This window comes from Tubulanus polymorphus, chromosome 10 (assembly GCF_964204645.1).
Source record: "Tubulanus polymorphus chromosome 10, tnTubPoly1.2, whole genome shotgun sequence".
In the NCBI taxonomy this organism is placed as follows: Eukaryota; Metazoa; Nemertea; class Palaeonemertea; order Tubulaniformes; family Tubulanidae; genus Tubulanus; species Tubulanus polymorphus.
The window spans coordinates 2182645-2464052 of record NC_134034.1 but is presented as its reverse complement, the minus strand read 5'-3'; the positions used below and the strand labels follow the sequence as shown (position 1 = coordinate 2464052).

At 41.3% G+C, this 281408-nt stretch overlaps 16 protein-coding genes and 5 non-coding genes across 30 annotated transcripts; 10 read left to right on the top strand and 11 right to left on the bottom strand.

Annotated features, from left to right (window-relative positions):
• The first annotated feature begins 45881 nt into the window (after positions 1-45881).
• LOC141911940 (S-adenosylmethionine-dependent nucleotide dehydratase RSAD2-like) lies at positions 45882-52964 on the top strand. The gene is made up of 8 exons (XM_074803058.1): positions 45882-46218; positions 47078-47507; positions 48054-48215; positions 48732-48871; positions 49142-49234; positions 49889-50041; positions 50467-50499; positions 51217-52964. The coding sequence occupies exons 2-8, from the start codon at positions 47096-47098 to the stop codon at positions 51382-51384; spliced, it is 1161 nt and encodes a 386-aa protein (XP_074659159.1). The 5' UTR covers positions 45882-46218; positions 47078-47095; the 3' UTR covers positions 51385-52964.
• A 5077-nt stretch (positions 52965-58041) lies between these two features.
• LOC141912214 (uncharacterized) lies at positions 58042-60406 on the top strand. Its single transcript, XM_074803433.1, has 3 exons — positions 58042-58168; positions 58527-58754; positions 59732-60406. The coding sequence occupies exons 1-3, from the start codon at positions 58042-58044 to the stop codon at positions 60013-60015; spliced, it is 639 nt and encodes a 212-aa protein (XP_074659534.1). The 3' UTR covers positions 60016-60406.
• A 195-nt stretch (positions 60407-60601) lies between these two features.
• Positions 60602-64516, bottom strand: LOC141912053 (uncharacterized). The gene is made up of 5 exons (XM_074803229.1): positions 64456-64516; positions 64233-64365; positions 63017-63715; positions 62381-62655; positions 60602-61828 (listed from the first exon to the last, which is right to left on the bottom strand). Exons 1-5 carry the CDS (start codon positions 64513-64515, stop codon positions 61559-61561), a joined length of 1437 nt encoding a protein of 478 aa, XP_074659330.1. The 5' UTR covers position 64516; the 3' UTR covers positions 60602-61558.
• A 9990-nt stretch (positions 64517-74506) lies between these two features.
• On the top strand, positions 74507-79718 carry LOC141912213 (fucolectin-like). Its single transcript, XM_074803431.1, has 5 exons — positions 74507-74642; positions 75374-75613; positions 75976-76203; positions 79121-79138; positions 79570-79718. The coding sequence occupies exons 1-5, from the start codon at positions 74507-74509 to the stop codon at positions 79716-79718; spliced, it is 771 nt and encodes a 256-aa protein (XP_074659532.1).
• A 13691-nt stretch (positions 79719-93409) lies between these two features.
• Positions 93410-95367, top strand: LOC141911877 (uncharacterized). The gene is made up of 3 exons (XM_074802956.1): positions 93410-93475; positions 94041-94124; positions 94924-95367. The coding sequence occupies exons 2-3, from the start codon at positions 94049-94051 to the stop codon at positions 95295-95297; spliced, it is 450 nt and encodes a 149-aa protein (XP_074659057.1). The 5' UTR covers positions 93410-93475; positions 94041-94048; the 3' UTR covers positions 95298-95367.
• A 4698-nt stretch (positions 95368-100065) lies between these two features.
• Positions 100066-114765, top strand: LOC141911823 (116 kDa U5 small nuclear ribonucleoprotein component-like). Its single transcript, XM_074802881.1, has 20 exons — positions 100066-100151; positions 101060-101196; positions 102015-102274; positions 103419-103494; positions 103656-103721; positions 103932-103967; positions 104138-104228; positions 105267-105516; positions 106030-106221; positions 107207-107297; positions 108417-108680; positions 109496-109689; positions 110505-110757; positions 111039-111223; positions 111507-111720; positions 111964-112051; positions 112496-112614; positions 112946-113040; positions 113801-113954; positions 114094-114765. Exons 2-20 carry the CDS (start codon positions 101068-101070, stop codon positions 114295-114297), a joined length of 2961 nt encoding a protein of 986 aa, XP_074658982.1. The 5' UTR covers positions 100066-100151; positions 101060-101067; the 3' UTR covers positions 114298-114765.
• A 1375-nt stretch (positions 114766-116140) lies between these two features.
• On the bottom strand, positions 116141-118701 carry LOC141912068 (uncharacterized). The gene is made up of 5 exons (XM_074803249.1): positions 118567-118701; positions 118025-118213; positions 117532-117750; positions 117250-117307; positions 116141-116528 (listed from the first exon to the last, which is right to left on the bottom strand). Exons 1-5 carry the CDS (start codon positions 118628-118630, stop codon positions 116306-116308), a joined length of 753 nt encoding a protein of 250 aa, XP_074659350.1. The 5' UTR covers positions 118631-118701; the 3' UTR covers positions 116141-116305.
• Positions 118702-120738: 2037 nt separating this feature from the next.
• On the top strand, positions 120739-129541 carry LOC141911900 (F-box/LRR-repeat protein 4-like). 3 transcript variants are annotated; one of them, XM_074802996.1, is made up of 15 exons: positions 120739-120797; positions 121063-121147; positions 121268-121486; positions 122040-122130; positions 122605-122710; positions 122970-123062; positions 123941-124157; positions 124654-124794; positions 125112-125215; positions 125549-125655; positions 126158-126284; positions 126751-126954; positions 127391-127480; positions 127587-127714; positions 128086-129541. In XM_074802996.1, exons 3-15 carry the CDS (start codon positions 121289-121291, stop codon positions 128259-128261), a joined length of 1782 nt encoding a protein of 593 aa, XP_074659097.1. In that variant the 5' UTR covers positions 120739-120797; positions 121063-121147; positions 121268-121288; the 3' UTR covers positions 128262-129541. The 3 variants fall into 3 exon arrangements, with proteins under 3 accessions (XP_074659097.1, XP_074659098.1, XP_074659096.1); XM_074802997.1 differs by having other exon boundaries at positions 120743-121147; positions 127587-127691; XM_074802995.1 differs by lacking the exon at positions 121063-121147 and having other exon boundaries at positions 120751-120797.
• A 1978-nt stretch (positions 129542-131519) lies between these two features.
• On the top strand, positions 131520-203593 carry LOC141911834 (adenylate cyclase type 1-like). Its single transcript, XM_074802898.1, has 20 exons — positions 131520-132321; positions 177442-177591; positions 177924-178042; positions 178775-178886; positions 179348-179475; positions 189560-189718; positions 190210-190351; positions 190946-191122; positions 192253-192308; positions 193848-193989; positions 194533-194630; positions 195084-195168; positions 195390-195485; positions 195848-196113; positions 196873-196993; positions 197166-197285; positions 197579-197725; positions 198102-198318; positions 198543-198667; positions 199226-203593. Exons 1-20 carry the CDS (start codon positions 131614-131616, stop codon positions 202031-202033), a joined length of 5976 nt encoding a protein of 1991 aa, XP_074658999.1. The 5' UTR covers positions 131520-131613; the 3' UTR covers positions 202034-203593.
• LOC141912142 (uncharacterized) lies at positions 157712-163767 on the bottom strand. Its single transcript, XM_074803359.1, has 6 exons — positions 163726-163767; positions 162295-162475; positions 161582-161857; positions 160765-160895; positions 159594-159765; positions 157712-157847 (listed from the first exon to the last, which is right to left on the bottom strand). The coding sequence occupies exons 1-6, from the start codon at positions 163765-163767 to the stop codon at positions 157741-157743; spliced, it is 909 nt and encodes a 302-aa protein (XP_074659460.1). The 3' UTR covers positions 157712-157740.
• On the bottom strand, positions 167261-174815 carry LOC141912141 (uncharacterized). The gene is made up of 8 exons (XM_074803358.1): positions 174809-174815; positions 174418-174446; positions 173903-174128; positions 172395-172685; positions 172094-172185; positions 168190-168433; positions 167459-167758; positions 167261-167385 (listed from the first exon to the last, which is right to left on the bottom strand). Exons 1-8 carry the CDS (start codon positions 174813-174815, stop codon positions 167261-167263), a joined length of 1314 nt encoding a protein of 437 aa, XP_074659459.1.
• Trnak-uuu (transfer RNA lysine (anticodon UUU)) lies at positions 176029-176101 on the top strand. Its single transcript has one exon. It is a non-coding gene; the product is annotated as a tRNA-Lys (tRNA).
• Positions 191891-192055, top strand: LOC141912373 (U1 spliceosomal RNA). Its single transcript, XR_012620153.1, has one exon. It is a non-coding gene; the product is annotated as a U1 spliceosomal RNA (small nuclear RNA).
• Trnar-ucg (transfer RNA arginine (anticodon UCG)) lies at positions 196347-196419 on the bottom strand. Its single transcript has one exon. It is a non-coding gene; the product is annotated as a tRNA-Arg (tRNA).
• Positions 203594-208775: 5182 nt separating the features above from the next.
• Positions 208776-208940, bottom strand: LOC141912372 (U1 spliceosomal RNA). Its single transcript, XR_012620152.1, has one exon. It is a non-coding gene; the product is annotated as a U1 spliceosomal RNA (small nuclear RNA).
• Positions 208941-213829: 4889 nt separating this feature from the next.
• On the bottom strand, positions 213830-218303 carry LOC141911835 (organic cation transporter protein-like). Its single transcript, XM_074802899.1, has 10 exons — positions 218143-218303; positions 217854-218029; positions 217531-217761; positions 216941-217137; positions 216657-216866; positions 216394-216528; positions 216122-216210; positions 215861-215981; positions 214364-214436; positions 213830-214070 (listed from the first exon to the last, which is right to left on the bottom strand). Exons 1-10 carry the CDS (start codon positions 218276-218278, stop codon positions 213834-213836), a joined length of 1605 nt encoding a protein of 534 aa, XP_074659000.1. The 5' UTR covers positions 218279-218303; the 3' UTR covers positions 213830-213833.
• Positions 218304-229635: 11332 nt separating this feature from the next.
• On the bottom strand, positions 229636-244589 carry LOC141911833 (uncharacterized). 2 transcript variants are annotated; one of them, XM_074802896.1, is made up of 14 exons: positions 244514-244589; positions 243507-243616; positions 242928-243006; positions 242045-242226; positions 241297-241397; positions 241027-241098; positions 240241-240395; positions 239353-239467; positions 238451-238575; positions 238197-238318; positions 237266-237455; positions 235524-235619; positions 234878-234992; positions 229636-234309 (listed from the first exon to the last, which is right to left on the bottom strand). In XM_074802896.1, the coding sequence occupies exons 1-14, from the start codon at positions 244581-244583 to the stop codon at positions 229836-229838; spliced, it is 6006 nt and encodes a 2001-aa protein (XP_074658997.1). In that variant the 5' UTR covers positions 244584-244589; the 3' UTR covers positions 229636-229835. The 2 variants fall into 2 exon arrangements, with proteins under 2 accessions (XP_074658997.1, XP_074658998.1); XM_074802897.1 differs by having other exon boundaries at positions 243507-243613; positions 244514-244586.
• A 7873-nt stretch (positions 244590-252462) lies between these two features.
• Positions 252463-258532, bottom strand: LOC141911511 (alkaline phosphatase-like). Of its 7 annotated transcripts, none has more exons than XM_074802491.1 (12): positions 258403-258532; positions 257252-257419; positions 256886-256984; positions 256686-256807; positions 256099-256276; positions 255498-255670; positions 254911-255015; positions 254666-254765; positions 254130-254270; positions 253800-253991; positions 253268-253390; positions 252463-252800 (listed from the first exon to the last, which is right to left on the bottom strand). In XM_074802491.1, exons 2-12 carry the CDS (start codon positions 257307-257309, stop codon positions 252508-252510), a joined length of 1584 nt encoding a protein of 527 aa, XP_074658592.1. In that variant the 5' UTR covers positions 257310-257419; positions 258403-258532; the 3' UTR covers positions 252463-252507. The 7 variants fall into 7 exon arrangements, with proteins under 7 accessions (XP_074658592.1, XP_074658594.1, XP_074658590.1 ...); XM_074802493.1 differs by having other exon boundaries at positions 257252-257341; positions 258403-258462; XM_074802489.1 differs by lacking the exon at positions 258403-258532 and adding an exon at positions 257715-258029 and having other exon boundaries at positions 257252-257446.
• Trnaq-cug (transfer RNA glutamine (anticodon CUG)) lies at positions 256365-256436 on the bottom strand. The gene has a single exon. It is a non-coding gene; the product is annotated as a tRNA-Gln (tRNA).
• A 1956-nt stretch (positions 258533-260488) lies between the features above and the next one.
• Positions 260489-266079, top strand: LOC141911874 (cyclic nucleotide-binding domain-containing protein 2-like). The gene is made up of 10 exons (XM_074802953.1): positions 260489-260641; positions 261079-261248; positions 261936-262095; positions 262518-262666; positions 263300-263444; positions 263799-263937; positions 264119-264198; positions 264412-264627; positions 265000-265178; positions 265478-266079. Exons 1-10 carry the CDS (start codon positions 260489-260491, stop codon positions 265701-265703), a joined length of 1617 nt encoding a protein of 538 aa, XP_074659054.1. The 3' UTR covers positions 265704-266079.
• Positions 265937-269047, bottom strand: LOC141911873 (uncharacterized). Its single transcript, XM_074802952.1, has 2 exons — positions 268933-269047; positions 265937-268064 (listed from the first exon to the last, which is right to left on the bottom strand). The coding sequence occupies exons 1-2, from the start codon at positions 268934-268936 to the stop codon at positions 266584-266586; spliced, it is 1485 nt and encodes a 494-aa protein (XP_074659053.1). The 5' UTR covers positions 268937-269047; the 3' UTR covers positions 265937-266583.
• Positions 269048-281408: the final 12361 nt, after the last annotated feature.

Here is a 281408-nt window from a genome sequence, read left to right as displayed (position 1 = left end):
CAGAACCGGGTTAAACGGTTAGTGAGTTGGATTTGACCTGGGCTATAATCTAATTTTCGAAATAATATTGTTTTTTCCAATATCTAACCCGTTTTAACTAAAGATCGACTAAATATATACAATCTCTGACAATCTTAACCAGTGTGAGGATCTTCTCAAAGCTAAAGTGTCGAAGAACCCCAATTTACATGCTATGATACCGTAGAACCTTGAAGATCCATAAGAACTCCCTCCCCCTAGAGCCCTTTGTCCTAAAAGTGCACGACTCAGTTACGAATTGCTATAGGGCAGGGGATAAAGGGAGTGTTACGTTGGTAAGGGTCGGTTCGACACTTACCTGATAAGATATCAATATAATCCACTTGATCAGCATCGTGACGTCATCGGCTGGTGGTAAACATGGCGGCAATTTTGAATATTTCAATCTGCAAAAATAAGGGGATTTAACCTATCAATAGCGATATCAATGGAAGCTGATTCAATCGATAAACACCTTAGACAGATCAGTAGTTTGAAATTAAGGAACTTTCACTAGCGGTACATTGTACCGTACATAACTTTATCGGGAAAATGAGTCAAATTGAAAAATGAAAGCTTTTTTATTACGAACGACTTCGAATCCCGCTAGCGAACGCGTGACAAGCTCGCAGAATAAATTGAATTTAACTTTTGATTGATCGTCGCGTTGCTACGAAACTGGTGGGACCCCTAAAAGTGGAAAAATATATAAAAATGGCGGTTTATTCAGCGGGGCAAAATCTACCATCTTTTGACGTCATAACAACCATTATAATAATGTTTACATACATTAGATTATATATATGCGTTCTAAGTGAGTCGATGCGCACTACGTCATCAAAATTGAGTCTCTCTCTCTCTCTCTCTCTCTCTCTCTCTCTCTCTCTCCCTCCCTCCCTCCCTCCATCCCTCCCTCTCTCCCTCCCTCCCTCCCTCCCTCCCTCCCTCCCTCCCTCCCTCCCTCCCTCCCTCCCTCCCTCCCTCCCTCCCTCCCTCCCTCCCTCCCTCCCTCCCTCCCTCCCTCTCTCTCATCTTATATTTGATAAATTCTGGTTATGATTTTTGAGAGGATGTGTGCACGATGTCATCAGTATATCGAGGCTAGAGGCGAGGCGAGGCGAGGCGAGGCGAGGCGGTTGCTGTAATTGTTACCAAGCCGATATTGTAAACTGCGTGAACTTTTGCCACGACGATTTGCTCAAAAGAATTACATGTGAAACGTGACTCCGTGGTAAACCCTGAAAACATATTTCAGGCATCTGCGACAATGGCGGTCATCTGTAGCAACAATGGCGTGTTGGCGACCACCAGATGGTCCATTGAGTATATTCGTGGTGAAAGTTGGTTAATTTTCAATTAACAACCGGATTTTTAGGCTTCCGAATGCGAACATACAAAAATAATCAAAGAGACATCGAGTAGATTAGATTCAGCTTCCTACTTACTGCTGCAAATTGATTTGCTATATTGAATTATTGATTTGAATTTTATTGGAATGCAGAAGATATTGAAGTGCGGTAACCGGGTAGCCACTAGCGACACCTGGTGGATCATTGTGACGAATCGATGCTTGGCACAATTGGAGTGGTTAGGCAATTAGTTTGAGACGTTTCTGTTGCCTACGCGGGTATCGTGAAAACTCAATTTCCACGAATGATATTCGAGAGTTAAAGAGATCCTTAAAACGCGTATCGTACCATAAGAGCTTAAAACTGCCGAACAACAACAACTAGCGCAACAACCACCGCCGCCGCCACCACCACCACCGCCGCCGTATTGATGTCTCTGGTGATCAATCACTAATCATCGATCTGCTTTCCGAGTTTTCTCACCGAGTTTAGCGGAAGAAAAGCGTCGCGGGGGGCTATCTATAGAATAATGATACAATATATTACTGTACGGTATGATATGATTTGGTATTATATATATATGCTATGGGTAGGATTGGTATGATATCATACGATTTGGTATTATTGGAATGGTATGGTACGCTATGATATGGCATGTTATGTTATGGTTCACTATAATATGGCATGTTATGGTATGGTACGCTAACTCGATCCGATTTTAAGTCTATGGTGTTTTCATGTACAAATTAGTCCCGAGGAAATCTCATATTTAGAACTAGAGTGATGCCCCCGACTTTTACTTTACTCAATACCTTCTGTCAAATCCTACTAAATCCTACTTTTCTTCTGTCCAAGCTGTGCGGCCCGAAATAATATTTCCACTTTTCAAACAATAACTTCGCATGATCTAATCGTTATAATTTCGTATCGCTTCACCGCGATTTCGAGACGAAACTGCGAATAAATCGCTTTCAGTTCCGAACCACGGATACCTAACAGTATTTCCTTATCTTCCAGTTTTCCACCAACGGGAACCACGAGCATTCGCGGCTACGATCGACAATTCACCCGCTTTTCCATTTTCCCCAGCAGTCGACGCGAATGGACACTTTCACCCGCTTTTTCCTCGACGAGTTACCGATAAATATCGACCTAAACACTCCGATATCGTACTATTCCAGGTCCGCGCAGCTGAAACCGTGCAAAAACCGCTATTCCTCTTCAAAGCTACGCACATATCCCCCTTCGGACTGTCCGATATTCCTTCCACGAAAGAAAGTTGTCTCGATTGTCGTCCATTGACATTTCGCAGCCAGTCAAGTATTTAGTATTGACGGTGTAAACAGCGTTGTCCTCTTTTCACACATTGTCTCGCTGAGCGTCGCTTAGATTTCTGCCGTTTATAAATACCATCGGCAAACAACACCTGAATGTTCCCCTTTACCGGATAGTACTGACCCTCCGGTTATGATATGTGTAATTGCTAACCAGCGTTTTGAAATGTTAACGAGCCTTGTAATTAATAGCGTTCACCCCGATGATTGTCTTGTCTTCGATTAGTTTCACGCGTCACGCCTCGTCTGACTCAGCCCTCGATTGCCACAGTAGCGTTGTCTTCTACGGAAACTCGGAAAAATTGAAGCCCGAAAGACCCGAGCATCTAAAGTGGCGGACCAGCCGCAAGTGGAATCATCGATTCAAAAACTGAAGCGTGGGGGGCCGACTTACTACTAGCGACACCTGGATTGACAGTTGCTAGTTGTGGAATGCTCGATTGCAGCAGTAGTTTAGAGATAGAGATAATAGCTGATTGGTGTCCTACTGCACACTAGCGACACCTGGTGGATCGTAATATGCCACAAATGGAATCCCTCATTGCCAAAGTAGTTTATGTCTTACTGCACACTAGCGACACCTGATAGTTCCTCAATTGACACAAGTGGAATCCTCTTTTGCCGCAGTAGTTGATGTCCTACTGCACACTAGCGACACCTGGTGGATCGTAATATGCCACAAATGGAATCCCTCATTGCCAAAGTAGTTTATGTCCTACTGCACACTAGCGACACCTGATAGTTCCTCAATTGACACAAGTGGAATCCTCTATTGCCGCAGTAGTTGATGTCCTACTGCACACTAGCGACACCTGGAGGATCTTCACTCGCCACAAATCGAATTCAAGGCCTTCGTAACAAAGAAACCGTTTGAAAAGTTATGGTTGCGAAAAAGAGACAAACATATCTGCATAGAAACGATAAATTTTGAGAATGCATTTCTCTAAGTTCGTCGTTAGTTTTTTGTAGACAGAAAATGAAACATAAAAATGAAATGCTGTATAACGAGAAGCGAATAGGCCACGCGTGCGAAATAATGAAAATCTAATTTCAGAATCGACGGAATTCGTGCTTGGACGACGGTAATGTATAAAACGAATTGACGTGCGTCAATGTATCGGGTTTATATATACATACAAGTGTCGCCGGCGCAACATGATGGATTGTTTTTTTCTTTTTTTAATATCGAATCTCGTGTATGACGACGATTTTACGCCTCATGAATATTCATAGATCGCCGCGCGCACCGTATGATTTCGTATTAAAATCCGAAATGTCTCTGTCGGCGAAAACCGCGTGTGTAAAAAAATATCGCGTGGATCGTGGGTGTGGACGGGTGATGTGCGTTGACCGATTCGTTCATCTCAGAGCGGTGCGTGTAGTTTTGCGCGTCAAATAAACTAGTCCAACCTTCAGACTACTACTTGTGCCGTTTCATTCTGCAGCATAAGGAAAGGCATCGAAAACTCAAATCGACGAACAGGCTACAATTTGTCACTAAGAGTTGACTAGTCTGAGTTAAGATCAATTCATTTTCAATGTTATAAATTCTTAAGTGGTAGATTTTTCAACTGAACCTTTACAATGTGTGCTGGGACCGCGGGTGGAACCGGGGGCTCGTCGTGCGTGTAATTCGATCCGTAAGCTAAGATTGATATTCACTTAACGCGCTCGGTTCGCGACCCTTTCAGCCGGATGGTATTCCTACCGTTATTCGAGAAATAACGTCACGATCATCGAGTAGGTCTATAAACACCGGTCGGATTAGGCGCTACAATGGACTTGACGATATTCCGTTTGATTGCCGGAAATATTTGACGTCACGCAAATTTACGTGTTCGTAAATGTTGACGCGTGATTTCGAACAGACGACTGATCAGTGGCCGACGTTGCCCTTCCGTGGGAGACAGTTCACTCGTCACAGAAATCCGCTATTAAATCATTCGAAAAAATATCTTCACAGTTGCTTTCTTCGATTGTCAGTCACAAAACCGCTACGACGCGAGGACCTTTTGCAGCTGGCTCTTCCGCAAGATGGCGCGCGCGTACCAAAAGGACAAGGACGTGTCAAAATTGAGTTCATTTTTTTATCCGCTTTCAACCTAATTTCTAGCGCGGGTTTTATTCACTATTCGTTATAGAATTTGGTAAATGATAGATAGATTCTAAAAGAATTTGAAAAGAAATTTGGCATAATTTTGCACACTAGCGACACCTGGTGGACCATCGCCTGCCGCAAGTGGAATCCTCTATTGTGACAATAGTTGATTTCCTACTGTAGACTAGCGACACCTGGTGGATCATCACTTGCCACAAGCGAAATCCTATATTGCCGCAGTAGTTGATGGTCCTACTGCACACTAGCGACACCTGGTGGATCATCATTTGCCATAAATGGAATCCTCTTTTGCCGCGACAGCATTTTGGAGCACATTGATATTGAAGACGTTCATTGTTCAAGTTTGGCTTTTATCCGCGGTGCCCTCTCTGAGATTAAAGTAGACGTAAGAAAAACAAAGCCGCGAGATATTTCATCCCAGACTAATCTTTGACATTTTATCAGTTTTACAAACAAACCTCTCCGGCCCGCTTGCAGTTAAAGTGTGAGTGCGGGCATGGCCGGAGGGGTCACGTGTCAGACGACTTTCAAATGCTAATCATTGTTGGGGCGTCTCCACACACGGAGATGCGTCAATGCAGCCCCGTAGCTCCGGGAGGGTAAACACGTATGAAATCACTTGAACGCAGACTGTGAAATTTGGATAAAGCGTACGGCTTGGTTTTTGTATTTGTATTTTCTGCCGGCGGTGCAGAAGATACAAAACTGTCGCTTTCAATAGTCGATAAATGATCGAGATTTGAACATGGTACCGTATAGCAGCACCACTCAGTCAGTCAATCAGTCAGTCAGTCAGTCAGTCAGTCAGTCAGTCAGTCAGTCAGTCAGTCAGTCAGTCAGTCAGTCAGTCAGTCAGTCAGTCAGTCAGTCAGTCAGTCAGCCAGTCAGCCAGCCAGCCAACCAGCCAGCCAGATAACCAGCCCGCAAGTCCGTTGAAATTCGGCTTATTATCTCTTCCTCGCCGACGGGGTTTATTCAAAAACATCTGTGGACCAAGTTGTATAGACTTAACCCCCGGGAGGAGACGGTGTTATAAATGATTATACAAAGCTAGCGAAACTAGTGTAATTCAGGTTTCAGAAAAATATCTCCGTTTAGTTTGAGTCGAGAATTGAAATAAGATTATGAACATGTACTGCGCTAGCAGTTGCGGTTGCTGCCATATATGTATTTAGAGGATATATAATGTCACATAACGTCATACGATCATCATGTTTTAACCAGCGAGGTTAATAGACATGGAAATGGAAGATGCGTCAAATTTCTCCAGCAAAAACAGACCAAATCATGCAGCGCAAATGTAAATATATATATATATATATATATATATATATATATATATATATATATATATAATATATATATATATATATATATATATATATATATATATATATATATATATATAAACAACTTAATAGCTTAAGTAACGTCATCTCAGTACCCGATAACCCTACTCCCGGTTTTGCAGGAAAAAAATTCGCGGAAACAAAATGTCACATTAGCCGCGTTCTGTTACGCATTTTGCCGATTACCATGACGTCATTACCGGAGTTTTGCGGAACGTGAAAGATGTACGGAGAGGGGACAGGGCGTGGGGCGCGACGTTAAGAGGGGCGCGGAGATGGGAGAAAGGGGAGATATGGACGCATCCCACCCCTGCAAGTCCAACGCGCACGGCAAAAATACAACGTATTTCCGTCTGCGTAAGAGGCGTTATCGTCGGCGTCTGCTTATCATGTGTTGTTGGGCAAAACTGAATTCAAAACGTTTTGCCCTTTTTGGTTTTCATTCTGTTGCGCTCTTATTTTCGCGAAGAAAGCCGCGCACAATCGTAACCGTCCATTCTGTGACGAATATACAGTATCTCAAGTCCCACACTGGAAATGAGGAATAGAATTTGACATGTTTCCTTGAGCTAATAGTTTGTTAAGTTAAGTTATGTTAAGTTAAGTCTGTATTCTCAACGATAACACGGACATCTCCAAGCGAAGGCAGTACCGTACATGCCCTGAAAGATACTATTTAATAATGAATGTGAAACATAAATAAATATCTATTCAAAGATTATTATATGATATTCGGCGTTTTAACTGAATTCTCTAACCCCTGTTTTATGACGAGTCCGTGTGGGATACAAAATTCAAACCGAATCGTTGAAACAATTGGATATTCCCTACTTCAAGATGAATACATATATTCTGCATTGAACAGAATCTAATCATCTTCGAATGCATTGTGAGGTGGGGACAGTCAGTGTTTATGCATACGTATAATCTTATCGTTTGCCATTTGAAATGAAACGCGATATTCAATGAATTTGAAGGTTTTTCTTACCGGGGTTTAATATACGAAATGAACACACGTTGACATTTATTACCGCTGGTCGGAGAAAGTCGCGAGGGTTATTGTCGTCTACTGGAAATATCTTAGTAGGGGTTCGAGCTGACGAATGGTAGCATATATTCATTAAATAGATTGTATATTCAATCAAACCCACACAACTGTGGAATTGAGCTTAGAGTCAAATGAAACCCGCGCAACTGTGGAACTGGATCCAGAGTCAAATTAAACCGACACAACTGTGGAACTGGATCGAGAGTCAAATTGAACCCACACAACTGTGGAACTGGATTCAGAGTCAAGATAAACCCACAGAACTGTGGAACTGGATTCAGAGTCAAGATAAACCCACAGAGCTGTGGAAGTGGATTCAGAGTCAAATTAAACCCTCACAACTGGGAAACTGGATCGAGAGTCGATTAAACCCACATAATTGTGGAATTGGGTTCATTCTGCGATAGTTGACAAGGTTATACGGCTAGTTTTGGACGCAATGTTGTCGATCTAGTACATGTAACTCGACCCTTAGGTGTGGTCCACAGGTGTTAGTATATTACATCCGGGCGATCTTTAAACATAGACCTGATTCATTGCACATTTTTCTCGACATGAAGCGGCGGAAAAAAACTCATTCGAACTACTACATCGAAACTGCTGCGTCGTGTATGGGATTTTTGCTGAAACTTAGATTTCCTGCAATTACATATGGTTTCCTGGTGGGCGATGCAGCACCGAAGGCGTTTCAACCAGTTGGCATATCAAATACGTAGTAAGTCTTCTTGTTTACGTAAGTCAAAAATAGTTCCTTTTCAACCACAGCAAAGTACGCCTTACTCAGATATATGACCAATTCGATCTTTCGGGCGAACACGAAATCATAGCCAAACTCATTGAAAGTATTTCCCGATCGATAACTCAGACTTTCGCTTAACCAGGGACAGATTAAGCCAGTCCCAGTTCGTCCGAACGGGGCGGGAAGCAGCGTCAGCCACCACCGCAGTAACATGAATTTACTTTTCCGTGCTGCATAAGTGGTATCCTCACTTGCCACAGAGTGTTGCTGGGTAACTATTAGTGACACCTGGTGGATCCTCACTTGTCCTCCTGTACAACAGTAGTTGATGTCCTACAGCACACTAACGACACCTGGTGGATCCTCATTTGCCACAAGTGGAATCCTCGATTGCGGCGCAGTAGTTGATGTCCTACTTGCACACTAGCGACACCTGGAGGTTGGTCTTCACTTGTCACAAGTGAACTCCTCATTACCGTAGTGGTTGATGGCTTTCTGTACACTAGCTACACCTGGTGCATCCTCACTTGCCACAGGTGGATTCTCGGAACCTCGTTATAACGTTATAATGATTTAACGGTCATCGTTAAAAACTCAGGATTTCGTCGCAATATCGAAACGATTTCAAAAATTTCATACAGCACGTAACAGATTTTCTGTACTCCAGAAGTTCGTTGTAACGAGGTTCAACTGTACATAGAACCATCGTTAATAAATAACTGATTTCCTGGTCCACTTCAGGTTTCACTATCATCTCGACTGATTCGATTTAGAAATGTCTCCAATATTTCCCCAAGCCCTCGACAAAAAGTTACAGTTTGAGATTTTATCAGAGCGAAAAAATTGATTTATCACAATTCTATGTTTAGTTCTGTTCCGCAACAACCAATCTTGTGCTTTGAGATAAGAGCTGCTGTGTCTGTTTGCGTTCGTTTGTTTTGAATTTGAATCGATTAATACCTTAAACGACGGGAAAACTGAACGGTCGATGATATGATGAAAATTGAGCTTACGCAACATGATTTAAAACCGTAGAAACGCGATTGTTATCTGTTACTAACATTACCCGCGACGATAAGCGTGCGAATAGTACTCAACGAACTCAACACTACGTTAACAAGCTACATGTGTAAACATTCCCATCATGTTTAAAACTAAGCGTCGACGATCGGCACAAAAACTACAGCGGCAATAAAGGTTTCTACTTGTGGCAAGTGAGAATCCGCCACGTGTCGCTAGTGTGCAGTAGGACATCGACTACCGCGGTAGTAAAGATTCCCATTTTTGGGCAAATGAGGATCCACCAGGTGTCGCTAGTGAGCTGTAGGACTTTAACTTCTGCGACAATAGAGGATTCCACTTATGGCAAATGGGGATCCACCAGATGTCGCTAGCGTGCAGTAGGACATCAACTACCGCAGATAATGCTGGCCTCGAGATGAACTACAGAAATGTGGGAGAGAATTGTGCTACAGAAATTGCCAGCTAGGTCCCTATTGTTTAGGTGATAATTGTGCGCGGTTTTGGTAAAAATGGCGTCGCTCACACGCTATATTACTCACTGATATATGTGGTTGTGTGTATTTTCACACCTAGAAACCGCCCGCTGCACTAACGGGGATTAAGCTTGACGTTCATGTCTTAGGACTAAAATGCGTTTTGCGATATTAAATTCGGAGATAATTCGAATTAGTTGATCTTTGGCTAATTCGCGTTTGTGAAACAGATTTAATCGTCGAATTTACTAAAAAAAACCCGAATTTAGCATTTTTGAATCGAATTATCCCATAATTCGAATTAAAAGTAAATCCTCGTTCGTGATACCTGGCTCTGGGATCAGTTAAGTTGCCCATCAGTGGTTGCTTTAAGAGTCGATCGATACTATAGTTACAATGAACTTTTAATCGTCGCTATGTCAACTATCCACTGGTTATCTTACGGTTGTCTTAAATGTCTTGTATATCCATTCGTAATATTCATCGAACGCGGTTCTTTGATCGCCGGAAGAGCCGGTGAATTATTGAATAGACCCCGCTTCGCTTCGAAATTCTGCCTTTTAAGTACGATATATACCAACTATAAATTAGAAATGGCAGTTTGAATGCCCGGCTCCACACTTGACAATGTAACTCGGAGCAGCGACATGATTTATTAGAACCGGGAATGAATCGCCTCATTGTATTGAACGCGCACGCCAAGTGAAAGACACGCGACATCGCTGTACCGCCTTAAACAACGATGCAGGCTTCGGTATCCCTTTCATGAGGCTGTACCATTGTTATCACTGTACCACCATACCAACCTATATACCACTTTTTACTTTCGGTATCACTAAGTACCACCACACCAATTTCTATCATCGTTATCACTGTACCACCATACCAAATTGTACCACTTTTATCTCTGTTCCACCATACCAAATTGTACCACTGTTATCTCTGTACCACCATACCAAATTGTACCACTGTTATCTCTGTTCCACCATACCAAATTGTGCCACTTTTATCACTGTACCACCATACCAAATTGTACCACTGTTATCTCTGTTTCACCATACCAAATTGTGCCACTTTTATCACTGTACCACCATACCAAATTGTGCCACTTTTATCACTGTACCACCATACCAAATTGTACCACTGTTATCTCTGTTCCACCATACCAAATTGTACCACTGTTATCTCTGTTCCACCATACCAAATTGTACCACTGTTATCTCTGTTCCACCATACCAAATTGTACCACTGTTATCTCTGTTTCACCATACCAAATTGTGCCACTTTTATCACTGTACCACCATACCAAATTGTGCCACTTTTATCACTGTACCACCATACCAAATTGTACCACTGTTATCTCTGTTCCACCATACCAAATTGTGCCACTTTTATCACTGTACCACCATACCAAATTGTACCACTGGTATCACTGTACCACCATACCAAATTGTACCACTGTTATCACTGTACCACCATACCAAATTGTACCACTGCTATCTCTGTACCACCATACCAAATTGTACCACTGTTATCTCTGTTCCACCATACCAAATTGTACCACTGTTATCTCTGTTCCACCATACCAAATTGTACCACTGTTATCTCTGTTCCACCATACCAAATTGTACCACTGTTATCTCTGTTCCACCATACTAAATTGTACCACTGTTATCACTGAGTACCACCATACCAAATTGTGCCACTTTTATCACTGTACCACCATACCAAATCGTACCACTTTTATCACTGTACCACCATACCAAATTGTACCACTGTTATCACTGTACCACCATACCAAATTTTACAACTGTTATCTCTGTTCCACCATACCAAATTGTGCCACTTTTATCACTGTACCACCATACCAAATTGTACCACTGTTATCACTGTACCACCATACCAAATTGTGCCACTTTTATCACTGTACCACCATACCAAATTGTACCACTGTTATCACTGTTCCACCATACCAAATTGTACCACTGTTATCTCTGTACCACCATACCAAATTTTACCACTGTTATCTCTGTACCACCATACCAATTTGTACAATCGGTATCACTGAGTACCGCCATACCACCAATTTGTACCATCGGTATTACTACCACTGGAGCACAATAATTACACGCTGTACTATTGGTACCGCAATACTATCAGTACCACTCCGTACCATCGATGGTAATTATTCCAAAATCGGTAAAACCTACTTCATATTATCAATATTCAATATCTACAACGATTGAAACCGGTAAACAACATTTTACGCTTAGATCTTGTCTCGAAACCTGAAAGAGGGGTTATTTTATAAAAGTGTTAGGCGGGTTGAGTAAATTAAAGGGTCAAAGTGGTTTACGTATCGAAACCGACTACACTGCAATATCGCTCTTCGGGCATAATCGAAATTCTAAGGACGGTAGAATTCCAGTCGAGATGATACGAAATATCCGTTTAAAATGAATCTACGAGAGTGATGCCGCAATAATTCAACCAAAGATGTTAAGCTTTTAAGTAAAAGACTGGAGCAAAGTTTCGGCTAAAGACCATTGGCCATCATCAGGCGTACTCAGGGATAGATGCAGGACCAGCAGGCTCCAGTTGCACATTCGTGACTTAACTCCAAAAGTGGTCTTAAATCTTATGACTGGTCTTAAAAGTTGTTGGATTAGTTGATTGGCTATAGAACTACGTTGGTCTGAGACTGGTCTTAAGTCATGACTATGCAACCGGCCCCTGTTGCTCAAATGTTGGTTATTGGAGTTAATCAATGGATAGATGACGTAGCGACAATTAAAAGTCCATTGTTACTACGGTATTTATCCGCTGGTTATCTTTAACCCTTTCAGTGCGTCTACACCGCAGTGCGGTGTACGAATCAGTGATGGATTTTGCTAGTACACCGCACTGCGGTGTATTGATTTAATTAGTAATTACTAATTATCTCTCTTGAAAGATGGCAGCACCTGGCAAACATAGAGAAATATTAGTAACTAACGATATACCGCGCCAGGGTGTAGATGCACTATAGCGCTATTCCCGTTATTCAACACACTAGGGTGGAATTTTTCAGAATTTTCAAATTATCTCCAGCACTATAGGGTATTAATTAGCCAGCACTGAAAGGGTTAAGCAACTTAAAGAGCGACCGGCTCCAGGTCAGTACACTTTGCATCGAATAATATGTGCTCTTTTACTCGAGAACTTTACATCTTTGGCTTAATTATTGCGGCATTTCAGCAACATACGGACAGTGAAATTTCTGGAGAGTTACATCAATAAATTAGTATTAATCGCAACTAGCTGGATACATATGTCTACGAATTAACCAGTGTTTAGCGAGGCAATTACCCGTCACACTGCAGCGTTCGATACGACGCTAAACAAGCGACAGCCTAGAATTCAATAGACCAATTAGACAGGATTCAAACGAATTTAACGGCTACAACAAGCGCCCGGGGATTGTTAACAGTTCAAAGCCGCTTTGCCGGCCTTATTCCGTCGGGGGACGCGAATCCAGAATTAAAATCCGGCAGCCGATTAGCCAGCGCGCATTGTGACACTGTTACGTTAGTACTCGTCGTTAATAATCCCGCGCGGTAATTGAATAAGTAAAACTTCTCCTTCTCTCTCTCCTTCTCTCTCTCCTTCTCGGTTTACTGTTTCGATCTCTGTATATGTAAGTACGCCCGTCGGCTGAGTCGACGGCGATGTAGAATCCAGATTCGTTCATCATTTCGAACCCGTCGAAGAATTCGAGCTTTCATCCCCGAAACGTAAAAACACCCGATCGCGTAAAGGAAAGCAACAGACGCGAAGCGTTTCATCGGGCTGTAGTGGTTTAATTCAACGTATCGACTTTATCCGTGGTCATATCGTCTGGAAAACCTTGAGATGTTTAAGAATATCTGACGATGGGAATTAGGATAAACCATCCTCGCTCGCCAGGGTTTGATTGCCTCCCGCTGAATCTCACGCTAACAAAAACCCTGTCCGCACAATATTGGTCTATACACCGCCCAATATTTCCAGAGTGGACAGGTTGCCGCTCAGCGGCCCCAGTCACAACGGCAGGCAATCAAACACTAGCAAGCGAGGACGGGATGTATATGGAGTCGAAACGTTTGAACAAAATTGCGACATATTGTATGAAGCGTGAACCAGTGAAAGAGTATCACATTGTCAGGTCACATTTGCGCGTAATTGATACGTATTCAAATTATTTACTGAAATCCTCGTTATACACAACACTATAAATGTTAGTGATATATTCATTATTTCAATACAAATCATTAGAGCATTTGTCGTCTGCGAATCTGCCGTCGAGGCGCAGCTCCCACAATTGAAAGTTGACTTGAAAAATGCTCAAATCTAGTTCATCTTAGTAAAATAATCAACCCAGTGAAATGAAGTCCTTGGTCCAGTTCCACAGTCGGAGTTAAGATTTGACCCTGAGCTAACTCATCGAAAATGAACTAACTTTAACTCAGCGTTGACTCTTACTCACAACTGTGGAACTGGATCCTTGAGTATAAGCTTAAATCAACTCTGGTCCGCGACAGTCTGACCCGAGCCAAATCGTCTACACATGATTTTTTTTCAAAGCCTGAGAAACAAATTTATACCTAGTTACTACTGGCGACATCCCAATGAAAATACCTTACATAACCTTTTCTGTTCGAGAGGTAAAACTTTGCTCAATCTGGCGATATTCATTAAAAAAGGTATCAAATCATTTACCTAATATAGTGTATAATTATCGGATCTCGATACTACAATTCCGCCTCATCTTTTGCATTATAATTTCATTATAATTATAATTATTATTATTATAAGTATTATATTACTGCTATCACTATAATTATTATTTTTACTATTATCATAATTGTTATTATTATAAATATAATTATTATTAATAATATCATTATATTTTTTGTAATATGCTGTAATCTATGCGCTACTTTTGTGCTCTGTGCAATGTTATTATAACTTGTGGAGTGAATAAACTAAACTGAAACTGAAACTGATCGTGGCAATTGGTACCGTACATCGCATATCGCAAATCGTAGATCGATTGACCAAAAGCTAGAATATCTATCCGAAAAGGCATGGTTAGATTCGCTGGATAGCGGGTCTTCAGTTTTATTCACGTTTAGATTCAGGCGATCATATGGCGCCACATCGAGTTTCGGTGTGGATATTGTAACGTTGTGGCGAGGGTTTGCAGATTAAGACCTATTGATTGTCATAATGGCTCTTCGTGTCCACACAACAACAATATCGCGATCGATTTCTATCAAATAGCTTATAATATTGTGAAATATAACATGTGTGCATCGTTCATCACAATTAATATGTGAGTATGCGTGTGCATGTACGTGTGTGTCAGAACGATTGGCCGTTCCTTCGATCTCCACCGGCTAGCAATATGCGTCTAGGTGTCAATGAAAGCCGAGCTTAAAAACCATCGAGTTTGCCTCGCCAATAACCCATCAGGAGCATAATCGGCTTAATAACCAACATCTAGCCATTCACGCTTTCACTTAAACTGAGGACGATTTTTTTAAAAGTGTGCTGGTAAAATGTCTTATGTCTGGTGTTTGTAGTTCAGTTTCTATAAAAAATGTCTCAGGTGAAGTTCTGAACACATGTGAAGTGTGGATGATCAGTTTTTGAAAGTGTGCTGATAAAATGTCTAATGTCTGGTATTTGTAGTTCATTTTCAATTAGAAATGTCTCAGGTGAAGCACTGGAGACATATGCAGCGGAAGATCGTTAGTTTGACCTTTTGATAATTCGTAACTAATATGACTCCCCATCACCCCCTAACCCCCGCCCTCCTCTCCCCATCTGCAACAACAGTTGAATTATTTATGTCGGAAAACCTGTCGGCCTCGCAATCAACAAACCGGTCACGTGACCGCTATTCAATTTCGCAGCCACCAATCTCATTTGACGGTTAATGCGAGAATCCCCCTGGTTCCTGATCGACGATCTCGCCTGTCTGCGCGAGGATCGATCCCACCGTCCTTGGTCATCCGCGGCCCCAATATCCGCCTGATCCCTGGTCCGATGCCTGATTGAAAAGGCCACGCCCTGCGCGGTGTCCGTCCGTTCGCCAAGGAATCAATCGATCGATGTAGATCTGTTGATTCTCGTTAATTGCCCTAGTTTCGTATGATCCGTTAGATCAAGGGTTTTAGGACCGGTTGGTATCAGGTGATGTTGAAGGCGAGTTGAATGGAATTTTACTGAGTTTCAGTTCGAAGTTTCAGGCGACATTAAAGGAAATCAGTTCTTATTCGTCTTTGATATAGATATAAAGGGGGAATTGCAAGATGTGGTCGCGGGAATGGGAAGAGCAAGAGAGAAGAAAAGAGACAAGATAGATGAGAGAAGAAAGAGAGGGAAGATGGGGGTTGAAAGGAATTAGAGAAGAGTGAATAGAGATGAGGGAGCCCCATTCGACCGCAAATCAGGTTTGTGTCGCTGTCCTTCTCGAAGAAACATTCTCTTTCCACACAACAGTTCAGATGTTTTCGAAAAAGTCAGAAATTCAAAAGATTTCCAAGGCTATCGACGCGACTTTTACCTGGCGAAGTTTTCATTGTTTTAATTAGTTTGCTTCAAACGGGAAAGTGAATCTCACATTTTCTCTTTTTAGAGGCTCGAACGACGATATTCAGAATCTGAAGTTTAGAAATCAAGCTTGTTGAACATTTTGGAAAAAATGAACTCGCTTTAACAAGAACTGGTTCAGATAACACCTGAAAAGTCCGATCATTTCTATGATTAAGTAGAGAAACAAAAAGCTTGTGTTTACAAACGCTTACGGAAGTCAGAGGGAAAAATAAAAACATTCATAACAAAAACATTCAAGTATAACAAGAGCATTTACATTATATAGATTTCGCTCTGGCTCGCCGTGAGTCAGGTACTGATGGCTAACCGCGAACTGCATTGTCCGCATTATCGGTTCTAGCGATACTGTCGATCTTTCGAAAGCCACGGCTAATGGGAACTTCCATCGCTACTTTGGCAATCGACGATTCCGCTTATGGCACGTGAGGATCCACCAGGTGCGCTAGCAGTTGCCCAGACGTTCCCGCGTTCGATTTCTTATACGTTTCGGTTAAGGTTGAATGAACGTGTCGTTTAAATTAATCAGCTATCAATGAAAACGATACCAATCGCTGAGTAGAAAAATAGATTTAAAAGTATGCCAGGTGCTGTGATAAATGTATGGATTCGGGAGCTGACGAATACAGGTCAAAGTCCCTTGATGAAAAACTTGAGTTTTGACGACGAAAGATTAGCGGTGATCCATTCTCCTATAACAATCTTTTTTCTCAATTCTATTCAATTCAATAATCATTCCACAGAAAAATAGAACGATAAAACCGGGGAAAAAATTCGTAAACGAGAGAAAGAAAAACGATTTTAGAAAAATATCGGAGCGCGCTTTTCCACTTATTTATAAATAGACTAATGGAAGCGGGTAGTGCGCGCTCGAAACAAATCCAGCATCAGCGCTAGCGAGGAGAACCGCTTGTCGACGAACCCGATACAAGAATTGTACTTCGACAAACACGGCAGTTTGTCAGAAAACAAACAAACCTCGCCGTTTCTAAACCGATATCACTGACAATGACACGGGCCTTATTCTCAGATCCTCGACTAGAATACCTAACCCTCACATAGGTGCGGCGGTGTGCGCGGTGCGCGCGCGCCGTGTTTCAAATTTCGCCTAGTTTGTGCTCCTTCAAAGCCGAGTTGAATATGATCTTTCAAGTAAGATAATACCCGACCTGCCGCTATGATTCTTTCCACGAAGAACGTTTCATCCAATTCATTGTTGTAGCTTCTGCAACGTCAAATGTCAAAGAATTATCTAAATCTAGTATCCTACGCATTGTCCCCCTTCCTATCTCCCTCCTTCCTCTCCTTCCCCTCACGCCCCTCTCTCTTCCTCTCTCCCCTCCTCTCCCCTACCATCACTCTATCACCATCGCGCCCTCTTTATCCTCTCTCCCATCTCCCCTCTTCCCCCTCCCCTCTCCCACCACTCTCCCTCCCCTCCTGCCTGCCCCTCTCGCATCTCATTACATCTCTCTCCTCATATATACTAGCATTCTTGGACCCTTTATCTAATCGATCCCGGTACTGATTAATGGCTTCACAAAACAACAAACCCCATTCATTACCTCAGACACTGTGTCAGTTCAGATACATCTATAAACACCACGCATAACCAATAAATCCTCGAATAACTTCCTCCTCCATAGAGTTTAAACTCATAAATATAGTACCCGCGTAAACCTATAAGAGCTAACCGTATACGAAAGTGATTGTGAAAATTCGAGAAAAAAATTCCGAAATTCCGAAAGCGTTTTATGTACCTTTAGAGATCGATACCTCGATTCGATACAATATCGCCGAGTTTGCAAAAGCGTTTACTCGAGTGCAGGACTAACATGGATTTCAATTTTATAAGATAGTGAAAATCCTATAAAATCCGCACTGAAAACTCGATTACAGCATCGCTAAGTATAGACTGCATGGACGCGCCTGCGATCTGAACAATTAGTCTTCTGGGGCGGTTGCATAGTCACGGCTTAGACTTAAGACTAGTCTAAAAGACCAACTTAGTTCTATAGCAAATCTAACAGCTTAAGACCAGTTTTAAGATTTAAGACCACTTTTGGACTTAAGCCACGACTGTGCAACTGGCCCCTGAACAAAATGTTTCTTTGAGATATATACCATTACGTCCTAAGGAAATAATCTTTAGATGAATAATGATTTTTTCATTTAACTTTTACATTTTACTACGAGTAAGTCACTCGGAGTGAAATAGGTTTTGATTCATCAAAAAAGAAAAAAAATCTTTTGAATGTTTCTCCGGGTTAGTAACGTAAAAAAGTAAAGTCAGAAAAATAGCGATTTCCCTAGGACGATTTAGTAGTAGAAATCGGTTAAATCCAAAATTCAAAAAGTTCTCCCTGAAATCGCGTCGGCTACTAGACGACATAAAATCAAAGATCCAGGATACGCATAGAGTCTACGTAAATCGGGTTTAGTCAGTAGGGTTTTAGATTTCGGACTACACGGGTTCATTCCTGGTTCTTCAAAAACGAATTTGATAATCTAAAAACCTTCGAGAACGACAGATTTTTTCGACTGCGGCTAACGTATTCAGCTAACGCATAAAACCAACTCCAAGTAACTCCAAGTCCGATCCATCAAATGTGTTACAGGGTTTGAATTAAAACTGGTCTATAAAACCGGCCCATTAGGCTAAAAATGATACCTCGTTTCTGCTTTCCAGCCGGGAGTCATTATGTAAACATCAACTATAGAATTCGTTATCAGTTCATTTCTATAACTTAATATAACTTAATATCATATAAACCTTAACAGGTTTCTTCATGTTTCCCTCCATCTTGAATTTTTGTATTTAATGGAAAAATAAAATAATAATAAATAATAAAAACTTCTAGTTCTGTTATTGTAAGATTGATCACGATTTTGCAAAAAGTCATTTATACCAGGATAATAGATAGGCGGCCGGCCCGTTTTAAACCCAGCACAAATGAGAAACAAGGTATCAATTTTTTAAGTCTTAACATTAAGATTTAAAGTTAGTTTGTACATACCAGAAGATGACAGGAGCAAGTTTTGTTTTTGCGTAAATCCGAGTATTTTCTTCTACTATTTTTGTACGTCTAAAGGCAACGCGACGAGATCGAACGTTAAGACCGAATTCTGGCGTGGTACTTTTTTTTAGTAGATCTAACGCGCTCGCGGCGGCAATCCCGTCGAACTCTTAAAACGCGCAATGAAACGAGACCGACCAGTCGGAAAAACTAACCGCCAGTCTTTCCCGCTGCGAGTAACTGCGCCACCGAACTATAGCATTCCTGTTTGTGGAGTTGGGATTCCTGAAATCTAAGCTCGCGTTCACTGAACTGAACACGCGCGCCCGAGAACTCGAGAGTATGTTTATCAAGTTAATCAACTCGTCGTATATCGTATTATCAAACTTAAATCGGTTTTCGAATCGGCGTGAATTCTGTACCGGATCCGGCTGGGAAATTATATACCGCCGATGACAGTTCCGCTGTTTATTTGCTCCCTCGTGGGTCCGTCAAACATCGGCGGCGGTGGTGGTAGTTCAGTAGAGTTTAAGATCTCCGAATCGGAATCAGGTTCCAACATATGATAACCGAATTCCAAAAATCGACGTATATAAGCCTCGCCCACAAGAGTAACTATATGAAGTTACGTATCCCCGAGGACTCGGCGTCAATTCCAACAAAAAAGACTTTTATCTGCACTCTACAGCCGGGCCCGTCTTAAATATCGGCCCATAATAGTTTTCCAACATACAAGTCTCTAGAAAGATCCACAAAATAGATATCCAGACTTCACTCGCGTCTATAAACCTCGGTTGTTTTTCGTGTGTATTGACCGAATTCGTCACATTCATAAGCGTTTATTTGTCGACCTATTTTCTCTACGTATCTCTATATCATCAAACAAGGTTTGTTGCGCCGGTCTCTGAACGTATATTGTTTTAGCAATCTAGAACGCGTCGTTCGTTCGTCGACAAAAAATATACATTCACAACGCGCGCAAATATTGACGATAAAACATCCTCAAAGTTATTCCCTATAGTTTTAGAAGTAGAATTCCGTCGCGGTGTGGAATGAGTTGGACGCCTGTTTGTTTTCGTGAGTTTGAGTTTTGAAAACTATGAGTTCTAGTCGATGTTCTAGTTCTCCGCTGTTGCGCACAGCTGTGTTGCTGACTATCTGTGTGATTCTCGACGGCGCAGATGTCTGAAGTATTTATGCGTATAGCTAGTGACGACGTGCGTGTCGCGCGACAACCTACACGAGAACGACTCCGCTTAGATATCTAAATGGGTTGGGAATAACGCACGGGGCTAGTGGGCAACTCGGGACTGTTCCAAGTTTCAGTCTAAGACCATCTTAGATATATAGCCCAGCTCATAACTTAAAAGACCAGGGGCCAGTTGCACAGTGACTTAAGTCAAAAAGTGGTCTTAGATCTTAAGACCAGTCTTAAGTTGTTAGTTGGTCTAAGACTTGTTTTAAGTCTAAGCCATGACTATGCAACCGGCCCCAGCTTATTAAGATTTAAGACCATAATTGTGGACTTAACCGTCGACTATCGAACCGGCTCTTTGGGCCAGTTCAACAAACCGACTCAAGTTTCTGCCGGAGCAGAAGAAATGAATATGGAATACGGCATAAGAAATGTGGAACTGATCAGGGGTCCGTGCGTGGAATTGTGTACTGCTGCCAGATTCCGTGGAACCGTAAAGATGACCCGAAGTCCTTGAAACTGTATAATTGACTCCAGAGTCTATGGAACTGAGGAATTGATACCAGAAATGACTTAAGAAATGACACCCGAATCCGAGGAACTGTTAACCGTTGACTCGAGAGCCTGTGTAACTATCGAATTGACGCCGGAGTCTGCGCGCGGGAATCTTTATGTGAAATTGATTATTAAGTTGTGCGAGATTTGAAGAAGATTGACGAATTTCAACAGATTTATGACAACGGTCTAAACATAAACGCCAATCATCACGTGGTTTATCGGTTGTTTATCGGGATTCCTCCATACGATGACGTCATCGGCGGCGTAGTTATCATCACGATGTGTGAATTATAGTTGTTTATTGCAAGAGAATCTGTTGGTTTCTGTAAAGACCATATTTTCCGATCATCGGATAGACAAACCGCCTCTTGTAAAAACCAAATCTCTGATCGGGCGCGCGATTTTACGACAAATTACGAGAATTTACGAGAACAATATTTCCAGCCGATTGCACATTTCAATCGGCTCACAAAGAGGGATGAGTGCATGGGGATAATTCAATTTAATTCAATTCAATTCAATAATCTCTTTATTGTACTAAATACATGAAATGAAATAAACTACTATCTCGAAGTTACATTTTCGGATTTTTTCGTTATAATTGTGGGATTTGTGGGATTCTCTCGTGTCAACATTACATCGCATCAACACGGATATAGTGTTCTATCAATCGTGATTGTACTAAATACACCCTTTCGGGTCGAGATGTTCAGATATTGAAATTTACCAACAGTATTCACAAACCGTAAACATTTTACATTAATATAACAATTAGAAGAACATCAGCATTTTCATGTTAGGGCAAACAGCGAGAGTAAGGATAGCAAGAGCTAGGGAAAATAGCAAGAGCTAGAGAGGGTAGCAAGAGTGAGGGAGGACAACAAGACCTCTCAGCGTCTCTGATAGGTCGAAATATTCAAAATTCAATTAACCGTTAAAGAAAGTTACAGAAAATTTCGCTGTTGCGTGATGCGGACTTACTATAAGCGGATGAGCTCTGAAGGCTTTCGTTGATTGGTCGAAATATTAAAAATTCAAATAAACCGTTAACCGGTCGCAAAATTATTTGAATAAAATATCGCAGTCGCGTGATACTGACTAACTACGGGCAGATGAGATCTGAAGCCTTTCCTTGATTGGTCGAGATTATATTCAAAGTTCAAATAAACCGTTAACCGCGGATCGTGACGATTGGCGCCAGTAAAAACTGTTCGAAGAAAATTCTGCAGTCACCTGATACTACGAGACAGGAAATAGTTCGTTGATTGGTCGGAATGTTTATTCAAGTAAACCGTTAACCAATTTGATTGGTAGCGACAGTGACGTTCGCGCAGTTGACGAGGGGAGTTTAGGGTCTAGGCAGAGATACACAAATAACAGCCACTATTTACAATACCCTTATGTATTGTCTTATTGGTTTAATTGGTGACAAAGTCCTCTCCAGTTAGCCCGCCTCTAACGGCGCGATACGTTTTTATTGTTACTTACCAAGCACTTATCAGCGTTGCTTATCGCGTGCTGTGAATTCCTGATTCTTCGCAAAAAGCGGCTCCATTATAACCCTGACCTCGATTAGGTGACAGAGGACGTTTGTTCGTATATACGACGACGGGCGCACACTCGTGGACACTCCGATGTCGCCGAGTGCGCGACGAGTGACGAGTGTTTCACTGCTCGTTTCGTGGTTTTTTAGACGAGGAGATTCGTCTGCGAGCTACAATGGAGGGGGGAGGGGGAGGGGAGGGGGGGGGGGTAAAGCTAACACATTAATTCCTAGCAAAAAGTTTTATGCTACGGAAGAACCCCTGAGATTTTCCAAATATATTTTTTTAAAGATATCGGTACAAAATTCACTACAACAGATAAGGACACGGTTTTGAAAAAGCTTCCCTCTCCCTCTCCCCTCTCACTCTCTCCGTCTCCGTCTCCCTCTCCCCTCTCTCCGTCTCCGTCTCCCTCTCCCTCTCCCTCTCCCTCTCCCCCTCCCCCTCCCCCTCCCTCTCCCTCTCCCTCTCCCTCTCCAACTCCCTCTCCCTCTCCCTCTCCCTCTCTCCCTCTCCCTCTCCCTCTCCCTCTCCCTCTCCCTCTCCCTCTCCCTCTCCCTCTCCCTCTCCCTCTCCCTCTCCCTCTCCCTCTCCCTCTCCCTCTCCCTCTCCCTCTCCCTCTCCCTCTCCCTCTACCTCTCCCTCTCTCTCTCCCTCTCCCTCTCTCTCTCCTCATCCCATGGACTCAATGAGTATCATTTTGACGGATAGCTTGCGGTCAGAAATTGCGTGCAGCATTATAAATCAACTACAAATTCTTAATCAACAGTCGCAGTCAACAGTGAGTATCTGGCAACCGCCAACGCGGATCACGATTACAACATGACAATGTTTCTATTCCAGTTAGCGCCGTATTCTTCCCGCTATCCGAGATTAGCCGCGTAAAATATGGCCCACTCTCGCGCGTTCGTCGTTTCGTTCGCCGGATAATCTAGCTATTTTTGCGTTTCGGCGGAGAGATTTATGTTTTCAGACAACCGATTAGACGGTAATGGGCAACGTTGAGTTCTTAATGGCGGATGTGAAAGCGGCTAATTGCTTTAACTCAGTCCCGAGGTTATCTATTTTGACAGCTAGATTCAATCGTCGCAAACCCTCTCGGGATTTCACGCGTAGTTCGTTCTCGTTTACAGCAAAGAAAAAAAAAGATTCTTTTGTTTTTTTATTCGAAGAATCGTATTACAAAAATCGGCCGCTCCTAGACTTATTGTCAGCGGAAAACTGTCAATCTAAAACTTTGCCGTTTTGATGTCACAGCAATCGTAAACTGTGACAAACTAGTAACGGATACGTATTTGATTGTCTTTGCCACTAACGACAAGCTGTACGCAGGGAACCGGCTACGCTAATTCCAATGGTGGTAAGCGACGAGCCACCTTAAATGTGCAGGAGGACATCGATTACTGCGGCAATATAGGATTACACTTGTGGCAAGCGAGGATCCACCAGGTGTCACTAGTGTGCGCTGGGGCATCAACTTCCACGGAAATAGAGGATTCCACTTGTGGCAGGTGAGGATCCACCAGGTGTCACTAGTGTGCAGCTGATGATGTGTGTGTCTTATTCAGCTGGCTTGTTACAGTGGTTAGTGCAGAAGCTCTTCCTCCCGTCAATCAAAGTTTGAATTCGCCATGGAATCTGGATTGAAAAATTCTAAGTTGTTCCTAATGGGCTAGTTTTGGAGCATATCGCCTTTGAAAATACCAATTACCTGCTCTCAGGAAAAGGATGGTCAAAATATGACATTCAACAGAGATAACGAGGCCCTTTTTTACCTGAAGTCGACCTTCGTTCTTTGAACCAGTCTAGCGATTACTGTGGAAAGTGAAGGTCCACCCGGTTTGCAGCCGTTCGACCGCCTTAAGGATCGGTAAACAATAGTGCCCAATATCGAATTACACCGGGCGACGACACGAAATCACCAGTACATCTGCTGGAATATGCGTAGGCGCCGAGAACAAAAAATAACACCAGTTGATTTACTGTATGAGATAGCGCTGTCACGTTCTATCATCAACTGAGGCTTGAATCGTAAATAACGTCCGCGCTACAACGGAAAACCAGGCGAGAAATAAAACAACAACAAAATATGATATTCTTCCGAACGCATCCAGTTCCGCGGTTGTGCGGTGTGAAAATTATGTGAAATTGGAGATAAACTCCCTAACAGGAACGCATTGCACTTGGTTAGATTCGATCTCTGGATTGTAAAGTGCTTTAATTTCCCAGGTACGGTCTAATCTAGCTCAATTCGACTATTGACCCAGTTCCGCTGTGGCGTGGGTCTAATGGTATACCGACACTCACCAGATGGCGCCACAAAACACTGGGTCATTCGTAGTGAAAATCAGTTCATTTTCAAAGCAATTTGAACTCGATTTCTCGCCTAAGAATCCGTAGAATTATCAAAGAAGCCATCGAATAGATATGAGATCCGCTTTGTCGCTCAGTTTGTGGTATCGCGGGTCTATCACTGAAAATTGATTTTACTAATCAGAAAAGTTGATTCAAATTTAATGGAAATTGAAGCGCGGTAAGCCAGTGCCACTAGCGATCCTGGCGGATTATCTTTGAATCCTCGCCTGCCACTGTAGCGTTGCCGGTATCCCATTCGAATCCGGATACAGTTCCACTGTTGTGTGGGTTTTTATTTGACTCTAAATCAAGTTCCACAGTGTCGAGGCCTGGCAACTTTAACAATTCATTTTACCAGCCTAATTCTAGAACGAGTACCGATATATTTGATTCGTGAATTCCGCATTTCTCCGTCACACCTCCTTGCAAGGGGTGTGGAGCAGCAGCACCGCACTGTCGGTACATGTAGTAGCAATATTTCTGTCGCGGCGCTTCGCGGTTTGATGTTGTCATTTGCGTGTTCGGCTTGTTGACAACCGCTAAGTGATCGTTAACTCAAATAGGCAATAATCCGCGACGATTTCCAATCAGTAGTAATTTAATGAACGACGTTTCAATAAACGTCGCTAGATCACGAAAAGCGTTCTTGATAACGATTCCAGCCGCTTGGTTTTTACGGTTTTAGTATTCACATACTCCATTCGAAGTTGTATTTTATTCATATAATATCTCGCTTATCAAAGGTCGCTTTATATAAAGGAGCCAACGGTGTTTTCATAAATAAAGATACGGCTTAAAAGCTTGTCATTGCGCTTTGGAATAAGATCTATCAAATCTGCTTTATAAACAATGTATATTTCATATGATAAAATCCAGCCCTATTATTGTACCATTAAATACTTGGATACCCGCCAACGCTACTACGACACTCTCGTAAATAACGCGCAGCCAAGTGAAAATCCACCAGGTGGCACTAGTTGAAATTTGGTTTTCGCCAATCTTCAATTTTCTGAACTTCATTGAAAATCTGGTAAAGCTACTGTGGGGATGGACGGGGATATCCACCTGGTGTCGCTAGCGTGCCGTAGGATATCGTCTACTGCGACAATTGAGGATCAACCGGTGGCAAGTAATGATCCACCAGGTGTCGCTAGTGTGCCGTAGAATATCAACTACTGCGGCAATTGAGGATTCAACCTGTGGCAAGTAATGATCCACCAGGTGTCGCTAGCGTGCCGTAGGATATCGTCTACTGCGACAAATGAGGATTCAACCTGTGGCAAGTAATGATCCACCAGGTGTCGCTGATGTGTCGTAGGATATCAACTACTGCGGCAATTGAGGATTCAACCTGTGGCAAGTAATGATCCACCAGGTGTCGCTAGTGTGCCGTAGGATATCAACTACTGCGGCAATAGAGGACTCCACTTGTGGCAAGCTGGGGCCCACTAGGTGTCACTAGTGTAACGTAGGACATCTAATACTGCGGCAATAGAGGATTCCACTTGTGGCAAGCTGGGGCCCACTAGGTGTCACTGGTGTACAGTAGGATGTGTACTAATTGGGCAATAGGGGATATTCCATATCAAAGTTGAAAATGAACTTTTTTCTTTAGTCAAGCGAAACCAAGTGTAAGTCACGCCATCTGGTGACATAGCTGGTGTTGTTGCAGTTTCTATTCTGCTACCCGATGATTGCTATTCGGTGGAGCCTAAACGGCAACGATGTTATTCACAGTTTGCAAATTGACTTTTTTTCTACCCGCTAACGAAGCGATGGACAATGCACAATTTGTCCTAGCGGTGTGCTCGGTTGTGAATTATATCAATTGGCTGCCTGAGGGCCATATTACATTATTTATCGCAGGTAGATCGAGTCAACTGCTGGCCACAGAGAGAATCTGTTACCGCCAACGCCGCAATTTACCGAAGATGAAAAATCTGCCCATGAAAAAGTCATTCGACTGAAAAATTGTCATCATTTTGAGTAATAAACGAGGGAACGAATGAGACAAATTTAATTTCAGTCGCTCCTCAAACATTAGTCATCAATCAGTCTCGGTTAGTGGATTCGTCCTCGATTGCCACGGTAGCTTTCGCTGGATCCTCATCGTAATGTTGAAGAAATCGAATCTCGGAAGACCTACTTACAAACACGATAGGGTTTCGCGAACAAGTTTAAGCTTAAAACAGTTAAGTTTTAATTGTTGTCCTCATTGTCAACCTATAGCAATCAAAACAAAAATTTGAGTTTGACTTTTTTAGGGAACTTGTGGATCCTCACTTGCCACAAGTGGAATTCTACTTCGCCGCAGTCGTTGATGTCCTATTGCGCACTAGTGACACCTGGTGGATCCTCACTTGCCACAAGTGGATTCCTCTATTGCCGCACTAGTTGATGTCCTACTGCACACGTCAAGTGACACCTGGTTGAGCCGAACTTGCCAAGTCCTGGTAAGAGTATAGAATACATTGCAGCAAGGAAGACTGATTTACTACTTGTGACACCTGGTGGATATTCGATTGCCGCAGACCGTTTTCGGTTCATCATTGAAATATCGGAGAAACTCTAGCCCGAAGTCGCCGTGGACCAGTTGTTCCTCACTTGCCGCAGGTGTAGGCACATTGTCTAACGCCTACAGATATTTATTCATTGTATTTTCATAAGCACATTCAAAACCTGCCAAATCTCTTAATGACAAACTGAAAATGCGAGGATCGGATCGAAATTAGATTTGACGTTCGTTCGCTGAGAAACCTCGCGGTCTTTGAAACTGCGTCGAGAATGTTTGATATCTAGTAGATAAAAGTAAAAGGCAATACTTGACATCGCTTTGTATCGTTTCGAATAAGACGAATACCATTAATTAAAATGCACCCGTTGATGGCCCAGGGGCGGATTCAAACGTTGTCTAAGCTTTGATAATTGCCTTCTCATTGAGACTTGATAATGTTACTTGTTGAAAATGGGACTGAATTAAAACCATTAGCAGTTTTGAAAATATCGACAATTGCAGATAAATGGCCAGATAACACTTTAAAGTGACCAACGCCTTATTTGGCTTCATGGATATCTCAAATTCTGTGGGTAGTGTAGTTTCGATACTCTATCTTAAACCTATCCTTAAAACGACTTTTTAATGTGAAGCGTGCGGTCATAAACAAAAATGTCTGGTGTTTGAAGCTCATTTTCAATTGAATCACACCCACAGTCCTGGCGTCAAGTTTGAACGATCAGTTTTTGAAAATGGGCCGATAAGACGTCTAATGTACGGTATGTGTCGTTCATTTTCAAATAAAATGTCTCAGGTGAAGTTCTGAACACAAGCGAAGTGTGGAACAGTTTTTGTGCTGAAAATATGTTCAAAATGTCGGATGTTTATAGTTCATTTTCAGTAAAAAATGTGTCTTGTAAGGGGCCAAATCTTGAAGACATGTACAGTGTGGACGATCGGCTTCCGAAAGTGTGCTGATGAAACATATTATTATCTGATGTTTGTAGTTTCAATTTAAGATGTCTCAGGTGATGTACTGGATGATCAGTTTTTGCAAGAGTGTGAATACCTAATCCTTAATGTCTAATAACGGAAAATAGTATGGTATCAAATATCGGTAAGAAGCGGTTCTATGCAACGGATTGATACCCCCACAATTACGGATCCGATGTATCTACTTCGATCTCTTTCTCATCATTTTCCAGTCACCGAGTAAGAAGAAGTCGCTTCGTAAAATCATCTCTGTACACAGTTCGCTATGACTTCACATATTTCCGGCATCGCGCGAATCCTGCTGCTCCTACGTAATCGTTAGAAATACGTTAGTTAAAGCGCGTCGATCAGTACACCGATTTTCGACCGAACAGGAAAACGGCCTTGGTGGGTGGCGCTTTTGCGAGCAATTTCTTCACCGGGTACGTAATATGAATCGATATAATGAATTTTCCGAGGGTTAACAACCGGTTTGACAGCAGCTTATAATTGCATGTCGTACTGTACCCGGACCATTCCATTTTTATACGCACCCGACGAAATGGATGATCGATATTTCGTACGAACAGTTCATCACAAAAACTAGGTCAGACATGACGCGGGAATGATAGTGTCATAAAAACGAATGAAATGAATCGCGGACCTTTCAATACGATACAGTCTTAACTAGACTATACTTTGATTTGAACATCGGAAAGCAGCGGAACATGTTATGTATGGTTACACCCGAAGACAATTTGAAGAATGTTGCCATAATGTTGCGACGGTGAATTTTCTGCACGGTTGCACAAGTGGAGACGAGCGTCAGGAATATTTATCAAATATAGCCGCAAAGCAACTTGAGCAGGTTTTTTTAGGCAGTGGCACTTATAAGAAACAAACTTTTTGAAAAGTGTATCAAATATAGCCACAAAGCAGCTACAACGGGCTGTTTTTAGTTATTTGTCTAAAATGAAAATGTTACACAAAATACGACATCGAGCAGTACAACAATATGCCGAGTGAACTGTTTGTAATACTGGTCTACCTGCTATCGAGCTTTCTTTCTATGTACGAGACCCGGGTTCGATCCCCAGGGAGTGCTCGAAATTTCACGAAATAGTTTCCGCATTCTTTTTGTGGGGAACACATTTGAAACACTCAGCCGCGCTGATTCTTCCGTTCGACGCGGTCGCCATCGATCTTATTTTGTCCAATTTATTCGATGGTGTATTCCAACTCGAGCGTTCGGCTTACTACGGCTTTATACAGCATCGATAAAACTCAATAACCGAAAATGAACAAAACGCCAGAAAAAAAAAACTCGATGTTTATATAAGATATTTCGAGTATTGACCGATGACTGTGGCTTCTTCGCCGATGATTCGATCAGACCCGATAGAAAATATTCTGGAACGGACGACTTTCTTCCACGATTGGGATCTAGCTAGCGCCTCGAAAATCGATAAATCCGTTTGGCCGATCGCGTTCGTCGTGTTCGTGCAATAAAATCTCATCAAGTAAAGTAAACGGAATTCAGAAGTCGTTTTTATCGTTTTCCGCGTATATATTTGTGTACTGATCGGGTGGTAGCTTCGGTACGTATACGACGTTGCACTACCCAGATATAGATTTCAACGGAGCATATAAAACCTACTAGCCACCAGAGGCCAGTATCTCAAGGTTGCTTAGACGAGTCAGTTATGGATCACAATATTAGTGATAAAACGATGAGCAAAATCCCACAATAAATGAATTGATCCGAAATGAAAATTTAGGCTATAAAATATTAGAAGTATTTCGTGTGTTTGCTGCCAGCCTTCTTCAGTCAAAAATGAAGTACTTATTTGGCAAGATTTAGACTAGACAACTGTTTCTAATACTGTAGATAAACTTTTTAGATCAATTCATTCGTCGTGGGATTTTACTCAAGGTTGTTTAGAGTTTACGAGTCGATGAACACAAATTTCGATTGTCACAATATCCACTTAGGGCAGCAGACGTGTTTTGAGCAACTGGACACCACGGCGTGGCTAATGTGCAGTCGGTCTTTCGATTTCTAGAATTCATGACAATTCTTTAGACAATATTACTCTTGAAAAATAATCCGTATAATGGCATGAGTTTCCGCGACGAAAATATCGCACAACAAAACATATCTAAGCTCAACCAAGTGGATGACGTTTGCCAAGCTTCTCAGGGCTGTGACGTGTGTATGTGGACGGAATCTTTCAGTGCTTTCTCGGCTAAAAGCGGTCAGGGTTGTCTAATTAACAAATGCGGCCCCTAAGTGTGCGAACATTGCCACATGCGCTAACGTCAATTTCGCGATTGATAATTGTCCGTGAAAAAGTTACCTGCAACGATCAGCGATACCTCGACGCCTGAGGTGACGAGCCTTACCGCTGTATTTCGCAACGCACAGCGATGATGAAAGAAAAAGTACGGAATCGCTTTTCTTTCCGTTATCGATTCTGTTTGTTTTTGTTGCTCGGGAAATGGCCTGTGGAATTTTTTTTTCGTTTGTTAAAAACACTGGCAAGAATTTCGACGAAAGATATTGAAAGAAAGAATCGTTTAGTGGATTTACTTAGATTGTCCATTTTGATTGTACTCTGCATCGAGTATCACAGTTGTGTGGGTTTCATTTGACTCTGGACCCAGTTCCAGGGTTGTGTGGGTTTAATTTGACTCTGGATCCAGTACCACAGTTGTGTGGTTTTAATTTGACTCTGAACCCAGTTCCAGGGTTGTGTGGGTTTAATTTGACTCTGGATCCAGTACCACAGTTGTGTGGTTTTAATTTGACTCTGAACCCAGTTCCAGGGTTGTGTGGGTTTAATTTGACTCTGGATCCAGTACCACAGTTGTGTGGTTTTAATTTGACTCTGAACCCAGTTCCAGGGTTGTGTGGGTTTAATTTGACTCTGGATCCAGTACCACAGTTGTGTGGGTTTAATTTGACTCTAAACCCATTTCCAGGGTTGTGTGGGTTTAATTTGACTCTGGATCCAGTACCACAGTTGTGTGGGTTTAATTTGACTCTAAACCCATTTCCAGGGTTGTGTGGGTTTAATTTGACTCTGGACCCAGTTCCACAGTTGTGTGGGTTTAATTTGACTGTGCACCCAGTTCCACAGTTGCGTGGGTTTATTTTGACTCTGGACCCGGTTCAACATGTGCGTCGGTTTGATTTTCGTCCACAGATAAGACTTAATGATGCCATGAACCCAGCTCTCAATCTAATGCGGATTAGAATAATCTTACTCGGACTCCAAGTCCCTTAATATCGACTGCTGACGAATAGTAAACGCACTTTCAAAGGCTCTACCCCGAACGGAATATCGGAGCCTGCCACATCCATACGTTTTTACCCCCGAGATCAAATCCGTACGAACAACATCGAACGTAGCGCTGAATTATGAATGCGATGTCGGGACAATCCGATATCGCGCGTGGTTTCGTTGACTACTGAATAATTGAATCGGGCCGTCCAAAAAATAACATAATAAGTTCGTACGACGACGATAAACGCGGTTGAATCCCAGGTGTAGTCTATCTCACAGTTCGTCATCGATCTCTCAGCCTCTCGGCGGCTCTGATTTCATGGATCGGGTGGTTGATCTTGACTGGTAACGTGTCTACACGGATTAAGACCGATGTGGTCAATGGGTTAGTTGTTTAAGTGCGCGGGTCACACGGGTATGAAACACTGAATGACACGTATCTCTCGCCGCGCATTTTTCTCAACAACTGATCAATACAATTTTTGGGAAATACTTTTTTACAGTTCACTCAATTTAAATTTATGGACATTGCTCAAGTCCATTTAAGGGCATTAGATACTTCCAGCAAACACTAATCACAACTAACTGGTAAAAAGATTAAAACCCACTATCTACAGATTAAAAGAATTTGAAATCAAGAATTTATTTATTCGAACAATCTAAAATATAGACGATGGTCTCTAGGGTGAAATCGAAACGTCGTGTTTATTATATATTTCAGATTGTTCGAATAAATAAATTCTTGATTTTAAATTCTTTTAATCCGTAGATAGTGGGTTTTAATCTTTTTTATCCGTTCACCACGTTTGAGTGTGTTAATCGTACTACAACTGACTGGTATTTGAAATTAATGCGCCAATATTGGACATCTATGACTAACTGATAACTCGCCGTTCTAACAACTTACGCCGGACCAGTCTCAAGATTTAAGACCATTTTTTTCTACTTGAGTCGCAACCGTGCAACTGGGCTCTGCGTTGCTATTTGGTCCCTAATCAATTGTAAAATGACAACGTGTTTCAAATTCGGCTCACTTCAATTGTACACGTCACGCGCAGCTCTCAAGCCGCCGCGTTCGAGTGGAACGCACATTTTTTTTCCAGACGACCGCTCCTTTATCAAAACGTGACTTCGATTATTTATTACGCGATTTGATAAATTACCCGGCGATTTGATAAAATCCGTGCGCATTTTACTCTCGAGTTAACATGAAATAGAAAGATGAGTTATCGCGATTCGACGTCGGTTTCCGAATGAAATGTGGAAATGACGGCTTAACGTCTGCCTATGGCAATCGAGGATTCCGCTTGTGGTAAGTGAGGATCCGCCAGGTGCGCTAGTGTACGTTCGGCCAACGATACCGAATTTACTTTTTTTCCAGATTGAATTGAAATCTATTCATTATTTCTAGAATTCTATTTTTGATGGATAAACAGGGAGTTATAAATGAACATTTGAACAGTTGAATCTCCTATTGCCGCAGTAGTTGATGTCCTACTACACACTAACGACACCTGGTGGATCCTCACTTGCCACAAGTGGAATCCTCTATTGCTGCAGTAGTTGATGTCGTACTGCACACTAACGACACCTGGTGGATCCTCACTTGCCACAAGTGGAATCCTCTATTGCCGCAGTAGTTGATGTCCTACTGCACACTAACGACACCTAGTGGATCGTCACTTGCCACAAGCGGAATCCTCGCTCGCCGCAGTAGCCTCACTGGGACCTCGTTAAAATACAGATCTCGGCAATAGAAAACGAAACGAAATTTTGAAAAATTAATTGCACTTCGAGTTAATATTCGTTCTTACATTCGCTCTGGGAATGTGATTATAGTAGACATTTTTTTTTCTAAGCAGTAATCAAGCCAATACCGGGATTATAGCTAATACCAAACGCGAAATATCGTCTCGCCAATGAGTGACAGGTAAACAGTAGATACGTCACGATTTGACTGCGGATAAACACAAGCCAGCTGAAAATGGATCGGTCTTTTTTATCCATCAGAAGATTTCCCTGAAGCACTTTAGGTATTGGTTCTGAATATATCTCAGAAGAGGAATCTTTAGAAAATCCAATTTTTTTTTGTCAGGGTCGACAGTTGGTCGTCCACCAGAGTTCGCGGGAGGGTGTTCCCGAGCTGATGTGAACATCGTTATCTAAAACAAATGAAAACGTTCAGAGGACAGCGCGTAATAACGTTAATGGACTAAACCCACGGGTATAGATGACAATTCGAGACATTACTATTAATATCTGCGACTTCCTTTTAGAGATAAGTGACAATAAAAATGTCAGACGCGCTGTTTAAAGAGTGTATTTATTTCCTTAATGGAATCGGTGTATTGTCAGTTTAAAACGCTACTGTGGCAATCGATGATTCTACATTTAACAAAATGTGGATTCAGGTTCGTTTGCAGTTAGTTTATTTTGGATTCATACCATATCTCGTATTCATTTCCTTTTCCCATGTCGACGAGCACCTGGAAATAGAGGTGTGGTAAGTGAGGATCCATCAGGTGTCGCTAGTGTGCCATTGGACATCAACTACTGCGGCTAAGGAGGATTCCCCCCTGTGGCAAGTGAGGATCGACAAAGGCACAGCTAGTATGTCGTTAGATATCATCTACTGCGGCAATAGAGGATTCCACTTGTGGCAAGTGTGGATCCGCCAGGCATCGCTAGTGTGCCATTGGACACCAACTACTGCGGCTATAGAGGATCCCCCTGTGGCAAGTGAGGATCGACAAAGGCGCAGCTAGTATGTCGTTAGATATCATCTACTGCGGCAAATAGAGGACTACACTTGTGACAGGTGAGAATCCAACAGGTGTCGCCAGTGTGCCGTAGGGCATAAACTCCCGCGGGGCTATAGAGAATTCCATTTGCCGCGAGTGACCTACGCTTAAATTCCGTCAAATTTTGAGTCCAAGTTCTTCCCATTAAAAAATCAATCGATGAAGGCTCTATTGAAAACTGAGCGCAGATTAATTTTTTCATTGACGTTTATATGATAATATTTATATTTAGGAGTTTAAAAATCCAAAGTACAAGACTGAAAATGAACTGGTTTTCGACCAAAAAAAGACCGACTTCGATTCACGCCATCTGGCGGTACAGTCGCTGTCGCTGTCTGTTGCCTAATGGCCGAACAGTCCGCAAAAAAGGCTTTCAAAACTTAAAAACCGGATTCATCAGTCGCAACGTTTCGTGATCGCCGACACATCCTGAAAGGGCATCGATCAATACAACATCGAACTGGAACTAAACCGGCAGATGTCGCTAATGGTATTCGGGTGAGACTACGGAGTATGAATTTGTGTCACGCTATTACCTACTTACCGTAAATCGATAAAGTAATGAATTTACCGCCGGGTTCATGGCACGCCGATTGCTTTAGGAGAGCCGTTTTTTCCACGGTCAACATTAATAGATCAATTACCCATATCAATTTGTCCTGCGGTATATTACGTTGCATCAAAATATTGATTTTTCTCCGTAATACCTCGCACCTGCCGGTGACAATCTAAGTTACGTTGAATTATGGATAGGAACGCGCATTTCGGGATGGGGGAAATATTGGGCTTTTGCGGAATGATTCATATGACGGTCGAGAATCGGCAAGTATAAAAGTAGTTTGGCTTAATGTTTGACAGCATTGAAATGAGAACCCGACGACGCTACCGTACGCAAGTGCGCGGTAGGACATCACGTATCGAGGCGGCTTAAAGAGGATTCTACTTGTGGAGAGTAGGATCCACCAGGTGTCGCTAGTGTGTAGTAGGACATCACGTATCGAGCCGGCTAAAAATGATTCTACTTATGGGGAGTAGGAACCACCAGGTGTCGCTAGTGTGTAGTAGGACATCACGTATCGAGCCGGCTAAAAATGATTCTACTTATGGGGAGTAGGAACCACCAGGTGTCGCTAGTGTGTAGTAGGACATCACGTATCGAGCCGGCTAAAAATGATTCTACTTATGGGGAGTAGGAACCACCAGGTGTCGCTAGTGTGTAGTAGGACATCACGTATCGAGCCGGCTTAAAGAGGATTCTACTTATGGGGAGTAGGAACCACCAGGTGTCGCTAGTGTGTAGTAGGACATCACGTATCGAGCCGGCTAAAAATGATTCTACTTATGGGGAGTAGGAACCACCAGGTGTCGCTAGTGTGTAGTAGGACATCACGTATCGAGCCAGCTGAAAGAGGGTCTAATTGTGGAAAGTAGGATCCACCAGGTGTGCAGTAGGACATCAACTGCTGCAACAGTAGAGAATTTCACTTGTGGCAAGTCAGCATCCATTAGGTGTCGCTAGTGTGCAGGACGACATTAAAATCTACAAAAGCGAATTTCAATGGGGTCAAGTGGAGATCCACCAGGTGGCGCTAGTGAAGTAGAACATCGACGCACCAAAACATGACTCCACATATGACAACTGCGGATCCATCAGGTGTTTCTGGTAAGCTGTCGGTCATGAACTACTATGACAGAGGACGATCCCGCTCATGGCAAGTGAGGATTCACCAGATTTCGCTAGTAGTCACTCGGTATTCCGCACTTCGATATCGCCTGCATCCGAATCAACGGACACGGAGAATTCAAATTGAGGCGGTCGGAAAGTGGTGATACAATTAACACCCAATTTGAATGGGTTTGTGTCACATACGTGTAAACACAGAATCCCTACGCAATATTATCTACCGTTAACGGAACATTTCTTCAGAATGTATCTCTGAGAATTGGTAAAATTTTGCATTTCGATATTTTCACTAACTGATATTAATCTCAAGGTAGAGTGAACGAATGAAAACCCGCAGAAGATGATATGTAGAAAAGTCCTAACAGTTTCTCGGTTACTTCTAAACCGTGTTTATTGTCTGTGATCCTCGCCGCGTGCGGGGTATCAAATCATACGTGATATTATTCTATAAAACTATATTCACAACGATATGAGACGCTAAATTATCCGACATCGATAATCTATACCCGACACCGCATAGAATGTCAGGCAGTGGACACGGGTTCATAGGTCTTCACAATTAGAGCCTCGGTGAAGCCGATGTATCATATTGCGTTTGCAGCGAGGTTTTTCAGTGAACAACTCATCGCCGGACCATAACAGGACTGATAAATAAATTGCAAACAAGCCAAACAAACTTACTGCTAATGAAGTACCTGCACGGCTGCTCTGCACGGCTGCGAGGATTTCACCAGGATCCGCCAGGTTCGCTAGTGTTCAGGCGCTTCGAAATCCCTCCGGTAGTATATGTATTGTAAATATATGTATTGTAAATAGTAAATAGTATATTTTGTACATAAGTGCGAAACCAGTTAATTAAGTTTTGTAGCTTTTATCTACTGTTTATGTAATTATTGTAAATACTGTTTTTCCTCCATATACCATGGAAATGGTTGGAGTGTAAATAAATATTCGTATTCGTATTCGATTTCTTCTATTTTTCGATGCAATTCGATTTTTTTGTTAAAATGGGTCAATTTTTTAATTTAGATCTATTCAAAATACCGTTCGATGACTCGATTGATAATATTTGATTTAGGAGCCTTGAAATTCTACCTGAACTTAACTGAATTACTCTCTACGTGAAAGGTACGATACAATATTCATTTCACCATTTCCTACCATAAGAATCTGGATCACGGAGGTCAGATTGAATACAAAATATAAAATATAAAAATGTTCAAAATATAAACACAATCACATACAAATATAGACAGACAAATTGAATGAGAAAATATTTCTATATTAGCATAAAGTTTAAGATGAGTCGACCGTAGTATTGCGCCACCTGGTGCGTGTAGCAGGTACCCCATTTGTAATACCTGAGCGACGTAACCTTATTTGCATAATTGGTTTTCGGGCTTCCGCGAGACTCTAATTTTCGTACTGTCCCTCTGTTTACGAGTATGGGTTTGTCTGTGTCCGTCTTTCAGCAAAGCTTAGTGGATCGAGCTTGAAGAAACCTGTGTACAACGTTAGTACGGGGGGTATATAGTTTTGCACTGCGAGGGCACAGAATCCATCGTTACAGATACGAAGTTAAGGCCATATTTTGACTAAGATTTATGTTATGTATACCAACAACACTGGACAGAACGAACAGGACTGATCAGGTTATCGGGCATATAATTGACTATTAGGGGCCGGTTGCATAGTCGTGGCTTAGACTTAAGACCAACTTAGTCTAAGACCAACTTAGTTCTATGGCCAATCTAATGACTAAACCCTTTCAGTGCTGACTAATTAATACCCTATCGTACTGGAGATAATTTGAACATTTTCTAAAATTCCACCCTAGTGTGTTGAATAACGGGAATAGCACTATAGTGCGTCTACACCGTGGTGCGGTGTATCGTTAGTTACTACTGCGGTGTAGATGCACTGAAAGGGTTAAGATCAGTCTTAAGATCTAAGACTTTTTTTGGACTTAAGTCATAACTGTACAACTGGCCCTTGGAGTCCATAACTGATAGCTTAATGTTGAGTTCGTGACTCCATATGATGTACGGACGATGCGCATTATTACACGGTTACTTGCAAGCTCTAAATCCCTGAAACCATTAAAGGTAAATGCGTCAAACTATTTATCATTTAGACGAGGCTTCACCGGTTTTGATTAATGGTCGCATTTTTATCTACAAGGTCATTCAATCGGCAACAAACGCCACTAGGTTGAAAGTTCGAACTGCAGCCTCGCGAACGAATTCACGGGTATCCGTTTAATTAGGATTTTGTTACTTTTTGTGAAGGCCTTCGACGATGGCAAAGCGATGATTATCTCGTTGAACTTTGGAAAGTTGACCGTCTCATTTTCGATGACTTCATCCAGTGAAAACATGATTCGTTTCAGTATTTCATCTCTATTTGTTCCTTCTTCGGTGCCTGATATTACAAGCTCTGCTTTTCTCTGGTTGCCCTGCTGTTATTTTACATCAGTTAATATATGTTTGTGTGAATCAAATTAATTATCTATCGTCATTTTGTCTGGTATTTATTTATTGATGTAAATTATCCAGGAAATAAATAAATAAATAAACTTAATAATGATTTCTTCATGTGATTTCAAAATCTAGAACACCTCGTCGTTAGCATTCAATGTTGTTCGTTTACCATCATTCTAGGTCGACGACCACGGCCGCTGGTAGATTATCATCACGATGACACTCCCGATAATATCATCAGGGACCACTCAGGCCTGTATTTAGAGGGTCTAAACGAACAGGGGAGGTTCTCATCGGGGAAGGTCCAACCCGATGATGGCCTTAAAACAAATTTGAGCGTTAAAACTCATCGGTGACACGTACAGACGAAATTTCGCGTTTCGGCTCGGCGGAAAAAGCGGCAGATATAAACTTCTAAAGCGGACCGACCGTGAAGTATTTCCCTTATACATCTTATCCGTTCCTATAATGATTGAAATATATACTTAGATCCATTTTTTTAGTATCGACCTGCCGTCTGCATGCCTCATGCATATATACCTACGTATAAGAAATGCATTTTTAAGGCAGACGGAGTAATAGAACCACATCAGAGCAGCAACGTATGGCACATCTTTGATATTCGATGCTGGATGTCTTGTCGGTATTTTGACGGTAAAGCGTGTGTTGAGGCTATTTTGACAGGTTTTTGATGGATCGTATGTTTAGAGATGGCAGACGACGGACGATCGCGGGTCCATTTACGGCGTTTATCGATTTACCCGTCTGAGAAATTCGTTCGAAATGTCGTTCGGTTTTTTTGGACGACGGCGTCGGGCTCGACACGTAATGAACTGAATGACTCGCAGTGAACGGTAGTAAAATGCTGATGGTAGAATTTAATCGTCTTCGGGCGGAAATAAGCTGCGCGTGACATCGATTTTTCGAAAACGATTCTAGGCTACTCGTAAATGCGTTAAACGCCCCGAGGGAGTGTTACAAAAAAGATTTAAGGTTCTTTGAGTCCCCGATTTTCAATTATCCTAAACTGATTGCTCTGAGCAGAGAATTGTCTATGCAGTATCGAGGGAGTGTGGACGATGTCAGACGACTTGGTTGGAATCAATATCAATATGCAAATAAGCTGCTGCCCGTTTTAGCTTCTGCTCATTTAAATATGCAAATGAACCCAAGAGTCTGAGTTTCATTTCACTGTGGATCCAGTTCCACAATTGCGTGGGTCTAAATTGAAAATAAAACCAGTTCTACATCTGTGTGGGTTTAATTTGACTCTAGACCCAGTCCCATAGTTATGCGGGTTTAATTCGACTCTAAAACCAGTTCTACAGTTGTATGGGTTTAATTTGACTCTGGATCCAGTTCCACAGTTGTAAAACTGCGGAACTGCTTATTCAACGCATTGTTTCTGCGTAGCAAAAGTCACCTCCAGCTGCTGAGACGCTAAGCTTTTGGAGCCGTAGTTCAAGCTTATCCAGCTTTTTGCCTTTTAAAACGTATAAAATGTTCGAGCTAAAAGATCAAAGCGTCTTTCTTTTCCTTCTCCCTCTATCTCCTCGAGTGCCGTCGCATCCGTAGTCGATTCACTCGCTTGCCGTAGAATTGATGTGCTCTACAAAGTAAACAAACCATGAATCACGGAACTTGTCATTTTCAATATAAAAATTCATCAGAATTTTGCTGCTTTCGAGTTCGGAATATATTTTTGTTTAATTGCACAAGTAACAACACGTGGATGCGCGCTGAACCGTTCACATTATTGAGAATTCCTTCGGGAATACTAAATATGATGTTACACAAAACGCTTATGATCCGTCGACCCAATTTCACAAATATAGCTTACGCCCGATGTAACGTATCCTACAAGCGATTTGAACCACGGCATTCCCCGATCCCAGAAATGTTGGCTGCCCATACTCATGCCCCTATGAGAGCACTAACTTACCTACTACAAATTTGATCTATGTCATTTTAGAAAAGTTGGCTGCCTCCAGAAATCCCATTATGACATCATCAGTTCGCCAACTTCGGCTATAGAATTTCGATGGACATTTAATCGAATTGCCCACTAGTCGTTCAAACTAGATATTTCGAGGATATTTTCTAGGAATGATGGCAGACTCCATTATCAAATTGCCAACTCCTGGTTCCCTAGTGATGTGATATATATATATATAGATTTCATCAAAAAGTTAACCGGATAAAAAAATATTTGAGTGTCGAACAAGGTTTTGTTCCTCCGAACACAAGTCAATTAATTACATCATTGTAACGTTAACTGCGGCAAGCGAGTAGCGCTCGCGTAAATCGTTCCGTCGTGGGCTTACCCTGATCCCGTGATGAATAGGGTTTTATTGTCAACGTCAGAAAGAACGTCGTTTCCACGGTTGCCAGTGTGTCGTCGGACAAATGACGTACGTTACGTTAAGTACGGCTTGCAGCGTTTTGACAAAACGAATCACTGCCAGTACGAAACCGGCAGCGAACTCGTGATAGCAATTTGTAAACGTGGATTTATCTTAGGAGGCGTTTTGTCGAATAACGAGCCAACTACTACTCTGTGCAGCATTCGCTTGATGGCGTACTCAAGGGAATTGTACCGTGAACCTATTGAAAACAATCAATTACCGATGAGAATTCCTATCGTTCCCATCATTGATTATATGAATATGAATATGGATAATGTTTATTTCGTCCAAGTGTTTTACACTTGTTTGACAATAATAATAAACTGAACAAAATTATAAATACATTACGTTATATATAAATGCGTTACGTTTTCACAATACAATATCTTAATCGATATAGATTAGTAATTATCTAAATCATTTAATTAGTGTCACTTTAGGAGTGTCTGAACATCCCTAGCAAATATTTTCCAATATTAGTTAATCTGCCGATTGACTGCGAGCACCGAAGCTCTACAAATTTGAAGATATTTGAAGATTATAGGAAGGCTATAAGGTGGTTTGACAAACTTTATCTTTCACTATTTGAATGATTCGATTTTTATATGTTTCGTTGGTCGTTTGAACATACGTTTGTACTGAACCGTGACCGAGTGAAATAAGAGTCAGAAAATCTGTCGATTTTTCCCAGTCAAATTAAACCCACACAATGTTGGAACTAGATCCAGAATCAAATTAAGGCCTCATAACTTTGGAACTTGGCCCAGAGTCAAATTAAACCTGCGCAGCTGTGGAACTGCGTCCTGGGTCAAACTACACCCGCACAACTGTGAAACTGGATCCAGAGTCAAATTGAACCCACACGACTGTGGAACTGGATCCAGAGTCAAACTAAAGCCACATAACTGTGGAACTAGATTCACAGTCAAATTAAACCCACACAACTGTGGAATTGGTTCCGGGGTAAAAATCCGCAAACTGGGTTCAGAGAGTCGAATAAAACCATCACAACTGTGGAAGTGGATTCAGAATCGAATTAAACCCAAAAAACTGCAGAACTCGGTGCAAATCAAATTAAACCAACGTGGAACTAAGATCACAGGTGGGCCTAATCATGATTAATATGATTTTTACCACCTTTGTGATTCCGCCAATCTTCTTTATAGTTGAAGAGTTGAATTTTGCTAGTTCGAAACAAGCCGATGAACACACAGTTCTAGTTCTAGTTCTACCTGTTACTGGCCTACTTCATCATGTTGAAAATTTTTGCCAGGTACGGGCTTTTGTTGTTAGGTCAGTGCACTGATAGCGTCCTACCCGAATAACACGGTTTCACAAGGATTCGAACCCACAACCTCTCGGTCAAACACCTTATCCACCATGCCACAGGGCAGGACAAATGCAGTTGACGATTGCATTCTAATCGAAGATCGACATCTAGATTCTTGTTCCAATTCGAGCTGAAATCGTACGACACGGCGACTGACCATTTTTATATATTTCGTTGTTTTCCCGACCACGTAGCCCTGGAGATAACGACTATACGAACGACCGATAACTCGTCGACGGCGAATGTTGATCGGAGATGGCCCTCTGTGAAGTGACATACGGCGCGATCGGTTATAATCACCGAGCCATTTGTCTTTATGATACGGTATTGTGTCTAGACGCGTTCTCTTATACGAGATAAAAAACACAGTCGAAATATCGCATCGATTTTTTTCCGGGGATTCGTCTGCGGCTTGGCGCATCTTCAGCCGATTCCAAATTAATAGCTGCCTTTTCTCTTCGAAGCGTCTAGACACTTTATCGTAATATATCTGAGTTAGTTATCATTCATTTATTGTGGCAGATATACATTTAAGCTTATACACGTAATTTCTGGGTGAACCTATGATGTCTGCAATATCCACAAATCTGCGACATGCCACAAGTAGAACCTTCTATTGCCGCAGTAGTTGATGTCCTACTGAACACTAGCGACCAACTGATGGATCATCATTTGCCACAAGTCGTATCCGCTATTGCAGCAGTAGTTGATGTCCTACTGCACACTAGCGACACCTTGTGGATCCTCGGTTGTCACAAGTAGAACGTTGATTTGATTTGACGCTAGTCCCAGTTCCACATTTATGTGGATTTGATCTGATACTGAATTCAGTTCCATAAGCATGTGGAATGAATCTGACTTTGGATCCAGTTAACAGTGCGAATGTGATTTTTTTTAATATTCATTCTTTCATATCTCGTTCGTTAACTTTTAGGTCCTGAAATGTCTCAGTAAAACATTCAGTATATCAGACGAAAAAGTTTCATGTTTCATCCGTTCTCACTCCGGATTCAAGGACTGAAACTAACACCCGGCAAGTTGATAAGCTTGAATTGAAAAGTAATGTATCAAATTTCTGGGCTCGGTTTCACAAAAAAAGTTAAACTCAAATTTTTGGTGTAATTGCCAATGGTTACTTCATGTTTTCAATGAGGACAACAATTCAAACTTAACCGTTTTAGGCTTAAACTTTTTCGTGAAACTGGGCCCTGAAGTGTAAAATTCATAAGCGACTTTCGTATATATATTACGGTTCGTTGGTAGTCTTGTCCTTCTCGCAGAATATTCGAATTGTTGGTTTTTTCGATTTCACTCAGTTTTCGACGAGTACCAATAATCATTGAATCCATCTAGATTGACTTTCGCGCGTGTCAAAGTCGACTTTAGCCGAATGCCACGGCGGTTACCGGGTAATCTACAGCACTTCCGGTATGGCGGATAAACCGGGAATAACAGCGAATCGAATCAGCCCGCAGTAATCCCCGTGGTCACCGACAAATCCACATCTGACTCGATGCGACGGCCTGATTTCAGAGATAATTATGAAAACTCATCTATTTAAATGATCGTTGGTTCTACGCGTCTTATCCGCCATTAACTAGCAAAATACAGAAATTGATAGCCGGATTTTCGTCGGGAATCGAGCCGTATAGACTTTTTTCTTGTTTTGGGGCAATATATATATATATATGTATATATATATATATATATATATATATATATATATATATATATATATATATATATATATATATATATATATATATATATATATATATATATATATATATATATATATATATATATATGTATATGTATATGTATATGTATATGTATATGTATATGTATATGTATATGTATATGTATATGTATATGTATATGTATATGTATATATATATATATATATATATATATATATATATATATATATATATATATATATATATATATATATATATATATATATATATATATATATATATATATATATATATATAGGAAGTTGAACTAATGTGGTCAAATGATTGCATGACCCTTTGTTTAAGAATTTCCCTAGATGCCCAGAAAATGATCCTTTTTTTTTAATTTTCCAATTACAAAGTCTAGACCCCCGTCTCCATGTGAAACTTTAGATTACCACTATAGTATTGAATCGAGACCTTATCGAAAATCGTATTTCTAACATGTGTTTTGGGCTAAATTTCCCTGTGCCAAGGGGTTGACAGGTGCACTTTTACCACGCACGGGTATCATCGGAATACCGGCGAGTTCAACTTGGTAAACCAATTTGTCGTAGATTGCTTTGTAAGAGGTGTGATGGCGGTCAGTTCCTAATCCGATAAACACTCGATATAAAGAATAATCAGACAACAGTGATACACTCTGTTCAACAGCTCGACTACAGTAACGACGCTGATGGGATTTAGATTGTTACTGATTTTATCATCGGTTTCCTCGTGGCCTGTCTTTCGTCTGGCGCCGGACCGCGCTATGATTTATGGGAATTTATGCCGGTTCAATGACCCGTCACCTGTTAATACAGGTTTTTTTTTCGTCTGTACGAACGAGGCCAGACAAGATGCGAGTATCTCTCCGGTCCCATGTTTAACAGAAACACGGCAATCAAGGTACTCTGCACCCCTCAGCGGCTGATCCAGGGATGCACAGGGGCACATGCACCCTCCTCCCCCTAAAGTCCTCGCTGATTTTTTGTGGACTGACCTTTTCGTGAGAACGAAAACGAGCATGTGAAAAAAACCTGCAAATGCGTAAACTGATGTCGTCGTTTGCAATTACCAGCGCTTGTTTACGGCAGTCCTACATCGTTCGTGAAAGGTGTGAAAATCACTATTCAAATCCCTGTCCCTATTCATGTCCCTGTAGTCTTGCGTTTAAGCATTCATTTTCAAACTGAAAATGGATTGTCGTCGACTGCAAAATACGTAAAAATTATGATTTTAGTGGTCATGAAATGTGTATCTTTAGGGCAAAAGATATCATTTTCAGAAAATCGAATTCACGCATATTTTCAATGTTTGAGTTTTCTTGTCAGAGATATAATCAAATCTGCCTTTACTAAAGATCTTCATCAACGAGGATATACCCAAAATTGCGCGACCGCTGGAATAATATCATCCGTACCAGCATGGTACCTCGCCACTAATGCGCCATCTGGTGGAATTGGTGTACAGTTGTTCCTTACGGCGTAACGCGACCCGGATTTTCCCAGTACAACGTAATCACTCGTAGGCACCTATTACTCGGTACAGGTACAGGGAATTTTGAAAATCTACTTAACATTTTCAAGCTGGAAGCTTTTTATCAACGTAACTGGACCCTGATCGGTTAACTAACTAAAAGAAATATTTGATAGTTTATCATCAAATAGCTGTGTATTTATTCGTCGAAGTGATTATGAACCTTGTATGGCGATCGTTCATTGATTTTGCAGTTGGCGTTTGACCTCAAAATATACATACATTTCTTTTACGTTTAGGTATATCACCCTAAGAAGCAATTTCCGTCCCTTAATTTTCAAGAGATTGTTAGATGTCGTTTTCATCAGATCTATGAATTCATAAATGCTTGGATTATTATATAAAATATACACGTATATTTTATTCATCGGAATGAAAACAAACACACATTGTACGTCACATGAATAAATCGATGTCGATTCGATGTCTCTACAATCAGACAAAACCATGTTCTACGGCAGTACCGCGTAGAGGGGGATGCCTACGCGAAAACTGAAATCGTACGGCGTACTGGCGTTGGGTCGTTATACTATACATCGTAATTGCTGTGAAACCTGGGGAAATCCCGAATATTATTCATAGATCTATCGCGATTTATAAAAAGCCGTTATACCTGCTGGTGGTATTATTTTAGCCAGACAACATTCGATCGAGCGGTCGCTAGCGGATTTAACGGCTGATATTATACTCGCTTTAGATATTGAATATCTCTTGAAATCGATAGTTATTTTGACGGAGTCTTGAATTGAAGGTACGTTACATTTTCGTTTAGTTGATTCCGTATCGAGGAAGTTAACTCTGAACTCGCGAATTAACACTGATGCTGTGTGTGTATGAAATGTTGTAACAACAAATCCCACAACGATTTCGCAATCTCACTTTCGTTTCGTTTCATTTTAGTTTTGCAAACGGATTGCAATGTATGCATTGCACTAGGCCTATATAAAGAAATAATAAATTCATTGTTAGACTACGTATTATAAAAACTCCAAATTTAGCCCAGGAATCAAATATAGATATCCTGTCGGTCAGGTATTTGTAGTTTCTTGGAATCTAACGCCATACTGTAAACTGGATTTCATAGTCTAAAACAGGGTCCAGTAATAGGCTATATAGAATTCCACGAAATTAACCATATCGTCCATTATGCAGTGAATCGACGCCGTAGGTCTAACTTAGTAACAGTGGAGCAGTAGGTCCCGGATACAGTAGGTCCTGTGAGGTAGATTTGCCTGAATCTTAGTCAAATGAGTTAGCAATCAATTATGTCTTTGATATTTTGACTCTACGCTCGAATTAGTCTTTGCATTGTATTAGTAATAAACGAACTAACTTAGTTAATCTGCTTAACCTATCGGGATTTTGCTACTCTAGAGTGGGGAAGAGCCAAAAATTCTAAAAAAACTAGTCCGACCTGACTGTGGATAAGAGAAATGCAGCGCCTTTAAACAGGCTAACGTTTGTAGAGACTAACGTAGGACTTCATAGATTAGATAGATGTTTTTTCTATACGAAAAAATACCAAAAAATGAATAAAGGTTTATTTTCGTGCTTTTAAAGAAAGTAGAGAAACCAGCTTTCTTTCATATAATTTCTTTATATCATTTCAGACACAGAGTCTACGTACGATGGTGCCTTACGAAACGTTGTCAAATATGTTCAGTGCTATGACGAGGCAGTGCTGGATATATATTCGGATGATCATTATTACGTTCTACTACCGGATTGCAAAATACATCGGGACAGCTGTAGGAAGTCGACTGCCTAGTAGAAGGGCTGAACGGAAGCGCGCGGACAATGGGATCGTGACTGTTAAAAGGGACGGCTCCGACGACGACGACTCGACTCGACCAAGAACCTACAGGGCGTTCAAAAAGCACCCGCCGGCGAACAATAACGATCTAACCCCGCTGAGCGTAAACTATCATTTTACCCGACAGTGCAATTATAAATGCGGCTTTTGTTTCCATACGGCAAAAACGTCGTTCGTTTTGCCGCTGGACGAAGCGAAACACGGACTGAGACTGCTCCAAGAATCAGGTGCGTAGCAGAGCAGGGTTGCAAGACCTAACGCGGAGGCAACAACAGTTTCAAACGTTAATGGCTAACTATCAAATCACTCTAGTAGCAACTTTTAATGAACAATGTTGTAGTTAAATGAGGAGTTCATTATTTTCAGAGCCACTCGAATCTATTTTCAATCAAATCTAAATAGGATAATTGGTGACTTATAAACCCGCTATGGGCTGGGTGGAGTTAGAATATAAATTGTTTTGTGAAAATTAGATATTTATAACTACATATCACAATATGAAAATGGCTATACGTGTATTCACAATTTACATATCCATTAACACATTTCCCTTTGTAAATGGTTGAGAATATTCAGATCAAAGTCGCAACTGTGCAGTGCACCTGTGTCCTGAAAATTGAATTATTTAAACTCATTATGCAATCTCTACTAACACGTCGAATAAACAATAAAAGATTTCAAGTGGAATTTCAACTTTGCATAACAAATTATCACTTATCAAAAAAAGCATTTTAGAAACTGTCATTTATGTAAGGGTTATTTCTGTTGATCAGGTATGAAAAAAGTGAATTTCTCAGGCGGCGAGCCGTTCCTGGAAAAGAAAGGCGAATACGTCGGTGAACTAGTGCAATACTGTAAACAGAAGCTTGAACTAGAAAGCGTTACCATCGTCAGCAACGGCAGCAGAATCAAAGAGAAGTGGTTCGAACAGTACGGTAAGCTCGATAAAAATATATCGTATAATAATGATATTTTGTAATATTGAGTGGCAATCGAATATATTATAAATTATATATAAATATTTAGTTGAAATAAAATATATTATATATTATATATTTAAAAAAAAATCTAGGAAAAAAATAGGGAAAACTCAGCAAATTTGACAAATTTTGCAAACCTGAAAGACTCTGGGTCCAGTTCCACAGTTCGGAGTTTAGATTTGACCCTGAGTTAACTCATTGAAAATGATCTAATTTAACTCGGAGTTAACTCTAACTCACAACTGTGGAAATGGGTCTAGGGAATTTGGATACATGGACCGTGTATTTCTTTACCAGTTCGTGATTCATAGATATTGATTAACATTTTAAACCCAGTAATTGCTCGGATTCCCTCACTGATGTTTGTGTCTCAGGAATGTCAGGGAAAATTCGGACGATTCATAAATCGGCGGAAAGTGGCAGCCCAGACGAATCGGGAACGGTCCTTTCTTATCATTCTTATCTAATTAGGTAATTTTCTGGATATCCTGGCGATATCTTGTGACAGTTTCGACCCGGAGGTGAATAGCAAAATCGGCCGTCAAGAAGGCAACAGGCAGCAACACGTTCATACCCTGAAACAAGTACGAGACTGGTGCATCAAATATCAGGTTAATATAAAGTATTATTTAGTCTAGTTTATTTGTATCCTCTTTGTAACGAAGAAAAAACATGAAATTTACTACGTAGAATATATTAAGAATAATGTAATATATTCAATTACAAAGTAATGAATTCAGAAATGAATTGCGATTTTGAAACGCAAATACTGATGACGTAGTGCGCATCGCCTCCCCTTATAATGCACAGTAATCAAAAACATTTTTGTAACGGTTTTTTCGGCGTCAATTGAATTGTTAATTCGGCGCGTTTTTTTGCAGGTCGCCTTCAAAATGAACACAGTTGTTAACATCCACAATAAAGACGAAGATATGAGCGAATATATAGAGATCCTGAAACCGTGTAGATGGAAGGTTGGTGGATTTTAGAGTAGAATATTCTGTTAAGTCTCTGTGACTGTGGGTGTCCGGTGGGTGTCCTCTCAATAATTACATTCTGTCAATCTTCATTGTAACTAAGTACATCCCCTTTCCTAAATATCGATTGAAAAATAAGATTCATTCATTCACTTTCCGTGAACATCCCAGGGGCTGGTTGCATAGTCATGGCTAAGACTCAAGGCCAGTCTGAGACCAACTTAGTTCTATAGCCAATCTAACAACTTAAGACCAGTCTTAAGATTTAAGACCATTTTTGGACTTAAGCCACGACTCCGCAACTGGGGCCGGTTGCATAGTCTTGACTTAGATTTAAGACCAGTCTAAGACCAATTTAGTCCTATAGCCAGTCTAACAACTAAAACCAGTCTTAAGATTTAAGACCATTTTTGGACTTAAGCCACGACTCTGCAACTGGGGCCGGTTACATAGTCTTGACTTAGATTTAAGACCAGTCTAAGACCAACTTAGTTCTATAGCCAGTCTAACAACTTAAGACCAGTCTTAAGATTTAAGACCACTTTTGGACTTAGGCCACGACTCTGCAACTGGCCCCTTTATGTTTATATCCATAGTCGGTATTTTGAAAACTATAAAAACATAGTCTTTTAATCGAGAAAAATATTGCAGGTTTTCCAGTGTTTGCTTTTGGAAGGAGAGAATTGCGGAGAGGGCGCCAAGAGGCACGCCGAGTCGTTCGTCGTATCGAAGGAAGATTTCCAGAGTTTCCTCGATCGCCACCGGAATGTGTCCTGTGGTCTGGTTCCCGAGTCGAACACGAAGGTACGCGAAGATAATAACACAATATCATTTCTACGTAAGACCAGTCATTTGCACACCGCTTTAGACTTTAGACCAGTCTAAGACCAATTTAGTTCCGTAGCTAATCTAACGGTTAAAGACTGGTCTTAAAATCTATCAAAGACCGCTTTTGTACTTAATTGACGACCGTGCAACTCGGCCCGGTAAATAAGCAAAATCCACAACTTATGATAAAACCTTTTATTCAGACGGTTTCGAAGTTTTGAGTAAAGTCTTGAATAAACCATTTTTCTATTATTTTCATGATTTTTGATTTACGTTTCTGTGAAATTTATTCAAAATTTATTCAAACCTTCGAAACCGTCGAAATGAACTGTTAAATCATCGAATGTACTATTTTTAACGCTGATTCAAATTCTAACTGCGATCATTCATTTCTTTTGCAGATGCAAAATTCATATCTTATTTTGGATGAGCGCGTAAGTACAACGAAAAGCATATTACGATGTTTAGACAATCTCCCGCTTGATTACAGCGAAATCTAACACCTTAACACCGGATATACTCATTTCGGTTAAAACCAATCGGAACAACATAATAATCGTCATTAGGCTTATTCTGTTTCCATAGCCAATCTGACTACGCTTGAGACCAGTCTTAACTCATTTTCGTTTTATACCCGATATAACAACTTGAGACCCGTCTAGGCTCGATTTGGTTCTACAGCCAATCTAACGACTTAAGAAACAACCTGAACTCATTTTAGTTCTATAACCAATCTAACAACTTGAGATCGGTCTGAGCTCAATTTAGTTCTATAACCAATCTAACAACTTTGGACTAGTCTAGGCTTTTTGGGGGGTCTATAACAAATCTAACAACTTAAAAAGCAGTCTAAACTTATTTTGGTTCTACAATAAATGTAACTAATGACCAGTCTAAACTCCTTGGTTTCAAAACAAATCTAACGACTCATGACCAGTCAACGAGTACTGAAATTAATAAAACGGTTCCAGCAAATACGTTCTTTAAAATCGGTCTCAGGAACCGGGTCGTACGCTCGTCTCTTTATCAAGTAGTTTCGTTCAAAACCAAGTATGAACTTAGACTACTAGTCTTTTAGATTTAAGCCGTTTGTTTTAAGCAGCAGCTATGGGCGCACACGCGTTGACGAATATTGTTCTGTTTTATTGTAGATGAGGTTTCTAGATTGTACACGAGGCGCTAAAACACCGAGTCGATCGATATTAGACGTCGGGGTGCAGGAGGCTTTGAACTACAGCGGTTTCGACGAGGACATGTTCTTCGAACGCGGCGGAAAATATAAATGGAGCAAACAAGATATAGACATAAATGATTGGTAAATTCGACTTTGCAGCAAGTTGAAGTGAGCCGGAGGATGCAGGGGCGGGGGTAGTCTCGCGGCAATCCTGATTCAATTCGACTATTCTATCCAGTTCCACAGTTGAATGGGTTTCATTTTACTCTGGTCCCAGCTCCATATGAGAGTTTCATTTGACTCAGGACCCAGTTCCATATGAGAGTTTCATTTGACTTAGGACCCAGTTCCACAGTTGTGTGGGTTTAATTTGACTCTGGACCCAGTTCCAGAGTTGCGTGGGCTTAATTTGACTATGTATCCAGTTTTACGGTTGTTAGGGTTTAATTTGACTATGGACCCAGTTCCACAGTTGCGTGGGTTTAATATTCGACTCGGAACCAACAGTTCCACAGTTGATTCGATTTTGTGGTGTAGTTTTTATGTCTAATTCGCATAGATAATCATATGAATAGATCAAACATGCAATTAAATGTTGGGAAAGTGCTATTGTATTCATCGATGAAATAAATACACGAAATTTGTTACATTTTATACCAAGGAATACAATATGTAAATAAGAATATCGTTTAAATTTTACGTTAGTCGCTTCGGACAGAAATATCTTACTGGTCATATATATCGTTTTAATATTTTGAATACAGTATTTTAGGTGTAGACGATGTGCATTTTATCATCTTGAATAATTGAAAATGCAAATGAATTGCAAAACGGTAAACTCTCAAAAAATATTTTGCCTTTGCACTCGTGTGACCTCATTGTTTGTTTGCTACGCCATATTGGTTGGCGAACGCATGCAATTATTGTTCACGCTAATGAAAAAAACAAAGAGACATTTTTATAGATTCGTAAGATTTGAAGCTGATTTTTGATACAGAGCGTGCTCGTTGCGAGACCTCGATACTTGGTTCTGAATTGCCTGCTATAAAATCATCATTAATAATCAGTAAACGTGAAGACAAATAGTACTTTGCAGGTTAACTAAATTTGTTTAAAGTACGAGCTTACGCTACTTTAGCATTGTAGCTTTATCGGGTAAATGAGTAAATCACATTCCCGTGAAGCTCATTTACGCTTGTTGCGAAAGCTTGTACTTTTAATGAAATCTGGTTAACCTTTTAAGTACTATTTGTCTTCACGTTTGCAGATTTGACTCCGGGCTCCTTCGCATCAATTAACCTAATAATAGTAAAGTACTAACATATGTGCTGTAAAAATCAGTTATTGCGATATGTTTGCCAACCAAATTTGGCGGCGTCGCCACGCGAAAGAGCACAAAGCTCCAGGAGATTATTTTTATTTACGTACGTACATTTTTACCTAGAATTTAATTCTCAACTCTGTAATGATTCTATTTTTGCTTAAAACATTTTGAGCTTTATTCTACCGTAGCAATAATCATCATTTTACGATTAAAACTAGGTATATTCCGGTTCCAGTCAGTTTTATAGACTGGTATTAACTTTAACCCGGGGGCTAACTCAATTGAAAATGAATTGAATTAGCCCCCGGGTTAAAGGTAATACCAGTCTATAAAACCGGGCCCAGGTGATTTGTAATATTTATACGTTGTAGTTAAGGTTTAAATACATTATATGTTTTGTTTACAAGGAAATCAACTTAGCGTTGTTTATTTAGGAGATAACTAGAATTGTACGTATGTAGCCCTGGTGACTGGCCTCAATTACCACTAGACAACTGGTGGATCCTCACTAGCCACAAGTGGAATCCTCTATTGCCGCAGTAGTTGATGTCCTTGCAAACTAACGACACCTGGGGCTTCGCTTGCCACAAGTGGAATCCTCTATTGCCGCAGTAGTTGATGTCCTACTGCACACTAGCGACACCTGGTGGATACTCACTTGCCACAAGTGGAATACTCTATTGCTACAGTAGTTGATGTCCTTGCAAACTAACGACACCTGGGGCTTCGCTTGCCACAAGTGGAATCCTCTATTGCCGCAGTAGTTGATGTCCTACTGCACACTAGCGACACCTGGTGGATGCTCACTAGCCACAAGTGGAATCCTCTATTGCTACAGTAGTTGATGTCCTTGCAAACTAACGACACCTGGGGCTTCGCTTGCCACAAGTGGAATCCTCTATTGCCGCAGTAGTTGATGTCCTACTGCACACTAGCGACACCTGCTGGATCCTCACTTGCCACAAGTGGAATACTCTATTGCCGCAGTAGTTGATGTAACAAGTGGAATCCTCTATAGCTGGAAGAGTTCATGTCCTATTGCGCACAGGAGCTCCTGGTGGATACTCACTTGCCACAAGTGGAACCCCTTGTCGGTGCTGTAGTAAATGTCCTAATGCACAGTAGCGACACCTGGTGAATCCTCACTTGCTACAAGCTGAAAATTCGTTTACCGAAGGTGACCTAATTATTGAATATTCTAATTAACATATTCAACTATAACCGTACCAAGAATTGTCTACGGGGGGTCGAGTACGAAATATTTAACTAAAAGTCGCCGAAGGGCAGAGCCCGCTCCGGTGCAGTGTGGCACAGGGGATAGCGTGTCCCCTCTCGCCGCGCAGCGGGAATTTCTGAGAGATGCATTCTGACGCAATCTACTAGGCCTACTACCAACGAATACGTTGATTGTGACCGGTGACGACACATCGACGATCGTAAAGGGCTGCCACCGCATTATCGAGGTCAATTCCCTATGCGACGATCGTTTGGGAATTTGTAAAAAGGGGGTCGTTCGCACCCTCGACCCCCCTCTGGTGCCGCCCATGGTGTACCCCATATCTGTGATATCAGCAGCATGTTCGCCCAACTGTTGGTGAGAACTTTGGACTAAGAGTTTTACGATTGGGCCTGCGTCATTGGTATAACCGCATATTTTCTGGAAATGTCGCTAGACACCTGAAAGTACTCCTATATTCTAATTTCATTTCTACTGAAAACGCCATATTTAACAAGTTCAGCCGTATCTGACGACAGACTCAGTGACGTCTGCGCTGTGATAATAACATGAATCAGTTGACTGTAGTTACTTCACTGGAACCTGTGAACAATTTCACTACAACCGGCACTTATACATCCACGACTAGTCGTCAGTTCTCGCTCAGCGACGCGTTTTTTAACATCATCCACAGAACAAGACTCGCTAATCTTCACATCAGGTACTTCTTGTTGTATCCTTTGGGAAATTTCCTGAACATCGTAAGTGTAGTCTTACTGATAAAATGTCGGAGAAGTCAGTCGGTTCGTTACACGTTCCCCTATCTGATGGCAATCGCGATTACTGATGAAATTGTCGTCACATATCATTTGATCCGCGATTTTTCCCAAATTTTCATCACTCGTCTCTACAGAATCGGTCTACACAATTGTTACATATATGTCATGTCTATAACTGAAATCAGAAAACGATGCCCGTTGATTTACAATTACTATTACTATTTCTATTATCTTCGCGAAAGGTTAATTCCGTGGTGTTTCTACGAGTTCTTGTTCTTCTATCCAGCCAGAACTATATCGAACTACACGGTTTTAGTGATCGCTATCGAGCGATTTGTTGCGATTCGTTTTCCTTTCTTTCACATGAAACATCTCAACGTTCAGAGGCGTAAAATGGCGGTTGTTGCCGTAGTTTTTTGGGCTTATTTCACAGGAGTTTATTACATTATTTCATACAGCGATATTCGTTTTGAAGAACGCAAAAGATACGGACGCAATGGAACCAAACATGAATGGAAATGTAGAACTGTAAGTTTTCTGTTAGATTCACGTGTGTTGCATTCCACATTTGTATCTATAAATCCGTTCATCAATGAAATTTGTCCATGTTTTCTCGTAGTTGCTTTATCGGTAATGACTGCCGTGACACGTAACAAAGGTTCTACCGATCTGACAGCGACGAGGAGAACGGATCGTCATCAATCTTCGGCCAGTAAAACTCTTCTAATTGTCGTTATCATGTTCATAGTGCTGGTTTTACCGAATGGTATATGCAATCTGTTGCATCACCTCAACATTCTCGTCAATTCGGCGTTCGGTTCTGATAAACGTTATGAGAACAGTAGCACGTTCAGGGCGCTTCGTTCGTCGCTGTTTGTAGGAAGAGCCATACTGATATTCCGGCAATCGGTTTTCTGTACCAACTTTTTCATATACGTCGGTACTATTCCGGTTTTCCGAAAACGATTCTTCCAATTATTCACCGGTTTCCAAAGATGCAAAACGAACGAAACGAAAAGCCGAAAATGAAGCGTTTGATAATTGTACGGATTTCAGATGGAGCTCGAAAAAAAACAGGATAGCTTAGGAGTATTCATTAACAAAACATAAAATTCTTTGCAAAACGGTTTTGAGCTGCGAGTTGCTTGTTGACATCAAGTTCTAGTATTAGTTCCGACTTCAGTTTGCAAAGGAGGCAAGGCATCAACTTTAGGGTTAGAGTGATATTTGCCAAACATGGTTGGGAGAAATGCTTTTGCCTTTTGGCTTTCAGCATCGCACGTGGATTCACCAGGTTCCGCTAGTGTGCATTAGGACATTAACTACTGCACCGACAGGGGATTCCACTTGTGGCAAGTGAGGATCCACCAGGAGCTCCTGTGCGCAATAGGAGTTATCTCCTACAGCATACAGCATAAACGTCATGTAGTTCCCAGGCATCACTAGAGATAGATTTTTAGATCCCACACGATCAATAACACAGAGACTACAAAAATCCAGAAAACTAGAATTTACATCTGTTATCGGAAAATTATAAATATTGTATACTTTGTATAAGTCTCCCTCCATGTATCATAGAAATGGTTGGAGTGTAAATAAAATCCTAATCCTAATCCTAATCCTAACTACCGCGTGACGATCTAATCACCGGTTGAGGGCAGCACAAGTCGTCTCTACTCGGCAATCAAATCGTTAGATTCTATAACCAACTCGTCGCGCACGCGCATTGACCGTGGGGACTTGAAAAACTCGTTAAAAATACTGAAAAAATGGGGATTTATCGCACGTGGATTCACCAGGTTCCGCTAGTGTGCATTAGGACATTAACTACTGCACCGACAGGGGATTCCACTTGTGGCAAGTGAGGATCCACCAGGAGCTCCTGTGCGCAATAGGAGTTATCTCCTACAGCATACAGCATAAACGTCATGTAGTTCCCAGGCATCACTAGAGATAGATTTTTAGATCCCACACGATCAATAACACAGAGACTACAAAAATCCAGAAAACTAGAATTTACATCTGTTATCGGAAAATTATAAATATTGTATACTTTGTATAAGTCTCCCTCCATGTATCATAGAAATGGTTGGAGTGTAAATAAAATCCTAATCCTAATCCTAATCCTAACTACCGCGTGACGATCTAATCACCGGTTGAGGGCAGCACAAGTCGTCTCTACTCGGCAATCAAATCGTTAGATTCTATAACCAACTCGTCGCGCACGCGCATTGACCGTGGGGACTTGAAAAACTCGTTAAAAATACTGAAAAAATGGGGATTCGAACACGTAGCGTTATACCATAGCGCTAGCCAATCTGATTCTCGCATTGCCAAGTTGTATAACTAGATGTAGTCTTACACTACGCTTTAGTAATACACCCTACCCTGAGCAACCCTAAAACCTCACCTAACCTAATCGTAAACCCTCTTGATACTAACCCTTCTGATCTGCAGACCAAATTTCATCGGTTAAAATTGCCGCCATTTTTTAAACGACTCGGGTACAGGATCTAACGTTTACCCAGCGCCGTGTACGTACTATTTGAATAAAAAATCGACACTGGCGAGCAGTTACATTTCTAAAACCAAACCGGCGCCGTTTGGTGGAACAACCAATCAGAACCATTCACGCAACCTGGATATAGATTCTACACGTCAGGTGGAGTGTGTGCTGCTGTCGTTGAAAAGCTGAAACGATGCTTAAATGAGCTAATAAAAAAAAACTGCGAAAGTCTGAAGCATCAGTCTAAAACACGAATACCGGGAACTTTATTTACCGATAACTCTCTCGTTCGTGTTTCCGAGAGGGAGAGAGAGAGATATTGACTTCTATACTGCACAGAAGTCATTCCACGAGAAGTAACACATTTAAAGTACTGTAGCTCGGCAGGTGAACACTTCCTAGTCAAAATGGATGATAACAAAATCGCCGCGCTCTGGATCATAATTTTGGTAACCTACAGTTCAGGTAATTTGGCATTTCCATCTATATTTCCATATTTCTCGCTGAATGGGACGCCGTATCGTGGCTTCGTTGGACCAGTTTAAACATAAACCTAAGTTGTACAACCGTTGCTAGTTAGATTTAATACCAATCGAAGACTATCTTAGTTCTCTAGCCGTTCTACAATCTTAAACCGATCCTAAGCTCTAAGTTGTAAAGTTGAAGTCTTTAACCCAGAGCTCAATGGAGCAGTTTAACTTTTTACCCATGGGGCCAATATTGGAGGGTAGTTTTATCTCAAAAGGAATAGTAAATCAGGCAGATTTTTTTATGCAAATACTTTAACACTCATGAAATGTAAACCACCATTTAAACTGTAAAGAAATTTATAAAACGTGAAATTTTTAATGTTCTTCTTCGAAGATGGTGCGACGAAAGAGAATGTGGCTTTAGGTCGAACAACGATGCAGTCTAGCGACTATAGAAAAGACAAGGGGCTATCTTCGGCAGCCGTGGATGGAGACCACAATCCAGCCATGAAAAGCGGGTCCTGTACTCACACCAAAGACTCGAAATTGCATGGAAAGCCGCTCTGGTGGAAAGTGCATCTAGATGCTCGATACACAGTTACAAGTGTGATTCTGGTCAACAGAAATACGGCCGGTAAGGATTATAAAGATCGGCTGATTTTACTGTTTTGAAGTCGAGTTTTGATACAAACTCTCTTGGTCTGGCATTGAACGTGTAGACCATGGTCGCTCTTTCAATATCAACCTATGGCATAGTTATATAGATATGTTCTTGTATACAAGCTAACCGTTGCTGCTTCAAAGCAGTCATTACACATATCATTACACCCTTAATGTATTTGTTTATTCATTAATTTTGTAAAAATCTTTTATGAAAATAAATCATATCAATCAGTTTTAGCTTAACCCCAAAAGGGATACCGGATCCAGTGTCAGTTCAACTTTTAACGCCTAAACATTTTGAAATGAAAACGGTTTTTTTTTCGTTGCAGCATCCCGATTAAAGAAATTCAAAATTCTAGTCACTACGGACGAGTCTCCGCCGGACATGGATCTATCTAACATACCACAGAATACAATTTGCGCCGAACAGGAAGCGCAAATGAATTCGTCGGAAGTGAAAGAGTTCTTCTGTCCCGGTCACATGACCGGAAATACTGTCATCGTCACGAAGTCACCTGGTACAGGAGCTTTGAGCTTGTGCGAGGTGGAGGTTTACGGTAAGGGAAAAATCTTTCGTTTACTCTATCAACAAAATAAATTCGGCTTCACGATTTTTTAACAATCAAATTGAGTTCACCTCCGATTAGTTTCGCTGTAGAGTCGAAATTTTAGAATATTCTAATTTTAAACGAGTTTCTTTTCAAATATTCAACTCTGCACTCAAAATTACTAATATTTCAATTTCTTTTTTTACTCCACTGTCCGAATTAGTTTGTGTTTAATAAGTTTACTGGGATGCCCTGCGGGTCATAATGACCCCACCTAATTAGGCAGTCATAAATTTAAGAACTGTTGATGGTGGGGTTCCTGAGTTCTTAGCTGTGTTTAATAGCACCTGTGCTACATGAGAAGCCCAATTTTACATATATGAGCCTTGTCGGTTAGCAGAAAACTCACCAGGTGGTGCTCCATGAAATTAATTTTACCATTTTAACCCAAGGGGTCATATATGACCCATGGCCAGAGCGTGGCGTGTACGTTTTCAATCAACAAATTGGGGTCATATATGGAACTCTGGGCATTAATGGATGCACTTTTTCAGATTATGAAATTTCTCTTAAAATATTTAGGTACTCTAAACTAATAACTCTCAACTGTCATAAAGGACCCAAAATGAACTAAAAAACGAATATGCGGTTTGCCCTACTGCCAGAAGTATGTTTGGGCATCCCAGGGTTAACTGAATCATAATTAGTTAATTCTTCATTGCTTTAACCATGGACTCCGACCCGTTTGAATGCCCCATGCAGCCAGGATCAGTTCGTTTTCAATTACTGTAACTCTACATTGAAAAGTCATCCATTTTCAGTTGGTTTATCAATCGGAATCAGCTCATTATCTTCAATAGCTATATCGTTATAGTGGAAATCAATTACATTTACCGACGAATTTCATCATCAATATCTTAAACGGAATAAGTTTTTTTTTAAATGATTTCTATCATCTTCACGAAAAATCTATTGAATATTTCCAGGCGTCAAATTGGAAACGAACTGTACACGAATGAATTACGTCATCAGGAAGTATGACGAACGTACTGATGAAGCGACGATTCTGGAAACATTTCAAACTTGTAGATCTCGTATTGAATGCGCCGCTAAATGTAGCCGCCATACTGACTGCAAAGGGATCACGTATCAGCGCACTTCCGGTCAGCCGATGTGTCGACTGTTCACAACAGTTACAAACAGCTCTGCGCAACCTCAAACAGTGACAAACAATCAAATCGATATTTCCTACTTCAACAAACGATGTTAAACTCTACCAATAGAGGGTGCTATTTGGATCTTTAGCCACCCATATAAAAAATCTACACAAATAACGTTTCTAGAAAAACCAGATCGACGTCATGCATTCAAACAAGGCACGTTTGTTTTATTCGGTATTCGTTGAATTTTGGAAAATCATGGGTGCAGTAATAGTGTAATGAGACACTTCCCCGATTTAATCGTAGAAATTCAGCACTGACGCACGCTAGCGACACCTGATGGATCCTCACTTGCCACAGCCCTCTATTTTCGTCGTAGCTGACGTGCTACTCCACACCTCCGACACTTGGACCGTGGATCCTTGTTTGTCAGAAGTGGAATCCTCAATTGCACGAGTAGCTGTCCTACCGCACACTAGTGACACCTGGTGGATCCCGCTCGTCGCAAGTGGAAATCTTCAAAAGGCATTTCAGAAGTCAATTGTTCCAGGCACATTAGGATCTTTGTGTTATAGAAATTCAATTTAGTATTCTTATTTCTATCATTATTATTTTTATTATAATCACTATTATAGTTATTATTATTATAGTTATCATTTTTATCATCATCATTATCATTATTTTTATCTACCCTCTATTGCCAGTGCTATGGCACATTACCGACACCTGATGGATATTCACTTGCTACAACAGGGAACCAAGAGTGTTACAATACAAAATACCAATCGAATTGTAGAAGATATCAAAGTGTCAAAAACTGACACTTACCGGTGGTGACAAGTGAAATCCTCGATTGCCGCAGTAGATTGCTGAGTTCCCGCTTCATCGCTCGCCGGGTCACGTGGACCCGTGAGAAACAGTAAACAACAACACGTGATTCGTAGTTAATTGATCGGCAAGAATGTATATCTTTCACCGCTCGACGCTAACGAACTGAATTGTACTCGAGCCGAATCGAACATTTCCGCCATTGTTTGATTTCGACAACGGAAGAAATCATCGGTTTGTTGTCACTATTAGTCTGTCTAGACAACTCAAGCGCGCTTCATGTCGACACCAAGTGCTCGGAAGTAAATATTTTGTTTCAGTTCATACCTCGATAGATACAATATTGTTTCTAACGAGAGAAAGATATATGAGAACAATTGGTTTCGCGTCTCGACGATAACATGCGACTCGTCGACACGAACGACGGCTAGTCTCTGAAGAGGTGCCGATTATCGATACGTCTGCCAATAAACAGCGAATTGCGGAATTGAATTTTATTTATTTCAGACACGTGGTCGTCAGTTGCGCGCTTTTAAAAACGTAAATCATTATTCCTGTGTTTCTGTTTTTATCGATCGGCGATTGTTTACACCGAGAATACGATTTCCGAAAGATTTTGCTCCATACAGCACATACCATTGAACTCACGGAAAGCGCACTTGTAAAAGTATACTTGCACATTGCAAATAACGATTATGGCAATTATTATTATTACGACTAAATGTGTACAGATACTGAGTATATGAATTACATAAAATATCTATATATATGAATTTTTTCATTCTGAAAATACACTCACTCCCAACCCCGTTCATCGGTTCATAGTTACTTATAGGCTAAAGTACGAACGTGCAACAACTTGCCCCTATTTTCGTACAAATTAGAAATTTTACAGGCGAAATTAGCGATCGTGTTATTGCGAACGTGCATTCGAACCATGCTGGCGATCATGTCGGTAGATGTCAACGTTTTGTAGCTTTGTATCACTCGTTTAGCGTCCTCGGCTACGTTGGCGAAACTCCTGAACGGCCAATTCATCTCGTAGAAAGTGATATTCGGGCGGGGGAAGCCGGTCGCCGCGCAAGTCCATTCGATCTGCAACGAAAATCGAGCAACGGTAATTAAATCGATTTGAATTTCCATACTACCGACACATGCATATACAGTCAACTCCCGATATATACCGCCCACATCGGTGCAGAACGATTAAGGCTGTATAGAGAGTATGGCGGTATATCGGCGGGTGTCGTGGTATATGGGAGGGCGGTATATTGGGGGTGTTTTAGTATGTATTTGTATTGGGATGTACATTGAGAAAACCTGGCAGTAGGCGGGGGTCGTGGTATATGGGAGGGTGGTATATTGGGGGTGTGTTAGTATGTATTTGTATTGGGATGTACATTGAGAAAACCTGGCGGTAGGCGGGGGTGGTGGTATATGGGAGGGTGGTATATTGGGGGTGTTTTACTTTGTATACAGATGTACGTAAATTGAGAAAACCTGGCGGTAGGCGGGGGTGGCGGTATATGGGAGGGAGCATGATATTGTTAGATTGGTTTAAGTTTCCTGAATACGATGTCGAAATTAATTCTAATCCTGGTCTTAAGATATCTGAACATTCATCCAAATTTGGTAGAAGACGCTTACGTAGTGAATGCCCGGTTTAAGGTATCTAGTTTGGCGGTGGCTCCCGAGGGTCCAGATGGGTTTCATACGAGTAAACGGTATTATTCTGCCTTGATTGCCGGCCTCCGCGGTCCAGGTCTCCTGCGCGTCTTTATTCACGGGTAGATAATACCAGTTCATCGTGTAGACCCCGTTATTCTCGACCGTTACTGGTTTGACGATTTCGCGGTTGTGAACCTTGTAAACTGTGATAGGCGGCGCCGGGTAGCCGAATACGGCCACCTTTAAACCATTCGCTACGATTAGAAATGTATTTTGAATTTCTGTAAATTTCGATCGGAAAGTTTAACATTTAGTTTGAACGAAAAATGATACATTGTTCCTCCTAATCGGGCAGGTTATTTAGCAAAACGCATGAAATTTGTAATCAGTTCATTTCTGCCGGGTCTGTTATTGTTAGCTTGATCATGATTTTTAAAAGTAATGTACAGGGTAGATAGGCGGCCGGCCGGGTCAACTCTAACTAATTAAACCTCAGCAGAAAAGATGAACAAAGTATCAATTTTAGCCGATTTAAAGTCGAACCGACAACACGAAGAAAAACAATTTTCAATGGAAATTCTTCGGTTTGTATTTCATTCGTCGGACATTACGTACCCATGCCGTCTGCCAACGGTACGGATCCGTAGGCGTCGATCGTATCTTCGTTACCAGGATTCGTCGTTCTGTCGAGCACTTCCATCAATCGTACATCCATCCCTTTAACGACGCCCATATCGGCTCTCGTCTGTACGGCGACGCATGTTTGTACACTCGGCCTAGATCTCCGAAAGTTACCGTAGTAATTCACGAACACGCAACACAGACCCGTATCCCGTAGTCTATCCGGCGATTTTATCACGTTGAATCTTTGGTAGCGATATAATTCACCAGCAGAAAGCCAGGAGGATTTGACGAAATTTCCATTTCCGGAACTGTGCAATTGCGTGTGCTTTATTGTACCGTTCGTCGTGAAACGATAGCGCCATCTGTACGCGTCGACTGGACTACGCCGCGATCCATCGAATTCGGTTTTGTTCGCGGGCACCGTCACTCGAACGTTCAGCTCTACTCGTCCGGGGTCGTCTTCGATGAACAGAACCGCCCGGGTAGATTCGATAGTACCTAACGCGATTTCGTTTCGCAGGTTATCGCTCGTAGAAAAACTGGCCTCGAATGTGTGCGTCTGACAACCTTTGAGGGCTACCCACGCCCGAAACGACATTCCTCGATGTGTCGGCTGTGACCGATCTACCAACATCTTTGACCGGGTAGTGGTTCCCGCCTGAGTCGTCGCAATTGTGTAGTTTTCATTAGCTAAAGAATTAGAAAGCGAATCCTGTTATTGCTTGAGAAATTATTTCTATAGATAGCTGCATTAAGGGTTCCAGAATTCAAAAAGCTAAATGTGAACATCGAATTGAATGTCAAATATCAAAATTGAAAAAGAAGAATCTGCGTTGGAACACCAGCTATCGCACCAGATGGCGTGATCCGCACTCTTCTGTTATCAAAATTAGTTCATTTTCGATAAACTTTGAACCGAATTTTTAGAGTGATTATCGAAGGACCCACCGATTAAAATAGATTCATTTTCCTACTCAGATATCGGTTTTTCATTAATAATTCATTTATCTGAAAAGAATTTCAGTCGGTTTTCACGCGGAAGACCGAGTAACTACTAGCGAACCTGGTGGATACTCGCCTGCCACAAGGGTAATCCTCGATTGCCACAGGAGGTCGTGAGTCCCCAATTGATAACCCAAAGCAATAAGTAGCCTATAGAAAGTTGTATTCGGTTTGATTTATTAAATTAACTAAGCTAAATACATACAAATAATCGGAACGCGATTCAAAATCCAAACGACTTCGACTTCAAGACCAGTTTCGATTACGATTTCTAACGACAGTTTGTCTTCGAGGGCGGTGATTTGTGTCACTTTCCCCAAAACATCCGAACACAATTCCTCGAAAAAGACCAAAAAAAACAACTAATCACGATCCCGAAGAGATCGATTTAACGGAAAAGATCAGATTCCCCGAGATTCCCCGCATACCTGGGCAAAACTGCAGCCGATTATACCGAGCATCGATAGACACATACGGAATGGATCCATGTTTCTGGTGTATGGTGCAGCGAGATTATGTGATGGCACTAGATTACACAACGACAAATTCTCTTTTTATAACCCAGATAAGTTAAGCGTCGTAATTTGTTGGGGTAATAATAACTCTGCGGCGAAATAACTCTCCGTTCGTATATTACCTCTACAATATTCTCGGTAATATCAACGCGACTAATCGGGGCCGTAATTAGCTATGTTTATACAACACTGCAGAAAACACACGTCCTTTAACGGTAGCAAAAATTTATGAAGCATCATTGAAATTCAACTTCACGACGTGGGTACGAATCTGTTGACTGAAGTCGTAAGAAATGAAATCGAAAACACTCTGCAAATGTGAATCAACTTAAAATCATTGTCATTGACTGAATTTCTACCGCGGATTTTCATACAGAAATATTCACGATTTTTCTCGTCCCAGTAAAAGATATATGTAAAAAGTTAGAATTGTTCATTAAATTTCTTTGTTAAGTTATTAACATTGCGTACACTCGCTGTTTAATTAACGATGTCGTTACTAGCGCCACGTAGCGGCAAATAACGGAGTAACCAAAAGCTGGATTTTTATTGCGTATATTTACACATTGTAACAGAATATTCCAAGCACGATAAACATCTACAAAATATCATTAAATACTCGTTCCAGGTATTTCAGGTAATTATTTTAATGATTTTGGTAAAACTGAATAGAATTGATCGTTTATTGCATAATTTGGACACCGGTCAGGTACCAAGAAGGTCAGTCGTATATATAGAAATATTGAACGTTACGTAAGCATACTTACCTGGCACAGGGGTGCTCACCGTGATCTGGAAGGCGGTGCCCCTATGGCGAGGCCTGTCATTGCACAAAGACTGGTTGACCCAATACTACTCAATAATCATCGATTAATCATGTCTGGCCGAGGCAAGGGCGGTAAAGGAGCTTAGCGTTGTGTTAGTCGCTTTTACGTAGCGCCTTCCGCGCCACTCCCAGGTGCATAGTTTTTCATCAAAACCACTTTTGGATTACTGGATTATACCATACTTGTAACAGTGCTAATTCGCAGACTTAGCGGATATATATCAGCTCTTCGATACCGGACTGGAGCATAATCTAGCTGGAGACACTCATTATCGGTGAAATCTTTTCACTTTGTAGTGCACCTTTTTCATGTTCATATCATTTTGAAAATTAAAAGTTATTACATTAACATTTTCTCTGTCAATTGTTATATTGTTTGTTAAAATTATAACCTTTTGTCTCTTCGCACTTATATATATATATATCAGACGCACTATGACTACCCTCTTAGACAGGTCAGCTACCCTGATTTTAGAGCCTGAGCCTGACGATAATGACAATAGGCACATTAATCAGACAGAAATAATTAAACTCCTCCAACAGTACGACATCGAAATCTCTGAAATATGCCAAGTGTCGAGAACGTCCGACAACATTTATGAGGTCAGTTTTACTGACTCCAGAACGATTGGAGGACTTCTAAGAGAAATAAAATATAAGATACCCTCAATTAAAGGCACCCGAATAAATTTTCAACGTGCACCCAACGTAACATCCGACACGAAACCCTTTGTGTGGCTTCACATATATGGTGCACCTTTTGAACTGGCAAGCCAAGATATTGCCAAGAAACTTAACGAAAAATATGGGTTTATGACCCTTTCGCATAAAAGAGGAGTCCTCAAAGACTACCCGCAAATTTTTTCGGGAGTCCGTCACTTCAAGGGCTACATAGACAAACCTATAAATCGTACCATGTACGTTAAAAAAGCCCGAATCACGGTCAAGTACGATGGCCAGATAGTTCAACCTCCTCTTTGCTATGTATGTCGCGAGAGGGGACACATAGCAAAGGACTGCCCGAAAGATGCAGCCGCAACACAAGATCACCAACAGCATCTAACGTATGCCCAAGCGGTAGTTATACCACATGCTGTAGAGGAGCCTTCCCAAGAACCGGCTCAAATACCGCTCCCCGAACCTAGTATCGAGGAAGCCGATGAGCTAAACGATCAGGAATTTGAGCTCCCACCTCCATTATCCCAACAAACCGAATATACCTTGGATGTAGACCATAATATCCAAATATACAAAGATATGATCGACCTACCGATATATCCCCCTAGGACACGATCGTATGATGATAAAGCCGAACCTCGTGTGTCGAGCCAGGCTCTAACATCGACCCCAAAAAGACCGAGAAGCACACCCGAAGAAAAAATAGATAAAAGAAAGAAAACCTCCACAAAGAACATACAATTTGTTGAAGTCTAAATTAAATCTTCATGGATCTAAATCCTCTAAACGTAGTTACCCTCAATACTGAGGGCTTATCAACCAAAATTCCAGACATTGTCGCACAAATTAAAAAATTTAGAAAACCAATTATCCTACTACAAGAAACCCACAACCCCCCTGAAAGAACGATCAAATACCTTGAAAACAAGACTAACAACCATATTTTTAACAACCCAGGCACGAAACAGCAGGCTGGAACCATCTTTCTAATCCCCAACATAATAGCAGCCGAACACTATATAACCTTTCAGATTTTAATACCAGGACGACTATCACACATCTATTTAACAAATAAAACTAGCAACTCAAAATTAAGAATTATTAATATATACAACCCGGCTATAAATCTTCAAAAATCAGAATTCTATAAAGTCCTCGAACAAAAAATTAGCGTTGATAATACCCCCACTATTTTCGCTGGAGACTTTAATATTATACTCAACCCCCTAGATAGCTCGAAAAATAAGTTAGATCCCAGCTATACACGTATACGAGAATTCTTTAGTCAATTTTTGGAAAATAATAAACTCATAGATATATTCAGACACCAATATCCCAATAAAACTATTTACACACGAATGCCTAGAGGAAAATCTGTCTATAGACTCGCCTCTAGCCGATTAGACAGATTTTATACCAACGACTCACGCATTTTAGAAACAACTATAAGACATTTTCCAATAGCTTTTACCGACCACCAGGCAGTTCAAATCGAAATACCATTTCTGGATCCAATCTCTACTAGTAATTTACGACCTAAAAACAAAAACTTTGCACTCTGGAAATGCAACGTTAGCATATTAGAAAATAAGAAACTTAAACAATCAATTAAAGCCGATATTAATCATTACAGAAACTACACTAAAAAACACATGACTGCACGCGACGCCTGGGACAATTTAAAAGAAAAATTTAAAAGATCCATTAATAAAGTCACTATAGAACAAGCCCAAAAATATAAATTAGCAGAAAACAGTCTTGACGAAGAACTAACTTTGAAATCCCAGCAATATAATGACACTCCTAGCGAAACATTAGCAACCGAAATAAACAATATTAAAAAAGAACTCAATACTATACTCTCCCATAAAAATAAAGGAAATGAAATTAAAAGCAAATCTGACAATTACTTTGAAGACGAAAGCAGTCCCATTTATATTAAGAGACTTTTGGACTCCAAAAATAAAAACACTATCATTGAAACCTTGAAAAATAAAAACAATGACCCGACCCAAAACACTGAAGAAATTAAAAAGATCGCACAAGAATACTATCAAGACCTATATACCAAAGAAAACCTGAACGATGCCAAACAAGAGGAAATTACTAATTATATAGATAAAACACTAACACAAGAAAATGCGGACCGTTTAGAAGATTTTATAACTACCGATGAAATTTTTAAAGCACTAACTGACATGAAAAACAATAAAACGCCTGGACCAGACGGACTACCTAAAGAATTTTATTTGACTTTTTGGAAAAACATAGGAGAAGAATTAACTGAACTGTATAATAACATCTTCCTCGCTCAATCCCTCACAGAATCGCAACAACTAGCTTATATAAAAATTATTCCAAAAAAAGGTGATTTGGAACTTTTAAAAAATTGGCGTCCAATTTCGTTGTTAAATGTGGATTATAAAATACTAACAAAAGTTTTAGCTGCAAGATTGAAAACAGTTTTAGGAGAAATTGTCCATCCTGACCAAACATGTGGCATTCCTGGACGACAAATCTTTGATAATATATATCTGGCCCAAGATATCTTTCAATATATCCGAAACACTAATACACATGCAGCTATAATGTCTTTAGATCAGGAAAAAGCCTTTGACCGAGTAAACCATAACTTCCTCTTTAAAGTAATTAGTAAATATAATTTCGGACCAAACTTCCAGAAATGGATACACATCCTTTACGAAAAACCCAAATCTAAAATCATTATCAACAATGAACTAACCGATATTGTAGAAATTCAAAGGGGAGTAAGACAAGGGTGTCCCTTATCGATGTTATTATATGTTTTATGTATCGAACCTCTAGGCAATATGATAAGGAAAAACCCCAATATCTCTGGTATAATGCATCCTGGCGGTAAAAATTTAACTAAACTAACCCAATATGCTGACGACACGAATGTTTTTATTAGATCTCCAAATGAGATGCATGCGACCTTTGAAACTTTTAACGAATACAGTAAAGCCTCCGGCTCCAAAATAAATACCGTAAAAACAGAAATACTTTCGATAAACCCTAAACCACAATATATATACCCGACAGAATATATTAAAGACTTTATTAAGATTTTAGGACTAAAAATTGGGAAAGTGACAAATTCAGAATTATGGACACCTCTCTTGGAAAAAATTACTAATACTTTTAAAATAATGACAATTAGAAACATCAACTTTAGACAGAGAGCGACTTTAGCTAACACTTATATTCTCAGCACACTATGGTACATAACAAAATTTATCCCACTCCCCCAAATGTATGAACAAAAACTCCAAGGAGAATTATTTAACTTCATTTGGAACAATAAAATGCCGACAATATCTCGAGAAACAATGTACCTACCATTAGATAAAGGAGGATGTGGAGTTACGAATATAAAACAAAAAGCCAAAGCACACCTCTTCCAAAAAATTATTAGACTAAAACAGCTAACCATGCAACACATATATCCACAATGGGCTGACTTCACTATTTATGCCTTTGGATCATTAAAGATCAAGAAAATTATCCCTAATATTGATATAAGACACATTCCATTAAAACTAACCACTCGACCAGACTATCAGATACTCAATCTACTACAACAAGAGATCAAAGACAATGGATATGACCTGACCCAACCGACAGACACTTTGAAAACTCTATACCTACACCTTATTAAATTTGAAAAAATTAAAATTAACATCCAAAGAAGAAACCCTCATCTAATCAACGAAAAGATTTGGAAAATCATCTGGTCAAAAACAATGCCTGACAACTTCCAGGAACTGAACTACAGGATTGTACATGATGTACTACCCATGTCAAAGGGTAAATACATTGCCTTCTGCCCACACTGTAATCAAAAAGAAACCTTAGATCACACCTTTATACTGTGTCAACATATACAACCCATAAAAACTTCTCTGCTTGAATATCTGAAAAATACGAGTTCAGATACCTTATTGAACAATACCCTCGATAGGGAACTGATATTTTTCTTTCATCCTAAATTTAAGTACAAAGACAAACAGGCTGAGAACAACGCCAATATATTTATCACAACCTATAAATTCATCATTTGGAAACACAGAAACCAAACTAAGCATAAAAACGTTATACCTATACCCCCTATACTAGAATTTAAAAATCAAATAGCAAAGTTTAGAAGAGAAAATAAAATCAGAAATACTAATATATCGTAAACAACTGTTGAGTCTATGTACGCAGTATTGTTTTGGTATTATTTTTCAAAAACACAACGTCTATATGTATATGTGTGTATATATGGATACGTATGTATATGTCGGTATATGTAGATATGTACGTATACATCACTAAAATTTCATACATATTCAAAAATAATATCGGGGCAAACCCTTTATAACCATTTATACTACGCTTGAATGCCCGTACATTAAAACTCTGGAAATCCGCCACCACAAATCATATTCTCTTTACATGCGTGTAATACGTCTATAAACATATATACAATATCCCAATATGAACCTGGCTCGACACACGCGTGATCCTAATTTGTAACGAATCTACTTTCAAATATGTAAAGATTATAACCCATATGATCCTCTCTCTGCTTGCTAATAGAAAGATTGAAACCAACGGCAACTTTTTCTTTCCTTTTCCTCCAGGAGTTTCTACGTGACTGTACATAAAAGTACAGGGTTGTTTAGAGTGTGTACTGCTGTACAATAATAGCTACACAACCATATAATACCAAACTCTTCATATGTGTGATCACTATACTATAGAACCATCCTCTCCAAATACGCTTTGAAAAGAGGAGTTTAAACCTGGAAGTCAAATATGTATTGACATGAACGGAACCTCCCTTTTACTTTTCAATAATCTCTGTATCTGCACTACACATGCTGAGATATAGAATATCTGAAAGACTATCACCGCTGCATAAAATTGTGGGTTAATACAGGCGTGTACTGCTTCAACATATATTATAGCTACACACCGTATAAACCACCATAATACGTTATCTTGGTAAAACCCCAAGCGAAGCGGCTGTAAGACCAACTATACATATATAGGTATGTATTTTTATACATATGCATCTGTGCGTACTGCTGTATTTATAGCTACGTACACTTCAGAAAACGGCAAATCTGCAGATCTGTACTGTGTAATGCACAAAGCTATACACTATAGATCAAAACTAGTTTCCCGACTATACTTCTGCAAAATCAGAATATTCACTCTGATACCCCACAATTGAAAATTACCCCAAATGTAACGTTCATTATTACGCTACCAATTTTCGACGAATACGTATATCTGACAACCGTCTCCTCTGCATGAACGATCTGCGTTTGTCAAAGCCCAAAGGAATTCAAGGCATATACATTATTGGTACACCTTTTATCTCGTACCAAGGAAAATATTATGCACAGGCGTCTCTTGATACGAACGACCGCCCAAAAAGATCAGCAGCAAAAACAGACCTGTCTTATGTGTAATGCATATGTAAATATATTATATAGCTACACATTACAGATCATAGAAAACCTCTAATACCCCTTGATCTAACTTCCAAATCCACCCTCAAACGATACTATTATAAATACCCAAAGTGAAATGACTGGTAGATGAACTCCTGACACCAACTCTATATAGAACCTGTATATATAAGCATATTTATGTATTCCTTTTACATAAGCTTATGTACGTACTGCTGTGAAAATAGCTACGTACACTCTATAATAGATATCATACCACGCTGTAATCCAGCATAAACTGTCTAAAACTGGCATTAAACCTTATGCAGATCTACAGTGTGTAATGCTATAGCAACATACTGTAGATCAAAACTATATAATATCCTAATTATACATATGTATACTCAGAACCGTCACCCTGATAACCCCCGAACAGCGTTCACTATTTTATTAAATGCTGTTACCCGTCTTGACATATTCTTAATGTATACACCCCGCAGGAAACTTGTGTTATAGTCGTTTCCGACACAAACCCAAAATTTCCCTACCTGCTAACATACCCAACGAAACTCTATCCTACACTAACTGGCAAAGAAACAGTGTTTCTTATACGTATATGTAATTACGTAAAAATTAGATAAATAATAAAAGATTACATCCCACGTATTTAGTACTATCCCACCTGTACGTACTATAACTTATACAGAAAATCCTTTGACTACACCAAATTATTACTATTGGTACCAGCGAATAAGCAAAGCAAATTTGCAGCGCCAGCGCAGCGCAGCGCGCCATTAATTCAAAGAAATTTCTTAATTCCTTTTCAGGTTCCTTTTTCCTCGAGACGAAAAGCAGAAGACTTTTCCAACTTTTCAAATATTTAAATGCTTATTTAACTGTTTAACTATTACAATGTCCCCCTTTCTTGCAGCACATAGTCAAACAACAGGAAACTAACCTACCAAAATCCAAATACACCTAACCCTAAGCAAAAACAAAAAGCCAATGATGAAGGACTATCGTATCCGATATTTAGGATACGAGACCGACTGCCATATCAAACTCGCTTCATTTTCACTGCTTTTAGCTCTTAGCTCTCAATAAACATCAGCCGCCAACTTAACTTTAACATACCTATTTGAACACTTTTCTATAGACATAGTCGAATCTCTCTCTAATTACTACAGCACATCATTTAAAATTTTTAGGCTTTCAATATATATGGTAGTATCTGAGGCAAAAAAAAAAAAGAAAAAAAAAAAAAAAAAAAGACTGGTTGACCCATACGATCTCCCCAAATGTGGGTGACTCGGGTGTACAATTTCTGGTAGTGGGGGACTGCGTACGCGCTATCCCCTCTATAAACAAAGTAATGAAAGTCACCATTTTGTCGCGATATGTTTAGGCTCATCTAAATTACCGTGAAATCAAATACTCGCAAAAGGGAATCTGTAAAAAGCTACTAATTCAAGGGTTTCTTCGCTCAATGTAGCCGATAACTTACAGGTTAGGTTATTTGGCATTTTCATCTAAGTTTCCCGCTTATTGGAACGACGTAAGGTGGTTTCGACCGATCAGTTTCAACATAAACCTGGGGGCAGGTCGTACAGCGATGGCTCTCTAGACCTAAGACCTATATTAGACTGAGCCGATCTAACCATCTAACACCAGGTAATATAGTTATTTCCTAAATCTTGATGTATTAAATTAGGCAGCCAACTAAATTAACCCCAATCAGTCGCTTGCCGGTTCAGACTGCTTGGATGATTGTTTGAATGAACCGGAACCGAAAATTTCAAATTATGTACTTCGATTTAAACAAAAAATTCTGTAAACTCTACCGCCGATCACACAACTATATTTGTACTTCGATTTCCGATTTCAAAATCAAACCCCCTGTTTCGTTCCCGGCAGGTGTGGTGGGTTTGTAAGGGACACCAAATCAAAAAATCAAACGAAATTTACCAATCAAATAAATCACAGGGTCAATCCCTATTTTAAGATCAAAAAACACCAGAGGCCGGTTCCGCAGTCTTAATATAGTCTTATACTGGTCCAAGCCCTGGCTACGGAAGCGGCTCCTGTCTTACTGATATAAGGGACTACTTAGATCACGATTCTGCATTCCAGAGATGAATAGATCCATATAACTTGGTCGGGGCCGATTTTTTTTTACAAATTTACAGATGTACACAAGTGACACCTGGTGGATCCGAATGAAACTTACTATACACACGAAATGATCTGGTGACTGGACAAGTGAAATCCTCGGTTGCCGCAGTAGATTGTCGAATCCTCGTTTTAGCGCTCGCACCTTCTCGAGAAGTGATAAATACGTAATGGGGAACCTGCATAACCAGCTATCCCGCCAGATGGCGTGACGAGCAGTAGGTTGTTCGTTGTGGACACTAATTCATTTTCAATTTACTTTGAACTGGATTTTTAGACTCCTGAGTCCGTATACTATCACAGGACTCACCAAATATGAAATACTTTCATTCTTCCTATCGGATTTGGGTATAGTTTGCATAAATAATCGAGTCATTTTAGAGAAAAGTTCATTCAGATTTAATTGAAATGAAGAAGGAAATTGAACGCGGACCAACTATCTACTGGCGACACCTGTCGGATCCTCGCCTGCCATACGTGGAATCCTCGAATGGCACAGTAGCGCTGCGGGTACCACATTGCGTTCGTTGTTCACTGATCGGACAAACATTGGCTACAGTGAGAAGGAATGTATTTTTTCAACGCTAAAAAAACAAACTGAACTGCTTTCGAGCCAAATCGAAAAATTCAGCCATTGTTTGATTTAAAATACGGAAGAAATTATCGGTTTGTTGTCACTATTAGCCTGTGTAGGTAACTCAAGCGCGCTTCATGTCGAGGCCGAGAGCTCGGAACGTATTATTTCGCTTCAATTCACCCCGCGGTAGAATACTGGTTCTGACGAGAGAAAGATATATGAGAACAATTGGTTTCGCATCACGATGATAGCATGCGACTCATCGACACGAACGATGAGGTGCCGTTTATCGGCGCGTTTAACGATGAAACTGCGAGTTTTGAGGAGGTGAATTTAATCTACCTCAGACTCGAGATCGTCAGTTGCGCGCACGTTATTAACAGACGGGGTTTGAGTCTGTTTTCTGATCGGGATTTAACACCGACTGACTGCTCGTAGAAATGGACCGCAGCGCAATCGTCCGAGTTTGCTTGCTGATGATAGCAATGCACAGTTTAATATCTCAAGTAACAGGTATCTAATTCGAATTTACAATATCACCGTGTAATCTCAACATTTATTCATTTGTAAACTTTTATTTAAATCGCCTTAGATTCAAAGTTTCCACACTATCTTTGATTTAAGAGGCAGGCCTGCATGTGCGATCTTAAATCCAAAATACTGTTTTTGGTTTTGTTGTAATTTCGTTGGTGTCATCTTTCATTCGGCTGACGTCATAACTGACGATTTGGCATGCATTATCAGATTTTGATAACGGGGATTTAAAAACTTCTGGGATTTAACATATTCTACGTATGATCATCTGCGCGATAATGGGGATTTAGAAACCACTTGAGTGTCGGATAAGCTGTAACGTATTGATTTTATACTGACTTATAACAAGCTAGAGTTAAGTTAGAGTAGTTCAAACGCAGTTATTCGAGCTTGAAATAAGTTTGGAAACGCTGTTTGTCCGAACTTATCCAGCTTTTCTAGACGACAGCTCGTGGGGAGCAATAAGAATCCCAGTATAGAAACTATCATCGTGAAAAGCGTAGCAATCACGTTAATCAAATCTAATAAAAGTTTTGAAAAATTCAGATATTCATCGTGAACTTTTTGCTATGTTTATCTTCGAAGATGGCGCGACGAACGAGAATGTGGCTCTAGGTCGAACTACGATGCAGTCTAGCAACTATCGTACACATTGGTGGCTATCTTCAACTGCAGTGGATGGAAACCGCGATCCGGTGATGGGTAGCGGGTCTTGTACACACACCAATTCGTTGGAACCGCAGGGGAAGCCGCTCTGGTGGAAAGTATGCCTAGGCGCTCGATACAGGGTTACGAGTGTGATTCTGGTCAACAGAGCTATGGCCGGTAAGGATTTTAAAGATCGGCTGACTTTACTGCTTTATGTCGGTCCTATTGAAGTCTCAAGGGTCGGTTGCCATCTTTATGGCCGGTTTTATCGATTAACTCTAGGTATGTTTAAATCTAAACCCTGAAGTGGTTTTGATGGATCAGTTTTAACTAGAACCTCGTGTCTGTTAGAATAGAACGATAACCACACTCATTACTCGTGTCCGTTTCTTTGGACCAGTTTTAACCTCACTCCAGCGGTGACTGGTTTTGTCGCGGCGAGAAATCCGAATTCTAATACTTCATTTCGTGATCCGGAACCCAGTTTTCAACTTCTGAAGGCGAAACATTTCTAATGAAAATGTTTTCTTACGTTGCAGCGTATCGTCTGGAGAAATTCAAAATTCTAGTCACTACGGACGAGTCTCCACCGGCCTTGAATCTATCTAACATACCACAGAATACAATTTGCGCCAAACAGGAAGCGCAAATGAAATCGTCGGAAGTGAAAGAGTTCTTCTGTCCCGGTCACGTGACCGGAAATACTGTGATCGTCACGAAGCCGTCCGGTACAGGAGCTTTGAGCTTGTGCGAAGTTGAAGTTTACGGTAAGGGAAAAATCTCTCGTTTAATAAATTGTCGAAATTAACAAAATCATCAGTTCACCCGAAATTCCTAAAAACTATACTTCTAGTTGATTTTCGAATACTCGAATATTCTTTTTCAATTATGAATAGAATAGAATAGAATATGTTCGTAATTGCTCGACAAAAATACAATTGCTTAGAGCGCAAAAACCAAATCAACGTTTATAGAAATTACAGTGATCAATGCGTTTCACAAACAGATAATTAACAAATGATTAACAAACGTAGATTGTTATTGAACTCTACGATAGTAGTTCGACAACAGTCGGGATAAGTTTGTGTTCAATACGTCCTAGAGTCGAAATTAGTGACATTTCTATTATGAATATGTAATCTATGTAATATGAGAGTCATTGGGGATGAGTACCACTTTGTTCTAGAATGCCCTTTCCTTCAGAATCTTCGCACCCGGTTCATTAAACCATATTTTAGAATAAGACCAAGTGCCTTCAAACTGATACAATTATTAAATTCTAAGGGCAAACAGCTCTGTAACCTGTCTCGCTTTATACAGCAAGGATCAAAGTTTCTCTAACTCATATTAAATATGTACTGTTCAATGCCCGCCTTAAGCTATTGTTGATTGATAAGTATTCATGTATTTCTTTTCATTTAAACCGTGTTTGTATGAATTCCGTAAACTGCATGGGTACGTGTACAATGTATGGACCTGTTTTTTGTGCTCTGTGCAAATGTAAATTTTGTGGAGCAATAAACTAATTGTAATTGTAATTGTATTACTTTAAACTATACAGTCAAAATCAGTTCATTCTCAAACGCTTGAGCTCCACAATAAAAACAAGCTCTAGTTTTCAATGACCTCAATTCCAAAGCGGCAGTTTTTATCTCCATTCACTCAACGATCAAAGATTTGTCGATTCGTTTCTTCTCGCAATCATCTCATTTTCAATAGCTATAACACTATCGCTGGAAATTTAGCTCACTTTCAATTTCACTTCAAACTCTAGCATCAAATTTCGTTCGCACAATACCAGAAAGCGATAAATCTTTTTAAAGATTTTGTTATCTTATCTTTTGTTATGTTATCGAAAAAGACCCGATCTATTTGCTATTTCCAGGCGTTAAATTGGAAACTAGTTTGACAAGAAGTAGGTACACCGTCGAAAAGAATCAACTTCATCCCGACTGGATAGACAAGGCAACCATTCTGGAAACATATGATGCTAGGATATCTTGCATTGAATGCGCAGCTGGATGTAACCGCAATGATGAATGCATAGGGGTCGCGTGTCAGCGCACTTCCGGTCAGTTTAAGTGTCAACTATACGCATCAGTAACAGACAGATCTGCGCAGCCGCAAACAGTGACAAACGATCAAACTGGAATTTCTTACTACAAGAAACGATGTTAAACTCTAGAAATAGAGGGTGCTATTTAGATATCCAGATCCAACATCTGCGTACATGAGAAACGTTTCCAGATAAACTCAGATTGATATCAAGCGTTCATATACGCTTTTTCATTCGTCATGCGTTGACTTTGAGAAAAAAATGGATACACTTAATTCAATTGCAGAATTTCGTCAATGACGTACACTAGCGACACCTGGTGGATCCTCACTTGCCGCGAGTGGAGCCCTCTTGCCACGGTGGTCGATGTTCCGATACGCACTAGTGACACCTGGTGGGTCCTTACCTGCCACAAGTGGAATCCTCTATTGCTGCGATAGTTGACGACCTACAGCACAATAGCGACACCTGGTGGATCCTCACTTGCCGCAAGTGGAATCCTCTATTGCCGCAATAGTTGACCGTTTCGTTCAAACGAAATAATCTTTTCGCCTCAACCAATTATTTTCCGTGGCCATGAAAAATATTTTATATAAAACATTTTGCTCCCACGAAATGTAGACATATTCATTTCTAACCACATCACCTACGGTGGTCCGTGCATACATGGAATAGAGTGTCAGTGACTTAACCGAGATACACAGTAAAAAGATGAACCAACATGAATCAAGATGCATGAAACACTTAAATCGAAATCTGTTCAGGGGGCTGTGACGTGTTATTCAAATGATGAATCCATAATAAATTATTCCATCAGAACAAAAGCGATTTATAAAAAATGTGATTGAAATGAAACGAACTTCAGTCTAAACAAGTGTCTTAATTGTGTTGAATATCTGTATACGATGTCTCTAAGAACGAAATCGAAAAGCAATTGATTTTGAATAGTTGATTCATCGTCTGGACCACTTAATATAACCGTGTTCGAACCGTCAGAATCTGTATCAATACGTACCGGGTTCGAACCCGGGACAACCTTGCTTTCTGCAGCATCTCGCGGTCTCTCCGAAACGAACCCTGCAAACTTTAAAAAACGATACGTTGTTTTTAACATCAAACGGTGCCGCTTTATGATAATTATTCAAAATAATTCTGAAATCATCGTTTGAATACTATCCAACGACGTGCATTCATAAACGACTTGAACTCATATCGATAAACACATATTCATATATAGCTTACATACATGTATATTCATCAGTTTTTTTTTTAAATCGACGACTTATTCAAATCCTACCATAATCGTCGATTAACCCACAATCTGTCGACATTTTTACTAATGATAGGTGAATGTCCCGTCGATGAACCCTCTTTATACTGTTTGAGAAAATCGTTATAAAACAGCCCGATTTAGCGCGGATCATCGTCACTCTCTAAAAACAGAATCATCCGACACACGAGCTTTCAATCTCATCACTCTACAAATATGAAGGTATGGACCACGAATATCAACACGAATCAGAATCGATAGTGAACTGATAGTAAAACTGTAGGTGGTATCAGTCTTTGAATTTTGTTTATTTTACAGATCATCATTTTGGTTGTCGCAGTCGCGTTACTCATTTCAGGAGTCGTTTCCACTGAAGGTAAGTGAATTGGATCTTTATTCGGTTTCCCGTGAGTAAAATTAGTTGAATAATGAAAAACAACTAATTTCAACTCCAGTATATAAATTTCATTACATTTTTCATCAAAAAAGTGAAATCATTTTTTAACCAACATGGTTTAGTCAATCGAGAACTGCGCTTTTCGCCGCGTCCAATTTTCCTTTACAGAACATGCCGTCTATTTTCAACCTCTAGAAATGAATTTTGTGTATCATAGTTTAGATTATTATTTCGTTGTTTTCGTAAAACTGATGCATCTTACTATGACGTGCTTCAGCGGAATTAGAACGGGTTTCGTTAGAATTCTGCTTCACTGATTGATGGACAACAACAGCAACAAGATTCCATCGAGTTTCAACTATTATTTTCTACTCTCAGTTTTTATCGATACCGATTTTTTTATCATTCAGAATTGTCGCTGGAGCTGAACAGACGAGCTGTTGCGTGTGATTGCGGTCCAAATGAAAAAGGTGTTTTGTTCTGGGTTTTCGGGTGCAACAATGGATACAGCGCTTGTGGTCCCAGTTTGTGGCCCGCATTCTGTTGCAGAAAAAACTGATCTGAACCGAGTCTATACATTTCGACGATTCATGTGAATAAATAAAAGTCTATTCAATACAGTTAAATCATATTCGTTTATTCGTTTTCGTAATTGATTTTCCCGGCTGAGATACGTTGTTATCCTAAGTATAAACGGAGGGTATTTTATACAGTAATTCTCAGAGAATTTATAAGAGGCTTATATTCACCGAGGGTCCGAATATTCTCCTCGTCAATCTGTGACCGTCTAGAATAAATCAAAAATCATTGCATACGTAATGAGTGGCTGTACTCTATGATATAACCGGGCAAAACCACCAAAACTTGATATCTAAACGTGTCAAAACCACTAAATTTAACCATCAGATTTAAGATTTACTATAAAACTATTGAAATCTGCTCGAAGTGAGATGTTTTAGGATTTGGTTTCGGATCTCCGTATCTGTTATACGTAACTCTTTTTTGCCTACGTATATACCTAAAACCCAGTGATCACCTAACAAGAGTGTTACTAACAAGATCGAATATGTTTCCTAACCCTAAAACCCCGAGTCAGGTTCCACAGTTCCGAGTTATGATGTAACTCTGAGTTAACTCATTGAAGGGGAAACTTTAGGTCAGAGTTTACTCTAACCTACAACACTGTGGAACTGGGTCCAGAGCGTAAATGATGGTGTTTTTAGAATTTCTAAAGATTCTCGTTCTTCTAAAAAAACACTTAGCGCCACCCATGGCATCGTTAATACGTTTGGGGCCTATTCAAAGTGGTCCATGTGACCTCAACATAGTTTTACCATGGAACCTGCCGTTCAGGAATTACGGCAACATTAACCCATTTGAGAACTAGAGCTACTGCGGGTTTTACGAGAACTACATAAGCAAAGTTAAGAATAAATAAGTGATTGATTTAAAACGGCAGGTATCTTTCTCGCTCAGTCAGCGTAAATTATCGTTATTCACGAATAAAAGTTTCCTTTCTTAACGTTATCACAGAAAGTAAAATTTAGATGGCACGTTCCTTTTAAACATCATGCCATTTTCGTTGTCGTCGTCTTCGTGGTAATCGTTCGAGGCGTCGTTAGTGTTGAATTGTTTCCAATCTTTCATTATGCAGCGAGGATTAACATTTATTCCTGACCGGACAAACTTAAGCAGAATCCTGTCGTCGTCTTCGTCGTAATCGTTCAAGTTTAGTTCGTACTCCCAAGGTCAAATTCGAGAAGGAATTTCTTGACGCCGTAAAAACAGTTACAATGACGTTTATTCACGTTGATACCTAGTGGGGTTCTGTGTGAGTCGATGTGGACTACGTCGTCAATATTGACGTTTCAAAATGACAATTGCAATTGTGAATTCATTTTGTAACTGAATATATTTCAAAACTCTTATTTCACTTTTGATAAATTTCGATAGTTATTTTTGCGAGGATGTGAATTACGTCATCGATATATCGGGGTAAGACTGGTTGCCGGTCAATTCAATTCAATTATTGATATATTCAAATCTAAAAAAAAACTTTATTGATTCTTGATATTACATGGGTATAAAATTGACATCATATATCTTATTCGTGTTTTACTTGTTACGTGTACCTATGATTATAAAATCTACGGCATAGTGTAACACAAGGTTTACTTGAAAATTCTAACTGCAACAGATTGACAAGGTGGACATGATCAGATGGTTTGATAACGAGGGGATTTAGATTCACTGCGTCGTCAATAATCGTCGTCGAATTCATAAACCCAAGTGACCCATCATTGACTGTGAATAAATGATGAATAAACATAGACGTGACCGGTACATATGAATAATATGAATCGCGAATACATGTTGTATATTGCTAGGAGGTGTTGGTAAAGTCGTTATAGCAATGATTTCGGATCGAATCAAATATCATAATTCGGCAATTTATATATCTACTCTATCGTTTGCGATAGATTTGACAAAGGACATGCCGTCTTAATAGAAAACGTCTAAATGCGTAAAAGTTATTTTCAAATGTGATATATTTACAAATATCTAATACGCTTCTAGTTAGAATTTTGGTTTTAGCCATTACTGAGAAATATGACTTTCGAATCGGCGATTTTAACACGTGTTCACTGTTTTTTTTTGCATGCCAGCAGGTTTGTGTTTTTGACGTCATCTCTGACAACAAATGGAAACTTCTTCGAACAATTTTGTTGCTCTACCAGCAACAATTCTCCAGCGACAATTCTGAATGATAAAAAAATCGGTATCGATAAAAACTGAGAGTAGAAAATAATAGTTGAAACTCGATGTGTTGTTGTTGTTGTTGTCCATCAGTGAAGCAGAATTCTAACGAAACCCGTTCTGATTCCGCTGAAGCACGTCATAGTAAGATGCATTAGTTTTACGAAAACAACGAAATAATAGTCTAAACTATGATACACAAAATTCATTTCTAGAGGTTGAAAATAGACGGCACGTTCTGTTATTGGTAAAAAATGATTTCACTTTTGTTTATGAAACGTGTAATGAAATTCATATATGGGAGTTGAAATAGTTATTTTTCATTATCTTATTAATTCAACTCACGGGGAACCGAATAAAGATCAAATTCACTCACCTTCAGTGGAAGATGGGGCGGAAACCGCTCCTGAAATAAGTAACCCGACTGCGACAACTCAAATGAAGATCTGTAAAATAAACAACATTCAAAGACCTAGGTTTACTACAGTTTTACTATCAGTTCCATCGCGGATTCTGATTCGTGTTGATATTCGTGGTACATACCTTCATGTTTGTAGAGTGATGAGATTGAAAGCTCGTGTGTCGGATGATTCTGTTTTTTAGAGAGTGATGATTTACCACGATAAATGGGGCCGTTTTATACTTATGTCCTGTTAAAGCTTTCTGAGCATCTCTGAGAGGCATTTAGTCAAGAAACATAGGTTATATATTTAGGAAAATCACCTAAAAACACCATCATTTACACCCTGAACCCAGTTCCACAGTTGTGAGTTAGAGTTAACTCTGAGTTAGTTCATTTTCAATGAGTTAAATCGGAACTGTGGAACTTGGCTCGGGGCTTTAGGGTTTGGAAACATCGATCTCGTTAGAAACGCCCTAAGAGGCGATCACTGGGTTTTAGGTATATACGTAGGCAAAAAAAGCTAGAGTAGATACGGAGATGCGAAACCAAATCTCAAAACATCTCACTTCATGCGAACTTCGATAGTTTCGTAGTAAATCTTAAATCTAATGGTTAAATTTAGTCGTTTTGACACGTTTAGATATCAAGTTTTGATGGTTTTGCCCGGTCATAGAGTACAGCCACTCTACTATCGATGTAAACCGGTCCAGAGAAAATTTTTCATCAAATCTTCGGAAGAATCGTTCGTAATCGAAGGTAAGTTTATTTCGACGAATTATCGAGGGTATTATCAGCAGATTTGTGGTTTCTTGTTCCCCTCAACCCACTGAGTGCCACTCATGGTATTGTCAGCAGGTTTGAGGTTTCTTGTTCCCCTCAACCCACTGAGTGCCACTCAGGATATTATCAGCAGATTTGAGGTTCCTTGTTCCACTCCACCTACTGAACGCCACTCAGAGTATTATCAGCAGGTTTGAGGTTTCTTTGACCACACTAGTTTCGTAGTAAATCTTAAATCTAATGGTTAAATTTAGTCGTTTTGACACGTTAAGATATCAAGTTTTGATGGTTTTGCCCGGTCATAGAGTACAGCCACTCATTACGTATGCAATGATTTAGATTTATTCTAGACGGTCACAGATTGACGAGGAGAATATTCGGACTTTCGGTGAAAATAAGCCTCTTAAATTCTCTGGGAATTATTGTATAAAATACCCTCCGTTTATCGCGGTTCATTATCACTCTCTAAAGCAGAATCCTCCGACAGACGAGCTTTCAATCTCATCACTCTACAAACATGAAGGTATGTACCACGAATATCAACACGGATCACAATCGATAGAACCGAAAATTCATAAAGACTATTTAGTCAGCCTCTATGAATTTTTGATAGAATTGATAGTAAACTTAGGTATCAGTCTTTGAATTTTGTTTATTTTACAGATCATCATTTTGGTTGTCGCAGCCGCGTTACTCATTTCAGGAGTCGTTTCCACTGAAGGTAAGTGAATTAGATCGTATTCAGAAACTGTGTTGAAACAATTAAATAATTTGAATTAACTATTTCAACTCCAATAGAAATTGAATAAACCGATTTTCCTATGAAGTACTACTCGCCCCGTTGTACTAAACCCAATCTTGTTAGTCCCGTGGACCTACCGAAACCTTGGTCCGCCTAGTACATTCTAACTTACATCCGCTGACCTGCAGGTTATCATGCCAATGATAATACTTTGTTTAATCATCGATAATGAAGAAGTACGGAAAGAATTTCAGAAATAATAGAATATTAGTGAACCTTACTGGTTAAGTCATAGTGGACTACCAAATCGTAAGCGAGTTGGTGCATGTATTTTTAGAAACATGCTACAGCCTTCGGGTCTAAAGGCAGCCAGAAAAATTAACCCCAATCAGTCGCTTGCCGGTTCAGACTGCTTGGATGACTGTTTGATTGAACCGGGGCCGAATTTCCCAATTATGTACTTCGTTTTATACAAAAATTTTGTAAACTCGACCGCCGATCACACAACTATATTTTGTACTTCGATTTCCGATTTCGAAATCAAACCCCCCGTTTCGCTCCCGGCAGGTGTGGTGGGTCTGCAAGGGACACTCAATCAAAAATCGAAATTTACCGATTTAATAAATAACAGGGACAATCCCTATTTTAAGAAACGGGGAAAACCACTAATTCACCGAACTATTCTAGTCAGCCGGGACCTTTACAAATGATTATCTGATAAAAGAACATGTTAAAAACTTTAAGAGTTTTCTTTTGCAACATTTATACTGCATGTCTTGACGTCCGTCGCATTATATAATAGCTGGTCTCGTGTGAATTAGGCTACACTTCATTGGACTGCAGCAATCCGTGTAGTTTAATGTTTTGTCGAATGTTTCTCTACTCGCGGATTATATCGACGGTGCACCGACTTTTTTATATTTCAGAATTGTCTCACGAAAGAACAAGACGCGCGTCGTGCCGCTGCCTGTACACTAAAAAACCAGGTGTGTTGTTCTGGGTCATCGGATGCCAAAACGGCTACAAATTTTGTGGAGGAGCTAAATGGCCCGCGACCTGTTGCGCCAAATATTAATCTGTCACGAGTCAATATCTCGACGATTCGGATGAATAAATGAAAATCGATTCGTGCTAATAAATCAGTTTCTGTTCATCGTTAATTTGATACGTGGTTACTCTAGTTCCAAGGCTAAGAATCCCGAGGGTATTAAAATCAAAATTGTTGTTTGGGAGTCTGGTCGAGGTTATCATTTACTCGTATGAAAGTCGTTTTTCCGCCGTATTGACATTTAGAACATGTAATTTAACATCCACAAATACCCGGATTGAGTCGAGATACGTGAAAGTCATCGATCGGCGAGTTTTTAGTAGATTTCTTTACATAAAAGGCCGGAGTGTAACGTGGCCTGTGAACGATTCCCACGCCAAACTACATTACTTACACTTTATAATCAACAGAAAAGTGTAGCCCGGTCACCACAACAAACAAGGGTTAGCTTTCGAAATTCAAAAGCAAACAGTGCTAATGCAGTCTCAACGTTATCTAGGCCTTTAACTATTCACAGGGAGTGGGAGCCTCCGGTAGATGCAGTGTGGGTGATTGCGATACAGAGGATAGAATTAATTAAATATCCACGTCATTATTAATTATTAATTTCTCATTACAAACATATTCTATATTCGTATTGTATTTAAATCAATATTGTTTTCAATCCTAACCTTTCACTTCACTGGGCACTGGTCATTTGGACTTTGTTCTTCTGACGTCTGGCCATTGTCAAGTGGAGCGATATAAACTCATGTCACTCTATTCCTCGCTCTCTTTCTCTTTGGCTCTCGTTCTATCCCCGAGCTCTATATTTCTCATTCAATATTTATGATAAATTAACCATTAAATTATCATAACATCGTTTGTGTTTGGTGACCTTCTGAGCTAGTACCAGGTATCAATTGGATCGTAACCATTCCTCGGCCAATATATATATATACAAGGCGGAACGAAATTTCTGAATATAATGGGGCAATGAATGACAGTCGAATCGATGAACTGACCCTTAATTCCGAAGAGTCGGTGACATATCGATGAAAACTTGTCGGTTTGTATTGAAACGCGGTTCATCGTCGAAATTCGAACTCGGCAGGAAATTTCGAATGCGTGCGAAAAACTCACTAAACCGAATATAGAAATAATAGAGGGCTATTTAGCTAGTAACTGAACCTCCGGTGCGCCTCGCTCCGCGGGAGCCCCGCCATAGCGAGAGCCGTCTGTTATCTCAGTTTCTGGTTCAGTTAATTTTCTGCACTTATTCGATGTATTTATCGCGTTTCGACAATAAACCACTGATTAGACGATTCATTGTGAGTTCACGCGTTTATAATTGCGGACACTGATTGACAGTGTGAGACGAGTGGCACGTTGCGTCGATACTATCGATGTAAACCGGTCCAGAGAAAATTTTTCATCAAATCTTCGGAAGAATCGTTCGTAATCGAAGGTAAGTTTATTTCGACGAATTATCGAGGGTATTATCAGCAGATTTGAGGTTTCTTGTTCCCCTCAACCCACTGAGTGCCACTCAGGATATTATGAGCAGATTTGAGGTTCCTTGTTCCACTCCACCTACTGAACGCCACTCAGAGTATTATCAGCAGGTTTGAGGTTTCTTGTACAACTCAACCTACTCAGTGCCACTCAGGGTATTATCAGCACGTGAGGTTTCTGGTCCCCCTCAACCAACTGGGCACCATTCAGGGTATTATCAGCAGGTTTGAGGTTTCTGGTCCCCCTCAACCCACTGGGCACCATTCAGGGTATTATTAGCAGGTTTGAGGTTTCTACTTCCCCTCAACACACTAAGCGCCACTCAGGGTATTATCAGGTTTGAAGTTTTTTGTTCCCCTCAAATCACTGAATTTCGTCCGGCCATCCATTATTTACGCAGCGAGGATTTACATTTATTGCAGACCGGACAAACTAAAACAGAATCGTTTGACACACGAGCTTTCAATATCAACACTCTACAAACATGAAGGTATGTACCACGAATCACAATCGATAGTGAACTTATAGTAAACTGTAGTAAACCTAGGTCTTTGAATGTCGATCATTTTACAGATCTTCATTTTGGTTGTCGCAGTCGCGTTACTCATTTCAGGAGTGGTTTCCACTGAAGGTAAGTGAATTAGATCTTGATTTTCATATCCTCCTTCGGATTAGGAGTGGGTCTTGTTTCAACACGGCTACAATGTCGTAAAACCGACATGGCATCATTGAGTATATTACCTCTTGTTTATATTGTTCCTCTTGTTTAAATTGTTTATTACCGTTGCAGTCCATATATATATCCATATCGATTTTTAATTATTCAGAATTGTCGCTGGCTAAAAACAAACGGCATATGTCGTGCACGTGCAGTAACGGTAAACCAGGCGTGAGATTCTTTTTGGTCGGTTGCCGCAACGGATTCAAGAAATGCGCTCATAGAGCATGGTATAACCCGACAACCTGCTGCGCCAAATAATGATTTGTTATGAATCAAATATTTGCCAATTATGGCAAATAAAGAATATCTATAAAAACAATTGAATCAGTTTGTTTTCGTCGTCGATTTTCCTGGTTAAGATAATTGGTCGCTCTTACTATCAAAATGCTTGATGTTGGTCTTGAAAGAGATAGCCGATGCTCTGTTGGTTTGATACAGTTTGGTAATCTGCGCCTATCTCCGCACTAGCGATACGACCTTCAGGACAGCTGCAAGGATGGTTACGCCCTGCGGTTAAGGATAGATCAGGAGCCGTCAACGTTACTGTGGCAATCGAGGATTCCACTTATGGCTAGCAACAAAGGCGAATTCATCCTGTCAAATCAGATTTGATTTAAAATGAAATCGTATCCATGCCGGCACATTCAAATTTGATTCGGTATATTTTTTTTCAATTTGAGGCGGCTTAGAATTCAAATCGATTCATCAAATCAACAAATCATCAAATCCTCACCAGAGGTGATTGGACACGATGATTTTGACTCGATTCGAAAATGGCAGAAACAAGAGAGTTGCCGCCATTCAATGAACAAACTGGATGCACTTGTTCCATCAACTTCAATCCATGTGGTAATGTGCATCGAGATGTTTTTGGTCGATTGTGAAAAAAAAGAATCGCCCACACACTGATGTAAGTAAGTAATCAAAACGTGGAATTGGCACTAAACGATAAAAACCCAATGAATCGATGAATTCAACATTTTACGAGTCGTAAATGTACACAGCCGGGTTGAGATAAGAGTTAATCGATCGCGTTTCGCTGCACGATATAAGTTGTAGGACGACTCGGACGCGAGAGTTTTGACGAACGCATATTCGAAGGTGAGTGAAGTCCAACGAACTCCACGGAAATACGGAAGAGCAACGCTCCTGTTTCGGTATTTCGCTCGTGTGCGTTGATCTAGTTTCTATCGGTATTCCTGATATTCTTATCATTATTCAGAAATTGACTTGAATTCGTTTTTCTACATTTTCTAAGTCGTTACAACTCGATTTTGAAATTACTTAGCGATATCGAAAGTTTTTAACTTAAAATGGAGATGGTTCGTTTGTTCATGTTTACACGTGTCAATGCATATGACATTACTTGTCAAATGTTAAATCTATAACCAAACCGACCACATTTCCACGAATTTAGATAAAGAATCTTTTGTTTCATACCGCGACCCACTGTGCCCCGCAAACGGTATAAGCAAATGATTGAGGATTCTTGTTCCACCAAAACCCAAATTATTTGAAATTTCGTAATCACATAAATTTCCATTGTTTTTTAATAAACAGATTTCCATATTCTTATGATACATCTAAAATTTGATGGTTAGATCTGTCGTAATGGCGCGAGTAAATATTAGGTGTCGTTAGTGTTGAATTGTTTCCAATCTTTCATTATGCAGCGAGGATTAACATTTATTGCAGACCGAACAAACTAAAACAGAATCATCCGACAAACGAGCTTTCAATATCATCACTCTATAAACATGAAGGTATGTACCACGAATATCAACACGAATCAGAATCGAGGGAACTGATAGTAAAACTGTAGGTATCAGTCTTTGAATGTTGTTTATTTTACAGATCATCATTTTGGTTTTTGCAGTCGCGTTACTCATTTCAGGAGCAGTTTCCACTGAAGGTAAGCGAATTAGGTTTTTATTTTGATATCCTCACGCGGATTAGGAGCGGGTCTTGTTTCAACTCGGCCACAATATCGTAAAACTGACGGCATTGAGTTTCGCTTCTTGTTTACAATTTCCACTCGCAGTTCATATCGATACTGATATCTTATCATCCAGAATTGTCGCAGAATAGAAACAAACGTTTTATATCTTGTACGTGCGATGACGGTAAACCAGGTGTGAGATTTGTTCTGGTCGGTTGCCGCAACGGATTCAGCAAATGCAAAGAGGGACCGTGGTATAACCCAACAACCTGTTGCACCAAAGAATAACTTGTTATGAGTCAATAATTTGATGATTCTAATGAATAAAGAATATCTGTACATATAATTAAATATAGTTTGTTTTTTCTTCATTGATTTTTCGTGATTAAGATACGTAGTTATTCTATGTATCAAAAGCTTAATGCTGCTGTTGAACGAAATAGCCGATGCTCTGTTGGTTTGATACAGTTGGGTAATCTGTGCCTGTCTCCGCACTAGCGATACGACCTTCAGGAAGGCTGCAAGGATGGTTACGCCCTGCGGTTAAGGAAAAAATCAGGAGCCGCCAACGTTACTGTGGCAATCGAGGATTCCGCGCATGGCAAGGCGAATTTATACTGTCAAATCGTCGGGCACATTCGAATTTGATTTGGTCTAATTTTTTAATTTCACGCGGCATCGAATTCAAATTGATTTATCAAATCATCAAATCACCAACGGAGATGTTTGGATACGGTTTGACGTGATATAAAGATGGCGGACTCACAAATCTCTTTTTCACAAGAGGGTTTCCGCCAATCAATGAACACGAACTGAGCTGTTTTTGAAAACCCGATGCGCGTGCCCCATCAACTGATCGTTTTAGATTCAAGGATCGGCGTAATCAAATGGCAAACCCTATCAAAGCTGCCCATAGCTTTTAGAAAACTGATCGAAATGGTCAGAAACTCGCAGTGAAACTGAAACTAATGCGTTGTAGAAAATAACGGTCAATAATCATGGACAGTATTTTCTTGTCAGCCCTTTGGAACAAGTCGTCAAATTTATCCTGTTGTGCAAATCTTATTTGATTAGATGACACACGTGATCACTAGCAAAATACGATTAGGATCACAAATCTGATTTTGGCAGGATAAATTCGCCTCAAATATCCGCCAGGTTTGCTAGTAGTTACCCGATGTTCTGCGATAAGTTTCTCTTGAATAAATCAAACATCAAGATTGAATCATCATCTTCAGGACCATATGTAGCAAGGGAATTCTGGATCGTTCAATCCTGGAAATCAGCTCGGAACACTCCAACCCAACTATTACAATTGAATACGTCATCCATATGTAGCCAGACATTTCTGGATCGTTGAACCCATTTATTAGAAATCAGTTCTGCAATGCATCCCTACTCAATTAGTCTATTATAATTGAAAACGTCATCTTCTGGATTTTCTAACCCATCTTTTAGAAATTAGTTCAGTTACACCTCGCCCCATCTATTACAATTGAATAATTAAATTATTTCAGTTACACCTCGCCTCATCTATTACAATTGAATAGTTAAATTAGTTCGGTACACCTCGCCCCATCTATTACAATTGAATAATTAAATTAGTTCGGTACACCTCACCCCATCTATTACAATTGAATAATTAAATTAGTTCGGTACACCTCGCCCCATCTATTACAATTGAATAATTAAATTAGTTCGGTTACACCTCACCCCATCTATTACAATTGAATAATTAAATTAGTTCAGTTACACCTCGCCTCATCTATTACAATTGAATAATTAAATTAGTTCAGTTACACCTCGCCCCATCTATTACAATTGAATAATTAAATTAGTTCAGTTACACCTCGCCTCATCTATTACAATTGAATAATTAAATTAGTTCGGTTACACCTCACCCCATCTATTACAATTGAATAATTAAATTAGTTCAGTTACACCTCACCCCATCTATTACAATTGAATAATTAAATTAGTTCGGTACACCTCGCCTCATCTATTACAATTGAATAATTGAATTAGTTGGGTTACACCTCGCCCCATCTATTACAATTGAATAATTAAATTAGTTCAGTTACACCTCGCCTCATCTATTACAATTGAATAATTAAATTAGTTCGGTACACCTCACCCCATCTATTACAATTGAATAATTAAATTAGTTCAGTTACACCTCGCCTCATCTATTACAATTGAATAATTAAATTAGTTCGGTTACACCTCACCCCATCTATTACAATTGAATAATTAAATTAGTTCAGTTACACCTCGCCTCATCTATTACAATTGAATAATTAAATTAGTTCGGTACACCTCACCCCATCTATTACAATTGAATAATTAAATTAGTTCGGTTACACCTCACCCCATCTATTACAATTGAATAATTAAATTAGTTCGGTTACACCTCACCCCATCAATTACAATTGAATAGTTAAATTAGTTCGGTACACCTCACCCCATCTATTACAATTGAATAATTAAATTAGTTCGGTTACAACTCGCCCCATCTATTACAATTGAATAATTAAATTAGTTCAGTTACACCTCGCCTCATCTATTACAATTGAATAATTAAATTAGTTCAGTTACACCTCGCCCCATCTATTACAATTGAATAATTAAATTAGTTCAGTTACACCTCGCCTCATCTATTACAATTGAATAATTAAATTAGTTGGGTTACACCTCGCCCCATCTATTACAATTGAATAATTAAATTAGTTCAGTTACACCTCGCCTCATCTATTACAATTGAATAATTAAATTAGTTCGGTACACCTCACCCCATCTATTACAATTGAATAATTAAATTAGTTCAGTTACACCTCGCCTCATCTATTACAATTGAATAATTAAATTAGTTCGGTACACCTCACCCCATCTATTACAATTGAATAGTTAAATTAGTTCGGTACACCTCACCCCATCTATTACAATTGAATAATTAAATTAGTTCGGTTACAACTCGCCCCATCTATTACAATTGAATAATTAAATTAGTTCAGTTACACCTCACCCCATCTATTACAATTGAATAGTTAAATTAGTTCAGTTAAACCTCGCCCCATCTATTACAATTGAATAATTAAATTATTTCAGTTACACCTCACCCCATCTATTACAATTGAATAATTAAATTAGTTCGGTTACACCTCGCCCCATCTATTACAATTGAATAGTTAAATTAGTTCGGTACACCTCGCCCCATCTATTACAATTGAATAATTAAATTATTTCAGTTACACCTCACCCCATCTATTACAATTGAATAGTTAAATTAGTTCGGTACACCTCGCCCCATCTATTACAATTGAATAATTAAATTATTTCAGTTACACCTCACCCCATCTATTACAATTGAATAGTTAAATTAGTTCGGTACACCTCACCCCATCTATTACAATTGAATAATTAAATTAGTTCAGTTACACCTCGCCCCATCTATTACAATTGAATAATTAAATTAGTTCAGTTACACCTCGCCCCATCTATTACAATTGAATAATTAAATTAGTTCAGTTACACCTCGCCTCATCTATTACAATTGAATAATTAAATTAGTTCAGTTACACCTCACCCCATCTATTACAATTGAATAATTAAATTAGTTCAGTTACACCTCGCCCCATCTATTACAATTGAATAATTAAATTAGTTCGGTTACACCTCACCCCATCTATTACAATTGAATAATTAAATTATTTCAGTTACACCTCACCCCATCTATTACAATTGAATAGTTAAATTAGTTCGGTACACCTCACCCCATCTATTACAATTGAATAATTAAATTAGTTCAGTTACACCTCACCCCATCTATTACAATTGAATAATTAAATTAGTTCAGTTACACCTCGCCCCATCTATTACAATTGAATGATTAAATCAGTTCAGTCGCCTCGCCCCATCTATGACAATTGAATAATCAAATTAGTTCAGTACACCTCGCCCCATCTATCACAATTAAATACAGCAGCTTCTGGACAATATGTAGCAAGAAAATTCTAGATCTTTCAATCGGAAATCAGTTCCAGTACAGCTCACCCCATCTTTTACAATTGGATACAGCGGCTTCTGGACAATATGTAGCCAGGTAATCTTGATCTTTCAACCCATCTATTGCAATTTAAGTTATTATCCAGTGGCTCCTTTGATAATGTATTCATCGAGAGGTATCTTACGTTCGATCGTGATAAACACACCGATAGCGTATTGAAGCCGTAAAGAGGTGGAATCGACATTAAACGATAAAAAAACCAATTAATCATGTAATGAATATAATCATTTATGGATCGAAAATGTACAGCTGGATTGAGATAGGAGTTGATTTATTGCAATTCGCTGCACAATATAAGCTTCGAATTTTCCCCAAGAAAAGTTGTAGAACAAATCGGACGTAAGAAGTTTGACGAACGCATATTCAAAGGTGAGTGAAGTCGAACGCACTCGACGTAGGGAAACATGGAATGAAACATGTTCGATCTCGGAAACGTTCTCTTTCCGAAACAAAGTTTCTCGTTTCGAGAGAAACGCACAAATACATGTTTCCGTCTCCTGTTTCGGTGTTTTCAGCAGTATTGGAGGCACTGGAACGACCACCTGGGCCAACTCCGGTTATCTCTGAGTTAGTCGACTATTTGCGAACTAAGTAAAACCGAATGTCAGTTAGTCAGAGCTGTATTCCGGAAATAGCTCGGAAATTAAGCGCATTCGGTTATTAGTTCCGACAACTAGTCGACTAGATACGAAAACCGAATTTGGCCCTGTTGGCATTCATCAATGTCGTGATATGTCCGATGCCCGACCGACATGATGCCCATTTAACGTTTGGGCTGCGAAAACTAGAAGAACGGCGATGATAATCTATCTGATATCCGACGGGGTTCATGGTTCATGTTATACAGATGTCTAATTCATTGAAATTCATAAAAACAGCGTAATCTATTGTATAAAGAAAATGCTTATACGTTTCATGTCTATTTCAAGAACAGGCTTCGAGATGAAATTCGCGTATGTATGTTTGATAATTTGCCTGCTCGCGTCGTTGGTGAACATGACTATTGCGACAATTGACGGTAAGTGTTTTGACTATCATGACTATCATAGACCTGAATTACTGACACTATACGTACATTTTAATTTTCTCATGCGTTACCTTGTCATATTGGCTACCGCTGACGCCGTAAAACTTATCGTAATGCTATCGGTAACTACTTTATGTAAGGGGTTCTGCGCGAGTCGATGCGCGCTACCTTACCAAAAATGACTTACTTGTCAGGTTACACCGGTTGCCGGTCAATTCAATCCAGTGGGGTACTCGCAAAACTAGCTATGATCCCGCCAGATGGCTTGACGTTGTCCGTTGTCAAAATTAGCTCGTTTTCGATGAACTTAGAACTGGATTTTTAGACTCTCTAAAATCCATATATTATCGCAGCACCCGCAAAATATACAATACTCTCATCATTCTACTCAGACAGATCTACTCGGTATAGTTTCCTTAGATAATTGATTCATTTAAGAGAGAAGTTCATTTAGATTGAATTGAAACGTGGAAGAAATCGAACGCGGATGACCAACTATCTATTAGCGAACCTGGCGGATCCTCGCCTGCCATACGCGGAATCCTCGATCGCCACAGTAGCACCGCGGGTATCCCATTGCCGATATATTCAAATTGAAAATAACTCAATATGTTCTTAAAACATTATCATCATATAATTCAAGGTCGATATCGGGCAATATACATGTGTTATTTTTCTCCAAGTTGCTTGTGCCTGGCGGCGGTCCGCACTGTGCAGTGACGTCACGCGAATAAGACGGCAGGTGTGTAACGTATACGTTACGATTTTAATTTGCTTTTTCTAACGACAGATAATGATCACCTGGGACAAATACAAAAGCGCAGCGAGGTAGAGGAAGAGGAAGGTGGAGAGGAGGGGGGAGAGGAAGGGGAAAATCCGAAACCGGTGGTGGGACAAACAGTAGCAGACGTTAAAGCAGCCGTTTCGATGGGTAAGAGTCTGATTGGTAAAATGGGCACCAGGGAGCGTCACTTTGAAAACGGAGTCATGATCTGTTACCGTAAAGACAAGGCGGCACGAAACGCGAAGGCTCGGCAGGAAAAAACCTACAATAATTGCCGATTTCAAAAAACTCAGAAGAAAGCCTGGGGGTTCTACAGAAGAACGTGGTACTGCCTGCTGAAACAAAATGCTTGTAAAACATTGGGCAAAGCTCTTGATTAGATTTGGCGATGAAATTCGATGAATTCGTACGTTGTAAAAGTGGTGTCGGAATAAATCAAATGCATTAAAATATCTCTATTCCTCTCATGATTCTACAGCGATATCTTACGGCGTTTTGAGGAAACATCGATGTCGTCACTCGAAAGTACATTGGTTCGAATCCTGACTGCGGCTGTGTCTTAAAATGTTCGACACCGTCATTACGACAGTGATGACATTAGAATATCGGTTTCTTACGAATAATTCGATAATTTACAAATAAATGAGATCATTGAAATACATTGACACAATTACATTGGTCATCATCACATTGATTATCGATAATATCTGGCGATGTATAATGTGTTATCTTTCTCCAAGGTATCACTAAAGTAACTTGTGCTTGGCGAAAAGTGTGGCACAGTTACGTCACGAAAACAATATTGATGACGTAGTGCACATCAACCCGAACAGCATCCCTTGAATAACGCATATTGTTTATAGTTGTTTAAACATTCGTGTAAATTGTACGGTACCAATCACATTTTATTCACCAGAGTACCCCTAAAACAATTAATAGTTATAACAGTGAATTTCGTGAACTACATTTCTGACTAGACCAGTTTGTACAAGTGTAAAAGTGTGAAGTGTAAAAATAAACCATTACTTTACTATACTTTAAAGTCCACTATTGTCTCTGTTTCTCCTTAGTATTTATAAAATGCACTATAGATGCTCCTGAGTCGGTGTTTATACGATTAACTAGCTGCACCTCAAGTGTTTATAAGATGCACCAACTGCTCCTGAGACAGTGTTAATAGGATGAACTATTGTCTTTGCTCCTCCGTAATCAGTGTTTATAAGTTACACTGTTGTCTCTGCTGCTCCTGGATCAGTCTTTTTAAGATGCGCTATTGTCCATGCTGCTCCTCGATTGTTTATAAGATCCGCTACTGCTGCTCCTGAATTATAGTGTTTGTAGAAATCCACCACCTTGTTGAAGAAATCAATCGTTGGGCGATAACTCGCTGCTGCTAGCTCCACAACTTCTCATCTGGACGTCTGCAGTTTTCATCGGCATCAGTAGTCGTCTACTTTTGGTTGTCGTTTACCAATCGAAGACCATTATTTCCAGGATAGAGTTTAGCTGAAATAAGAAAAAAGAACATCCATTGAGGCAGACCATCCTAATAAGCATTGATTATGATTCACAAATTAATTTTGATTATACGGTTGTCATCTACCAATCATGGACCATTATTTCCAGGATAGAATTTAGCTTAAATAAGTTAAGAAAAATTCATCGAAATTGATTGCGGCTTAAGACCACAATAATTAATAGTAGTTCAGCAGCATTAATACATCACTGTTTCATATGAGGCTGAATATAAGGTAACTGGCCTATCTACACTTCAATACTCAGCCAAGAATATTCATATGAGACCTAACGAGTAATATTAGAGCGACGATTGTTTTAGATTTCAATTCACTAATAACCACATACCGGCCACAGAGCTTCAATCTCCAATCACGATTATAGTAAAATTGAGAACTTCACCAGCGTCTCTCTTCTCTCCAGTGCTATACGCATCCTGCCCTTGATACAACCCAGGTATGAAAAATCAACTTAGCTTTTTATCAAGACTGCCAGGTTCAGTTTCGAAAGGTCTCTTGGTGTTTTGTTGTCGAGTTTAATTCAAGCTGGAGTCTTCAGTGGTCGCTTCTGGTCGGTAGAATCTAGATGGCTAATTTATTTCATGCTGGGCCTTTCCAGATTCATGTTAGGCTGAAATGAGTAAAAGAACGACATTTCTGTGGTCATACAATTCTTTGATTAATTGTAATTGACATGTGTATCAACTTACCTTTCTTACGATTGCCGAGCATTCTTTTTTCATCGTCCTATGGTGTCCCCGTCATCTTCTTAACCATGGTGGGCCTGTTCAGATTAAGTTTATCTAAAATGAGTAAAAGAAAGACATTCTGTAGACACAACAATTCTCTGATTAATTGTGATTTACATGTTAATCAACTTAACTTTCTCAAGATTGCCGAGCATCCTTTTTTCATCGTCCTATGGTGTCTCAGTCATCTTCTTAATCATGATGGGCGTGTTCAGATTAAGTGTACCTAAAATGAGTAAAAGAAAGATATTTTGTAGTTACAATTCTTCGATTAATTGTAATTTACATGTTTATCAACTTAACTTTCTCAAGATTGGCGAGTTCAGTATCGTCTTGTTGTAGCATCGCCATCTTCTGTCCTCTTGGGGCGTCGTCGTCTTCTGTGGGAGTCCTGAAATGAAAAAAAAGAACATAAATGAAAACCTGGTACGGAACAAAACTAATGCCCGAAAGCGTCGGCTCTCCTTCGCCGTTCATGAGCGGAGGATACCAGAAAAAGAGGCAGCCAGGAATTCGCTGCCCTCTACACACCCTCACACAGAACGGTAAAACCTGAATGACAACTCCTCACCATCTAACCACAGGGTGTACTGGGCGACGTTAGTAACTGACAAACCTGTACGATTGTTCAAAGCAAAAATAGCGCAGTACAACCAGATTGCCCGAATTGAGATTCAGGATCTCAACTAGCACCAAAGGCGTGACAAGAGACTTCATCCCTGCCCGAGTGGTCACAAGGACACAATGAAACTAGCACTCACAAGCCGACAAGAGACTTCATCTCTGCCCGAGGTTATCACAAGGACACAATGAAAACTAGCACTCAAAGTGGAAATCAAAGGGCGAGACAGTAGACTCAATCCCTCACCCGACTCAATGAATACCAGAAATCAAAGGCGTGACAGAAGAATCATCCCTCATCCGAGTGGTCACAAGGACCAATGGATACTAGTGGCGTGACGGTCCAGTATAACCGATCCATTTTTACCGCGAACAATCCGACAGATGTGCCCGTCATTAAAGTCGCCAAGCACACTCTGCAGTTAGATCACGAACGTGAAGCAGTTGTCGTCCTGGTTTTCGTGTTCCGTATGAGGGCGTGTAGAGGGCAGCATTTCCTGACCGACTCTTTTTCTGACATCCTCTGCACATGACCGGCGAAGGAGCCGACACTTTCGGACATTAGGTTTATTCCATAGAACGTTGAAAATCGACAGAGAAATCGGCCCTGAAATTTAAAAAAGATTAGACCCTGAAAAACAGAACGGATTAATAAACACAGAACAGTACAGGACAGTACGGAGACGAACAGTAACACATAAAACATAAAGACGTCATTCCTCAGGAAGCAGGAACAGGAGCGCAGCGAAGATCGCCAGGATCATGATCGCCAGGAGAATCCACGGAAGCATGTCTGCACAGTGTGAGATTGCGGAGGTGAATGGTCGCCTGTATGCTTGTACATACCGTGGTCAGCCGGTGACGTGTTCCAATTATTGTGATCAATAGCGCGTGCGAATGATATCAACAACTCTGAAAAACCGCAATTGTGTCTCTGTATCGTTGAATGGATTTACATTGAGAGCCTTTAGAAGGTTTTACTGCCGGGTTGAATACGCGCCAGTAGCCAGCTGAATATCGTAGAACTTTAATAATAAGGCCATAAAATGAACTACTTGATTCCCAACAGCTCCCTCCGAATTTAGCCATCGTCGTGATTCGACTGAGCAAATTAGGCCCTTCAAAGTTGATAATTTGTTTCTCGTCCAAACCTTTTTCCATACACGACGATCGGCCGGCCGGCGAAGTTTTGGTTATGAGCCTTTTTGAAATAAAAAAGTGGTAAAATACACTCGTATTTTTATATTTTCTAAGGGGAGACGAGGGCTTTTCCGTTTGAATACAAAAAATTATTCACAGTGTTAATACCAATAGTCTATGCCGTCGTTCCCCAAACGAACCTGTTGTAGGGAACTTGTAAACAACGACTGGTATTCAGACTAAATACTCATAACGCTACGAAGAGCTGCGTATTTTATTTTTCAAATACGCAGCATTTCAAAATTCTAAATACGGAATCGTCAATCGTCATTCGCTTATCCCCGCCAATCGAGTGACGAAAGCAATTGACGATGGGATGATTGGCGATGATGTTACCGATGGCCTTGCCGATTAATTTGAACGTTTCCTTTCATATTTCGATGATATTATGATGTTACTGATATACTTTTGAGATTGGCATCCTGCATTGTCATTTGAAATAACTTGTTATTCTATATGAATAACGTTGTTATGTATGTGGTATTTTCTTGTGTTTTGTATACATGTTTATTACGTTATCTTGTTTTGAACTTTGTAACTTTATTGAATATTATGAATATTATATTCGATTGAAGCCGTGTTCCGATTCCGACGAATTAATCGACTTATTTGACCTGAATAAATGGAGAAATTTTCAACGATTTACCCGTTAAACTTTTTAATTTATAAATCGGTCGTGGTCACATTTACTGGAATCTCATCAAGTGAACCGTTAGGTGCGTTGAACGCGCGCTTAAGTTCAGACAAGACGGTGCTGCCCCCATCGCTGATCGATTTTGTCGCGGGTAGCGAGTATTTTCTACGACCCTGAACAGTGGAGTCGCTTTTGTACCGCGTTCATAGATTACTTCAGCCGGGCCACTATTTTGTAAATCACTTTATTTTCAACCAATAAGCCGATCTTCTGCCGATCAATCAAGAAAGATAGATCTGTTGGGAGTTTTACAATAAAAATCTTTTCGCTTTTATATTCGTTGTTAGATATCGAAATTATTTCCAAATCTATTGAATAACGAAAATGGCGTTTGAATGAAAGTGTGACCCGGCCCCCGTGAATACCGAGCGGACGCTAGAGTACGTTAGGATAACGTGAAGATTTTCGCCGGTTCAAACAAAAGAAAAACATTCTTCCACGATCAACTAAAACAAGGTAGATAATAAAACTACCTAACGAATCGTTTAAAGAATTTCTTCTTCGTTATTCGGGGATAGTTTTCACTCGATTTTAGGCCGCTTTTGTGAAAAAAAAAATGTTATCAAATGATGATACTCGCTTTGAAGAGTAGTCTGTTCGCGCCCCGTTTAGTTTCAGTGTTTGTTGCTGTTGGTTAAAACTTCATAGCCCAGTTTCAACGAGTCTATTCAATAATAACCGCTTTGAGCTTAGAACATCCTGAATCTTGACCCTGTGAAATTGTATAAAACATTTCATTTCTAGATTTTTTCTTGATGTAGTAGTTAGTAAATTGAGGGCCCCCCCCACCCCGTATCCCTTCCCTGCCTTCTGGCCTATCCCATTTAGCCTCCTTCCTTACCTATCTGACAGGGCTGCAGCCATGGTATGATGTTTACTTTCGGGTTGTTGGTATGACTGCAGTTTAGGTGTCCCTAATGGTTATGTACCTAACCTTACCATAGGCCTAACACTATTCTTTAATAACACTAGCGCCACCCAGTGGATAGGTGACCCAAACTGCAGTTAGACGGGGTCGTTTTTTTTTTTCAACAAAATCGGGACCTTATCACCAGCATCTCAGGTGCAGATCCAGGATTTTTTCCAGGAGGGGTCCATAAAGAATGTTAAACCGCCGACTAAAATCTCTGATTGGGGGCCTATACGGCATATTGTTTGGCCAAACATAAGATGATATGGTACCGATTATGTGGGACTGTTTACCCGCTTTGTCAGTACATTCCTACAAGAAAACAATCCAAATTTTTTTGCTAGCTGAGCAGGGGGGTCACGACCCCTGAAACCACCCTCTAGATCCGCGCCCGCGTCTCCAGCCGTAAGAAACACCAAAATAAGGAGGTCTGATTCTTGTCGTTTGGTTTCAGTTGTCGCGATGGACGCCGATTTATACGACGAGTTCGGTAATTACATCGGACCGGAATTAGATTCCGACGACGACGACGATGAAACCGAAGATGAACTCGACGACGATGATAACGATGACAACGATTACGCGCAAGAGGTAACGTAAATTCCGCCCTCGATCATGCGTTAACCCTTTCACCGCTAAACTATCCAACCATTTACATACAGCACCACCTATAGTCACTACCTGTTTACCCCAGGGCACGGTTCCGCAGTCACGACTTAAGTCCAAAAGTGGTCTTAAATCTTAAGACTGGTTTTAGGTTGTTAGATTGGCTACAGAACTAAGTTGGTCATAGACTGGTCTTAAGTCTAGGCTATGACTATGCAACCAGTTGCACAGTCATGACTTAAGTCGTCCAAAAGTGATCTTAAATCCTATCCTAAGAATGGTCTTAAGTTGTTAGATTGGCTACAGAAATAAGTTGGTCATAGACTGGTCTTAATTCTAGGCCATGACTATGCAACCAGTTGCATAGTCATGACTTAAGTCATCCAAAAGTGATCTTAAATCTTAAGACTGGTCTTAAGTTGCAAGATTGGCTATAGAACTAAGTTGGTCTTAAGTCTAGGCCATGACTATGCAACCAGTTGACCAGCCGTGACTTATGTCCAAAAGTGATCTTAAATCTTAAGACTGGTCTTAAGTTGCAAGATTGGCTATAGAACTAAGTTGGTCTTAAGTCTAGGCCATGACTATGCAACCAGTTGACCAGCCGTGACTTATGTCCAAAAGTGATCTTAAATCTTAAGACTGGTCTTAAGTTGCAAGATTGGCTATAGAACTAAGTTGGTCTAAAGTCTAAGCCATGACTATGTAACCGGCCCCTGCCGCTTAAGAACAGATTTTGGCCGTAGATGGAAGCAATTGAATGCTGTAATAACGCTCTTGTTATTCTTTTCTCTGTTTATCAGGATGAAGAGATGGATGATGATCGCGGCGGCGCGGGAGGAGGCGCCGTGGACGACGACGCCAACGAGATGCAAGTCGTCCTGCACGAGGATAAGAAGTATTACCCGTCGGCCGAGGAGATCTACGGTCCGGACGTCGAAACGATCGTACAGGAAGAGGACACGCAGGCGCTCACCGAACCGATCATCGCGCCCGTTAAAAAACACAAATTCACGATGAGTCTCGTCGACCAGGAGCTGCCGGTGACCACTTACGATATGGAGTATGTTCATTTATTAACCCTTTATACCCTTAACGCGTTTGCTTCCAGCTATTAGTATACTCTTACAAAATTACGGTTCAGTCATCATTACTACTATATTGAGTTATCTCATAGTTCCGGTTCAGCCATCATTGCCACTCTCTTAAGATATCTTGTAGTTCCGGTTCAGCCATCATTGTCACTATGAGATATCTCATAGTTCCAGTTCAGCCATCATTGCCACTATGAGTTATCTCATAGTTCTAGTTCAGCCATCATTGCCACTATGAGATATCTCATAGTTCTAGTTCAGCCATCATTACCACTATTGAGTTATCTCATAGTGCCAGTTCAGCCATCATTGCCACTATGAGATATCTCATAGTTCCAGTTGAGTCACCATTGCCACCACAAGATATCTCATAGTTCCAGTTCACTCATCATTGTCACTATGAGTCACCTCATAGTTCCAGTTCAGCCATCATTGTCATACGAGATATCTCATAGTTCCAGTTCAGCCATCATTGTCACTATGAGATATCTCATAGTTCCAGTTCAGCCATCATTGCCACTATGAGATATCTCATAGTTTCAGTTGAGTCACCATTGCCACCACAAGATATCTCATAGTTCCAGTTCACTCATCATTGTCACTATGAGTCACCTCATAGTTCCAGTTCAGCCATCATTGTCATTACGAGATATCTCATAGTTCCAGTTCAGCCATCATTGTCATTACGAGATATCTCATAGTTCCAGTTCAGCCATCATTGTCACTATGAGATATCTCATAGTTCCAGTTCAGCCATCATTGTCACTATGAGATATCTCATAGTTCCAGTTCAGCCATCATTGTCACTATGAGATATCTCATAGTTCCAGTTCAGCCATCATTGTCATTACGAGATATCTCATAGTTCCAGTTCAGCCATCATTGTCACTATGAGATATCTCATAGTTCCAGTTCAGCCATCATTGTCACTATGAGATATCTCATAGTTCCAGTTCAGCCATCATTGTCACTATGAGATATCTCATAGTTCCAGTTCAGCCATCATTGTCACTACAAGATATCTCATAGTTCCAGTTCAGCCATCATTGCCACTACAAGATATCTCGTAGTTCTTGTCGTATTTGATAACTGTATGTATGAATTTATTTTCAGATTTATGGCCGATCTCATGGACGGTACAGAGCTCATTCGAAATATCGCCATTTGCGGCCATTTGCATCACGGAAAGGTAAGTACCCTTCCCTTCTACCCTTACGTTGTTAATCTGAATGTCTTTAAGTGTCTTCACTGGCATCGTTCATCGATCTGATTCTTGTTGTGAAAGTTACGATTGAAAAACGTACATCATTCATCAGAAGTTTTTAGAAGAAATAATATTTCTTTTTCCAGACGACTTTCGTCGATTGTTTGATGGAACAAACTCACCCCGAAATTACTCCACTGGAGGGCAAAGATGTAAGTAGCCTATTACTCCTTAAGTCTTAAAACTAGGTCAAATATGGACGAGTCTTAGATTAGCTTAAGTTGTAAGGTGGCCAAAGTCGAAGTAAAAGCTTGATCGAGGACTAGCTTTCCTGGAAAAGTTTTCAAAAGCCACGGCTTAAAGTAGATAGTTTTCCCTGGTTTCTCATTAAAATAATTTATTCGATATTTATCTTTATCCAGCTGCGTTATACCGACACACTTTTCACCGAACAAGAGGTACGTTTATTTTTAAAAAGGCGATTCGGTAACTTTTCAAATTTGAACGTCTACACGATCGGGAAATTTGAACATTTTCAAATTAAGTTCATTCGCCAATTACTTCTCGTCGTCGTCATCGGTTTTATTCGCGAATTTGAAAACTGATTTCTGCGTTCGTTGTTTTTCAGCGCGGTTTAAGCATCAAATCGAGTCCCGTTACGCTTCTCCTGCCGGATATTAAGTCGAAGTCGTTCCTGTTCAATATTTACGATACTCCAGGTAAAGTAACATTCTGTGTCTCCAGCGATCCCACCAAATAGCGTTCCTACCAATGGGGCATTTTACTCAACTTCTCAATCCTCACTTGCCACTAGTGGAATCCTTTATTGCTAGTTGTTAATGTCCTACTGCACACTAGCGACACCGATTGGATCCTCACTTTCCACTTGTGGAATCCTTTATTGCTAGTTGTCGATGTCCTACTGCACACTAGCGACACCTGGTGGATCATCACTTTCCACTAGTGGAATCCTTTATCGCTAGTTGTCGATGTCCTACTGCACACTAGCGACACCTGGTGGATCCTCACTTTCCACTAGTGGAATCCCTTACTGCTAGTTGTCGATGTCCTACTGCACACTAGCGACACCTGGTGGATCCTCACTTTCCACTGGTAGAATCGTTTATTGCTAGTTGTCGATGTCCTGCTGCACACTAGCGGCACCTGGTGGATCCTCACTTTCCACTAGTGGAATCCCTCATTGCTAGTTGTCGATGTCCTACTGCACACTAGCAACACCTGGTGGATCCTCACTTTCCACTTGTGGAATCCTTTATTGCTAGTTGTCGATGTCCTACTGCACACTAGCGACACCTGGTGGATCCTCACTTTCCACTGGTAGAATCGTTTATTGCTAGTTGTCGATGTCCTGCTGCACACTAGCGGCACCTGGTGGATCATCACTTTCCACTAGTGGAATCCTTTATCGCTTGTTGTCGATGTCCTACTGCACACTAGCGACACCTGGTGGATCCTTTAACCAGGTGGATCTTCACTTGCCACAAGGGGATCCTTTTTTTGCTGCAGCAGCCTTGTATGCCCAATGTGTTGAATAACGGGTATACCGCTATAGTGCGTCTACACCACAGTGCGGTGTATGTATCATTAGTTACTAATATTTCACTATGTTACAGGTTACATCAATACACCGAGATGCGGTGTATTGATGTAAGTCCACCGCCGGTTAATACTCTGCACCACGGTGTAGATGCGAAGTAGGGGTTAATTAATTACTGCGATTTCTATTTATTATCTAGGCCACGTGAATTTCTCGGACGAGGTGACCGCCGTTTTCCGTATCGCGGACGGCGCGGTGATATTCGTCGACGCCGCCGAGGGCGTTCTGCTGAACACCGAGCGTCTGATCAAACACGCGATACAGGAGAAACTCGCCGTCACGTTGTGCATCAATAAAATCGATCGCTTGATACTCGAGTTGAAATTGCCGCCGACCGACGCCTATTACAAACTGCGCAACATCATCGACGAGGTCAACGCCTTGCTCGCGTAAGTTCTTACTTAGTTACTTCACGGGCTCTAAGAGCTGTATCTTGGAGGGCGATGCCGTCTATATACTTGTTACTTCATAGCGAAAATCGGTATGATTTCTGAGGGGATGCCCTCTATAAAGAAAGTTGAGTGTAATCTTGTGTAATCTTGTGGGAAAAATCAATGAAAGTTCAGGGATTGGTACATGGGTGGAAATCAGAAAATGTCGGGAAGTTTTCTCTTCTTTAAAAAAAGATGGGAAATTTTCTTTTCTTTAAAAAAGTCTGGGAATATTCAATGAAAAAGTTAAAATGTCAGGGGAATTTTTTTTGAAACAGCTAGATCGTAACGGTTACCGTTTATGTCTAACGTAAGTATGTGACTGTGTTAATTGATCGGATTCTTAGCAGATCAAGTCAGGAAAAACAACCTACATGTCAGGGCAAGAAGCAAGTCAATGAAAGTGGCCGCCCTGAAAACTATTTATGCAATGTGTATTTGAATCGTGATTTCTTTCGTCGTGTTTTGCAGGTTATACTCGGAGGGCGAGGAAGCGTTGGTCGTTTCGCCGCTGTTGAACAACGTCTGCTTCGCCAGTTCGTATTACCGGTTCAGTTTCACGTTGAAGTCGTTCGCGACGATCTACAACGACTCGTACGGCGACATCAACGTCGACGAGTTCTACAAACGACTGTGGGGCGACGTTTACTACAACTCGAAAACGTGAGTTCACCCCGGAACAATTGCCCCCCCCCCCAAATTAAATCTTTTTAATCTTAAATTAACGCAGATATTTACTTCAAATTAATCAGACGAAGCGAACTAATTCTAGCTAATTAGTGCAGCTAATTACTCTTTACTGATTTTAAGTTTTTGATCTGCACACAACGTCAAATGAATTTCTTAGTAAAGTACTTAGGTGGTGTTAATCCAAATCAAAAAGGATTTTATTCGGGGGGGGGGAGGGGTGCAATTGTCCTAGAATCCAACCAGGGTCCCCCAACGTCGATTTCCTTGAAAACTCCTTCTGAACCAAAAAATGTTTTTCACAGTACTCAAATATCCTTGAATTCGAGCAGAATGCCTAAAAGACCTTGAATTGAAAACTCCTTGAATTTTGAGAATTTGTCTATTACATGGTTCCCGCAGAACGGGGAAATTGCGAAAAACTTGGGAATTTTGAAATAATCATTTCCGGTTTGGAAATATTTGGGAATTTGAAAAATTTTCCTCGAATCGAGGAATTATTTGGGAAATTCATTTACATTTCGCGTATCGCATTTCACAAGGGTAACTTTCTTCAGCGATTTCCCTCGGGAATCACCTTTTAATCACCCAGTCACTACTAAAATGTCGACTGTAGTATGACGATATCTGTTCATTTCCAGTTTGGAAAATTGAAAATATCGCCCATGAAATACTTGGGAAAAACTTGGGAATCTTTAATTCATATAACTGTGGGAACCATGCTATTAGAAAAATCGTGTGTACTAGTATTGAGTCATTGGGAAAGAAAACCCATCATCATAGTTGAACACGCTCGCTACATAGTGGTACTGTGCACCAAGATTTCATTTCATCTTTTATACGTTTTTGCAAATCCCAGAACAAATTGATTTTTGTGGTCAAGATTAAACTGCACTCAGTTGATCCTACTGAAGCCCGTGGGTCTTCATCTGACATTTTGTATCTGATTTCTGTTTGACAGGCATCGATTTATGAAGAAACCGGCGTCGTCGAGCGGACAGCGTAGTTTCGTCGAATTCATTCTCGAACCGCTCTACAAGATATTTGCGCAGGTACGTTCAACCTATAAGCTCCTCCTCAAACCACCCACATCCACCCTGACTACTACTCCTCAAGCTGCCCACATCCACCCTGACTACTACTCCTCAAGCCGCCCACATCCACCCTGACTACTCCTCAAGCCGCCCACATCCACCCTGACTGTTACTCCTCAAGCCGCCCACATCCACCCTTACTGTTACTCCTCAAGCTGCCCACATCCACCCTGACTACTACTCCTCAAGCTGCCCACATCCACCCTGACTACTACTCCTCAAGCCGCCCACATCCACCCTGACTACTCAAGCCGCCCACATCCACCCTGACTGTTACTCCTCAAGCCGCCCACATCCACCCTTACTGTTACTCCTCAAGCTGCCCACATCCACCCTGACTACTACTCCTCAAGCCGCCCACATCCACCCTTACTGTTACTCCTCAAGCTGCCCACATCCACCCTGACTACTACTCCTCAAGCCGCCCACATCCACCCTGACTACTACTCCTCAAGCCGCCCACATCCATCCTGACTGCTACTCCTCAAGCTGCCCACATCCACCCTGACTACTACTCCTCAAGCCGCCCACATCCACCCTGACTGTTACTCCTCAAGCCACCCACATCCACCCTAACTGTTACTCCTCAAGCCACCCACATCCACCCTGACAGTTACTCCTCAAGCCGCCCACATCCACCCGACTTACTCCTCAAGCCACCCACATCCACCCTGACTTACTCCTCAAGCCGCCCACATCCACCCTGACTGTTACTCCTCAAGCCGCCCACATCCACCCGACTGTTACTCCTCAAGCCACCCACATCCACCCTGACTGTCACTCCTCAAGCCACCCACATTCACCCTGCCTACTCCTCTAGCCACCTGAATCTTTTTTGTCCGCTACACTAAAAACATTTACAGCGGGATTCAAACCCGTTTGCTTACAATAAACGAGATATCCAAGATGTTAAAACTCTGCTTACGAAAATCAACTTCTTCCTATTTGAAATTCTCAAGTACATGTATTTCTTCCAAGTACCGTGTTTTTTGATTTGCGCAGTTGCCAATAAGTAGCTTATAGTTTTCATATCGGGGTTCGACCGCATTCAACTACCTTTCTTTCCAATTCGAACAGATCGTCGGCGACGTGGACACTTGTTTGCCGGCTCTGTGCGACGAGTTGGGCATCTCGTTGACGGCGCAGGAGAAGAAGATGAACATCCGGCCGCTGTTGCAGTTGATCCTGCGCAAATTCTTCGGCGACTTCACCGGCTTCGTCGACATGTGCGTCGAACACGTCAAGTCGCCGGTCGCGAACGCTCGCGCGAAGATCGAACACATCTACACCGGCTCGCTGGACAACGAACTCGCCGAGTCGATGCTCGCCTGCGATCCAGACGTAAGTCCTCGATTCGAATCCTTCAATAAGCGTGAACGTGGTTAACACTTTAACCTGTCGGTGCGATTACACCGAAGTGCAGTGTATAATCGAATATTGACTTTTCTAGTACACCGCGTTGCAGTGTATCGATTTGTTTAGTAATAAGTATTTACATCAAAATCAAAAAATGGTATTGCCATGGTCAAACAGTCAAATGTTAGTAACTGTTAGTATGTAATGTTAGTATTTTTATAAGATATAGAATTACTGATGTTGTGTGCAGATCAAAAACTTAATTCAGTCCTTGTGTAATTATGATTAACTTACCAAATTAAAGGAAACTTAATTAGTCCACTTATTAGTGCATTAGTTAACGTTGGCTGATTTATTGGAATTAGTTTTAGTGTTACTTTAGCCAATCAAAAACTTTAAAGCAGTCCTAGAGTAATTAGCTAGAATTAGTTCACTTTGTCTAATTTAATTTGAAGTAAATATCTGCGTTACTTCAAGATTAAAAAGATTTAATTTGGGGGGGGGCAATTGTCCTGATACCCTGACCTCCGATAGATGTTGCTAGGGTCTTCATTCAAAACAACTGTCGCGAGTGAAAATTGTAAATTTTGTGCAGTTAATTGAAACACTGGGAAAATGAGATCAAGGAACACTAGAAACTTCTAAGGGGTTTATTTATATCAGAGATGAGATAGATGTGTCTGAAAGATAATTCGGGTTAACAGTCGCTCAAAAGTTGGCTAACGGTGGTCTTAAAATCAAAGGATGGTCAGAAAATATGAGTCGTATGAGTTAAAATATCGGTGTTGTATTTTCGACAGGGTCCGTTGATGGTGCACACGACTAAGTTGTACCCGACGAACGACGCGACGACGTTCCACGTGATGGGTCGCGTGATGTCCGGAACGCTGCACGCGAATCAGGATATTAAAGTGTTGGGCGAGAACTATTCGCTGCAGGACGAGGAGGACTCGCGGTTCGGTCAGGTCGGACGTTTGTGGATATTCGAATCCAGGTTTGTTTATCATCGCATTTCCAAAACTAAAAGTACTTGAAAATAGCTGAAAATTTTTTTTTGGGGGGGGGGATTCACCATTAGGGAGGGGATCATTCAGTTATTACGTAAGCATAAAATTTGAATTTTTCAACCCCCCTCCCCCTCTGTACGCAAAATCGGCCATTTTTCATATACATTAAGCATTAAAGTACTACGCAATTGCACCGACCCCTCCCCTTCCCCTAATGCGTATGTAATAAATGAATGACCCCGAGGGTTAATCCCTCCAACTCTAAACTGAAAATAATTTTAAAGGTTCTTTGATTTGAGCAAAATGCCCAACACTCATTGAAAGCTCCTTGAATTTTTGAGAAATAGGCAGTTAGAATTGTTAATTAATAATAGTTGTACAGTAAACTACGCCTGAAGTGGTACAGTTGGGACGAGGATTAGTTTTTACCCAATCAGGTAGTTACCAAATTAATTAAAGTGTTTAATTGCTTACAAAACCTTAGAATTACTGGTTGCTGAGATAAACAGTACTGATTTAGGAGGAGTCATTCTACAGTTATTGGGATATGAAAGTGATGCAGACGCCTCGTCGAAAATTCCTTATTTTCTCCTTTAAAATGCCTCAAACGATTTCTGTCTATGTTTTATGTATTTGACTGCGTGAATTGGTTGGATTCTTAGCAGATCAAGTCAGGCAAAACAACTCACGTGCACGTCAGGGAAAAAGCTAGTCAAAATAAAAGTGCCCGACCTGCTTGGGAATTTTTGAAATCGAAAATGCCGAAAAAATATTTTAGATTTGTTTGCGCATTTATTCGCAGGTATCGAGTGGAAGTGAACCGCGTGCCGGCCGGAAACTGGGTTTTGATCGAGGGCGTCGATCAGCCGATCGTGAAAACGGCGACGATCACCGAGGCGACCGGTAACGAGGACGCGTTGATCTTCCGGCCGTTGCGTTTCAACACGAGCTCCGTCGTTAAGATCGCCGTCGAGCCGGTCAATCCGTCCGAGTTGCCGAAAATGTTGGACGGCCTCCGCAAAGTGAACAAGAGCTACCCGCTGGTCACGACGAAGGTTCGTCGGCTTTTTTACGAATTTTCTTGCGTCGATTCTAACAAACTTATGCAACTCGAAAAAAAATCCTCTCCAAATCTTTCCTAAGCTCAAAATCTCTCAAATGTAACCCCACGATTGCGTAAAACTCACAATGTCGCCAAACCCACAATCTCTCTACTCTCCAAACTGGTAATCTTTTCAACTCCGAACCTCTTCATACTCAGAATCCAAATCTTAATCTTATACGTGTCGATGATTTCACGAAACTGAAAATGTAATATTCTTAAAACTGTACGCAGGTTGAGGAGTCGGGTGAACACGTGATCCTCGGAACCGGCGAACTCTACTTGGACTGCATCATGCACGACTTGAGGAAGATGTATTCGGAAATCGACATCAAGGTCGCGGATCCGGTCGTGTCGTTCTGCGAAACGGTCGTCGAGACGTCGTCGTTGAAGTGTTTCGCCGAAACTCCCAACAAAAAGTGAGTAACACCCTCCCCTCATCCGTCCCTCACCCCTCCGTTCACCCCTCCCCTCATCCGTCCCTCACCCCTCCCCTCACCCCTCCATTCCCCCCATCCCTCCATTCACCCCTCCCCTCATTCGTCCCTCACCCCTCCGTTCACCCCTCCCCTCACCCCTCTGTTCACCTCACCCCTCCGTTCACCCCTCCCTCACCCGTCCCTCTCGTGCGAACGATCAGTTTTGGCGTCGACGAATTTTCGTTGGACGAATTTTGGACGCGGTTTCCCGTTTGAATTTCAGGAATAAAGTGACGATGATCGCCGAACCGCTGGAGAAAGGTCTCGCCGAGGACATCGAGAACGAAGTCGTTCAGATCTCGTGGCCGCGGAAACGTCTCGGCGAATTCTTCCAGACGAAGTACGACTGGGATCTGTTGGCGGCGCGGTCGATTTGGGCGTTCGGGCCCGACACGACCGGTCCGAATATTCTAGTCGACGACACCCTGCCCTCAGAGGTTCGTTTAATTATATACATCAAAACCCTGGTATAGATTTTGTTGATGTCATAGGGGGATTAATTGGGTGGTCATCGTTTTCCGGGGTTCACTCAATTGTATTCGATGATGTCATAGGGGGATTTTGAGGTGGCAGCCATCTTTTCTCAGAAGGTCTATGTAATGTATAGAATGGATGTGTAGATATTGGCTGATGTCATACTAGGGGGATCTGTGAGATGTTTTCATTTGATATTTCTTCAGGTCGACAAGAATTTATTGAGTTCGGTGAAAGACAGCATCGTACAGGGATTCCAGTGGGGAACGCGCGAAGGTCCATTATGTGACGAACGTAAGTCCTACTGAATACTGGTGACCTCTAGTGGGTGCTCACTTGATGTCCTACATCACACTAGTGACACCGTGTGGATCTCACTTGCCACTAGTGGAATCCTCCATTGCTGCAGTAGTTGATGTCCTACTGCACACTAGCGACATCTAGTGGATCCTCACTTGCCACTAGTGGAATACTCTATTATCGCAGTAGTTGATGTCCTACTGAACACTAGCGACACCTGGTGAATCCTCACTTGCCACTACTTGAATCCTTTATTGCTGCAGTAGTTGATGTCCTACTGTACACTAGCGACACCTGGTGAATCGTCACTTGCCACTACTTGAATCCTTTATTGCCTCAGTTAGTTGATGTCCTACTGCACACTAGCGACACCTGGTGAATCATCACTTGATTGCCGAGTCCTCGTTTTCTAAATCAATGCTGCGTATTGTTTTGTAGCGATTCGAAACGTGAAATTTAAAATCCTCGACGCCGTCATCGCTCAGGAGCCAATACATCGCGGCGGCGGTCAGATTATACCGACCGCCAGACGGGTCGCTTACTCTGCCTTCCTCATGGTACGTATTCAACAACCCTTTCAGTGTGTCTACCCCGCAGTGCGGTGTATCGATTGGCTTATACACTACTGCGCCACCGCGAATTTGAGTATTAGACATGATCTGTTTTGAAAGGACGCAGCACCTATCAAACGTTTTTGAAATATGGTTACTAACAATACACCGCACCGTGGGGTAGATCTAAGAAAGAAAATGTTTACCGTGTCTCCTGCATTTAAGGGTCAAAATTTTTCGGCACTGAACGGTTTAATAAACAACTACAGAACCTAGATTCTGTCGTTTGAACAATTCGGATTGAGATTTCTCAATTTTTTGAAAATTTGATTTTCAGGCTACCCCTCGGCTAATGGAGCCGTATAATTTCGTAGAAGTAATGGCACCCGCTGATTGCGTTTCGGCTGTTTATACAGTGTTAGCTAGGAGAAGGTTAGTAACTCACTCCTCTATTGAACCAGATACCTGAAAACGGGGTTTAGTTTCGAATCGATGGACATTTCGTCAAAAATAAATCGTTGCGATTCAAGAATAGGGGACTATAGCAATATATATGTAGTGAGAGTAATCAATTAAGCAATGATATTAGTAATTGATAATGATGATATATAATGATAGTAATGTATATAGTAATTAATGATGATTAGGGAACTAAACCCAACCCTAACCCTAATCCTAACCCTAATCCTAACCACTAGTCCCCTATTCTTGAATCTTACCAATAAATCGCCCATCTAGTGATCAGATCAGGCTCGTGATTCAGCTTTAAGGTGAAACTGGGAGCGTTTGAAAGTTGTCACTGTTCGGTCACAGTTCATTTTGATGTGAATATTCTTCAGACCGAGTTCGTTGTAGATGATTAAAATCAGTTATGCAGTATCATTGGTTCAATCATTGGTTCAAAAATCGAAAGGAATTGAGGGAAGACATGTTTTCGATTTCAGACTCATATCCAAAATATGATGCTCCAAGAATGTGCAAATAGTGGTTGACTCCAAGAATGTGCAAATCATGATATTCGGTGTTATTCCTTTCTCTATTTGCGGGTGGCTCCAGGGATATCCAAATCATTGCAGGCTGAGCCTCTAGTCGGTCATTCCGGGTGATTTTAGGATACTAGTTTAATCTTTCGCTCTCTTTTTACTCGGTGATGATTTTCGATTAATTTTCATCGATCTCTATCGATTTTTAGGGGTCACGTAACTCAAGACGCGCCGGTGCCCGGGTCGCCTCTCTACACGATTAAAGCATTTATTCCGGCGATCGACTCGTTCGGGTTCGAGACCGATTTGAGAACGCACACGCAGGGCCAGGCTTTCTGCCTGTCCGTATTCCACCACTGGCAGGTGAGTTAGCTTCATTTTGCGGGATATGAAATGTCATTATCTGCGTACTCCACTGCATGCAATCATCAATTACGAGGAAAAATGTTGCAAGTCCGATTCGCATTTCCTTTCATATATATATTTTCTATATATTTTCCAGATCGTACCCGGTGACCCGTTGGATAAGAGCATCATCATTCGGCCGTTGGAACAGCAGCCGGCGACCGCCCTGGCGCGCGAATTCATGATCAAATCGCGCCGACGTAAAGGTCTCAGCGAGGACGTCAGCATCAATAAGTTCTTCGACGATCCTATGTTGTTAGAATTGGCGAAACAGGACGTCATTCTCAGCTACCCGATGTAGGGGGACGATTGTTTTGCAAGCGGAATATAACCCTTTCAGTGCTGACTGATCAATACCCTATAGTGCTGGAGATAAATTGAAAATTTTTAAAATTCCACCCTAGTGTGTTGAATAACAGGAATACCACTATAGTGCGTCTACACCGCGGTGCAGTGCATCGTTAGTTGCTAGTATTTCACTATGTTTGACAGGTGCTGCCATCTTTCAAGAGAGATAATTAGTAATTACTAATTACATCAAATACACCGCGGCACAGTGTACTAGCAAAATCCATCACCGATTTGTACACCGCACTGCGGTGTAGATGCACTGAAAGGGTTAAGGTGTATTTTTTTGTACGACTGTGAAAATAGGAACCATTATGTCATCGATGGTAAGAAATATTGAGTAATAAACATTGTAAAAATTTCTTGTATGGCTCAAAGATTCGATGATGAAGAAATAAAAGCTTATGGATTTTTAAATGAATATTCACGTTTCGTCTTCTTACTATGTCTGACGCAGCGGTGGATCCGGATAATACGCAGCGGCCAGTTTTATAGAGACCGGTATTATCTTTATTTAACCCGGGGCTCGACTCAATTCATTTTCGATTTAGCCCCGGTTCAAGAATATCTTCTTATATATTTTGTTAAATCATATAGATTAAAAATTGATATCGTGATGTGTATCCGTTGATGTTATTAGGTGCTGGTCGAATCATACGTATATGAGTGTTTTGTTGCATTTTCAAATAGTCGATAGAAGCGCTTTACATCACGATCTTCACCTATTCAGAATTCCACTTCACCAAGAATCTTAGTGTCTGATGTACCACAGACACTAAGATGCGAACGACATTTTCTCAATACTCTTAAATCGCTGTGACTTTAAACCACCAGAAATCCAGTTTCACTAAACCGATTGTGAAAAATAAACTCTCTTTACAAACCTCAAACATTCAGTTTTCTTATTATTATTTTCATTCGGAGGTTCCTTCATCATAGTCCGTGCTTGATGCGATATAAATACAGAAATAGCAAAAATGACACCATTTTTCTTCACTATGAAACTAGGCATTGTAAGACTGTAGTTCGTTAGCAACAAGATACTCGAGCAATGCGTGTCTCGTCGCTAAACAGCGCATCATTTTTGTATCTTAAATCTAGTCATACTAAAATCAGATTTATCGTCAAAATGATATAATGAACTACCGCAGGACATCATCAGGTTAGTGTAGATAGTTTATTCATCAAAATCGGTTGTTTATTTGCTGAGATATCGCAGTTTGAACACGGACAAAAAGCCGACCAAATTCTGGTTGGCAACTGTACAGCGAATTTGAATGCACGCGTCTGAGTGGTTGGTTACACTAGGATCGTAGAGCGACGGAGATCACATCCTCGCTTGCCAGGGGTCCGGTCACTCCCGAACTCGCTTCCACCAGCCCCCTGGCCTCACGAAGCGTGATTTCATTACTGGCGCTGTTGCGCGTGACGTCATATATCGATTTGCGAAATACTTCCTTGTTCGGTAAAACGTTCGCTGATTGGTCAATTTAACGGGAAACCAACAGAAGTCTACTGACGGTTTGTTGCAAGCGCTGTGATTGGTACGACCGGATTCTGGTCGGCTAGTAACGACTCCAACGACACGTGAGGTCAAGGGGTTCGGGGAACAGCTTTAGCGTAGTGGGTTCGAATCCCTTGACGGGTGAAGATGCGGAGATCACTGGTGGAGACAACCACTGCCAGTGCTGGGTGAAAATTCCACGGTACCGTGGGTCTTCGAGCTGGCCAATCCGACCGAAGTAGCATTTACCCTTAATTAATCTGTTCAGCAATTCAAAAAATCAAGGCTCAAGTGTTGTATGTATATATTATTATTATGATGATTAATTATATTTCATCGCTACTGATCATACAACGACTATTATTAATGCTACTTTATAACTACTATTCAATGTTCAAATTGATCTACACCGGATACGCGAAACGAAAGGGCGAAAAACCTGGAATTCATCACAGTATTAACAAGTATCGCAGGATATTTTACAATTAGCATGCATGTATTTGGGATTTAAGTCGCATTCGCCGTTTTGCGCCCAAGTGGGACACCATTTACTGTTGTCGGAACACAGGGCTTTAGGGATTCCGGATTCAGGCTTGCATAATTTACACGTCGCTCTGCACTGCTCGGAGCTTTTCAAGAACGAATAGTCCTTGCATCCTTTCATAGCCGCCAGTTTACAGCTACAACAAAAAAGAAACGAAAAATAGAAGATCTCAATATTCTTACACGTTTGACGCGAAGGAGACCTAGTAAGGCTGGCCGTCAGGGAGGCTCGGGAGCAATAGTTTTACCAAAAAATCTCAGGGTAAATCGCATTGAGAAAAGGGCATCGTAAAAGCTCCAATACCAACAATGCTTCTCAAAAAGATTGTGCATTTATTTTACTGAAATTGCTCGCGTATTTCTAGGTTGTTCTATTCCACGCAATTATATTCAGTCCTGCGTCTTTCGAAGCGAATGCGACAATTGAATTTGAGGTCGTTTAAAGTTTTGAAAAAGTCCACCACGATTTGATCCACCTCTGACTGTGGCTAGTGTGGATCTATTTGGTGCGTTAGTAGTTAGCCAGTTTACTGCGCTTTAACTTTTCAATGCTGTGGCATTTGAGGATTACACTTGTAACGAGTGGGGATCCACCAGGTGTCGCCACTGAGATGTAGTAAGGACAATTGCGGCAAAGATGATTCAATTTGTAGCAAGTGAGGATCTACCAAGTGTCGCTTAGTGCGCTGTAGGATATCAACTACATCGGCAATAGATGATTACACTTGTGGCAAGCAAGGATCCATCAGGTGTCGCTAGTGTGCATTCGGATATTAACTACTACAGGAATAGATAATTCCACTTTTTGGCAAGCAAGGGTCCAGGTGTGCTAGTAGTATACCAGTTACGTAGGCTTACCGTCTCGGAGTTGACAGGTCCATGCAGGTACCGATTTTACAATTATCAGTCTTGCATTCTGTTTGTCAAGGAGAGAAAAAAAGTTACGATAATTTGTATTTGGATTAATTGAGTCAAAAATGTCACAGTTTGAAGTCGAAATTTCCAAGTGAATTTATTTTGTTGTTTTCAGTATTATTATCATCATTTATCACGCACAAACCCATTATCGGTATTCGAGCAATAACAAAAAATTGATTGTTAGCTACGCCATCTAGTGGCGTAGCTGGTTTATGAGCTCACCTTCATACACGTGAACTCCGCACAGTTCTAACTTTCCGAATTTGGCCGGAGATGTGATGATTACGTAGCGCCCCTTCAGGGGTTCAGCACACTTGAACTTTCCCATTCGGTCGTCAGTCAGTGTGTTCTCGTTTGCGTAACACAGACGACTTTGGATCGGAAGGTCATTTACTGACGCGGGTTGGTTCGATACAAAAATGTTAAAGGTTTTCAGCATTCCTAGATAAAGACACAGATCGTGTACAGTTTTTTTGGACGTAGGTAAACATTTATTGGTCGAATAGCCCGCACACCCAGACGCGGTGATCAGACCATAAGTTTAAAACCCGTATATATACAGAATTTTAACGATTAGAATCGCATTTTGTTTATCAACAATTGAAATCAAAATACACGACATTTCGAGCCCTCACTAAATATCATCGTCTGGTGTATTTTGATTTTAAGCGGTAACAAAACAACTGATTTATTTTCGAAAAGTTGATTTCATTACCTTGAACGAAAACGTCGGACACTTCGCGCTCGGTGCCCAGATCAACCTGCCACCAGGGGTCGTTAGCGGTATCTTCCGTAGCGCTACACGTATCGATAGCTCGGGGCCATTCCTTCCCTCTGATAGCCAGGTTGGCGTCCCTTAAAGTACTGCTCTGGGTCGCATCTCGTCCTTGCGCCAAATCGTACACTGCGGAATAAAATTGATGATATGATAAACAATCTAATCCTGAAAGATTTCAGAGAAAATTCACATTTCAAATTCTTCGATAGTGGGTGTTCAAAATTTGGACAAATGTAGCCAGTGTTAAAAATCGAGCAATATATAGATATAAAATGCGGCAAAATTTACAAGAACAAACTTCCAACAACAAATGATATCACGATATAAAATCTGGATAAATAGTCTACATGTTTTAATCTATCCATAATTTGCTATGACGAAACACGGCAGTTAACGGGCGTTAGATTTCAAAAATTCGAAAGCTAGCATCGTGCGAAAAACACGTCTGCGATGTTTGGACGACTATGACGAATACTTACGAATTGTTGCCGATGCCGAATGGACGACGGCAACGGCCAAAATCATCAAGATAGTTCTTTCCATTTTCGTGCTGACTGCCTCTTACTCGATGTGTGGTCAACGACTCACTGATTAACGAACGGACCGAGTCGAGGTATTCATACCGTCGTCAATGGGCCGGGAATGCGGGCCCAAACAAACCGGCATAGTTCAGTGGACATTACATGAGCATTCCGCAGTATAATGGGGACATTGAACGCCACAATGGAAGCGCAGGATTTTCCTAACGACAAACCTATTGACCCCAGGTACTTCAGTTCTGAATCATTGTGTTATGAACCGAAACAACTGTGTCCATTTCTGTTGAAATCGTTATCGAGACCCCATTATTTAGCTGCAGGACTTTCTTAGAATTCTAATCTCTTTACTCGGCGTGAGTCACCGGTTCTTGTTTGATCAAGTAGAATTTCGTCAAGATCTTTTAACTGGGGCGGACCTAGGGGAAAGGAAAGTGGGTCAAACTAAAGACCACAAGCGGAGTTCCACCGTAAATATGTGCTGGATGTCTTTAATGTAGGAATTGCGTACCGTGTTATCGATTACTCTACGGTTTGTGGTCCCGTCGTGAGGTTAGCACCACTACAATAGGTTCAGTCGTGGTGGGAAACCAAGTTCCAATCATACTCCCACAGCAGGGATTCGAACCTGATGGCATCGCTACACTCGGCCACGGCACGAGCCCCTGCCACACTAGACCGGGTGCGCAGTACATGCGCAGCTTTGCCGCACGAAAATTTGCGGCACCAATCAGATTGTTCGTTGTATAATCGCTGAGTAAATTTCACGGAAGAACTGTAAATGGGAAAAACCGGGCTAAAATGAAACGGGATCATTGGTTGGCTAATAATGACATCATCTAAGCTGCGCGTGTAGCTGCGCACTCGGTCTAGTGTGGCAGGGGTTCGTACAGTGGCAATCTCGATGCCATCAGGTTCGAATCCCTGCCGGGGAGGACGGTTCCAATATGGACGTAAAGCAAGATATGCAATTCGACCCGAGGTGTTGTGGGAACAGTATGTACCAGCTGTAGTGGCAACCACGGCACAAATGTACGCTACTACGAAACAGGGCCATTAACTCCAGATGACTTTTCAAACAAATTGCGAACGGAAAACAATTCCAATCTATACCCGGTTGTCTATGGTGCAGTCGGTTTGCTAAGTTTGGATCATTTCGGGTCAACTATATCCTGTGTCCCGAAATCTAAGCGAAATTCGAAATTTGGCGAACGCCGCATACATTTTATTCAATGCGTTATGAATCATATTTACTGAATCTGTAAGTTTACTCCATAGTTTTGTATCTATATACAGTGAACCCCCGATATACCGCCCTCCCATTTACCTGCCACCCCGCTTACCGCCAGGTTTTCTATAGATACACAATAAAACACGCCCGGTAATTGTTCGGGGGTTACTGTACGGTATATGTTTCACTTGAATCTCCAGTCTCAAGTTTATTCACTCTGTTATATTGAAAAATCTAAAACATACTTCCCCGTTTCGTTCAGGCCTGCACAAGTCCATTCAATATTTCTCAAGTTTATTGATATTTTTATAGAAATGCATTTTCTTCTGTGCTTTCTAAGATTGCCCATGCATTCGCCTGTTCTCTGGAAACTTTAACGGGCACTGATTCAAGACATTCAGGTGTAGTAATGTAATGAATGTTGAGAAAAGCGAATAGCAAACGGTAAAATAAATCAATCTCAATTTCACTCGGTCTTCTGAATTCCTTTGTATTTCGATCCAGCGTAGTCAGTAACCTGTCTGTGGTTTAGTTTCACGATCGGATATTTTCACAAGGTATAAGCCCATCCGATTATAAAAAGCTTACCACCAAAGATTAGGTAACTAACTGGAGATCCAGCGCCGACCGGGAGTCGTACAAAGCTCTAAATGGCGATCGCGGATTCAGTGACAAGCGAGTATCCACAACGTTATCACGGTCCAATGGATTACTTAAGATAATCTAGGCACGTATTTTACCTACTTTGGGGTTTTGGGCTAGATTCCAAATGGACCCCCGATACCGGCCGTCTCCGTCCGGCTCGCCTATACAGGACATATTCAATAAAACAAATTTAAATTTGTGATTAATTCTTTACCACTAGAACCCGATCACATGATCATAAAATGGCGCCGCCCATGGTAACAATTTAATTTATCGCGTAAACAGGATTAAAATACAGGTTTGTGTCTAAAATCATAGTCAGACCAAAGTCCATATTTGTTGACTAAGGCGCAGTCAAGTCACTAACTAAAACCCAAGTCTGATCACTAACTATAACTGCGGTCAGGTCCCTCATAAAATCGTAGTCCGTTCACTGAATAAAATGGTCAGGTTACTGATTAAAAATGCAGTCAAGTTACCAACCATGGTTACAGACTAAATTCAGTTTAATTGATTCCAATCGCAATCTGATTACTCACTGTCACTGACTAAAACTGCTGCAGTACACTCTAACTGACGAAACCGAGGTCCTTTTACTGAATAAATCGCAGTCCGGTATCTGACTAAGAACTGTAGTCCAGTTTACAGGTAGGTCTAATGACTAAACCAACTGTAAAGCCGAACCGTACTCCCGCAACTGGACCACGTCGCTGAAATAAAATTGAACAACATTTTTCCCTCATGGCATAAACATTTCAACCATTTCAGATGAGTTTTCTCGATTAAAATATGGCGGCGAACTCATCGTTGTGCGGAGGCGATCGAATCACGGGTGTACCTGACACCTACAGCCAGTTCGCGGAGAAAGTAACGGATTTTAGTTCTCAATACGGCGGTGAGGCGAGCATCGCGTACACAGCCGCCAATTTAGCGAACGCTATTTCCATTTACCCGAGCTACGGTGATTACACGCAGGCTTGCGTTTTTGTAAGTTTATCTTTTGCAATAATCGGCTATCATTGTGTTTTTGAAACCGGTAGATCCTCGCTTGCCACAAGTAGAATCCTCTATTGCCACTGTTGTTGATGTCCCACTGCGCACTAGTGACCCCTGGTGGATCCACACTTGCCACAAGTGGAAACCACTATTTTTCGCTGGAGTTGGTGTCTTACTGAACACTAGCAACACCTGGTGGATTCTCACTTGCCACAAGTGGAATCCTCTATTTTCGCAGGAGTTGGTGTCTTACTGAACACTAGCAACACCTGGTGGATTCTCACTTGCCACAAGTGGAATCCTCTATTTTCGCAGGAGTTGATGTCCTACTGCACACTAGCAATACCTAGTAGATTCTCACTTGCACATGGAATCCTGTATTGCTGCAGTAGTTGATGTCCTTTTGTACTCTAGCGACACCTGGTGGTTCCTCACTTGCCACAAGTGCAATCCTCCCCTGCAGTAGTTTTAATGTCTTACTGCTCACTAGCACCACCTGGTGGATACTCTCACCTGTCACGATGCGTTTGAATTATTATTTCAGAGGACGTACGGTCCGTGGTGGAAGATCAGTCCGTCTGCTCCGACCGTTATCAGACGCACTCCAGACACTTTCTTCAGTACAGATTTTATCGGTGAGCAAAATAATTTATACTTCAAGGTCATCATCTCCCATGACATCATCAAATATCGTACCAGTAACTTGATTTGTATATCCTTCCAGAAACTATGGCAGCTTCCATAAATACCCCTATGACATCATCATATTGCCACTTACTCTTATTGGAGCTAAAGCTACTCTTCAAGAAATGATGGCTACCTCTTTGGATCCTCAGTGACATTATCAAATTACCTCGACAATTGATTCCATCTACAGGCCATAAATCCCCCCATGACATCATCCAAATATCAGTCGCCAAAAATTAGAGCAGAGCCATTACTGATGCTGTACATCCTTTGATAAAGGAGCAATGTCGGCCTCTATTTATCACCCTATGACATCACCGAAATACCCAATACTGATTTCATATGTAGAGCCTACGTAAAAGGATTTCGATATAGGTCTAATTTACGTATTGTTTTGAAATGTTTAATTTGTTTAAATGTAGAATTACAGTTCAGCGTACCGGTCCATCCGTTCGAAATCAGGATCTACGAAACCTACAACCCGGGAGCGGTCGTCCGCATTTTAGCGGTCGATACCGTTAGAAAACGGTAAGTGATGACGTGACGATTTCTGAAATTTCTAATCGAAGATTTCGCTCAGAAAAACGCGTTTCGTTTAATCCCCAATAATCCGGATTATTCGGTCCCGTCCGGGTTAGATTAAGATTCGATCTCATCTGCAAAACGTTCACAGTCCATCACTAGATTAAGCTTAATACAGATTTGTTTAATCCGGATTATGTCATAAGTCGGATTTAGCAGATCTGGATTAAGTTGACGTGATTAATAAAAAAGGAAAATCTTTCAGTTGGGAAATTTTGTGGTCAGGAGAGCCGACCGACGCCAGGAGAGAATCGCGGATTTTTTCGCCGAAACTGATGTCCATTCCGTCTCTAACTAGGTGAGTTAGAAAGGCAAGTTTGAAAGCATACGTTGTATCATTTGCCCTTATGTCATGTCGGATCTTCTGTGAATCCAAACTTCTATTCGGGAAACAATACGCAAGTCGTTTTGCAGTTGAGAAAGTGAGAGACGTTAGTGTCCAACTGATTAACCACGACTAAACAAGAAAAAAAGTCAGATATGAAATAGTGAAAATGAGAAATATAATCCTCCTATCTGCGAAACACTTATGTTCCAACTACATAAGATACCTTTAGCAAAATTAAGATAAATGAAGAATAATGATATAGACAAAAAACAGGCTGCTTGTAATTGAAAACGGACTACAGACATAAGACATTTTATCAGAACACTTTCAAAATTTGATCGTCCACACTTCACACGTGTTCAGTGCTTCACCTGAGACATTTCTAATTGAAAATGAACTACAAACACCAGACATCGGACATTTTTATCAGCCCACTTTCATAAACTGATCGTCTGACACACTTCATATGTGTTCAGTGCTTCACCTGAGATATTTGCAATTGCAAATGAACTACAAACACCAGACATTAGACATTTTATCAGCACACTTTAAAAAACTGATCGTCCACACTTCATATGTGTTCAGTGCTTCACCTGAGATATTTGCAATTGCAAATGAACTACAAACACCAGACATTAGACATTTTATCAGCACACTTTAAAAAACTGATCGTCCACACTTCACATGTGTTCAGTGCTTCACCTGAGACATATTCAATTGAACTACAAACATCAGACATTACACATTTTATCAGTACACTTTCTAAAACTGGTCATCCACCATATTTCACATGTGTTCAGTACTTCACCCGAGACATCACCTGATCGTATTTGTTTCGTATTTTGCAGCAAAATTCGTTTGGAACTGAACTCCAAGTATTGCACGTACTACACGGAACTGGACGCGGTAGAATTGATCGGTTCACTTCAGCAAATGAATTCCGTTTTGAGCGTCGATACGAAATACCCGGCCGCCGCTTCGAAGAACGCGCTCGAAATAACGACGGAACGTTTTTCAGATTTGAATTTAGACGTACGCGACACTGATTACTTCTCACTATTACCGGTACGGTATAGCACGTGATTGCCAGTACGGCTATTCGTCGAAGGCTATAAACCTCCCATCTTACGGAAACTGGTTTCAATCTTGTTTTTCAAATTTTCTCGGTTTCGAAACTGATCGAAATTCGCCACGAAACTGTTTTTCAAGGCTGTTTTCGTTTGGTAAATAGCGAATCTCAATCCATCATTCGAGAGTAAGTTCCTCGTTTGCAAAAATTTCAGAAATCGAAATAAATCTTATGTACTCCCAGTCCAATAAGCGTGCGGGTTCTCAGTTATGGCCTTGAAATGCGAACGTATTTGCTGTCATACGCGACGATTTTAACTTCGAGCGCCGTCTGATGAAGATACCAAAAAAGGTGACCCGCGCTGCCCGTGAAACCAGTCACGCTGTTGGCCTGATTCTTGCAATCGAAACTTGCCGAAGAAACTGTAATAAACATCTCGCCGAATTCCGTGCTAATTTCCGCTAAACCTAATACTTTCTTTCCGTTATTCAGGGCGAAATCATACAGCTGATATTTAGTTATTTAGACCACAGATCGTTGTGCCAGGTGGCGTCGGTCTCGCGGCTGTTTCATAAACAGGCCTACGACCCTTTACAATACACAGCCCTCAATCTACAACCGTACTGGGATAAAGTAAGCAATCTTTTCATACGTCGATTCGTTCAAGTTTTTAAAGCAATGGTCACAAATCGCGCTAAAAACTAAACTGATTTGATTGAAAATGCGCTGGAAATGAATTACAAAGAACTTTCCACCGTTGTGGCTAGTTTTAAGATCGTTTCGTTTCCATCAGAGGAGCAAAGGCTCTGGCAGAAGCTCCGGCCCTCCTCCCTCGACAATCAAATTGAGTGTTCTCCTCGTCACGACACCAAGCTCCACTTGGTTGTAGAGGGGCCTTTAAGATCAATTACAAATTTCAAAAGATAAATTTTTAAAATCGTCTTTTTCAGTTCACCGATGTTAGTCTGGTCGGTCTGCGGTCCCGTTGCTGTCAGCACTTACAAACGCTCAATATATCCTGGTGCAACAACATCACATCTACAGAATTCATCGGGTATTTGAAATACGATAAATGAAAGTCGAAATGGCCAAGAAACGTTCGAAGTGTCCGCACTCGTACCAGGGCTCAGTTCCACAGTTGTGAGTAAGAGTTAACTCTGAGTTAAAATCAGTTCATTTTCAATGCTTTAACTCTTAAAGATAAATTCAACTCACAACTGTGGAACCGGAACCGGAACCGGAACCAGAACGTCAACTAATTGAGAGTAGTTTCTACTCTATCAAACTACTCTCGAAATCAGAATAACTTCTTTTTTCATTTTCAATTAAACCGCTGTTTTTTTTAAATGTCGAATTAGTCTCATGTTTGGTTAACTGTCTTTCGTAGGTTTTTGAAAGCTTGCAGCTCGTTGGTCGACGTTCGTTTGGGTTGTTGTAAATTCGTTAACGATAACGTCATCAAATCGATAGCGACTTGCTCTAAAAAGCTGAAACGTAGGTGTTTTAAGTGTTTATTTGCTTTGATATGTTGAGTTCGAGGTTGAAAACGAATTAACTTGCGTGAGCTCAAAGAGTTAATTGACTGAATTCTCTAGGCTTCTGGGGCCGATATTTGATACAATATCCTGGGTTGAAAATTGAGGATAGTAAAAATGGTAAATTGTATATATGTTTATGATATTCTATGCTAAAAATGATTATTGTATTGTCAGTTTTGACTCATTGAAAATGGACTAATTTTTACCTAAAAGTTAAATCTAAAACTACAGAATCTTTAAACGACCATTTCAAACAATATTCAACATAAATGTAACACATGATTTGTACAATTTTTAAAACCTATTTCATTTAGCACTGGCTTTATACTCCGGGTTAACTTTAATTTCGTCGCTGATTCATCTGCACGAAACTCGAATCTGTGCATGATGGAGAATAAACAATCAATGAAATTGAAGCGTCATACTCAACGCTTTGTTGGATTTTTGTTTCGTTGCAGAATTAGACGTGCAGTGTTGTAGGAACGTTTTCAATTTTCTGCCGTTGGCGACGAATTCGCTGGAATTGCGTCGTCTGAATCTGTACCGCACGAACATCAGCTCGAAACAGATCGTAAACATTCTCAAGTAAGTTCAAACGTCAGATTACAGTTTACACAGCCGGATTTCTGTATCCTGCAACCTGCACCCGTTCGGACATTCAGTATTCCAGTTTGAATTGTGGATGATCAGTTTATGAAAGTGTTCTGATAAAATGTCTAACGTCTGGTGTTTCTAGTTCATTTTCGATTAAAAATATCTCGGGTGAATTTCTGAACACATGTGAAGTGTGGACGATCAGTTTGTGAAAGTGTGCTGATAAAATGTCTTATGTCTGGTGTTTGTAGTTCATTTTCAATTAAAAATGTCTCAGGGGAAGTTCTGAACAGATGTGAAGTGTGGACGATCACTAATTTGAAGAATGCTGATAAAGCATCAAATATCTGAAGGGGTGCAGGGTCCAGGCAGTTGGATACCTATCGACCTGATACTTGCATCAGGGGACAAGATTTAGATAAGCCACTTAATGAAATTTAATTTCTTTCTTTTTCAGAACTCAAACGAAATTGCAATATCTAAATTTAGGATCGTGTTTGAATTTAATGTCGAATTTCGACGTCGTTGCCGGCGAAATCGGTAGAAATTGTAAATCGATGATCGGCCTCGATTTCTGGCGAATGAAATCATTGACCGACTCAGGTTTGAATCTGATCTCAGAAAACTGTCCTCACCTCGAAGATGTCGATTTGGGATGGTGGTAAGAATCTTATGTATGTGCACGAGCTGTTTTGTAACTGAGTTCCATTCGGCTCTGGATCCAGTTCCACAGTTGTGTGGCTTTAATTTGACTCTGAATCCAGTTCCACAGTTGTGTGGGTTTAATTTGACTCTTAAATCCAGTTCCACAGTTGTGTGGCTTAAATTTGACTCTGAATCCAGTTCCACAGTTGTGTGGCTTTAATTTGACTCTGAATCCAGTTCCACAGTTGTGTGGGTTTAATTTGACTCTGAATCTAGTTCCACAGTTGTGTGGGTTTAATTTGACTCTGGACCCAGTTCCATAGTAATGTTGGTTTAATTTGACTGTGAATCCAGTTCCACAGTTTGGCGGGTTTAATTTAACTCTGGGCCCAGTTCCACAGTTGTGTGAGGTCGAAAGGTCTAATTTGACTTGTCGATATTTCTCCTTACAGTAGTGGTGTATCAGCAGCAATGTCCGACTGTCTGGCAAATCTGATCAGTAGATGTCGAAAATTAAAAAAGCTATTTCTCACTGCAAACAGGTATTTGATTGACTAAATCTTTGAAAGTCAATGAATCGAAGAAGGTCGTCATTTAGATTGTTAAATCGACGAATGTAATTGGTTATGTTGTTTCTGCTTTTCACAGGACGGTGAGTGATACGGAGTTGAATCTGATTGCCAAATATCTTCCTGACCTTCAACAACTCGATATACTCGGAACAAGCGCCATATCAACTGATGCCGTCCAGAAGTATATACACTACCGGGTGCCGAGTAAATGTCTCTGAATACACGTGAAGTGTGAACGATCAGTTTTTGAAATGTTTAATGTATAGTCTAGAGGATGAAAAATGGAATATGGAAAAAATGGTTATTAAAAATTCGAATACCTGAGTGGGGTCTAGCGTCCCAGCCAGATCGTCCACACTTCACACGTGTTAAGAACTGCACCAGAGATATTTTTGATTGAAAGTGAACTACAAACACCAGATATTGGACATTTTATCAGCACACTTTCAAAAAATGATCGTCCACACTTCACATGTGTTCAGTACTTCACCTGAGACATTTTTAATAGAAATTTTTTATTGAAAATGAACTACCAGATACACGCATGTATTATGTAAATTGTATGTATTTTGTAGGGTGTTGGATGAATGTAGGCAGCTCGTGTTTTTGGACGTGTCGTTTTGCGCCGCTATCGATTTTATGCAAGTTCACTCGTGGAACTCGCAATATCCGCGAGTCGACATCAAAAAGAGTTTCCAGAGCGGATGACAGACGACCACATGCGCGTGTTGAATATCGATCGATCGCGTAATACATCTACTTGTAACGCGTGTAAATCACACGCGCATGTAAGATATCGATCGCTTGATATATGAACATGATTTATGTGTATATGTATATGACATGCGTGTTGAATATCGATCGCTTGATACATGTACATGTTATACACGTGTAAATGACATGTACCGGTATTGGACGCATGCACTGTAACTACGGTTTGGTTCATTAGACTCCCGGGGCAGTTTTTCGACTGCGGGCTTTAACTACCAAAACTACCTAATAGACAGCTACCTCATTACAAGTCACCCACCATTGACTGTCAGATAGATATTCCGCATCTCGGTGCTCAAAGATAACCACCAACCACAAGCTCATCTTGGCGAACTTTTCGGTTAGCGGAGTTAGTCCACTATTTGCGAACGGAGTAAAACCGAATCACCAGTTTTAGTCGGAGCTATCCGGTAAATGTCGACCATCGGGCACGGTCGCTGTAGTTCGGAGCAAGATCGCCGACACTGGGAACGTTGCGACCGAACTATACGGCGCGTGTGTTCGGTTTAGTTCCGGCCACTAGTCGAGAATATCTACGAAAAATCTGAAGTTTGCCATGTTGCCGATATACCCACAGACGTGTGAAATTTAGGAGTTCGTGTGCCATGATATAACCTTACAACTAAAATACACTGTTACTATTTATAGGTCGTAGGATTGTTAGCCTGTTGTACGTGTGGCAATTCGTCTGAGCTAGGATCCTCGGTCCTCTGTACGACGAACCACGCCTTGTAACGGGCGGCAAGTTTTACAAACATGAATTTCGAGTTTTAACGAGATGATCCGAGTCTATTTTATTCTTTTAACGGATTCGTTGTTTTTTTTCAACTTTCAGTGCAATATTTGTATAATCTAATTGTATGGCGTGGATTAATTATAACATAAAACTTTTCCACGGGTAAAAATTTCATTTCGAAACTTTACTGGACGTAACAAAGACGCGTTCAAACCCCGATTAACAAGTTGTTTTCCAAACTGATGTTTTAATTTTTAAGCCATATTTTAGTGTATGTAATCTGTTTTCGAGTCTGAGTTGGTCCCAGGCTGCAGCGGCCGGTTGCATAGTCACGGCTTAGACTTAGGCAATCTAACAACTTAAGACCAGTCTTAAGATCTAAGACTACTTTTGAACTTAAGTCACTACTGCGCAACTGGTCCCTGATTATAGCTACCATAATGTAAGTTGCAATCAAAATGAAGTATATTATACACAGTAAGAATATTTAAAAACCTTACAATCGAATGTTATTTTTCTTAATAAACATATCATTTTTTGTGGTATTTTGAATGATTTTAATTTAACGATATATATATATATATATATATATATATATATATATATATATATATATATATATATATATATATATATATATATATATATATATATATATATATATATATATATATATATATATATATATATATATATATATATATATATATATATATATATATATGAACATGTTTCATGTGTATATGACGTGCGCGTGTTGAATATCGATTGCTTGCTACGTGTTATTGGTGATTTTTATTGCGAAGAATAAATCATGATTCATAGTTTATTGGTAAAAAAAAAAAAAACGTTCGTTATCGCTTGTTTATTTGTCCGCCATTATAAGCAACGCCACCTGTTGGCAACATAGGGCATCGGAAATCGCACTGACACAAAGAAGGCCACGACCAATTCGGTTTAAATCGAAGTAAAGTCACCATCGCTTCAGTCGTCTCTATTCATAAGTCCCATTACAATTTACAAAGCAATTTACTAAGTGTAAGTTCCTATTTGGATAAGTCGTCGACGTAATGATTTTCCCATCTACCAACGATAAGCAAGTTTGAGTGTGCAGGAGAGACGATTTCGGTGTTGCTAACGCAGATCGGGTCCGTCTATCTCAGTCCAGCGGGCCGTGTCCAGAGACCGGTTTTGTAGGACTAACTGACGCATCTCCAAAACGGCACCTTGATGTCGAAAATGACAATATTATGTGTACTGAGGGGCCAGTTTTGAGTCACATCCCAAAAGGGCACATTGTCCACAAAGGCAATATTAGGGACACTACTGAAATACACCGATTACCAGTCACGGTGTTTGTCGTGTGTATTAAGGTATTGAGGCCCTCTTCTAGCTTTGGAAGGCTGCATCATCGCAATAGATAATATAAATACCGAAATCGTAGTGATCTTTACTGTAATAACGTTTACTAATTTCAAATGTTTGTCCTTATTTCGCCCTCGCGGCGCGCAGCGTGCACAGCCTGCATTTTCTGACCGACCGATGGCGGCACCGCGAATAGTCATCGATCATAACCACTACGTGTCGCCACCATCTGTTCGCAGCGTTAGCAGACGATTTTTCGATTAATCATTTTGCAGAAAGCGGCTGAGAGCAGTACTGCACGCACACTACTCACCAGTACTGCGGCAGCGGTGAAACAGTCGATTTGCGAATTGAAATAAATAGAAATAAAAAAATGTTGCGGGCGGATTATCTTTTGCTCAGAGTTTATAACGCAAGGATTTAAGCCCGTTCATTCCCGGAGCAAATATGAATTTAATCAGTGTTCTGATGAAAATGGATTACGTTTGAATTATCTGTTGCTCGACGTCGTATTGTGGATTATTGGATTGGGATTAGAATTAAATCGTACCGGCGCCGATTTTATGGATTAGCGTTTTTGTGGTGGCCAGGATTGAATTCCAAGAGGAAGTAATTATCTTATCTTTTTCTAAATGGTCGAACATTTATCTTTTAATTCGAGTAAGCGCGAGAGGAAAGAAAATACGAAGCTACTTATTTCGCTGGGATAGAAACAGTGTTCTTTTTGAAGTCGATGATTCGGGAAATGAAAGACAAGCGTTCGTAGAATTGGGAGATAATTTCTTAATGAATTCACCACCATTGAACTCGGAGAAAATGATAATTTTCAAAAGTACCTGTCGCCGGTACTTGTTGCGTCCTCGTCTCGCGTGGATTTGAAATTCAGGGCGATGCCTTCGAGTTTGGTGGATTTAGAATCGCGCGCTTGCTTCCTTTTGGAGTGAAACGGATACCGTGGAACACGCCCCAGCCGAAGGATAACACGGGTTCACTGGAACTCACCTCTCGGCTGAGAGTCAAATAATATATATATCCTCTCAGCCAGGCGTCGGAGACGGAACTGCTCTTGCTTGTGACAATCTCTTGAATCGTTAACGAAAAACAATAATGGTTTCCGAAAATGCGCCGACCGATTTCCTCATAGTAGTGATAACTTCATCGAGTACAAGTTAACTACTTCTGCATTTAAGATCCGTTTAATGAAATTATCGTAGAACAATTCAAAAAGAAGATGGACGTGACTGGAAGTGCTCAAACGAAACTGACCGGCGGCGGGCGCGGTAATAATAAACATACCTATAGATTGTTACCGATCTCTTCTCGCAGCGGCGGACGTGACGACGGAGCTAGTCTGACTAGCAGTATCGGTAACATGCAGGAAATACAAAGCACCGGTAGTCTACCGCCTTATCAGCGAACACGACTTTCTAAAGTTCTACACATTCACCCGTTCCGCGAAGAAGAACTCGATAACCTATACCAAAGATATGTTTACAAACTGCAAGTCAGATCCGTGTCGAAGGCGATTCTCATGTTCATCGTGTTGACCGGTCTGTTCGCCTCGTTGCAATTCGCCTACGCCTTACGACCGACCGTTCAGATAGTCTACAACGTCTTTCATTGCCTGGTGTTCGTTTGTTTGGTGATTTTTTGTAATAGTAAATTTATGCAAGAACAAATTCTGCCCTACATATCGGTTACGTACATCGGCCTGTCGGTACTGTTCAGTGTTGTCTACATGCCGGTTCGAATTTTCGGACTCGACGTCGAAGTTTACAGTCCCGCCGACGGCGTCTGGCAAATCGTTTACGTAATTTTAGCGATTTATTGTATGATTCCGTTACGTATTCTGTTGGCCATGGCGATAGGAGTATTGTTGCCGCTGTGTCACCTAGCAACGTCCATAGCAACGTCCGATTTCAACGAAATGTGGGTTTTAGTAAGTATTGATTATTTTTTTTTGTTTCTGTTTTGTCTAAATGGGGATCTTTCAAAGCTACTGCGGCAATAGAGTATTCCACCTCCGGAAGACAATATCCACCTGCTCCTCTCTGGAAGGAGGTCGGTCTTGTACACTTTAAATTTCTTTTACAGCAGCCATCTTTTTGGAAGTGATCAAATCACTAGTAGGCAATTTGGTGACGTCATAGGGGGTTTACGGACACAGCTTAGCCATTGTTTTCAATAGTATCGATACGATATTCAGCTGGCATTGGTATCATGTTTCATCGGGGTTTTTTTTTTGTTCCTATATATACACGTACATCAAACACAGATGACTGTCAACAATTCGAGTACTTCCTCAAACGGCTTTTATCATGAACACGGCGGCACAAATTATTTTCACCGCGTATCGTCACAAAGCCCCGCGTCGTCGTCGTCGTGATATCGTGTTTCTAACTAGGGTCGTTACATTTTTAATCAAACGTTTTATTTCACCTCTTGTTGCCGTTAAACCTAGCAATTCATATATATGCCCGTTGAATATATGCCCGATAAATTTGAAAATGCATAATGCGTAATGCATGCGTAAGCCTATAGGCCGTTAAATTTTTAAAATCGGATATAGGCCTATGTGTTTGATATTTCAATGATCTCATTGTCAAAATTCGTATTCGATCAAATCCTTATATCCATATGGCCTTTAATCATTTGGGCCTAGTTTAATAGACTGGTATTAACTTTAACCCAGGGGCTAACTCATTTTCAATTCAGTTAACCCCCGGGTTAAAGGTAAACCCAGTCTATAAAACCGGCCCCTAATTTTTATATGTATTCACGGCCATTGAATTTACGTCATATTCAGATAGTGGCCGTTAAATTTCAAAATTCAAATTTCCTTGTGTAAGGAGAATTCGCCAATATTTTCAACCGAGTTCATATTTTGAGTCACTGAATTCTAATCGGGTATATTATAATCGCGGAACATTACAGGTCGCGGTGTGGTTTCCCTCGAAAAATCGTGAATACTTTCAAGTGGCTCGATATAGTGGGGCGGAACCGGGTCGCCTGGTTTTCCATATACGAATGACCGTTTTTAATCGATACATTCGAACTTCGTCGATTCTGAAACATATGCTTGATTCATATGTATATAAATATGTTATATGTTTACATGCCTGTAGCTATAGTCTATCTTTCTGAGGTGCCATTTCCAACATGCACTTTCACATATTTCATTTACATGTTCCATTGCCTGGCTGACTCAATGATTTTGAAATGCTCCTTTACTCCTAAATATCACGGCCAATGGTAGAAGAGCCCGCGCACTCAGACGTGGAAAACAGATAGAATGATAAAAAAAACCTCATGCCAGGATTTCAAAGATTAAAATCGAATTTTGTTTATCATGAATTTAAATCAGAATACACGACGTTTCAAACTCTCACCAGAGCCATGATTGTCAGGTGTCACACACCTGTGGGATTAGTAACATAGTCAAACCTTAGACTTAAGATCTAATTCAGTTCTGTGGCCAATCTGATTTAAGATTTAAGATCATTTTTGGACTTCGTCGCGACTGTGCAACCACCCCCCCCCCCGACGATTTCGTGTATCTCTTGATTTTAATTGTTAATGAATAAAAGTCGCGTTCAATCGTTCAAATGCTGTAGTGGGTCTTATAACAAATGAACAATGAATCGAAATGTCTGGCGATCTGGGGCCAGTTCCATATCATAGCCGATGCTTAGACTTAAGATCAGTCGAAGACCAGGGCCCAGTTGCACAGTCGTGACTTAAGTCCAAAAGTGGTTAAATCTTAAGACTGGTCTTAAAGTTGTAAGATTGAGTGTAGAACTTAGTTAGTCTTAGACCAGTCTTAAATCTAAGCCATGACTATGCAACCGGCCCCAGAAGATAGATCTATATATACCCAATCTAACAACTCAAGATTTAAGATCACTTTTGGAATCAGGCTTAAGCCTCGACCATGACAGCGGCCTCTGGGCTAAAAAGCCCTTATATTTTCCTACCGTATTCACATCGAGTCGTGAGATAGGGGTTACGCGGTTTATAGCAAGGGGTTAACCGAGTTTTTTGGTGACTGATCCGCAGTGGGAAGTAGTTGCTGCCCGCGATACGCCGCCGAGCAAATAAACAGCGCGCAACAACTTTCTACACAAACAACAATATTTACCGAGAAAACACCGCGCGTCTATATAGGATTGACTGGTAAGAAGCCCTTGAACTTATCAAATATACCGGGCTTATCAGTAGAAACGAACAGAGGATAAGCGGGGTTATAAGACACACGTCTATTGATTGACGCCTGGTTATAGGAGTTTCATACCGCGGTAGAAATATAGAAATAAAGGCTCGCTTTGTATCTGGTTTTTTTTACGAGTGGGCGCGAGTGGCCTCAATTCAACCTCTCAAAAACCACCTGAAGAGAGCGGTATTGTTAAGATTGTATTAACTGTTTGTATAAGTTTCTCGTAGCGAGTTCAGATTGGTGGAATAGGGAGGGAGAGAGAGAGAAAGAGAGAGAGAGAGAGAAGGAGAGGGCGGGGAGAAAGGGAGTAACGGGGCGAGGAGAGAGGGAGTAACGGGGCGGGGGGAAGGGAGTAACGGGGCGGGAAAGAGGGAGTAACGGGTGGGAGACAGACCTGGTAGGGAGAGTGAGTAACGACGGGGCGAGGAGAGAGGGAGTAACGGGGCGAGGAGAGGGAGTAACGGGGCGAGGAGAGGGAGTAACGGGGCGAGGAGAGAGAGAGTAACGGGGCGGGAGAGAGGGAGTTACGGGGCGGGAGAGAGTCCCCTGTTTTTAAGTAAAGTAACTGCCATTAAAAGAGTCGACGCACTTTTGACGGCAAACTTCAAAAAACAGCGCGCGCGAACGCTCGCTTTGTCGGAAATGAGTTTTCATTTACTTTACATCCGTTCATTCATCGTCGTTATCTTGATTTTTGTAAGCGCTTCGATTGTCGAAGCTATCATCAATGCATCCACACACACGCACACACACCGACAGACAGACAGACACCGACAGACGAGACGACAGTTTTTACAGTCGGTAAACGTCACCAGCTTCACGTGTACAATTCTCTAACGCTATAGAAACGTAATTGAGACAATGAATCGATCGATAGCTCGGCTGTTGTGGTTATTATAGGCGACGATCGATTGTCCGCTATGAGATAAACAAGAAAACTATAACTTGAAACGCCTCAAAAAAAAATAACGTATATTGTTTAATATTGTCGACAATGATTGTGACGTAGATGACATAACCGAGCCAAGTCTAGTTTGAATGCGTTGAATTGAATTTGAATTGACCGGCAACCAGTCTGGCCTCAATATTGATGACGTAGTGCGCATAGACTCACGCAATATTCTAATTCATAAAAAAAATGCATGAAAATTTGTTGAATGGAAAAATTAGAATCATGAAATTTAATCAATTACAGTATAACTCCATGTATTGTTATTTCGAGGGAAATGGGATAGAGCGATGCGAGTGGTATTGACGGTCAAGAAAAAGGAATTTCGGAAGGGATCGCAGAAGTTAGGAATATAGGCACATAATGAATGCGGGGGTCTAGGGGCAGGACAACGATGGGTAAGGGGTGGATATGTAGGCGTTCACGATGATATCCAAAACGAGTTAGACGACGCATAGATCCGACGAGACATTCAATTCCATTTCGCGCAAATGCGCGTTTTGGTTTATCGCACAACGCCACAAATGAGTATCGATTTTCTAATAAATCGTAAAATATCTAAATTACTTCAACTCTAAATCAATTGTTTGAAGTCACACGCGGCGCGCGCAGCAGGAACACAATCTACAAATGTTTTTTGTGCTATATATATATATATATGTACATATCGGTACTGGTTTGTATCGGCACCACGCCCATAGTGCGCGCGGAACAAAAGACTGATACTCTCCTTTCGCCGTGGTTCTTTGCGCGTATTCAGAGATCGTCTGCCGAGTTACGTCAGAAAGACAACGTCACCCGAGGGATTGTATTCGGCGCCCACCTGAAACTGTCCCATAAAATCGGGTTTGTTCGGTTTGAAACGTTGAAACTGGTTCGTCGGTGTTAGAATTCAAAACTGAAGCACAGGCCGCGGACGATTTCAAGTTAGCCGATCTATAAAAACGGTCCTCGGGTTTAAAAAGTGATAATCTGTAAAATCAGCCTCTTGGGTTCGAGCTGAAAATGGTCAATAAAAGCAGGCACTAAAATTATATCAACGCTGATACGAATTCCCTATATATAGATTATGATGATAATCATACATGGAATTAATTTCCGCAATAAATATCGCAATATTTCATAAAAAGATATACAAAATATGAGATATTCGAACATAATGCGGAAGATATTAGAAGGCTTAAATTGTTGTTTATAAAAGATTCAAATGGGAAAAAAGCTCTATGCATATAAATCTATTTGTGACATAATTTCCATTGGCAACAAGTTATAAGGGCAAAAATACTGAATGCATATACACGTAGGATGTCCTGAAAAGAATGTCAAACGGACGGAATTACGTAAATTGATAAATCTGTTCAAGAATGAAGGCACGATATGTTTAACTCGTAGTGAAATCACCGATGAAGAAAGAATAGTGACACACTTTATTATCATTCCTAACTTGGTCTATATATAGCCGCGATTACGCGAGCGTTTTTGGCCTGTGCCAAATTTTTTGGCCCGACCAAAAACGTCGCACCAGGCCGGAGCCAAATTTAAGCGCGGGACATACGATTCTGGTTCTGGAAATTGTTTTGTTTAGTATCGAGTGAGTGATTGGTTTAAGCGTGAACGCGCTCTCTAATTAGGCGAGGGTCAAAATTGACCCGATACGTGCCACTTCAGCCCGGGCCGAATCGTCTCCGTGTGATCGCGGCTTACGAACAGACTCGCCGATTGATACAGGCGATACGTTCACACGACCGATTTACGAGTAACACGTGTTGAGTGAAGCCTTTGATTGCTTCAGAACTGTCACCAGAATCAGAGCGCTTTTATTCAATTGTATTTTTGATGACATTCACTGCGGGTTCCTCGAACACTGGAATTCCGATTAATATTCTGGCGAACTAATTATCGCTATACACAGAACTGTGTCAGTTTGATTATGGATGGCGTATACTGTCTGTGTGTCAGCGATCTCTTTTTTTGTCTATATCAATCACGGTTTTTTGCGTTCCCCTATGAGGTTTTATTTGCCGCGACGAGATAATGAATAAATGGCGTATCGTCGTTGATTACAGCCGAGCAAATTTTCGGTTATAATTCGACACTGGCTTTTTATTTGATATGAACTCATTCTTTACCGACAACATCAGTCAGGCCCGCTTCTACAGTGTCGTGAGTTACAGTTAACTCTTCTTGAGTGCGATAAAATTGACGTTCATTTTAAAATGTTCCTCTCTGAATCAAACACAGTTATCAACATAAGCTCAGGGTTTAAGTTAACAGGCCCCTGCAGGTTTTAAGTTAAGGTTGGTATGTAAAACCAGTCCATGCAAGGTCAAAGTTAAGATTGATCTGTAAAACCATGCAGCTCCTGCGACTGGCCTTTAGAGCCAGCCCAAGAATGGCTTAAGTTAAGACCGGTCTATAAAGCCAGCCCCTGCAGGGTAAAAGTTAAACTGGTTTATGAAATTAGGCCCAAGTTTCAAAAATTGTCTATAAAACCAAGCCCAAACGACTCCACGATATCAGCCCCAGGGGCCGGTTGCATAGTCATGGCTTAGACTTAAGACCAGTCTAAGACCAACTTAGTTCTATAGCCAATCTAACAAGATCTAAGACCACTTTTGGACTTAAGTCACGACTGTGCAGCTGGCCCCAGGTTTTAATTTAAAACAAGTCCTCGAATCCGGCCTCTGATCTAGACTCATGAATAGAAACATCCTGGTTATATTCCCTGTGATTACTGAGAACTACCTAACTATAAACCATGATTCACTCTTTTATCTCTCTCCCCTCTCCCCCCTCACTCAAACGATGTTTGTTTTGAGAAATACTCGTGGCTCGCGATTGAGAGATTCTATTTTGAGTGCAGCCCTTCTCCCTGACTCACAACAGTAATGAGGAAGATATAGTACATATATACATATATTAAGATTTTTCTGTATATTCGCGTAACGGCCGACCATATTTGAAAGGATTTCACTCGGCTGAAAATGCCATCTGCGGCTTGCAACCATCCCTTCAGACAATCAGATCAGTTTTTGAAAAAGTGCTGATAAAAATATCTAATCCGGTGTTCGTCGTGCATTTTCAATGAAAATTGTATCCGGTGATGCACCGAACACATACGGTGAATTGTGGATAATCACTTTATGAAAGTGTACTAATAAAATGTCTGGTGTGTGTGTAGTACGCTAGTTAATTTTCAGTTGAAAATATCTCGGGTGAAGTATTCTCCAAAAACCTGGTGAATTGTGAGCGAGTAAGAGCATAAACAGGCCTTTAATTCAGCTGTAAATATGTTTCTTAACATAATTCCGTTACAACGGTTTTTATCGGTGACTTAAAACGCCGCGCAGACGATGTCGTTAGTTATCGATATTATTTCATCCGATCGATAAACCTGTCAAACTGTAGGCAATATTCCGTTATATAGTGATATAAACCACAAGTCGTCTGCACTCTCCTATCTCTCTCTCCCTCTCCCCGTCTATGTCTCTTATACGAGATGTTCTTCAAGTGCTTCGCCTTGATTCGCGTTATTCGTGTAGATACGTATTTTATATCTGAATCACGGTGGATCAGGCGCGTGTGTGTGTGTGGGAATGCAAGTCCACTCGCGGATCTTGAGAAACTTCAATTTCTTGAAAAAATATCGGTTCATTTTCTTCTCAACATTGTATCCTCATTTCGGCGCTGGAACCCTACCCAATAAGGTTGTCGTTTGTATCGAAACGGTGATCGCCAATCTGCAAAAATGACGACACTTTTTCTAGATTAGATTTTCTAGATTAGATGAGATTTTCAAAAATCTCGTATTCCCCGTGGCCTTGGAAGTTCTGCTACTCGCGAGGTTCTTTAACTTCTGGACCCCAACCTTCAGATCTTTGGGATCCGCCTCTTTGCAATACAGTCATACTAAAGAGACCAATGAATGAGAAAACTAACTTAACGCTTAAAAATCAAAACATACCGCTTAGTGTTACCGACAATAAATGAAATAATTTATTATATAATATAAAGGATTAAGTTATTTTTGATTTAATATAATATCGATAATTGAATTGAATTGACCGGCAACCAGTCTAGCTCCGATATTTTCACGACGAAGTGCACAGCCAATTTTTTTTTCAAAAATTACCAAAAAATTTATAAAAAATTAAGTAAGAGCTATGAGATATATTTGATTACAAAATAAACGTCAATATTCACAATTTCAGTTTTTACGGTATTTTTGAAACGGGATTATCTGAGAAACGGCAATATCGATGACGTAATGCACAACGACTCGCACAGAACTCCTTGAATAACGTATATATATATATACTAGGTATCAATGTATAAACATTATTCTAACGGTTTTTACGGCGTCATCAAAAATCGTTATTTAGCCATCTTAGAAACGCGGTAGGCGAGCCTTCCCTTCCCATCCCACTCTCCGACGCTGCGTGTTTTGTTGACAGCCGCGCGATTTGATAAATCATTCTATATTCGATTTTAATTCAGAATCCTCTACACGCGTGATGATCTTGTAAATGACGAATGAAGTCGCGATTCGTACTTTTCGATTTTAAAATTCTCACGAAACATCGCGCGTCGTCGATTTATCATCGCTCAATTTAATGGCGGTTTCATCGGTCGTCTGCGCTTAAACAACTATCATCACGCGGCGCCGCAGACGAGACGGCGACGTCGCAGATCCTCGACTGTGGAAATCGAGGATATGAAGCTTGCATATCAGATTACCCTTGTGATAGGTGAGAATCCACTAGGTGTCGCTAGAGTGCAGTAGGACATCAACTGTGACAATAGCGGATCCCACTTGTGACAAGTGAAGATCCTCCAGGCGTCGCTAGTGTGCAGTACGACATCAACTACTGTGGCAATAGAGGATTCTACTTGTAGCAAGTAAGGATCAACCAGGTGTCGCTAGAGTGCAGTAGGACATCAACTGTGACAATAGCGGATCCCACTTGTGACAAGTGAAGATCCTCCAGGCGTCGCTAGTGTTCAGTAGGACATCAACTACTGTGGCAATTAGTAGATCGGATTTTTGGCTAGGAATTCACCAGGTTTCGCTATAGTGCGTGACAGAACATCAACTATTGCGACAGTAGATGATTCCACTTGTGGCAAGTTAGGATCCACCAGGTGTCGCTAGTGTGCAGTCGGACATCAACTATCGTTGCAATAGTAGATCGTACTAATCAGATACAAACTATGACAAACATCCAGTTGAACACAAGTGAATCATATGTTTTTAATCGACGTTCGTTGTTGATATACATTTTGATTCGCGAGTTTGAAAATCAAGTTCGAAGCCGAACATTGAAAGTGAACTCATTTTCAGTGATGCAGAACCGACTACTCGCGTATACTCAGTCGTTCGGAGTTAGCGCCGCAATAGGAAATCCGTAGCGTCGTCTATTATTTGCACACATCGCTGCGAGGTTGCTACGAGACAAACTTCAAGAATATCAAATATCAAAACGGCGATTCAATCTTTTTCTGAGCGCCAATCAATCGTAGGGTTTATAAGAGAACGGCGGATAGGGGTACGGTTTTCGCCGAAACGAGAGCCTAGAAGCGTATGTCTGTGCGAGCTAGGGTCTCCGCGCGCCATCGATACGAAATCACCAGCGAGTGACATGGCATGTCTAGTCTATAATTCTACCAGTTAAAATCAATTTCGAATGCCTGCATTTCGTGTTAAACTACGATTTGATGTTAACTCTACGCGTTGAGCCTACACGCAGCTAGACCGGTATATATACTAACACGTGTGTATACCGCTTGTCTATATTTATGTATAATATCAGTATTTCAGTATTGGTTATGCATGAGTGAACTCACAGGTGGTTCTACTCGTTGTGTAACCTCGAGCAATACGCACGCACTGCCCGCATCGGCAGAATCTGCTAAATCTTCTAAATACTGCTGCTCTGAAAGCTCGGGTTCCAGGGGCGGATCCAGGGCAGACTTTGACTGGAGAGCTCACAGAAATGGAAGGGCGCGCATGCACTGAACAAGGGCAGGTCCCCACCACCAAAATACGGGTCTGGAATTATTTTTAAAATTTCAGTGCATTTTCATACAATTTCCAGGCACTCCTTGGGAACATTTATGATAATGTAAGCTAAAGCTTATACTGCATGCCGTGTCATCAGTTGCGGGTTGACAAATTGCCCTGTAAAAAGTTGCCATTGTATTTTCAAAAGGGCGCGGAAAATCGCGACGGGAGCACGTGCGCTCCTTGTGTTCCTTTCTGGACCCGCCCGTGGATTCCGTACACAATACCCCCATTACACAATCACACATTGCCCGCATCCACGCGGGACTCATAAATACTGCTCCGTAAACTCGGGCTCAATTATACCTCGACACTGACACAGACTTTCAACATTCTCTAAATCTTAGATGTTATAGATTCTTTCAGACGTCAACAAAGACCCGATACTGTGGCCCCATTACCGAATCTCATTAATTAGTTCTTTGATCCTTAATACTCTACAAGCTTGGGTTCTTTAAGAAATACTGCCCAAATCCACGAATCCCTTAGATTACTGCTAGATGCTTAATTACTGCTATATATAGGATCAAGATTGATTTCTGTAAGACATCCATACATGCACACTACCCGCATTCCACGAATCTCTACATTTCTGTTTCTGGTAAACGGACCAACACATATATACCGGCCACCACGTCTTGAGTCTTGAATTTTACTTGTATACAGGCTTGGTTTCTGTAAAATGTCCACATATACAAGTGCAGTCCGAAGCTGCGAAGCTCTAGATAACTTAGATTAGAGGGATTGCCGTTTCAGCGACGGTTTTTCATTCAATTTTTACATATTTACAACCAAAGTCAACGCCATCCTTTTTATAATTCCATTGCTCGCCAATATAACGCCGACATGATTTCGAGAACCAATTTGCCCAATTTAACCCTTTCAGTGCTGACTAATTAATACCCTATAGTGCTGGAGAAAATTTGAAAATTCTAAACAATTCCACCCTAGTGTGTTGAACAATGGGAATACCACTATAGTGCGTCTACACCGCAGTGCGGTGTATCGTTAGTTACTAGTATTTCACTATGTTTGACACTTGCTGCCATTTTTCAATAGAGATAATTACAAATTACTAATTACATCAATACACCGCAGTGCGGTGTACTAGCAAAATCCATCACTGATTTATACACCGCACCGCGGTGTAGACGCACTGAAAGGGTTAACGCAACTTCGAAGGAAATTGGCATTCTTTGTGATGCTGCCGAATTCGTTTTTACGCTCCATGTTTTGCATCGGTCCCAACAGTGGTATTAAAACGACGTTTTCTGCGAATAATGATACGTACTGTAAGTCGTTCTGTGGATCGGCAAAATGCATTTTTGTCGGCTTATCAATAACGGAGCCTGCAGTTCGAAGTTAATATCTTGGTTTATAGAGTAAATTCATCGGGAATGAGCTTATTTGGTTCCAGTCTAGAATGGGATCGAACCGATCTGGATTCTTGGCCAGTCACATCGGCTTTCTACGCGGAGACATCTAAGTAAATACATTGGAATTAAATTAAACATAACTGAACGAACCCGGTTACAGATACAGGCCGATTGAGAGAGAGAGAGAGACGGCTGATAGTCGATTCTCTTCAGCTCGAGAATTTACAGTTTCTGAGGAGAGTACTCGGAAACGGGGCTTTATTAGATTCTGTATAGATTGTAAGTGCGCTGAACCGGGGAAGCTGCTCTCGCTATATCGGTATCTATACAGTTTCAGAAGAGCTCCCTCTCCCTCTCCCTCTCCCTCTCCCTCTCCCTCTCCCTCTCCCTCTCCCTCTCCCTCTCCCTCTCCCTCTCCCTCTCCCTCTCCCTCTCCCTCTCCCTCTCCCTCTCCCTCTCCCTCTCCCTCTCCCTCTCCCTCTCCCTCTCCCTCTCCCTCTCCCTCTCCCTCCCCTCCACCTCCGCCTCCGTACTATAATCCCGAAATAAACGCATTCAAGGTAGTCGATTTATTTGAACTCGGAGAGGATTCTGTTCATTGGTTCATCGGTTCCTTCCAACCCGATGAACGATCTTTCAACGGCCATATAATAGGTTTTGACAGCCAGTCTATCGGTCTATCACGCATCATACTGCATGGTCTCTCCTGTGATAGATATGATAGGTTTTTAATGTCTGGTACGTATTTGTAGCGACTCAGTTCTTTTTTAATCAAAAATGTCTCAGTTGAAGTACTGAACACCATGGAAAGGTGTTGACGATCAGTTTTTGGAAGTGCGTACGTTGATAAAGTGTTTATTGTCTGGTGTTTGTAGTTCATTTTCAATTAGAAATGTCTCAGGTGAAGCACTGAATATATTTGAAGAATGGGCAATCAGTATTTGTAAGTGTGCTGATGAAATATCGATCTACTGTCTGGTGTTTTTAGTTCATTTGCAATTGAAAATGTCTCAGGTGAAGCAGTGAACACGTGCGAAGTGTGTGAGCGATCTTTTTTTGAAAGTGTGCTGACATATGTCTTATGTCTGGTGTTTGTAGTTCATTTTAAATAAGAAATGTCTCAGGTGAAGCACTGAACACGAGCGGAATGGACGATCAGTTTCTGAAAGTTCGCCGATAAAATGTCTAATGTCTGGTGTTTTTAGTTTATTTTCGATTAAAAATGCCGCAGATGAAGCACTGAACAAACGGACGATCACAAATCATAAGACTGTATCCGATAAACAGTTGCGGGGTTCGGGTTATTGAGACGGCTGAGTTTCGCACTCTGCGAATTCCTTCGCTCTACAAACCATTTATCACTCACGGTTAATTACAATAAACACCTCAAGGTTTGATTTCGCTTTAGATCAAATATTTGCGTCTTACGAGTAACGGATATAGCCCGCCTGTCCAGCGAGAAGGGGCGGAGGGCTGGAGGGGCGCGGGGCGTCTATATAAAACCGCCGGTAAATCGAGATAGCTCCACTTCTTCGCGGCGCAGAAAGTAAATCAACAAGTCGACTCCTCGACGCGTCATGTCAACTGGTTTACGCGAGATGGAATTAAAATTGCTAACATCCATAAAACCCCGTAAGAGGCTATTACCGCCTCGTCTCGAATTGACTGTTAGTTTTAATCGTGTTTAATGTATTAATAAGCTAATAAGCCGGTGCATTCTGCTCACGTCAACGTCAGCCCTTTCTTTCAGCGCCGAGATTGAAACTTCCTGTTCGCTGGAATTGAACGCCGCCGACGCGAACTTCTTACTTCGCGTGACAGTAATATCGTCGCGGTAAAATGTTCTCCTGATATTCTAATAAATGTCACGTGATTCATCGTATTTCATTTTATTTGATGAAATCATTGTTGTACATCCGCTACCCTACTTCCTCGTTCGTTCATTACCTGACTCGCCTCATAATGCCCACACCATTACCCCCCCCCCAACTCTGTCAATCACTTTTCCCCCATCTCTTCTTTCTCTCTCTCCTTCGACCATTTTTTTTCTTTATCACACTCCCCGTCGACACTCCCTCTCCCTCTCATCCCTTTCTTTTTCCTCCCCCTGCATCGCCCCTCTGCCCCATCCACTTCGTACGCAGTACGCTCGATTTCTCTTCTCACCCTCCCTCATCTCTCCATCACCCCTCTCCCTCTCTCTCCTCTCCAACTGTTTCACCTCTACCTGCTCCCTACCGTTCACATCTCAAAGTCCTCTCTTTGTCTCCTCAATTTCTCTTACGTAATAAAAAACAGTTACAAGTATTTATACGAATAACAGCTACGTCGAGTGCCGAACATTTTTCCCCCACAGTCTGCGCGCGTCTCGAGAGAGATCTGTGCGTCTCCGCTACTCCTGAGTCAGAAGCGGAATTCATCTTGTGTTTACCCTCAAACGTCTCAAACGAGAGTAAATACTTAAAAAAACGAGGACCATCCTCGCTCGTAGCACGAATAATAATCTAAAATCGTCCGTGCGATTTTTTAAGACGGAAAATACTTCTTCGATCGCGAGCATAATATGAGGAATCATAAACGAAAGGTTTCTCACTAACAGCGACGTAAAAACGAGACAGCCCCGAAACGCAATCACTCACCGTACGGGCCGGAATGGCTCCGAATATATATCGCGAATTGTATATTATCGGAGCTACCCTTACGGGGTAGGCCTTCACGTGTGATATCACGCTACATATATATATTTTGTATGGACGATTCATCGTAACCGATTATACAGCATTCTGCCAAAAACATGGTTTGTTCACGCGGCTACGATTGATTAGGAAACGACATTTGAACCGATGATTCTGAGTGACTTCCCTGTGTTTAAACGCAACTGATCTATCATCTACGATGAACTCGGTCTGAAGAATATCAACATCGATACGAACTGTGACCGAACACTGACGACTTTCAAACACGTTTTTGCTTCACCCTTGAAATATATATGAATGAATATAATATTCAAACGATCAATAATCTTCTGGGTGCGCGCTGAAATCCGAAAACCGAACCGGCAATTCGTCTGCGTGCAGCCTAGCTAATCAAGGTCAAGGTCACCAGTTTTTTGGATACATATAAACATATCCGTATCGATCGCAAGAGATTACTTTGGGATTACTCCGAGATTACTTAGATTCCAGGAGGATTTATTTGATATCACGTCTACGTGTCCCTGCGGCCTTCTATCTTAATATGTCGCGGACATACGGCGTCGTTTTCTATGATACGACTACACTGCAGGGACCAGCGAATAGCCCAGACTTAAGTCTAAAGAGGTCTTTAATCGAAACACTGGCCATAAGTTGTTAGACTGATAGGTATAAGATTGCCTAAACCGTGACTAGGGAACTGGGTCTAGGGCTACGATGCAAGTGCTGAAACCGTCATTCGCGATTCCATGAAAGTTCATTAATTTGAATATAGATATTCTTTTATCTCGTTTTTGTTTCAATTGACGCAACACGAATTCTAATGTTGCGATCATCCACCAGATATAGTATATACGTAGGCAGTATGTGGTGGTCTCACGCTTCAGTTTCAATGATGACCCAAGCGCTAAATGCGCAATCGAAGATCCTCCCCATATGTGGCAAGCAATGCTATACCCACCAGGTGTCACTAGCGTACAGTAAGACATCAGCCAATGTGGAGAGAGAGGATTCCACTTGTTGCAAGTGAGGATCCACCAGGTGTCGCTAGTTTGCAGTAGGACATAAACTACAGCGGAAATAAAGGATTCCACTTGTGGCAAGTGAGGATCCACAAGGTGTCGCTAGTGTGCAGTAGGACATAAAATACTGTGGCAATAAAGGATTCCACTTGTGACAAGTGAGGATCCACAAGGTGTCACTAGTGTTGTGTAGGATATCAACTGCTGCGGCAATAGAGGATTCTGCTTGTGCAAGTGAGGATCCATCGCCAGTTGTCCATAACAGTTATAATCATTCGTGCACGCTTCCTCCAAATTCTAACCGGAATCGAATGAAATTTCTACGAGACGTTTGTTGTTTTGAAGAAAGCAGTTCGATCATCATTGCCGTCTCTCTCTCCTGCGGAGGGATAATTTGTACCAATCACCGCGCCGTTAGACCGCGATATTCACGGATTAATCAATTCATCGGCAATTTTCCTGTCAAACGCAGTAGATCATCAGCTCAACTCTGAACATCCAACACCGATAAACATAACCTATCATTTGCGGAGGTTTTCGAGGTGCATTACCCCCACTTTAAAACGCAAACGATATAAACAACAACCCTCCATGAAACAATGGGGCACGTCTGGCATCATAAAAAATGTCTCCTGCTAATTTTGATATATAGCCATTACCAGAAAACATCGGCAATGGAAGAATCCAATCAGTAGTGCTAATATACAATGATGTCATAGGGGAATAAGTAGGGGGGCATCTTTTTCTAAAAGTGTCTGTGTATCAATTTGATGACGTCTTACTTTGGAAATTTATGATGGCCGTCTTTTTTGCATGCGGAAGTGCCTACGGACCACGTCGCTAGTGGGTAATTTGATGATGTCGTAGCGGGATTTATGGTGGCAGACATCTTTTCTGGAAATGTTTGCTGGTCAGATCATTAGTATTAGGCAATTTCGATGATGTCGTAGGGGGATTCACAGTGGCACTCGCTGAATGAGTCTATATATTATAGATCGATTCGAATGTGATGTCATAGGGGGATTTATGGTGTCAGCCATACTAGACATCCATTAGAGCGACGCGTACGGATGGATAGATATGTCAGAGCTGCCGCGGCTGCTTTACATTCAAGAGGTTGTTTGGGATTCTGTATATTTATGTCTGGTTGTTTTTCATGTTCGTCGATGCGGAGGATGATATTATTATTAAGCGCGGTTCGTCGAATCGTGCTCTGTTACGCAGTGTCACTTTCTCTCTTTCGCTCTCGGCCTGCAGACTTTTTGATGGCTATTCGGCGACGGAGCCGGCGAGATGTCGAAACCCGGCTGTGAGATATACGGCATATGTCACGAATCCAGACTTACTGTCGGGGGGGGGGGGAGGGGATTATGAGGGGTGGGGGAATAGACGTCTTAAGGGATTGCGATTAAACTGAATGTAATATAGCGCGCCTCGTAACCACTTCGTGTTGATACCCAGTTTAAGTGAGGGGTAAGGGAGAGACTCCATATTTTCTTTTAACTCTTGTTATTGATTCTTTGGGAGGGAGTAGGCGCAGTGTTCAACATATGCTGGTATTTTAAAGGGGCTGCATTCATCGTAGCTACCGAAGTAGTGAGGCTTTCAATGCCCTCCCCCCCCCCCCCCAAAGATATATTATAAATATTATATAAACCTTAGCCTAATTTTGGTGCAATCTTCTATTTCTGGTAGGGGCAGTATATATTCTTAGAAGGGATGGCTGATTTTCAGACGGGTGGATGTAAAAATGAAAGGGGAATTATTGAGGGAAAAACTGGTACGGGTCCCTCTTTAGTATGTGTATACGGATGAGGAGAGGGTATTTTATGGAGGCTCTGTCCACGATATCTCAACCTGTCCTGCGACTCGCACTGCCCAGCTATCCGATCGAGAGGGAGTGTTAGGCTGGGGAAGGGAGTAGATCTGGGGCGTTGATTGTTTTTTTATCGCCGCGAAATACATCGTTTTGGGGTAGTGGGGTGGGGGAAGTTTAGGGTGCAAACTAGTAAACATCTATGCCTGTTTTTCGGTTAGTCTTGTTGCCCTCCTATTCGAGTTATACTGCGTCGTTATATAACGTTTCGGATATTAGTGAAAGTACAACAACGTGGGAGTCAGAGACATGTATATACATATATAATCGATGCGTGTAGTGACATTAAAATTGCTCTCCGTCCGTATTCACTTTCTACCTTTAGATATTTCCAGGTATATATATTAAAAATACAGCAGTTGGTATACAGCATCAGAGGCCTACGCGCGTGCATATACGTATATTATAATAATTGAGCTACCGCTCTGGGCAGGGATTTGAACTCTGTTCATCCCTATGTGACCAGGGGCCGGTTCTATAGACTGGGCTTAGACTAAAGACCGGTCTAAGACAAACTTAGTTATAAAGCCGATCTAACAACTTAAGACCAGTCTTAAGGTTTAAGACCACTTTTGGTCTGAAGTCTTGACTAGGGAACCGGCCGCAGTTGCTCAGTTGTGACTTCTTAAGTCCAAAGATGGTCTCAAATCTTAAGACTGATCTTGTTGATCTTATTGAATCGTAAGACTGAAGTTGTTAGATTGGCTATAGAACTAAGTTTGTTTTAGACTGGTCTTAAGTCCAACCCATGGCTGTGCAACTGGCCCCTGGAGATTGTGACACACAGTTCATACAAACCCCTACCCTGCAGGTATGTATTGGCATCGCAAGACTTGGTGCGAAAACCCTGCCCCTGGTAAGCCTTCAGGTCAAAAAACGTACTTGGGGCAGGGTTTTGCACATCGACCCTCGAGAGAGGAATTCAAATCTGTTCTGATTTTATCCGAGCACTTCTAAATACACTGCTATACGCTCCTCCTTCAGCAGGGGTTCGAACCTGATGATACCACGGCACGAAACCCTATTTGAAACATACCCGCCCACCTTACAGGGATTCAAACGTGATCACATCTTAGAGATAGGGACATAAAACTCCACGGAGAAAGCGTTCGAAACAAATCTCTGCAGATGGATAAGCATTATATCAAAAAAATGGAAAACACGTTTTCAAGTCTAAATTCAGACTCTGCTACGTTCAGGGATTCGAACCTGATGGCATCGTCAGACTTTCCTGGCCTAAAGTAAACCGATCCTAATTTATTAAGGATTTGGGATTCGGAACATATAACAAGACTCTGTCGCGATACGAAACCCCCATTAGCGTCGTTAACTCGACATCGCAACGGTACGGAGATGATTTTTTTAAATCAAACAGACGAACCCGAGAGCCGTCAACAAGTGACAAGATTGGATCCTGCAAATTTTCCACCGCGGAAATTGCATCATCTTTTTACGTCGTTAGTCGGCAGGAAATCTGCGCGGTTAATCCGTAATTCTCCAACAAAAAAGTGTCACCCCGACGGAGAGTCGAGCCGTGTGTTTGCACGGTGAACTAGAGCTGACATGTCACGTCACCCTGCTCTGTCTCTCTCTCTCCCTCTCTCTCTCTCTCTCTCTCTCTCTCTCTCTTTCCGACTAGCTGATTAGCTATATCACTTCGGAGCTCACGATGGTAAGAATGTCGTTTCAATTCCGCGGTCGCAATAAATGTTTTTATTAAGAATGTAATATCGACACTGCGGCGTCCAGTGAGATTTATCACCAGATGGCGCAGCATGTTAAGTTTCTAAAAATTGTAATTGAATTTTACTCATTATTCTATGGTGGCTGATTAGGGCCATTACGTAGATTTTCTGGTATGCAAATGAGGGTGCATGGACACCAGAACTCCTTACAAAAAACAAAAAATGTTGAATTTAATCCTTTAAAAAGTCCGTTGTTGAGTGGGGGATGCTTTCTTGCCACAGGTGGAATAGTCTATCGACACAGTGGTTGATGTCCTACTGCACACTAGCGACACCTGGTGGATCCTCACTAGCATAAGTGAAATCCTCTATTGCCGCACTAGCTGCGCACTAGCGATCCCTGGTGGATCTCGCTAGCACAAGTGGAATCCTTCATCGCCGCAGTAGTCGATGTCCCACTGCACACTAGCGACACCTGGCTGATCCTCACTAGCACAGTGGAATCCTCTATTGCCGCAGGAGTGGATGTCCCATTGCACACTAGTGACACCTGGTGGATCCTCACTAGCACACTTGGAATCCTCTATTAGCACAGTAGCGCAAACCGTTAATTAATTAATGATCTAACCGAGACAGATCCGTCTTAAATCTATTAATGCTACCGAGTCTTACTTTGAGGGGCATTTGACGCAGTCATACAGAATTAACAATTAGCCCAATAAGTCCTACTCGTAATTCCCGATACAGACGGGTAAAATATGACAAGAACCGTTTGAGAGGATTTTGAGTGATCCTACATTGGCCGCCGGAGTCAATCCTTCAACCCCCTCGAATCGATATTAGTCGGAACTGATTCGGCGTAAAATATCGGAAAATTCAAATTCGCCGACGTCTGCTGATAATGGCATTCGACACGACAAGTCGATTAAACGGGGATGGCAGAAATCACGTGAAAATCCGGGTGTTACACCCGCGCACTTTACCCAACAAACCTGTTCTCAAGCCGATTCGGAGAAAAACTGAATTCCGGCTAGCGGTGGTCCCCCCCCCCCCCACCCGAACATGTTCTAACGATTTTGCACTTTTGTCAACCGTGTTTGAATTCGGTAAACAATATTACCAGGATTTAAAAATTCCAACGGGGAAGGTTTGGTCGTGGCTACGCTTCGAGTCCAGTTACCTGCAGTAACGTTAACTGCTAGCTACCTCTGGTAGAAACCTTAGCTCTTGAGACCCCTGCAATAGTTTGCTGGGCCACAAGAGGGATTTTACTGTTATTTTACTGACCTTCACATTCGTGATGTTTTTATTCATTTGCGGTCAGAGTTACTTTCGCTTTGTCATTCAAACTCATCTGAGAACCTCAACACTAAAACCCTGTGTATATAATGATTAGCGAATAGCCTATTACAGGGATCACGTGATATCAGACATCAAACATGTTTTAAATAGCAGACAACAGTTGTAACGTTCCCCCTCTCTCAAACAGCGAGCGAGATACAACAAACTTTCAGAGAAGTTCTCTTTTTAACGCATGAATGGAAAAAGAGCTGAGTTTCTTTTAATAGCTGTAAGTGGCTTGAGTTTACATGCGATCTACAGAACCCGGTCCAGAGACAGATTAAACCCACACTGTGGAACTGGGTTCACAGTCAGATTTAAACTACGCAACTGCGGAACTGGGCTCAGAGTCAGATTTAACTTACACAACTGTGGAACTGGATTCAGTCATAAACCAACACAACTGTGGAACTGGGCTCAGAGTCAGATTAAACCCACACAACTGTGGAACTGGGTTCAGAGACAGATTAAACCCACACAACTGTGGAACTGGGTTCAGAGACAGATTAAACCCACACAACTGTGGAACTAGGTTCAGAGTCAGATTAAACCCACACAACTGTGGAACTGGGTTCAGAGACAGATTAAACCCACACAACTGTGGAACTGGGGGTTCAGGGTCAGATTCACAAACTTTCCACCGAGAAAGAATAAAGAATCGATACTCGGCAGAATAAATCGATATCATGACGTCATTGTTACGCAGACGACGCGGTCTGAATGCTTCTCGCGGATTCGGGTCACGTTTTAAGGAAACAGCGGCTTCGAATTCACTCGCAGGTGAAAATATCGACCGCGCGTATGTTTACAGTTTCAGTTACCTATGTTCGTGAGGCGGAATATTCAGCTAGGCGAAGGCGGCGCATCGCTGTGAATTCAAAACAATATCGAAAATTCGATACTAGTGGAATTGCGCAACCAGAATCAAGTGTTTGTACGCTGGACCTGGCGACGCTAACTGTGGCAATCGAGGGTGTTCAAGGTTCTCTAAGTAGGCCTACTAATTATTGATAAATCAATTATAGCCGATCCTTGATACTTCAATTTGAATAGTACGACGGCTCCACCAGGCTCATTTCTCCTTGGATCCAGCAGTTTTCTTAAGGAGGATTCCACCGGTCGTAAACGAAGTTCCAGTGTACATCAACTACTGCAGCAGCAATAGAGGATTCCGCTTGTGGCATGTGAGGTTATACCACGTGTAACTAGTGTGCAGCAGGACATCAACTGCTTTGGCAATAGAGGATTCCACTTTTGGCAAGTGAAGATACACCAGGTGTCGCTAGTGTGCAGTAGGACATAAGCTTTTGCGGCAACAGAGGTTTCCACCTGTTGCGAGCGAGGATCCATCAAGTGAGCTGGTAGGCCTGTCTTCCACGCTTCAACATCTTCTCCATTTCGAAGAAAACCCGGCAACGCTACTACTGCAATCGATGATTCGGCAAGTGAGAATCCACCTAGGGGATGTTATCCATCCACCCAGGGGTTTATCTATCCACCGGGTGTATCTATCCACTCGTCTAATTGCTTCCTTTTTCAGTTCATTAAACAATTTATACGCGCGGTAGTCATCTGTGTGACGTCACCGTACATCCGCCGGAAGCTAATGAGTCGTGCTGTCTGTATTGGCCGCGACTGCTGCAGCGATTATTATTAATACGGATGATTAATTTTACGCGATAATTGTTGCCGTTGGATGAAAATATCACCGCAACAGCAGCAGCAGCAGCTGCTGCAGAGATACCGTTCATCATTCTGACGTCATGAATGCCATAAACATAGCTACAACTAAATCGTGTACTTTAATGGTGGATTTCTCCAGACCGAGTTTATTTTCATCCCATACGCCAGGGGCTGGCGTTAAAAACTTTCAAAACCATGGTCCATAAAACTAGCTCAGGTTTCAAGTTAAAATTGCGCTGGCAAATCAATCACATAACGTCCATTAGTAAAATACTCGCGAACCCTTTGAAACGGATCTCTGATAGATATATATATATATGTGTGCGTACGTCATTAGTCGGACGATTCGGGGAACAATAGTACAGAAATAGCTCGTTGATTGTCTTAGCGCGGTCTATTATGCGTCTGCGCTCTTACAGCTTATTCCGTGACAAATTAACAACCATGTGTGGTTGGGTTACAGTTCAATTGCGTGCGACCTTCCATTATAGCGACGGGGTTAATAACTATACGCGCCTCGAGATAGCGATAGAAATGGAAAAATATTGAGTCGCAGAGGTGGGAAATTACCTTCCAGCCGTTGGAACAACCTCCCTGGAATACATGTACCTCCATGTTATCTGGACAACCTCCTTGTCATCGGGACAAACTCCCTATCGTCTGATTGACTTTTCCGCCTCATCTGGGCCATTCCTGCCCGATTCATTGTCGTATAGGCCGCATTCCGATCATCTGGACAACTTCAATTTCATCTGACAACCTACCTGTCATAGTCACCTGGGCCCCTCTCGATCATCTAGACCACATCTTATCATCTGGACCACCTCCCAGTCATCTGGGCCTCCTCTTTGTCATCTGGACCACCATTTAGCCATCTGGACCACCACTTAGTCATCTGGGCCACCTTTTTGTCATCTGGACCACCTCTTAGTTATCTGGACCACCTCCTAGTCATCTGGGCCACCTCTTAGTTATCTGGATCACATCTTATCATCTGGACCACCTCCCAGTCATCTGGGCCTCCTCTTTGTCATCTGGACCACCATTTAGTCATCTGGACCACCACTTAGTCATCTGGGCCACCTTTTTGTCATCTGGACCACCTCTTAGTTATCTGGACCACCTCCTAGTCATCTGGGCAACCTCTTTGTCATCTGGACCACCTCTTAGTTATCTGGATCACCTCTTAGTCATCTGGACCACCTCCCAGTCATCTGGGCCTCCTCTTTGTCATCTGGACCACCATTTAGTCATCTGGACCACCACTTAGTCATCTGGGCCACCTTTTTGTCATCTGGACCACCTCTTAGTTATCTGGACCACTTCCTAGTTATCTGGACCACCTCTTAGTTATCTGGATCACCTCTTAGTCATCTGGACCACCTCTTAGTCATCTGGACCACCTCTTAGTTATCTGGATCACCTCTTAGTCATCTGGACCACCTCTTAGTCATCGTGACCACCTCCCTGTCATCTGGACCATCTCATCGTCATCGGGAAAACAACCTCCTTGTCATAATCACCCCCTTTTCGTCTAGAGAACCTTGTGTCCATCTTAATTCACGCGCTACCCGCTCCATTTACCAGCATCTCTATGACCGTCGCTACAACCTCCGTTCTCTACCTCCTGATAACCTCATCAACCTCCCAGCTGCTGCCTGTTCGTTGCTTATTTCATCAACTGATTCGTGACTCGAACAATCGACACGCGCATTCGCAGTTTAGTTTTGTTTACTTTCGCGCTCTCATCATTCTGATGCTGTCACACGGAATAGTTCGTTACAAGCGCGTGACGTGTAAGATGTATCGGAATAAATCTCTACTAGATTATCCCCGGCAGCTATCGGATCTCTCTAATAACCCTTCAGAATATCGCTCAATTAGATATTGCCTGGAATCCTCTTTGGGGATACCCCAGAGGAGTCGATGCTCTGGTTCTTTTCAAACCTATGCTTCTGATATTCCTCGCAAATCCGACATTCGATTCCGACGAATGATAATGATCTCGATCCTGCCGAAATTTATCATCGCTCTCGGATTCTTTTTCGGATTTATTTCGGATCATTCTCGGATTTCTCACGGATACCTATTGAGCTGAGGAGAGAATCCCACAATGATAATAAAAAGTCCGAAAATGAAACTTCGAGATAGTAGTTTATTCAACGTTTCGACTATATCCTAATAGTAATCTTCAGGAATAATGAGATACTACAGAAATTATGAGATATATATACAATCCAGGGACAAAGAGACTAATTCAAGTAATCAGAGATGATACAAACTAAAGGAAAATTAACGTAGAAACAGTTACACGCTAAAATAGATTAAAGGGAAGCAAACTAAGGGGTGATTATAAACAACAATAGTGAGTATAAATATAAATGAAACTTAAAGTCAGTAGTAAAAAGAAAGACAAACTAAGGGGCACTTAAATTAAAACAAAGGTGAATACAAGTTAAGTCAGAGACGAAATTGATGAGAGAACAAATAACAAATAATCAAAGGGGAAATCAAGTGTTGAGTTTAACCAGTTTACAGAGGAATTTTGATATAAGTTTATTATGGGGGGAAAAACCATTGTTAAGGTTTACAACGTTGTTCGAATTTTCAATAATTAATGCAGATTCCAAAATATGTCTTCTAGTTTTATCGCTGCAAGGGTAAACTAATTCAGCATTAGCAAAATCAAAATTGTGTGAAGTCTGAAAAACATGACTAGCAACTCCGCTTTCAGGTTTAAAGTTTTTTACATCTAATTTATGCTCTTTTATGCGTTGATTAAGATTCCGACCTGTTTCTCCTATATATACTTTGTCGCAAACTTTACAAGGTATTTTATAAATTCCACAGTTTAGGGATTCGGTTTTCGGTTTGTTGTTAAACAATATGTTACTAAGTTTATTATTGTATTTAAAGATGAGTTGTTTATTTAGTGACCGAAGAGAAACTTTAGAATTCTCGAGGAAAGGTACATACGGTACAATGATAGGCTGTTTATCGGTAGCCAACGTAGGAGTTCTATTATCATTGTGGGATTCTCTCCTCATCGCGTCAACACGGATATTGTGTTTTACCTATCGTGACCTATTGAGCTCTTTCGGATACTAGATCCATGTCAGATTCCTCATGATTCTTTCGGATCCCTATCGGATTCCTCATCGACACCTCTAGCAACGTCTTAGGTATACAGCTTGAGCCCTTTCAGAGCTCCCGTCAGATTCCCTAAGGGTACCGCTTGAGCCCTTTCAGATTCCTCACGGATACCTCTTGAGCCCTCTTAGATTCCTGTTAGATTCCTCCCGGATACCTGCCCACTCAGAAACCTTTTGACTTCCACGCGGATACTTCTTGTGCCTGACGGACTTGAGAGCTATTTCGGTTCCCCGTGAGCTCCTTAGGTTCCTCTCCCGCCCCACATCAGCAACTGTTCATATCATCCTCACGTTCTAATACGCAAGCATTGTTTACGCGGTTAACACAAATTCATCAGTGTTTCATGATCTAATTCCCATAGATGTTGCTGCTGCTGCTGCTGCCGCTGCCGCTGCCGCTGCCGCTGCCGCTGCCGCTGCCGCTGCCGCTGCCGCTGCCGCTGCCGCTGCTGCTGCTGCTGTGCTGCTACTGCTTCCTTACCATTCTGATAGACATCAGAATTCCACAATATAAAGCGTAAAAGTTTAATAATTTGCAGATCCCTTGTTTCTCATTCCACCTGACGTTGGCTGTGTCAGACCATTCGAAACGTCGTGCCTAACAAAAATTCAAAATTAGCAGATTTCGGACTTTTTCGTTTTATATTGTGGGATTCGATTGCTGTTATGTCAACACGCGTATTGGATATACTCTCTGATAGATACCCCTACCTCTCGGTGGCTAGACAGGTATCTAGATACACAGTCATGTGCTGATCCACTCCGATACATGTACCGGGTAAATCACGTGTGCGGTAATCGGGTGGATTCTCGAGAAACGCGATACAGTCGTTTAGCGATAGAGAAAGATATCTGGATACATCTACGGTAAATGTAAGAAAAAAAAAACCAAAATGCAATAATTGTAATGGGGTACCGGAACCGCTGTGGAAAACGGGGTTCCGCGATTCCGCAAAGGGTTCCGCGATTAACCGCCAGATTTGCCAATTTGAACTCCAATTTCGGCCGGCTTTGCCGTTACAATGCATTGCCTAAAAGCATTAACTGGCAACTGTCGAATAGGTCCGCATCTCGACGACTACGGACAGCCCATAAAATCCGTCACGCTACTGCTGGCCTGATATATAGGAGGTTTTCTAAACATATTCTTCAATTTGATCAAATCCTACAGAACCAGAGATGCGCGCGCATTAGAAATGAATCCCGCGCCAAGCCACAAGTAAAAAAGTTGATATTTTCTTCTGATTTGAAAAAGAATATTTTATTTTTTAGCTTTAGTTTAACATAAGATAAGACTCTCCATTCCCTTAAGCTTCTACAGCTCCGGCAACGTGATCTGTGATAGTGTTGATGGAATCTTTGCCAGTATCGATGGCATCTTTGATTGTACCGGCCATATTCTTGAAGGTTTCATCTGCAACGACAAAAAAAAAATAAATGAACAATCGGAAGTTTTTGCTTGAATGCGATGAGGAGTACGGTTTGCTAGAATATTATACTAAGCATCGCCCAAAAATCACCGGAACACCCATAGAATTGGGTACCAGATGGCTTAACAATGCACTCATGAAAATTAGTTCATTTTCAATGAATTTTGAACTGGAATTCCTAGGCTCCAAAATGGAAATGTTGTCAAACAAGTCATCAAATAGGTATCAGATTGACGCTCCTAATGAGAGCGTATGGTATAGTTATACTGGAATTTGATTTACTAATGACAAATGTAGAAGAAATTGAAGTGCCGTAACTGCATAACCACTGGCGCACCAGGCGGATCCTCGATTGCCACAGTAGGGGTACCCGAACCCCAATACGAGAAAACTCAATAATGATATGTTGCATTGTCGTCGGGTGTATTGTGCAATCCATAACAAGTGTGGCCAATAACCCCCGAATTACGGACAGCCACTTGACGAAACAATTCTTTTTTCGATAGTTTCGCTGAAGCGCATTCTCGCGAATCCGTTTCGATCGAAGTTGTTCCTAGCATATCTCGGAGGAATTGCGGAATTGCGGGAGTGTATTTTACGAGCGCCGCGCATTGTTTTCGACCTAACGACCGTCCGCGATGTCGCGTGCTAAGTATCGCCGAGAACAGCGCGATAATTGCGGAAGAGAGTCGCGATCTATTTTTGCGGAAACAATCGTATACTTTACGAGATTGAGAGAGAGAGAGAGAGAGAGAGAGAGAGAGAGAGAGCGATGGCCGTTTTTTAGCGAACGAGATTGTCGGCTGAAGCTGATGTATCTCGGTATCATTTGCCATCAGCTGTCTTTTGATTTAACTATCGCCTTAACCTGGCATTTAGCTATAATACAAGGCAGCAGCGGTAATCAATAGTAAATTAGTTGCTCGGCCTGAGATAGAAAGCGACTGCTGCTGATGATGCTGTTGCTGTTGCCGTTAATGTATCGGAAATTTGCAGGGAAAGATGACTTCAAACCGGCAGGAAATGAACGTCTAGGGGTCGTCGCATCTCTCAGCAATATGTCATCCTGTAGTTTATACGTTATCGACGTCTGCGTTGTTATTAACAAGTTTATGATTACCTACATTTGCTACATTTCGATTCGACACTTATGTCTGCTCGAGTGGCCGGGGTCGAATTAGCTCGCTCTTGAGCCGAATGTGTCCCAACAACTGCTGAACAGGTCAATGAAAAGTCATAATTCTAGTTCATTACCAATTTACAGTCAAAATCAGTTCATTTTCGATGACTGAAATTTTAAAGTCAAAATCCTCATTTTGACTCTAACAGTCAAAATCATCTTATTTCGTTCGATTACCTAAACTAAACAGTAAAAAACTAGGTAAATTTTCAATTTCCTTAATTTTACAAAAAAAACTAATTCATTTGAAATTGCTTTAAATCTACAGTCAAAAGTATTACACTTTCATTAGCTTTGAACAGTCAAACTCACAAGAGTCATTCTGAACTGGATATCTGCGATAGATTTCTAAGCAAATTCATTTTTTTTCTCAAGGCAATCCCCCTATCAGGCTCAGCCCCTAGGGCTCGGGGTTGTCCTTCTTATATATGTCTATTTATCTACGCAATTATATCCAAAAAAAATTATGTTTATAATCTTGTACATATCATAAGTAAATAAATCATTCAAGCATGACGTCCACCCCGCGAAGAAGACACGAATTACTTACTTAGAATATCGGTGACGGCCTCTTTCAGCTGGTCGACGGCTGTTTTCCCGTGTCCGACTAACGTCTTTCCGTGTTCCATCATCTTATCGGCCAGATCGTTAATGTGCACCTTAGCGGCCGAGTGGATGTTCGTCGCGTGCGTTTTAGCCAAATCGCCGATTGTTTGCAGATGCTAAAAATACAATCGAATGTCTTAAATCGAAAGTCGCTCCCTGCGCGGTGACTGCAGCAGGCTGCTCGTTTCACTCTGCGGAGTACTCCGAACACTGTGCGGAGCAAAGAAATGCACTAGAACAGGTCACGTGACTCTTTCAGACGCTACTCCGCTACTCCACAAAATTTGGTGGAGCAGCGAGAATTCCGCTAGATGGCACTGTTTGGAGTACTCCGCAGAGTGAAACGGGCAGCCTGCTGTAGACGACATCTAATCACATCTCGGTTATTCAATCTCCCGAAATAAATGATAAGAAACGCTGGATACATAAATCTATTTGAACGTCATCATTAAGGGTTCTATTAGATATTTCGTAGGACGTCATTCGTCTAAGATTCAGTCGATCTAGTATAGTACGCGTGGTCAGATCGCCAGAAGAGCTCATTATGTTTCAGCCATGTTTTAGATGAAACTAAAGAGTTTTTGAAGAATGTTTTGAATAAAACCCACAATACGGGAAAGAAAAGCTATGGGAGGGCTCACAGAATTGAGTCTAAACGTCACCACTATCTTAGTTTTGAAAATGGCTCATAGAATTGAGTCTAAACGTCACCCCTCTCTTAGTTTTGAAAATGGCTCATAAGATTGAATCTAAACGTCAATTACTCTCGAAGTTCATTCTATATATTGCAGGATTTTCTTCAATTGAATTAGACAGTTATTTGTTTATTGAAACCAACGAAACTGTTTATAAGTCATCGCTGTTTGTTCACAGTTAGTATCGATGTGAATATCTTTCAGACCGAGTTCATCGTAGCGAATTAAAATCAGAAAGTAACGAAGTATCTTCAGTTCAAAATCAATCATAGCCGCGTTAACAAAACCGTGTTTGGGTCGTTCACGCGTGCATCCAACAGGGATGTCTCCGAGACTATTAAAATCGCGCGCGGCTCTCCCACTCCTTGTCAAGACGGAGTCGACGTTTCTTTTTTTTATCAAACTCCAACGAATACCTACCCCTTTTACTGTGTCGATGTGTGGCTTGAAGAAATCGGCGATTTTCTTTCCGAGTTTAGCTTTTTTCGCTGCCCGGGAAATGTCGGATTCCATATCGTCTTCGACAGATCTCATTACGATGTTGTGCTCCTCTGGAAGATTTTTTTTTTTTCAAAGACATTGTCGCCGTATCGAAGAATGAATAAATATATATGAAATGCAAACATTATTCATTAGTTTGACGATTGAAATCGAAAGTAAGCTTGAAAAACAGAATTAATGGAGCCTGCAAATATGCAAATCTGAAAAGTTATTTTCAATTTTTAAATATTCCGTAAAATTTCGATTTTGTTTAGTTAAAAAATTACAAAAATGCGGTATTTTCTTTCACGCGGCCGGGCTAAATAAAATGTAGAATATTTTTCTTAGTATTTCATTGTTGTAATTTGAATTTCGAACACAGGCGTGTGCATATAAAATTTTAGAAATCAAAGTTAATTTTTCAAGTGTTCAAAAAGTGGGATGTTCTACGGAACCGTCACGGGGACTAGATAGACATCACAAGAAAAAAGAAAAGATATTCAGATGCATTCGACTTAATATTTCGAATCAAAATTTTCTATTCAATCGAAATTACGTTTCTTTAAAATATGCTGTAGGAAAGAATTTAAAAAATATTCGTCTGTTGTGCTCAAAACGCTTCGGTAGTTTTTTTCTATATATCATAATATTTGAGTTTAAAAAATTTTCGGAAATCTTCAAAAATCACTCAAAGTGGGGTTCTTCTTATATCATATATGTTTGAGGTTTTTTTTGAAAATTTTTCTTAAGAACTCACTCATGATGTTTTCGATTTCGGCTTTGATTTCGTTGACTTTGTCTCCGAGGCCGTTGACGAAGTCTGACTCGTGCATCTTTTCGACGGTCGCCTTCAGTTTGTCCATGGCCTGCTCGTAGGCGACGATCGCTTTGGCGGCGTTCGACTTGATGGCGTCGGAAACTTTGTTGAACAAATCGGCGGCGTTCGCCAGAACATCTTCCTTCAGACTACGTTTGCCCAGACCGCCGGCGATGTGTTCCATTTCCAATTTCAACAGCAGGTCGATCAGTGTAGCTGCCGGATGGAAATAACATATTTAGGATATTTCATTACCTACATCGGAACACTCTGTGTCCGTGCTGTGATGATACCACGGATCACACTAATAATTGCAAATGAAGTCCGAAATGTTTCCTGGTTTTTCTAAAAATGCTAATCCTACATTACAAAAACCTTTTAGAAGACGTGATTGATTCCTTGCAGCTTGATTTAGAAATATTGTATATATGTTTATCGAAGTAAGTATTCTATGCTAGTGTGCCGTATGGGAAAACTGATTTCGCTGCTTTGCGGCTATATTTAAAATGATCGATATTATCATTATTACATGGATGCAATTCTGTAATTTTCAGCTTCACAATCCAGGTCGATTCAGACTCTGGTCGAGTCATTTCCAGTTGTTAAACCGGTGAACTATGAAGTTATTTGATATACAAAAAATACCTCCTAACCTTTTCCGGCGGCGAGAGCCTGTTGAGCAGCGCTGGCAAGTGTGTCTTTGCCGATCTGTTTCAGTTGGTCGATCAACTCGTTGAATCTCTGTTTCAGAGGTTTGGTGTCGTCGGCCTTTTCCGGTTGCGCTAAGCTGGACCCGACGACGGCCGCGATAGTTAAAAACACGAGGAATTTCATCTGCAACAACATTAAAAGTCTTATCATAAATTCAACATAAAACTGCGGGGAAAATAGCACAGTCATTGCTTATATCTAAAACCAGTCTATGACCGGTTCTACTCTTAAACCAGACTTCTATAAAACCAACCACCGATTTAACAACGGTCCTAGATTTAAGACCGTACCTGGGCCCAAAAATGGTCTTAAATCTTAAGACTGGTTTTGACTAAGTTGGTCTTAGACTGGTCTTAAATGTAAGCCATGACTATGCAACTGCTGGGCCTAGAAAACTACGAAATTGTTAGAAAGCTAGAATTCCAACTAACCTTAGCGAGGTATATTCAAGTGACTCGGACATCGGTCATCGTGTTGTCACATTTATACTAAAGCACTTTCAACCGCGAACTTAACAGATGTGTTATCGATTAAACATTAAAATGATTTGTTATCAAGAATTTAAACGGTTAAAATTGATCGCGGTTTTTATCAATATCAACCATTAGTGACATTCGGAAACATCTGGAAAATGTGATTTCGCGAAGTTACGATTTATTGTCTCAAGGCTACAGTTCCTCGGGATTTTGAGAAATAAACTGCCTTTAACTGGAAGTTCAAATCTAAATCGCTTATAGGAATGGATCTTGGACCCGATCCACGGCTCTGTGCTAGTTCTAACTAATATAACTACTTTTGAATGCATAGAAAAAAATAGAAAACGAACTAATTTTGCTTGTAGAGTTTAAGTTACTGAAAATGAACTGATTTTGACTGTAGAGTTTGAGTTACTGAAAATGAACTGATTTTGACTGTAGAGTTTAAGTCACTGAAAATGAACTAATTTTGACTGTCGAGTTTGAGTTACTGAAAATGAACTGATTTTGACTGTAGAGTTTAAGTTACTGAAAATGAACTAATTTTGACTGTAGAGTTTGAGTTACTGAAAATGAACTGATTTTGACTGTAGAGTTTAAGTTACAGAAAATTAACTAATTTTGACTATAAAGTTAAAGTAAAAGTTAATGAAAGCAAAATAATCAGGACGATAGCAATCATTCAAAAATGACTGAGAATCAACTTATTTTGACTCAAGATTCAAGTCTTACTCACGACTAAGGCGATGGAATATGGAACTGGATATAAAAGTCCTCATTCAAACATAAACTGAGACTTAACCAGGACACTTTATATCAAACAATGCAGGGCGTAGAAGGTAAATGCAATCTCAGTTAGCTAAATAAACAAAGCGCATTTCAAGAATCAGATCTCACATTCATTGAAATTTCAACCGGCGTATCGATCGTCGATCTCATTGTTTTTATCGAGTCAGAATCGCGCTTTGAGCTTTTATACGCTTCACTAACGGATATCTTACGGCGTATTTTAATGCCTGCCTTTTATGTGTAATTAATTAAATTTCGGCGCGGCACAACACAATATCTGATGGTTTTAGGCGCCGTTTACGCGAGCGAGGAGTGAGAAATCGCGCTGCAGCCTTTCAGCGCCACAGAATCGGCAACAATTCAAGGCATTAGTTACGTGCTTTTTGCTGGGCGACTGAATTAACTACTCGCTTGCCAGAAGTGGAATCCTCTATTGCCGCAGTAGCATCACCGCTGGGCCATCATTGATACGCAGAAAAAAGATGTAGCATGGAAGAGTAATGGGGGAATTCTCACTTGCCACAGGTGGAATCCTCTCGCGGTAGTTGATGTCTCACCGCACACTAGCGACACCTGTTAGATCCGCACTGTTTTGTCACAAGTGGAATCTCCTGGAATTACTGCACACTAGCGACACCTGATGGATCCTCACTTACCACAAGTAGAATCCTCTATCGTCACGGTAGTCAATGTCCTAGTGCACACTAGCGACACCTGGTTTGCTTAATTCCAACGAGTGGAGTCCTCTTATATAGCCACCTTGGCGTCGTTGAAACGAACTTATCGGGGCGGGGTAGAAAAAAGTATTTGAATGAACTACAGGACCCAGTTCCACAGTTGTGAGTGAGGGTTAACTCTTGAGTTAAAGTTAGTTCATTTTCAATGTTTTAACCCAGAGTCAAATCTTAACTCACAACTGTGAAACCGGATCCAGGGCCCAGTTTCACGAACAAGTTTAAGCCTAATACGGTTAAGTTTGAATTGTTGTCCGCAATGAAGACATGAATTAACCATTAGCAATTACAACAAATATTTGAGTTAAACTTTTTCGTGAGACTGGGCCCTGGTGTATTGATTTGTGATTTGATCACTAGAACTACGCGAGTGGGCCCAGTTCTGCTGTTTGTTCCACTAAAATTCCTTCTTTCTCATACTTGTCTTGTTCCGTATCGTATAATCAATCCACGAGGATTTCGACTTTTTGTCAATTTCATCTAAAGGATTTCCCAAAACAATTGATAATCAAATCGAAATAGTGCGTTTACGCGCTTGTATTCGACACAACGCGAACGCATCCGTAGGGACCGTTTGTAAACCGCCACCGCCGCGCGCGAATAAGCGCATTAATTCGTATGTCAATCATCCCCGTATCGAGAGGTACCGCGATAAATCCCCTAACCGGCTTAGCTGTCGGTTTACCTACCATTTAGCCGTATCGTACCCGGAACTCGCCCGCGCGCGTTCGTTTCTGACGCTGTTCGGCGATGAATTATTCAATTTACTTGTTTTCAACGCTGGGAGCGGTGTCGGACACGTTTTTATATGGTGGCTAATTCGGGCAACATTGAAAAAAAAAATCATGACACTCACTCGATTTCCACCAATAATGAATTTTACGTTTTGACGTAAAGTTAAAACCAGTTTTTTTGGTATTAACGTTGTCTTTTCCGTTTTAACGCCACGTTAAAACCGAAATTTCAGCTTCACTCTCTTCTTGTTACTCATCTAAAAAATGCTATTCTATACTGAGTATTTGAATCGATATTCAGACTTTGGATTGGAAAGAAGACCTCTGATAGAGTATCTTTGAATGAATTTCGTTGTTCCTCATTCAGGAAAAACCCACGTAATGAGAATTTGACCTTTCGACCCAATTCTATGACCCGATTCTAAGCGCCATTTTTTAAAACACAGAATTGGGTCGATATGCCGAATTCTCATTTCGTTTTTCTATTGCGCTGTGGGTTTTTTTATTTCATTGATATCAAACAGTCACTTAATGGTCTATGGAAACAAACCGTCATTCCTGTTCGTCGAAACTGTGTTAATTTGACGACGTTTATTGAAACTCCTGAACGGTTGTAAACGCCCGCTCCCGCGAACACCTACTGCGCGCATGATATCATCTTTTTAGGAAGGGTGCATTTTTTAGCCAATGACTGCGGGAGAAAATTGTTGTTATCAAAATGATCGTCTGTCATTGCGAGTAGTTGAATAGACGTGTCGTGTTTGATTGGAAATCCTCCTGGGGGTCGAATTGTTTACTTTAGACTAGAGTTTTATTTCAACTCTCATTATCATATATTTCATCGCTACTGCGGCAATCGAGGATTCTACCAGTGGCAAGTGAAGATCCACCAGGTGGTGTTAGTGCGCAGCAGATAATCAATTTCTGCGGCAATCGAGGATTCCCCAGTGACAAGGTGTCACTAGTGCGCAGCAGGACAACAACTACTGCGGCAATGGAGGATTCCACTTGTTGCATTGAGGATCCACCAGGTGTCGCTAGTAGAAGGTCAGTCTTCCTTCTATATTTCAGGAAGGACCCGATAACGCTTACTGTGACAATATGAGGATTCCACTTGTGGCAAGCGAGGGTCCACCAGGTGTAAACGGTTCGTGTGTTTTCATTGGTTTGAATCACTGTGGTGGACAGTCGTTTCTCCATCGGTCCACCGTTGAGTGGATAAACTTGTAGTCCTATCAAAGTGCCTCTCAGCGGGTGAAGCAAAACTATCGTTTGAGTGACTTCATGGCCCAAATTATATCAATACATTCTTCAAATTTTCGAGTTCGAATTAACGACGATTTTCTAAAAAGTTCACCTTGACCTTGTGTTCGACTGCGCGTTGAGTATAACTTCGATTTTCGCGTCGGTTACGCCTAGCGAGACGTTTCCCCGTATCTGGATATGATTGAGTACCGACCCCCAGACGCTGGAAGGCACAGTTCCGTGCACCTGGTACAAACGGTAAAATTAATGACGACAATTTCTCTTTGTTGCGGATCGTTAAACGGCGAATTGATTGCGGTATATATCGCTGCGGCAGCAGGGCGTGTGGTGTCGGTGAGCCCCGCGGATTGAGACTGGTTCCGGGCTACAGGTTTCAGATCAGCTATCGCTCGTTAAAATGCCCGATTACTAATGAATATCAACCCCTAGGCGAGACCACCTGTATGGGTATATATATGTATATATGATGATTTACAAAATGTTTAGAATTCTTTTTATTTTTGTATATTGTAAATTCTTTAAACATTTTTCCGTGACACTATTTATAACATAGCAACCAACTCGGATATCGCTCAATTCGGTCAATTTATGGTCCCAAATGTTCCGACTTAAGCGAAGTCTACTTAGTTTAACCTTTCTAACTTAGCGACGAGTTTTCTCATCTTTAAGTCGGTCTTCGCTTTATTCTTCGGGCCACCTTTAACCAGTCTAAGTTTGTCCGGATTAAGCGTAATTTATTGCTGTAGCTCTAAAGATCTCATAGCGCATTTTAATCACGAACCGTATGACCGATTAACTGGATCATTGAAGATATCAATTCCATGTGAAAGATAAAACCTTTTTTGCAAAATTTGACGCATAGTCAATATATTTGATACATAGATTAAAGAGTAATGTTCGATAACGATATTATTTATCTCTAGTCAAGAAATCGTGTTCGAATATCGATTTGTTTCCCAAAACTGCGTTCAATTTGTTTTTACTTTCGTCGATTACTTCAGCGAGTTTCGAGCTCAATTCTCCGACTTCTCGTTCTGGAAAAGAAACATAGACGTGCTTTCATATCATAGATTTGATTAATTCGATGAAAATCTGACGAAGGTTTACCTAAAATTTGAGCGGCCTGCTCGATGAATTCTTGCGTTCGTTTCGCTTCTATTTTCATCGCGTCAGCTAGGTCTGATTTGTTGAATTCGTCGATCACTTGTTCTTTCACAAGTTTCAACTGGTTCATCGCCGTTTCGTACTTCTGTTCGATCCGGTTTTCAATTTGTTTAGCGGTTGCGGCCAGTTTTCCGATCGCGCCGGAAACCAGCTGCGAAATCGTCTGCCGATCCAGATCTCGTTTGCCCAAACCTCCTAACGCCATCTCCAATCCTTTCTGAACCACCATCTCCAAGATTTTCCCTACGAATCCGAAACAAAGGTTTATTTATACACGTCACAATCAGGTCGCAAAATAAGGAACTCGCTACATCGGTAAACCACTAGATGGCGTGGAAAATAGTCGGTTACAGTGTGTGGGCAACGCTTCAAGGCCGTCCCGTCGTGAGGTCAAATAAATAATCCAATAGGGTTAGTCTTGGGAAACCAAGATCCAAGCGACGTAAAGCCAAACAGACTCTCGTGTAGGTCAAATCATTTATTTTTCTGACAGGTAAAAACGTCTTTGAATTAGATTATCTAACTGTTTTGCAGCAGTTTCGGTGTTTACCCAAAACGATATAAACCCCCGAAACTGTTACAACATCAACTTTCCAATACCGACTGTGGATTTTTACTTGTTAACTCGAAATATGAGATTTATATCAGTCGAAATCAGTCATAACCTGACTTACCTTCCCCCGCCATAATCGCCGCTTCCGTCGCCTGCTTTAAAGCTTCTTTTCCGAGTTCCTTCAGTTTCTCGACGATAGCTTCCTTGTTCTCTTCGTATTTCTCTTTCAATCGATCGAGTAGGGTTTTCGGTTTCGCGGTCGTCGTCGCCGTCGATTCGATTTCGGCGGTGGCGGTGGTTTCTTGGGCGGAGCACGCCGCCGCGAGAACGGCGCAAAGAATAATCACGACTGTCGCTGACTTCATCTGAAATGTGAAGAAATTGTTTAAACAATGGATCGTGTAGGGATCATTTTTTCGATATAGACGCCCTGTTTTGGTTAGATTGGTGCTAAACAGAAAAATCAACGTAAAAAAAACCATTGCGGAATTTTTGGATTCACAAGATAAAGTAAGCGGTGTTTTTAAACGACGTGTTTCGACCATCAGAACTGTAAGATTTTTGTACATCCATGTCATTAGCATAATAATGGGGATAAAGAAACTACTGGAATGCGTTACGTACACACATTTGTATAATAATGTGGATTTAGAAACCACTCGGAACTGTTTTATTGCCAAATATACAGCATTTATTAGCAAGTGGGAGCCATAAAATGTCATTGCGAGAGCCGAACGGCGAGATGATTGACCATCTGAGCTGGCGTTATAATGATGGGATCGCAAAAACTGCTAGGCTATGTATTATTACCACATAACATTTACATAATGATTGGGGATCTAGAAACTATTAGTTTGCGGGGTCTAAACAGCGGCAGACTTGAATATGTGTTGCTGAACTTTTAGAAGGTTCATCGATATAGTAATTGGGGATGTAGAAACTATTATTTTGCGGGCTTATAACAGAGTCAGAATTGACCATGTGATGCTGAACTTTAAGACGGTTCAACGATGTAATGTTGGGGATTTCGATCCATCACGTGTATCACTTGTATCCGACAGCCAAGAAATGGGCTTGCATCATTTCTACGAACAAGATGGCACCAAGGCCTTTAAGTTTTGAAATTCATGCACCCGATATAAAATACAACATGAAATGTAACGAAAAATGATAAACGGAATGAATTCCTACCTCGTTGATGTCGGTGGCTCCGGTTGTGGGCAGATTCTCTATAAACGAACTCCCTGTCGCTTAACAACACCGCCATATCTTATCAGCCACCTGATCGAAATTCTCTTTTCAATTTAACTCAATTAAATAATTTACTAGATATCTCTAAACGTATTGATAAACTGATAGTCTGATGTTTTGTTTCAGAACCCGGGACGTAGTTCCACACTTTGTTTTATATATATATCCAACTCGAAGTTTTGAAAAAAAATTGTCGATTTTGTCAACAATTTTCATTTCAAAGCCATAGCCTTCGATAGCTTTCAAATATTTACGAGTCGGGCATTATCAGCGAGAAAAAATTCCTAATCTTAATGGTTACAAACGAGCATCGAGGGCGTATTTCAAAATTCGATTTGAATAGTTTAATAGAGAATAGACGCAGTATACGGTATTTCAAACTAGACAATAAGTCAATAAGTCTTGCGACAATAAGTCGTTATAACAAACGAAGCCGATCTACATAAAGTGATCAAATTGTCGGAGGCGGATGTTTTGATTCAGTCATATTTCAAAGGCGAAACTGAGAGTGTTTGAAAGTCGGAACTCTTCGGTCACACTTTGTACCGATGACTTCAGACCGAGTTCATCGTAGATGATTAAAATCAGTTGCGTTTAAACACAAGAAAGTTACACAGTATAGCCAGAGTTCAATTTTTGTGTCAAAATCAATCGAAACTTGAACTAGAAGCCATGTGCGTTACCAAGTTCTCTCAAAAGGGATGACTCCGATAATATCTAACCTAATTGTTCTTTTGCTTGCCGGCGGTCGGAGTTAGTTTCGGCTCCGAGTAACAATGTCCATTATGGTTTAGATAAACGCTAAGTTCCGTAGTTATCCCAGAACATCTGATCCGAAAATAATTCACCGCCAGTGCCGCCGTCTTAAAAGACTTCACCCGAGTACATACCTCAATACTTCCATTTATCAGCATCGATGTAGGAGAGAGGTGGTCTTTCGATCTTTTAACCAAATTACTTTCTGGATAATGGAAATGTATTTCTGGAGGAGGACGGCAGGTCGATCGATCGTCCGTGGAATAATGTCCCGTTCGTCGATAGCCTCCATTATGAATGACTGATTTATATTCTGCGGCATCGGATGGTGGCAGGTAAGACGTGCGCCGACTCCGCGATTGCGGTGTTGTTTGTTTTGAAAAAAAAAGTAAACGCCACCTGAATCTTTACCCAGACGGAATCATTCTGTTCGTTTGTTTGCCGACCAAAAAAAAGAAACAAAAGGTAATCAGGAGATCTCGAGAAACTTTTAATGTCTGTCATGTAAATCACTCCGTGTGTCGACACCAATATGACATTTTTACAAGTCGAAAAAGCGTGGTCTGCTCGAACTCTGAGGGGGGGGGGATATTGCTTCTATTCATTCTGAGAAATGAACATCAAGAAAAATGTTTTCATTGCCGATTTTGATTTATGTGTAATAATACTACGAGTTCGAAAATACATCGTTTTTTTCTTCGTGGTGAGACATGGGATTTTTGTATAAAACGAGATCACTGACCAAGTCACTGCGAAGTCTCGTCGTACCAGGGTGCACGGGTTCGAATCCGGGTGTCGACACAGATTCTTGGTCGAAGGTTCTTCTCTGGTCTCTCGCCGATTAGCAAAAGAGAAGCAACCAGAGACAAATATACGAGCCACAACTGTTATCGTTTTTTAATGAAGAATTAAGAACTGGATGTCTATTTATAAAGCTTTCAATTTTGCCCTACTTTGTTTACACAACTTGACCTCAATTCACCGATAATGACTTTCGTGACCTACATAGATTTTATTCATACACCCGCCAGCGAACTCGAACAAAAACAAGTCCCTGGGGTTGCCAGGACTACCAGGCATACATACAAGCCGTATAAGCTTTATACATTGCCATTTAGGCAGTAAGGGGATAAGTAGGTCAAACACCTGTGACGTGGCGCCACACCGCGTGAAAACTAGCGATCTGGAGACTGTGTCGTCCGGTCACAGTTAGCATGGAAAGAGTTTTAACGAAGAATTAAGAACTGGATGCAGTTATTATGGATCTAGATGAAATAGTACCAGTACGGCTATTGTGATTCTTGGTGAGCTCCGTTTTCATATAACGGCGCTTCATTTTCTTGTATCATGCGGAACCTCGAAAACCACGTATGGGTTCTCGGTGAACCATTGTCCTATATAATCTGCCTCGAACATATTTACTTCGTGCTTGCTACCGGTTCTGTTTAGAAACGAAATCGGCTTCATGTTTTATCCTTGGTAAAACCGGATAACCACGTGTAGGCCGCCGATGAACGATAGACTATTTATGATTGCAGTGTTACAATTATTCTAGAAACTTCAAAAAATAGTCCGGATAATCACGTGTAGGCCCCCGATGAACGAATGACTCTTAATGGTTGCACTGTTTAAATTATTCTAGAAATTTAAAAAAATAGTTACTTTTCTCTCCGTTTCAACTTGACTGAAGCAGACGCTTTGGCAACCCGTCCAATTGGAAAAGAACCGGTATTATTTTGGATATTCTGCTGTGGTCTGCGACTTTGTGGTCATGCTAAGACCTGAACGAGGTATGCGCCCCAGAAAATTAAGCAAAATATCACGGAAAGACAGGACTCATTCATTGATAAATGGACTATAGCCATAGTTGGTGTTGGTTCATAATAGTAGTTATCGTTGAAGCCCTATGGACTGGTCAAAAGATGATCGAAACCACCGACTTTCCTACATACAACATATATTTGAAAATCTATTCCCTCGATATCTAACGATTTTATTTCAATTCTTTATTTTGAAACATGATTCAGTTTTTGCAACAACGTTTTTTTAGTTGCTACGATGTATTTAACAGCATCGATAATTTGGTCGCACACTCCGGCGGCCGACTCTTCTGTAAATAGAATAACGAACAATTTGAGTATCTAAAATTTCAATTTCTAGCTATGAAATCTGGTAAATAGAACTAATAGGAAATGTTAAACGATTAATGCAGAAATTTCCCGTAATAATTTACGCCAAAAATGAAAATTATTCTCTCACACGTGTATTGTCTATTTTCCCGATTTGAAATATCAAACGAAAGCTTAAAAAACGGTTTACCTAAAGCGTGTCGGAAGGCCTTTTCGAGAGTAACTAGCTTTTGTTTTATATCTTCTTTTGTGGCTTTGACCGTCTCCGATTTGTTGAAATCTTTCATCGCCAGTTTTAACTGATCGATCGCCGCTTCGTATTTTCGTTCGGCGCGTTTTTCAATTCGGTCGGCCGTTTCGACCAGTTTATCGATGGCGCCGGAAACCAGTTGCGTAATCTCCTGCATACCCAGATCTCGTTTTCCTATACCGGTGATGATCAGTTCGATTCCTTTTTTCGCGACGATTTCCATCAGTTTAGCTGTAAAGAAAAAAAGAACCGATCGATAACGTTCACTTGTTTAACACGCTTGTTTCCGATTCAACAGAGGAAAATCCCATTAATAAATATAGCCGCCAAGCAGCGATGACGGGTTTTCTGCAAAGCCATTCAGAATGATGGGAATTGTAGTAGGTAAATTGAAATATCGATACATAGAATAAAATACATTGACAGATTAGAACCTAATATGCAACCACTGTGTAAACGTATCAAATATGATTCAGCTTTGAAACCGAACATACGCGGACGTACAATCAACAAATATTAATCTATTTGACCAGGCATTTATTTTGGCGTTCAAACATCATGATACTGTATTATCACCATGCTTAAAAATTGATCTGTCCTATTAAGAACTCATCTTAAGCACCTGCTGAGTCGATAGATTGAGTGAATTTACAGATAAGAACGTATTATGATTTAGAATAGATTTAAGAAGTTAATGTTTTTATTGAAATATTTGAATAAATATATATAATTTGTTCAGAACTTATAACTATATCGATATATTGTAACTATAAATGGTCAGTCTTGTTATACTAACGGCTATCTGGCTAAGAAGCTATTTTTATGCATGATAACTAAAGGAGCTGAACTCTATCACTCCCTTAGTCTTTCTCATCGAAAAACCGCAAATAAAGTGGAGCTGGGATCTGTATATATCATTTCATACATTGTGGTCGAATCTTCGGGCCAAACTTTCGCAAATAATTTGTAGTCACTGTATTATAGTTTCATCTGTTAGTGATTTCGATCAGAGATACTTGTATCGATCGACTACTCTTGTTTATTCCGCTTAAGACAAACCTTTCCATTTCTCACGGAGCGGGGATATGATAAACTATAATCTTCGGGAACAACGTCTTGGTCGGACATATAATACACTTATCTTTTTTCGGCCCGGTGTCTTCTCCGCACTAGGTCAAACAACCCCGAAAACCGTCCCTTATTTCAATACATGAGTTGTTAGAACAATATTATTCATGTAAAGATTTTTTCTTTACATACGGATTTTTTCTTTTGATACGTACTTTACAGCAAACATCGCCTTTTTGGGCCTGACAAAACGCTTCAAGCTAGTTCGTTAGAAAGTCAGAAAAAATTCAGTTTCTTGGTCTTCTGTTCGTCACGAGTCCCAGTTGGACATGCTAGAACTATGCTAGGATTACCGTTACTATATGAAATTCATTATTTACCTTTTCCGGCATTGATCGCCGCTTTCTTGACCTGTTGCAGAGCTAGTTTACCGAGATCCTTCATTTTCATCGTCAAAGCGTCGGTCAGCGCATCCTTCGTCTGTTGGTATTTGTCTTTCACGTGGTCGACTAAGGTTTTCGATTTTTCCGAAACCTCGTTCTGCGAAGCGTAGGTCGCCGCCACGAACACGGCGGAAAGAACGAGCAGTACTGCAAACGATTTCATCTGAAACGAAATAGAAAACGAATCGGATAAAGTCTTCTGTTGTGGCAAGCGAGGGTCCGCTAGGTTCGCTTAAGTCCTCTTTGCTTATATTTCTTCGTTGCACATCAACGAAAGGCCGGGAAATCTATTGTTGCCATCAGGGAATTCACTTTTACACTGGATATGCTAGAAGTCAGCTGTTAGTAGTTAGATGTCAGAAAAATCATCTACATTTTGATTAAAATCGTGAATCAATCAACTGAATCTTAGATCTTGGGAGTGTGGGGGCATGTACATATTTGAATCTTACCTTGTGTGTCGATCGGCTGTAAAATGGATCTGCACAGTGAGCGAGAATGAGATTTATACCAATTAGGCGGGGTCGCGGCCCATTACCACCTTATCATACGAGATAAGTTTTAAAATTCGATTCAATTTCGTGAGAGTGTTTGTGGGAAATTGCGAATCTGATGCGAGAGTTGAAACATTTCAAAACGCTAAAATCAATACAAACCGTTTGGGAATTGATACCGTTAGGTTTGTCTGAATATGGTTTTGCTTTCGAGAGTTAGATGTGGAGACCACTTAACCCAGTACACAGTTTTATAAACTGCAATTTTAAGTCGAACCACCGGTTGCTAATGTTTATTTCAACTTTGCTTGAGCAGGCGCTGGGTTGTCTAGCTCTTGGTGGTACATACCTGGCATATGTCAATGATATGGTCAGCACACGATGGACCAGTGAAAAATACCTGAAAAAAGGCTCAGTTCATGTTTAGATCGTAGACCTAGCTTAGGTTTTAATCCGATGACTGATACCAGTTACCAGTTTTAGGTTAAATGATTTAAGTCTGGATTGAGATGGGGCAAGGGCTTGAAACCGGGCATATATAACTGATACATATGGGGCCAGTTGCAAAGTCATAGCATTGATAAAGAACCCGTCAAAGACCATCTTACTTATCCCGTCTATCGAGCAAATTAAGACCGTTCGGACAAAGACATTAACGGAATTATTTCTGGACTTAAATTTGGAATATTGACTGCGCAACTGGGTACGGTGGAACAACGGTTAAAAGCAAAACCTGTATTCAAAAACTAGCTCCGAGTTTATAAATCTAACCAGTCTTTTAAACTAGGTTGTTTATCGAGTGTCCCGGCAAACCGATATCATCGCCTGGACTACAAATTGATTGATACGCCGATAATTAACAATCGGTTCCTTTAACGAGATTCCAACTGCAGTCTTCCGGTTCGTTGTCGAGGAAATGACAACATCTGTCTGTGAACACGACTCCACCGATAACCGGCTAGATTCTTTACCGGTAAATCACGCGCGCGCTCGGAAACTGACACTCGCTTTCGCTCTGCGACCAATTTAGAAACCTAACGGTCGATAATTCTTTTGTAATGATGGATTTAATGAAGATGGCTTTGCCGATTCGTGGATCCAGTGATCGCGAATAGTTCAATGTTTTAGCTGGTGGTAGAATACTAGCGATGCTGGTGCGCATTGGGGATGCCAGTTGAGGTCCTGTAAAGGTTTTCAATGGTATCGATCATGAAACACTGCGAGCTGAATCCGCGAAGCTCGTATTGGAAAACAAAACGTCAACTGTACGCTCAACTAGACTCCTGATGGATTCTGATTCGACTCGAATTATAACACGATCTGTCAAACGCAGATAAAGCCAGTATTCAGAATAAAACGTTTTCCTCCTTTTCGAAAAAAAACTGATAACTCTCTATTTACGAGCACCAGTCCGTTCGCTGGCGGCAACCAGTCTAACATTAACTATATTGATTGCTGATCAAATACAGGCCGATTAGAAAACCTAAATCAATCGTGAAAATCGTAAACCCATTGTTCAATGCGGTTTGCTTGTACAAATCCAAGTATTGCACCAGATGGCGTACGTGAGCCCGGTTAGCTCAGTCGGTAGAGCATCAGGCTTTTAACCTGAGGGTCCTGGGTTCGAGTCCCATACCGGGCGGTGTATCCTTTTTCGTTCAACTTGATAACTTATTTCAAATATATTACATTTAACTTTGAACTGAAAGGGGATGATTCACTGTTCTACTCTCGGTTTTAAAATTTTCATTGATAATTAGTTTACTTGATTAGAAAAGTTGACTTTTTACCACGTCAAGCGGTATCGTCTATCATTGTCCTACTGCACACTAGCGACACCTGGTTAGATCCTCACTTGCTACAAGTGAAAACCTCCAATGCTGCAATGGGTGATGTCTTTTCCTGGGGATCCTCACTTGCAACAAGTGGAATCCTCTATTGCCGCAGAATTTGATGCCTGCACACAAGCGCCCCTTTTGCATCCTCACTTGCCACACGTGGAATATCCTCTGTTACCGCAGTGATATCCTTCTGCTCACTAGCAACACCTTGCATATCCTCACTTGCCGCTAGTGGAATCTTTCGTTGCCGCAGAAGCCTCGCTGCTACCCGATGAAGTCTATATATCGCAGGCCTATGCAACAAGTAGCGCGCAAGGTGAACTTATTAGCTCGCGTTGCATATTCTCCCCACTGACACTGATGAAACTTCGGAATAGAATTACCCGCCAGAACAAGAGAAATAACCAATTATATTTCCTTTCAATTCGCTGTGCAGCAGATCGACAACTGAGTATAACCGCCTAGAACAAACCACTTTAGACATCATAGCGCGTGCCTTTAAACGCCTTCTTCAATTTGCGTGGTGCGTTGTGTTCATCTTCCGATGAATGTGTACATTTCGAGAAACGCATAAAAGCCTAATAGATCGTTGTTTGATACGCGACTGGATGGAACTGTTCCGGCGTCGTGAATTGATACGTTTTAAGCGCGCGTATACAAAGCCGGCGGCTGTTTTTACTATTATTAGAAAGGGAAAAAAAACGACTAGTCGATTTTTGAAGGAAAATGATGCTCGTGATTCTAGACGCTGTATTGGATATTATGTATTGAACCGTTTATCTAACGACAAGCGCGACTAACCCCGATATATGCAGTCAAATGTCCGCCAGTCATCGGGATAGATATAATATGTCAAAAGTCGTTTGAAATGGAATATTTACTAGAAAATCAAAACCGTTAAGGATATCGTCGAACGCGAAACCAAAGAATCAAAACGAAAACTACCAATATAACAAAAAAAACGAATACGGACGCGGACTCGGACACGAACACGGACACGGGCACGTACACAAACACAATCATTGATACAGCCAGTAACACGAACACGAATCCAAACACGAATTAGTGCTATTAAAAATATTTGTACAAATCTTGATTTTGACTTTATTCTAAAACATTTCCGACTCGTTATATTTTTCAGTACGTCACGAACGCCGCCATTTTCTTTTCGGTGAACGTCGCGGGGGTGCTCATACACCGGGTCACCGATCATGCGCAGAACAAGGCTTTCGTCGAGACGCGGCTGTGCATTTCTCAACGCCTGGAAATGGAAGACTTGAACGAGAAACTGGTGAGAGATCGCATTGCCATCTAGCGGATGTTCGTGAAAACGAAAACGAATCTCTTGAACGATCTAACGATAATCGAGTGAAATATTCTTTTGAGGATTAAGTTTTCCGATTAACACATTGTAATTTTTTTAACCACGCCATTATTGATGACGTAGTGCACATTCGACTCACACAGGACCAGTAATTCATAGTAACAATACAATGATAACTATACTTATCAATGTATAATTGTTCCGGTCAAAAAGATGTTTGCAATCAGAGCCGAGGGCAAGCAAGACCTCTACCCCTACCCCTACCCCTTAATTTTTCTTTTACTATTTTCTATTTCCAGGAGAGGTTACTGTTGAGCGTTTTGCCCGAACACGTCGCTATGGAAATGAAGCACGATATTCGACGACCGCACGAAGGCATTTTCCATAAAATCTACATCCAAAGACACAATAACGTCAGGTTAGAAAATTTTTGCATGAACACAATTACAAAATGTCTATGAGAAGTATTCAAAAGCCTAAAGGTACTTATTTGTACTTATAAAGAAACAATACTTTCTCCGTCAAGAGACCATCTGAAAAATCCAGGCCCCGGTTAAAAGTCAAACACGAAAACTAATGAAAAGAGATGATCTTGAACTGGTCTTTGTGACAATTTCATTTGCTAGATTGGCCGTAGAACCAAACTGAGTTTAGACTGACAGGGCCGTACCAGGCATATGAATTTTAGGGTTGTTGCTCAAACGTTGTTTAAGCCTTAAACAGTATTTGAGCGATAATTCTCACCAGTCGTCAAAGGTGTGTTTAATCAACGACTCATCAGGGAACAGTGAGTCGTTAAGTTCAATGACAGGTTAGAATTAAACAACGTTTGAGCAACTGGTCCAGTGTTCTATCGGGTAAAAAAAAAGAAATATTTAGCTATTTTGCAATAAGGGCAACGGCCCCTTGCTAGATACGTCCCTAAGACTATTAGATTGTTGTTAGATTGGTTATAGAACCATAATGAATAAGAGACCGGTCTCAAGTTGTTACGCCGATTGGCTATAGAACTTAAATCGGATAAGGCTCCATATCTATCATCCTAAAACCAGAATTTAGATGCGTTTGAACTGAAACATTTCTAAAACACGACCGTAAGACAACCCCCATGATAATGACGTACCTGAAACGACGGTTTCATATATTTCAGTATTCTGTTCGCGGACATCGTCGGTTTTACCGCGCTGTCGTCTCAGTGCACGGCTCAGGAATTAGTGAAAATACTCAACGAATTATTCGGCAGATTCGACCAACTCGCCGAGGTAAGTCTAATCTTTCAATCGACCGCGATTTTAACCGGCGCGAAGAGGGCGCCACTCTACGGTCGATAGAAAACACACCGTTCCGCCGATATAAAATCTACGAAATCCGTTCTACTGGAATAGTCGCAATCATAACATCGGAACATAAGGTCGAATTCCTCTACACATCGAAAAGTCAAAAAAACAAAATTTACTTATCAAGAATTAAACTAAGACGATGATTTCGAAATTTCGTCCCATCTTTATTTCAATTTTCGATCGAGCAAATTTTGTTTTTAATCTTTTTTTTAATTTGTACAGAGTGGTTTTTGATTTTATAATCACAGAAAATGTGCCGAGGAAAATAATTCTTTTCTGGGTTCTTCTCTCGGCGTTTTCCTAGTTGTATTGGTGGTACTTACTGCGGTATTTGTAGTGGGACTCGGTACTAAGATTTTTTAAATTGGAATTTAAATTTTCAGGAGAACCATTGTTTACGAATAAAGATATTGGGCGATTGTTATTATTGCGTTAGCGGGTTACCCGACCAGAGGCCCGACCACGCGAAATGCTGCGTAGAAATGGGTTTGGACATGATAGACGCAATAGCGTGAGTATTTGATTACTATTTAAGATTCTTTGAAAGTCTTTCCCCGGGAACCCTCAATTCGGGTCGGGTGAAGATCTTGAAAGTAGAGTGCTCCTCACAGCGCCCAGCGACCATCATCTGCGATATCACCATGGTAGGAATTCGCCACTGCGGTGATATATGGGTAACCTAGACCATTTTGGGAATGCTGAGACGAGTTTTATCTTCAGGATTTCTGCTGACACTTCGATAACCAACTATAAACTAAGGCTTATTATACTCTAGTTATCCATGAATGGCCATATTCATAATTGTGCCCCTTTGTGCGGTTTTTTGGTTTCCTTTTTTTGCACGAAATCGTATTGTAAATCGAGGACAAATGATTATTATTCAATATCATCATAATCATCTCCACTAAAAATCGAGAAGATTTTCTAGAAACACTCTTATAATGCACGTATATGATACAAGCACTTAAATGTCAATAAAGCTCACAAATGTTTTGGATAACATTTTGACTGTGGCTTAAGAAAATGAAATAGCATAACAAAAGTAAAGGTGCACGAAGAAAAAGGTACCAGTCAAAAAGTGGCACCGTGTTCCCTCATCTACCCGCGTGTATGTACATTGAACGGCATGAACATAAGAACATATTAACCTTAAAAGTGTTAGATATTTTGTGTTCCTCAGAAAAGCTCATCACAAATATCCAACTGCCATCCGTTAGGTGGCGCATCGAGCATATCGCTTGCATTGCGGGTCTCAGTTCAATATCCCTGCGCTAGGTGGCGTGTTGTAATATCCGCCTATCATGTAGAAATCGGATGTAGTGTTTTTGCTTAGTTACAAGCATAAAGGTAATGTATGATGTAAGCTGTAACGCCCTCTTTCGGTAGAGTTAGCATTGTTTCTTGTAGAATGACATCTCATTCTGAATGTTTGTCGCTGTTTGCGGCTGCACAAAGCTGCGTGTAACTGCTGTGTACGGTTGACACTTCAACTGACCGGAAGTGCGCTTACACGTGACCCCTGTACAGTCAGTGTTACGGCTACATAAGACGGCGCATTCGATCCGAGATCTACAAATTTGAACTGCCTGCAGAATCGATGCGTCGTTAGAATCAATCCGTTGATACTTGCTAATCACCATAGTTGTGGTGGTACTTGGTACTGCGGTAGATGTAGTGGTACTTGGTACTGCGGTAGTTGTAGTGGTACTTGGTACTGCGGTAGTTGTAGTGGTACTTGGTACTGCGGTAGATGTAGTGGTACTTGGTACTGCGGTAGTTGCAGTGGTACTTGGTACTGCGGTAGATGTAGTGGTACTTGGTTTTGCGGTAGTTGTAGTGGTACTTGGTTCTGTGGTTGTTGTAGTGGTACTTGGTACTGCGGTAGTTGTAGTAGTACTTGGTACTGCGGTAGTGGTAGTTGTACTTGGTTCAGCGGTAGTTGTAGTGGCACTTGGTACTGCGGTAGATGTAGTGGTACTTGGTACTGCGGTAGTGGTAGTTGTACTTGGTACTGCGGTAGTTGTAGTGGTACTTGGTTCAGCGGTAGTTGTAGTGGTACTTGGTTCTGTGGTAGTTGTAGTAGTACTTGGTACTGCGGTAGTTGTACATTCTACTAAGGACAATTCATATCCTGTAAACATAAATAACGTGGTTTTTTCCTCAAATTCTCCCGAAGTTCTATTCTCCAGAGACGATGTTTCCCTTACCGTAAACCTCCACTTCACGCAAGGTCAAAGCGTCCGTTGAGAACGGTTTCGTGACGATAATCCTATTACCGGTGAGGTTACTAGGACAGAAGAACTCCTTCGTATTAACTTGTCCCATGCTCTCTTCCTGTTCGGCACAAATTACATCCCGACGAATATTTGATAGATTCATGTTCGGCGGAGACTCGCAGGTGGTGACCAGAATTTTGAATTCTCGCAGACGATTCACTGAAAATTATACAAACACTTAATCAGTATTCAGCAGAAATATCGTCACGCATATTGATATTGCGATGATTTAGGTCATTATTGCGTTATTATTCAGTCAATCTGCCTTCATTATGTATCAACTAGTTCGAAAAGACATCAGAAATAATTACATAACCACAATTTTGTAACTTGCGATAGTTTACTCGGCATGCATGCGCTCGAACTTTCTATATAGGTAATAATAGACCCAGGCCCTAGACGTTTGACATTTCATTTAATTTTTGGACATTCTAATTCCATATGTTAATGGGTTCGAATGCCGAGGACGGCATAGATTCATTGATTCGTACCAGGCCTCTACGCTCTGGTTTATCTATCCCTGGGCCGAAAGATGTAAATAAATTACCAAATCGATTGCGATTAACTAGTATAACACTAGTTACATTGTATACAAAATCCAGATCGACTTTCCACCAAGTTGGACCGGGTCCAGGCCAACCTGACGTGTGAGTTGATGTTCCCTTCCGGTCTCCATCCACTGCGAACGACGAATTATGGTCACCATTGGTAAAACACTGGTCAGTCGGTCTGTCCAAAGCCACATTCACCAGAGCAACGTCGGGTTGAAACATCGCAACTGGGAGTTAAGATATAAAGATGTTGGTAGAATTGGTCATTTTTGCCACGTTACGGGGCCATTTTGCGATGTGGTCAAACATGACAAATCTCCATTACTATGTAAATTTTATGTTTGACAATGCCACATTTCCCGATAGTTTCTATATCTCCATTACTATGTAGATTTTATGTTTGACAATGCCACATTTCCCGATAGTTTCTATATCTCCATTACTATGTAAATTTTATGTTTGACAATGCCACATATCCCAGTAGTTTCTATATCTCCATTACTATGTAAATTTTATGTTTGACAATGCCACATATCCCAGTAGTTTCTATATCCCCATTATTACATAAATTTTTTCTTTGAAACTGCCGTAGATTCCAAGGTCAACTGAATCGCAGTCCTCCTAACAGGTGCGAATTCCCAAAAGTGTACCGCGCAGTGGCTACTGGCAGCAAAAGTGCAGCCGTTGATTTGCCGATATAAATACGGGTTATCAATGCAGAGGATATCAAAGGAAATAATGAACCTATCAAGGAAATAATGAACTTATTAAAACGAAATAATGAACCTGTGATATTAAAAATGCAGAACATTAGATATGTTAAGTGTTAATATCGGAAAATCGAATAAAAACAAAATAGATACTTTGTCTCGGTTACAGTTCGATTTAATGAGGTTCCGCTATTTATCGTTTTTATTGCGACTTGAACGATTTGATAGAAAACTGTACCGAATTTAAGCAGAAAAAGTCTTTCGAAACGGTGTTCAATAAACGAGAGGCGCGAATAGTATTACACAACTGAGTATGTGGGATGTAAATAGAAAAACTTACAAAATGTCGTCACCAGCAAAAATATCCTTGCAGAAGTCGCGATTCCCATTCTGCGCATCGCAGTAAAATCCATACAAAATAAAGATACAGAAGAATTTATGACCGACGCATCCGATGTTGACAGTTTCCAATAGCTTACTGTTCAAATATTGGGTTTTTTCACGTTCTACGGTCCTGCGATGCGTTGCACACGAGATACACTTCCGATTCTCTCTTGTGCGAAGTAAACTTCACGTCCTCGCGCTGAGTGCAGGTTTAGACCACTCCTCTATTGTCCGCGTAGCATCGATTTCACTTCGTTTGAAACAAAAAAACAATACGAACGATTGAAATATCGATTTGACTCAATTGTATTTCTTGGTAACGAGCGTTTGTTGAAATAGAATTCCACTGGGTGGCTGGTGAGGATCCACCAGGTGTCGCTAGTGTGCCAGTAGAAATTCAAATACTGTGGCCATATGTGATTCCATGTTTGGCAAGAAAAGATACCAGGTATCGCTAGTAGGACATCAACTACTGCAGTAACAGAGGATTCCATTTGGTGGCAGGTGATCGAGGATCCACTAGGTGTCACTAGTGTGCAGAAGGTCACCAACCACTTCAGCTATAGAGGATTCCGCTTGTGGAAAGTGAGGATCCACCAGGTGTCGCTAGCGCGCATTAAAACATCAACTACTGCGGCAATGGAGGATTATTACTTGTGGCAAGTGAGGATCCACTAGGCGTCGCTAGTGTGCAGTACGACAACAACTTGTGGCGAGCGAGAGCAAAAATTGTAGGATAGATTATTGTCTCGTGACTGACGGTCACTTCATTAAGTATCGGAGACACGAGGCCTGCACCTAAGCCGTTTAATTCTGTCTTTTTCCTCCATCATTTGATTTCACTGGCGCGGCGTGGTAGCTCGCGGTCATTCGCTTACAGTCATCGAGAAATCCCTATTTATTCATTTACCTTACTCGAGTTGTTCCCGTCAGGATAAGCATCTCAAACCAGTCCTGTGGATCGGGCATACGACGTATAGACAACTAGTAGCTGCCAGCTCAATACAATTCTAGTTTCAGCAAGCCGTGTATGTTAAGTTGAGCCCCTTTCTTTATCATCAAGAGGTCAATTGAAGAAGGCTCTATTCTATGCAGACGACACTCCATATGACAGACGGTGCACATAAACAATGCAACTATGAAAACTTTGCGCCAGTCGAAAGGGCTTTTTAGCAGACGTGTGATTTGTCAACATCATTACGCCAAATTGGTAAGGACATACTATAAGTGATTTACATGTCAGACTCTCGCAGTTTTCTAATCCCCCGTCGAGGGTTCCATAATCGAAGTCCATACGCGGTATTTTAGAACAGAGGCAAGAGGAAAAATTACGATATTATAATTATATACTAGGATTGCAGGAATATAACCAGGCATGAAAATATTGTAACATTGAATAGTATTCAAATGATGAAAAGAAATTGAGAAAAATACCTTTTGCAGATCATAATATCGAAGATTACAATGGACACAACAAAAACTATATTTCTTTTTGTTGAAAAAGTAATGGGAATAAGAGCACATTTTTTACCCAAAGAGATACTTTTTTCGGAATTCGTGGGCGTTGATTGTCAAATTTAAACATTGTCTCTTTACGTTCTCCGGGTCCAAAATACTTCAAAAAAAATCATTCAATCATTTTACGGACGGATTTTATTAAACCAAAAAAACAGCTGCAAAATCGTTTCCTAATCATTCCTAAGCTTCCGTTGCCATGGTAACTTTCTATTGTCATTGTTACCCATGGTCGAGAATAATAGCTTAACTCCATCTTATAAAATGACACTAGACAGATAGGTATTATTGTATAATTTCCATGTAACAATGCAATGACAACAGAGCAAATAAGAGCAAAAAATGGGCCAAAAAGCAAAAATGCTGTGATTTTTCGGTACCTTTCCTGCATCTTGTATGATTAACAGCTGTAGAATAAGAATAAATGGCTATTTATTGTTAAGATACAGTTTAAATTATAATAAAAATGTTCTTTCCGTGAGAGCATTTTCATTTCTTGCTTGCTCCAATTGGGCAAAATTATGGCCACTGGCTAAGTAGAAATGGTTGTCATGGCAACCAAATCAACAATGAAAAAATGGCACCAAAACTTTTCTGTAACGACAAGTTCCATAGATTCAGAAAATGTTCGGTGCCAAGCTCTAACATGAAATTTTCACTCGAGACCTGCTCCTGGACTACATTAACGAATGTTAGATCCTGCTATCACTATCACGCCCTCTGTCGGAGCTGATTTCAACATTAATCCCGAAACATTATCTGTTCATATCTGAAATATTCCCCTCCAAACGCCGCGTAAATTGTCTGAGTGTTAAAATATAGCTTCATGCACCACAAGGGAGAATATTCTGTTAGCGCGGACTCCCTGTTTAAGTAGAGTTTATTCAGCAATTTCTCTGATAGAAGGAAATACCAATTTGATTGTTTGTCGCTGTTTGCGGCTGCGCAGAACTGTCTGTAACTGCCGCGTATAGTTTACACTTAAACTGACCGGAAGTGCGCTTACACGTGATCCCTATGCAATCATTATCGCGACTACATATAGCGGCACATTCGATACAAGATCTACTAGCAGCATATGTGTTCAGAATCGTCGCTTTTTCCATCCAGTTAGAATATCGTTGGTATGTGTTATTGATGTATTTCCGGGTTTGATCAGTTACACAGCGACTTGTATCTGTTGTCAAAGTACTAGGTTCTGTGGTAGTTGTGGTGGTACTTGGTTCTGTGGTAGTTGAAGTGGTACTTGGTACCGCGATAGTTGTAGTTGTACTTGGTTCTGGGGTAGTTGTAGTGGTACTTGGTCCTGTGGTAGTTGTAGTTGTAGCTGTACTTGGTTCTGCGGTAGTTGAAGTGGTACTTGGTACCGCAATAGTTGTAGTAGTACTTGGTACTGCGGTTGTTGTAGTGGTACTTGGTTCTGTGGTTGTTGTAGTTGTACTTGGTTCCGCGGTAGTTGTAGTGGTACTTGGTCCTGTGGTAGTTGTAGTTGTAGCTGTACTTGGTTCTGCGGTAGTTGTAGTTGTACTTGGTTCCGCGGTAGTTGTAGTGGTACTTGGTTCTGCGGTAGTTGTAGTGGTACTTGGTCCTGTGGTAGTTGTAGTGGTACTTGGTTCTGCGGTAGTTGTAGTTGTACTTGGTTCTGTGGTAGCTGTAGTAGTACTTAGGATCAGTTTATATCCTGCAAATGAGAATATACTCGATTTTCCAAAAATATTTCCCCTACAGTCACTTCTATCCCAAGAACGACGTTTCTCTTACCGTAAACCTCCACTTCGCACAAGCTCAAGGCATCAGTTGATGCTGGCTTCGTGACAATGACAGTATTTCCGGTCATGTGACTGGGACAGAAGAACTCTTTTTCTTCTGACGCGGCCATATAAGCTTCCTGTGCGGCGCAAACTAAACTCTGGGGTATATTTGATAAATCCATGTTCGGCGGAGACTCGTCCGTAGTGACTAGAATTCTAAATTGTTTCAGACGCTTGTCTGTAAAAATAAAATGTGGATTATAACCAAGGGCATCAGTGAATTTTAGTGATAAACATGACTTCTTAAAAACATCCACACATATTTTCCCCATCCTCCCCCGGCAGGGATTCGAACCTGATGGCATCGAGAGTGCCACGGCACGAAACCCTGCCATAATCGACCGTGTGCGCAGATACATGCGCAGTTCAGATGATGTGATTTTTAGCCAATCAGAAATCCCATTTTATTTTAGCCCGGGTTTTCCCATTTACAGTTCTTCCTTGAAATTTGCCTCAACGATTATACAACGAGCAATCTGATTGGTGCCACCAGTTTTCGTTCGGAAAGCTGCGCATGTACCTGCGCACCCGGTCTACTGATGCAGGGGTTCGTGCCGTGGCTGAGTGTAGCGATGCCATCAGGTTCGAGTCCCTGCAGAAGGAGGATGATTTTCCCAGACCTTACTAGTTATTTTTCACAGCGGTCGTAAACGGCCAGTAGACAAAAAGTTCCAACTGCAAGTAACAGTGTAACCCTAGCGGGTCATAAGATACGGCCAGGACCTTTTTATAGGTTGTTTATGGCTCACAGCCTGACTAGCGGCTCGGCAGACAACGCCAGAGGTGGTTTCGAACTAGGGACCTCCTACGGGACAATAAGAGCACTTACAAAATTTGTTCCGATTCACTAGGAGGACGCTGGTCACGTTGTATACGTGCGTGAGGTTGACTTTCCACCATAGCGGACCCGGTTCGAGCCATTCACCCGTTTGAGTGCAAGATCCGGCGTTCAATACCGTGTCTCGATTTCCATCCACGGCCAACGACGAATATTTGTCTTCCTTCGTTTTGCATTGTGCCGTCAATTTATTCAACGCTACATTTACTCGACCGTCCACCGAAACTGAAAACATAATAGAAAGGCGACGAAATCGAATTTAGAATTTGTAACTCGTAATCAGGCGGAAAGAAGTAGAGCAAACAAACAATGAAACATGGCGCCATTTTATGGCCAGCGTAGTCGATGTTACGTCACGTAAGGACGCGCGAACATTTTGTGTATTGCTAGAAATTCACGATAGTCTGATAGAAATCTAAATCTCGAAAAGGTGAAACTTAGCGTAGGAATGAATGATGGATAGATTAGAAACGGTGATATAGTTAACATTCGTCGTGAATAATTAAAAATCCACAACAGCGAAAACAGTAAAAAGAACCTGATCTTCTAATGGGGTAAAATAACTTCATTGTTGCGAAGGTTTTCGGGATCTAAATGAATCTATTCTACTAATTAGAATAATGTGGTTTTTACTGTTTTTGCTGCGCTGTACATCTAAACTCTCCACCCAAGAAATAGAAATACCTGTTACTTGAAATATCAAACTGTGAATAGTTGTAATCAGCAAGCAAACCCGGATGATTGCGCCGCGGTCCATTTCGACGCGCGGTCCGGTGTAAATTGCGATAAGAAAATGACTCTAACCACCGTTTTTCAAACGCGCGCTACCGACGACCACGAGTCTGGAATGAAATAAATTCAATTCCTCTTCACCGGTCGCTGTTTGTTCGAGGAGTCACACGATATCACCGATATGCGAAACCGATTGTTCTTCCATCGCTCCATCTCAATTCGTTAGAAACGATATCCTATCGCGGGATGAATTAAAACTAAATGTTTACTCTCCGATACTTGGTGTCAACTTGAAATCATCGCGTTATAGGTTACCGCTAGCGACAACAAACCGATAACTTTCTTCCGTTGTCGACATCGAACAATGGTTATAATTATCTGTTCGGCTCGAGGGCAATTCAGTTCTTCGAGCGTCGAGCAATGAACGATATACATTCGTTTTCACTACAGCCAATACTAATTGTCCGATCAATGAACTACCAATTACGTGTTTTACTATTTCTCACGGGTCCATGTGACCCGGCGAGCGCTGAAGCGAGAACCCAGCAATCTACTGCGGCAATCGAGGATTTCACTTCACCGGCAGTCGCGGTATAATATTTTCAGCGTTCGATTAATTCTACAATTCAATCGGTATTTTCTATATAGCTGCCGTAGCAATAAAGGTTCCCTATTGTGGCAAGCGAAGATCCACCAGGGATCGCTAGTGTACAGTAGGACAATAACTACTTGCAATAGAGTGATCCTTTTGTCTTTGTTGAATCAAATAAACACCACAAAAAAACTGTAGGCCTACAGACTCCCGTATACTCAACTGAGGATTTGAAACGCTCCAACGATGCTCATTTCGACTCGCTAAAACTCAACTCTAGTCTCTTTCGTTGGCTTGCTCGGCGAATCCATCTAGCCATGGACGTCTATAGACGTCCACGATCTAGCTAACAGCCAGGGACAAGTTGCTCAAATGTTGGCTTAAGATAACCACCATATGAATAGATGCAATAGTAACGATGAACTTTTCATTGTCACTATGTCAACTATCCACTGGTTGACTCTAACGAACTTTTGAGCAACCGGTCCCAGGATATGGACTTTCCTGAAAACGCAATGAATACAAAACAATGCCACTCAATGCAATGCAATGCAATGCAATGCAATGCAATGCAATGCAATGCAATGCAATGCAATGCAATGCAATGCAATGCAATGCAATGCAATGCAATGCAATGCAATGCAATGCAATGCAATGCAATGCAATGCAATGCAATGCAATGCAATGCAATGCAATGCAATGCAATGCAATGCAATGCAATGCAATGCAATGCAATGCAATGCAATGCAATGCAATGCAATGCAATGCAATGCAATGCAATGCAATGCAATGCAATGCAATGCAATGCAATGCAATGCAATGCAATGCAATGCAATGCAATGCAATGCAATGCAATGCAATGCAATGCAATGCAATACAATACAATACAATGCGATTCGATACAATACAATACAATACAATACAATACTTCAGGTTCATTAATGCTGAATGGCCCTTTTCGCTATCATCTTACGTTAGACAGACTATACTAGGGTGTTTTGGTAGCACTTGGAGATTACAGGTTAATGAGATTATGAGTTAAGAAAAGAGGACATTGATAATAAGCATTATCAAGACAATATATCAAAACCGCTCATCAGGCATAATCCTTACGTGTTCCATATTTTCCTACTTCTATCTAGATTTATGATTTATGATCTTTTTTTTGTATGTGCACTATTTTCAGGGCTGTCGTTGAAGCTACGGACGTCAAGTTGAACATGCGGGTTGGTTTACATACGGGACAGGTGTTGTGCGGTGTGTTAGGCTTGAAACGCTGGTGTTTCGACGTCTGGAGCAATGACGTCACGTTGGCCAATCAGATGGAGTCAGGTGGCATTCCCGGGTAATCCATTTATCTTCAATAAAACCAAATCTACATTAGATTCCATGATCAAAAGATGTGATCTTCAATGGACCCTTTCAAGTGACGCCATATTCATGTTTTTATTCACGATCCCCACTTGCCACGTACAGGTAGAATCCTCGATTGCCACAGTAGTTGATGTCCTACTGCACACTGGCGGCACCTGGTGGATCCTCAATAACCTAGGTGGATTCCCCTATTGCCGCAGTGGTTGCAATTGTCCTACTGCACACTAACGACATCTATTGTTTCCTTATTTACCACGAGTTGAATCCACTATAGCCTCAGTAGTTGATGTTCAAGTGCCTACTAGCGACACCTAGGGCATCGGCACTTTGCAAGAAATTGAATCATCAATTGCCACAGTAGCAATGCGACAGGGTTCTCATCGACCGGGGGGAAGGGGGTCAACAGTTACATGCACCGATGATATTTTGATAATTTGAAAGTATTATTAATTTCTTTTCCAGACGAGTTCACATAACACGAGACACGTTAGAATGTCTACACGGTGAATATGGAGTCGAACCCGGGCACGGTGGCGATAGGAATCTATTTCTAAAAGAAACAGGAACAGAAACATTTCTAGTCAAATCGAGACCCTCCAAAAAGGTAAGATATTCTTTCAACCAACTCCTAGTTAGAATTGGTTATAGAATCAAAGCGAGCTCAGACTGGTCTTAAGTTGTTAGGTTGGTTATAGAACCCAAATGGGCTTAGACTGGTCTTAATTTGTTATATTGGCTATAGAGCCAAAATCAGCTTAGACTGATCTTTTGTTAGATGGTCATAGAACTAAAATGAGCTTAGACTGGTCTTAAGTTGTTAGATTGCTTATAGAATGAGCATAGACTGGGTCACGAATTTTCAGATTAGCTTTATAAACTATTAAGATTGTTCATGGAATCAAAATGTGCTTTGACTTGACAGGTTCCAATGTTGAACGATTGGCTATAAGAGAATTGGCTTAGACTGGTCTTAATTTTGATTAACTGTCAAAAGAACCAAAAGATGGGTTTAGCCAGGTCTTTATTGTAAGCCTCGATCTGTTACAAGCGGCCGTTTAGCATTTTGCCGAAGCGCCGGGATTGGCTGAACCCACGGTTATTCTATACACGAATCGCAAATCAATTCATCAATGATGACCCCATTAACGGATCAGCAAGAATTAAAAAACAAATCCTGTAAACGATTTTTCTCTTGCAGCAACCGAGTTTACGGATGAGCAGTAACTACTCGAGATCGAAGCGTCTCTCGTTCAAGAACGTGTCGAGTTGCGTTATGAGGTTAATCCGCGCCGTGAAATTCAACGCCGAAATTCCGTTTTCGAACGTCCTCGGACACCATCACACCATGTCGCAGAAAGCTACTAACTCGAAGCTGGTAGGTTATCGATCGAATTCAGTCACCTGGTCGTAAGCGGATTTTATCTCCTTTAAAGCAATAGTATTAAGTGTAACAATACAACAGAAATACCGTTTTTTCAACTATGCAACCCGTAGTTAGGTACAAACATCAACATGCTGCCATCCTAGATATTCGATACTTAATTAGCAGTCTTTTCAATCTTAGATCTTCTAGTCTTCACGCGTATAATTCAGAATTTTACCAGAGATATTTCTAATCGAAAATGAATTACAAACACCAGACACTAGACACTAGACACATTATCAGCTCACTTTCATAAACTAATCGTGCACACTTCACGTATTCAGTGCTTTACCTGAGACATTTCTAATTGAAAATGAATTACAAAGACCATCACACTTTCAAAAACTGATCGTCCAAATTTCGCTTTAAATGGTTGGGCCATAATAAGAGTTTTTCTTTATTGTAATTGCACTCACATGCGCTACATGCGTGAGAGGACACATGGATAGGCCTACTGCTTTTCAGTAGCGCCACCTAGTGGCAATTAAGGGTTTCCAGTCGTTAGATTTTAATGATCTAAACATTGTTAAATCTATTCAAGACGTGCTTTTAAATACGTCAGAAATGTCATTAAATTTCTTCTTAAAACATTCGTAGTATATTTCCGATTTCCAAACCCCAATAGATTGATTAATCGATCATCTTTGTGAATAATCTGGACACCGGTCAGGTACTCTAAGGGTCAGTCATATATATAGAAATACGGAACGTTACGTAAGCATACTTACCTGGCACAGGGGTGCTCACCGTGATCTGGAAGGCGGTGCCCCTATGGCGAGGCCTGTCATTGCACAAAGACTGGTTGACCCATACGATCTCCCCAAATGTGGGAGACTCGGGTGTACAATTTCTGGTAGTGGGGGACTGCGTACGCGCTATCCCCTCTATAAACCAACAAATAAATAGTGATCATCCAATGATACTGATAGGCCTTATTGAAAATCATTTCATCCGCTACAAGCTGCTGGACATGTCATTAGAATATCATGAATTGCTAATAAATTACTCCAGTAAAGTATTGATGAAATGCCCTCTTAATAATGATTGAATAAAATACATCTACATATTTGACCTTATTTCAGGACGCGTTTAAAGAATCTCTTCGACAGAAATACGGGTTAAATCACATCGATGCAGGGTTTTTATCATTTCATATATTCAGCATGCGAGAGTGCCGATCGCTTGAAGGCGTGAAACGAGCTTTTACTAATCACTAATCGGGTGCCGGCAATGCGCACCAGATGGCGTTACTAGTAGTCGGTCTTGCGTGTGTCGCACTTAGCGAAACTTCATATTCAATCCGCTACTTATGAATTAGATATTGAACTCCCAAAACCGAATCTTACCGTACAATCCTCCAAGATTTGATTCTCGACAAGATGGTGGATATTTCATTGATTTATCTAAGCGAAAAGTTTCAATTCAAATGAAGAAGAATTTGAAAAAGATCGAGAAACTAGTAGCGACACCTAGTGCTTCCAGTCTTGGAATCCCCTATTGCCACAGTAGCGTTGCCGGTACCCAGTTGACTTGCTTGATAACATATCTAATCTAGCATTATCTTGCGAACGCTTTGAATTTTGCAGGGAACGTTTAAAGAAAAACTGCGAAAACCGTTCAGAAAAAGGTGAACACAAAAATATCGATGTTGTCATAGTAGCGACACCTAGTGGCCATCAATCGAACAAGGCCTGAACTTTTAAAATTGAAACCGCGGTGAGAATTGACGATGATTGAATACCGCTTTTTGTAAGCAGAAAATTATGTTGGAAAAAGTTTTGCTCGCGAAAATCAAACTCATGATGAGTTCGCGTAGAATTCCATTCGAGCGAATCTTATATTGTCGCAGTCGATGTCCTACTGCACACTAGCGACGCCTGGTGAATGCTCACTTGCCACACGCGGAATCCTCTATTATCGCAGCAGGTGATATCCTCCTGCACACTAGCAACACCTGGTGGATCCTCACTTGCTATAGGAGGAATCTCTATTGCTGCAGTAGTTGATGTCCTACTGCACACTAGCGACACCTGGTGAATCATCACTTGTCCCAAATGGAGATTTTTCCGTTGTCACGTATACTACGTGCTGCTTTGTTTAAAAGAACACCTAGACAATGTTCACTTGCCACAAGTGAAATCTTGTATCGCTACATCAGCTTTTTGTTCCAAAATGGTGGGGGGGGGTAGTTACATGGAAGTGAAGGGAACTGCCCCTGCTAATTTACCGCATCTATCGCTTTGAAACTATACAGCTATTTGCACGAGTTATTTTTCGTTGATTTCTGGCAGAAGACATTTATATAACTAGTTAAAATTAAGTTATTATATAGAAGAAACTCTCTTGTATTCTTACATAACCCATCCCTGCTAACATGTTGAAGTTATACTTCGGAAAATATTAGATTTGTTCATTTCCAAAAGCTTGAAACGACAAGTTCTAACCTGTCCTTTAGGACTCACTTAGCACGGTAGTCGAATATGCATATCTTGCGCAGCGGAGTCTTGCGATGCCACCGGGTTCGAATCCCAGGGAGGATGTACATTATGGAACTTTCCGAGCAGCAACCTGCACTGTGGAATTAGGTCCCATGATTCGTTTTAACGATGTGTCATAGCGCGTTTGGTGATTGAATTGAACAATATCTTCTATGACCTGTATCGAATTATTTTTGTAGGCATTCGGACGCGTTTTTACCAACGGATCGGGTGAATAAATTCCTGGCTACGGCGATCTCGGCGCGTAGTATACAACGCGAAAAAACCACGCAAGTCAATTACGTAACCCTCCGATTCCGACATTCGAAACAGGAACGACAGGTAACGGTCGCTATCACGTGATCCAATATTCATATGAGAATACATGGCCCAGGGATCTACGACCCGTGGATCACGGCCTATGGGCCCCATTGCGGTCCACTCAATTCAGATTCTGTAATGAGCTTTTGTCTGTATAAGAATTCATTCATATCAAACGAAGAGTATTAAATCATAATAGTCTGATCAAGTACCGGTTCGAACCCCAATTTTCCCTTTCTAAAATTTTCTGTGTCAAGAAATAATCTTTTCAGTCATCATATTTTCACGGTGCCATGTCAACATCTTTATACGCCCATTAAGCACCGTTTTACATCCAAGCACAGTGTCCAGTTGCCCAGTTGTGAGTTAGTGTAATATCTACACTGGATCACTTCACTTTGACCAATGAGTTAATAACTGCGTGAAATCTTAACATAGAATTTGGGAACTGACTTCCACTTTTTGATCCGAACACTGCCATTTGAAACCTAAATTTCCGATAAATGCCGAGTTTTTTCTTCATGTATACCTTTTCTTACCGAATCTTCGTTTTCTGTTTCAAAGTATAACAAGATCGGTGACGAGTCGTTCGGTGGGAGTATGGCGTGTGTTCTACTGGTGCTATTATCTCTAGGTCTAACGCAAGTACTCGTTTTACCCAGGTATGCATCCAATAAATTCATTCTTTCCGATAAGAGAGCAAGACCAGTGCGAGATAGATTTCCGTGTCATAATGTCCAGGGGCCAGTTGCACAGTCGTGACTTGAGTCAAAAAGTGGTCTTAAATCTTAAGACTGGTCTTAAGTTGTTAGATTGGCTATAGAACTAAGTTGGTCTTAGACTGGTCTTAAGTCTAAGCCATGACTATGCAACCGGCCCCAGGTCCACAGCTAGATTGGTCAGATTTGACTACGGAGTGACATCTCCAATCAAAAGAGTCAAATTCAAGTCGGAAATTGCGGAATACTGCCTTGGCTTAATTATAAAACTAAGAGTCCGGTTTCATGAGTTTAAACTTAAAACGGTTTATTAAGTCGGATTGTTGCTAGCAAAGATGATATTTCAAAGATATCTCCCGTATTTCAACATTTTTGATTTGCTTGCTTATTTTTCAGGACGGTTTTGCTGTTGATTTTGATAATGATTAGTTTTACGTGGATTTGCGTTATTTTGATTTTGGTTCTGGCCGCGAAATTACGAGTAAGTTTTTGAAGTGAATCGTCCCGTTAAAGAATCGAATCGAACGTTGAACGTCTGGTTCATTCCAGTGTCCACTAGCCCAATTTCGAAGTTATGATTCAAGAGTCAAAAGTTGAAATTAGGTCTATTTACATTGATCGTGTGTATATAGAAAAACAAAGACCTAATTACTAAATAGTAAAATATTGTTTATCTTTTCAATTATTGAAATCTATTTTCAGTGTTTGGAGTTTGATATGAGGAAGGGTTTATCGATACGCATGTCTGTGATAGTTATAACGATATTATTGGTTTATACAGTGGGACAAGTGAACGTGGTAAGTGTTCTAAGTGAGCTATGAATAGTTTCAGTAGTTTCTACATCCCCATCATTATGTAAATGTTGTTTCACAATATGACAGCTTCCCCGGAAGTTTCTACATCCCCAACTGTTGTTCAGCATCACGTCAGTTTCCCCCGGTAGTTTCTACGTCCCCATTATTATGTAAATGTTGTTTGGCAACTGAGACCGCTCGGAATCGACAGTTCCCAGTAGTTTTTACATCCCCATTTGACTGTTAATGGTTTTGAATCTGACTGATTAGCGTAGTTTCTACATCCTCAATAATGTTATGGTTGATAATACAACAGTCCCACCAAACGTTAAAAAGATTGAATTGGATATTACTTTGTTTTACAGTTATGCTGTGATGGTGGCCTGATATTCGGGCAAATGATTTCAAGCAACTCGACGAACGGGAACGTACTGGTCGGCAATCATCTCTCCTGCGGTTACCCTCAGTACATCTACATCAGCGGAATAATGACGTATATTTGCGTGGCTGTATTCCTACGGATCAGCGCCATTTTGAAGTTGGTCATGTGGTTTTTGATTGCCGTCTGTTATATCGTCGTCATGGTGATAACGCATCCGATTGTCTTTGCAACGTACGACAAACTACACTCGTAAGTAGGACATCAACTACTGCGGCTATTGCGGATTCAATCTGTGGCAAGTGAGGATCCGCCAGTTGCGCTAGTAGTTCGTCGGTCTTCCAGCTTCTCCCGCTTTCCAATTATAACTCGAATATCTCGTTCTAATGTAAATCAATATATTGGTAGTAACGATGGTTAATTATCAAACAATAATTAGCAAAACTTTAATGAACTCCGACAAAAATCTTTAACTAAGAAAAAAACGTCCGCGACAGGACTCGAACCTGCAATCTTCTGATTCGAAGTCAGACGCCTTATCCATTAGGCCACGCGGACAACTTGTGATATTAATGTATGGAAAGGTGCTATGGTGGCATTCGGTGATTGGCCACCAACGCAGACAATCTTGCGCTTGCACGCTCCAATCTCTTCTACATTGCTCCGATAGCCCAAACTCCCTGTGAAATTAGTAAAATGTTTGCCGTCCCCTTTTTATGACCTTACACGGATGTTCCCTATTCCAAGATCGAAAAGATCCATTCAATAGAAGCCAAATAATCTATATCATGAAGGGATTTAAGCGGTCGGCCTTTTTATTCTGCTAGTAGTAGATTCTTAGAATGATTTCGTGATAGAAATGTTTCACATTTGAAATTGCCATCCCCGTGATCATCATTGACATGAAACAAATCCTAAAAAAGCCTTTTGAATTATGTACGCTGAAGCCGTCTGTTGCCGGTGATATGGACGATGCAAGTCTCTTTGTATTTCTATCTTTCAAAATTTCAGGCCGTACATCCCGTCACACGCAGTAGGAATCGTCGCATTGATACAGTTTCTAGTTTTGCTGTTCGTTCACAGTCGCCAACAGGAATGGACCCATCGACTAGATCACCTCTGGCAGACGCAGGTATTGCAGCCATTCCCCATGCATGCTATAGGCTTTGGCGGCTTGATTCCCATTTTCCTGAGCAAGATCCCAGTGGTTACTCAATTTGCATCCTGAAAATATGATAACACGAGTGCTGAGCTGGGTCATCGCAGAGCGGTTTATACTAATTTTTCGTTTGGTTTCCTTTCAGGCGGCTGAGGAAAAGATGGACATGGCCGAGCTACAAAACAATAACAGACATATACTCTGTAACCTTCTACCTAAGCACGTAGCCGAACATTTCATGGATAGACAATACAAAAACAACATGGTTCGTGTTTTGAAGAAATCTAACGGTGAAAATACGAACTGAATTTCATAGATTCTTGTGCATTGGACACGTAAAAATTTTCAATTGATTTAATCGAGAAGTTTGTGAGCGTCCACAACAGAGTGGATAGAACTAGACCCCGAATCGAGTTAAAACACAAATATCTGTGGAGATTCTTGATCTATGTTCAAATGAACTAAAAACACTGAACTTGGGAATCACATTTTGACTCTAAAATAATCAAAATCATTTAATATCTCGCTCATTTTCTGTTATTACTTTCTTTAATTTAGGAATTGTACAGTCAGGCGTACGCTAGATCCGGCGTTTTCTTCGCTTCGATACCGAATTTCTCTGATTTCTACATCGAACTCGACGCCAACAACCAAGGAATCGAATGTCTGCGGGTTCTGAACGAAATCATCGCCGATTTCGATGAAGTACGTAGGTTACTTGCGACCCTGTGCTTTTTCGACTGGACAATACTAATTGCGACATCTGGTGGATCCTTTTTGCCAGTGGAATTCTCTATTTCAACTTAGTCGATGACCTTCCGTACACTAGCGACACCTATTGGAGTCCTATTGGACACTAGCGACACCTGGTGGATACTCACTTACCACAAGTGGAATCCTATATTGCCACCCTATATTAAGTCCTACTAGGTTGATCCTCGCTTGCCCGAAGTGGAATCCTCTATTGCCGCAGTAGTTGGTGTCCTACTACACTCTAGCAAACCCCGTTAGGTCCTGACGCGAAATCGTCAATAGATGTCATCGTTAACGGGTTTGTTTTTTTTTTGTTTCATTCTTTCAGTTACTGAACGAGGATCGATTCAGAGCCGTCGACAAGATCAAAACTATTGGCTCCACCTATATGGCGGCGGTGGGACTAATACCAGCGCAGACGATTCACGATAACGACGAGTCGGTGATCTGGGCGATGACGGAACTCATCGAGTTCATTTTAGCGATGAAAGATAAACTCAGAGTCATTAACGAAAACTCGTACAATAGTTTCCAATTGAGAATCGGTAAGAAGGTTAACTATATACACTTGTAACTATTCTGCCTGTCCTGTGCGGGCCTATACGTTCACGCGTTTCCTTTTTTAAAGTCCTCTGTTACATCGCAGAAAACCCTCTTGTTATTCACCCCTGGACCTGGTTCCACAGTTGTGACTCTCTACTTCCATGTAAATCCATTTCACATTTCACAATGTTGTCCACTAATTCTATTATTTGGCTCATTTTTCTAGGGGTAAACATAGGTCCAGTTGTGGCAGGAGTGATCGGAGCCCGCAAACCGCAGTACGATATTTGGGGCAATACCGTCAATGTGGCCAGTAGAATGGAAAGCACTGGAATTAATGATCATATTCAGGTATGGTATACCGATTTATAGAAATGGCCGAGTGGGTTAGCTTATCATCTGTCAAGCTTCGGTCCAGTATTCGTAGGTTCGAATCCTGGTGGGAGCAGTCTGTACTCAGTCAGTCGTTTCATCATGTCAGGGTTCGAGGTTTCAGATCCTTGAGTTGGTTGAGTTGGTTGTGGGTGATGAAGGTTCATTTCTGGCCCCGCTTTAAATTTGAATAAAATCCCCAAACTCGCCCATTAATGTCTATAGTCACGCTTATCAATATGGCTGCCTCCATAAACCCCCTTTGACATCAACGATTTGCACATATGATCTGTCTTTCACAAAAGTTGAAGCCTCATATATACCAATGACATCAGCAAATTACCGTCCAGTTGTTTTTTTCAATTTGATATATACATTGGGAAATTATGACAGGCTTCTTAAATCCTCCAGGGACATCTACTCTCCTGATCTAGACACATTGGTTAATAGATCCAATCATCTAATCAATTTGATTATGTCAGACAGGACGGCCATCTTTCATTCGTCTTAAAATCTTAAAATGTTTCTCTATTTCAGACGACGGAAGAAGTCTACCGGATATTACGTCACAAATACTGTTTTGAATGTCGTGGAACGATCAGTGTCAAGGGCAAAGGTCAAATGACGACATACTTTTTGACTGGTCGCCGCTCCTTGGCCAGCAATTCGGACTTTTCGTTGACCCGAGCTCCTTACGCGCAGAGTCCAACCAGTCTGCGCTCCGGCCAACGGCCCGGACCAGCCAGTAGTCCGAGTAAGATATCGTTAGATAGCATGCGAGGTCGCAGCAGTACATTAGACAGCAATAACGGCGGGACTCTCGGACGAAACCGATGCAATCAAAATAACAGCGAGTCAGGGCAAACCCCGCCCGGTAGTCTCGGCTGGCGACGTGCCAACAACGCAGGCCCAGCCAGCAACAGTGAACAAACTCAAAATAACCTCTCGAAGACCAAACGTAAAGCGAGTAACTCGTCTCTGGCGAGCTTCCTTCAGAACGAAGCCGCGTGTTCGCGCGACTCACCCGAACTTCCGATGGTGCATTTCAAAAACCGCAAATACAGTCAGGGCACGTATCCGCGTAACAACAACGGCAATAACATGTTCATGAACAACCAGGTGACGCAGACGAATTTCATCGATACGGTCCCGGCGGCAGCGGCCGGCGCGAAACAGCAAAATAACCAACTTTCACCGGTTGAAAACGGTTTCCAACAACAACAACAACAACAACAGAAACGACCTCAAAACCTATCGCTAGAACAAAAACAATTCAACTCTTCGTCTTCACCGGGAGAAGATTTCGCCATAAACAAAGCGCGAAATTTCGCCTCCCCGGGAAGCGCGTTCACGCCTCATCGACAAAACAATCGTTCATTATACGGAAGCGGCGACAATAGCAATATACTCTCGAATATACCGCCAGAGGGCGTCTTCCAACAGAACGTACTCGCGCCCGTTTACCAGAAACCGCCTTCGCCGCTGCTCAGCAAGCGCAAGTCACCCGAGTACAAATACCGCAGCCCCGAACTACAGAAACCCGTGTTCCCCGAGGTTCACGCGCACTCTCCGCAGGAGGGTAAATTCAACTACACGGATCTGTTCAATTTCAATCGCCCTTATCACGGAATGGATCACTGTTACGGGCGTAAATTCAGCAATCCCGAAATCAGCCGGCAGCAGTATTCTTACAATCACCCTAACATCGCATCAAGTCGCAGTAAAACGATATCGCACATCAGCCCGACTTCGCCGACCGGCAATATCTATCCGGGGTTCTATCACCACGCGATGGATATATCGGTGGCGCCCTCTTACGAGCGAAGCGCGTCTAGAAACTTGACTCCGCAGATGGGTAGCATCAAAGAGGCGTCGCCGCACGCGTCCGACAACAGCAGCGTCGAGTCCCCGGTCGATAACAAAAAACCAGTCGGGCAAATCGGGGTCAAGATCGACGGTCGGCAGATGACGTGTTTCGAGCGCGAGAGCAGCGCAGACGAGCCGTCCGATCTGGACGAGAAGTTGTCGCTGGTCCGTACCGATTACGACAATATGGCCACCGATACCGAGACCGGTTCCCGCTACAGCGCCAACGACCCGGACGTCGAATGGAAATACCCGTCCTATCAGTCGTATTGCGACGGCACCGGCGACGACGAGATGTCGGCAGACGATCTGCTCAACGAATCGGAAGCCGAGGTTTTGTTGGAGCCGTTGAAGCCACGCCCACCGCTGATCAAGCAAACGTCGATGCCCGAACCGAGGGAAGTTTTTTTATTGGATAAATCTTCGTACGCCGGCGGCGCTTACAGTCAAAACGAATCGCGAGCCAGGTCTACGAATAGCGACGGTAATCATAAATTCAGAGGCAAAATATCGGCGACAAAATCGAACAGGATTCGACCCTCTTACACGTCACCTCATATCAGTCCGCGCAAGAAAGAGCTCCAACTGCCGGCGATGAAAATATCCGAATCGAAAAAACAACAGGAGAAGGAATTCATCGAGACTTTGCATCAGTTGTCGGCGTTAGCCAATAGTCTTCCACGCGCGAAAAAGCTGAAGGTCGAATTGTTGTCGGATGTGGAGGATCGATCGACGGCAGCAGAGGACGGTGACGTAGAGTCGATGCTCGAAGGCGGTAACGAGGAGGCGGTTGTGACGACTCCGTGCGAATCGACCGGATCGACGCACACTACCGTCGCCTCGGCTGTGGAAGCTCTGGCCGGCACGGACGACAACGAACTGACACCAGGTGACGCCACCGATGCCGATAGTATGCCACGCGTAGCAGGTGCGCGCGTCAGCGACGCGGACGCGTGGAAAGTTTCACCGCTTCCGGTTCAGGATTACAAACCTCCACGGCCGGTGGCGCCGCCTTTCCAGGTTAAGCGGCGTCAGAAATTCGGCGCTCCAGTGCGGCAGTGTCGCAGTTTAGACTATATACCGAGCGACGCCGAAGACGCCATGTCTCAAACATCGTCTGCCAATCAGTCAGCCAATCCGAGCCCGAAATTGAACCGCGCCTCGTTGCTGATACCGGCTCATTTGCATAAATACCTCCTGGCGGATAACATTAGCATATCTTCGTTCGAAAGTTGCAGCGAACTCTCCCGAAGCGACCCGGCGTTGAACTACGATAGCAGTTCAGCGGCGTACGAGTCCGAATACGACAACTATCGACCGGGCGCGTTGACTAGCGACGACGAATATCCGCAAGATGGCGTCAGCGATCTGGACATGTTCGACGACGTAGACCTGGAAAGTATGACCGTCAGCGACACCTTTAGCGTAGACGTGGCACTACCGGGATTGCGACAGAAGAGCAAACAGACAGATGTGTGACTTTTTTTTAAGCGAAACATTTCTTGATCAAAATTTTTAGTCCGCGATGGCGATTTAATGTGGTCGTATGTAACAGCCAGCTATTCCACCAGATACGGTTCGTTTTTAGACGGTTTTCCACTTTAAACTGGATCTACGATCCTACGAACTCAAATAAAGGGGATCGTTGATTTCCGCAGCAGCTTGTATCGTATTGTGCAATATTTGTACAATCTATATACTGGACACCTATGTCGATTGGAATCCTCTATTGCCACAGTAGGCGCGAGACTCCCGTCTAGAATGAAACAAAGGCAGAAATCAGCAGGTGTTCGCGTGAACTCGCGGTATCGTCTACTATTTTACTTCCGGGTTTTATTTCAAGATTTAAAATTGTATTTAAAGATCGATTTCTGTGAAATCTTTAGTTGATTTGGCTTTTGGGAGGATTTTTCATTTGCACTACAGAAGATATATCCTTGACAATTGTGCATGGGTCGGGAAAATAGCTTTTTCTCAAATAGGCATCGATGACCTGGATATGCTAATTAGCGATGTGTATGTATGAATTGCAAATTCGATCAAATTTTATTCAACAAGAAATCATCAAATTCAATTCAATTTCAATATATTGAACAATTTACGTGGAATCTCCTCATTTTTATGCCGCATTCAAATCAATGAGAGACGAAGGAAAGAAATTGATATGAGGTATTCGTTCCTGCCACCTCACTGTCTGTGTCACTTGAAAAAAAAATCAAAATTCTATTGGAGCAGAATATGTATTTTGACACATGTAACCCATAAATTGCATCATTCATAAAAAGCGAACATTGTGGGCTGTCCGTAGCGCCCCCTGGCGCTCATGTTTGGAAGGAGAATTTGCTGATGGATGACTCACAAACCTCGGAGATCTCGGACGTGTCGTCATAGTTTTCTTTACCACCAGTGCTGGACACTAGAACCACACATAACAGCAAATGATAACGAAAGCATTTACACGTTTCAATTGTCCGCCATATGAAGGATCACACGTAGTTAACCAATATGTCGTAGTTAAGTCGACGAGGCGCGATGCTGCAAGACCTTCACTGGCTTCGGGTGATAAAACTTAAATGGCGGAAGTGTCAGTTATCACTTGCATTTTCAAAAATCGACATTTAAAATACTCATGATACAAACATAGCAATTATCTCTTTTATCAACGAAAAAAGTATTGATTTAGTACGGCATGAATTGTATTTTGTTGTTGTTTTTTTTTTTTAGTTAAAGATAGAATAAAAATTCAATGCAACGAATAAAAAAATTTCTCAGTCATAAAAAAGTGTGTGCAAAATTTAAAGTTAATTATGCAAGTTATTAGTAATTAATCTACGTCCTTAATAAATCAATCGATTGAACATAATGAGTAGCATTTTGCAAGCGTGCATTTTTATTATCCATTAAGTAGGTCAAATAGGTTAATATATCGATTAAGTGTAGGTTAAATATGTTAAGATATTCATGATTTATTTCGTTGTTCGATTTAGAAAAAACCGGATTGTTTTTTGTCGCTTTGTATTTCGCTTGTAGAAGAGTGAATGTATATCGTACGCAAATACGTAGATATAGATTTTTGTAAAAAAAAAAACAACATGTAAAAATATAGGTTATTTTATATCGGAAAGGATTGCATCCGTTTGCTCTTTGGACTGAGACGGCCCCGATACGTTCAGAGGTTGCAGATCTTGGAAAACCAAAAAATCCACACACTTATATGCCAAAACCCCGACCAAAAGTAGAGATTTGAACGTCGATGTAGATTCTTCTATCCAGGCTTTAAATAATTAAATCCATTTAAATAAAAGTAGTGCTCTAGTATTATCCAGAGTATCGAAGTTTTCAATGGATTTGATTAAGAGATTTGAACATTGTATCAGAAACAGCAACTTTAGATTTATCAACTTTCAACGAGTTCACAGGTGCAAGCGGCACTCCCCTAACATCCTCCCCGGCAGGGATTCGAACCTGATGGCATCGAGATTGCCACGGCACGAGACCCTGCCATAATCGACCGTATGCGCAGATACATGCGCAGTTCAGATGATGTGATTTTTAGCCAATCAGAAATCCCGTTTTATTTTAGCCCGGGTTTTCCCATTTATAGTTCTTCATTGAAATTTACCTCAGCGATTATACAACGAGCACTCGATTGGTGCCGTCAGTTTTCGTTCGGATAGTGCGCATGTAACTGCGCACATGGTCGTTTATGGCAGGGGTTCGTACCGTGGCTGAGTGTAGCGATGCCATCAGGTTCGAGTCCCTGCAGAGGGAGGATGTCCCCTAATCGCTCAACGATAATGTATTACATTCAAGGGGACGTAGCTTCATCGGCAGTGGTGACCTGACTGGGGGGGGGGGGGGTGGCATCCCCAGGCCACTACATCGGCTACGAGATCGAGGAGATAGAAATCAGAACATCGGATAGTTCACTGAAGAGCAGCATGAAGTTTTCGAGATACTTAGAACTTTCGAGATACCTTTCGAGATACGACTATTCGGCCGTATCTTAACCGGGAAAATCAGCGATCGACGAAAACGAACTGATTCCATTACATGAATAGATATTTATTCATTCGTCTGAATCGTCGACATCGTTGACTCATAACGCGTTATTATTTAGCGCAACAGGTTGTTGGGTTATACCACGATTTATGAGCGCATTTCTTGTATCCATTGCGGCAACCGATCAGAACAAATCTCACACCTGGTTTACCGCCATCGCACGTACAAGAGATAAACCGTCTCTGCATATCCTGCGCGGATTCTGAATGATTAAAAAATCGATATCGATATAATATACATATAAACTGCTGGGTCCAGTTCCACAGTTCTGAACTTAAGATTTGACTCTGAGTTAACTCATTGGAAATGAACTAACTTTAACTTAGAGTTAACTCTAACTCACAACTGTGGAACTGGGTCCTGGAGTAGAAAATATAAACAAGAAGTGAAACTCGATGTCGATCAGCTTTTTGACACGGGTAGCCGTATTTACACACGACCCGTTTTAATTCCGCAGTAGGATGCCGAAATATGTGACATCAGTTCGTACGTGTATACAACGAGCTAAAAAATCTAATATGCAATTTTGAAATCATTTCTAGGGGATAAAAAAACAGATAGCATGTTGTGAATTGTTTTAGAATTGGTATCAGCTCGGCTGACTAGGCCATGTTCTTGTTAAAGCAATGCGTTCTCCCTTTTTTCACTCCCAGTTGGTTTCGAAAAAATGTGCCAACTTGCTTGTGATTTGTTAATCGGTTACGACTTGACCGCTATTTACTAAAAATTATATTTATTCCCTTTTGATAATGAAATAAAGTATTATCATTTCTATGATTATTATTATCATTATCATTATCATCATAACCAGCGCAGCAGCAATTATAGCGATAAGAACTGCGGTCGGACCCGAGTTTGATATCGGAGTCGAAATCTAATAAGTTAGTTTTCATCATTTGATTATTTCGACCCGCGAAAAAACCGAATAAGATCTAATTCGCTTCTTACCTTCAGCGGAAACCACTCCTGAAATGAGTAACGCGACTGCGACAACCAAAATGAAGATCTGTAAAATAAACAACATTACAAAGATTTACAACTGATACGGACAGTTTACTTTCAATCTAAACTAATCTACTTTACTACTATTAGCTATCTACCTAGCTTTCTAGCTATCTATCTAACTAACTATCTAGTTTACTACTGATCAAAGCGCTTAGATTATGATTTTTAGTTAAGCGCTATTTAAGAAAATAAACTAATATTATTAGTAATATTATCATTGTTGATATTAGTGGTACATACCTTCATGTTTATAGAGTGATGATATTCAGCGCCCGTGTGTGTTTATTCTCTCTTAAAGAGTGACGTTGAACCAGGATCTATGCGGCGGGGGGGGGGGGGTTTATACAATAATTCCCATACAGTTTAAGAGGCTTATTTCTATCGTATGTCCGGATATTTTTCGCGTCAATCTGCGTCAGTCTGGAATAAATGTAAAATACTTGTTGAATTCATAATGAACGACTCTAAAAAAAGTCCCCGTATAAACACCGGTACCAATACGACAGATCCAACCATTAAATTCTAGATTCAGGACAAAACTATAATGGAAATAGTAAATCATACCCTGGACGACTCGATAAATCGAACCTGGGACACACCTGCCTCTCGCCTATGCGACGTCTCAAATGCATTATATCCAAAATACACGAAGAGGAATTATATTCCAATGCGGTCCCATTGTTTGGTACCGTACAAACATGCAATATTTTTAACAACGAACCTTGCCGTTTTATGATGACTTTGAAATGATTTGAAATCATGTTTTGAATAACATCTAAGGACGTGCATTATTCAAAAACGACTTAATCTCATTCAATAAACATATATTCATATATAGCGGGTACTGTAGGCGCATTAGTTGTTTAAATCCAACGATGTCACATCTTTGTTTATGAATTTGAAAAATCTCCGCGCACGGAATTTAAATCCTTCCATAATCGTCGATTAACCTGTCAATCTGTTGCCGAATTCTTCATCGGTGCGGAAATTCGAGCGGTTGATTTCGAAGCATTTTTGAAGCAATAAAAAGAAACCACCCACGAATTGGACCCTCGCTGTTAGAAGGGCGTCGCTGGAAGGCGGTGTCGATTATGAAAATTGAAATCATTTAGTCCACTCGGGAGATGGGTTACTCGGCGGGTTGAAAGGAACAAGAAACCTCAAACCTGCTAATAATACCCCTGAGTGAAGCTTAGTGGGTTGAGGGGAACGAGAAACCTGCTGAATATGATCGGCTAACTACTTGCAATACCTGGTAGGACATCACTCGCTTGCCATATGTGGAATCCTCGATTGCCACAGTAACGCTGTCGGATCCTTATTGAAAAGTGGATGAAATTGAAGCGACTATTTACACGCAATTTACACTGGTGGATCCTCACTTGCCACGAGTGAAATCCTCATTTCGTCGAGTCAGGTTTCCATCATGATATTGACATACCCGATGGCTTTCGTATGGTGTGAATCTAACGATGAATAGCAGAAGAACAATCAAGTATCGTTACCCGTATTTCGTGTCGAAATTGTTTTGCCGATATCTTCAAAATCTACTGAGATAAAAGCGATTAAAAATATTTCATCGTCGCTTCATACAGGGTTTAATTGACAAAACCGTTAGGTCGCGTGATTCCTCGTTACCGGACGAGGACGCGATAACGAAATATCGATCGAGGAAAGTGAAACGATATGCAAACACAACGCAGCGTGAAATAGAAGAATATTCATCAGACATACTTGAACGGTTCAAGGTCGAGTTAAACCTAGTTTATTAGTAATCAGTTCACAATTCGAATAATCGTATTAATCGGAATAGTTAGTATTATCGCATGGGCCGTAAACGAAGCAGAATCAGAATTAATCAGATTGAAAAAAAATCTCATTCAATAGCCTTCTACGAAATTTTCCTAATGTATTAATTTTGCACTTATTTGCAATTCGGATTTTGCCAAGAAATATAAGCTTATCGAAGTTCCTGGTGATTGTTTTCATACTCTTTGATAATAACAATAGTTATTAGAAACAGTAATTAATGTACCTCAAACTCTCACCTTTTTTTGGTAACGAGGAAAAATTCAATTATCTCTAAATTTCAAAAGAAAAAGCGACTCTCGATTTTTTTTTCTCTTCAAGTAGATCAAACATCGATGAAAATGCCGATAATAAAACGGTTTTACTTTTGACGAGGTTTTTTGATAGGGAATTTACGAATCTATAGTTCAAAATTGAAACATTGAGATTTTGACCACGTGAAACCATGGACTCAAGAGTCCTTGCCGAAACCGGCTGATTCTCTCGCAACCTTATCCTTAAGACGAGAAGAAACTGCGAACACTTGTCGCCATTATAGTTTGGATGGATAGATTTATTGAAACAAACAGAAAAAGAAAACAAACTGAACAATCAAAATTACTTGCTACTTGCACATGAAAATAATAAAAAAAATCTCGAGTCACGAATTCTTAAATCAAAAGCCGTCTATCGGCAGAGCTTGCCGCTGTTTGTTATAGTAAGAAGTATCGGTTTGATTATCTGTGACGTCTAACCCAGAGCTGCCTGTAACTGCTGTATACATTTGACATTTCAACTGACCGGAAATGCGCTTACACGTGACCCCTGTACAGTCGGCGTTACGGTTACATTTAGCGGTGCATTCAATGCGAGATCTACAAGTGTCGAATATTTGCGGAGTCGTCGCATTATCTGTCCACTCAGAATGACGTGGATACATTTTGATGACGTAACTTCCTTTATCGTGCCCGTCACAGTTAGTCGGTGTCGGTGCGAATGCGATGCCTGAAAATGGACAATTTTCGTTTATTTATACAAAACTCGAAAAAGCCTGCAGATTAAGATTTGACTACCGGGTCAATGGTTAAACTGTAGAATTGTTTTGACACTAGGGAGTAGAGTAGGGGTACCGATAATTTTATTGCGCGTTTACGAAAGTCCTGATTACACGCGAAAGATAACCAGCTCTATGTCTGCGGAATGAAATCAGATGTTCATCACAGTGTTTAATTGCTTTAAAGTAGATTCTGGATGGAAAACCTGTTCTGGTTCATTAATACACAGTGCTAAACTTTCTATCCCCTTTATAATGGATAGGCTGTCCTCTACGTGGGGGAGAAGAATGTCTGATGTTAGTCTGTTTATAGAGGGGATAGCGCGTACGCAGTCCCCCACTACCAGAAATTGTACACCCGAGTCTCCCACATTTGGGGAGATCGTATGGGTCAACCAGTCTTTGTGCAATGACAGGCCTCGCCATAGGGGCACCGCCTTCCAGATCACGGTGAGCACCCCTGTGCCAGGTAAGTATGCTTACGTAACGTTCAATATTTCTATATATACGACTGACCTTCTTGGTATCTGACCGGTGTTCAAATTATGCAATAAACAATCAATTCTATTCAGTTTTACCAAAATTATCAATCGTAGAATTCCTAGGAATAGTTGGAACGAGTAATTGATGATACATTAGCAGATATTGACTAAAGCATGGTTAGAATATTTAACTAATAATTAATTAATTTAATTAATATTTAGGTATACGCGAGTAAAAACTACCATCTGGTTATACCGCTATTTGCCGCTACGTGGCGCTTCTAAACACATCCAGAGTTGATGTATATATATTTATATTTTGTTACGTTTTCATTCTCTAAACTTTAATAATCACTTCAGTGTTGTTTTGTAAATGTTTGTATATACATGTGTAATAGTTTTCCTCCATATACCATGGAAATGGTCGGAGTGTAAATAAAATCGTAATCGTAGATAGTTCTAATGATATGGATAGTTCTAATTAGTTACTGTCATTTTCTGTTTGTTCATTTAAACAAGTATATTGTGTTATTGAATTTGTAATTTTTTATACCGTGTTATACATCTGTACATTTTGTGTTGTCCCTCTGATACATGTAATGGTAAATACAATAAATAAATAAATAAACATGAAATGGTTTGAGAGTAATAAATCATCTTATCTTTTCATATCTTAAAACACTTATAAAATGTCACCATTACTGAATGACGTAAATAACAATATACTATGTATATAAAATCTATATAACATCTTTCTCTTACCGTAAACCTCCACTTCACGCAAGGTTAAAGCGTCAGTCGAGAACGGTTTTGTTACGATTACCCTATTTCCGACCGGGCGACTAGAACAGGGGAACTCCTTTTTTTCTCCAGACCCCATTTTCGCTTGCTGTTCGGCACAAATTACATCCTGACGAATATTTGATAGATCCATGTTCGGCGGAGACTCGCAGGTGGTGACCAGAATTTTAAATTCTCGCAGACGACCCGCTGAAAAATATTATTAATCAGTTATCAGATCTAATAAAAGCTGAAATACTTCTTTAAAGTACTTATGGAAATTGATACACTGAATAAGCTAGCTAGCGGCAGGTTGCGGCTATCGCCAATACAAGCTATTCAGCCATGTGTTTTTTGCGACGTGGCTACGCCATGTTGGTAGCCAAACATGATATGACAGACTCTCAAAGCTTGTAAATCCATATTGATCATCTATTGTTGGTATATCACCATTTAGCTTACTACATAACGAATGAAAATATGACGTCACGTACAATTAGCTCTAAGGTGCTATATTTGGTCTGGTAACACTACCACCAGTAATCAAACGTTGCAGGCGCAGACCCAGGGGATATTATGGGCCCTCTACAAGAACCTCGAAATTTTTTGATTTCCTCTTTTATGGAACTCTAACATTTCACTGACTTTAGTTTTCCAATTGGAAACACTATAAAATGCGTCCACCCCAAACATCATGTTTCCTGAATACACCTTGAGATTATTGCTGATACGCCTACTAAATATACCGTTACTATGATAAGAAATGTACTTAAGTGCATATAAAACGCATCGCAAGCCCTTCAAAGGTAATCCTCGGGTCCAAACCAGCACAGGCTTGCGGGTTCGACTCCCGATGGAAGGAGCATTTTTTGTTTAAGGTTCTTCTCTGTATCGGGTATGAAGAACCCACGAAGGGCTGAACGGAGACTTTAACTATTTTCCGATTGGTGCTGTGAGTGAGTAAATGAAGTGAGAAAAATGAATGTCGAATTAATTACCGTATTGTATTCTGTTAACTAGTAGTACACTGGTCACCGTGTATAAGTAATCGAGATCGACTTTCCACCAAGAAGCACCGGGTCCGTTCCAACCTGACGTGTGAGTTGACGCACCCCATCGATCCCCATCTACGGCTAACGACGACCGATATTTGTATTTGGTGGTTTTACATTGATTCGTCGGTCTGCCCAAAGCCAAATTCTCCCGAGCGATGCAAACTCGACCGACCGAAACTGGAAGTTAAGAAGATTTGGAAATGTAGGCAGTTTTTGCTCAGTCGTATAGGAGACGCTCGGATACACGATGCCAGGTGCTTTACTCCACGCGGCGATATTCCCAAATACGTTTGAAAATTCAGCTGAACAGATCGTCACGACGCTCGCCCTCACATTAAATTTCAAGGTGAAATGACTTAGATATCTAAGACCGATTGAGCTATTAAAACATTTACCGAATTTCTAATGTAATTTCTGAAAAACCATTTTAAAGATAAGATGGTTAGTGAAAACAATTAAATTCTAAATTTGGCAATTATTCTGATCCCAGCAGTTCCTACAACCCCAAGAACTCAGTTCAGCCGTTCAGTAACCTGGCTGTTTAGCCCTCACGTAGTTTCTACATCCCCAATCATGCGATATCGTTTAAGTGGATCTAACGATCGACTATGGCGTCTATGGTATAATGGTCTTTTTTTTGTCTTACCTGGCAAAATCAAAATAATGTTACGTTTTTTAATCAGTATTTCTCGACGTTACGAACATTTTTTCTGATCTATCGACATCAACAAAGAGCACGTTGGCTTTAGGATGGGGATAATAATTGTCATTTGGTCATTTATTCAAAATGTCGTATCAAACAAAAAATAATGATAATAATAATAATCATTATAGTGATAATGATAATGATAGGAAGACTAATGTGACGATAATGCTAATGATTATTGTGATAATGACAATATTGATATTGATACTAGTCGAAAAGATTGTACAATAATGTTCGTGTTCAATAAGACGACGGATATTTTTGCGCAAATACCTGGAATATTATTTAATGAGAATACTTACAAAAGGCTGTCATCAGCAAACACACCTTGGTAGTTGCGATACCCATTCTGCGAGTGTAGCTGAAATCCAAACTTGTGAACTTTTTCATACACTGCGCCAAAGACCGATGCATCCGTCACCGAGCGTTTTCAATAACTCATTATTCAAATATTGAATTTTGCAATAGTATCACATGTCAGTAAATTTGGTTTGTGTGCGGACGAATAACAGCGAGCCTCAGGTTCTCAAGCACCGAATCAATTTTACTCCATCGCGATAGAAACCACGACATCCCGGCGAGAATAAAACTACCCATATTATTCACGCTGCCGCAAAAACTAGTTTTAGGTCAAACCACTCGTCGCCGGTGAATTAAACGACTTCGTTTTTAATGGTAAAACAATTCAAATTCGAAATCTGCTTTTGACTCAAATCTATGTTTTTTGACGGGTGTATCTGTGATAAATCTGCAATTAATTCAAGTCTTTCTCTATTTTGATGCGCGTATCCGCAATTAAGTGCGCAAGTCGAGGATTCCATTTGCGGCAAGTAGGGATCCACCAGGTGTCGCCAGTAGTTAGTCGTTCTATTCTGGTTGTCTTACAAGGTTACTGCGGGAATCGAGGATTTCACACATTCACACACCATGTGGCAAGTGAGGATTTGCGCACTATTCTAATCGGGTGTGTGAAGGTCCACCAGGTGTCGCTCGTGAACATTAGGACATCAACTACTATGGGAATAGAGATGAGCATCCATTAGGTGTCGCTAGTGTGCAGTCGGACATTGAATGCTGGTTGCGACTCATGTTTACTACTAGTGAATGAACAGCAGTTGATATTCAACAGTAAATCACTGCACCAGGTGGAGCCACCTGCCTTAATGGGATTTTCTCGATAGATAGTTGATGTCCACTTGGTTGATCCTCACTTGCCACCCGATTGCCGATGTCCTACCGCGCAGCAGTGACACCTGGTGGATTCTCATTCGCAACATGTTGACTCAAGGCGCCGATACATTTCTGACTTGGGAACAAACTCGTTGGTAGGTTACTAATCGATCCCTGGCAAGCGATGGTGATTTTATTCTATATACTTGAATCACGTGCCCGCTTCTTGCGGATGTCTACCTGTTACCATACTCCGCGTGAAAATTACGAAGCGGTGATGATATCGCTATTGTGAAAATATCGGGGAAACAATTCTTGCCATAAATGCGGATAATTATGCTTGATTCGTAACGGGTTATATCTAATTTGCATTGAAAAGCGGTTAACGATCTATTCCATAGCTTTTTACAACTAGATAAATTCATACAACAAGCAGTAGATATTCGAGATAATGTTCTCGAAATTGAAATCTTTTGACCGATGATTCGAAAGCCTCAAATGATGATATAAACCGTGAGATGTCGAATGTTGCCTATGCAGTATAGGTGGTAATAAGCACTTCCACAAAAAATGACTCGTGGAAGCAAGGTTTTCATCAATAACAACGCCGAGGTTTCAACAACCACTTCTCGCATTTTGTATTTTTATTTGTGCTAATATTTATAAGCATTTATTATCTGCTTTTGATATAGTTTTATTTGACACTCCAACCTGTCTCGGAGATTTAATATTAAATAGGGCCTATGTGTTTGGGCAATGAGCATTTTTTTAAATAGACTTACCCATCCAATTAGACACCAGATTTGCGTCGTCGCAAGATCTTCGAGCCCATTTATGACAAAACGAAAACCGTAAGAAGCACCTGAAAGACGGTTTAGCGTAACTCAAACCGCATCTTGAACGGGGTAGGAGAGAATGATATTTGTTTTCGCGGGTCAATAAATGTAATACGATCGGATTATCTCCTTTCCATTTTTGAATTGACTTGTCGATCTCTCGACCTGGAACGGGTAGAAGAGGGGCTGAGAAAATCTCTAGCATTTGTTTCTCGGGTCCAGAGGGTATGAAATCCAAAACCCAAAACTGCGCGATAGTCGGATAAAATTTTATTGATAGTCATCAGAAAGTGTTGATCGACAGCATATATCGAAGCAGAAACGATCCTAGACCCAACAGTTCAAAGTAAAGTATTCACTTGTTCCTTTTCTTCGTCGCTCTTGATATTCGCGGATTCGTTCTTTTTGCTTCTGTTCAATGAACCACACGATAAACTCGGTAAATGCCATTGTTCCATGTCCTCAATAGTCTGCGGTAATGGCCGTCCTCTAGTTTCCGGTAACAGCAACACCAGTGCCGCCGCGCACAGGGACAAAATACCGAAAATAACTCCGGGAGCCCACGGTACCGAACGCGCCTGAAATATCATGTATTGATTTTGATTAGTAAATTGATGTGGTAGAGTCATTTTGTTTTAGGAACAAATGATGCATTTCCTATAATGATAATGATAATGATAATGATAATGATAATAATAAAATTTTATTTTTCCATTTTGAATTATAATAATCGTACGAAGTAATACAAATACAAAAATTCAAGATGGAGGGAAACATGAAGAAACCTGCTAAGGTTTATATGATAAATTGAGGCGGTAGAGTCATTTTGTATTAGGAACAAATGATGCATTTCCTATAATGATGTACCTACCAAATAAACAGTGAATGGCGCTAAAGTACCAGCGACCTGAGCAGTAAACGATGACGTTCCAGATCCAGTATTCCTTGAAATGAATCGAAAAACAATACATAGAATGTCAATCCGGCATGATGAGGATACAGTATTGGGGTGATAGATTAGTAGTTTGCATAGAGGGAGGGAAGCCAGAGTTCAGGGCAGTGGCTAAAGTTAGTAAACAACCTACGTAGATGCTTACGTCGCACACAAGACACTGAATAGAAGATAGGTGAAAGTGACGTGAGTATCTGCGTAAGGTTGCTGGTTATAGCGGCAGCCTTGAGCTCTGGTATGGCTAGGAAGTAAACAAGTAATAAACTCGTGACGTATAACATATGTAGAAGTATACGTCACGAGTAACATGAAATAAGATAAAAAGGGAGGGTCAGCACAGTTAGGGGGAGAGAGATGCTAGAGTGGCGGAGACGCCTAAAAATACGAGCTGTAGGAAGGAATAAGAATTGTGCGGGAAAATAAAGAAAGAACGTAGACCCACGAGAAGAGTTGTTATTATTCCGGAGTCAGAGGGATATCACTTATCGGATTAATCGGAACCAACAACGACAACACGAGGGGAGAACGCAACGTGGCCCCCACAACAATTGGTTGAGAAACTCAACCCCACAACATTGTTGGAGAACCGAAGGCAACTCCACAACAACAGCCCTTGGGTATCTATCATACCCAATATTGCGGCGCGCGCGTAAACTCGATAGATCAGCTTGGCCAAGCAAGATCGTTCGAATTTGGACGAATTATGATCATACGAGTGGGGTACCCGCAAACCAGCTATCCCGCCAGATGGCGTGACGAGCAGTAGGTCGTCCGCTGCCAAAATTAGTTGATTTTCCATGGATTTTTAGACTCCCGAATCCATATATTATCGCAGCACCCACAAAATATACAATACTTTCCTTTTTCTAATCGGATATCGGTATAGGTATATGAATAATTGATTCGTCTAAGAGAAAAGTTGATTCTGATTAGGAAATCGAACGCGGACGACCAACTATCTACTAGCGAACCTGGCGGTCCTCGCCTGCCATACGTGGAATCCTCGATCGCCACAGTAGTACCGCGGGTATCCCATTGATTAGCACCCTCGCTTGCCAGGGGTCCAGTATCACTCCCGAACTCGCTTCCACCAGCCCCCTGGCCCCACGAAGCGTGATTTCATTACTGGTGCTGTTGCGCATGACGTCATACATCGATTTGCGAGATACTTCCTTGTTCAGTTAAACGTTCGCTGATTGGTCCATTTGACAAGAAAACCAATAGAAGCCTTAAGTCGTTTGTTACAAGCGCTGTGATTGGTACGACCGGATACTGGTCGGCTAGTAACGACTCCAACGACTCGTGAGGTCAAGGGGTTCGGCGAACAGCTTTAGCGTAGTGGGTTCGAATCCCTTGACAGGCGAAGATGATTGATTAGATATAATAGCAACACTTTGCGATAGTTTCAAATATTACCTAACCAACGTCGGGTACAACTCCAAACTGTATTGGGTTACGGCGTTGTATGAGGCCATAATACTGGATTTACCAACTAAAGTCAAAAATATAGATAAAGGTACCAGGTTTGTTCCATCTTCTGAAACGAGAGATTAACACGGGATTGTCAAAATAAAGCTGCTCATTTTGCATATTTTTTAAGCATTTTGATAATACTGAATAATTCATTACATTCGATATACGGCATATTCGTTATGTACATGTATATATTTTTCTTACCCGTAACAGGCGGTACGAATACGAGTAGAATAAGTGAAATACCGGCTATCACATGAAAACTAGTTAGAGATATACGTCGCCCAGCTCGACTGAAATATATGCAACATATATGTAGAAAAAAACATGCATTTAGATGGAAATAACTGAAAAATCTAACCTGCGCTTGTGGTACCATGTGTTACTCTGATGGCATATTATGGGACCGTGCACGATTAATATTGATAGACCTTAATTTAGAAATAAAAATTGTTGAAATTTATTTATTACTTTACCTTTCTAAAATGAACGGACAGAAAACGGTAGAAGGTATTTCTACTAAAGCCATCAGGAAAAAGTTCAAAAATCGGTCACCGGCTAGTACAGCAGCGGATAGTGATAAGCCATAGTAAACTAGATTGTTGATAAACCTGGCCAATAGAAAAAAAAGGATGATTTCGATGAAAATGTGAATCTAGAATTGAAATACCGAGATGCGAGGGAAACACTTTCAAACTACGGGTACAATCCAGCGCGTGGCGTTGTCGATCAAACCTACCATAAAGCAAACAGAACGAACGTAATTCGTCTAAGAATCGGTTCACGGAATAAAGTCATTCGACCGAGTTCCTTCTCTTCTTTAACTTCAGCTTTAAACGGATGTTCCGCGAGTTTCGTTCGATTAAAAGCGGCCGCTTTTTTGACGATTTCTTCGGCTTGTTCTACCTTTCCTTTTGACAAAAGCCACGGCACGGATTCGGGTATCAACCTTCAACGACAGGGACAAACACTGACCAAAAGTGTAGATGACATAAAACACGTCGGATGTACAATAAAACTAACCAAATATCAACAATTGTTATGACTGGCATAAGAGCCACTGCGAGCTGCAAGTGCCGCCAATTCCTGATAAAATAGGCCATCAAATCGAGAATCATCATTCCAATACTCCACCATACAAACATTATCTGACCAGCAAACGTTCGTAGATTTTTTGGAAACAGTTCAACAACAGCGACGACAGAAATCCTCAAACAGGCCTGTAACCACTATACATTTTAATTTCATTTCAAGAACATAAGTTAGTTACTTATCGGATCCCTGAAATATGCCTTTTCGATAATTAACCGCCAAGTATGAAGGTGGATAATATGGACGTGTCAATGTATTATCCAGGTTCAGTGAATCCGGTACTATGATTATTCATTCATAACTATTCAATCATTAAAATTCGATAAAGAGGTAATGGTCAACGATGAATGATGACATTTTAAGCGTCATGAGCCCAGTTTCACAAAAATGATTAAGGCCTAAATCGATTTACGATAAACTGAATAAGACAAAGAAATTGAACCGATTTTATGAGTTAAACCTGTTTGTGAAACTGGGCCATGGTCGCTATCTAGAAACAAGGCGGTACATAGCCTACGTACCTCGCCGGCCATGCCAGTTAGAACTCGGAACACCGCAAACATGACGTAGTTCACGGCATAGGCGACCCCGATGCCAGAAAGAACCAGTGACGCGTTGATGATTAGAAATAAACGTTTCCTTCCGTAGATATCAGCAAGCGGCGATACGAATAACATAGAAGCTATTCCGCCCATTATGAAGAATGACTGTGACAGTTCACTGAGGTAGTCGTGGTCGCAAACTAAATCCCACTGGTAATAGCAAGAATATTTAGAAGACATTTGGATCGATATCATCGATCTGACTACGGATGAGGGCGATAAAAAAATAGAAAACTTATTACCTCGGATACGATTGTTATTCCATAATCATTATCAGGATAGGTCCAATTTGAGCATTTCTCCGTCTTATCACCGGAGGTTAGATTACTGTAGATGAGACACGATTCTGGCCGCCCGTTTTTATTTCTCGGTAGCGACGAATTGTCTGTGACGGTGCAGTGGTGTTCCGGCACGCCTCCTGCAAACATTTATACATAGCGTGATAAATTATGAGAAAAATAGTTAATCGAAAGCACTAATCGTTCAGAAATTGCGTTACTATCAAATCGTTTGATCATCGCCTGAACATACCTGTGAAAACTACTGACAACGAAATAAGAGCGAACACGACGTTAGCTGGAATTACCCAACAAAGGTAAGTAAGAATATGCCATTTTTTGCTGCCCCTCCACAACTGGCAGAAAGTAATCTCAACATCGTCGTCCATGCTCGAACAGATCTGCCTCACGGGCAACCTATCAAAAGTGATGTGGTGTTTAAAACATATACGATTTAAAAGATATATGTTAAACCGGCGTTAATGGTAAAATCCCGGATTAGCATTGAATTTCAATAGCTCATTTAAGCCCACGTTCATTTGTATGTGGCATGACATTTTGATCCCCAAGGCTAGCACGTGGGAGAATCTTACCGAAGTGACGCCTGTCACACTACTGCTGCGTCAAACTGCTGACAGTCAAATTATCCAAAATTGATATACAATTTTTCCGAGCATAACAAATGTAGTATCGATATAAATATCGAAGCTGGCAAATTTGCTACGTAACTATAAAAGCATTTTGTACTCGGGTGGTTATGCGTCTCCACTACGCTCGAAACACGGGTTCAATGCAGATTTTTCCGCAAAACCGGGGTTTTAGAAACTCTTCTCGAAAAAGCGGAGTGTACCCGTGCACCCTTGGTACACTCCGCATATATAATGGTTATCAGGGAACTCTGAATGACAAAGGTTTGTTACACTTATATTGAAAGGTTTTGATTTTTTGTTCACCTGCTGGATGAAATCATCTGACATATGAACATGTCGGTAGACGAATGAACAAGCTTACCATTATGCTTTAGGTTAGTGACAAAGCCTGTTGGTGATATGCAGGATAATTATGACAGCAGATTTGAATCATAAATATTCGAGTTATTTTTATGTCAAATTCGAGGTAGTTCTAGGTGGGAATTTGATGTCGAAATTACTTCTATATTGAAATTTGAGATATTTTATGCATTTCGAGGTAATTATGTACATAATTCGAACCGTTTATTTTCAATTAAAAACTCAATATTAACATACGTCAAATAGAGGAGGAATATAAACGTGTTTCTGCAAACACAAATATTCCAAACGTGCAACATATTCTACGAAGACATCGATGAGTTTGCGTGAATTTGCTCTTAAAACTTACGTGACGCGATGATCGAGGGATTAATCGAAAATCGCTCGCCGTATATCAATAATCGAACATGACCAAGGACTGTTATCTGGAAGAGCTCCAACGACCAAGTGCCGAAATAAAAATAAAATATTAGCACGTAACCCGTAAACCGAAATGCCACTGAAATTGAATATACTGTATAGCCCATCCCTAGTTAGTGTAAGCATCGAATTAACAGGCAAGGATTAAAGTAAAAATGTTGATGAATTCAAATTAGGCTGGATACGCTGAAACAACTATAATTATTGTCATATATTTAGAGTGCTACAGTCTGGCATACAGCATTTCCAAACTGAGACAAGGTGATTCGATAAAACTGAGAATAAAACTTTTGTCATACCCACGTTTGGAACAACTGCTGGCAGCTTTTACGAACGTAAACCGTACCAATTTGAAGCTGAAGATTAGTGCCTGAAATTGTCGTCCGCAAACGCATCATTCAATGATCATTATCTAGCATATCCGTTTTGACTAGGCAGCAAACCATTAGACGAAAAGTACTAGTTCACTCGGACAGTGGTTATACTGCTTGACCTATATGCGTAATAATCTAATGATGATGATCATGATGATGATGATGATGATGATGATGATGATACGAACAATAAATGAACATCATGTTAGACACCGAATTTGGCAAACGTTCGTACCAGTACATCGAAGACGATAGATAGCTAAATGACTAAAAGTAAAATTTTGAATTCCATGTGTCCCTTGGCCGTACTCCCTCATCAAGCCAAGCCGTCATTGAAATAATCTAAACGAAACAATATTATCCTGAACACGTTTCATAAGTTGTCAGTACGTGAAAATACTCAGCAGAATTGTATAAATGTCTGACGACAAGCGTCGATAATTTTTGTTTCGAAAATCTTGCAAGCTGCAAATTATCAGTTAATCATCGTGCTATGTATATTACGAATGAGTTTTGCTTTTTAAGTCAGCTGTTATGAATCCCGTTAACAACACGCCCAGAGAATCTGAGGTAGTAAAAATCTCTCGCTGGCAGCAGGTGGGTAGGTAGACTACTGGCATTAAGAAATCTAATGCCTCAACAAAGATCAAACGGTTCAAAGGTTTTTGTTCCGGGTTTATTATATTCGGATAAAATATCCGCCACGAGGAGTGCAAAAACTGATGTAATGTTTAAGAAAGCAATGAAGTATTAACTGTATTGAATTGAACTGAATTTGAATTGAATTTGTCCCGCTAGACGGAGCTCTTGGAGAGGATTGAGCGTGTGCTTTGAAAGCATATTGTATTTGGAACAATTGTGTTTTGGTTATTATTTGGTTCTATCGTAGGACAGACGGATAATCAGTTCCCCTTCTACGACGGACAGATGGATACAAATTGAAAGAAAAAAACATGTAAATGTCACGTTCAAACTTGGTGGCAGCACTTTACGGTCCCCTAGCGGGAGAATTCTTCTTCGAGCCCACCAGACGGTGCCGCTGAATAAGGCCGGGAGTGATTCGCCGGTATAATATGCTCCAACCCGAGGGTGGTCGCAATAACGCACGTCCTTCAATGGAGGATGGCTTTTCCGTGATATGGATTCGTACGAGACAGCATCGCGATGTGGAAAACTGGCCCGATATGGAGGGGCTAACAAAACTACGAGTTCAATAATCAGGGCAGAAATTCGCCGACCATTACACGTTCCAATCTAATATCACGACTAGAACGTCGCGATTGTTTTCTAGCGCATCTTATTGGCGGTCATCATTCCAACGAAAGTAATCCTTACAATATCGTACGCATTTCATTTGATTTCGTCGTCTTTATTTCTGAATCACAATTGTATATTACAAGAATAAATAAAGTAATAGCATATTATATTTCTACATCCTCCCCCGGCAGGGATTCGAACCTGATGGCATCGAGATCGCCACTGTGTACGAAACCCTGCCACACTGGACCGAGTGCGCTGCTACACGCGCAGCTTAGATGATGTCATTATCAGCCAATCAGATATCCCGTTTTATTTCAGCCCGGGTTTTCCCATTATTAGTTCTTCCGTGAAATTTACCTCAGCGATTATACAACGAGCAATCTGATTGGTGCTGCAATTTTTCGCGCGGCAAAGCTACATATCTACCTGCGCACCCGAATTATTGATAACATTTGAGACATTTGCATTCGTTGAACCGCCATCTTAGTGACCGATTCTGTACGTTTAGCCAGGGCCAAATTCGGTTTTCGTATCTAGTCGACTAGTGGTCGGAAGTAATAACCGAACGCGCTTGATTTGCGAACTATTTCCGGAATATAGTTCCGACTTTGCGAACTATTTCCGGAATATAGTTCCGACTAACGGACATTCGGTTTCGTTTAGTTCGACTATAGTCGAGTAACTCAGATAACCGGAGGTGGCCCGGCCGGTCTAGTGTGGCAAGGGTTCGTTCCGTGGCTGAGTGTAGCGATACCATCAGGTTCGAATCCCTGCCGAGGGAAGATCATATTCTACTTTTCGTTTCACTTTTTTCTATTACTTATCGATCATTCTTTATTTACGGATTGAATTACATTAGAAAAATTGCATAAAGATAATGTAATTAAAATGGATGGGAGAAGTTACAAACTGGGAGGTCCTTTCTATATCTACTTACTGTCGCATGTACACAACCTTTCATCAACCGTTCACACTTGAACAAGCACACGCATAGGACGCACGCACATATTTTCGAAAATCATAACAATGCAATGAAAAAGTGACACATGAATTCAGATCAACGTGAAATTGCTGTCCTTCGGGTATCAGCGGTGTAATGTTTTTTCCTGCAAACGCGACCTCATTTTAAAAATTCTACCGAGCCATATACCGTAGAAGGTATAATAATAGCGTTAATACCGTGATGATTTTTACGGCGTTAAAGTCGTCACGGTCGGCGGCGGCCGATATCACTCTAAAACCCATGTGAAAATCAACGAATAGCGTTAGTAAAGCAGGGTCTATGTGGATGTGAGTTTTTTACATTCAAACAGACACTATAGTGCATTTAACCATTCTAGCGTCGCAATAATCACGTTCATCGATGTAAACAGACAGATCATCAACCAAATTTCATTTCATTTTATTTTCATCGTTCCACAAAAAAAAATCTTTTGCACAGAACATTCATATATGCAATTTTGACAGTAGATGGCGTTCAATTTTGACAGTAGATGGCGTTCAATTTTGACAGTAGATGGCGTTGCACAGCGATGCTTATTTTCTGTTTGACTGTCCTTACCTAACGAACAACGCAAAAACTTTTTGAATTTGAATACCTTTAATACCCTTGATATTCTGAAAAACCCAACGGTCAACTTAGCTAAATTCATTAAGACCGGCTTAGATGTATATAGATCCCTCCAATAGTATATATAGTATTGTAAATAGTTGATATATATTTCGTTACGTTTTCATTCTCTAAATTTTAATAATCACTTCAGTGTTGTTTTGTAAATATTTGTATATACACGTGTAATAGTTTTCCTCCATATACCATGGAAATGGTTGGAGTGTAAATAAAATCGTAATCGTAATCGTAATCGTAATCGTAATCGTCGTTCTCTAAATTTTAATCACTTTAGTGTTGTTTTGTAAATATTTGTATATACATGTGTAATAGTTTTCCTCCATATACCATGGAAATGGTTGGAGTGTAAATAAATCGTAATCGTAATCGTAATCGTATCGTTGATAGATATTACGGCACCTCGTTTCAACACATCCCTCCATCCCGCAGCCTGTTCTTGAAATGAGATATGAAACAGATAAAACGTGTTCATAATACAATAATACGCCGTTTTAGGTCTTTTTCGTTTCAAAATGAATTTCAATCAATTACAAATCTGTATAGCATGAACCATAATCCCCGTCAGATATCCGATACGTTATTATCAGGCGTTCTTCTAGTTTTGCAGCCTAAACTTCGTGAACCGCGCCGGCCGGGCTTCTTGAATTATACGACAATGTCGAATCAGTGGCTGGTTTAAGACTGCGCATTGATGGCGCCTGCAAACCGCTCTGATAATTTAAAGCAAGACGCACACTGAAACAGGAAACAGAAACACGTGTCGGCGCGTTTCGCTGTTCCGTGTGCGTTTTACATGTTTTGCGAGATCGAACATGTTTGATTACGTGTTTCCCCACGTGGTGTGCGGTGGACTTTGCAAATGTGCGTTCTGCAAACCTCTCACGCCCGCGCGTTGTTCAACACAACTTTTCCTGTGGGGGAAAATTGTAAGCTTATACCGACTGTGCAGCGTAACACAATGAAATAAACGTAAATTCCTATCTGAATTCATTCTGTACATTAACGATTCATGAAAAATTGAATTCATAAATTCGGTTGATTAATTGCTCAATATCAATTCCACGTTTTGATGACTTGAAAATTTGTCATTATTTCTTTTTTTTACGAGAACCGAATCAGCCACCATACTTTTACCTGATTGTATAGGCGAATATTTTTCACAAGCGACAGAAAAAAATTCATCCGATTTCAGTATTTAGGATGGTATTTAAGAATCTACCATTAGGGACATATTGGCATCTTTTTATATACATTGATAACTACTCTGTTTGTTATGTAAGGGACACAGTGTGAGTGCATGTGAACTACGTCACCAATATTGGGACTAGACTGGTTGCTCTTCGATTCAATTTCCAAATTTCGATGATTCAATATCAAGATAAATTTATTGATCCTTAACGACATATTATTGATATTGTATCATTCACTGCACAGAACGATGTGTTGACGACGATGTGTTATTTTCAAGGTGCCAATAGATTTAGTTTTCTTCTTACAATATGAGAAAAAAAGAATAAATCGACAAAAACTAAACATCTAAATAGTCAAACATTGATCGGTTTTTCGCCCTTGTTCTCTATCATTGTTAGATTCAGTCAGTTTTAAATTGAATGACGATATATCCTGTACGTCCGACTGGCCTGCATTTCGAATCCGGAAAGTGCCGAAGATTAACAGAGATTTCGCATCCTCGCTTGCCAGGGGTCCGGTATCGCTCCCCGAACTCGCTTCCACCAGCCCCCTGGACTCACGACGCGTGATTCCATTAATGGCACTGTTACGCATGACGTCATCTATCGATTTGCGAAATACTCGGTCAAACGTTCGCTGATTGGTTGGTCCATTTAACGGGAAAACCACCAGTAACGTAACGTAGTGACGTAGTTTGTTACAAGCGCTGCGATTGGTACGACCGGATTCTGGTCGGCTAGTAACGATTCCTGAGATCGTGAGGTCAAGGGTTCGGAGAACGGCTTAAGCTTAGTGGGTTCGAATCCCTTGACGAGTGAAGATGAAATTTCGTGGATATACTGTTTTCTCAATTAGAGCACGGTATAAATTGAATTTCGGTAAAAACCACCGCACATGATGTGCTTGTTACCCAGGCACGGCACGTTACACAAGGAATCGGCGAGGCGCCCTTGATTGCCGTACACATTAGCGCAGTAACATCCCCACGCGTCTTGTAGTCCCGCGTAATAGTAACCTGAAGACGAAGCAAAATAACAATCAATCGTAAAAACTCCAGTCAACCAGCGCTAAACCGCCACCAGCTTAACGCAACAGGACCCTCGAAATTAGTAGTGAAAGATGAATTACCCGCACTCACTGGGGATCGAACCCGGATCTCATACATTGAAAGCAAGTGTGCTTATCAGTAGACCAATAGAACTAGTCCACTTGGTCAGTCGCTATACAGATTCTGGTATACACTTTTCTGAGAACGGATCGAACACCAGGACTCGCATCTGCAGTGTTGTGAGTGACGAGGTTTTTAGTCTTTTCAACGCATTGGGAACGAACTATAGTAAGTATTACTCGCAATTGTTTGGGTCCTACATGTTCTCTTGGAACTAGTCAAAATTAACCCCCGATTTTGCCGAAACTCTTTCACAACCACCAACATACTATCGCCGATAAATCGGGGAATAGATAAAGTATATTTAAAAAATTCGTAGGGTTTGCTGAGAGGAACGCATTGAAGACATACATTTAATCAGAAATAACCTCAAAGGTTGCTGCTACATGTCCCTGCAGGCCAGGACCACGCTCCACATTTGTGAATTATGATTTGACTCGAAGTAAACCCAAAATGAACGAATTTTAACTCTGAGTTAACTTTACCTCACAACTGAGGAACCGAGCCCTGTATACTATAGATAGTCATAATATAGACTAAACGTAAATGTCCAAATACGTACCGTTCTGGGCGCATAGTTTTCTACATAGGTCTGGATGTTGCGGATTGTAGAGCCCCATGCGATGAGATAAATCTCTGTTCCTACTATCTCGATAACATCCACGATAAACTGCGAAAAAAATTGAAAAAATTTTCAAAAACGCATGCATGATTAAAAACAAAATAAGAGATCGTCGGTGGCGCTTTGTGAGTAAATTAATTAGTATTTTTGTTGCCCCGAAGACATCGAACATTGAAAAAATACGCCTTGAGATATTGAACAATTAAGAAATTACCTTTGCCGTAAATTCTGCTCCGCTCGCTTGCCGCAGTCGGTGTTTGAAGTTTACGGGATGAATTCTGGTAATGTTCACATACACCGGAAGTAAATCTGTAGCTATCGCAGTTCCAGTCATCGCCACACGTGACTGCGCAATCCATCCAATATCTGACCGGAGCAGACGAGAATTTCACACCCGGGTCTTCATCCGGTCTCAACCTGCGAAAACGGAACGATAAATCAGTCGCTTGACCACCGGTCATCAGTGCTGACCAACATATCACCATAGTAACGATAATAACTAAACTCAAACTGGTTTCCATAGTAACACACCGGTCTAGATGCGCGGGTGTTGATAGCGAAATGTTTATTGCAATTTCAACAAGTTCCGGAAGTTGATCGTTTTTCACCAATAATCTGTCAGTTAGGCCAGATGTCCGAAACGGCGAAACGATCCCTGTAGTTTGGACCTAGTACGTAGATGGCAGACGGTGTTAAATGCGCTAGGCCACTAGTTGACTATTTACGAAATTTTAACCACAGTCTTGTAAACTAAGGCCGTACAATATCGAAAAGCACAGTGGTTGCAATCACTTCCAGGATCGCGTGGTGAAAGTCGTACTGTGCGTTACTACGCAAGCCTCGCGCCACGCCTGAAGCACTATGAAAAACAGCGGTAATATCAGGCATTCAAGCCCGAAACGCGAACGACGCAGGGAAACGGGCAAACACGGGATCAAACATGCTTTTCCGAAACCATTTTTCGTTACGACGTCTGTGCAGGGCTTAAGGTTTACGGAGAAATTGCAACTTTGTCAACGATAAAACAGTGTAATTCCGATAAAATCCGATATCAAACCGGTAGAGGCGTGAAATCCATTAGCGATGTAGTTTTAATAACGGTATCCGTTTTCATTCCATTTGTCCCGTTTTGAGCGGTTCCGCATTCCGAACCGATAAAAGAGTTTCGAACTGTGTAATAGGACCCACTTACCTTTCTACACTAATATCGAACCGAGTAACTTTGTAGCGTGCCTCCATTAGTGCCCCTATTATTATTTTATGTGCTTTTAGTTAATTTATATTCATGTTTCATTTAATGCTTGTCAGGCTGTTTACAACAGGATGAATATTCATCGTCGGCTAACCGTGAAAAACATCGCAAAAAGGTTACAAATTCTAAATCGTTTCCTTTTTTCTATTTAAATAATCGAAACGCTTGCTATAGGGCATACCTTAGATTAGCGCGATACAAAAATGAATTTAAGAGATCGCTGATGATATTGTGATCGGAGACATATTGACAGACAGACAGAGAGGACAAAAGCAGACGACCACTGTGAGAATGTATCGCAATAACGTCACAGTATCGGTTTATATCGACAGTGGGCGTGGTCTAATAAATATTCTAGTTTGGATTGTGACGTATTTTGTATTGCCAGCAACGTTTCTATTCGGTACAATAGGAAACGTGTTGACGTTACGCGTCTTGGTGTCGAGGTCCAGATATTACCGGACATCAACTGGAATATTCATGATCGCGTTGTCGGTATTCGACGGTTTGAACGTGTCGGTCTCAGTACCGGTCCTGTTCCTGCGAATAGCGTTCACGCGCGCCGTTCTATCTACGGGTTTTTGTAGTTTTTACATGAGCCTCATTTTCGTTTGCCCGTCGATATCGAACATGGCCTTGACATTCATCAGTTGCGATCGTCTGCTAGTCGTGTTTGTGCCGATGATGGCGCGGATGCTGTGTACGGTGCGGAAGGCGGCGATTTGTCTGTTCGCGCTCGTCGCCGCGCACATCATATTTATTTATCAAACCGCCTCGAATACGGTATTCTCCGTGTCCAGTAACGGGGTTGGAGACTGTGACATGTTTAATCGCCTATTATCGAGAAGAGTTATTCGATCTTTGTTCCGTTTTTGGGTGCCGTTTTTGGTTATTTGTATTTGCAACGTCGGTATAGCCATCAAACTCGGTGTTTACACGAAAATGCGAACGAAACTGACCGGTTCGGTTTCAAATTCTAAAAACAGTCAAACCAATATTCCTTTAACTGTAATGCTTTCCGTGGTGTCGACGGTTTTTATCGTTCTAAATGTCCCGTTGCTCGTGTCGAACTGCCTACGAGTCACAGCCGCAGAGAAAATATCCACCACTGTCTTCAACGCGATATCCTGGGTTACCAGAGCCTGCAACGCCGTAAACTCGGCCGCGAATTTTTACTTGTATTGTTTAAGCTCGAAGGAATTTCGTCGGGATTTCGTCTCCCAGTTCACCACCAGAGCGAAGCCGATAACATCTCGACGGCGGACGGCCAATACAGGGCGAACCTAATACCCAATCCTTAGAGCGTCTCCTCGATGGATAAAGCAACACCTAAACTAGAATTATTCATACGTTATAGCTGTTAGGTACATTTTGTTTGGCTGCACCGTTCTAATCTTGGTTTCGCAAGATTTACCCTATGGATTGTTCATAATTTTAGCCCCACGACGGGACCAGAGAAATTTTGCCCGCAAACTGTAAGCAGGACTCGAACCCGCTCTTTACACAGACAACTTCACCGATTCACTGCCCTTTTCAGGGTTCACCTTTGTTAAACCTGATTTCATGATTTGATTAAATTTCCAATAAAAAGCTGAAGTTGACGATAGACAGCAAGACGGACAGACAAATCAGCGACTTATTAAGAATCTCACGAACGCACATTTACGTTTAACATTGGATGGACTGCGTAGTTTTTTATTAGTCACTATAATATCAGTTATCAATCAGGTTTACATTTACCATGGTTTTAACAACGAAAACCTGCGTCTAATTTTTGAAATTCAATATTTTGGTTTAAAACTCACAGGAATCGCTATTACGAAAGTTTACCAAACGTGCAAATACACGCATCAGGACAGTAAGTGTAATAGATGGGGCCGCTCCGGCTACAGTACAGAGCATCATACGACTAGAAAACACGTGACTATAGCAGACTACCATCACCCGGTCGTATAAAATCGATGAATTAACGTGGAGCAATTAAATTCCTAATTAACTAGAACAGTAGAAATTATCCCGTGTACAACGACTAATTAAACTTTAATTAAATTCGCCGAAATGAGATTAATATTTAACCGACTACAGGTTTTGAATACGCACAGCTGTGTACTTTACCCATGGCTGTATACAAACTACTCCAGTTCTAACTGGTAGGCCTTCGAATAACTGGTCTTCGGTTCGATCGAATCGGATCGGACAAGCGCCGTCCTTTTAACAGATTGAAAACATTTCTTTATATAAACAACACCTGATTGATTCAAATCTAAAATTAGTAGTTAGTAGTTTTAGAATGTAAAGCTTTACCAACCACGCTATATACAGTGGAACTTCGTTGCAACGAACTTCAGGGGACTAGAAAAACTGTTCGTTATATCCGGTATGAAAGTAGTGTAAAGATATTGTCGTATTTGGGACGAAATTCTAGGCTTGTGATAGAAGGTCTGGAAAAACATCATTAGCCAACAGGTTCCGAGTTAGATTTGAGTCAGAGTTAACTCATCGAAAATGAACTGACTTAAACTCGGAGTCAACTCTAACTCTTTGGAACTGGCCCGGGGAATTGGGTCCTGGGTATGTATCAACGACTGGTGTTGCCCAACTGAAAACTAGCATTCGCTGCTAGGTATCTTTTTGTGGTGGTGGTTGGTGGACCGTCCTTCGTCTCTTGAGACTATGTACTAACCTAATTCTCGCCTGTACTGCATGTTTTTATGGATGGGTGCCATCTTTGATATATTGAATGGGATTTCATCCCGCTCCTCGCCCTCTTGCAAGATATCCCACAGAAATGCGACTTCCATTAACAACTATGTGACGACAACAGTTTTATTTGACAAACATCCAACGATCTGATCGAGTTACAGAAATTTGGTTACAACATAGACAAATACATGTATATCAATAAACCTGGGCCTAGTCGGGGATAACTAGTCTTAAGATTTAAGACCATTTTTAGACTTAAGTCTCGACTAAGGAACCTGGCGCGGGGATTTGTTCTCAAGAGGTCTCGTCACTGTACTCAGTTGTTTCCCAACAAAGCTTCGTTCATCAAATCGTCATCGATCTCACACGGCGACGGGTTCGAAATCGGACTGGTCACCGGCTGAAGAAGCTTCGGCGACGCGGGCACAGCGACCGCCACTACCGCCCCGGCGGTGCCCGGTCCGGACGTGCCCGGTTTCCGCGCCGGCTCGCTCGCGTTGGCTCGCTCGGCGGGCGATTCCGGATTCGGTGCCGATATCTCCACCGCCGCGGCGGGCGTCGTCGGTATAATCGAGGTCGCGAGCGCGGGCGATTTCGAAACGTCGCCGACCGCAGAGCCGGTCACGGCGGCGCCCGCAGCCGATCTGGGCGTCATCGGGCAATCGATCACCAATCCGTCGTCATCCTCGGGACTGCTGATATTGCGCGGACTGACCTGTTTTTCCGACGCGGACGACGCGATGCTCAAATCGATAATCGCGTCCTTTTTGTTGGCGTACGGCTGCTCAGCGATCTGATCGACCGGTGTCGGAACGCGGAACGCTCCGGTCTCGACCGGTGGCGCCCCCGCCGCTGCTGCGGTGGTGCTGGCAGCCGCAGACGGCAATGGTGCGGCGATCGGCGACGTCGGTATCAGCCGCGGCGCGGTGGATGTCTCGTCGATGATTTTCACGGTCGGGATGATGATCGGAGCGCGTTCGTTTCGCATCGAGTCGACATCGTCTGGTGATCGTATCTCCTTATCGTCGATCAACATCATCGGTTTGAAACAGTCCGGCGACGCGGCCGACTTCTCTTCCGGGGACGCGGGTGTTGTCGCTGCGGCTGCGGTGGCACAACCAGTCGCGACTAGATCGTGTGACCCGGCGCTCGTTTTATTTATTACCAGATCCTTCTCGGGAATGTCCCCGCGCACAGGGCTGCTTTTCGCGTTCTGTCGAATTTTCAGCATCTGCGATCTGTCGGGAGAATCGAATTTCCGTTCGGCGCCCGCGTTACTGCCACCACCGCTACTACCGGTAGCAGACGATACCGATGACGGCGCCCCCTTTTGATCAGCCCCCGATGCCGGTTTCGAAGTCGACGACGTTTTCAAAATCGAAGCCATCGCCGGTGACGAATCCGACGAACGCTTCGCTTCGAATTTCGAACTTGCGACAGTGGCGCCCCCGATGCTCGATTTGGCGGCCACTTTCTCCGGCCCTAACGACGGTGTCCCGCGATGCGAGTCCGACGACTTTCGGCTCAGCGAACTCGACGCACTAGGGCCGGGCGCAACGGCAGAATTCTTCGCGATTTGAGTTACGGGTTTCGCGCGATCTTTCATCGGGTCGGACGTACTCTTACTAATACCGGCGGTGTCCTTGACCTTGTCTTCGAGGGACGATTCGCGTTTGAGAATTTTCGCCGGAGGTTCGGCGGTGGTTTTCGAGGGCGGCGGGCCCATCAGCGAATCTTTCTTTTCGCCGACGATCGATGTCGATCCGGTGATTTCCGGCGTCGTTTTTGCGGCAGACGGCGATTTCGAAGGAGCAGACGATGATGATGAACCGGTGGCGGCTCCTGTTCCGCTCGATCCTCCTTTAGCCATCGTCAGTTTATCGATAACCGCCGATAACGAGCTCTTACGAGCTTTAATCGGCGACTTGGACGCCGCGGCGGAAGCGGCGGCGCCCCCTAGTGGCGGTGTCGTAACCGTCGGCGTGATGGGTGCAGACGGGACTATAGGCGGCGTCGTCGGCACGATCGCCGAAGATGACGTCACGGCAGACGACGCAGATGTTTGGGTGGGTTTCAACGACGCGGCGGCGACGGCAGGCGGTGCGGTCACAGCGGCGGCGGTGTTCGTATTACTGGACGCGGCAGCCCCTCCGGAAGACGGCATGACGATCGGCTTCAATTTGATCGTCGGCGTTTTGTTCGCCATCAATTTCGAGTCGGTCTTCGACATGGTGACCGTCGTGCCGCCAACGCCGGATGAACTCGAGTATTTCTTCGTGACCTTCGAGCCGGCGCCGGCCGTCTGCTGCGGCTGCGACGCTGAAGAGGAGGAGGAAAGCGACGATGATCCACCGCCACTGCCGCCGCCTTGAGACGACGACAACGATGAAACCGACGATGAGGAGGAAATCGACGAAGTTTTATTACTCGAAGACGAACTGATCTTCATCTGTAGCGGAGAAACGGTTTTCTCCGTCGTTGATGAAGACGACTTCGAACTCGACGACGAAGTCTTACTCGAAACCAGCCCCGATGATGACGATGACGACTTCGACGGCGAAGAAGATGACGTCGACGATGAAGTCTTCGACGACGAGGCCGGCTGAACTTGCAGTTTTCCGCCGCTGGTCGTGATTTTGATGGTGGTCACTGATTTATGATCGGACTTCACCGAATACGACGAAGACGACGACGAACTTTTCGCCGGCGATGACTTCAACCCGTCCGCGCCGCTGCCCGTGCGTCGCTTCTTGTACGACCGGTCCTTCTTCGACGAGCTGTCCTTCTTACGTTTGCCGTTGTCGTCCGGGTCTTTCGACGATGACGATGACGAATAGGTCGACGAGTCTTTCTTTTTGATCTTGTCCTTTTTCACCGACATCTTCAACGACGATCCGCCGCTGCCCGGGTCTTTACCGTCGGCGGTCGACGTCCCGATCCGCGCGCCGCCGCCGCCGCTAGCAGACGACCCTCCGCCGCCACCGCTCCCGGACTTCGTCGATATAACGATCGATGCGTTACCGGTGCTGGTGCTCGTGAACATTTGCGACGACGATTTCTCCGACGACGACTTGTCCGAGCCGTATTCCAGAATCTGCTCCAACTTTTCCGACTTGGACAATTCTTTCGCCTGTTTCGACGGATACTCGGATGACCGACCAGACGACGACGTTCCCGAATCGTCGCTTTTCGACGACGACGACGAAGATTTCGCGGCGAATTTCGACGTTGAAGAGGACGACGACTTTTTGCGATCGTCTTTCGAATAATCGCGATCTTTTTTGTCTTTATCGCGCGGTGGTTTATCGCGCCGCTCCCCGCCGCCGCCGCCGCTGCTGCTGCCCTTTTCGCGGCGCTCGCTGCTCTTCTGCTCAGATTTCTCCGAACGCCCGAACGCCTTCGCAGCCGCGCCGACACCAGGTGTCGCCGTTGCGACGACGGCGCTACGCTCACCGCCGCCGAACGAGTCGACAATCGACTCGAACGTCATCAACGCGTCGGTCAAACTTTTCGACGACGCGCCGACGTCCGTTGTCGACGACGATTGACCCGTCGACGGTTGACTAAACCCCAAACTTTGCGATGAGGATTCCATTTCAGGCGCCTCCGATTTCGTCAATCGTTGCTGCAATTCGGACACATTTCCGCCGGTCGCCGCGGTGGCGCTGCCGCTGCCGGTATTCGACACGCCGGTTCCGTAGGTGCTCAAAAAATCCTGCGACTTAATCGCCTCCTTCAAGAACACTTCCGTGTCCGTCGCGCTGATGGCGGACGCCTCCGGCAAACTGCCGAGCAGCTCGTCCAGGCTCGACGTCGACGGGAATCCGCGCTGGATGAAATCGTCGCCGATCACCGGATTCGCGAGGTCGTCTTTCGCGAGCGTCGGTTTTTTTACGATCGCCGAGTCGGTCTGCTGCTGCGACTTCGACGATGGCGGTTCATAGATATTGCTCAGCAGGCCCGCCAACTCCCCCTGCTGGACACCATGCACGTTTTTTGAATCCTGTCTCAAGATGCTTTCGAACGATGCGGCTATCTGCTGCTGCTGCTGCCCGCTAGACATCCCGCCTGCTGCAGCCGGCGCGGGAGGAGGCATGATCTGATGCTGATGCTGTTGCTGCTGCGAGACGAGCGGTAGGTCGAACGCGTCATTCGAATCCAAATCTAAACTCATGTTGTAATCGTCTTCGGAGTATTTGCGTTTCGGGCTCTTGCCGCTGGCGCTACCGGGACTGCGCGCGTCCGACGGAACTTTCCGTTTGCGCGGTTTACGCTGCTTCAATTGTTGCAGGTTGCTGGCGGCGACAGCGGCGGCCGCGGCGTCTCCACCGAGCAAACTCGGCAACAACGCCGACGTCTCCGTATCGGGGCTGTTCTGATCGAGCAAGCTGGCCAGCATCGGATTTTTGGCGACCTTCTCGGCGCCGATCGACTCGACGATGTCTTTCGGCGGCGGACCCATGTCGCGGTAGAACATCTCGTAATCGAATCCGTCAGCGCCGTCCGCCTGCTGCTGCTGTTGTTGCTCGGCCGCGTTCGGTAAAGACGGCGACACCAGCTCGTCGGCGTCGTCGGCATCGCCCACTACGACATCGGACGCCGATATGGTCGGTAGGTGCTGCGTGGCGGTCAGTAACGACTCGACGATCTCGTATTTCTGCCCGTTGACGGCCTCTTCGAGCTCTTTCGACTCAAGTAGCGCGGCCGCCGCTGCCGTGATGCTCTCCGTTTTGACTTGCGTTTTCAGTTTGCTGACGACCGCTCTCATCGTGATCGGTATCGACATACAACTGAAATACAACAAATACCTCATAAATAACGTATCAACGTAGCGACATACGGTAGCCTCCATATAGCCCACTATGATATCATCGGATTGCCCACTAGAGATTTTATTGACACTTCAAGAAAACATGTCTTACTCCATACATCTCCCCTATGACATCATCAGTCGTGGTAGGGATCATTCATTTATTACGTGCGCATAAAATTTGAATTTTTCAACCCCCCTCCCCCTCTGTACGCAAAATCGGCCATTTTTTCATATACGTTAAGCATTACAGTACGCAATTGCACTGACCCCTCCCCCCTCCCTTGATGCGTACGTAATAAATGAATGACCCCGTACCTATGACATCATCAACTACCCACTACTGATTTCCTCCCAGAAAAGATGGCTTCCTTCATTAATCACCCTTTGACATCATCAAATCGCGCTAGTACGTGTAGCGATTAGATCTATCGATCGTTTTGGATGAGATAGCCGCTTCTATGAATTGCCCTATGACATCACCAGATTGCCCGCTAGTTTGTTGATCTATAAACACTTCACGACGTCTGTGAATTAACTCGGCTTACCGTTGAATAACTTTACACAGATAGTCGTCAGACCCGACTCCGGCGGCGAATTCATCCGTTTGAAGATCTTCCATCGTACACTTAACGTTCGTCACATCGCTCAAATCTATTTCAACTGGAACGAACAGGAAAATAATCTTACTTTAATTATCCATCTTTTCGAAAAACCCTTCTCCAGGAGCCACCCATGACAGAAAAGGATGAAATAACCATTATTCAGATATTCATGTAGCCACCCACAAGAACAAGGGATATATCTTTGAATGTTAGGGATTGGATAAGGGGTCATTCATTTATTACGTACGCATAAAATTTGAATTTTTCAACCCCCCTCCCCCTCTGTACGCAAAATCGGCCATTTTTTCATATACATTAAGCATTACAGTACGCAAATGCACTTACACCTCCCCCTCCCCTAGTGCGTACGTAATAAATGAATGACCCCTGATGTTGGGGATGCTTCTGAATGTCATGAGTTGGATATTCTTGGAGCCCACCCAATGCATATGCTCCTATAAGAAAACTGTGACCAAAGAGTGACGACCACTCTAATTTTCACCCCTCTAACATGGTTCCTTCACATGGCTATGATTGATATTCTAACTGACCATTAGCGCATTCAAGAAATTTGAATTGAACGGCTTACCTGTTGCCATGGCGTCTTTGAGCGGATGCTCGAAATTGATCGTAATCAATTGCAGAGAGGTTGGAGAAATTTCAAACACGACCGAACCCTCGTCATCTGTGGAAAAAATAAATAATATCTAGATTTGATCAAAATTTGGATTGTGACTTGAGCGGAGTCTAATGTACCATCTAACTCAGATATCACTCTCAAGTCAAAAGATCTGACTTGAGCGGAGTCTACTGTACCATCCAACTCAGCTATCACTGTCAAGTCAAAAGATCAGACTTGAGCGGAGTCTACTGTACCATCCAACTCAGATATCACTCTCAAGTCAAAAGATCTGACTTGAGCGGAGTCTACTGTACCATCCAACTCAGCTATCACTGTCAAGTCAAAAGATCAGACTTGAGCGGAGTCTACTGTACCATCCAACTCAGATATCACTGTCAAGTCAAAAGATCTGGCTTGAGCGGAGTCTACTGTACCATCCAACTCAGATATCACTCTCAAGTCAAAAGATCTGACTTGAGCGGAGTCTACTGTACCATCCAACTCAGCTATAACTGTCAAGTCAAAAGATCAGACTTGAGCGGAGTCTACTGTACCATCCAACTCAGATATCACTGTCAAGTCAAAAGATCTGGCTTGAGCGGAGTCTCCTGTACCATCCAACTCAGATATCACTGTCAAATCAAAAGATCTGGCTTGAGCGGAGTCTACTGTACCATCCAACTCAGATTTCACTCTCAAGTCTTAAGATCCGACTTGAGCGGAGTATACTGTACCATCCAACTCAGATATCACTCTCAAGTCAAAAGATCTGACTTGAGCGGAGTCTACTGTACCATCCAACTCAGCTATAACTGTCAAGTCAAAAGATCAGACTTGAGCGGAGTCTACTGTACCATCCAACTCAGATATCACTGTCAAGTCAAAAGATCTGGCTTGAGCGGAGTCTACTGTACCATCCAACTCAGATATCACTCTCAAGTCAAAAAATCTGACTTGAGCGGAGTCTACTGTACCATCCAACTCAGATTTCACTCTCAAGTCTTAAGATCCGACTTGAGCGGAGTATACTGTACCATCCAACTCAGATATCACTCTCAAGTCAAAAGATCTGACTTGAGCGGAGTCTACTGTACCATCCAACTCAGCTATAACTGTCAAGTCAAAAGATCAGACTTGAGCGGAGTCTACTGTACCATCCAACTCAGATATCACTGTCAAGTCAAAAGATCTGGCTTGAGCGGAGTCTCCTGTACCATCCAACTCAGATATCACTGTCAAATCAAAAGATCTGGCTTGAGCGGAGTCTACTGTACCATCCAACTCAGATATCACTGTCAAGTCAAAAGATCTGGCTTGAGCGGAGTCTACTGTACCATCCAACTCAGATATCACTGTCAAGTCAAAAGATCTGGCTTGAGCGGAGTCTCCTGTACCATCCAACTCAGATATCACTGTCAAATCAAAAGATCTGGCTTGAGCGGAGTCTACTGTACCATCCAACTCAGATATCACTGTCAAGTCAAAAGATCTGGCTTGAGCGGAGTCTACTGTACCATCCAACTCAGATATCACTGTCAAATCAAAAGATCTGGCTTGAGCGGAGTCTACTGTACCATCCAACTCGGATATCACTCTCAAGTCAAAAGATCTGACTTGAGCGGAGTCTACTGTATCCACTACGCAAATCAAATATCACCTTTAATTCCGACAAATTTTCAGGGGCCAATCAGATCCACCATTATACATACCCTTTTTCGAGTGAGGCCGAACGCAGCTTCCGATGAGCGTGTTGAACTGCAGTTGTTGCCGTAGCAACACGAGAAGTTGCGGAACGCTGGTCGGATGCGAAAACGGCACTTTCGTAATCATCTGACCAATCATATCGTCCGGTTCGACCGAGTCGCTGATGTAGTAACAATGCTGCTGATCGGGCAAAGTCTGAAATATAGGAATAAACAAAAAATTTGAAAGCTTCAACCTCGTTATGGGCATTATCAGCAGGTTCCATGTTTCTTGTTCCCTTCAACCCACTGAGTGCCACTCAGGGTAATATCAGCAGGTTCCATGTTTCTTGTTCCCTTCAACCCACTGAGTGCCACTCAGGGCATTATCAGCAGGTTCCATGTTTCTTGTTCCCCTCAACCCACTGAGTGCCACTCAGGGTAATATCAGCAGGTTTGAGGTGAATTGTTCCCCTTAACCCTCTGAGTGCCACTCAGAGTATCATCAGCAGATTTTAGGTATCTTGTTCCACTCAACCCACTGAGTGCCACTCGGAGTATCATCAGCAGATTTTAGGTTTCTTGTTCCCCTCAACCCACTGAGTGCCACTCATGGTATTGTCAGCAGGTTTGAGGTATCTTGTTCCACTCAACCCACTGAGTGCCACTCAGAGTATTATCAGCACGTTTGAGGTTTCTTGTTCCCCTCAACCCACTGAGCGCCACTCATGGTATTATCAGCAGTTTTGAGGTTTCTTGTTCCCCTCACACAGGTCATTACTAGCTGGTCCTAGTTTTAAACGAACAACAGCGGCCACCAGTCGGCCATTTTGAATCTGCCCGGGCCAGTTTTTTGGCTGCTGATGAGTCTAGCATAAGTACGCGTACGAACTAAATATCGAGACCAACCATTGAGGCTACGTCTAATGTCGCCCGATAATGAATAACGTTAACCTACCACGTAGAATCCACGTTTCGGGTTGATGTTCAGCAGATCTTTCTTCGTGAATTTCTGCGACAAGCCGTCGATGATCAACGACAACATCGACGTACAGGACGCCTCATCTCCAAACTCGATGTCTGTCGACGAAAAAAATGAAAAAAAAAAACGAGACATCAAAACTTCAGTCGGCACGCAAGACTTTTCAAAACCGGCAACACCTGGTGGATCCTCAGTCTTAACCCATTAGCCCTCAGACCTGCGGAACTTACTGGTGACGGTCTGTATTTTGCGTATGATACCAAGGGACATCGGAATCGGTTTTTGTAAATGCAACACGAAATATGCGTTCAACGAACAGCTGTTCGTAGCGATCAATGGCGGAAACGACGGCAAACTGAAAATAATATCACATCGCAAATATTCAAACGACGATAAAACCGGAAACAAAGGTGAATCAATAATTCCATAATTAAGGATCATTCATTTATTACGTACGCATAAAATTTGAATTTTTCAAACCCGCCCCCCCCTCTGTACGCAAAATCGGCCATTTTACCACATACATTAAGCATTACAGTACGCAATTGCACTGACCCCTCCCCCTCCCATAATGCGTACGTAATAAATGAATGACCCCTTAGTGGACACTACAGCAGGGTGGCCACCATCTACTCGTTCACCAATCACCCGAGTTTAGCCTGATTGTTCTATGCGATTATTCAAAAATTTCCAGAGAAATTTCAGAGGTTTAAAATTCTAAATTCATTCGTTTTGAATCATGAACTGATAAATTAAGACGTGATCGATAGCATTATCCAAATTCCGTGAGTTTTCCAGGGTTTTGCGAAGATTTGTCGAATTCCCTGATATGTTCTTGCTTTTTACGGCTATGATAAAAAAATAAATCTTTATGTATTTTTGCTATGATTGATTGCAACTGATTTTAATCATCTACTAAAAACTCGGTCTGAAGAATATTCGCATCGATACAAACTGTGACCGAACAGTGACGACTTTCAAACGCTCTTAGTTTCACCCTTAAAACATGGTGGAAAAATGTAGATGCCACCAACTTCTGACTTCTTCAACTAACGACCTATCTAACTTTAAACCCGAGGACAGCATCGCAGACCAGTTTAAAATTTCATAAATATAGACCATAACTGCTTACCTTTTGCCGTCATGACCCTTGCTGACAGTCATCAGTGGTTTTGTTTGCAACCGATTCGGCGTCGCTGATTCCAGTTCAACCGTCGCACTGTGACCCAAATTATTATCAGTTATCGCTACAAAAAAGTGAATAATGAACGTATTTATCTGAACCAAGCATCAATACTTATTAATCGGCTGCTCCATCCCCCATGCATTGTTGAAAGATATGCAATAATGTAAAAGATGTCATACACACTTCACATGTGTTCAGTGCTTCACCTGAGGTATTATTGATTGAAAATGAACTACAAACACCAGACATTAGACATTTTAGCAGCACAATTTCAAAAACTGATCATCCACACTTCACACACGTGTTCAGTGCTTCACCTGAGACATTTCTAATTGAAAATGAACTACAAACACCAGATATTAGACATTTTAGCAGCACACTTTAAAAAACTGATCGTCCACACTTCACATGTGTTCAGTGCTTCACCTGAGACATTTCTAATTGAAAATGAACTACAAACACCAGATATTAGACATTTTAGCAGCACAATTTCAAAAACTGATCGTCCACACTTCACATGTGTTCATTACTTCACGTGATATATTTTCATTTGAAAATGAACTACAAACACCAGACATTAGACATTTTATCAGCACACTTTCAAAAACTGATCGTCCACACTTCACATGTGTTCAGTGCTTCACCTGAGACATTTCTAATTGAAAATGAACTACAAACACCAGATATTAGACATTTTAGCAGCACAATTTCAAAAACTGATCGTCCACACTTCACATGTGTTCACCTGAGATATCATTGATTGATAATGAACAACACACACCAGACATTAGTTTGGTCATTGCGAAGGTTGAAGCAGAAATTTCGAAGCGTTACCTTCGACGGTTAGCGAGTACGCCGATTTCGTGACCGGGTTCAGAAGGTCGTACGGAGCGACGAAATAGATGAGTTTCATCGGCAGACCGCCGACGCGAGGCTGCACGATTCCCAGCGGCGATTTGTGAATATAATTCGACACGCCGCAAATCGAACTGAAAAAAAAGCGAAAAGAGAAACATTCAGTTACATCAGTTACGCACCCGTTCAGCGCCGACTAATTAACACCCGAATGAGCTGGAGATAATTTGAAAATGTCTTTAAAATTCCACCCCATCGCTTTGAATAACAGGCATTCAATCAATTAACGCAGCAAAAATACATAAGACATTCGTGGAAACGGTTTGATTACACGAGTGATCTACCAATCTAAACACCATGGTTCCCACAGTTATATGAATTAAAGATTCCCAAGTATTTCATGGGCGATTTTTCAATTTTCCCAACTGGAAATGAACAGATACCATCATGCTACAGTCGAGATTTCAGTGGCGACTGGTTGATAAAGGTGATTTTTAAGGGAAATCGCTGAAGAAAGTTACCCTTGGCAAATGTTATACGTGAAATGTAAATGAAATTCCCAAATAATTTCCTGATTCAAGGAAAATTTTTCAAATTCCCAAAAATTTTCGAAACCGAGAATTATTATTTCAAAATTCCCAAGTTTTTCCCAATTTCCCTGTTCTGCGGGAACCATGTAACACATTTCCCCGAATTTGACCTGATTTTCATCTCTTTAACAATACACCTCCACTTCCCTCCCCGGTCAGTTATAGGTTGATTTACCTCTGAAGTTGAGACAGCATGTTCAAATCCGTTTCAAGCGATTGCAAGGCCATAAATGCAGTTTTCTGTTTCCTGTGAATATGAAGAACTTATAAGTACAGTTTTATGAAGAAGATTAAGCTCGAAAAAAGTTTTAGTCGTTGACCGGTACCCCATTGCTACTGATTTAACAATAACAATGGGCCACTCCGGCAAGCCAGTATTCCACCAGATGTCGCTAGCGGCACCGGCATTTTCGTTTGACGTTCAAACGAAGAACGAACAACTCACTTGTCGCCGCCGATTTTATAGATTCCGTTCAGTCCGGTCAGATGTTCGGTGAATTCGTCGAATTTCACATCTTTCAATAACTGCATCATTTCCGCACACGGCTAAAAAACAAACAAACGAATACGCGTTAAATTTTCGTTTACGAGACAAGTGAAATCTGCTTTACCCCGCCTTAGTACCGAGTAACTCTTTATTACCCTTAACCCTTTCAGTGCTGACTAGTTAATACCCTATAGTGCTGAAGATAATTTGAAAATTTTGAAAAATTCCACCCTAGTGTGTTGAATAACGGGAATACCACTATAGTGCATCTACACTGCGGTGCGGTGTATCGTTAGTTACTCATATTTCTCTACATTTGAGAGGTGCTGCCATCTTTCAGTAGAGATAGAAACTAATTACTAATTACAATACACCCCAGTGCGGTGTACTAGCAAAATCCATCGCCGATTTGTACACCGCACTGCGATGTAGACGCACTGAAAAGGTTAAGTCTTTAGGACGGGTAAAATGGAGATAAGGACCATCACGATTCATTATCGGTAGTCGTGACTATTTATCATTTGTATTCCATTGATCAGAAAATCAATGAAATCGAACATTTAATATCGTCCAATAATGTAACATTTCAACGAAAATGAATTTCACCGTCAATGCACGAACAATCCCTAATGAACCCATATATTATGATATAACTAATGTTAGAGATGAACTTTATCGATGACGTAGAAGTCCGATTGAAACTTACGACTGGATGATCGCCGTGATGCGCGACGTTCAGATCTTGTATTTTTCCGTTGGCGTCGATTTTGATTTCGACGTAGAACATGTCGGAACTGATGAAACAGTCGGCACCGGCCATCGTGAACTTCAACCCGACGCTTCGCGCCACCGAATTCAACTTCTCCACGAACGTCTGTTGATTCACGACTAAAAAAAAACGAAACAAAACGATCGAAACACACGTCGTATAAACAGCGATTTGATATTCGCGGAGCCATCCACTAAACAAAGGGATGGTTCCAAATATTACATTATCGTATCATATCATAATTTACCGTCAATTGAAGGCCTGTAATAGGCCTATGACTAGACAGCCTCTTGCTTTGAAACTAAGCGTACTCGTGAGGTAGGCACTTAACCCTTTCAGTGCTGGCTAATTAATATCCTGTAGTGCTGAAGATAATTTGAAAATTCTGAAAAATTCCACCCTAGTGTGTTGAACAACAGGAATAGCACTATAGTGCGTCTACACCGCGGTGCAGTGTATCGTTAGTTACTAATATTTCACTATCTTTGACAGTTGCTGCCATCTTTCAAGAGAGATAATTAGTAATTACTAATTAAATCAATACATTGCAGTGCGGTGTACTAGCAAAATCCATCACTGATTTGTACACCACACTGCGGTGTAGATGCACTGAAAGGGTTAAGGTGCCCTCTTAGCGTTCCTTTTTTCTATGACGGTGCTGTCGTGAGATTAAAGTCTAGATTTTTTCTTAGTTTTCTTTAATTTCGTAGTCAAATTTCATTCTTAGAAGTCCCGATAGCTATTCTTTTTCTTTCGCTTAAGTGTATTGATTTTGTAGCTTGCAAATTCTCGCGATACGGAAAGGAGTGACAAAACGTACCTTTAACAGCTTTCTGTAACTGGTCTAAATGTTTTTGTAACTGAGCCTTGTCGACGCATTCCGTGTGATGCCTTTTATCCTGAAGAAGAAGAAATCCGATATATAAAATTCAAATTTGCCAGCTAGGCCTCGATGTAAATTTCAACTAGGGCCATTTCACAGAGACTGAGAGCTTTCTTCATTAATGATCCTATTGCCCTATCGTGACTGATAGGCCTAGAGGAAGGCGCAATTTTCAACTTAAAAGAAATCGAACAATTTTCAGCTCCACTGTGTATGGCAAAGGGATCAAAAATATGAAAACAAATACACTTTTCATAAATCTACCAGATTTTTCACAATTTCTCAGACAGGCGTACTTTTTTTCACTATATTTCACATTTCAGAATTTGTAAAGGTAAAAGCCCCTAGAGTCCTCCTGGACCCAGTTCCACAGTTGTGAGTTAGAGTTAACTCTGAGTTAAAAGTTAGTTCATTTTCAATGTTTTAACTCAGAGTCAAATCTTAACTCGGAACTGTGGAACTGGACCCTGGTTACAAAAATAGCAAGCGTTAGGGGGCCTATTTGGGTGCGCCTACCGACATCGCCATTCGAAGCGCTTTCGTCGTATCGGTCCATGACTTCATTTGGTCGGCTTTCAAACGTAAACGTTCCATTAATTCCGTCAATCTTTTATCGCCGGCTGCTGCTGTTTTGAAAATGGAAAAAAAAACATTAAACGCGACTGTAACACCACTGCCAAGACTAAACGACAGTAGTTGGGGCGTCTCCTAATTCATAGAAAGAGGATATATTGCTGAAGAGGCATTATTCAAGTAAACCTATTTTGCCAAAATCTACCAATAAAATAACAAAATCATGGGCGTCACCAGATCAGAGGGGGGCTATTTGTGTGCTTTAATACTGGTCCAGGTTCAGGTTCAAATTCTGCTCTATTTTCTCTAATTCTGTTCTCCAAATCAGTTAACACGAATTTTGCGATGACTCATTCTGATTGGCTAATTTACACTACACATTGATGTGAGCGGTATAAATTAGCCAATCAGAACCTGAGTTATTGGTTATAAACAGCATTCTGGGATAAACAGGAATAATGCCGCATTGGCAAAATATCCACTGCCTAATTTATTTGATCGAAATTACGGGTTTCATATTCCCTAGACCTCCCTGAAAAATAATCTCGTTGCGGGGAATTGGAAATTGTTAGGCAGGGGTAGGCCTACGAAAGGGTAAGCGTCGAAATTCGTGTAGTGGCGCCACCAAGCGGAGTGGACGGTACTCAGTAGGCCCTAACTTGATGGCCAAGAGTTAGAAATTGAAGCTTTTCTCAATGGGCCTTTTTTAATTCTACTTTCTGCGGGGAATGAATCACTACTTTGTCGTAAGAATGAACTGTCAATGTCAGTCGACATGTTAGATGCACGTCTAACAAAAAAGTCAACCGTCAACTAGACTAGAGTAAGACTGTTTTTGTCGGATTGATACGGATTAACGATAATCCCCGAGGCCTCTGAAACCTTGTCATCGGATAAATCCTAAACCTGAAACGAATACTTCAAATTCCGTTAATCTAAAAATTGCTCACCGTTTGACGGGCCGTCCTGGCCCGTTTTTTGGCCGGCAGCTGTCGAGCCCGATCCGACAACCGACGCCATTTTGATTACATTTTACTACCGAATAGCTTAGCGATAAACTGCAAGGTCACCGTGGAGCCGATGTATTGCGCAATGCGCTGCTCATCTCAAATTCAATTAAACTAAGTACTTTATTTGGAACTTACCGTAGACCGCGATTATTGTACATCAAATCGTGACGCCAGGCGAGGATCTAGGATTTTTGTCCAGGAGGGGGTTCATACAAAATGTTAATGTTATACCGCCGACTAAAATCTCTGATAGGGGCATACGGCTATTGTTTGGCCAAACACCGATGTCAGGTCGCCGGCGCCCGGGGAAGTGGATGGTCTTAAAGTACATTCCTTCAAGAAAACGATTAAAAAATATTTGGTAGCTGAGCAGGGGGCGGTCACGACCACTGAAACGGCCATTGTGCACGGCCACTGGCTAGTACGAGCTTGCCATGGATCTCTGAACTGTTGAGTAACTAGAACTACTTTTGCAAGAGCTATGCCAAAAATGGGACAAAATTCATTTTTGTACAGAGATATCTGTGTAGTTTTCACGAATAATTGATTTATTTAGTCGAAATATTTAATCGAAATGTAAAAGAAATCGATTGCCAACCATCTACTAGCGACACCTGGAGGATCTCGACCAACCATAAGTGGAATCCTCTATTGCCACAGTAGCGCTGCGGGTACTCCATCGCTAGATAGGGTGGAATTATTTCACCTCTTGACTGTGTGGAATTTCAGCGATTGGCTTGAAGCCCTCGGGGCTGTACGGTAAAAAAGACGGAGACTGTAGCAGACATGATAGCGGTCTGGTGAAAACAGATAACTTATCGATATGTGCCCGACGCGTGTGACGCCTCGTCCAGATGTGTCGGGTCGGCGTTCAATTCAAAGATCACCGGCCACACGAATGCTGGTTGAAATATTACAAATGCCCGAGTTTGAGGTCAGAGCAGTCGGCGTATTTCTTCGACAAACTCTACTGTAATAACGGTAAGACGCGTGGCACGGGACTATAAGGTGAAGGTCAACGCATTAGCGAGAACAGTAGCAATGGAGGTTTAGTCCGGATGCCATGAATTCAACATTGTTTCTTGAAGTAGGAAATACCAGTTTGATTGTTTGTCGCTGTTTGCGGCTGCGCGGAGCTGCCTGTGACTGGCGTGTACAGTTTACACTTAAACTGACCGGAAATACGCTGGCACGTGATCCCTATGCAGCCTGCATTCCGGCTACATTCACCGACGCATTCGAGACAAGATCTACCAGCATCAATTGTGTCGAGAATCGTCGCTTCATCGGTCCAGTTAGAACGATGTTCAAACTTTTCGACGACGTAATTACTTCCTGTACAGTTAGTTTCCAATTTGACGCCTGGAAATAGTTAAAAGGGAGATAATGAGACCTTAAAAAACATAATTCGAGTAATGAAAATTATTGTTGTCCAAGTAAATTAAAATGAGCTTTAACTATGACTGATGAAGAGTTCGATAATAAATACATTTCCTCTGTAGATATAAAGTAACTGAAAACGTAATTCTGGCTGTTGAGTCATTGAAATGCAAATTAACTATTTTTCTTTTAATTCTAACGATTCTAAAAACAAAACAAAAATCTTTACCGTAAACTTCCACCTCGCACAAGCTCAAAGCTCCTGTACCGGACGGCTTCGTGACGATCACAGTATTTCCGGTCATGTGACCGGGGCAGAAGAACTCTTTCACTTCCGACGATTTCATTTTCGCTTCCTGTTCGGCGCAAATTGTATTCTGTGGTATGTTAGATAGATTCATGTCCGGCGGAGACTCGTCCGTAGTGACTAGAATTTTGAATTTCTTCAGACGATACGCTGCAATATGAAGTACGAAATCGTTAATAGAAGATTTACATTGCTTTTGCTTGATTTGATCGAAATGTTTTCTTCATTTTGGTTTTAGGTTTTTGGGCTTTAGGTTTGGGTTGAAATTTGAAGTAATCCCCGTAGAAAACCAGGCACTACTAGGTGAACGTTTTAACCATAGTCCAAATAATCAGCCTAGAGCTCTAAGTAAAACCTATCTATAAAACTGTGTCATGGGATGAAATTTAAAGAGCTTCCGAGGTTGAAGTTGGAGCTGGTTTATAACGCCGGTTCACGGTTCAAAGTTTGTTTGTTTCTTTGTTTTTGTTTAATGTCGTCCGGATCTCGGTTCCTCGAGACTATGGACAAAGGGCAGTATAGTTCTGACCGGCGTTTTTAATCGTTTACCGTCATAATCTCTGTTGACCAGAATCACGCTCGTCACTGAGTATCGAGCATCTAGATGAACTTTCCACCAGAGCGGCTTTCCGTTCGGTTCCGAGGCTTTGGTGTGTGTACAGGACCCGCGGTTCATGTTTGTATTTTGGTTTCCATCCACTGCCGCTGATGATAGCTTTATGTTCGTTTTTTGGTTACTAGACTGCATCGTATTTCGGCCCAGGGCGACATTCACTTGCGCCGCAGAATCTTCGAAGAAAAAATAACGAGGATTAAGTTCACGATTCTACACGAATTTGAAAGCTCTTTTTTCATTCAACCCACAGCCTCTACAGATTTCGGAAACGATTTGATTACTCTCAAGGGTTAGATATATACTATTATTGGCTGGGATTAAATTAGCACATGGTCAAAATCAAACTTGGATCCATCATTTCATCGCAGAGATTTGACAGAAATGTTTGAGTTCATTAGAAAGTTACTTAAAAAAAGAACTGGAAAGTTGAATAGTACTCTGAATCTATAATGAGATTCTCTAATTCATTGCTTCCTAAAAGCGGGTGGTTAAGGCTATAGAAATAAAGACCCGATGGTCAAAAATTCTGGTGTCATGGGTCCGTTGTTGGCTCCAAAATGTTGGGTCAAACCCCGGACCTAATTTGACAAATAAACGCATTAATGACACGATAGCATTTTATAACCTCGTATGTGTTGAATACGTCATCGTTTACTGAGTATATTGTTCCGACAAAAAAAGCATAGTAGAAATGTTCGAATTCGAAAGTGGTATTAATTCGAATTCGACCATTATGAAATGAAACTTCAAACACAGCGAAAGAAAAAAAACTTGACAGAATTTTACTGACCTGCGATGTTTAATATCAGGCTGTATTTGATAATGTTAACTAAACTGATCATAATGACGTCACAACTCCGCACAAATAAGGTGTCGCTGATCGTTTATGAATAAAATACACCGTTCGGTCGTTTGTCCAAAAACTTCATAACACTATCCCGACCCTCGCAGACTGTATATTTCTCCACCCCTCGCAGATTACAACCACGTCCTTCAAGCGTGACGTCGCCTCTACTTTATATTCGATACCCCCCCCCCCCTCGTTAGCAACGCTCCTCTCCACTAACGTGGAAAATCTATTCAATTCTTTCAGCAAGATAAAAAAATCATTATTACCTAACCTCAAGGCAGAAAGAGACAGCCGCAGAAAGAGACAGCCGCAGAAAGAGACAGCCGAAGAAAGAGACAGCCTTTAAGCGAAGCTTGAATGAATGGTTATTAGTATCAGCATCAACGAGAGAAGAAACTAGATTAAACAGAAAGACTTAACGCCAAAAGTGGCGCAGAATTCGACAGGAAACTTCTTGTCGCTGTAGTTTCATAACCGATGGCTTTCATTTTTCAATTTGAAGGTTTAAAATTGGAGAGAAAACATGGCATGCAACGCCAGCGAATATAGTGATTTAAAGAAGATATTTCTCCATAATTTCCGTGTCAGAATTGTTTTACCGATATTTTCACAATCGGCAGAAACAGAAGCGATTAAAAACACAAATTATCGTCGCTTTGTTTGATTTCACGCAGAGTATAATTGGCAAAACAAACCGTTAGGTCGCGTGACTCCTCGTTTTATTGGATCAAGGCGCGAAAACAATTATCGCCCGAGAAAAGTGAAATGAACCGCAAACAAAGCGGCCCGGGAAATATGTTGAAAAAATCTATAAGTGGAGAATAAGTTGTGCGTTCGAAATTTCATTGAAAGGCCGTCCTCGTTCCGCATGGATTCGAACCTGATTGCATCAGCCACGACCGGGTGCGCAGGTACATGCGCAGATTTACCGCTCGAAAACTCGTGGCACCCAATCAGATTGCTTGTTGTATAATCGCTGAGGTAAATTCCACGTAAGAAATATGAATGGGAAAACCCGGGCTGAATTAAAACGGGATATCTGGACCCAGTTCAACAGTTGTGAGTTAGAGTTAACTCTGAGTTAAAGTTAGTTCATTTTCAATGTTTTAACCCAGGGTCAAATCTTAACTCAGAACTGTGGAACTGGACCCTGATTGGCTAATAATGACATCATCTAAGCTGCGCGTGTAGCTGCGCACTCTAGTGTGGCAGGGGTTCGTACCGTGGCAATCTCAATGCCATCAGGTTCGAATCCCTGCCGGGGGAGGATGTGAAAGGCGTGAGTTATAGTTAGAGTATAGTTAGAGTAAAGTTGAGTGGTGTATGATATGTGCCCGACGCGTGTGACGCCTCGTCCAGATGTGTCGGGTCGGCGTTCAATTCAAAGATCACCGTGTGTATGGAAGTTTTTTTAGGCGGTCGTGCGTAACGCTCAGACATAGTTTTCCGACTCGAGTGAATTGCACCCGGACTACTTACTCGATGAGCGAGAATTCCACTTCGTGCAAGCGAGTGATGATCGCCAGGTGTCGCTAGTAGTTAGCCGGTCGTCTGCACTGTCTTCAACTTCTTCTACTATTTTGACTAGGATCTCTGACAACGTTACGATCGAGGATTCCACTTGTGGCAAGTGAGGAACCACTTAAGTGGCGCTAGTGTTTACTCGGTATGTTTCAGATGACTCGGGATCATGTTGTTACGTCAATCAGTATAATATAGATTTTTACTTTGCCTCGACGTTTAAAAATGGCGGATTTTTCAACGGAGAAACTCTGGTCTAACTTTTGGCCTAAGTCTCGACTATGGAATCGGCTCCTAAGCCTTTACTCAATTCACCATCAATTGGGTAAGTCCCTGGGGCCAGTTGCACAGTTGTGACTTAAGTCCATAATTGGTCTTAAATCTTAAGACTGGTCTTAAGTTGTTAGATTGGCTATAAAAGGAAGTTGGTCTTAGACTGGTCTTAAGTCTAAGCCATGACTATGCAACTGGCCCCTGGAGCCAAAGATGGGTATTAAATTCACTCGGGGACTAACTCAATTCATTTTCGATTGAGGTAACACCTGGTCCATAAGTCCATAGTTTAAGGGTAATTCCATTCTATAAAGCTGGCATCGGAGGTTTGTTACCATGTGTGGTTTAACTCAGTGACCCTTTTGTCGTAGGCCGAAGCAAGAAATTACGCGTAGGCCTACCAACGAACGTATATCAGATTATATACTTATTCTATCTCGTGTATGATTGTTACCGCATAAGGTAACTCAAGCTGGAGGTGTTCTTTTTCCTACGAGAGATGATGAATACAGCGCAGCGATTTCTGATTCGTTCATCGCGCACACACGTAAATGTCTTACACTCAGAACCGAACTAATCCCACTAACGTATACGCAGCCATCGTAACTGGTGCAACCGCGATAGGCCTGAATGGATATTACCTGTGGATTTATCTCGTGTTTGCGAGTCTGTGTTACATCCTCGGATTCACCGGTAATCTTCTGATCGTGATAGTCATGCAGCTTCGTAAACTATGGCGACGTTCTTACAGTCGTGCGTTCGTTCAACTAGCCGTCTGCGATACTATTGCTCTCGGCGCTTATTTCAGTAAATACATCAACGTCATATCCCATTCCTTTTACGGTAGATTACTGGTGAAACCGTCGACGCGTGTCCAATGCATGTTTTTCGAGTATTTCATTATGGTTTGTATTACGAGCAGTCCGTGGACGCTGGTCCTAGTAGCCACCGAGCGAATGTGCGTCGTTTGTTTTCCCTTTAAAGGCCCTCGTTTCTGGACACCCTCTACCGCTTCTAGGTTATGTTTATCCGTACTATGCGTCACTGCACTGATTTACAGTTATTCATTCGTAACCATCAACATCAGTAACGTTGGTTGTACCAGCGACGAAAAGATTCAAATCAGGGCTTTGCTGTTGATTTCAGGGGGTCCTTTTTGTTTACTAGCAATCATATCAGCAATAACATCAATCGCTCTAATGCGAAGAAGAAAAACGAATAAGTTAGAAGAAATAAATCGAGCATCGAAATATTCGAACCAGGTGACCTTATTGGTTTTAGTACTCTGCATCTTCTTCATGGTGACCACATTTCCCTTCTCTATACTCAGCCCAATTCTCTGGAACAATCCCGAATTAAAGAATATCTATTCCGCCCTTACCGACGTTTTGATGATGAACTACTCGTTCAATTTCTACTTATACCTGATAACGGGAAAGGAAATCAGGAATGAAATACAGAATGTACTTTTTCGAACCAAACCAGCATGAATGTGACCTTCAACAAAGTTTATACTTCAGATCATCGCAACTCAAGTCAAATAGGCACGCTACATACAAGCACAGTCAAAGTCGAAAGCTCGGAAAACTGGGTAAATATAGTGTTACGAGATTTTCTGAAATTATAGGATTTCTTTTAATTCTAACTAGATGCACAAGCTTTTCTTTCATGCAGAAGATCGACAAAGCAACAACAGTGTCAGCGCATTTATATATTTCAAGTATGTACCACGGTGACGGGTTAACTTATTGATAAGCAATTTATACAACGGAGCACCATGAGCCTATCTGCCGTCAATATAGGGGAGGTCTCGTCGAATATAGCAATTATTAGAGATAAATAAAATGGGCCTTGGTATAGATACGCTGAAAAAATAGCTATCCACTAATAAAGCTGACACCCAATTCGGTGTCAAAATAAACGCACCGTCAACACGAGAACTTCGCATTTTGATACCCATCTCAACGTATAGATGATATTTAACGCTTTTTTATATCTGATTTCAGCAGGTTGAAATATCATATTCTACTCGTCGAAATATCACAGTAAACATGTCTCCTATGGTATAGTTCAAACACGCTGAAATATCGAATTCACGTCTTGAGTTGTTAAATGATATCAGTCAGATTATCTTATTTCAAATCCGCATTAGCAAACGATAAGGAAAACTGAATACTACGCTGAGTGCAGCCAATCGACTGGTTTAAACCACAGATATTTTTTTTTTCTGATTTAAACTGAAAGCAACTTTCGTGGCGACGTTCCTATTATTGTGCTCAGCGTATGAAGATAACTACTGAATTTGCAGATTGAAACTGAAATCTAAAATATGGGACAATGCTGTGTGCGATTTCAATGGAGACAGCCGACAACGCTACTGTGGCAATCGAGTGTTCTACAATTCTCATCGTGTGTTATAAGTGTGCAGTAGGACATCAACTACAGCGGCAATAGAGGATCCCACGTGTGGCAAGTGAGGATCCACCAGGTGTCTCAAGTGTGCAGTAGGACTTCAACTACTGCGGCAATAGAGAATTCCACGTGTGGCAAGTGAGGATCCACCAGGTGTCTCCAGTGTGCAGTAGGACTTCAACTACAGCGGCAATAGAGGATTCCACGTGTGGCAAGTGAGGATCCACCAGGTGTCTCAAGTGTGCAGTAGGACTTCAACTACAGCGGCAATAGAGGATTCCACGTGTGGCAAGTGAGGATCCTCCAGGTGTCTCAAGTATGCAGTAGGACTTCAACTACTGCGGCAATAGAGAATTCCACGTGTGAGGTTCCACCAGGTGTCGCTAGCGTACAGTAGGACATTAACTACAGCGGTAATAGAGAATTCCGCGTGTGGCAAGTGAGGATCCACCAGGTGTCGCTATAGTTTTACATTTTTTATTGAAATAACTAAGTCAGACAAAGCATCAACACAGACACATGAATCCGTCTGAGAATGTGATTTATTTCCATTTAAAGGTTACCTACGCACGAGATCACGACAAAATGACACAAAATTGTAATAAAGCGATAACAAAGTAAATCGATTTGCTGTAAACCTTGCCTCTGTTGCTGGAATTGAGATAATCGTAACCGGAAGTCGTTCGACAGTGGTCTTTGTTACTGCCGATGCACGCAGCGTAGCCCATCGCGTGCGCGATGTAGTTCTGTTCGATTACTCCGCGGAACAGGTGCGACATCGGACCGCTAGCGTACACGGCCACGTCTTCCCCGCCGTGTGTCTCTTCTTTGATATTGACACCGCTTTCCTGAACGTACGCCAACGATTCTACAAGATAAACAAAGGGTAGATAGATAACGCCACCAGTTGAAATCCAGATGGAACCACCTGCTATTAAACCAAATTAAGTTTAAGTTAAATGTGATGCCACAATAGTTCACTAACTAGCTTCATAGTTTCCCCTCCAGATGGAGCCATTAGCTATTAATCTAGATGGAGCCACTAGCTTTGATTAAAACAGATTCTATGTGCAGTAAAGATGTAGACAGAAGCTGTTCACTTCATTGAGCCACTAGCTCTTAGTCTAGAAGGACATCTAGCTTTGAAGCCACTAACTCATGGTCTAGACGGAGCCACTATCTTTAATCTAGGTGGCGCCACTGGCTAGCTAACTTTTGTTCAGATCGAGCAATTAGCTACAATGAGGTCACCTGCTTAAAACTGCACGAACAAGTCACTAGCAGTTCGAAATGAAATCCGGGAATGAAATACTGCAACGTTATTTTATATTTTACCTGTGTCTACGGTTTTCAGGTTCGGTCGTTTGCCGAATTTATCGACGGCGAATCCGGGGCCGTTTGTGTACATTAACGTAGTGAATGGACGGCCGTCTAAATCTGATTCATACGTGTTTAAACCTACAATAAAAACAAACTATCTATATATATATATATATATATATATATATATATATATATATATATATATATATATATATATATATATATATATATATATATATATATATATATATATATATATATATATATATATATATATATATATATATATATAGCCTAATATGCATAGGGGACACGCTTGACAACGCTACTGCGGCAATTGAGGACTCCACTCGTGGTAAGCTAGGACCCACTAGGTGTCGCTAGTAGCTATTCCTTCTACATTTCGACTTTGATCTCAAGTAAAGAATTTATACAAAGCACGAATTTGAGAATCACAAGTCACTCATCTTGGCCCGAATTCTTGGGTAGTTTCCATTTTGTGTTGGATTCTGGAGCCTGGAATCGTATCCGTAGATAAACTTACCGAACAGGGGATTCCCCCGAACGGGGTATCCTCCAATTGTGAATACATGCGAGTGGTCAGCCGTCACCACTGTAAGGGTATCCAGCGATGACGTCAGTTTCTGGGAATTCTCTATCGCCTGCTCCATTTCTATCGACTCAGTCAGCGCTAGTTTAGCTTTAGACGCGTGGTGGGCGTGGTCAATTCGTCCCCCTAAATTGCAATCAATAATAAATAACTAAACAATGCTTAATGTATAGCCCACAAAAAAATGTATACGGTATCTGCTAAACTTTGCAATGCTATGATAGTTCGAATCCCTCATTTTTAGTTGAATACAAATTTATGTACCTTCGACTAGTAGAAAGTATCCTTTTTTATTTCTTTCCAGTATCTTGATGGCTTTTGCCACCATTTCCGAAAGACTGGGTTCACCATTTCGATCGGCGCTCCTATCGGCTTCGAATCGCATGTGACTGTGTTCAAAAAGTCCTACGAAAAGAAAGTTGTTCCTAATACGTTTATAACAGAAAATAATTCATAGGCATAACGTTGTTAATTCGTGGACTGCGCCCAAAAAACTGAGATGTCAATGAAACGGACATTTACCTGCACTGATCTCGATTTAATATGCACTAAAATTGCATTAAAATGCATATAAATTTTCAAAATTTTCTCGGGGACTCCTGGGCTAGATATGTGACGTGGTATGTACGTGTTAGTTGACAAATCACCAGCCAAATCAATGACAAGGATGTAGAAACTGCCGGGATCTATGTCGGAGATCCATCGGTTGCACTTACGAGCAATCATCTTAACGTTAATTATCTTAATAGTTAGCAGTTTGCTCCGCCTCGAGCCGTAACGGTTGATGTCACGTGTCTTACCTAAAACCCGTTGTGTTTTCAAATCTAGCGAATCAAATCCCGATTTGTCGATAACGTATTCATGAGTCAAACCGCGATTCTGTTTATCGTCTTTCCATTCCTGGACAAAACGAAAGTACGTTATAAACAAATCTATTCAACGGAGAAAAAAGTTGTCGTTGTATCATCGTCTGATGTCCGATGTCGTATGTCTGATGTCCGATGCCGTATGTCTGATGTCCAAAGTCGTATGTCTGATGTCTCACCTGAATCAGATCCCTGCCATCTTTTCGTTTTCCGTGTTTGTTTTCGTATTCCGGATCCTGGTCGGTTTCTCTCATGAAACTGCGTCGCCCTCCCCCGAATACAACCTATAACGTGCACATACAAAACCAAACGAATCAATCAAAGTCTAACTTGAGGTGAGATTAGGGGAATGGATGTCATAATGAATTTACTGAATATATGGTAAGTTATTCGGTAAACACTCCCTCTGTTGGGATAGCTGTTGTTGCAGTTTTAGATTCATGGATGATAGAGACAATTCTTCCCGTGGCAAGTGAGGCTATATTACGGTATACATGTAGTCCAATATTGAACATGAACCAAATTCAGATCGAGTATGCCTAGAACGCCATCTGGCGGAATAGCCGGTGGCGCGGAGTTTCAGTCTCGCTAACCCTGGCAGGCGAGGCATGTGCCCTGTCTAACCCTGGCACTTAAGAAAGGAGACGATTCTTACTCTGACTGGTAAGAGTTGGTTATTTTGTGCACGCCATCTGGTGGAAACCATTGGCGGCACGGGTATGAAAGAAATATCGAAACAATATCTCATGAATATTAATGGACTTACGTCAATGTCTTTAGCGTATTGTATGAACTGCGAGGCCAAATCGGAACATTTTCCTCGGGCGTCTGGCGGTAAATCGGCATCGGTTTCCCAGTATCTGCTGACTGAATGACCGTAAGCGGCGGCAGGTGTCGCGTGCGTCACCCGCGCTGTCGTCACTATACCCGTACTCTTACCTAGAAATCAGCGTATAAAACGAGTTGTTTTCACAGAACTGTGTTGTTACTAATTCTACTTCCACGGTGGTATCTCCTAGAATCGCAACTTCTTTGTCTAGGCTTGTATGGTATATAATACGTTATTGGAATCAAGGGTGAGTGGTTTAGGGAAGGTTGAACTGGGCCAGCCCTTCAAATTCGAATGTGCCCTCCGAAATTTTGGAAATGTTTTTGCAAAAGAAAATTCCATTGAACTTACAAATAAATCGAAGTGGGTCTAAAATCTCTGCGGAAGAACCACAGGAACCAACACCAATGTTCTATGCAGCCCCGCATAGCCAAATCTGCCCCATTCCAATTTCTAATTCCAGCCCATTCAAAGAATTCTAGATCCACTTAAAACCTATCATTTCTTCAATTCTTTATTCTTTCGATTTCTAACTTACCAGCTGCGCGCGCCCATTGAATTATTGAGTCTAATTTCGATTGTTCTGTGTAAGTTGAACAGTTGTTCAATTCAACCGACTCGTCGACGCCTACTGTACCGAATTTCGTTTTCACGCCGCTCAAAAACGCAGTTGCCGTCCCTGCCGAATCAGCTACCTGGTAGTCAGTATTGTAGGTCTAGCAAAATAAAATAAACTGAATCAGTTTCAGTTTGTCTGGCTGTAGGACTGGCTGAAATAATTTCGTAGTTCGAATCCAAAAAATAAGGTTCTACCGAGACTCGAACTCGGATCGCTGGATTCAGAGTCCAAAGTGCTAACCATTACACCATAGAACCTCGAGTTAGAGACCTAGGGTTTACGCTAGAATTTGAACACGGCCTTGAATCTAGGGCTCATTAGGCCACGCAGCACCGTTGTACTAGACTAATATTGTAGCCCACAATATACATATCTCAAGGATGTCAAAAGACTAAATTTAATTATCAAAAGAATCGAGACTCTTAATGATGGTAAAAACGATATTTTCATTAGACTCACTTAATTAAGTTAACGGATGTAAGTCTATTAATACGGGCGGTACTAACCTTAGAAAGAGCCACGTTCGGAAATTGCTCGTAAGACAGAACCGTCTCCTCTCCGGGAAGGTTATTTTGCTGTCCTTTATAAATGCGCGTGGCCGTCACTGTAGACACGCCCATTCCATCTCCTGGAATGAAAAAAATGAATCATCGCATTTGATTGACAGCTCAAATCGGTAATTCATTTTCGAAGCACTTGTACTTACCGATAAACAGAATTATGTTTTTCGCTACGTTTTGATTTTCGGTTATTTTCAAATTTCTTTCCAGCGAGTCCTGCGCCTGCTTATTCCAATGCGCGGGCCCTAATCGAATGTGGAAGGTACATAAATCGGGCATAAATGATTTGAAAATTGAAGTCTTACCCACGCACTCAAAAACCGTAAAGTTGAAATATCGACATCGTTTGGCCTTATCCAAAAATCCGTTATTAAGTAGTGATAGATTTTTGAGTAAAATTTCTATTTTCGGATTTCAACTTCTTCGATTTTGCGATCGTGGCACTCCGTTCATATGCGCCGCACGATGCGAATTTCTAGACTGTCACCTTTAAGAAAATACTAGACTATTACCTTGTCCAGAAACGAGCCAAATCTGTACCATAAACGCAGCTGTAGCAAACATCTCCATATCTATGATCCTTCCTCGCTAACTCGTCAAACCTTAAATGAATTCACTAAACACAGTCTAAATAATTTCACACGGTTTTCGCTTCTTCGAACAATGAGTTGAACAGAAACCTAGGTAAAGAGATTAAAACTCACTATCTACAGATTAAAAGAATTTAAAATCAAGAATTGATTTATTCGAACAATCTAAAATATATGATAAACACGACGTTTCGATCTCACCCTAGAGATCATCGTCAGGTGTGAGACCTGACGATGATCTCTAGGGTGAGATCGAAACGTCGTGTTTATTATTTATTTTAGATTGTTCGAATAAATAAATTCTTGATTCTAAATTCTTTTAATCTGTAGATAGTGGTTTTTAATCTTTTTATCCGTCCGCCACGTTTGAGTGTGGTTATCGTACTAGAAACCTAGGTGTTCATCTTTTAACAAAGACGACGCAGATTTATCACGAAGTTTTGAGACCTCTGTCTCTCACCTCCTACACGTATATATCCTATCTACGCACGTCACACTATATCTCGATTCTGAAGTCGATTGTAAAACTACTCCCGTTGATCCAGTTCGACATCAAACTATTGATCGTAGTTAGCATTGTGCGTTATAAGAATAGCCAAGTGCATAGAGATTGAGACCGCTTTCGTATCTTAATTGGGGCGATATGCCACCACAAGTGGAATCATCACAAAGAACGTCTTATGTGTAAGCTTAAACCGTTTCTCTCTCTAGGTGCGATCAAACTACGTATAGCCTTTTTGACCCGGCCCGAATTCTGACCCGTGCCAGATTATAGTAGTTCACACTGGTGCCTAAACACGTCGGCTCGAGTGTTAAATTGTAGCATGGGTCAAATTAAAGTGACCCACTTCGCTTGCCACAACATCGTTTTGTTAGCAAAACAGCCGAACGTGCGAATGATTAGCGTGTGAACTCTTATTCAGCACGGGCCATAGATTTGATTCGGGTCTATTCGCGGGCTAGTTTCACCAAAATCTGACTCTAAAACGAAGAGTCCATCATATAGTATGATTCAAAAATGAATCTAATCGCAAACTCTGCTCACGTTTCATTCAATGATAACAAAAACTTACGATTGAAGAATGACTATATGCCTTCGACGTATGCACGTACCACCCTTGGCGAGTGTAGTCCGAGCTTGTATGGTCGGCGTGCGCTGTTCAACACGGCTACAAAAACAAATCATTGTTCCTCTCATGAATCCCACTCTCGCTTTACGCGTACGTACTTTCTTAGGATTGCACGTAGTAGTAATCGATAACCACGCGGTGAACGTTCGGATAGGTGAACGGAAAAATGGCCAAGGAAAAAATGGCCAGGAAAAAATGGCCAAGGAAAGAATGGCCAGGGTATTTGCCTAGGAAAAAATGGCCAAGGAAAAAATGGCCACGGAAAAAAAGGCCAAGGAAGATTGAATGGAAAATTGACTGTCATTTTATTAACTAACATTAAAACAAATGCATTGATGTTTTCCGATGTTTTGGCATGTCGCTTTTTGAGATTATTAGACCAATTCCTGAATTTTAGTTTAGGTTAATTTGATGATCATATCTCACTTTGATGTTATCAGTCACTGCACTAGTTTGCTATATAAATTACCACACAATTTCAACGCATTTACCTTTGATGATTTAAAAAAGTCTGTGCCCTAATAGCTAACTTAGATGTTTTGAAATATTGATTTAGTTGATTTATTAAGTTTAAGTTCATCACTATTAAGTTTATTCATTGACTACTTGCATGATAGTTCTTGATATATTCATTATATGTAATGAAATGAAATGTAAGATCATCAGATTTCTGAACTCATTAATACCGATTTTAATTGTTTTAAGCCCCATGAACAATATATAATACATACTAAAACATTTACAGAGAACAAAGTCGAACTATCGTAGCTCGACTTTGATAAGTTCTCTGTAAAGGTTTTAGTCCTGAGTCAAATCTAACTCAGAACTTTCGCAGTGCACAGGGATTTAAGTAAATGAATGATATACTCATCAGGTATATGGACATATTTAGAATCTTGTAGTAATTTGATTTCAGAATCATCTCGAGGGTCTATTGTTCGTGATCAAGTGAGATAAACAAAACTGGTGTGGTACGAGTCGATTGTTATATGTTTATAACAGCAGAGTATGCGCCTAATTCCGAAGCGGAGCGACTGTAGACACGGTCACAGAGAGCGGAAAGTGAATATTGGATTTACACAGTCATCAGTGGTTATATGTAGAGTTTCGAGGATCGTTCTACAAATATGAAAAGAGCTCGTAGATTTTCAAACCTTCCTGCAGCGTTGACACCTAGCGGTGGATGTATGAAGCTAGCAGACGCTGTCAGTGAATCGATCGATACGAAACAACGAGAAACTACGAGAATCTCGCACGATAGTTCACTCGTATGCTACTCGTCAAACTCGTCTGCTGGTTGTAACTTCTCGATGAAATCGAGCCGAACATTCTCGCTGGATAAATCGCCGAACCAACGAGAACTGGATCGCGCCATCTATCGGCTGAAACTTGACTCGATAGACCGACGAGTCGAGCGTCTCCTAGCGGAGCGATTTGGAACGCGATTCAGCCCGACGACGCTAGAACCGAGAAGAATCGCCTGGGTGATGAAACATCTGAGGAAGAAAAAAAAAGTTATCGTTGAAGAGCAGGCACAATTTCAGGTATAGTAGCGCCTTCTATATTCAAAGAAATATATATGGTCCATCACTATTTCTCACTGTACTGGAACAACGTGACAAAGTCCAAGCTTCAATTTCTTCTATAATTTTTGAATCGAATGAACTTATTTGGATACGTCGAATATTCATTACAAAATTATACCAATGGCTAAGTAGAAAAAAAAAATGAATTTAAAGTAAGTAAGTCCTGTGCTAGTGTATGGATTTGGAAGCCTAAGAATTTCGGTTCAAAATTAATTGTTGATAACGTACTTAATTCGCAATATATGCCTGAATGCTCGTTACACCATCTGGCGGGATAGCTGGTATTAAACTTGCCTCATTATGGGCAAAAATGAATTTGACGAAATGGGAACGGCATCACTTTTATTTTCTAAACGGACATAAAACCAGCGGGAAATTCTGACATATTTTTAATTCACAAATTTCTATTCAAGGCATCGTTGAAATTTCGCTGGTCGATTCGTATGGTAATTTACGTGAAGCGAATCCTACGCAGTATGATTGGTTTAAGCGCTGACCTGACTACGTCATCGGCCACGCAACTTCAGTGGTACGCATTAAATTCACCAGAGGGCGACGAGTTAGCATTCAATCCTTTGTTGTTCAACCGAGACAAGGTATGCGGAAACAGGGAGAGATATAGGAGGAAATTGTGGGTCAATTAGTCGGTGGATAGAGTTTGTGGAAAAAGTTGATGGATATTGAGTGGATTGGGATTTACTAGTTGCAGCATGTATATGAGTGTAAACGGGACCTAGAGGACTAGGTGGATGAAGTTTGTATGTTAGGGCTTGTTGAATTGGGTGGATAGCGTTGTATAGGCGGTTGATATGCATTGAATAGGATGTAGCTGCATCGATTGAATAGGGTAGGTGGATCGAAGTGTTAGTATACATCACAAGAAAGTGGATATGATAGGGGTGGATAGGTGGAGGGGGTTTGTTGGTAGGTGTGGATGGGTGAACAGAGGTGGAAAGAACGCCAAATCGAACGACTTGTCAACTTGTTTATCAGAAGAGGAAGATTTGTAAAACGGGGTGGATTTCAATTTCAGATCCACACTCGTGTGCCCGAATGGACTCGGTCGATTCTGGAACTATCGGCCGACGAACGAACCGAAAGGGATATACACAGACTACACGCGTTGCTGCGCGGTTTGAAGAGTATGTCTCGTTTTACACAGAAAGTACAGTTAGCAATGTGTCGCGCGTTCAGTTACATGAGGTACGTTTAGAATACAGTCTCTGGGCGCACCAGTTCGACTGTTTGTTTGTTTTGGCTTTACGTCGCTTGCATCTTAGTTTCCCAAGACCTACCCTCAACCTCACGATGGGACTGGGTTCGGTTAAGATTCGGTCTCTCTCGATGAGTTGTTAAAACTCTTGAGTCATATCTTAACTAAGAATTGTGGAACTAGGTCCTGCTGTATCCCACTGCATGAGGACCTGGTACTTTCGAAATCAATAATTCCACGGCAAGTGGGGATCCACCAGGTGTCACTAGTAGTCGGTTTTCTGCACTTGATGATTAGTTCTACATTCAATTAGAATCGAATTAAATTTTCTTTTTTAAGTAAATCAATTATCGATGAAGATCTTACCAAACATGGAGAGTAGAAAAGTAAATCTGCAATCGTTTTCAAGGCTCGCTTGATAATATTTGAATCAGAGACCAATTTATATAGACTGGCAGCTTGTACCTTTAACCCCAGTTCTAACTTAATTGATAATGAATTAAGTTAAAGGTAAAGGTTAGTACTAGTCTTAAAACCTAGTCCCAGAAAGTTAGAATTATTGTTCCAAATTAGAAATTTAAAATGAACTATTTTGACAATCTTGCGACCGACTGTTAGTGGCGCCATCTGGTGGGATACTGTATAATGTAATTATTCGAGGATTAATTTTTTCAAAGTGTTGACGCGGGTCGTGTGATACTCAGAGAAAACCACGTCGGACTCAGTTTTTATTTCATCTATTCCGGTTCCGTTTTCGTCAATGTCAGTGACGTCACAAATTCCGGGGAGCATTTCGTCACAACGGAGAAAATACTCACCCAGGGAGAATCGTTTGGGGTAAGAAAGTTGTTCAATTCTCGAACTCGTAACTTTGCATCAATCTGCAACCAGGATCCACCCCGTCAAACAGACGTTGGCCATTTTAGCGTGTGAAGCGTACGCGATCAGTTTTTGAAAGTCCGCTGATAAAATGTCCAATATCTAGTGTTTGTAGTTGATTTGTCAATAAAAAATGTCTCCGATGAAGTACTGATCACGTGTGAGATATGTGGACGTTTTTGAAAGTGCGTTGATGAAATATCTGGGCCAGGTTTTATACACTGGTATCAACTTTAACCCCCGGGCTAACACGATTCATTTTCAGTCGAGTTAACCCCCGGGTTAAAGATAATACCAGTCTATAAAATCGGGCCCCGATGTCTGCTGTTTGTAATTCATTTGTAATGTTTTGTTCGAATCTGTACTATTTCCAATCGTAGGAATTGGCCTTGTTGAAAGATGTAAAGCGTTCGGCTACAGTAACAACGAGAGAAAACTGTGAATTATTGACTATCGATAAATACGTCTTCTCGGAAGTTTGTCCGCAAATATTTCAACAGGAGATCCACGAGAAATTCAGATTCATGAGGTAAAATTGTTATTCGTATAAACATGTTATTGAAGACCTCACCAGACGGCGTTCCGAACGCTAGGACATTATATGCTCACTCAAAGTTGAATCTATTTTCAAATGACTCCCATCTAGAGCTCCCAGAATCGGTTTCGTTTTTATAATGATAAGATGATATATATCCTCTAGCGTCGCAGTAGTTGATGTCCTAGGCTAGAGCACACTGGCGACGCCTAGTGGACCCTCATTTGCCATAAGTAGAATCCTCTATTGTCGCAGTAGCTGATGTCCTACTGCACACTAGCGACACCTAGTGGATCCTCATTTGCCATTAATAGAATCCTCTATTGCCGCAGTAGCTGATGTCCTACAGCACACTAGCGACACCTAGTGGATCCTCATTTGCCATTAATAGAATCCTCTATTGCCACGGTAGTTTGATAGTTGATGTTCAACTATATACTCGCCTTACACAAGAATCCCGCTTGCTACTCTTAAGGTTGCCGGTAGATACGTTGCTCAGTCTACAATAACGATAGAGTTAGGCGATAATAAATCTAGATTACAATTCCAACTCGCTCGACGAAGTTCATTAATCTAGTATTTTCAAACGGGCTACATTATCTTTCGGGCACATTTTGTATCTTTCAGTTCGTTAGCAGTTTTCAGTCGTTCGTACTGGCCGGACAGCCGCTTGAGTGCGCTGTGTTTCGAAACGGTTACGCTCGACTACAAAATCAATAAAGTAATCGTTAGAAACAGTCAAACAGACGACTACATGTACATATGTATGCAGGTATATTAAGTTCTAAATGTAAACATCAGGCTTAGATAGAAAACCCCCAAATACCATGTTCGGTATTTTGCATGCTGTCATAGTTTACTCTCCAACCAATGCTGTCATACATAACAATAAAAGATTATGAATTGGTTTACTAACTTTAAGGGTCTGTTTTGGGCGGGCACTTGTGTTATTTAACTAGTGGCGTATTTAAGTCTGCGGCCGTACAGAAACCGTGGCAGCATAGAGGGATACGTTTTTGCCTAGTACCTTTGACTACTAAAAGAAAAGAAGATGTACCAACCCCTCCTAATCAGACGAATCAAGTTTTTTTTTTTAAATGCATATTTTTTGTCGTTGTTTTTGTAGGGAAAATGTCGGATTCTGAAACGATTGGCCACGCCTTCACCACAACGATCGCTATCTCGGAGATCGAATGCGTTATCGGCACCGCCGCAGATTGTTCTGCACGCCGCTGAGCCCTGTTCTGATCAGTTCGACAAAACGGGTAGGTATAGACCATAGATGGCTGCCCTAACTGTTCCTCTTCGACGTGTGCCATTTTCCCACCATCAGAATATCTAAGAATTTTAGCTTAACCAGAAAGATAAATCACACCAAGGAATTTGACTTGGATTCGGTGTGTGGGTTCTAAAATTAAGTCGCCATTGCCGTCTTTGTTTTTGTAGTGAGGTCGAATTCTTGTCCTGACAACAAAAGAAGTTTGCTGAAATCAATGGAACTGCCGTACGGACCGTATTCTAACCAGGTTTGAAATGCTGTTCGCGCCTGCATCTCTTATTTCGGGGCTTGAAAGTCAATCCGTGTATTTTGGAAACTGCCTCGACATTGGGAGCGTGGCGCAGTTCTGAATGACAACGATGGAATTACGTTTTTATCAGAAAAATGAGGAATTAGTCGGAAGAAACATTCCTCATCTTGTATTTCACTAATGAATGGAACATTTTCTTCTTTTCTTTAGATCGAACCGATTTCTTCAGAAAATTTACTGAATCCTGAAGGTGGTGGCGACAATTCATTTCTATCGGGTGCTTCGATTTATAACCGATCGACGCCAAGAAAACGATCGTCGATATCATTAAAGACGTTTTTAGAAAACGATGACGTCACGATACGCGCGGGAGGACGACAGACGATTGACCTCGAAATCGGTACATTGAGCCCTGGGGATGTCTTTGTAAGTATTATCGGCGTGTGCGTCTATTGGTGCGGCAAGTAAACTTTGAATGTGCGCATCCGTCCGATTTTGCAGTCTTCAATTTGTTCACGCAATAATATATGGATTGGGAATCTTAACATACAGCTAGCCTTTCCGTAAAACTGATTGTAAGACAAGTTTTCTACGTGCCATCATCATCATCAGGACCCAGTTCGAGAGTTGTGAGTTAGAGTTAACTCTGAGTTAAAATTAGTTCATTTTCAATGAGTTAACTCAGGGTCAAATATTAACTCCGAACTGTGGAACTGGACCCTGGGGGGTTGAAGAAATTAATTTTTTGTACTTAAAAGCCAAATATGCAACATTTCACCACTGTTTCTATTCATCTAGGATCTAGACTCACTGGTGTTCCCAAAGCTGCAAGGACAAGTAGCGTCACCTGGTGTTGATAATTGTCTCTACCTGGTGTCGAGTGGAGCACGGTTGTTACGATTTAAGAAGTCGACATTCCATTCGCTCGCTCTACCGGAAGCTGTCGAGCATTGTAAAGCTGTAGCCGCTAAAATGAGGTGAGAATTTCTAGGCTCAACGATAGTTAATTGAGCAGTTCATTGACGCCTGATCTTGAGATATTCCATATTTCGTACCGAGCCAATTGTTCATAGATTAAGGTTTTAATACGTAATGTGTAACTGATCAGTAAATTAACATTTAACAACAACGACAACGGAACAGGAAATTAACATTTTAACCACTTTGAAAATCACTTGTCTAGTTGACCTTACACAGCAGACACAATACGAGTGTAAGATTGATCAGATAATGGCTTTATTTTGTTGTCGTTTTTCATGTTTCTTTCTATTTCCAGTTACCCCAGCGACGACGTACTGTTGAACTCGTATCAATTGAAAACACGCTGGAATCTGTTTCGGAACGCATTGCTCCACCAGGTTGCGCCACGATCGACGGAAGTCGCGACTAAACTTCCGCCGGTCGATTCACGACAAGCGTCCGGCGTCCGGCGGGACGTCAAAATGGCAACTCAGGCTGTTCGAGCGTTCAAGTTCACTCCCGCTGAAAATATCGCGTTTTAGGAGCCCCAAAAGTAGAATTACGATTAGTAACGGTCTTTACATGGCGAACTTCTTATTGTCAATGACTTCAACGGTTCTGGCGTCAAAACCAATGACTTCAATGATTCTGAAATAATTGTGATTAGCTGCGACGATCACCATCCACAATAACTGAATTCAGATTGAGTGTTAAGTGGGGTCATCCTCTATGGCACTATGGCAGTAAAATTGGTAAAAATTGAAAAATCTCCACCATAGCTTAAAGATTATTATTCGCAAAAGTTTTATACATCATTAAGGCATTAAACATTTTTTTTTAAATTCAATATTAACAAAAGGTTTTTTTTAAATTCTCAAAGATCGAATACAGTTTGAAGTAAAACGGCTTTCTGTAGTAACTGGGAATAATCTAGTATCATAAACACAACGGTTGTCGTCCGTCAAGGTTTGTTATCATCTTGCGATTACATAGAGTTCCCGTAAAATCCGGTGGAAAAGGAAGAACCGGTACCGCTACTGTGGCAAGTGAGGACCGAGGGTAACGAGGTTCCCTTGTACATTTCAACATGTTTCAATTTAAATCGAATCAGTCTTTTCTTTATTGGAATCAAAATCGCCAAGTGGAAAAATCAATTCTATATCCGACCCTTTTGATCACTGGTTAGGCAATATTCGGATTGAGGAGCCTAAAATCTATATGGAATTTCATCGAAAATGAACTACGCCGACTTTTCACTACGTAATAAACTGAATGTGGTGTTTCCTCGTCTGGTGTGTGTCAACGGTAGCTCACTGAAGCGCGGAAGTAGCAGCGGGCCTTGTCCATTATCCCGGCTTCATATCCCTCGAGAGGAATCCCCGATTGCTTTAATCAGTAGACACCGGTGAAGCCTACTACTTGTTAGTAATGTTCTTCCAATTCCCGTAAATTCGAATAGCTATTTCCTTTGTATATCGGAGCCTCGTAGCTATTTCTTCTTTGAAGTTCGTCGCGGCACTGCCGCCATTTTGCTTCCGATTGATACTTCCGGTACGCGTAATAGATCCCCGCTACAACGAGACAAAAGGCAACCGTTCCTAAAATCGAGCCTGCCACAGCGCTACCTATCGAGCATTTCTCTCTCTCCAGTTCGACAGGTGTTTTAACGTTGATCGTCCGATTCACACTGCCGATGCTGTTTTCGGCCACGCACGTGTAGTCACCGTATGCGAGTTCCGCGACACGATTAATCACGAGGATCCCTTCCGTTTCCAGCGAGTAGTAGATGTGATAGTTTCGATCAGACTGAAGCTCAGTCCGAAACGGAGAAATCCAGTAAATCCTGGCGAACGGGTCTCCCTTCACGCGGCAGACGACACTACGCCAATCGTACTGAACTAGTTTCGTAATCACCGGTTTGAAACATTTCGCGAATTCGGACTCGGACATTTCGAGCAGCGGTTTCGTCATCGGGTCCGTGCACATGACATCGCGTGCGTTGACAACTTTACCCGGCGATTGCTCGATGAATTTTTTCAACCATTTCGATTCGCAGTTGCACAAGATGCTGGAGTTTGTCACGTCCAGCGAGCGGAACAGTTTCGGCTGTTTCAAATTCGCCAGGAAGTTTCCGATCGATACTATCCGATTTCCCCGCAGGGTCAGCTCCCGTAGATTAATCGTCGATTTGAAAATATCCGCGCTAACGTGCAGTAACTTGTTGTACGAAAGCGAAAGGATTTCTAATTCGTCCAAGAAATCGAATTCGTCGGATAGAACCGACAGTTCGTTGAATCGTAGATCGAGTTTTTTCAGGCCGCGAATTCCGCGCAGGGAAAATTTCGAAATCGTTCGCAGACGATTGTGACTGAAATCCAAAGATTCGAACGCCGATAATTTGAAAATATAATCGTTCAGACTTTGGAGACGGTTGAACGAAAAGTCCGCTTTTCCGCCGCCTTGGGAGGTCGCGTGCACGAACGAAAACGATTCGATCGATATTATCGAATTGTTGCGGAAATCGATGGTTTCCAGGTAACCGTTGCCAACCAACGTAGCCGACGGTATTATTGTGATGTTGTTATAGGCGAGATACAAGTTCTTCAATTTTTTCATTTGGAAAAATGGCGAATCTGTTACTGACCTAAGCCCAACTCCTTCAACCTTTATCGTGGATAGATTCGAAAATCCGGCGAACGAGGCCGAGTTGATGCTTTCAACTTTTCCGTCAAATTCGAACTCGCTTATGTTCGTCGAAATGTCGTCGGGTATTTTCGTGAACTCGTCGCCGGTACACGAACACGTGACTTTATCGCTTGTACAAATTATCCGCGCATTGCCTCGCGAGGACCACGTGACCAGCAAGAGCGAGGTCATCGCAAGCCAGAAGATGGATACTCGGGCTGAAATGAGAAATTTAGACGTTAACGCTTGTTGTAGGCTATGCAGCTAGATAAAAACCTTGACCTCAGTTTATGATTTAACTCAAGCAGAGTTTTGACTCCAGTTCACCAGCTATCGTTATACGAGATGGCGCAACTTAATATTCCGTCTTTCATTATGCTGGTATCTGTTCCACGTTCTCATATCAACCACGATATCATAGTCAGGTAGATTTTGTGCCGATAGAATATCTGATATTTGGTGTTTTGTTCACCCGGTCCTGGAAGTAGTTATTCCCACAGTGATCTCTGTCACTCTACGATCACTGTGTACCCGCCCACTCAGTGTTACCAGTACATCAGAACACGAAGGTTCTTGGTGAAGTGTTTTGGAGTTCATATATTTCATGGTTAGAAAATATCTCATGGTCATATCCTGAACTGTGGACGATCAGTTTATGAAAGCGTGCTGATAAAAATGTCTAATGTCTGGTGTATATAGTTCATTTTCAATTAAAAGATGTCCTACTAGAAGGTGAAGTCATGTCACCGCGGTGTGGAAATACTTGAGTGGATGGACCCATACTTGTGTATTATGCTTGTCGTGTATCATAAGTTAGAGGCCAATCATAGTTACTGACACTTATAGAAAACCTAAAAATCGTACATCATTCGTTTCTGAAATCAATACGGATCCCTAAGGAAACATTGTTGAAATTAATCAGTCACGAGTGCGCCGAAGATTCGACCTATAAACGCTGGCCTTGATGATGAACCAGACATTAAACAGTTTCGCTTGATTGTGTTGCGATCGGGAAGTTACAATCGGTTCATTGCGAAATCTGCATGGTCATAAAAAAGAGTTATCAACTAATAATCAAACACGTACCCATTATAAGTTGTAGCTCGCTATGTGAGATCTAGCACCGAAGCATACCAAGGCCCGTGACTGTTTCGCTAATCAGTACATATTATAACAAAAACCTACACTGCACACGTAAGCCTGTAGCGCTATGTAATGACTATAAAATGTGCAGTGTTTGTAAAAGCCGGTTTTAGTTTGTATAATGGCATTCAAATACTGTTGACGCAGTTTACAATAAAACAATATGTTTGTAAGATTTATAAGTCACATCAAAGAATGCGCGGTCTTGCTATGGTGAAAAGGTTTTCTCAAAAGCACGTGCTTGCTGGTTTGAACATGTCTGTTACCTATCAGGAAAGATTGAAATGTGTCATGTCTCCTCTCTTCTTTTTTCGAAACTTACTTCTCATTTCTCAAGCTTAAAGCTTCTTGCCTCCGTCTATTAGTTAGCAACGAGAAATCTCCGATTTTTAAGTCTTTTTTCTCAGTTACTTTAAGAAGCAAATTCATTATTTGTGAAAATATCACATTATTGAATAACTTACGCGATATTATTGGGCGTGTACCTTAAGGCTTTAAAAACTTACAGTAAATGTTACAATCACTTCTAAAATGACTTGGAGCCAGTGGAACTAAGTTAAGACAGGTGTTTTATGATTTTCACACCGTTTCAAAAATGCTTTAAAATACATTGATGGCGGTATGGCCATAGTTATATCCGTCGTTTGGGTGAGTTTATGTCGGAGAACAATCAAGTAATCTCCCTTCCCTCACGGGCGATTGGGGTATTTCCGAAATAGGTTTTGCTGCCCCGATTTTAATCGGCATAGTTTACACCTCCATTCGTAGATATCGTGTACACAGCATTGCCCATCAACATTCGACCATTTTGATTCCTTATATCAGGCAAAATTTTACAAACAACACAGAGTAAACAACAACAAAAACCAGGTATCTTCGCTTGCATTTAATGTTTTAACTTTTATCCATTATACATTTCATTCTAGTCAACGAAACAATCGTTCATTGAACAACAGCAGCAAACGCGAATAAATAATCAAGGCAGTGCAGTCACGCCGTCCCAATCTGGTGACGTGGATGTGTCCGACTCTTTCAGACAATACATACCGACGCATTGCGTGCATCTGGGGCTTCTTTTAAGCCACAAAACTCTCTCGTGCTTAGCAAAAGATTTAACAATTCTCTTCGCAAACGCACATAAATGATGATGATTCGATGAAGGGAATTTGGAACCTTGATCCCAGTTGGTCATGCTTCTCTGGACATGGAGCTTTCGTAAGTTCGTTTAGTGTCGCCGACGTTTATATTTTGCTTGTATGGATTTCAAATCGATAGTCAGTATGGTGTAAAGAATGGGATTGAGGGACGAGTTGATCGGTAAGAAAAGAACCGCCAGCCAAGCCGCCACCTGATTCGGTATGTCTACCCGAAACACCGCGCAAAACTGAACGGTTATCATCGGCAGCCAGCAAAATAAATTTGAAAGATTTATCACCAAACTCCTACGGGCCAAAATTAGTTCAGTGGGGTCAATTCTACCCGAACAAGACCTGCTTCCAGATACGTGTCTGTACATCTGCGCATACGTCGCCATTATCATTGCCAGTATGAACGAGTTGGACACGGCAAAAATGCTCAAAGAATATTGCCAGGCGTGGACGTCAATGGTCAGTAAATTCATAGGCAAACAAACTCCGGTAGTGCCATAGAATTTCGTACCGAAGTACGAAGATTGAGACAGCGGTAACAAAGAGATTATACTCAGAATGAGCCAGCAAATAGAGCAAATACTGGTGGTATAGTTGGGAGTTGTGAACGCACTATTAGAGAATGGATCAACGATGTTCGAGTATCGATGACGTGTTAGGACGAGTAGAAAAGTCAAAGAGCCTTCACAAGAGACAGTAACCAATATCCCTGCAACATGACACATTGAACTGCCCGTCCACATTTCAGAATTAAGGAAATAAACGCCTTGATAAACGTAATCGGCTCCTGCGATCAAGAATAAATAAATCGACATCATGAAATCACAAGCAGCGAGATTTATGATGAGGATGTCCGAAGATCTGTGGCACGTTCCGGTTGATAAGACTTTAAAGCGAAATATAATGACAATACTGTTCGCAAAGCAACTGAACGCAGCGATGACCCAGATGATCGCTCTCAGTACAGCGTTACTCATCAGGTCAGAGCAGGTGGAAAATTGATCTGCTGCGGGAAGGCAGCGGTCAACATTCGGAGCCATGCAGCAAAATTTGTAAGCATCAGATGTTAGAAAGACTAAAGATGTCAGGTTGTCGAAGGGGCTTATTTCTGTGGAAATGAAATTGGAATTATTAGTTAAATCGAGATGCATTAGTTTGCTTAAACCAGAGAAAGCATATTTCGACATATAGTTGATTCTATTATTGCTGATATTCAATGTAATAATTGAGGACAAACCTCTGAATACATTTGCACCAAGTACGGAAACTTGCAGTCCACGAAGATCAAAACTGGGAAGTGAGATCAAGCCCAGAAAGCTTCCATCTTCAAGATATCGAATTGGATTTCCAGTTAGAAACAGTTCCTTCAAACTATTCAAGCCGATAAACGCATTCACAGGTAAGGTTATTATGATGTTGTACGTAAGGTCTAAGGTGTGTAGATTATTGAGGTTTGAGAACGAGTTTGGCAAAGCATACGACAATCCATTGAAGGAGATGTTGAGCATACGAAGATAAACGTAAGATGAGAACGTGGACACATTGAAAAGAATTCTGTTATTCGACAGCATTAGAATCCGAGTTGATGATGTGATGAGGCCAGTTATATCAGTGAGACCAACATTTCTACAGTCTACAGAATGACCTTGACATTCACAACGGCTAGGACACGTGACGTTACAAAATGCCTCATCATCGGTGGTATTTTTGCAATGCACAACACCATCACACACCTCAAATTGTGGAATACATCGATCTTCGTGGCCACACTTAAACATTCCTGGACATGAAAAAGTCTCACAGTCTTGTTCATCTTCTGAATTAGGACAATCTGATTGACCGTCACACATCTGTCGTATTGGTATACAGTACGATGTTGGACATTTTACAGTTCCAACTGGACATTCGAATTCTTCACATTTTGATAAGTGTTCAAGATTTCTACAAACTGGGTAGCCAAATGACATCCTTTCCAAAATACATCTGTAACGTATAGAATAGCAATGCGGGGAATTGAAAGAACACCTTTGTTCATCCGATTCCATGCAGAGGTTTGTGAAATTAGTCGCACAGTGATTTTCATTATTGCACTGAATCGTAGGATCCACGGTTATATTAGTAGATGTTACTATTTCGTCTTCTTCAAGGCTTCCAGTGCAATCCACGACACCATCCTTATAAAACCGACGACTTATGCAGTCTCCACTGTTACATAGAAAGCCTTGACACAGTTGAGCGGTGCATCCCATTTCATCCGAGTTGTCATAACAGTTTCCAAATCCGTCACATCTATCAGACCTACTGACACATTGACCATTTTTACAGTGAAATTGTTCAGGCAAACACGGCGGATGAAAACACGAGTTTTCATCAGAGCCATCAGGACAATCCGGTATGAAGTCACAGAAGCCACTTATTGATATAACCTGTCCAACCTTACAATGGAAATGACTGTGTAGATTCAAATCCATACAATTCAGTTCATCTTCACCGTATTGACAGTCGTTTCTGGTATCACATACGCGATGGTCGCTGATACATCTTTCATCGTTACATTTAAACTGCCACGATTTACAACCGCTTAAAGAAGATAACTCTTCACCGGTTACATTACGGGAACACAACACAGAATGTACATCACCGATTTCTGTCGTGTTATCAATGATTGGAACGGACCAAACTAATGTATGAATAAATGTTATTTCATCCCTGGTTAATGAAGGCCGTAACGCTCTAAATCTGTTCATTCCATCCTTTACTAGCACTGCGCCATATTGGTGTTGAAAGTTAAACGTAGTGATGAAATTCTCTATTTCATTTTTCGTAAAAGATGTGATCGCAGCTATTTCACCACGCATGTTTTGACACATCTCTGTCGCAGTTTTTATATCTAAACCTTGAATTGTGTTCCAGTCAGTCAGTATTTGATAACATCGTCCGGCTATACTTAACCAACCTCGAGTGCAGGTTAAGTTGAAATCAAAATCGTCCAACATTGTATTATTCTTATCACTTGATTCGCCTCCATGTGCGATCGTAGTTAGATTATCATCCTGCTTACTATCATAGCGATCTGATTCGCAAACAAAAGTCGCATGCACCTCTTCGATTAAACACGGGAATCGAACCCAGTTCGCTGAACCTCGAGGATTATTCAGTACCATCGCCGTAAACGGTATATTGACGTCATTAATCGGTTGTTTTCTTGCATGAGATATCAATCCTCGAATAGCTTCTGGTATAGTTTCGTTATTTGTAGGTCTGTACCACTCCGTGTAGCTCAAGGGTTTGCCATCAGTCCAGATGTAATGACCAACGGTATTTGGCTGTAAAAATAAAAGAAGATATAGCTGCAAAGCAGCGATAACGGCCTTTCTGCTTAGCAGCATCATTGTAAGTAAACCTTTGGATATTTCATGTAGAAATTGAAAACCTGTTTTCCTGTCTTCGGTATTTAAACCCGATATCAAAAGTACAACTACATGAATGGATTATTACAAATTACTTTCGTTCGAACAAGCACTTCGAGACTATTCACTAAAAGTTAACCTGAATCGATGCGCAACAGATTCAAACCGTAACTGTACCAAGGTCTATTTCAATGGCATTCGAACCGAATGCTGCGTGCAACTGTCGGACATGAAAAACTATCTGAAATATTTTCATATCCGAAATGTGATCTTTTATCTAAACTCACAGAGCTAATACGAGTTCCTGATGGAATACTCGGAAAACGCTTTATACATGTATATATTATTTAAAAAATTCTTTGACCCACCAAATAAGTTGGGTTGGCGATTAAGTAGACTATGATTAGTAGTTGCTGAAGCCATTGCCGCTATTGATATCTGCATACAATCAAATATCGCCGCATTAGTGCTAAGAAGCATTTAACTGGTGCATGTAATACGAACAAAATAATCAACCATCTAATTCTTCATTTGATTGTAGAAATCAAAACATACGTAGACTATTCTGTCGTGCTATACTTAAAACACGTGAACGTGCAGTACGTCCTGGTGGGGTGGCTATTAACGAAGCTAAGAAGCTGAAAGACAGACAGACAGACACGGACGAAAAATATGGGTCATGCGGAACAATTCGGAGGAAAGTAATACCAAGAGGGGACACTCTGTGCGCTGTGCATTCGATCAGCATGTACCACAAAGACTTCCAACAATATCGACACATATTTATTCGTAACTTCATATAAAAGAAGATTTGCAAATCAAATTTACCTGCAGTTTTAATCCAATCATTATAGTGAGCGCTTTCTTTGAATACGCCTGTCGTAGAAGTTTCGTAGCGAATAATCTTTTGATGGCGATCATCTCCTGTTCTGAGTTGATGCTGAGAAGATGTCCCGCGTACTTCTGTCTACAGTACAATTCAGCATTCTCCCAATTCAGACGTTCGTGTTTGATGAACTTCACGCAAGAAAAATTACCGGAGTCCAAGAATCCCGGACTGCAGGCTTTCGCGTCGATCTGTGGTTCTTCTTCTAAAGTATATTGTATTTGGAATGTCGGAACCCGGTTTTTTGCTACTAAGGAGACACCCTCCTTAGTTAAACTGTGATATAAGCTTCCAAGTAATGGATGATTGACTCTACAGATCCTTTGATGCTGGTGCCATTTTAGAAGTAAAGTATTCATCACTTGAATAACAGTAATCGGATCTTTGTCTGTTGAAGATGCTTTTAAGCACGGCGTATTTTCCATGTGTTTGATAACGAATCTGAAATAGTTGTGTTCCTGGCGAGCTCTTAACGTCAGCAAGGTCTGAAATGTATAGATTAGTTGTGATAATGAAAACATGCCTGCAACTCCTGGGTAGTTTGGCGACTGTACGATTCCACATTCATGTTTATCCCGTTCCGTCGTTCCAATGTTATTTTCCAATGCCCTCTTCAAACGTTGGCATTTTCTACGTAGTTTAACGATAAGTGGATACTGCCAGAACCTGTTGACAGTGCGTAAAGTCACCGTGTTCAATACGAGACTGTTATTGAGAAACTGGCTGGTTAATATCATAAATCTATTGCACGGCGTTCCAATTTCATTCTCAGGAAAACATTGGTCGATTTGATATTCGTGTTCTGATAATATGTAAATGTACTTTAAGGGCAGGCGTCGGTTTTTAGGTGTTATGACGAGACAGTGTGACGTCATATTTATCTGACGTTCTCCTTCCTGAAGAACGAATCCCGTACAGTCGGTAGGTTGAAATTTAAGATCGCCATCAACTCTTCTAGTTTCCGTCAACCGACCGTCCCATTTGTAAGCGTACGCTACTATAGTAACGGGACCACCTGATGTAATCAGACTGACGACGTTACGGTCGTATCTATTAGAACTAGGACAATACGGTCCGTAGCGTCTGGCCGTCAAATTACCACCGTCGTAGATGTAAAATCCGGCTCGTTCGCAGTTCTCTGATAAAACCAACATGCGTAAATCGAGTTCAAAAATATCGACTTTCAACGTGAAGTTTATTGAAGCAACAATATACGTTATCGTCGGTTTGTTTTTCGTTGGGAACAACCGAAATGGTCGATGACGGGTCGTATGCTGAAGAGAGATGGAGAGATAGAGATAGCGGTTAGAAATTAACACTTTTTGGTTAAGATACATTTTAGAAAAACCGTAGATTCATCGTACTTACTTTTATCGTAAAAAACCTAACATCCACCATCGAAAGCGATTCCATTGTGTAGTATAATTCTATTCGGGTTTTAGTTAGTTCGCCCTTTTTTAAAACGCACAGTATGACGAGAAAGCCGTCGGATTTGACGCTAAGCGACTCGAGGTAGTTGAAGCCGAGTAAAATATCAGTTCCTACAACGCGTAGCCCTTCCAGTTTATAGACACCGATAACGTCACCGGAAGTAACGAGATCACGTGTCCAATTGAAGACGACGTACTGCAACACCTGCACTGTGATAGCCCAACAGTGTAAGTGTTCTGATCGAGTTTTAACATGTAAGCTTTTATCATCGAGAATGAGTATTCCAGACTCAGAATTATAGATATGAATCAACGGATTAATGACGTTCCAATCGGATATTTTGTAAATCTGTACCAGTAATTTGGTACGGAACAGAAATTGATGCGGAAAACCTACGATGGCGACCTTGTTTGTTTTTGTATAATATGTAACCGACGGTTGTCCATTTTGTTCAGGTATACTGGCAAAAGGTTCACTACTCGTGTTCCAGCCGTCATGAATTTTCACGGAGGCCTTTTCGAAATTACGGAATGGTTTGAAACTAACATTTGTGAATGTAAGATTAAGTGCAAAATGATCTGTAAGATCCACCCATTCTAAATAGAGCTTGCATTGATATTGGACGATATCGAATTTGTACCCCTTCGATGTTTCTAACTTGCCAATCCCAAGATGATATTTTCCACAGTTGTGACTTAAATTCAAACGGCTTCGTTCATAACGATAAACGATATAAACCCGACTACCACGTGAACCGTCTACGTTACTTTTGAATATAAACGAGACCGAATCGTTACGACGGATTTCATGCTCTCCATCGCCGCAGAATATGTGATCATATTCACCGACGAGAAGGTAGTTATCACTGCAGAATATTGACGGCTCGATGTCGTAGTAAACTCGGACACGAAACGTTCCTGGTAAGGAGCCGTTAATGAACCAACGACATTCAACACCGCGCTTTAACGAAGGATAATTCGGTGAAGCGATGTAACCGGACGTAGAATCGATGGGGTACCAAGTGTTGTTACAAGACGAACTGACTGTCAAGAAATCAGACGGATCAGTGCGTGCGATGTTCACTCGCCAGACGATCAACGACGCCATCAACAGCGCTTTCTGTCGCTCTATACCGAACAACTTACACATGACCGAATGAAATAAATCTGTGGAACTTTATTTAGGATTTCTTTTCCTCGAGTAACAACTCAACACAAACTACAGCTCGTCCAATCATGAAATTTGCGGATAATTTTCATGAAATTGATATTTTTCGTAGCTGCTGCCAGCAATTATTTCTGAAAAAAAACCGGTTCGAATATTCGGCCGGTAATTTTTTCTTTCGCTCGAAATAATTTCCCCGTAATTAGCGACGGTTTATATACACATATTTACACGCAGGTACTGTGGGTACAGTGTTTTAGGGCTTTGCGTTAACTCGCCTCATTGGGACGCATTGATAACGTTTCAGGATGTTGCGTTGGGATATTGCCTTGCGGGTGTTCAGAAATGCGTCATTGGATGGTATATATACTGACACTAGGTCCGTATATCCCTTGTATGTAGCTGTTATTAGTCATTTGTTTCATTTGTTTCGTTATTTCATTCTATATTCTATCTGTATACTCCGATCTGATTGTCCGATCTACTTTTGGTGCTGAAAATCGAGTTTGTCGCTTACAATGCGCTGGAAGTAGCAATGAAACGCGCGCGCAGAAAAAACCAGCTCGTCTTCTTTTTCTTAGAGATCCTACCTATTTGCAGGAACTCTCTTGTTAATCCGATGTTTATATTTTTTTCTTCCACGCGAGAACCACGTCAGAAATTCTAGGGCATAGGGGCTGTACTGAATGTACGAATACCAGCACGTCTATTCAGCTTAAGTATGTATTAAGCCAATCACGTGCCGCGTTGTTTTTTCACAAGGAGATTCGCTCTATCAATTATACAACGCACCTGATTGGCTAGATGATATAGACTGGAGACCGCTAAGCTTAGGAAATATTGGGCAATGTATGTAATAGAACAATGTTTGTGTTCGGTGTGAGCGTCGGAGGGCGGCAATCGAGCCCTGGCAAGCGAGAATGCTAGCCAAAAGAACTAGTTCTATGTCTATCGGTCTACTGATTAGCAGCTGTATCTTGCTGAATCGTCACACAGTAATTCCCATCAATATTCGAAATTCGAAAATGAAGAAAATCATCAAAAACAACAAAAAGTAATCAACAGAGTACCGAATAACTTTGATTGCGTTTAAAGATTATACTTTTATAAATTATACATTATAAGGTGCATTGAACAAGAGCTTTTTCCCCTAAGAATCGCACAGAAATCAATGAACATAGCAGTTCGGGCGACCCCGGCCCATCCGATGTCATCAATGTAATTTCATATTTTTCGTGTTCGTTTAGGTGTCGACGACAAAACATCCTGATGCATTGTGAGTGCATCTGCAGCAGTTTAATCCACAAATCTGTCTCGCGCTGAGCAAGAGTTTTCCTCTCCGCAATCGCAGAGCTATTGTAATTTGATAAGGAGAGTTTGTACCTCTGATCGCTTTTTTGCCACGCTTTGCGAATGACGAGCTTTCGTAAGTTCTTTTAGTGTCGACGACGTTTATATTTTGCATGAATGGATTTTAAATCAATTGTCAGAATGGTGTATAGAATGGGATTGAGTGACGAGTTGATCGGTAAGAAAAGAACCGCCAGCCAAGCCGCCACCTGATTCGGTATTTCCAACATAAACACCGCGCAAAACTGGACAGTGATTATCGGCAGCCAGCAAAATATATTAGAAAGATTTATTACCAAACTCCTGCGTGCCAAAATCAGTTCAGTAGGGTCAATTCTACCCGAACCGGACCTGCTTCCAGATACGTGTCTGTACATCTGGACATATGTCGTCATTATCGTAGCCAGTATGGACGTGTTGGACACGGCAAAAATGGCCAAAGAATATTGCCAGGCGTGGACGTCAATGGTTAGCAAATTCATAGGTAGACAAATCCCGGTAGTGCCATAGAATTTCGGGCCGAAGAACGGCAACTGTGACAGCGGTAGCAAGGAGATTATACTTAGAATGAGCCAGCAAATACAGCAAATGCTAGTGATATATTTCGGAGATATGAAACTTTCAGAAAACGGATTGACAATTTTTGAGTATCGATGACGTGTTATGACGAGCAGAAAAGTCAAAGAGCCTTCGCATGAGATTGTAACAATAATTCCTGCAAAACGACACAACAAACTTTCCGTCCAAATTTCAGATTTAAGGAAATAAACTCCTTTGTAGAGGTAATCGGCTCCTGCGATCAAGAATAAATAAATCGACATCATAAAATCACAAGCAGCCAGATTCATGATGAGGATGTCAGGCGATCTGTTTCGCGTCTCAGATGATGATACATGAATGCGAAGTAGAATGACACAACTGTTCGCGAAGAAACTAAATGCAGCAATGACCCAAATGAGCGCTCTGAGGACTGTGTTACTCATCAGGTCAGAACAGGAGGAAAATTGATCTGCTTCGGGAAGGCAGTGGTCAATTTTCGGAGCCATGCAGCAAAATTTGTAAGCATCAGACATCAGGGAGACTAATGATGTTAAGTTGTCGAAAATGTGACTTTCTGACGAAATATAATTTGAATTATTGGTTAAATCAAGATACATAAGTTCGCTTAAACCAGAAAAAACATATTTTGAGATAAAGTTGATTCTATTGTTACTGATATTCAATGAAGTAATTGAGGATAGACCCGTGAATACATTTGATCCAAGTATCGAAATTTGTAGTCCGTGAAGATTCAAAGATGGGAGCGAAATTAAACCCCGAAAGCTTCCACCCTCTAGATACCGAATTGGATTACCAGTTAGAAACAGGTTCTTTAAATTATACAAGCCGATAAACGTATTCGCAGATAAAGATTTTATGATATTATGTGTGAGGTCTAAGGTGTTTAGATTATGTAGGTTTGAGAACGAGTTCGGCAAAGCATATGACAATCCATTGAAGGAGATGTTAAGCGCACGGAGATAATCGAAGGAAGAAAACGTCGACACATTGAACAGAATTCTATTATTCGACAACATTAGAATCCGAGTTGATGTTGCGATGAGGTCAGTTATATCAGTGAGACCAACATTTCTACAGTCTACAGAATGACCTTGACATTCACAACGGTTAGGACAAGTGACATTACAGAAAGCTTCATCGTCGGTGGTATGTTTACAATGCACAACACCATCACACACTTCAAATTGTGGAATACATCGATTTTCGTGGCCACATTTAAACATTCCTGGACATGAAAATGCCGTGCAGTTTTTCTCATCTTCTGCATTGGGACAGTCCGGCTGACCATCGCACACCTGTCTTATTGGTATACAGTACGATGTGGAACATTTTACAGTACCAGCTGGACATTCAAATTCTTCACATTTCGAAACGTGCTCGAGATTTCTACAAACTGGGTAGCCGAATAACATCCTTTCAAGAACACATCTGTGGCGTCTAGAATAGCAATGCGGGGAATTGAATGAACATCTTTGTTCATCAAATTCTGCACAGAGGTTTGTGAAATTAGTCGTACAGTGATTATCATTATTGCACTGAATCGTAGGATCCACTGTTATATTAGTTGATGTTAATAATTCATCTTCTTCGAGGCTTCCACTGCAATCCACGACACCATCCTGATATAACTGGCGACTTATGCAGTCTCCACTGTTACACAGAAAGCCTTGACACAGTTGAGCAGTGCATCCAATTTCATCCGAGCCGTCAAAACAATTTCCAACTCCGTCACATATGTTGGACATATCAACACATTGACCACTGTCACAGCGATATTGTTCGGGCAGACACGGGGGATGAAAACACGTCTTCTCGTCAAAATCATCCGAACAATCCTGTATGAAGTCACAAAGACCACTTATTGATATGACCAGTCCATCATTACAACGGAATTGACTGAGCAGATTCATATCCGTACAATTGAGTTCATCTTCGCCGTTTTGGCAATCCTTTCTAGTATCACATACACGATGGTCGCTGATACATCGTCCATCGTTACATTCATATTGCCAGGATTTGCAACCGCTTATATAAGCTATTTCCCCAGTTGCATTGTGGGAACACAACACAGAATGTATATCGCTAATTTCTGATGGTTTTACGATGATTGGAACGGACCAAACTAATTTATAGATAAATGTTATTTCATCCCTGGTTAATGAAGGCTGTATCGCTCTAGATCTGTTCTTGCCATCTCTTACCAACACGGCGCCATATTTGTATTGATGGTAAAATATATTTAATAGATTATTTACTTCATTTTCCGTAAAGGCAGGCATCGCGCCTATTTCACCACCAATGCCTCGACATATCTCAGTCGCAGTTTTCATATCTGAATCTCGAAATTGGTTCCAGTTTGTCAGTATTTGATAACATCCTCCAGCTATACCTAACCAACCTCGTGCACAGCGTGAGTTGAAAGCATTTTTGACGATTATTTTTGTATCATTTGCAATAGTAGTTAGATCT

Bases quoted from the DNA above. Each gene is read 5' to 3' on its own strand.
- LOC141911900 (XM_074802996.1), top strand. From the start codon at position 121,289: ATGGCGGCGAACTCATCGTTGTGCGGAGGCGATCGAATCACGGGTGTA. The intron at 122,711-122,969 runs GTAAGTGATGAC...AAAATCTTTCAG, and splicing joins GTCGATACCGTTAGAAAACG to TTGGGAAATTTTGTGGTCAG. The intron at 126,285-126,750 runs GTAAGTTCAAAC...TTTCTTTTTCAG, and splicing joins CAGATCGTAAACATTCTCAA to AACTCAAACGAAATTGCAAT.
- LOC141911833 (XM_074802896.1), bottom strand. From the start codon at position 244,583: ATGGCGTCGGTTGTCGGATCGGGCTCGACAGCTGCCGGCCAAAAAACG. The intron at 242,227-242,927 runs GTACGTTTTGTC...GTTTTTTTTTAG, and splicing joins GTTACAGAAAGCTGTTAAAG to TCGTGAATCAACAGACGTTC. The intron at 240,396-241,026 runs GTAAATCAACCT...CTTTTTTTTCAG, and splicing joins ATGCTGTCTCAACTTCAGAG to TTCGATTTGCGGCGTGTCGA.
- LOC141911834 (XM_074802898.1), top strand. From the start codon at position 131,614: ATGGACGTGACTGGAAGTGCTCAAACGAAACTGACCGGCGGCGGGCGC. The intron at 132,322-177,441 runs GTAAGTATTGAT...TATATTTTTCAG, and splicing joins TCAACGAAATGTGGGTTTTA to TACGTCACGAACGCCGCCAT. The intron at 190,352-190,945 runs GTAAGATATTCT...TTTCTCTTGCAG, and splicing joins AATCGAGACCCTCCAAAAAG to CAACCGAGTTTACGGATGAG.
- LOC141912213 (XM_074803431.1), top strand. From the start codon at position 74,507: ATGCGACTCATCGACACGAACGATGAGGTGCCGTTTATCGGCGCGTTT. The intron at 74,643-75,373 runs GTTTGAGTCTGT...TTATCTTCGAAG, and splicing joins GCACGTTATTAACAGACGGG to ATGGCGCGACGAACGAGAAT. The intron at 75,614-75,975 runs GTAAGGATTTTA...CTTACGTTGCAG, and splicing joins GGTCAACAGAGCTATGGCCG to CGTATCGTCTGGAGAAATTC.
- LOC141912053 (XM_074803229.1), bottom strand. From the start codon at position 64,515: ATGGATCCATTCCGTATGTGTCTATCGATGCTCGGTATAATCGGCTGC. The intron at 64,366-64,455 runs GTATGCGGGGAA...GTCTTTTTCGAG, and splicing joins TCGGCTGCAGTTTTGCCCAG to GAATTGTGTTCGGATGTTTT. The intron at 62,656-63,016 runs GTACGTAATGTC...TTCTAATCGTAG, and splicing joins ACCGTTGGCAGACGGCATGG to CGAATGGTTTAAAGGTGGCC.
- LOC141911940 (XM_074803058.1), top strand. From the start codon at position 47,096: ATGGTGCCTTACGAAACGTTGTCAAATATGTTCAGTGCTATGACGAGG. The intron at 49,235-49,888 runs GTTGGTGGATTT...AAAATATTGCAG, and splicing joins TGAAACCGTGTAGATGGAAG to GTTTTCCAGTGTTTGCTTTT. The intron at 50,042-50,466 runs GTACGCGAAGAT...TTTCTTTTGCAG, and splicing joins TTCCCGAGTCGAACACGAAG to ATGCAAAATTCATATCTTAT.
- LOC141912142 (XM_074803359.1), bottom strand. From the start codon at position 163,767: ATGAGATCGACGATCGATACGCCGGTTGAAATTTCAATGAAT. The intron at 162,476-163,725 runs GTGAGATCTGAT...ATGTTGTTGCAG, and splicing joins CGGTTGAAATTTCAATGAAT to ATGAAATTCCTCGTGTTTTT. The intron at 159,766-160,764 runs GTAGGTATTCGT...TTGTATTTTTAG, and splicing joins ACATCGACACAGTAAAAGGG to CATCTGCAAACAATCGGCGA.
- LOC141912068 (XM_074803249.1), bottom strand. From the start codon at position 118,630: ATGGAAAGAACTATCTTGATGATTTTGGCCGTTGCCGTCGTCCATTCG. The intron at 118,214-118,566 runs GTAAGTATTCGT...TTTATTCCGCAG, and splicing joins TTCGGCATCGGCAACAATTC to TGTACGATTTGGCGCAAGGA. The intron at 116,529-117,249 runs GTAAGCCTACGT...TTTTTGTTGTAG, and splicing joins GACCTGTCAACTCCGAGACG to CTGTAAACTGGCGGCTATGA.
- LOC141911874 (XM_074802953.1), top strand. From the start codon at position 260,489: ATGGTAATTTACGTGAAGCGAATCCTACGCAGTATGATTGGTTTAAGC. The intron at 262,096-262,517 runs GTAAGAAAGTTG...TTCCAATCGTAG, and splicing joins CCCAGGGAGAATCGTTTGGG to GAATTGGCCTTGTTGAAAGA. The intron at 262,667-263,299 runs GTAAAATTGTTA...TGTATCTTTCAG, and splicing joins GAGAAATTCAGATTCATGAG to TTCGTTAGCAGTTTTCAGTC.
- LOC141911823 (XM_074802881.1), top strand. From the start codon at position 101,068: ATGGACGCCGATTTATACGACGAGTTCGGTAATTACATCGGACCGGAA. The intron at 105,517-106,029 runs GTAAGTTCTTAC...CGTGTTTTGCAG, and splicing joins GAGGTCAACGCCTTGCTCGC to GTTATACTCGGAGGGCGAGG. The intron at 111,224-111,506 runs GTGAGTAACACC...TTTGAATTTCAG, and splicing joins GCCGAAACTCCCAACAAAAA to GAATAAAGTGACGATGATCG.
- LOC141911511 (XM_074802491.1), bottom strand. From the start codon at position 257,309: ATGGAGATGTTTGCTACAGCTGCGTTTATGGTACAGATTTGGCTCGTT. The intron at 256,277-256,685 runs GTTAGTACCGCC...TTATTTTGCTAG, and splicing joins CGAACGTGGCTCTTTCTAAG to ACCTACAATACTGACTACCA. The intron at 252,801-253,267 runs GTAAAATATAAA...TTTATCTTGTAG, and splicing joins CCTGAAAACCGTAGACACAG to AATCGTTGGCGTACGTTCAG.
- LOC141912214 (XM_074803433.1), top strand. From the start codon at position 58,042: ATGAAAAGCGGGTCCTGTACTCACACCAAAGACTCGAAATTGCATGGA. The intron at 58,169-58,526 runs GTAAGGATTATA...TTTTCGTTGCAG, and splicing joins GGTCAACAGAAATACGGCCG to CATCCCGATTAAAGAAATTC. The intron at 58,755-59,731 runs GTAAGGGAAAAA...GAATATTTCCAG, and splicing joins GTGCGAGGTGGAGGTTTACG to GCGTCAAATTGGAAACGAAC.
- LOC141911835 (XM_074802899.1), bottom strand. From the start codon at position 218,278: ATGGACGACGATGTTGAGATTACTTTCTGCCAGTTGTGGAGGGGCAGC. The intron at 217,138-217,530 runs GTACGTAGGCTA...TAGTGGTTACAG, and splicing joins TAACTGGCATGGCCGGCGAG to GCCTGTTTGAGGATTTCTGT. The intron at 215,982-216,121 runs GTAAGAAAAATA...CTCTCGTTTCAG, and splicing joins ATTCGTACCGCCTGTTACGG to AAGATGGAACAAACCTGGTA.
- LOC141911877 (XM_074802956.1), top strand. From the start codon at position 94,049: ATGAAATTCGCGTATGTATGTTTGATAATTTGCCTGCTCGCGTCGTTG. The intron at 94,125-94,923 runs GTAAGTGTTTTG...TTCTAACGACAG, and splicing joins GACTATTGCGACAATTGACG to ATAATGATCACCTGGGACAA.
- LOC141912141 (XM_074803358.1), bottom strand. The intron at 172,686-173,902 runs GTAAATAATGAA...TTTTCTTTACAG, and splicing joins GGCGATCAATGCCGGAAAAG to CTAAACTGATGGAAATCGTC. The intron at 167,386-167,458 runs GTAAACCTTCGT...TTTCTTTTCCAG, and splicing joins GCAGGCCGCTCAAATTTTAG to AACGAGAAGTCGGAGAATTG.